The sequence below is a fragment of the Hippocampus bargibanti genome, linkage group LG12 (assembly GCF_051943395.1).
Source record: "Hippocampus bargibanti isolate YZ-2025 linkage group LG12, ASM5194339v1, whole genome shotgun sequence".
Taxonomy (NCBI): domain Eukaryota; kingdom Metazoa; phylum Chordata; class Actinopteri; order Syngnathiformes; family Syngnathidae; genus Hippocampus; species Hippocampus bargibanti.
The window spans coordinates 21,420,001-21,675,000 of NC_142745.1; the positions used below are offsets into that span (position 1 = coordinate 21,420,001).

The window sequence follows — 255,000 nt, forward strand, 5'->3', positions numbered from 1 at the left end:
TTTCTTGGTGGGTCAGTTTTAAACCATTTTCTTGTTATGGCTTTCTTGCTGGCTATCAGCAACACTTTTATCAAGTACTCATCTCTTGTTTGCACGTTTTCTTGATTTAGGTCAGCTAGATACATCACCAAGTCTGTCTTTGGTATTTCGTAGCCAATTACCTTTTTCAGTTCTCTCCAAACTTCTTCCCAATAACCTTTCAACTTTTGACATTTCCAAATATGTGTGTGTGATCTACATTTCTTTTTTGTCCACATAGCCGCCAGCACTTGTTCTGTCCTGGTTTATATTTCCTGGTCATCTCCAGGGTCGTAACAAATATTATGATATTCTTCCAACCAAATTCTCTCCAATGTCTCAAAGTGGTTGTTTATTGTTGTATTTTGCACATATTTGACCATTCTTCCTCTGTTATGTTGGTTGAAGTTCCTTTTCCCATTTCTCTTTTATGTATAGAGTTCCCTCTGTTCAACACGAGGGATGAGATTACTTTATTTTTCCCTCCTTTACACGCATCGATCATTATCTGTATTGTGTAATTTATTTTAGTTGATGTATCCATTTTTATTGCTTTTGTATAGTAGTCCCTTGTAGATATCGGAAGTGGTTCTAATCCTGAGTTTTCTTATGTGTTGTGGACTCCTCAGTCCTACGAGGACCTGGTGCAGCGGTTGGAGCCGGTCATCATGGAGCTGGAGAGGCAGGAGAACGTGCTGGTCATCTGTCACCAGGCTGTCATGCGCTGCCTGCTGGCCTACTTCCTGGACAAAACTGCGGGTGAGTCTGGGACACAAAAACCGCTTGCCGGGAAGAAGTGAGCCCCCTCTGTTTCACTTGCCCCACTAGAATTAATGGCTTGTTTTATTTATTTATGCCATGGGGGTGTTGTAGCTTTTTGTCTCTTTGGTGGATGCATCTGTGCAGGACATCAAAACAGGACCACCGTGAAAACTCAAAACAGTGTCTGAAACTCATGACAAAAAGTTAGAGGGCACCAGGGCAGACAACTCTGAAAAGTTGCCTGCCCGGCCATAAAGTTTCCTGCCTGATTTTTCACTACATGGAAAACACAATAAGACGACTAATCGCAAAAAAAAAAACATTGTTGCAAAGTATTAAGGATTGATAATCAGAATATATAACAGAACAACACTTGAAAATTAAGTAATTGATGTACCTACCACAAATGCTACCTTTAATTTGTCGTAAATATCCTTTGCTGCTGATTTTGCTACAGTTGTCGATTGTCCATACACTTCCCGGCAGGTTGCACAGTGCAATATTTGCTTTGCGTCGTCTGCTGAAAGCCACGTAAACTCCTCTTTCCACAATGCTTTGAATGTACGTTTACGTTTTGGAGCGTCATAAATTTTGTTAGCTTCTTTTGAGTCTCACTTTTGGGGCTGAGGTTTTGGCTTGATTCCTAACCACTTATCCATTTTTCTTGTGTTCTCTGTGCGTCTACTTTTGAAAATGATATGCAAATACACCCGGAAACACGAAGTTATTCGATGCAGGCTTCTTATTGGCTGCCGAGTATGTCAATTGCCAAACAAACCGATATTAAAAATTGCCAAACGAACCGAAATTCAAAAATTGCCAAACGAACCGAAATTCCAAAATTTCAAACCAAATGAATATTTCGAATTCAGAATAAAGCAAACGTTTGATTAAAAAAATAAATCGTTTTTTTGGGGCCGGGGGGGAAAGAGGTTCTGGAAGTTGTCCGCACGCCGTAAAAGTTACACGCCTCGGACATCCGGGTAGACGTTATTTCAAACACTGCTAAATATGTGTAAAATCTTTAGCATTACTCATATTTATGTAAAAGACAGTAAAGTTGCAAAGTAATGTTGCGTTTACGGCAGCGGCAATGTAGTTTGTTATTGATAATTAAGAAGATATAGCCTATTATGGAATATTTGCTAATATCCCCACCATAATAAAAATGTTCTGTCAAAATATATATATTTTTTAATGCTAGCCTTGGTCTATTTTAGCATTTTTCGCAGGACTACCAACTACGTACTATCAAGTTGCGAAACAGTAATTAATATACCTCAGGCGATCAGGCAGTCGATTTGCAAATAGCGACATCTATTCACTATGTAGCTGGCTGGCTATCTAGCTATCGATTGGCTAGCTAGCTAGCTAGCTTTCTATCTATTTGAGTTACTTCCGGATTGAGTGAACGCTGGCGCGTGTGGCTGCCGCTGCTCACCTGCAGAAAAACTTATTCTGTGACTGTAAAGTGACCTTGAGAGTTTTGAAAGGCGCTAATAAATGAAATTTATTATAATTATTATTGTTGTTGATATTATTGATTGATTGATTGAGCCGCACAGTCGTTTGGGATCATACTTGAACATGGCCAATAGACTTCCAAAAAATGAATTTTGGCGACTGAACTCGCTGGACAGTCAGTGTGAACAAAAAGAAAGTGGGCGCATGAGCACATGACAAAAAAGCTGTTCAGGACACAACTGCACCTGCCGCCATCTGATGGTCAAGTATTGAAGTTTATCGCAGTGCCCAAATTATTATTATTATTATTATTATTATTGGATTGGATTGGATTTGCCTTTATTAGTCTCGCAGTGACTTACACCAGGCAGTGAGTTATTATTATTATTATTATTAATAATAATATTAATAATAATAATAATACATTTGATTTATCAGCACCTTTCAAAACTCAAGGTCACTTTACAGTCACATGATCAGTTTTTCTGTGGGTGAGCAGTGGCAGCCACATGCGCCAGCGTTCACTCAACCCGGAATAACTCAAATATATTGAAAGTTAGCTAGCTAGCTAATAGATAACTAATAGATAGCAGGCTAGCTTATAGATAGCAAATATATAGCTAGCTAGATAGCCAGTTAGCTAATAGAAAGCTAGCTAGTTAGCCAGCTAGATCGCGAGCTAGATAGCCAGCTAGGATGATTCCTTGCTTCTTGAAATAAAGTGAAATACACTTTGGACACTGAGGTTGAAATCTTGGCCACAACTAAGAATGCCTCAAAGCTTAGCATTCGAGGCTAACAAACGTGATAGTTGACATTTCCCGTACATTCTCGTTCACGTGTACATTGAAATTAGTCACACACACACAAATGTAGCGAGCAAGTATGTCTAACTTCCAAAACGTTTGAGTCAAAGTTGTTCCCGCCTCATCCGTGATCATGTTTGTATGTGTCTGCACCCAGAGGAGCTGCCCTACCTGAAATGTCCGCTGCACGCCGTGCTGAAGCTCACGCCAGTGGCCTACGGTAAGACGCTCTGGCCGTGTGCGCTACCAGCAGCCCTCTTTTATCATAATAATAATAATAATACAGTAAAGTCTCGTTATATCGATATCGGTTATATCGATAGTACTGCTTATTACGATACTATTTCTATGAACGCAAGGAGAACATTTACATGCCGCAGGATCGGATATATTGATAGTCCGGTTATATCGATATTTTTTCCGACTCCCGAGAATATCGATATAACTAGACTTTACTGTAATAATAATACATTTCATTTATAAGCGCATTTCAAAAGACTCAAGGTCACTTTCCAGTCACATGATACATTTTTCTGTGGGTGAGCAGCAGCAGCCACTTGTGCCAGCATTCACTCAAATAGAATAGTAAGACAAATACATAGAAAGCTAGCTAGCAAGCCAATAGATAGCTAATAGTTAGCCAGCTAGATAGCTAGCCAGCCAGTTAGCGATTGTACGGTATTACAGTAAAGACCAAGAGAATAGATTTAGAACAATATTTCTTACTAATACAGTAAAGTCTCGTTATATCGATATTCAAGGGAGTCCGAAAAAATATCGATATAACCGGGACTATCGATATATCCGACCCTGTTTGCATGTAATTTTCTCCGTGCGTGCATAGAAATAGTATCGATATAACCGGGACTATCGATATATCCGATATCGATATAACGAGACTTTACTGTATCTACATAAACAAGTCAAAAGAACAAAATAAAACTAAATAAGAAATAATATGACAACACAAAGACACAGAATCATTCATTCTTCAGTTCTTGCTGTACCCTCTTTGTGACATGAAGCAGTTCTATCAGAATCAGAAAACCTTTATTCGTCCCACAATGGGGAAATTTGCAGTCCATAGCAGCAATTTGAAAGGGGATGGGGTGGGGGGGTGAAAGGATAGAAAACAAGATATTCTAAGCATAACAAATTAAAAATGTCCACTGTATACTGTGCAAATGTAAATGTGCAAAACTGTTTCATAAAAACACTGTACAAGTATCAAGAAAGGCATATTGATATATTGCATGAACCCATAGTTACAAGTGTCCAGTTTTTTTTTTTTCCCTCCCCACATGTGATCATTGAGAATTGCAAAGCCTGACAGCAGTCGGTCAGAACGAGCGGCGGTACCTCTCCTTCTTGCAGCGCGGGTGTAATAGTCTCTGGCTGAAGGAGCTACCCAGTGCTGTCAGGCGAGCAGCCCAGGACAGAACTGGCCCTCTTGACAAGGCGCTCCAGTTATTTCCTGTCCCGGGTGGTGATGCTGCCTGACCAGCAGACAATTCCATAGCGTCTTTAGTCATAGAAAGTCTTTAGGAGTGACCCCTGAACTTCAAAAGACCTCAGTTTCATGAGTAGGAAGAGACGACTCTGTCCCTTTTTGATTAGGGCATTCGTGTTTGTACTCCAGTCCAGTTTATTTTTGAGAGTAACACCCAGGTACTTGTAGGAGGTCATCCTCTCAATGTTCGAACCCTGGATTTTCAACGGTGCAGGTGAGGATTGTTTCCTGCAGAAATCCACTACCAGCTCCTTGGTTTTCCCGGTGTTGATCTGAAGGTGATTTTGCTGGCCCCAGTCCACAAAGTCCTTTGTCAGTCCCCTGTACTCCCGATCGTCTCCCTCTGTAATGAGGCCGAAAATAGCTGAGTCGTCAGAGAACTTCTGAAGGTGGCAGGTTGGGGCGTTGTAGTTGAAGACTGAGGTGTAGAGGGTGAACAGCAATGGAGCCAGGACTGTCCCCTGCGGCGCTCCGGTGCTGCAGAGAAGCCTGTCCGACTCAAATGAAAGAGGAGAGGATCAGTGTCCTTTTCAACAGTGGATCAGAGACGTCATGGTGGAATGTGCACGTCTACTACAAGCTAAATGTTGAAAGCAAACACGCAGCTGGAGCAAAATGTGTCTACTGCAGTGTCAGGGTTTTTTTGTCATTTTTACTCCAATTGCAGGACCAACAGAATATTGAGTTTTAGGACTACATAAACATTCAATGCAGCGTAAGAAACCTTAGACTCGTTAATTCCTAAATTGTATGGGTCTGGAGTTATCTGGGCTTGAAATGGGGGTGGCTGTCCAAAATACAATACATACTGTAACAAAGCGCTAACATGGACAAAAGACAAATGCTGCCCAGTCGTGGAAGGGAAATCCATTGCCAGAGGTCTGACCAGCGCTTTATCGGCAGTCCCAGAAAGAAAAAACAAAATCCGAACAAATTCGGGAATGGCACTCCACATCATGGTTTTAACTGGGCTTGCCTTTTTTCATCAGGGTGCAAGGTGGAGTCCATCGGCCTCAATGTCGACGCTGTCGACACGCACCGAGAGAAACCAGAGGTGTGCACAACTCCACGCCGATCAGTGCTCGCCGCGGCGAGACCGGACGCAAACGGATTGCTTCAGTGGCCGAACGTCAAGGCGCGAGGCGATTGATGACTTTGCATGGTCATTGTATGATTTGTCACTTCGCTCGAGCCCCTATGGTAGCCTTGGTGCATTTTTCACGACGCCAAGTGCAATAGTGATGTGTCGTTCACGAACGAGCCGGTTCTCCGGCCGGATCTCTGAAGTGAACGAAGAGAGCCGGTTCCGAACAAGGAGCCAGAAATTGGAGCCGACTTTTTATGTCTTCCATTCCCCGCCCTTAGTCTTCGGTTAAAGCCGCATGTTATTGGTGGATTGGTCGAGAATTACAGACACAAGCAGCAGTGAGGAGAAAAGGGCTGGGGGGACTTTAGGGTAGACAGGTGGACAAATGTTATGACATTATGCTATTATTATTATTCAATGATTATATTTTTTACTATTTGGTATGATAGCATTATTAATATGAAAAGCAAATTCGTGACAGCTGATCATCAGACCAGAGTAACCACAGGGAAAGTAAAAGTTAGCATCCACTAACTCTATGCACATATAAATTGAGCCATATAAATAAAAAATATGTGATATTGTGTATTTTTTACATGAGTAATTCATTTTTCACATAATTTTACATGATTTTTGGTGGTTAGTTAATTTAAGCAAAAAAAAACTGAGGAGCCATTTTGGAGCCATCTTTTAGTGAGCCGAGCCAAAAGAACCGGCTCTCTGAAAAGAGCCGGAATTCCCATCACTAAAGTGCAATGGTCCAAAATTGTCCGGGTCCCTGCCTTTCCAAATGACGCGACCTCTTTGTCTGTTGCCCTCTCGGGCAACCCAATCAAAATTGTTTTGTGTCTTGGAGCATAGTGCATGTCGTGTGACCAGATTTGGCGCGGGCCCGTTGGTGAGGCCGGCCGAGCGGGCGGCAAAGTCGCCGTAGCTCATGTCGTGCTCTTATGCGCCTTTGGTAGCCAAAGCACACAACCGCATTGGGCGTGTTGTATGGCATTGGGCCGAGATCTGCCGAATAGGCTTTGAGCCGCAATTTCTGGCAGCTCCAATTTGGTACTCTGCCAACAAAGCCAGAAACAACCAAGTTTGACTACCCGTCCCAAATTCAATTGCCGTCCGGCCGCAAGAAATGAGACGCACCCTTTCCGATTCCACATGAAAGCCAAATGCCGTATATTAGGTCGCAAATTTTGGTCGCTGAATAGTGTGCAGCGGAGACATCGCTGTGAACAAAGTGAGTTGCAACCCAACGGCCTGAATCTTGTTTGTCAAAGAGGTGGAGCCACACCATGCGGCTTGCTAACCTGATGCTCGTGACCATTCAAAAGCAAATAGCGCGCTGACGTTAGCCTACCTTGTTTTTGTGTTTGCTTCTCCCCGCTTTGAACAGAACGTGGAGGTGTCGCGGATGTCAGAGGAGGCTCTGCTCACTGTGCCAGCCCATCAATGAGGCGGACATCATCCATGCGGCGTTGTTGCTCTCCATCTCGCCACCCCACCCTTCATTCCCCAAACACCGTCTGCCCCCACACATGCACTGCCTGTTCTTTGTAGGTCCCTGACTGGAATCCAGTCCACTCTTGATAATTTCACACAGAGCTGGTGTCGTGTCGTCCCTTATGGAGAGAACAAAGTAGCAATACGGTCCCATGAAGTTGTTGTTCTTTCTTTTCCCCACACCACTTTGAACTCGTGCATCACTGTAACATGTTTTAACACTAAGGTCCTTCTACTCTTGCAACATTGCCCATTGTATGTTTGTGTAGAACATCTCAAGTAAAAATCATGGAAGTCTTGCTGCGCTATTTGACAATGTGTATGTGTTGCTTTTCCTCAAGTCACTGATCGGATGAAAAAGATGTCTTGTTTCTAAATAAACTCCCTCACTCAGCAATATGCCACAGCCACTGCCGTGTACATCCATTGTCGAATCAATCACGCGGTCCTAGATTTGAGCTCCATTCACTTTCTATATCTCACAAGAGTCTCTTGTTTGCCAGGTGAAGATCTTCACCCATTAACATTGCATAATCCAGGACAAAGAGGCGGAAACAGAGTCGGAGTCAGCTTTATTGTCAAATACAGTAAAGTCTCGTTATATCGATATTCTCTGGAGTCGGAAAAAATATCAATATAACCGGACTATCGATATATCCGATCCTGCGGCATGTAAATTTTCTCCTTGCGTTCATAGAAATAGTATCGTAATAAGCAGTACTATCGATATAACCGATATCGATATAACGAGACTTTACTGTATATGGATGCTCATATGCATGACATACAGCACAGATGAAATTGTCCTTTCGGACCCAGCGTGCAAGGCACTTATGATGTGGCTAAAAAAGACATACAATTGACAACACAATACATGTAATTTCTGAATGTAGTGAGGTAGTGTTATATGTAAAGTGAGGTAGTGACGTATGTAAAGTGAGGTAGTGTCGTATATAAAGTGACATAGTGAAGTAATGCAAAAACAAAAAAAAAAAGGTTGAAGTGAGGTCTTGCAGAAAAAATAGAGTTCAGGATGATAGTACAGGGTGTAGCGTGTAGAGTGTGGCAGTGGGAAGGGGCAGGGGGGCAGGGCTGGGAAGGAGTTGGGTCTCCTGACTGCCTGATGGCAGAAACATATTTTCCCATTCAATAATATACCGAGTATGATTCAAAGGACCCGACAGACAGTGTCAAGGCAGACTCGCGTCTCGGACGCACAAATAAAAACTGCACTCCCAACTTGTCCAACCTGAAATGCAGCAATCCGAGTTGTACGATTGCGTGAACGTAACTGGGGGCCACTGCGTTGTCAGCGGTGACGCAAGTGTCAATAAGGGACGTGTTCCCATGATGCACATCCTTGAAGTCTCACTTCCTCCATGATCCGATCACCTCCACCAGGATAGTTGATTTGTTGATAGTCATTTTCACTCAGTCGTTTGGACGCTTTCACGTATGCGCATTTCTGGACGTTGCCTTCATGCGCTCCCAACTGCGTGCGCCAAATCACAGGACGATTGAAAGAAAATTAACAATTGATTGAAATTAGATCATTGAATTTGTATTTATCTCAATGTCATGTTGGTCTGGAGAATTGAATTGAATATCACCTCGAATTCCCCCTTCACAAACTGTAATTATCTTGCCGATCGATGTAAATCCGCGTGTCGAGTCCAGTTCCTGATTCGGAAGGAAAAAAATTGAGCAACCAACGTTTAATTATTCTCACCATTAAGATTAACGCAAAACAGGAATGTGATTGGTAGAGAAGTTGCCACACAAACGGGTGACTTGTCGTGTAAGGCGAAATTCCGAGGCGCAACCGCCTTGATAAGTCTGTCCCACCGCCCATGAACGTAGCAAGGGCACAGCACCTTTGCCGCTTGTGACGAGTTAGTTCCGAGGTCTGACTCCAGAGTCCGGTTTGGTCCCAAGTAGGAGAACCGCGGACCGAGAGGTTGGCGATCGACGAATCGTACCTCTCCACCGAACCGAAGCCGATTCGCAGTGAGTTGAGGAGGTGTTCGCGTGGTACTCTCTGAGTCGGTGGTACATGCTACGTCGGTCGGACTCCGTTCCAGGGCGACTTCACCTCGAGTAAATATGTTGAAGAAAGATCGGAGGAGGCACCCCGCGGCGTGAAAAGTGACTTCCAGGTGAACGGAAATGGCCTGATTTCTCTGCGCCGCTATCATAGGCGCTCATGTTTCTTTCGGTGGGAGCGAGAGAAAGTTTGCTGCGCTTCACTCGGAAATAAAGGTTCCCTCTTGTTACCGTGTGCTGCGGCATCGTCAACCGGCTCTCCAGGATGTATGACCCCGAGTCGAGGAAGAACCACTGGACCTTGCGGCTCAACGAATGCGCCGTGGCCAAAGATGCCCGGGGTGCCTTGAACGTGCCCCTGTGCGGTGGTGCCGAGAACGGAGAGTTTGCGTTCGTTGGGCCACTCGAGCAGAACCAAGTGCTTTATGACCGCGGACAGTTGAATGGCGGAGAGCTTCTTCTGGAGGTGGAGAACAACCCCATCTCTGGACTACCCCTGTACGACGTGCAGGCCCTCATCAAGAGCTGCAAAGGTCCCGTCAGGCTCAAAGCCGTCAGGCCAGGTAAGTACTAAAGCGGCAGCGACAAAGGTGAAAGCACGACCATCGCAACTAATCGCCACCACATTTCACGCGCTCGCGCTCCCACCTTTGCCACAATCTGCCTCTGCGACGATCGATCAAAACCATAGTTGAGACTTCTTGGCCCTTTCAAATATCTCGTTCCCCTTAATTCACTGTGGTGCAATTTGAGAGCGCACTTATTAAGTCCAAAGTATGAATTTGAAAAATTGTCTGGGCGGCATCAGATCCAGAGAAAAGAAAATGATGGTTTCTTTTCATGGCAATCTGACCAGAGTTTCTGAAAATTACCATATATGAAAAAGGCGCATTTCAAGATGAGCACAACACACCAGAAAGTTTTGTAACAATACTACTACTAATAATAATACATTTAATTTCAAGCGCCATTCAAAGCTCTCAAGGACATTTTACAGTCACAGACAAGCATAGGTACTATTATAAATAAAATACAATCATAAATAAAATACAGTTATAAATAGAAACAAGAGAAAGAGCTACACAGAAAATGCGATTTTTAAATAGGTGGGTTTTGAGATGGGATTTGAAGGTGGGAAGAGAATCCATGTTACGAATGTTGGGAGGAAGTGAGTTCCAGAATTTGGGGCAGAGCAGCTGAAAGCCTTGTCCCCCATCGTGCTGAGACGGCATGGGGGGTTGCATACAGAGGTGGAGGGAGGAAGAGGACCTGAGGGAACAAGAGCGAATAGAAATTTGAAGAAGGTCAGATACAGTGCCTTGCGAAAGTATTCTGCCCTGTTGAATCTTGCAACCTTTCGCCACATTTCAGGCTTCAAACATAAATATATTCCATTCATTTTTCGTCAAGAATCAACAAGTGGGACACAATCATGAAGTGGAACATTTATTGGATAATGTAAACTTTTTTAACAAATAAAAAACTGAAATGTGGGACGTGCAATATTATTCGGCCCCCTTCCTTTAATACTTTGTAGCGGCACCTTTTTCTCCAATTACACCTGCAATTCACTTGGGGTATGTTTCTATCAGTTTTGCACATCGAGAGACTGACATTCTGGCCCATTCTTCCTTGCAAAACAGCTCGAGCTCCGTGAGGTTGGATGGAGAGTGTTTGTTTACAGCAGTCTTCAGATTCCCAATTGGATTCAGGTCTGGACTTTGACTTGGCCATTCTAACACCTTAATACGTTTATTTTTCAACCATTCCAGTGTAGATTTGGCTTTACTGTCCTGTTGGAAGAAAAATCTCCATCCCAGTCTCAGGTCTTGTGCAGATACCAACCGGTTTTCTTCCAGAATGTTCCTGTATACATCCATCCACCCATATTCCTGTCAATTTTAACCATCTTCCCTGTCCCTGCTGAAGAAAAGTAGGCCCAAACCATGATGCTGCCACCACCATGTTTGTGTCACGTTTTGCGAGGTGGTGATGGCGGGTGCGGATCCCAAAAAGCAGGCAGGAGGGAGCAGGAGGTTGTTTGACAAATTGTATTAAAATAAAGGTCAGCAGGAACAAAATGTAAAACATCAAAATCAACTGAACAGAAAAAATACAAAGTATCAAAAGAAGACCAAAAGTAAAAGTCTGCCAAGGTTAAACAAACACATGCACAGCATACACAATGCATGCAGCAAACAATGAACCAACACCGGATGGTCGTGCCGGGTGTCCTTTTAAGTGTCAGTGATTAAAATGACCAGCACCTGCAGGGCTGACGTCGCTACCCGTTGGCCGCCAAGCCGATCGGGACGACCAGCACCCGTGCAGGTGCAGGCGGGGCCGACAGCGCCCCCCGTTGGTCGCCAACCAGACCATGACAGTTTGACAGTGGGGATGGTGTGTTCAAGGTGATGAGCTGTGTTGCTTTTACGCCAAACATATCATTTTGCATTGTGGCCAAAAAGTTCAATTTTGGTTTCATTTGACCAGAGCCCCTTCTTCCACATGTTTGGTGTGTCTCACAGGTGGCTTGTGGCATACTTTAAATGACACTTTTGATGGATATCTTTGAGAAATGGCTTTCTTCTTGCCACTCTTCCATAGAGGCCAGATTTGTGCAGTGTACGACTGATTGTTGTCCTGGACAGACACTCCCACCTCAGCTGTAGATCTCTGCAGTCCATCCAGAGTGACCATGGGCCTCTTGGCTGCATCTGTGATCAGTTTTCTCCTTGTTTGAGAAGAAAGTAGGGATGGCTGGGTCTTGGTAGACTTGCTGTGGTCTGATGCTCCTTTCATTTCAATATGATGGCTTGCACAGTGCTCCTTGAGATGTTGAAAGGTTGGGAAATCTTTTTGTATCCAAATCTGGCTTTAAACTTCTCCACAACAGTATTTGGGACCTGTCTGGTGTGTTCCTTGGTTTTCATGATACTCTCTGCACCTCAAACAGAACCCTGAGACTATCAAAGAGCAGGTGCATTTATACGGAGACTTTGTTACACACAGGTGGATTGTATTTATCATCATCAGTGCCGAAAATGGAACTGTATAGTGCCACTTAGCAGTTTTTTTTTGACGACGATACTAGTGCAGCATGTTCTACCGGAAACAAATTCCTTGTGTGTTCTACATACTTGACAATAAAGATGATTCTGATTCTGATTCTGATTACCATTTTGTGTTTGGGAGCCTTTTACTGAGCGAGTTGCTTGTTCTGTAGCCACAAAGGGACATATGTCTTCTTGTGCCGGTCCCAAGCCCGGATAAATACAGAGGGTTGTGTCAGGAAGGGCATCTGACGTAAAAGCTTGGCCAAAACAAACATGCGGATCAAACCTCTAAAGATGGAGGACACTGATTTGCTGTGGCGACCCCTTGAAGGGAAAAGCCGAAAGGAAAAGAAGAAGAGTCAGTTAGGACAACATTGGATCATTCAGAGATCCTCACTGAACTTCTGGAGTGAGTTTGCTGCACTGAAAGCAAAGGGGCCGAATAATACTGCATGCCCCACTTTTCAGCTTTTTATTTGTTAAAATAGTTTAAATTATCCAAGAAATGTTGTCCCACCTCACGATTGTGTCCCACTTGTTGATTCTTGACAAAACAAAATAATTTCATATCTTTATGTTTGAAGCCTGAAATGTGGCGAAGGTTTGCAAGATTCAAGGGGGCCGAATACTTTTGCAAGGCACTGTAGGTATGGTGGGGCAAGGTTATGGATAGCTTTAAATGTATAAAGAAGAATTTTAAAGTTGATTATATATTTGACCAGGAGACAGTGGAGCTTTTGGAGGACGGGGGTGATGTGGTGAAAGGATGAGGTTCTGGTTATGATCCAGGCTGAAGAATTCTGGACGAGTTGAAGTTTGTGGAGAAGTTTCTGAGGGACACCAAGAAGTGAATTGCAATAGTCAATCCGAGAGGTGACAATACTACGAACATGGATAGCAGTGGTGTGAGGGGTGAGAGACGGGCGAAGACGACGGGCACCATTTGTAAACGGTGTCAAGGCTTTATGTGAAGTGGAATCACCGATTGACATCCTCTTTCACATTTCAATCAAACGTTTTCCAAGCTCTTGTACCCATTCGAGCCTTTGCTTTAGTCACTGGCCTTTTTGGCTTTTGTTGTGGTGTTGGCCCAAGCAATGCATAGTGACAGAGGAGCGTTACCCGAAAGCAGAACACGACGGAGAGATTGGGATAGAGAGGGAGAGCACAAGGCCAAACGTCATTGCTCTTTCAATGGCGTTCAGGTGCTCGCTCCCCCAAAAAGTATGGGGGGGGGGGGGTATATCTCATAAATTCTCTTAGTTGTGACGATATTTCAGATTTCTGATTTCTGAAAAGAGAGCAGCAGGCGGTTTGGTGGCCGTGTCTCATTCATGGTCATCTGGACCCGGCAGGGTCCACTGGCTTTGACAGCAAGCCACTGTGACAGCTTCCTCGCGAACGATAGCAAACTGCTTCGGGGAATGGCGAATCCCACTTGCAAACACATTCGCGTCGCGACGGCCAAAAGAGCCACTTTATTCAAATTGTGCGAAAAAGGCGCAATGTCCAAAATAGCCGCAAAAGGAATGATCAACGTTACTTGTCTGTTTGGCCGGTTTTACTTTTCGACACCACATAGAGACACAGCTCTCGATATCTTGATATCCACATTTGTATTTCCATGTCCATTTCTCTGCCCAAACCAAACGAAGCGATACTGACCACGTGGAGACTTGTATCGGATATTTGGGGACCCCCGACAATGGACTCAAACGCTTGGTGGAAGCAAAATTTTAATAATAATAATAATAATACATGTCATTTATAAGCGCCTTTCAAAACTCTCAAGGTCACTTTACAGTGACAGGATAAGTTTTTCTGTGGGTGAGCAGCGGCAGCCACAGGCGCCAGCGTTCACTCAACCCTCTCATAGAAAGATAATAGCTAGCTTCCTAGCCAGCCAGATATCTAATACCTGTATATAGCTCGGTAGATAGCGAGCGAGCCTGCTACACAGCAAATAGCTTGCAAATAAAGTGCTTTCAATCACACTTTACAGTCACAGACAAGCATAGATACAATAATAAATAAAATAAAATTATAAATAGAAACAAGAGATAAAGCTACACAGAAAATGCGATTTTAAATAGGTGGGTTTGAGATGGGATTTGAAGGTGGGAAAAGAATCAATGTTACGAATGTTGGGAGGAAGTGAGTTCCAGAGTTTGGGGGCAGAGCAGCTGAAAGCCCTGTCCCCCATCTTGCTGAGACGGGCAGGGGGCATACAGAGGTGGAGGGAGGAAGAGGATCTGAGGGAACGAGAGGGAATAGAAAATTTGAAGAAGGTCAGGTTGGTAAGGGGGGGGGGGCAAGGTTATGGATAGCTTTCAATGTATCATGAAGAATTTTAAAGTTGATTCTATATTTGACCGGGAGCCAGTGCAGCTCTTGGGGGTCGGGAGTGATGTGGTGAAAGGATGAGGTTCTTGTGAGGATCCAGGCTGAAGAATTCTGGATGAGTTGAAGTTTCTGAGGGACACCAAAGAGAAGTGAATTGCAATAGTCAATCCGGGAGGTGACAAGACTATGAACGAGGATAGCAGTGGTGTGAGGGGTGAGAGACGGGCGAAGATGAATTATATTGCGTAAGTGGAAGTACGTGGAAGTACGCAGATCTCGATATCTTGAGCTCCACAGTTGTGTTTCCATGTCCATTGCTCCGCCCAAACCAAACGAAGGGATACTGACCACGTGGAGACTTGTGTCGGATATTTAGGGACCCCCAACAATAGACGCAATCGCTGGGTGGAAGCAAAGTTTTGTGATGCCGAGGGGAGGGGGGCGCTCATCATCAGAAACTCGTGTCGGCGGCCGGCGTTCAAAAGTGTTATCCTGGCGCTGTCAAGGAATGCGCTGTTGACACAGCTGTCAGCCGTCTGACCTCGGCATATTCCCGCTGAAGGTGTCGCGGCCCCTCAATGATACAGTTGAGGAGCTCGAGCTCCGCTGTCATTTTGCCTGCCACTACATCTGTGCTTGAGACGGCAGATAATGTGGAAGGAAAGATGGCGCTCAAAGAAAAGTTTTCTGGTTTTATTGATTTTTTTTTTCAGTCTACTTAACAGACGGCCAATCCTCAGTTCCTTTTCCAAACTAAGCGAGGGTACACGGCTTCCACTTCCACTGGGCATAAAGGAGACAAGAAATCACGTGACTCTGTTGGGCTATCCGGCAGTTGCGTGACGTTACGTCCCCCTTTTGAAGAGTCCGTCAAGAACAGGATTGCTGTGCTGTGTGGTCTGCGTGCAGGGTCGTCATGTGGTAGCCGTACTCCCTGCCATCGCGGCTGTGGGGGCGTTCCCGCGGCGCACATGGCCGTCTCCTCAGATGAGGTCACAAGTACAGTGATACCTCGGTTTACGAAGCCCTTGGCTTACAAACTTTTCGGTTTACGAACGTTAAATTTAACTTTATAAAATTTTTACCTTGGCATACAAACTATTTTTCGGGATACACAGAGCTGCCACATGAGTGATGTGTTTGTCGCAAACAAGCCCTTTCTCATAACAACAAAATGGCAGCCAACTGTTTTTGTCCTCTATTCCCCACCCCCAGTCTTCTGTGAAAGCTACGCGATTGGTCAAGAACGCAGTAGTGAGGGTGTGGGGATGACAGAGAGAGTGAGGCCGTTTTCAAAAAAAGAATATGGGGCAGCCGACTTTTTTTGTCCACTATTCCCCGCCCCCAGTCTTCGGTTAAAGCCATGTGATTGGACAAGAATACAGCAGTGAGGGGGGGGGGGGATTAAACATTAGAGAGACATGCAGACAACAGAGAGAGGGTGACAAAATGGATAGAAAACAGTGAAATGTGGACTCGTTTCAACTTTGATATTTCAAAGGCAGAGTGTAGACTGCAAGGTTAAAATATCCCATCAATCAGGCTCCACAAATAACCTGCACAAGCTATCTGTACACTTGATGCAATAATATATCAACCCAGCTAAACAGAACACAATTGACGAGGAACTTGGTAAAATTATCGCAGAGAAAGCACCTACAAGGGATCATTCCTCAAGATGGTGAAAGAAGGCTACGTTCCTCATCAAGTGTTTAATGCTGATGAAACCGGCCACTCCAGTCCATCAAGCCATCAACGACCATCACAAAGGTAAATAAAATGACTTTATTATACTGTACAGTTTATTTCTTTAATTATAATACCATAGCACATTTATTATACATAAAATAAGGTATATTTTGTGTAGTTTTAAGGCTTAGAAAATTAGAAAGTAGAAATTATGTTTTAACAGGACTTGGGAACGGATTATTCTCATTTCCGATGGGAAATTAATTTTTGGGTTACACACTCCTTACTCCTTCCTTACACACTCTGCCTAGGAACCAATTAAGTTCGTAAGCCAAGGTATCACTGTACAATAAAAATGCCTTTGGTGGCTCCTTCAGTGCCCCCTTTACACCCTACACACACGTGAACTGTGTTATCAGACAAAGCAGCTGGAAACGCAAGTGTGGAGGCATTCAGCATAGTTGTTTTGGGGCCCCTTCCCCCCATCCCAAATTCCTGCCTCGCTTCCTCAAAGCATTTTGTTGCCAATGGACTGGTGGCCTTTCCTGTATGGTTGGGCGGAGGTTGGCACACAGTGGGGACCTTTTACCTTACCCGGCGACTCCGGCCAGTCAGATCGCGTGACGGCTGACAAAATGGTGACCCCCTTCCCACGTTTTGATGGCAGCATTTAGCAATTCCATCAACTTGCCGGCAAAGGCGATTTGTGGTTTTGGTTTAACGACTGCTGTTGCGTGTTTAACCCGAAAGTGTTTCCCGCCCATTAGCATTGTACAGTGATACCTCAGATTACGAACCCCTTGGCTGACGAACCTTTCGGTTTACGAACGTTAAATTTATGAAAATATTCCCTTGGCATACGAACTTTTTCGGGACACACAGCTGCCACAATGAGTGATGTGTCGTTCGCGAACAAGCCCGTTCTTCTAAAAGAAAATGTCAGCCAGCTTGTTTTGGTCCTCTATTCCACGCCCCCAGTCTTTGGTCAAGAACGCAGCAGTGAGGGGAGGTGGTTTAAACATTAAAGAGATAGGGAGTGACAAAATGGATAGAAAACAGTGAAATTTGGTCTTGTTTCAACTTTGATATTTCAAAGGCAGAGTGTAGATTGCAAGGTTAAAATTCCGATCAATCAGGCACCACAAATAACCCGCACAAGCCATCTGGACACTTGAAGATACCTATCAACCCAGCTAAACAGAACACAATTGATGAGGAACAAGGTAAAATTATTGCAGAGAACACACCTACAAGGGATCATTCCTCAAGATGGCGAAAGAAGAAGGCTACGTTCATCATCAAGTGTTTAATGTTGATGAAACTGGCCACTCCATTCCATCAAGCCATCAATGACCATCACAAAGGTAAATAAAACAACTTTATTATACTGTACAGTTTATTTCTTTAGTTATAATACCCTTGCACATTTATTATACATAAAATAAGGTATATTTTGTGTAGTTTTAAAGGACAACTGACGTCTCCGGACAAGTTGTCTCCCTAATTTGTAAAATGGCTTCAAATGACTTCTACTGAGTGCATTTTAATAAGATTCCACCGCAGATATCTATATTTTACGTTTTAGGAATCACGCTGAATATTCAGGAAGTCTTGTTTTTGAGTTGGTGACGAGTCCGTATGTGACGTCACGAAAGGAACGCCCCTGACCGAAAAAAGACACATTGTAGCAGTTCTTCCATCACGTCAATGTATTTTGCTGTGCTTGTTTGGTCGGACAACCTTGTGTTGCACCCAAAAGCCGCCAGAAGAGGGCGCCCAAGCTCCATAAAAGGAATTTATCAGCCTGTGGAAACGGAGGTGGCCACAGGATTTCGCCATTTTGTGCCTCTTTTCTGGGACGCTACATTGCAGTCCAGATGCCTTAAAATGACACGAAATAAATTCTTTAATCGATTGTAAACATGTATGCTTTCCTCTTGTAAAGCTTAGAAAATTAGAAAGTAGAAAATTATGTTTTATGGGGACCTGGGAATGGATTATTCTCATTTTAATGGTTTCTTATGGGAAATTATTTTTCTGGGATACACACTTTTCGCCTGACACACACTGTCTTAATCAAGGTATCACTGTATCCCGTTTGGGCCAACGGGGAGCAAAGGAGGATGACGTACCAGACCGATCGGCGGTCAGCTACAGCGCAGGGGGGCCCGCATTGAGACGGCACCCCCATTGCTCTCGTTGTTATTGAGAGAGAGCTCGATAATTGGGCTTGCTTATGGTCAACTGTCTTTGGAGGGAAATTCCACATATGCCTCTTGCTTCTCTTGGAACAAAATCAAGTAGGGGTGCTCCTTGTCGCCACATGATGACACTGCACACGTGTACACTGAAAGAATCCAAACAAGGGCACGGAAAATCCTACTGGACCCTCCACACCCTGCCCAATACCTTTTCCAGCTACTCCCCTCAGGGATGCGCTACTGATCCATGCGCATCAAATCCAGTAGACATTTAAACAGCTTCTTCCCCCAAGCCATTAACTTTTTAAACAGTAACCCAAATAGAACTGTGTAGTGCCTCTTTGCTATTTATTATAATGATACTAGTGCAGCGTGTTCTACCGGAAACAAATTCCTTGTGTGTTTTACATACTTGGCAATAAAGATGATTCTGATTCTGGAGGTCAGGCCCTTGTTGGACATTCCTTAATCCGTGTCTTTTGGGGGCCTTGCAGTGAGTGAGCCGCAATGCTGCCGCATGCATGTGAACCCGTCCGTTTGGTTCACGTGTTTTCTATCGGCTCATGTCGCATAGCTCGTCTGACAGGTTGGAGCGAAACTGACACATTCTTGCACTGCACCTGTCGGCGGCTGCATTGTTTGGGTAAAATGGCTTTTCGCCTTTTGCTCAAATTGGTGAGTGCCACCCTTTGACATTTTGCCCGCCGGCCGACCGGCCGAGGTAAAGCAACATTTTAAAGGACAACTGACACCATTTTTTTATGTTTCCTAACTGACATTGGAAAAACGTTTTACAACATCTAAAATACCCAAAATGATATTTTTAGTCAAATGCAAAACACCAAAAAAATGACTTAAAGGACAACCGACGTCTGCGGACAAGATGTGTCCATAATTTGTAAAATCGCTTCAAATGACCTCTACTGAGCGTATTTTACAAAGATTCCACCGCATATAGCTATATTTTACGATTTAAGATTCGCCCTGAATATTCCGGAAGTCTTGTTTTTGAGTTGGTGACGAGTCCTCACCCTACGTCACTGAAGGAACGCCCCTAACCGAGAAAGGACATACCTTGCATCACTTCAATGCATTTTGCGGTACTTTGTTTGGTCTGAAAACTTTGTGTTGATGGCGAAATTAGAAGGAAAACACATAAATAACACGATAGTGAATCATTGTGTGTTGCGCCAAGACTTCTACAGTGTTATTGATGTTCGCTCACAAAACGTCCCAGGAGACAATTTCCACGGAGCTTTGTCACCCTCTTCTGCCTTTTTTTGGGTACTGTGAGTACGAAAGAGTTTGTCACTACATTTCTCTCCAGATCCATCAAAATGACCAGACTAAATTCTTTAATCGATTGCAAACATATATGCTTTCCTCTTCAGACCTATTTGAATCATATTCATAACTGGATGAGTAACAAGAAAGCACTTTTCCGAATCTGAAACTATTGTTTTGATTCTCGAACAAGGCAAGACGTCTTGGCGTTACACCACGAACAAGGGGACGGCACCTTCTGACACTGGCCACTTCCGGGTTCAATTTGAAGTAGTTTTGGGACACTTTAAGTCATTTTTATTGGTGCTTTGCATTTGACTAAAAATATCATATCGCGTGTTTTGGGTATTTTAGATGCTTTCAAACGTTTTTCTGATGTCAGTTAGGAAACAAAAAAGTGATGTTGGTTGTCCTTTAAAGTGTCCCAAAACTGCCACAAAATGAGCTCGGAACTGGGCAGATTCAGAAAGTCCCGCCCCCTTGTTTGTGACATCACTATTGGTCACACACGGCCTTGCTCCAGAATCAAAACAATGGCTTCAGAGAGTTCAGATTCGGATGCTTTCTTGTTACTCATCCAGTTATAAATATGATTCAAATAGTTCTGAAGAGGAAAGCATCAATGTTTAAACGATTAAAGAAGTCCTTCCATATCAATTCGAGCCGTCTGGACTCCAATGTAGCGCCCAGAAAATGCACAAGATAGTGACAAGCTCCGTTGGAAATGGGTTGATTTGTCCGCTGGGAATTTGTGTAAACTTGCATCTTCTTTATTCATGTTATCGCAATTGGCTGCGACACACAACAATTCACCATCGCAATGTTTATATAGTTTTCCTTCTAATTTCCCGATCAACATGGTGTTTTCAGATGAAAAATAGTACCCAAAATGCATTGTGTGTCGCTTTCTCGGTCACGGACGTTCCCTCCTGGACGCCACTTAGGGGATCGTCATTAACTCGAAAACAAGACTTCCTGAATATTCAGTGTGAGTCTTTGTAAAATGCGCACAGTAGAAGTCATTTGAAGTGATTTTACAAATAATGGACACAACTTGTCCGGAGGTGTTGGTTCTCCTTCAAGTGGCCCCATGAGCACGAGGGGAAGGTCGCATCTATCACGGTCCGCCGTCCTCGCCTCAAACGACACCTTTCTGACCCCAAAGGGGAGAGCTCTCTGGTTCCTTTTGTTTTTGTCATGCTCTGTTTGACCAGTGAGTGGCAGCAGAGTGTAGCGGCCCGTGGGTGACCGCTGAAAATGCCCCCACACTGTTTTGACTCCTCTGACAGCTGTCCCGCAATCCCACAATGCACATTGGTGCGATGGAAATCGTTTTCTGTTGCGTGTTTGCGGAAGCGATTCAGCGGTTAGTTGTCACGTCGGCCCTTTGCAAGCGTGTTGAAAGGGCGCAGCAACCCCCCACCTCTCACTCTGTGGCCCATCTCCGGATTTCCCGACCGGCTGGGCCCTTGGTGTTCAAATTATTATTATTATTATTATTATTATTTATTATTATTATCAATATCATTGTTATCATCATCGTTGTCATTGTTATCATTGTTATCATTATTGTTGTCAATATTATTATCATTATTATTATTATTATTATTATCATCATCGTCTGTGCAAGCTCTCAGTCGTACAGGAGTCGTCCATCGATGAGAAGGTTTCTTGAGCCGACATCTGTACTTTTTTGAAGGTGTCTGACGTTTCGCCTCCCATCCAAGAGTCTTCGTCAGCGAACTAAAGTGTTACTGGTAGTATCGGTCCTATATATATATCCCTAATGTCCAGACATGGCGGCGCCGGACACAGCTATGATAGGTCCCTACTCTCAGGTTGGGGGGAGCAGAAGACCACTCCCTGTGGCCCCACCGATTGTTCCTACGTTCCTGACTAACGACTGGCCTGTTTGCCCCACTCCCTCCGGTATCACCTCATCAGCATTACTAATGTTGTCTAACCTGTGTTGCCTAAGCAGGCTATTGTATGAATGATCCAAATTGAACCTCACCCCACCAGACCGGTTAAATGAAGGATTTAGTTGTTTTATGAGAATCACTTCTTTTACTCCCCTTTCAAACCATCTGTTCTTTCGCTAAGATTTTAACCTCATTGTCGTCAAATGAGTGGTTGCCAGCTTTTAGGTGCACATTTCCTGCCGATTGAAGCCCAGTAGTATTATCCCCAATGAGTCTCCCCAATGTACTGCTCTTTACAATTTTCATTCTTACAATGTATTGAATAAACTACATTACTTTGTTTTTCATTTGGCAGCCTATCTTTTGGATGCACAAATTTTTGCCTTAACGTGTTTATCGGTTTGATATAAGTAGGAATTTTGTGTTGCCAAAGGACTCTTTGTAATTTTTCTGAAACTCCTGCAATGTACGGTACTGCTACTCCTCTCCTTTTCGTATCTTGAGAATGTTTGCTTTCATTCCCTATTCTTAATGACATTTGTTGAATGACCACTGAGGGTACCCACAGTTTGTGAGTGCTCTCCTGATATGTTTTGACTCCTTTTCTCTACCTTCAACGCTTGTTGGTATTAGTTTAGCCCTATGCTGGAGGGTTCTGATAACTCCTAGTTTGTGTTGTAAAGGGTGGTTAGAATCAAAAAGTAAGTATTGGTCAGTGTGCGTAGCCTTCCTAAACACTTCTGTTTTAGCGCTCTGTCCTCTGTCCCAAGAAGGCTAGTTGGTTCTCTTTAATGTCCTCACGAGTAAATATAATGTTGATGTCTACCGAGTTGAGGTGATCTGTGAAGGATTGAATTTCTTATTTTTTAATTATGACAAAAGTATCGTCCACATATCTAAACCAGTGACTAGGTTTTGTCCCTGGGAAAGATGTGAGGGCCTGTTTCTCCATCTCTTCCATGTACAGATTAGCCACTATGGGTGAAACTGGTGAGCCCATAGCACAACTATGAATTTGTTTGTAAAATTTCTCCCTAAATTGAAAATACGTAGTATTAAGGCAGATTTCCAATAATTGGCAGATGTGATCCAGTTTAAGTTTGGTTCTTTCATGCAGAGAAACGCCCGCCAGCAGTCTCGTCCTCACCACTGAGACTGCTGCTGGGGTTGGGACAGATGTAAAGGGAGAAGTCACATCGTAAGATGCCAAAGTTTCCTCAGGTTCCAACATGAGGTCTTTGATCCTCTCTACAAACCCTGTGGTGTTTTCTACGTGATATTCTGTGTTACCAACCAACAGAGCTAAGATAGTTTTTAAATATTTGGCTACATTGTATGTGGAGGAGTCAATGCTACCACCTATCATCGCTGTTTCCGGCGCCGCCATGTCTGGACATTAGGGATATATATATATATATATATATATATATAGGGCCGATACTACCAGTAACACTTTAGTTCGCTGACGAAGCCTCTTGGATGGGAGGCGAAACGTCCGACACCTTCAAAAGCGTACAGATGACTGCTGAAGAAACCTTCTCTTGTATTATTATCATTCTTATTATCATTATCATTATTATTATTAAATGTCGGCTGAAATCTGGTTGCCACAAAAAAATAACAAAACTAATAATAATAATAAAATAAAATCTACCATCCATATACAAATGATTGACTGTCTCCAAAAGCTAGAGAAAGGAAAACATATAGCTGAAGAAACCTTCTCATGTATTATTATCATTCTTATTATCATTATCATTATTATTATTAAATGTCGGCTGAAATCTGGTTGATCACATCTGCCAATTATTAGAAATCTGCCTTAATACTACGTATTTTCAATTTCGGGAAAAATTTTATAAACAAATCCATGGTTGTGCTATGGGCTCACCAGTTTCACCCATAGTGGCTAATCTTTACATGGAAGAGATGGAGAAACAGGCCCTCACATCCTTCCCAGGGACAAAACCTAGACACTGGTTTAGATATGTGGACGATACTTTTGTCATAATTAAGAAACAAGAAATTCAATCCTTCACGCACACTGACCAATACTTACTTTTTGACTCTAACCACCCTTTACAACATAAACTAGGAGTTATCAGAACCCTCCAGCATAGGGCTAAACTAATACCAACTAGCACTGAAGGTAGAGAAAAGGAGTCAAAACATATCAGGAGAGCACTCACTAACTGTGGGTACCCTCAGTGGTCATTCAACAAATGTCAGAAAGAAAGAATAGCGAACGAAACCAATAATTCTCAAGATTCTAAAAGGAGAGGAGTAGCAGTACCGTACATTACAGGAGTTTCTGAAAAATTACAAAGAGTCCTTTGGCAACATAAAATTCCTACTTATTTCAAACCGATAAACACGTTAAGGCAAAAATTAGTGCATCCAAAAGATAGGCTACCAAATGAAAAACAAAGTAATGTAGTTTATTCCATACATTGTAAGAATGAAAATTGTAAAGAGCAGTACATTGGGGAGACTCAACAAATTCTCAAAAAAAGACTTTATCAACATCGCAGGGATAATACTAGTGGGCCTCAATCGGCAGTACATTTGCACCTAAAAGCTAGCAACCACTCATTTGACGACAATGAGGTTAAAATCTTAGCGAAAGAACATAGATGGTTTGAAAGGGGGGTGAAAGAAGCGATTCTTATAAAACAACAAAATCCTTCTTTAAACCGGTCTGGTGGTGTGAGGTTCAATTTGGATCGTTCATACAATAGCCTGCTCAGGCAAAACAGGTTAGGCAACTTTCGCAATGCTGATGAGGGTCGTTATGCTGATGAGGTGATACCGGGGGGAGTGGGTGTAATAGGCCAATCGTTAGTCAGGAATGTAGGAACAATCAGTGGGGCCACAGGGGGGGGGTCCCGCGCCCCCCCCCAACCTGAGAGTAGGGACCTATCATAGCTGTGTCCGGCGCCACCAGGTCTGGACATTAGGGATATATAAATGGGGCCGATACGACCAGTCAGACTTTAGTTCGCTGACGAAGCCTCTTGGATAGGAGGCGAAACGTCCGAAACCTTCACTTTTGTACAGATGACGGCTGAAGAAACCTTCTCATCGATGGACCACTCCTGTACGACTGAGAGCTTACACAGACGCATATACATATAGTAATCCTCCATTTTGTTCAACTAAAGCTAGGACACAGTTAGCTAGCTAGCGTTTAGAAATGAAAGGATGCCCATTTCAAGGTAAGATCAAAACATTGTCATCAAATGGTGAGTAGCTTTCCTTTATTTGAATGTTATTGTGGCTATTTTATATTTGAGTTAATGGCGTACATTTCCCGGTTGAGTGAACGCTGGTGTCTGGCTGCCACTGCTCACCCGCAGGGAAAAAAAATGTTATCCTGTGACTGTAAAGTGCCCTTGAGAGTTTTGAAAGGCGCTTATAAATACAATGTACAATGAACCCTCGTTTATTACGTTCCAGAAATAGCCCGCGATAGGTGAAATCCGTGAAGTACAATGAAAAAAAAAAAAGTTATTTTTTTTAACAATGCAAAACTGTATATACTGCATAATGATACAAAAAACAAAACCTCTTTTTTAATAGTTTAAAGAACGGTGTTGTAAAACAATATTTTGCTGCTGCGCCTATTCGTCCTCACTCTGCTGCGCTGTAGCGTCTTTTTCTACTGAAGGAGTCTTTTCTCCGAGAGAACATTGTTATCTGTAGTTGTTGTAGCTGTCAAGGCCAATGTGTTTGATTTTATTCTGCTCTGTTTGCAGTGTTGTTTCTTTTACTTTGTTTGTTTGCACATTTGCATGCCATTAATAATTTATTTTTTATTTTTTTTTCTCCTGAACCAACAACCGCGATGCACTGAAGACGCGATAAGTGAACCGCGAAGTAGCGAGGGATCACTGTATTATTATTATTATTATTATTGAACTATTGCCAATATGTCAGACGTTAGTGTTTTTGTGCCTCGGGCCCAAGATCTCAGCCTGTTGAGGGACTGGAACATATGGCTAAGCCAGGATCACAAGAAGGCAGAATGTTAACTCTACACAGCCGCCACGGCCGAATCCATCGAGGGGCGATTAGCCCCTATGATCTGATTAACCGCAGCCCGGGACAAAGTCTTCACTTAGGAGATTGATTCATTTGTCTTGACGCAGCTCGACACAAGTCACGATGCTTCATTCACCGGTCGCCGATTAGGGACGGACGGATGAGTAGGAATTCGATTGTCGGAGAAGCGAACTCGCTTTTTAGAAATAATAATAATAATAATAATAATAATAATAATAATAATAATAATAATAATAATCCATTTCATTTCTAAGCGCCTGTCAAAACTCTCAAGGTCACTTTACAGTTACAGGATAAGTTTTTTGTGGGCAGCCACACGCGCCAGCTTTCACTCAACCCGGAAGTAACTCAAATAGATAGAAAGCTACCTCGCTAGCCAATAGATAGTTAATAGATAGCCATATAATGAATAATAATGAATAGATAGCCAGCTAGATAGCCTACAAGCTAGATAGCAAATAGCAAGCTAGCTAGCCAATAGTTAATAATAATGCATTTCATTCATAAGCATCTTTCAAAACTCTCAAGTATAACAACAATAATGAAAATAATCATTAATAATGAGATGAAAGATGACATCAAGATTCTCCAAGTCATTTTGGTGTGACCCTCGTCCCCACCAAGGTGGCAGAAGATGGCACTTGTTTTCGACTCATCTGGGATGCCCCTTGAAAACCACACCCTTGTCCTCGCAGATTCAATTTCCCCTGCTTGGTGTTGCCAATGGCGTGACAACAATACTTTTTCTTTTCCCAATGCAATGGTGGCTGATTTGCGTTGCGAAATTGTTCATCCAAGTCCCATATCTGTGAACCTTTGCCTGCTTTGTGTCCACAATGGCAGGGACCAAGCTGAACAAGGACCTCAAACATTATCTCAGCCAGCGCTTCCAGAAATCGTCGAGTGATCACCAACTGCAGCAAATCATCCGAGACAACCTCTACCATCACGCCGTGCCATGTGAGTACATCAGCACCTCGCGCACGCCCACACACACACAAATACTTGACACTGACCGCCCGTGCTTGAATTCAACTTGATGGTTGTGGACATTGGACAATCTAGCTCACTTCACTTGACTTGAAACGGCCGCTTCTAACAGACAGTCCAAAGCCAAAATGTTCACGCGCAATGGTACTCAAGTCAAAGAAAGATCAAAGTCGATTGCGATGTCTTCGACTTTGTCCCAAAGCTTTCTCCTCTGCTCGTGTGACTGAGTTTGATACGTCTGTGTAAGCTCTCAGTCGTACAGGAGTGGTCCGTCGATGAAAAGGTTTCTTCAGCCGTCATCTGTACTTCTTAAGTACAGATGACGGCTGAAGAAACCTTTTCATTAATGAGCTTGATGTTTCTCTTTAATCATAAGTAGGTTCGTTGTCAGATCTCCCAGGCAGGTGACACGTCGATGTATCCCAGAGCTTGATCGCGGCGTGGAGTCGAGCAAGTTGCGCTGTGAAACTCCATCCGACGCTGTGCGGGTCTCTGCCAGTTGCGTGTGTGTCTGAGTCTGAGTCCGAATGGTTCTGCCCTGTGATTCCCCCAAACTCTCTGTCCCACGCTGGCTACTTATATACCCTTGGCCTGCGTGGCAATGAGTCAGGCTCACTTGAAAGACATCAAACACATCAAAGGGTTGAAAGGCACACTTTCAGTGTGACGCCACATAACCGGCCTCAGGCCTAGGTGATAACTGGGTCGATCCAAATGAGTCACAGGCAGTGAGCACTGTGAGTCAATAAGGTGTTCTGAATGACGAGGAAGAGACGAGACAAAACTTATATTATTGCCTTACTCAGCGGCAGTGATTTATTACTAACTCCATATTTACTAATCAAAACATCAATTCAGTAATCTCAATATCCGAATACAATTCGGTTCAAACTTTCAATAATACCCGCTCCTGATATCAATATAAACATCAATGTGTAGGTCTATACATTCAACATATATTCATAGTAACATCCTCCACATTCGCACATGTGTATATACGTCTGCACGCTCGTGTGTGTTGTGCAGAGGACTACCAATCAACATCCAAATCCCAACTTCATCAAAGCCACAAAACTACTGTTTCAGATGTAGCATCACCCAACATGTCCCTGATTACTTTAACATCATGAGGATATCTAGAAATTATTTTAAATACCTGAACGACAAGGAAGAGACGAGACAACACGTGTATTCAGTATCTGAAAAGAAATGGCGGTGCCGGCAGTGCATACGATTGGGCGCCCTGTATACAGGTAACATCCGATTTACGACCGGCGCGAGTTACGACCACCCGTACTTGTGACCACGACTGCTAGCCTTTTTTTTTTCTACGGCTGCCACCGCTACAGCCCGGCAATGCTGTTGAACGCAGCGTGTTTGCCATGCGTTTGGTAGAATAAAGACTCGAGATGATCCTTCTTGTTTAGATCTGTCACGTTGTGAATGAGGCATAGAGCAGCCGACTCGTCGGAGCGAAATTGAATGTCTGGATCCCCAAGCAAGCGACAGAGACAGGTCCATGCAGGATGATTTATTAAGATACAACACAAAGTGCTGGTTACAAAAAGAGGACCAGGGGAATAATCAAAAATAAAGAATACCAAAAACGACAAGTCGGGGAGCAAAGAGAAACCCAACCTGCATACTACGCCAATGGCGAAAAGCAAATTGCACACAGTGGTGCAGAAAAGGAACAATCCCGAAAGATAATACTACTTACAGGATGTGGGTGGGGGCTCGGACCGGGTAAAGCACGAGCGCCGAAGATATAGAAAGTCTTTGGTAATACAAAGTACAAATACAAGTTGACAGCGACCCGTTTTCAGTGTCCTGATGAAGGAGGTGGTGGAAGTGGCGAGCTGTCTATCCGAATGTGACAATATCAAACAAGTACATGTTTATTTGCCGGAGCAACTGTTTCTTAACAAATGCATACGACAATCTTCTCCAGCCTGACAGCATCTCAGTCCCACAGCAATCGGGGGGGGGGGGTCCACCGACGCCGAGTTAGGTGGGTGTCGGCGCTCGAGCGAATGAGATCGTTGCGATGCAAACGCCGCATCGAGCTCACGTCAGCGCCGCCGCCTCTTTGAGAGACTTTGTTTTGCTTCGCGGCGAGGTGGCGGGTTGGGCGAGTCGGCGTTGCAGACGGCCCCTGGGTCAGGCCGCACGTCGGCGCTGGGTACGCGCCGAGAGGGCAACCTGTAGAACTTCTTTGCTTCGGTGTCCGCTTGAGTCCGTGCATGTGTGTTGGGTGACCACTTCTGGCTGCTCGCATGCATGGGAAGCCGTTCGTATTTTGGTCAGCAGAAAGTTATAACATTTATAAATGAACTGTTGACTTACGTCCATTTGACTTATAACCGTTTTGTCAGAACGGCACCCGGTCGTAAGTCGGATGTTACCTGTATTGGATGGAGGGGTTGGTGGGGCGCTGTGTGGGCTGAAGCCTTAAGGATGGAGAAAGAGAGGGTGGAGGTTTCAAGGTGGGCAAAGGGGGTGAGCCAGAAGCGCAGCGTTAGACAAATGGAATTCATTTGTCATATCTCTGTTGTCCTCTGATTGGTAGCCCTTAAGGAACCCCTGCCGCTTTTCACGTCTGTGCCATCTGACCACTTGGTCAGTAAGGCCCCTCGTGGGAGGCATTGAAAGAAAAGAGGGCTGAAGCGGTAAAAGCAAATGAGGGGGGGTGAAATCCAGGAAAGGGGGGACTGGGAGGGAAATGGGGGAGTGGGTGGGTGGGAGCAAGTGGGTGCCTGTGAGAAGGGAGACGGCCGAGCTCAGTCAGTCAGTCAGTCGGCAAGCTGAAGAGATCCACGGGCAGAAGCTCGCCGCTGGCATCTGCGCCTGCTTGCGGAGGAATCGGAGCCCGTTGGAAGCCAGCGCGCGGACTGCGCTGCTCACTTTAGCTTAGCATCACAAAACCGTGCAGAGGACGGACACTAGCCAGGGTGAAGAATCCAAGGAGGCAGTTGATCTCCCCCCCGCCTCCCACCAAAGGGATTTTCTCTCCTTCTGTCCCCCATCGACACTCTAAGGGAATAAGAAGCCGACTGGCGGAGGAGGTATGTTGCTTTGCGCTTCCTTCATTTGGAGAGATGCTACAAATTCATAATTGGGGGGGGGGGCGCTGGGAGTGAGTAGGGGGAGACGACGACGGTGGCGGCACATTGCTGACCATCATGGAGGCCCACGTTTTGTGGTCAAACTGAAGCCATCTGGCCTCCTTCAGCTGGCGTCTGCCTTAGCCTGTCATTTCCCGCACGGATCTTGCACATTACGTCGATTTCTTCTGAATGGAAACACTCCAGCTCTGTGTGTGCACACGAGCGTCAAGCGTGCCCTGGTGATACACTTTGTATTAATGCGAACGACATTCGTCTGTCTGTCATCTGTCTGTCTGGAGCTTTGGCACTCCTTTTTCTTCTTTCGAGCCCCCCAGACCCCCTTCCACCCGTTACATCCAATGGGCCATTTTGGGCTTTGTTTTCCTTTTCTGTGTTGCCATCGGGATTTGCTGGCTGGCCCCCACACTGCTTTTTGCTGCGTGCAATCGAAAGACAAAAGGACATGTGTGTGTGTGTGTTGATGACGAGGTGGGGGATGGCATGTGGGGGTGTAAAGCGTTTACAGCCTGCTTTCTAGCTGATTTAGCTTCACTCCCCACCAGTGGCCCTTCGGGATTTTCTTTCTCCAATCTCTCTCTTTTCTTTCTTAACCTTGCTGAGGATTCTTTTGGGGCTGAGGGAGAGAAACCAGGGTTGGAGGGGGGAGTCCGGCGTACAGACTGTTTTGATCGGTGGGCGTGCGGGTGAATACGGGTTTCATCATTACTCATCATTACATTATCATTACATACTTCTTGTTTGCTATGGTGATGGACAGGCTGACAGATGATGTTAGACAAGAATCTCCTTGCACCATGATGTTTGCAGATGACATTGTGATCTGTAGCGAGAACAGGGAACAGGTGGCGGAGAAACTAGAGATGTGGAGATATGCTCTGGAAAGGAGAGGAACGAAGATCAGTTGGAGCAAGACAGAATATATGTGTGTCAATGAGAGGGATCCAAGTGCAAGAGTGATGGTACAGGGGGAAGAGATAAAGAAGGTGGAGGATTTTACGTGCTTGGGGTCAACTGTCCAGAGCAATGGAGAGTGTGGAAAAGAGGTGAAGAAGCGTGTGAAGGCAGGCTGGAGCGGCTGGAGAAAAATGTCAGGTGTGATGTGTGATAGAAGGGTTTTAGCTCGGATGAAAGGAAAAGTGTATAAACCCGTGGTCAGACCAGCCATGATGTTTGGACTGGAGACAGTGCCACTGAAGAAAAGACAGGAAGCAGAGCTGGAGGTAGCAGAGCTGAAGATGTTGAGGTTTTCTTTGGGAGTGACCAGGTTGGATAGGATCAGGAATGAGTCCATTAGAGGGACAACTCATATTAGAGGCTTTGGAGAGTAAGTCAGAGAGGCCAGACTGAGATGGTTTGGACATGTCCAGAGGAGAGAGAGTGACTATATCGGGAGAAGGATGCTGAGTCTTGAACTGCCGGGCAGGAGACCGAGAGGAAGACCGAAGAGGTTTATGGATGTGGTCAAAGAGGACATGAAGTAAATATGGGTTGTTGCAATATATCAAAATGCATTTTTTTGATTCTGCACTATGTACAGTTTGTTTTCTCTTATGGAACGGTTTTGCACATTTACATTTGCACAGTATACAGTTGACATTTTTATTTTGTTATGCTTAGAATATCTTGTTTTCTATCTTTCACCCCACCCCAACTCCATCCCTTTTCAATTGCTGCTGTGGACTGCAAATTTCCCCATTGTGGGATGAATAAAGGTATTCTGATTCTTTAAATTTTTCCACTGTGAGACTAATAAAGGCATATCCAATCCAATCCAATTCTGAAGGTAGCTGGTGTGAGAGAAGAGGATGCAGAAAACCGGGATAGATGGAGGACATTGATTCGCTGTGGCGACCCCTGAGGGGAAAAGCCGAAAGGAAAAGAAGAAGATCATTATGCGCCCTTTTCAGTCAGCCGTCCTTTGCATTTGCCCAAACTGCGCTCGAGATTGAATTGTCCACAACCTCCATGGAGAGGGAGGGGTGTGGTTGAAAAAATCTGATTCAGATGTGACAGATGAACCAACTGTGACCAATGCCGCCCTCCCCACAGCCAGAAAAGCAAGGCCATGTGAAGCCTGCCAAGTGTTGCATTTTGCTTGGATGACACCCCCCCCCCCACACACACACACAAACCGTCAGCTCTTCCCCCTTAGTGCGTAACACACATGGAAAAGAAAACAAAAACCCCCACCAAAAGCACCAGTGGACTGGCTATTTGCCAAGATGGTGGAGGGGTCTGTTTTGGCTTTAGCAAATGACCACAATCAGCTTGCCTTTTCCTTTGGTGTTCACGAGCGTCCCGTACCTTCGTGAAGAAAATGTGTGGCAGTCTCTTGAGTCAAGCCGCTTGCCTCCGCACGACGGTCTGTGAGCTTTTTTGTATCTGGATGGCGGATTCCGTTACTTCAGTCTCTCAGAATTTCCTCTCGGTTCCAGTTGTGAGATGAACGAATACACTTGTACAAGTGATTAAGCAGGCAGGCAGTGATGGAGAATAAGAAGTTATCATATTTAAACGTTTCATACTGTTATATGACTAGTCAACATGTGTGACTCGAATACACAATTGAAGCACAGACAGCCTGGGGTCAATCTGAGGTCAACAGACACAGCTTGTTAAACTATCATCTTCATCTAGGAGATCTGGCCTTGTACAGAATTTAGGACTTGGAAAACTCCTTTATCACGGGAGCAATTTACGACTTGAAACTCCTTCACAGGAAGAGCTCATTAGCCAGGTTACAAATTTATCAGTTCATCGAAAATACAATGTTTTTTCTTGCTTACAGCTGTTCGTGCTTAAAACTCAAGGAGTTTGGTATTCTAATCAAGAAAACAATGTTTTACTAATGTATCATTTTAATATGCATACACTCTCAACAAATAGCTTGGCAGAGGGCTGCAGAATTCAGACGTCTGTCATGAATGGAGCGTCTCCTACTGGCAGTAAAAGACAATCTTTCTGGGTTCGAGTCTTTGTCCACAGTGGTCGATCGAACATCTCTGACAGGCAGACAGAAGTGCAGTTGTTAAGGTTTTTTTTAGGCGGTGTGGGTGCGACATTTCTTCTCCATTGCCAAGCAGTTCCATGGATTTGACTCCAACTACTTTTTTTTGTGTTTCTGCTGGTCAATGCCGCCACGTGGGGTTGCATCTCTCGCGGGTTCTCTCCGCCCTTTTTTGCGTTTTAAAAAGGGATTGGCGGCACTCCAGACAGGGATCAGGGGGTGAAGTTATTCTCAGTGCCGATGAGGAGCACTTTTACCACGGGTCCGTTGACGGAACCAACATGCATGACTTGCATACGACAGGTGGTGGGATGAGTTTGCCGGCTCGTTCCAGTCCTGTGTTTTTTTTCAGATGTCTTTGCGATGTCACCCTAAAATGCCTCTGTGCGCACGAATTAGAAGAAGGAAAAAATAACAACCTCCTTTGGGTGGAGACGGCAAAAGGCCTCAAATATCCAATAGCTTATGCAGCCTTCAGGTTAGCGTGCGGAGTTTGCTCAGTCAAATGATTCATGTGACAATTTTTAAGTTTCAGCAGCGGTCGGCGAGGGCTTTTTATTTCTTGACTTGACTTTTAAAAGTGACAACCAAGCCACTTTACACCAAGATGAGGCCTTGCGTTTCTGACCACCAAAAGGAATCCTCTTGAAGGATTCCTTACCAATTTCCAAAATGTTTGCATACACGGAGCTGGAGCTCTATTTTTGGTTGGACGAGCAACGGACGGACACCTTTGGTCTTTGTTCTCTGTCACCTTGCGGCTGTTTTGGGGTCAGCAAAAGGAGAAAGGCCTGGAACCAATTTCAACAAGTTGTACGAATCGGGTTCCCTGGCATGTTTTGAAATTGGGGAAGATGACCATCTGGGAAGAGAGACTGCTTTGCAATCTCAAACGCCACAGATGAAGCTTTGCCGGCCACCGGACATCCAAGGAGCCGACGATGCCCATTGTGGGATGAATAAAGGTATTCTGATTCTTTAAATTTTTCCACTGTGAGACTAATAAAGGCATATCCAATCCAATCCAATTCTGAAGGTAGCTGGTGTGAGAGAAGAGGATGCAGAAAACCGGGATAGATGGAGGACATTGATTCGCTGTGGCGACCCCTGAGGGGAAAAGCCGAAAGGAAAAGAAGAAGATCATTATGCGCCCTTTTCAGTCAGCCGTCCTTTGCATTTGCCCAAACTGCGCTCGAGATTGAATTGTCCACAACCTCCATGGAGAGGGAGGGGTGTGGTTGAAAAAATCTGATTCAGATGTGACAGATGAACCAACTGTGACCAATGCCGCCCTCCCCACAGCCAGAAAAGCAAGGCCATGTGAAGCCTGCCAAGTGTTGCATTTTGCTTGGATGACACCCCCCCCCCCACACACACACACAAACCGTCAGCTCTTCCCCCTTAGTGCGTAACACACATGGAAAAGAAAACAAAAACCCCCACCAAAAGCACCAGTGGACTGGCTATTTGCCAAGATGGTGGAGGGGTCTGTTTTGGCTTTAGCAAATGACCACAATCAGCTTGCCTTTTCCTTTGGTGTTCACGAGCGTCCCGTACCTTCGTGAAGAAAATGTGTGGCAGTCTCTTGAGTCAAGCCGCTTGCCTCCGCACGACGGTCTGTGAGCTTTTTTGTATCTGGATGGCGGATTCCGTTACTTCAGTCTCTCAGAATTTCCTCTCGGTTCCAGTTGTGAGATGAACGAATACACTTGTACAAGTGATTAAGCAGGCAGGCAGTGATGGAGAATAAGAAGTTATCATATTTAAACGTTTCATACTGTTATATGCCTAGTCAACATGTGTGACTCGAATACACAATTGAAGCACAGACAGCCTGGGGTCAATCTGAGGTCAACAGACACAGCTTGTTAAACTATCATCTTCATCTAGGAGATCTGGCCTTGTACAGAATTTAGGACTTGGAAAACTCCTTTTTCACGGGAGCAATTTACGACTTGAAACTCCTTCACAGGAAGAGCTCATTAGCCAGGTTACAAATTTATCAGTTCATCGAAAATACAATGTTTTTTCTTGCTTACAGCTGTTCGTGCTTACAACTCAAGGAGTTTGGTATTCTAATCAAGAAAACGATGTTTTACTAATGTATCATTTTAATATGCATACACTCTCAACAAATAGCTTGGCAGAGGGCTGCAGAATTCAGACGTCTGTCATGAATGGAGCGTCTCCTACTGGCAGTAAAAGACAATCTTTCTGGGTTCGAGTCTTTCCACAGTGGTCGATCGAACATCTCTGACAGGCAGACAGAAGTGCAGTTGTTAAGGTTTTTTTTAGGCGGTGTGGGTGCGACATTTCTTCTCCATTGCTAAGCAGTTCCATGGATTTGACTCCAACTACTTTTTTTTGTGTTTCTGCTGGTCAATGCCGCCACGTGGGGTTGCATCTCTCGCGGGTTCTCTCCGCCCTTTTTTGCGTTTTAAAAAGGGATTGGCGGCACTCCAGACAGGGATCAGGGGGTGAAGTTATTCTCAATGCCGATGAGGAGCACTTTTACCACGGGTCCGTTGACGGAACCAACATGCATGACTTGCATACGACAGGTGGTGGGATGAGTTTTCCGGCTCGTTCCAGTCCTGTGTTTTTTTTTCAGATGTCTTTGCGATGTCACCCTAAAATGCCTCTGTGCGCACGAATTAGAAGAAGGAAAAAATAACAACCTCCTTTGGGTGGAGACGGCAAAAGGCCTCAAATATCCAATAGCTTATGCAGCCTTCAGGTTAGCGTGCGGAGTTTGCTCAGTCAAATGATTCATGTGACAATTTTTAAGTTTCAGCAGCGGTCGGCGAGGGCTTTTTATTTCTTGACTTGACTTTTAAAAGTGACAACCAAGCCACTTTACACCAAGATGAGGCCTTGCGTTTCTGACCACCAAAAGGAATCCTCTTGAAGGATTCCTTACCAATTTCCAAAATGTTTGCATACACGGAGCTGGAGCTCTATTTTTGGTTGGACGAGCAACGGACGGACACCTTTGGTCTTTGTTCTCTGTCACCTTGCGGCTGTTTTGGGGTCAGCAAAAGGAGAAAGGCCTGGAACCAATTTCAACAAGTTGTACGAATCGGGTTCCCTGGCATGTTTTGAAATTGGGGAAGATGACCATCTGGGAAGAGAGACTGCTTTGCAATCTCAAACGCCACAGATGAAGCTTTGCCGGCCACCGGACATCCAAGGAGCCGACGATGGCCCTCGGGATCCCCTCCAAAGTACGTCAGGCAGAGCTCAACGGCAAAGCCGCGCCCGGCCGCCTGGCCATAGCTTCATTCGGGGCATCCTGCAGATGCATCCACTCCCCGAGCGCTTCACTGCATTTTGGAAGGCTTTCAAAGAGGGCTATGGCGTGTCTGGCTGGATCTGACACGGCTCCAGTTCAGTCATTGCCCTGGCTGACATGCAAGCGCGCGAAAGCGGTTGCCCATGCGCATGCATGTCTCAAAAGGACGCGGGAAAAGTGGTCTTTGAGGACGACCCATTCCAGACTGCGCGCCACCTTAACACCAGCCATATGCGTCCTTGGGTGTCTTCTTTTGGGCTATTACCCAAGGCTGGGAGTCCAAGTCTCCTTTGCACGCTGATACAACTATTTTATATGCACATTCTTAAACATCCAATGTTACTTATTTTGTACTCATTTGTATTTGTCTAAGTTTAGTCTAAGTTGTTACTCTATATATATATATATATATATATATATATATATATATATATATATATATATATATATATATATATATATATATATATATATCTGTGTTGTTTATCTTATAACCTTAAGTGTTTGTAGCATGTACCGTTGTCAGAGATGTTCGATCGGAGACTGTGGACAAAGGCTCGGACACAGAAAGATTGTCTTTTACTGCCGGCAGGGTACGCAGCCATTCAAGACAGACGCCCAAATTCTGCAGCCCTCTGCCAAGCTATTTATTGAGAGTATATGCAAATTAAAGTTACACATTAGTAAAACATAGTTTTCTTGATTAGAATACCACACCCCTGGATGTTCTGAGCACCCACAGCTGTAAGCAATAAAACATAGATACAGTGAGACCTCAACTTATGAACACCTTATTGTTGATGGGTCTGTGTAAGCTCTCAGTCGTACAGGAGTGGTCCATCGATGAGAATGTTTCTTCAGCCGTCATCTGTACAAATGTGAAGGTTTCGGACGTTTCGCCTCCTATCCAAGAGGCTTCGTCAGCGAACTAAAGTCTGACTGGTCGTATCGGCCCTATTTATATATCCCTAATGTCCAGACCTGGTGGCGCCGGACACAGCTATGATAGGTCCCTACTCTCAGGTTGGGGGGGCAGAGGACCCCTCCCTGTGGACCCACTGATTGTTCCTACATTCCTGACTAACGACTGGCCTATTACCCCCACTCCCACCGGTATCACCTCATCAGCATAATGACCCTCATCAGCATTACGAAAGTTGCCTAACCTGTTTTGCCTAAGCAGGCTATTGTATGAACGATCCAAATTGAACCTCACCCCACCAGACCGGTTTAATGAAGGATTTTGTTGTTTTATAAGAATCGCTTCTTTTACCCCCCTTTCAAACCATCTATGTTCTTTCGCTAAGATTTTAACCTCAAGTGACCTTGAGAGTTTTGAAAGGCGCTTAGAAATGAAATGTATTATTATTATTATTATTATTGTCGTCAAATGAATGGTTGCTAGCTTTTAGGTGCAAATGTACTGCCGATTGAGGTCCACTTATATTATCCCTGCGATGTTGATAAAGTCTTTTTTTGAGAATTTGTTGAGTCTCCCCAATGTACTGCTCTTTACAATTTTCATTCTTACAATGTATGGAATAAACTACATTACTTTGTTTTTCATTTGGTAGTCTATCTTTTGGATGCACTAATTTTTGCCTTAATGTGTTTATCGGTTTGAAATAAGTAGGAATTTTATGTTGCCAAAGGACTCTGTAATTTTTCTGAAACTCCTGCAATGTACGGTACTGCTACTCCTCTCCTTTTTGTATCTTGAGAATTATTGGTTTCATTCCCTATTCTTTCTTTCTGACATTTGTTGAATGACCACTGAGGGTACCCACAGTTAGTGAGTGCTCTCCTGATATGTTTTGACTCCTTTTCTCTACCTTAAGTGCTAGTTGGTATTAGTTTAGCCCTATGCTGGAGGGTTCTGATAACTCCTAGTTTGTGTTGTAAAGGGTGGTTAGAGTCAAAAAGTAAGTATTGGTCAGTGTGCGTAGCCTACCTAAAGACTTCTGTTTTTAGCGCTCTATCCTCTTTTATAATTACTTTACAATCCAAGAAGGCTAGTTGGTTCTCTTGAATGTCCTCACGAGTAAATTTAATGTTGAAGTCTACAGAGTTGAGGTGATCTGTGAAGGATTGAATTTCTTGTTTCTTAATTATGACAAAAGTATCGTCCACATATCTAAACCAGTGTCTAGGTTTTGTCCCTGGGAAGGATGTGAGGGCCTTTTTCTCCATCTCTTCCATGTAAAGATTAGCCACTATGGGTGAAACTGGTGAGCCCATAGCACAACCATGAATTTGTTTATAATTTTTTTCCAGAAATTGAAAATACGTAGTATTAAGGCAGATTTCACATCTGCCGATTATTAGAAATCTAATAATAATATTGCAGGAATTTCTGAAAAATTACAGAGTCCTTTGGCAACATAAAATTCCTACTTATTTCAAACCGATAAACACGTTAAGGCAAAAATTAGTGCATCCAAAAGATAGGCTACCAAATGAAAAACAAAGTAATGTAGTTTATTCCATACATTGTAAGAATGAAAATTGTAAAGAGCAGTACATTGGGGAGACTCAACAAATTCTCAAAAAAAGACTTTATCAACATCGCAGGGATAATATAAGTGGACCTCAATCGGCAGTACATTTGCACCTAACAATGACAATGAGGTTAAAATCTTAGCGAATGAACATAGATGGTTTGAAAGGGGGGTAAAAGAAGTGATTCTTATAAAACAACAAAATTCTTCATTAAACCGGTCTGGTGGGGTGAGCCTGCTTAAGCAAAACAGGTTAGGCAACTTTCGTAATGCTGATGAGGGTCGTTATGCTGATGAGGTGATACCGGTGGGAGTGGGGGTAATAGGCCAGTCGTTAGTCAGGAATGTAGGAACAATCAGTGAGGCCACAGGAAGGGGTCCTCTGCCCCCCCAACCTGAGAGTAGGGACCTATCATAGGTGTGTCCGGCGCCACCATGTCTGGACATTAGGGATATATAAATAGGGCCGATACGACCAGTCAGACTTTAGTTCGCTGACGAAGCCTCTTGGATAGGAGGCGAAACGTCCGAAACCTTCACATTTGTACAGATGACGGCTGAAGAAACCTTCTCATCTTATTGTTGATGATCAAAATAAACCCATTACTTATATTACAAACTTTTCATCTTACGAAAGTCAAATTTATGAAAATTAAACCTTATAATAAGCACTATTTTCATAATACACACCCACCACGACTGGTCCATCAAGCACACTACCTTCGGATGTGGCGGAGTGATCTTCGGCGGAAGCACACGACCGATCAGCGCTCCAGCCGGCGCTATTTTCCACACCCCCTCTCATTGAATGTACACGTCGATCGCCTACTTGGAGCTTTTTGCTGATAATTTTACGATGATGGGACAAAAAAAAAAACCACCACAGGCTCGTGTTCAGCCCAAGAAGACACTAAATATAATCACAGTCGCTGAGAAGGAGATAATAATAAACACGAACGAGGTGTGCGTTTGTGTGATTTAGTGACCGAGCACGGCTATGCTAAGTCAACCATTCAAAGTCAAAAGTCAAAGTCAGCTTTATTGTCAAATATGCTAATATGCATGACATACAGCACAGATGAAATTACTGTCCTCTCGGACCCAGCATGCAAGGCACTTATAATTACTTAACAAACATAAACATGCGACCATTCTCCGAACAGAAAAGCCATCAAAGGTGTGTCTGTTGCAAAAGGTGTTTCCGTGCTCTCAAAGCGACGGTCTCGGGCAATCGAAGAAGTTTAAAAACTTCCGTTAATTTGGATTAACGAAAAGCGGCTATCCGGCGACAGCGTGAGTAAAGCTATTTTATGCGAGAAAGCACGGCTAATTCACGTCGATATCGCCATGCGCCAACCTGGAAGTTCAGCGCTTATTGAGGTTTTTAAAGCCAGTAACAGATGGTTCGAGAACATCTGAGGAGGAGATGGGTGCAGCATCAAGTGAGCTCATAAAGGCAATGTTGGCAAAGTGGAATGATTCAGCGCTTATTGAGGCTATTTTATGAACACTAATGTGACTCTCCTTCCATAAGCCATCAACGACCATCAAAAAGGCAAATAAAACTTTATTTTACAGCACAGTTTATTTCTTTAATTACAGTCCTCATGTAATGTGCCTCTTTCCAAACAGCAATTCCCTTTGACCTTTGACCTCCAACACCATTCCATCAAGCCCTCAATGACCATCACAAATGTAAATAAAGTGACTTTATGATACAATGCAGTCTATTTCTTTCATTACAATACAATAGCACATTTATTATACATAGAATAAAGTATTTTGTGTGTAGTTTTAAGGCTTATTTAGTTGAAAAGTATATTTTATGGAAACCCGGGAACGGATGATTCCCATTTTAATGGTTTCCTATGGGAATTTTTTTTGGAGATACACAATTTTCGCCTTACACACTCTGTCTGGGAACCAATTAAGTTCGTAAGTTGAGGTCTCACTGTATTTTAATTGGTTGTCTTTTCCATGAACTGATAGATTTGTAACCTGAGCTCTTCCTGGGAGGGAGTTTAAGTCCTAAATTCTTTCGAAGGAAGGAGTTCACCAAGTACTAAATTATGTTCAAGGCTAGATCTCATAGATGAAGATGACAGTTTAATAGACCGTGTCTGTTCAATTCAAATTGACCCATGGTTTCTGTGCTTTCATTGTGTACTCGAGTCACACGTGTTCACTAAGCATATGACATCAAACTTTTAAATATGATAACTTCTATTCTGTCTAATCTCTTATCAACTGTATTCAACCATTCTTATTTCAGTCTAATATCATATTTCACCCTTCTATCTCATAGCTGATAGGCCCCTTTAAAAATGATGTCATTCACACCCTCTGTATAAATAACATCTATTGTGGGGGCAGAGCAGAAGCTTCTACCTCAGTGGCCTCCCTCTTTCTCCTCATGATGTCTCTCCTGTCCAAGATTAAAATAATCTTTCTGTTCATTGCCTTGGTTCCTGCTAATTTTACTACCATCTTCTAACACCGCGAAGAGCCATGAACCAGAGAAAACGACCCAACACGCGCATTGACTCCTCCAATTGAAAAGTGGAACGCGTGCACACCGTCATCTCGTACGTAGGGCGAGATGACGCCTCAATTGTTGTTTGCATCAATGGCAACGTCGATACAGACGCTCTCCAACTTACGAACATTTGAGTTACGAACAACGGTAAATACGAACGTTTTTGCGGGTATGTCAAGAAATGTTTGGACAGAGATGCTATAAGTAAGCTTTTGTATTGCTCGTTTTCTTCTGGCCGAGCTAGCTTGCGATTGGCTGCGTACTGTGCTTCACGCATGCACACAGTCACGTTGGAGGTTTCAAGGACCAATGTTTACGCGACAGAGACAAATGCTCACCAATGAGTGCTATGCTGAACTGTTGCCAACGAGTACAGGCCCCGATCCGCCAAGCTGCGTAGAGTATGTGGGTGGGGAGGAAATCCCTCTTCCCAGTTGACGCTCTGAGGAGGAGGCGCCAAGCTCGGTTACGATTGGCTGTGTAGTGTATGTGGGCGGGGAGGAAATCTCTCTTCTCAGTAGACGCTCCAAGAGGATGCGAAACATAACAAATACTAATGCCTGCTCAGCAGGCATTAATATTTGGCCCTGCTGGCACGTAATTCAGAAATTATGTGCCAGCAGCTTCAGTAATGGCTTACTGAAGACCCAAAGATATACTGTATGTCATCATACTGCAGTTGGTGTGAATTTATTTTATGTCTGTTGGAGCGTCTGTGTTTTCTACTTCCCCGTTCAGTGTTTGAATGAAAGGACAACCGACGTCTCCGGACAAGTTGCGTCCATAATTTGTAAAATCGATTCAAATGACTTCTGAGCGCATTTTACAAATATTCCATCGCATATAGCTACATTTTACGTTTTAAGACTCGCGCTGAATATTCATGAAAGTTTTGTTTTCGAGTTGATGACAATGCCCTAAGTGACGTCACGGAGGGAACGCCCCTGACCGAGAAAGCGACACACAATGCGTTTTGGGTACTTTTTTTTGTTTGAAAACACCGTGTTGATGGCAAAATTCGAAGAAAAACTACATAAATAACACGATGGTGAATCATTGTGTGTCGCAGCCAATTGCAGTAACACGCATAAAGAAGGTGTAAGTTTACACAAATTCCCAGCGGACAAATCAGACCATTTCCAACGGAGCTTGTGGGCCATCTTGTGCATTGTCTGCACAAGATGTGCAGAAATTCAACATCTTATGTTGAAAGAAACATCTTATGCACAATCACATTTGAGTGATTTCCTGGAGATAGCGTATGAAGCACGTAGTTGATCAGCCCGAAAGTATTTTAATGGTGATAGAAGTTCATCAATGCAACAGTCACGACTGTGTCAGATGCCAAAATGTCTACATTAACATGGTCATCTATTTCATTCTCATCAGGATCTGGTAAGATGTACAGTACATGGGTATTTTAGAAAAAAACACCTCCGTTTCAATAATCATATTGAGAATACAAAGCTATGAGGTACAGCTATTACTGGAAAACGCACCATTCACTTACAATTATTCGCATCAGGTACCAAGTCAGGATCAACAATATCATCATGAAAATAGCGTTAGCGTTAGAATGTTCCGAATTCGGGACACTCCTTATTTTTAATATTTCTCGGTAAATAAACAAGTTAGCGTTAGTTTATGCATTTCAGGATCAAGGTAAACCTCTTCTGAATAGCTCATAAAATAGTTACAACATATACTTACGTGGTATTTCATCCATGATGAAAAATAGAAGGCGCTTTGAAGATGGAGGAGAACAAGTTGTGTTGCGCATGAAGGAGATGATGTCACTGACGCTCTTAAAGGCAAAGCTGCATATAATCTGTTTTAAAGCACATGTAACTTGTGCCGCATCAGTTTCAATCGGCACTTGAACTGCTACCTTTCATTTTCTCAATCTAGAAGCACAATCGTCCGTAAAGGGTTAACATCTATTCACAGCCCGCCTGTAGTCGGCATCCGGCATTATTTGCTATCACTTCAGCCCGACTGGAGGCGTGACTCTCGATACACTGAAGTGAAAACACAACGACTGTAGTCGTTTGCCAGGAGGAATGAGTTAAAGGACAACCGACGCCTCCTGAGAAGTGGTGTCCATAATTTGTAAAATCGCTTCAAATGACTTTTACTGAGCGTATTTTACATTTACGTTAGATTTTACGTTTTAAGACTCTCGCTGAATATTCAGGAAGGCTTGTTTTTGAGTTGGTGACGATTCCTGACGTCACGTCACGGAAGGAACGCCCCTGACTGAGAAAGGACACACAATGCATTTTGCGTTGTTCGTTCGTTGTGTGTTGCACCGAGACAACTATTTGATATTCGCTGACAAAAATTCCCAGGAGATAAATCAGCCCTTTTCCACTGAGCTTTGTCGCCATCTTCAGCATTTTTTGGGTGCTACATTTCTGTCCAGATGCCTCAAAATTACACAGAATAACTTCTTTAATCGATTGCAAGCATTTATGCTTTCCTCTTCAGAACTATTGGAATCATATTCATAACTGGATGAGTAACAAGAAAGCATCTTCTCCGAATCTGAAGCCATTATTTTGATTGTAGAGCAAGGCAAGACGTCTTGGCGTGACACTACGAACAAGGGGGCGGGACCTTATGAAACTGGACACTTCCGGGTTCAATTTGAAGTAGTTTCTATACATTTTAAGTCATTTTTATTGGTGCTTTGCATTCGACTAAAAATATCATCCTACGTGTTTTGGGTATTTTTGATGCTATAAAACGTTTTCCTGATGTCAGTTAGGAAACAAAAAAGTGGTGTTGGTTGTCCTTTAAGACATGCTTACACTCGCTATATTTATGTAGTTTTCTTTAAACATCCCTTGAAACACTGTTTCCTATTCCTGTTTAGTTTTCTTTCTGTGTGTGTGCGTGTGTGTGTGGCAATGAATTCCAAATTTTATTTCCCAAGTTTTAATATTCATTTGGACCTGACCAATGTGTATAATTTATTTATCTATCTGTTTATTAATGGATTTTTTTTTTTCCAATTCCAATCTCGAGAGAAAAAAAATTGGAAAGCCATTAAATGGCCACTCAAAATCGATGTCCTAAAAAGTTTTTGCGGGTCCTTCAACGGTTACAACAACAAAGCTTAAAGGACAACCACCACCATTTTTTGTTTCCTAACTGACCTCAGAAAAACGTGTTAGCGCATCTAAAATACCCAAAAAACACGTAGGCTGATATTTTCAGTCAAATGCAAAACACCAATAAAAATGACTTAGTGTCTATCAAAAAATCTATCCATCTATCCAAAACTGCCACAAAATGAGCTCGGAACTGGGCAGATTCAGAAAGTCCCGCCCCTTGTTCGTGACGTCACTATTGGTGACACACTGCATTGCGTTCAGATTCGGAGAAGATGCTTTCTTGTTACTCATCCAGTTATGGATATGATTCAAATAGTTCTGAAGAGGAAAGCATAAATGTTTGCAATCGATGAAAGAAGTCTTTCCGTATAAATTCGAGCCGTTTTGACTCCAGTGTAGCTCCCAGAAAATGAAGATGGCTCACCAGCTCCGTTGGAAATGGGCTGATTTGTCCGCTGGGAATTTATGTATGTCTTTATGCATATTACTGCAATTGGCTGCGACACACCGATTCACCATCGCGTTATTTATTGGATTGGATTGGATTTGCCTTTATTAGTCATTATGACATGACAACACAAAGACACAGAGAGACATCCATTCTTAAGCACTTTCTGTACCATCTTTGTTACATAAAGCAGTTACAAATGAAAGAGGAGAGGATCCAAGTGTCTCTTCACCAGTGGATCAAGGACATCATGGTGGAATGTGCACGTCGACTACAAGCTAAATGTTGAAAGCAAACACGCAGCTGTAGCATCCATTGACGAAAAGAGATTGCCTCACATCTCCTGTCCCTCATAAATCCGCTTCAATTCCAAACCGCGACAGTTTCATATATGCATCGGCGCTCTGCGCTGTCTCTCCTTCCTTCTTCCTTCGCGGGCTCCTCAAGCCATGTATCCATCCAGCCGCAGACTGTCCAACAGCACCGACATTCCGCTGAACAAAGCGGGGCTGTGAAGATGCTGCCCATTACAGGCGCAAAAAAAGCACAATGGCCCCTGTGGTGTCCAGCGATGACAGTCGAATGGCACCGACATTCCTCTCATTCAAAAACAGTACTGGCATATTCATTCAGCCGAAAAGTTTTCCTTCTAATTTTGCAATCAACATGGTGTTTTCAGATGAAAAAAAGTACCCAAAATGCTTTGTAATAATAATAATAATAATAATAATAATAATAATACATTTCATTTATCAGCACCTTTCAAAACTCTCAAGGTCACTTTACAGTCACAGGATCAGTTTTCTGTGGGTGAGCAGCGGCAGCCATATGTGCCAGCGTTCACTCAACCGGGAATAACTCAAAAAGACCAAGTTATATAGCTAGCTAGCTAATAGATAATTAATAGATAATAATACTAAATCAATACCAAATAAAACTCAACTTTTAAGACACGTGAAAAGTTAAACACCCAAAACGAAGGAACGAACGGGTGGTCGGCTGCCGGTTCTAAATGTCAGAGAAGTCAATGTGATCTCCCGATTTGTATTTGTCGGACGATGTGTGTTGCTTTCTCGGTCAGGGACGTTCCCTCCGGGACGTCACTTAGGGCACAACTTCTCGGGAAGGACAACCGACAATGACTTCTACTGAGCGCATTTTACAAAGATTCTGCCGCATATAGCTATATTTTACGTTTTAAGACTCGCGCTGAATATTCAGGAAGTCTTGTTTTCGAGGTGATGACGAGTCCTCACCCTACGTCACTGAAGGAACGCCTCTGAGCGACAAAGGACATACCTTGCATCACCTCAATGCATTTTGTGCTACTTTGTTTGGTCTGAAAACTTCGTGTTGATCCGTGTCGATAGCAAAATTAGAAGGAAAACACATATGTAACGCGATGGTGAATCCTTGTGCGTTGCCCCGACCATCTATTTGATATTCGCTGACAAAAAATTGTCAAAAAGGAAAAAAGGAATTAATCAGCCCGTTTGCACGGACTTTGTCGCCATCTTCTGCCTCTCTTTGGTGCTACCCCCCCCCCCCCCCCCACAGATACCTCAAAATGACAGGGAATAAATTATCTAATCGATTCCACACATTTATGCTTTCCTCTTCGGAACTATTTGAATCACATTCATAACTCGATGAGTAACAAGAAAGCAAGAAAGCATCTGAAGCCACTGTTTTGATTCTCGAGCAAGGCAAAACATCTTGGCGTGACATCACAAACTGGGGGCGGGACTTTCTGAAAATGCCCAATTCGCAACTCAATTTTTTGCAGATTTTGGACACTAAGTAATTTTTATTTGTGTTTTGCATTTGACTAAAAATATCATACTGCGTGTTTGGGGTATTTTAGATGCTATAAAACATTTTTCTGTTAGTTAGGAAACAAAAAAAGTGATGTCGGTTGTCCTTTTAAAGCAATAATTCTAGATAGAAAATGTGTTTAGTCGACAATAATTCTCCCTTTTGTATTTGTTTAACTTAACGTCATCTTTGACGTGACTCATCTCAGCGTTTCATTGACCAAACATGAGGAGGAGGAGCAGAACTGAAAGGCCTTACCTTGGCCTGAAGAACGCAGAGCCTCAAGCAAGTGGAAACAATTAAAAGAAGAAAATAATCAGTGTCAGATGGGCTGAGGCACATGCGGCATGTGAAGGATTCAGAGATCCTTGGCATACACCAGTGTGGAACCCCCTCACATTTGTGATTCATTGCAGGTGTTGCTGAGCCTGGCTGCCGTGGGAGGCCATCCCCAAGTCCCCCGTGCGTCTATTTTTACCAACACTCAGTACTTGTGTGAGAGGGCGCCGCTTGGGGCAAGGTTGGCCTGTCTCATTTTCCATTTTGCTTGCCGTTTAAAGGACAACTGACTCCTCCGCCGGACAAGTTGCGTCCATAATTTGTAAAATCACTTCAAATGACTTCTACTGAGTGCATTTTACAAAGATTCCACCGCATATTGCGATATTTTACGTTTCAAGACTTGCGCTGAATATTCAGGAAGTCTTGTGTTTGAGTTGAGGATGATACCAGAAGTGATGTCACGGAGGGAACGCCACACAATGCATTTTGGATACTTTTTTTTCTGAAAACACAGTGTTGATCGCGAAATTAGAAGGAAAACTACATAAATAACGCGATGGTGAATCGTTGTGTGTCGCAGCCAATTGTGGTAACATGCATAAAAAAGGTGTACGTTTACACAAATTCCCAGCGGACAAATCAGCCCATTTCCAACGGAGCTTGTGCGCCATCTTGTGCATTTTCTGGGTGCTCCATTGGAGTCCAGACGGCTCGAATTGATACGGAAGGACTTCCTCTTCAGAACTATTTGAATCATATTCGTAACAGGCTGAGTAACAAGAAAGCATCTCCGAATCTGAACTCTGGATGAGTAACAAGAAAGCATCTCCGAATCTGAACGCAAGGCAGTGTTTGACCAATAGTGACATCACAAACAAGGGGGCGGGACTTTCTGAACCTGCCCAGTTTCAGGCTCATTTTGTGGCAGTTTTTGCATTTGACTAAAAATATCAGCCTGCGTGTTTTGAGTATTTTAGATGCTATAAAACGTTTTTCTGATGTCAGTTAGGAAACAAAAAAATGGTGTCGGTTTTCCTTTAAAGAGGTCCGTTGAAAGATTCGCACCGGCAAGAAAGATTGCAAAGATACAAGATGAAGAAACTGTGCGCCATACGTGCATTGTTTACTGAGTTGGTGGACATTATTGTCATGAAAAATTGCACGGTCCGACGACAACAGCATCAAATTTGTATTCCCTCTCGTTCCCTCAGATCCTCTTCCTCCCTCCACCTCTGTGTGCCCCGCCCTGCCTGTCTCAGCACGATGGGGGACAGAGCTTTCAGCTGCTCCGCCCCCAAACTCTGGAACTCACTTCCTCCCAACATTTGTAACATCGATTCTCTTCCCACCTTCAAGTCCCATCTCAAAACCCACCTATTTAGAATTACATTTTCTGTGTAGCTCTCTCTCTTGTTTCTATTTATAATTGTATTTTATTTATTGTATTCTATTTGTGATTGTATTTTATTTATTATCGTTCCTATGCTTGACTGTGAAGTGCCATTGAGAGCTTTGAAAGGCCCTTGTAAATGTAATGTATTATTATTATTATAAAGTTTGGTGGGGGTCTTTTAGGCGACAGCAAGAGTTGAGCTCCAATCCTCCAGATTGCTTTTTCTTTTCCATGTGTTTTTTTGTGCTGACACCTTCCTCTCTCCCTTGAATGCGAAGGTACGACCCGACCCCCCCGTGAAGGAGAAGTCCCCGGTGTGGACTATACTTTCCTTTCGGTTCAGGACTTTCTGGAGTTGGAGAAGAGTGGGAGCCTGTTGGAAATCGGAACCTATGAAGGTACGGCGAAAAACAATCTAATACCGCCAACATGTGTGCAAATTCAAAAGTGCACGACAGTCCAAGGAAGGAGGGGGCAGCCGCAACGCACCTGAACACGAGTGATCGCCAAAAATGGACTGCATCACACAAACCTGCAGCTCTCTCACATAAAGGACTAACGCGCATGCTCGGGCCAACAAAAGCGTTGACCCCTTCCGTGCCCTTGACTGAAATGACCGCCTTCCCCCTTTTCCCCGTTCCTCTCCTTTTCCCACTCTCCTGGGTTGCCTAGGAAACTATTATGGGACACCCAAGCCACCCGCCCAGCCCCCCAGTGGGAAATTGATCCCCAGACGCGGCGGCGGTGATGCCCCGCGGCCAGACGGGCTCAGCGCTCGCCGGCCGGGCTCGCCGGACTCCACGCCTCGACGCAGCAAGTCCTACGATGACATGCGTCATGATGGAATAGTGCCTGGAGAAGCGCCGCGGGAGGACCACCAGGACCTCCCTGACATGAGCAGCAGTACTTTTGCAGGTACGGAAAGTTGTCCTCACTCTTGTTCAACTCTGGATTTTAACCAAGAGGCAGGATCAACGTAAAAGCGGGTTGGGTGCTGGTTTTCACCATGCGTTTTTTGGAGGCACCACCCTAAAAGGGCCTCATTTGTCATCCACCATGCCGTCGGTCAAGTGCGGGAACGAAATCACGGACAAGCCGAGTGCGAGCCTTCCACACGTCTGCCGCCCGTTCGTCTGACTGGAGGTCAATGTCTTGTGTCGGTTGTCGACCCCAGCAGGTGAGCCAAGCGAATTTGACGAGACTCTTTCGGCGAGAGCCCACGGCCCTCGCCACAGTGACCCATTCTACCTCGGGAAAGCCTCCTCCCCACCGGCCACCACGGAGAGCACTCGGCAGACTCCGCCGAACCCCAGCCGTCCTCCCTCGGAGGATCCTCAGGGACCTCTGCCTGACAACTGGGAGATGGCCTACACCGAGAACGGAGAAGTCTATTTTATAGAGTAGGTGCACGTTTACACGCACAAAACTCTAAACTCAGTCGCTCTGAGAAAAAAAAAACTGCTGTCTTCCTGTGATTAATTTTCAGCCACAATACCAAGACCACGTCTTGGATAGACCCTCGGTGCTTGGACAAACCTCCAAAATCCCTGGAAGAATGTGACGATGATGGTAAGAATGCTTGCGTATTGGGTATCGGCATGGTCAATCGGCTGATATCTGCTTGGCCTTCAAATCAGTGTAAAACCCCCAAAAGGGGGAGGGGTGCTTGCCGGGGAGGGGGAGAGAGTCACAATCAGAAAGCCTTTAATCGTCCCACAATGGGGAGATTTGCACACAGCAGCAATTTGAGAGGGGGTGGGGTGAAAAGATAAAAACAAGATATTCTAAAGGGGGAGTAAAAGAAGCAATTTTCATAAAAAAGCTAAATCATTCATTAAACCGATATGGTGGGGTGAGGTTCAATTTGGATCGTTCGTACAATAGCCTGTTTAGGCAACATAGGTAAGGCAACATTAGTAATGCTGATGAGGTGATACCGGAGGGAGTGGGGCAATCAGGCCAGTCGTTAGCCAGGAATGTAGGAACAATCGGTGGGGCTGCAGGGAGTGGTCCTCTGCTCCCCCCAACCTGAGAGTAGGGACCTATCATAGCAGTGTCCGGCACGCCATGTCTAGACATTAGGGATATATATATATATATATATATATATATATATATATATATATATATATATATATATATCGGGCCGATACTACCAGTAAAACTTTAGTTCGCTGAAGAAGCATCTTGGATAAGAAGCGAAACGTCCGACACCTTCAAAAAGTACAGATGACGGCTGAAGAAACCTTTTCATCGATTGACCACTCCTGTACGACTGAGAGTGTACACAGACGAAGATATTCTAAGCATCATAAAAAATGACTGAGGTGTATAGTGTAACTGTGCAAGAATGTTTCATAAAAGACTGTAATAATAATAATAATAATACATTTTATTTTAAGCACTTTTCAAAGCTCTCAATGACACTCTACAGTCACAGACAAGCATAGGAACTATTATAAATAAAATACAATCACAAATAGAATCCAATAAATAAAATACAATTATAAACAAGAGAGAGCGACACAGAAAATGCAATTTTAAATAGTTGGGTTTTGAGATTGGATTTGAAGGTGGGAAGAGAATCGATGTTACGAATGTTGGGAGGAAGTGAGTTCCAGAGTTAGGGGGCAAAGCAGCTCAAAGCTCTGTCCCCCATTGTGCTGAGACGGGCAGGGGGGTCACACAGAGGTGGAGGGAGGAAGACGATCTGAGGGAACGAGAGGGAATAGAAATTTGACGGTCAGATGTTGTGGGGGGGCAAGGTTATGGATAGCTTTAAAGGACAACCGACATCTCCGGACAAGTTCAGAATCAGAATCAGAATCAGAATCATCTTTATTGCCAAGTATGTAGGACACACAAGGAATTTGTTTCCGGTAGAACACGCTGCACTAGTATCGTTGTCAAAAAAACTGCTAAGTGGCACTATACAGTTCCATTTTGGCTACTGTTGAAGTTGTGTCCATAATTTGTAAAATGGCTTCAAATGTCTTCTACTGGGCGTATTTTAATAAGATTCCACCGTATATAGCTATATTTTACGTTTTAAGACTCGCGCTGAACATTCAGGAAGTCTTGTTTTTAAGTTGGTGACGAGTCCTCACGTGACGTCAGAAGAGGACCGCCTCTTGACCGTAAAAAAGACGCATTGTAGCGTCTTTCCATCACGTCAATGTTTGTTTCACGTTTTTTTTGAAAACCGTGTGTTACATCCAAAAGCCGCCAACAAAGGGAGTCCAAGCTCCATGGAATTAATGTATCAGCCTGTGGAAACGGGCTGATTCATTCCTCACAGCTCGGTGGCCATTTTCTTGCCTCTTTTTGGGTGAGACATTCCCCCCGCCCGTTTGCCTCAAAATGACACGGAATAAATTCTTTAATCGATTGCAAACATGTATGTTTTCCTCTTCAGAACTATTTGAATCATATTCATAACTGGATGTGTAACAAAAAGCATATTATCCAAATCTGAAGCCATTGTTTTTATTCTCCAGCAATGCAAGACGTCTTGGCATGACGTCACGAACTGGGGGCGGGACTTTCTGAAAATGCCCAATTCGCAGCTCAATTTTTTTTGCAGATTTTGGACACTTTAAGTCATTTTTATTGGTGTTTTGCATTCAACTAAAAATATCATACTGCGTGTTTTGGGTATTTTAGATGCTATAAAACGTTTTTCTGATGTCAGTTAAAAAAACAAAAAAAGTGACGTAGGTTGCCCTTTAAATGAATAAAGATATAAAGAAGAATTTTTACGTTGATTCTATATTTGACCGGGAGCCAGTGGAGCTCTTGGAGGACGGGGGTGATGTGGTGAAAGGATTAGGTTCTGGTGATGATCCGGGCTGAAGAATTCTGGACGAGTTGAAGTTTGTGGAGAAGTATCTGAGGGACACCAAGGAGAAGTGAATTGCAATAGTCTAGCCTTCTTTCCTTTCACTCTGCCTCTCTGAAATTTAATCCTGGTTTACCCATAACTTCCTCAAACTTAATAGCAAAAAAAACTGAAATGCTCCTCGGTACCAAATCCACCTTGAGCAAAGCTAACAAGTTCTCTTTCACTATAGACAATTCGACCGTTTCTCCCTCCTATCAGGTCAAAAGCCTAGGTGCCATCCTTGACAGCACACTATCTATCTTGACTCCCATATAAGTAACTTAACCCGATCTGCGTACTTCCACCTATGCAATATCCAGTGACGTGCGGTGAGGTTCATGGCTGGTGAGGCACTGACGTCATCATAGTCAGATTTACAAACGTATGAAACTCTACAGAGTAGCTTATTCACCATTTGATTGGCAACAGTTAACGTGTTTTGTTTAAAATGTCATGTCAGCATTCTTTATATGTAAAAACTATGTAACTATACAAATATGTAGCATAGAAAAAAAATATTTAAAAAACCTTATTATCGTGTTACCTTTTCTTGTAAATGAAGTCCATGCGCTGCTCCTTCTGAAGAAAGGCATTGATAACTTCTTTGTAGAAGCCTTCCTTATCTTTCTTCAGTTTAGTAAAAGTCTCTCTCTCTCTCAATGGAGATCACTGCCAGTGAAGAAAGTCGTCCTTGATAAGTCCTGTTCCGATTGTATGTTTTCAGTCTTTTCAGTGCTGAGAATGACAATCTCATCTACTTCTACAGCAACAAATGGGGCTGCACCGATCTCCTTTTTCAGAATCAGAATCAGAATCAGAATCATCTTTATTGCCAAGTATGTAGGACACACAAGGAATTTGTTTCTGGTAGAACTGGCACTATACAGTTCCATTTTGGCTACTGTTGAAAGAGTTCAAAGAGTTAATGGCTTGGGGGAAGAAGCTGTTTAAATGTCTGCTGGATTTGGTGCGCATGGATCGGTAGCGCCTGCCTGAGGGGAGTAGCTGGAAAAGGTGGTGGGCAGGGTGCGGAGGGTCCAGTAGGATTTTCCGCGCCCTAGTTTGGATTCTTGCAGCGTGCAAGTCCTCGAGAGTGGGTAGGGCGGTGCCAATGATTTTTTCCGCCGTCCTAACTGTCCGTTGAAGTCGGATTTTGTCCATTTTTGTGGCGGCCCCGAACCAAACGGTGATGGAAGAACACAGGATGGATTCGATGACAGCCGTGTAGAAATGTTGCAGCATTTTAATTTCATTTCTAATGACATCACCAACTGCTTCAATTAAATCGTTCTGTATTCTGTTTGACAGGCCAGAAAATACAGTGGATGTCTCCAAATGTCTCGCTAGCCTGTCATCTTTCTCAGCGAAAGCATGTAATAGTTCAACATAGTTGCCACGATTAGCAGAGCCTTTACTTTCATCATTTCCACAAAATGCCAGCTGTTGTTTGGCAAGGAAGCAGGTGGCATTGATGAGATATTTTAAAATCTCCCGGTTCTTCTTTACCTTAGCATTGTGGATGCTGATGTTGAGTCTTCGCTGTTCATCCAAAGCCAAGTCGATGCTGGACATCCCGTATGTTTTTAGCGCGATTTGACTTTGGATGTGCGTGGTCGACCGCTCATGTTTGATGAGGCTCCGTTGTAAATTTTTTAGGTCGCAATATCCCATTTGAGTCCAGACATTGTCATAAGTTGAGAACAGAAGGCAGGAAAAGCAGAAAAGGCGGTTTCTTGCTGGACATCCACACAGCCAGCCTTTTTGTGTGTAGCAGTCCGTCTGAAAAGAGCGAGTATTCTGTCCCGTTGTCTGAAGCAAACCTTTTAGCTCCGGTGTTGGTCTTCCTTTAATTATTATCTCCTGCTTCGAATGAAAGTCCAGTTTAGAAAATTCTTTCAATGTATATATGTAATCCTCCATTCTGAAAATGCGGCCAAGCAACACGAAAAATATCTGGATGGTTGCACTTTACTTGCTAACTGTTTACTGTAGCTTGCTGTCCCTAATTCTATTATTCTGCAGCCGTGGAGTCGCAAGTATCTCTGGAATCACAAGCGCCCCCTGTCATGAGGCGGGAGAACTGTGTGCCTCACCTACGCAGAGTTTTGATAAAAATAAAACAAAATAAACACTGTAGTACAGCTGCAATATCAATAGACTTCGCCTGTCTCTCACCCCTCACACCACTGTTATCTTTGTAAGAAAATGCATATTTATATTGAGAGGGGGAGAGCGAGAGATAGAGAGAGAGAATACTATTTTTTTGATTTACTAGCGCCTTTCAAAGCTCTCAAGGACACTTTACAATCACAAAACAGGGACATAAATAAAAAAAAAACGGGGTGAGATTATGGAATGCTTTAAATGTTGAAAGAAGTATTTTGAAGTCTAAGTTTGACCTGGAGCCAGTGGAGATGTTGGAGGACGGGGTGATGTGGTGAAAGGATGGAGTTCTGCTGATGAGCTGTGCTGCAAAATTCTAGACTAGTTGTAGTTTGTGGAGACATTTGTGAGGGACACCAAGGTGAAGTGAATTACAATCATCAATGCGGGAGTTGACAAGACTGTGGAGGTGGAGTGACGATGAGGATGTGAGAGACCGAGAGGGAGGGAGGAAGGGAGGGAGGAAGGAAATTTGAAGAAGGTCAGACAGATAGGGGGGCAAGGTTGTGGATGACTTTCAATGCAAATAGATGTATTTTAAATATGGTTCTGAGTTTGACAGGGAGCCAGTGGCGCTGCTGTAGGATGGGGGTGATGTGGTGAAAGAGGGGGTTTTCTGTGATGATCCGGGCTGAGGAATTCTGGTTTAGTTGGAGTTGATGGAGACATTTTTGATAGACACCTGACAAGACTGTGGACAAGGATAGCAGTGGAGTGCGGGTTGACAGAGACGATTGATATCGCGTAGGTGAAAGTAAGTGGATTGGGTTATGTTATTTATATGGGAGTGGAACGATAATGAGCTATCGACGATGACCTGAAGGGAGGTGGACACGGTGATACTGTCAATAGTGAGGGAAACTGTTAGCTTTGTGTAAGGTGGATTTGGTACATACAAGAAGAAGTTCAGTTTTTTTCGCTGTTGAGTGTGAGGAAGTTGTGGGTAAACCATGATTTAATTTCTGAGAGGCAGAGTGAAAGGGATGAAGGTGGAAGAGAGGTGTCGGGTTTGCTGGAGAGGTAGAGCTGGGGGTCATCTGCAAAACAGAGCGAATGGAATGGAAGAATTGGAATTGGTGTGTGGACGGGGGCGGGGGGTGGATTGAATGATTTTATTGTAAATAGAAAAGAGAGCCCGATTATTACCATTATTAGAGTAGATGAGAGAAGAGAGACAGAAAGAAAGACAGAAAAAGAGTCAGAAAGAGAGAGAGAGAGACAGAGTCAACGCAACCAGCTTTTTCTCTGCCTCAATTGATCTTTGGTGAGCTGGGTGTCCTGGGGCACTTTAGGTTCTATGGCTGTCCATTAGGCGGCAGCGTTGGTCCAAGAATACCGTTGAGATGAAATAAATAAATAAATAATACATGTAATTTATAAGCGCCTTTCAAAACTCTCAAGGTCACTTTACAGTCATAGGATAAGTTTTTCTGTAGGTGAGCAGCGGCAGCCACACGCACCAGCGTTCACTCAACCCAAATAGAATAGTGAGACAATAGATAGAAAGCTAGCTAGCTAGCAAGCTAATAATAATAATAATACATTTCATTTATAAGCGCCTTTCAAAACTCTCAAGGTCATTTTACAGTCACAGGATAAGTTTTTCTGTGGGTGAGTAGCGGCAGCCACACGAGCCAGCATTCACTAGCTAGGGGATAGATAGCGAATAGATAGCTAGCAAATGGTTGCGCTGTTCAAAAAATAGTGGTTGACTACATTCTGGCTATATCATCCCCCACCCTTTGATGCCAGGAACGATTACTAGGGACATACAAAAACGCAGTCTGATCCCTGCTTTAAAAAAAAAAAAACTTGTCTTCTGTGAAGCCCACTTTTTCTTTCTGTGATACTGTATGTCAGCTGGAATTTTCATTTCCTCCCCTCACACTTGATATGATCACGCCCATTCTCTTTACTGCGATTGATAATTGCACAACTCCAAGCAAGTGTGCTTCGTGTGACAAATTGACTCTCATTTTTGCACCCTCGCCATCGTGTGGCCAAATGTTGCTATTGCCGTTTGACTCATCCACTTGTACGTTCCTCTGCCCTATTGCACCTGCCATGCTGCTGAGTAGAAGGAGTTCATACGGAGGAGCTGGACAACGATCACGGTGGGTCGTCGTCATCCCTCACCGACCGGCACATGAGCCCATCACAGATTTACGTATGTGTTCTCTTTTAGAACTTCCTCCTGGATGGGAGAAAATAGATGATCCAGTATACGGAGTCTACTACGTCGAGTAAGGAGGGAGATTCTTTATTCTGGATTTGGGCATGGGTTGGAGTTACGACATTCAATGTCAAACACAGCAGCAGCTATTTTGATCTTTTTCCGAAAAGGAGGCATTTGTGTGTGTGTGTGTGGGACCGACCGTTGAGAACGAATACAAATTGAAAGATGTTTCATTGTTCATTCGTCATGTTGCTCAAATAGTTCTTGGGGCATCAAAAGTGCATTTTGCAGTCCCCGCATGTCTTTTCATTTGTTTTATTTTATTATTGCATTGTGGGATGGATTTATTTTGTTCCATTTGTTTTCCCAGTCCTGTCACGTGTTTTGTCCATCAGACTGCAGCTTCCAATCTGAAGCCTCTCTGGACTTTTTAGTCTGGTACAAATATCATGTCACCCATCGCTCTAAAGCAAAGATGACAAAGAAGATCATAAATTCCCAGCGGACAAATCAGCCTTTTCCAACAGAACTTGTGTGCCATCCTGTGTATTTTCTGGGCGCTACATTGGAGTTCAGACGGCTCGAATTGATACAGGACTTCTTTAATCGATTGCAAACATTTATGCTTTCCTCTTCAGAACTATTTGAATCATATTCATAACTGGATGAGTAACAAGAAAGCATCTTCTCCGAATCTGAACTCTATTAAGCCATTGTTTTGATTCTGGACCAAGGCAGTTTTTGAAGGAGTATCCTGGCGTCACGTCACGAACACGGGGGCGGGACTTTCTGAATCTCCCCAGTTTCGAGCTCATTTGTGACAGTTTGAGGACACTTTTAGTCATTTTTATTGATGTTTTGCATTTGACTAAAAATATCAGCCTGCGTGTTTTGGGTATTTTGAATGCGAGAAAACGTTTTTTTCTGTTGTCAGTTGGGAAACAAAAAAATGGTGTCGTTGTCCTTTAAAAAAAATACAATTGAAATCAATTGACGCACGTCCATGTTGTTGTTCTTTGGCTCTGAAGTCATATCAACAGGAAGACCCAGTACGAGAATCCTGTATTGGAGGTGAAGCGGCGCAGGCAAGTGGAGCAGCAACATCCTCCGCTGCCAAGCCAGCAGCCAGTGGAAGGTGAGCGGCCCTATCGATTTGTGGCAGCGGTCAACTGTGCCTGCCCTCACGCTCACAACTTGAGCTTGCGAGCTTCCCTTTGTCACCACCAAAATCCTTCCTCGTCTATCTCTTTTATCAATTGATGCTACAACTGCATGTTTTCTTTCAACATTTAGCTTGTAACAGTCGTGCACATTTCACCATGATGTCCCTGATCCACTGCTGAAAAGGACGCTTTGATCCTCTCCTCTTTCATCTAGAACTGCTTCATGTCACAAAGAGGGTACAGCAAGTGCTGAAGAAGGAATGACTATTTGTGTTGTCATAGTATTTGTATTATTTGTATTTTGTTTTTCTACGTCTTTCTTTCCTTTCCTCCCTTTCATAACTTTTTAATTCAAGATGACGCCCCGAGTGTGGCTGCCTTTCCAGCAGCTCCTGTATTTTGTTTTTCTATTTCTTTCTTTCCTTTCCTCTCCCTTTTATAACTTTGCTGCTGTGAAATGTAAATTTCTCCACTGCGCAACGAATAAAGGTACATCCAATCCAATCCAAAATAGACAGACTGGGCCGCCTGATCACGCCGGTCGCCTTGTGTATGCACCGCCTTCCGAATTCTGAAAACTGTTGCGTGACTTTGATTGTCGGCGTGCTTGATGGACCAATTCTCAGAAATCCGAATACTTGAATCTGCTGCCGCGCCGGCCTCACTTGGCTTCCATGACTGGCTGTTTTCTGGGCAAATCCCCGCCTGGCAACCTCGCCGTTTGGGCTACGCCAGGGGAGCGGGACAAGCAGACTTTGCATTTCGAAATAGAGTCGGTGTCTGAAACCCATGACAAAAAGTTAGCGGACACCAGGGCAGACAACTCTGAAAAGTGCCATGCCGAGTATGCACATTGACAAACGAACCGGTTTGTATATGTTTCATTTTCGGTTTTGATGAATGAAAGTATTCCCGTTTTAGTACGATGGTGATATTGTGTGTGGTTGTTGGCTGTACGAACCGTTTTGTGAAAGGATCCGGGTTAAAATTTTACCGAATACTGATCGCTGAAGGAAAACCGGTTCGTTTGGCAATATGTATATTCGGCACAGTAGCCAATCAGAAGCCTGATTGGTGCTTCAGACTTTCCCGAGCGTTTTAACGTCGTGCATTTGCGTATCATTTTCGTTAGTAGATGCATGGAACCTCAGCCCCAGAAGAAAGATTCAAAAGAAGCTGACAAAATTCATGACGCTACAAAACGTACATTATCCTGTGACTCTGAAATGTACTTGAGAGTTTTGAAAGGCACTTAAAAAGAGGAGTTCACGTGGCTTGTGGCAGTTTGCTTGTAGCGTTTGCTTTATTGAATAAAGTTTTATTTGAAATTTTTATTTAGTTTTACTTGAAGTTGTCGGCCACCCGGGCGGAGACATTTTGTAAGTTGTACGCCCGACGTAAAAGTTACACGCCCCGGGCGTCTGGGCAGACATTTTTTCAGACACTTATAGAGTACAACAAAAATATTGCAGACAAATGCGCCAACCATGTCAACGACTTGGGACATCGCGGTGCATCTTCGCAGAAGCGCTTCATTGTGGGGAGCTTGAAATCCACATGCGCTGATCTCCCTCTTTATCGTTTTCCGTTTTGGGCCTCTTGGTTCCCGTTGGATCGTTCACCTTTGGCTCTTTGTCTTTCAGAATGGATGGATGACTCAACGTTTGCTGGAGCCCCTCTCGCAAGTTATACCGCCAACCACCAAGAGACCTACAGGGACCCTACCACTGGGCCCACCGTGCCAATGGGACAGAAACGTAAGTGGGGGGCGGTGTTAGGGGGGGACTTTGTAGGGGAACGACCCGCTCATTACACCTCCCTCCATATGTGGCTACTTGCTTTTCGCAATCGACGGACGGAAGATTTCCCAAGATGGCGGCGCGTGAACACGCAGCGGCTCCCCTCTCCCGGCAAATTGTCGTTTTCATGTTTATTATGTTTGTTAAAGTCATTATAAGTGACTTGTATGCTGGGTCCGAGAGGACAGTAATTTCATCTGTGCTATATGTCATGCATATTAGCATATTTGACAATAAAGCTGACTTTGACGGAGGGAGGGACGGCGCACAATCTGCTCGGAATCTCGAAACGAAGACAGCGAAATGTTGACCGCTTCCATGTTTTTTGCCCCTAGATTGGAGTTCAGTGATACCTCGGTTTACGAACCCCTTGTCTTACGAACCTTTCGGTTTACGAACGTTAAATTTATGAACATTTTACCTTGACATACAAACTATTTTTCGGGATACACACGGAGCGCCACAATGAGTGATGTGTTGTTCGCGAACGAGCTGGTTCTAACAACAAAAGGGCAGCCGACTGTTTTTGTCCTCTGTTCCCCACCCCCAGTGGTCGGTTAATGCCATGTGATTGGTCAATAACGCAGCAGTGGGGGGAGGTGGTTGAAACATTAAAGAGACAAGCAAATGACAGAGAGAGTGACAAAATGGATAGAAAACAGTGAAATTTGGACTCGTTTCAACTTTGATAGTGTAGACTGCAAGGTTAAAATTCCCATCAATCAGGCTCCTCAAATAACCTGCACAACCCATCTGTACACTTTATGCAAAAAGCTATCAACCCAGCTAAACAGAACACAATTGATGAGGAACTAGGTAAAATTATCGCAGAGAAAACACCTCCAAGGGATCATTCCTCAAGATGGTATTTAAAACAACTTTATTATATAGTACTTTTTTATTATAATACAATAGCACATTTATTATACATAAAATAAGGTATATTTTGTGTAGTTTTAAGGCTTATAAAAGTAACAAATTATGTTTTATGGGGACCTGGGAACGGATTATTCTCATTTTAATGGTTTCCTATGGGAAATTATTTTTTGTAATACACACTTTTCGCCTTAGTCTGTCTGGGAACCAATTAAGTTCGTAAGCCAAGCTATCACTGTATGCCATTTTTTTGTCTTGCTTTTCAAATCTCTAGAGCAGCCATCCCGCATGCTCGCCCCACGTAGAAAAAAGCATGTTGTCTGGCTCGGGTGATGCAAATGGAATGGCAAGCCGAGGAAATGGGCTTTAAGAAGGTTCCGTCTGTTGAGCGCTCATTGGCTGCCGCTCCTCTTTTCAGGCGGTAAGCCCTTCTTCACCCGCAACCGAGCCGAACTCAAAGGGACTTTTGTCAATACCAAGCTGAAGAAGAGTCGCAGGGGTTTCGGCTTCACCGTGGTGGGAGGCGACGAGCCGGATGAATTCCTGCAAATCAAGAGCCTGGTGCTAGACGGGCCGGCTGCCCTGGACGGCAAGATGGAGACAGGTGGGGCCGGGGCGCTCTCTCCCCATCCAAAGGCGGCTCCAGTGTCCCTGGCCCATCGATGAGATTTCTTCAGCCGTCATCTGTACTTTTTTGGAAGGTGTCTGACGTATCGCCTCCAATCCAAGAGGAGTCAAAACATATCAGGAGAGCACTCACTAACTGTGGGTACCCTTAGTGGTCATTCAACAAATGTCAGAAAGAAAGAATAGGGAATGAAACCAAAAATTCTCAAGATACAAAAAGAGAGAGAGTCCTTTGGCAACACAAAATTCCTACTTATTTTAAACCGATAAACATGTTAAGGCAAAAATTAGTGCATCCAAAAGATAGGCTACCAAATGAAAAACAAAGTAATGTAGTTTATTCAATACATTGTAAGAATGAAAATTGTAAAGAGCAGTACATTGGGGAGACTCAACAAATTCTCAAAAAAGACTTTATCAACATCGCAGGGATAATACTAGTGGGCCTCAATCGGCAGTACATTTGCACCTAAAAGCTAGCAACCACTCATTTGACGACAATGAGGTTAAAATCTTAGCGAAAGAACATAGATGGTTTGAAAGGGGGGTAAAAGAAGCGATTCTCATAAAACAACTGAATCCTTCATTAAACCGGTCTGGTGGGGTGAGGTTCAATTTGGATCGTTCATACATTAGCCTGCTTAAGCAACACAGGTTAGGCAACATTCGTAATGCTGATGAGGTGACACCGGTGGGAGTGGGGCAAATAGGCCAGTCGTTAGTCAGGAATGTAGGAACAATCAGTGGGGCCACAGGGAGTGGTCCTCTGCTCCCCCCAACCTGAGAGTAGGGACTGTATCCGGCACCGCCATGTCTGGACATTAGGGATATATAAATAGGGCCGATACGACCAGTCAGACTTTAGTTCGCTGACGAAGCCTCTTGGATTGGAGGCGAAACGTCCGACACCTTCAAAAAAATACAGATGACAGCTGAAGAAACCCTCTCATCGATGGACCACTCCTGTACGACTGAGAGCTGACACAGACGTAATGTCCCTGGCCCTATTTTCTGCCTTACCCAGGTGACGTGATCGTGAGCGTCAATGACACTTGCGTGCTGGGCCACACCCACGCCCAAGTGGTCAAGATCTTCCAGTCCATCCCGATCGGCTCCACGGTCAACTTGGAGCTCTGCCGGGGCTACCCCTTGCCTTTTGACCCTGATGACCCCAACACCAGCCTGGTGACCTCGGTGGCCATTCTCGACAACAAGGAGCCCATCATCGTTAACGGTCAGGCGGCCTCCGACGGGACCTACGAGTCGCCGCCGGCCAGTGACTGGGACGGGCCGGCGCTCAACGGCCTCCCACCGCCCCGCAGTCCGCCGGCAGAGGCGGCAACCTCCCGCGACGTGGCCACTCTGGTTTCGTCCATCGCCACACAGCCGGAGCTCATCACAGTGCACATGGAGAAGGGGGACAAGGGCTTCGGCTTCACCATTGCAGACAGCCTCGGTGGGGGCGGGCAGAGGGTCAAACAGATCGTGGACTATCCACGCTGCCGCGGCCTCAGGGAGGCCGACATCATTGTGGAAGTCAACAAGAGGAACGTACAGAGCCTGTCGCACAACCAGGTGGTGGACTTGCTCAGCAAGTGTCCCAAAGGCACAGAGGTCACCATGTTGGTGCAGAGAGGTGAGCACGGGCCGAGTCGCTGAACTCGAATGGCGCAAGGGGGAGGTTAATGTGGCCTGGAGGGTCGCTTGCGTTCATCTAGCACCCTTTGTAAGATGAAAAATAATTTTCTTCTCCTGGTTCTGTTCTTGGCTTGTTCTGGTAGAAATATTCAATCAGCAGGAAGCAAGGTGATATACAAAAAAGATTATTTCTTTCTCAGCCAGCTAGAGAATGCTCTTCATGGCAGGAGGAAGGAAGCCAAGAGAGAGAGAGAGAGTTGTCTCCAGCAGATATAGACCACAGGAGTGACGTCATAAGAACCTATCATCTACGATATACACTCATGAATATGATATTAGACTGAAACAAGACAGCTTAAAGGACAACCAACACCATTTTTTTGTTTCCTAACTGATATCAGAAAAACGTTTTATAGCATCTAAAATACCCAAAACTGATATTTTAGTCAAATGCAAAATACCAATAAAAATGACTTAGTGTCCCATAAATACAGTAAAGTCTCGTTATATCGATATTCTCGGCAGTCCGAAAAATATCGATATAACCGGGACTATCGATATATCCGACCCTGCGCGCATGTAATTTCCTCCTTGCGTTCATAGAAATAGTATCGTAATAAGCGGTACTATCGATATAACCGATATCGATATAACGAGACTTTACTGTACTTCAAAATGACCTCGGAAGTGGCGAGTTTCAGTAGGCCCCGCCCCCTTGTTCGTGACATCACGCCAGGTCGTCTTGCCTTGCTCTAGAATCAAAACAATGGCTTCAGATTTGGTGAATATGCTTTCTTGTTACTCATCCAGTTAGGAATATGATTCAAATAGTGCTGAAAAGGAAAGCATAAATGTTTGCAATCGATTAAAGAAGTCCTTCCGTATCATTTTGAGGCGTCTGAACTCCAAGGTAGCGTCCCAGAAAATGCACAAGATGGCAGACAAGCTCTGTTAGAAATGGGCTGATTTGTCTGCTGGAAATTTGTGTCAACTAGTATCAAATAGTAGTCTTGGTGCACAATTCACCATTGCGTGATTTATGTGTTTTCCTTCTAATTTTGCCATCAATACGGATTAACACGATTTTTTCAGACCAAACAAAGTACTCAAAATTCATTGTGTGTCGCTTTCTCGGTCAGGGGCGTCCCTGACGTGACAAAGTCATTTTTATTGGTGTTTTGCATTTGACTAAAAATATCAGCCTGCGCGTTTTGGGTATTTTAGATACTATAAAACATTTTTCTGATGTCAGTTAAATAAAAAAAAATGGTGACGGTTGTCCTTTAACTCTCGCCCTATGTCTCACGCATGCACCCATGTATTGATCATGGACCCATGCTGATTGGGTTGAACGAAGTGCCCCCCCCCCCCCCCCCCCCCCCCCCCACACACACACACCCCACCCTGAGTACTTTAAAGGACAACCGACGTCTTCTACTTCTACTGAGCGTATTTTACAAAGATTCCACCGCATATATCTATATTTTACGTTTTAAGACTTGCGCTGAATATTCAGGAATTCTTGTTTTTGAGTTGGTGACGAGTCCGTACGTGACGTCACTAAAGGACCCCCCTTGACCGTAAAAAAGACGCTTTGTAGCGGTCCTTCCATCACGTCAATGTATTTTGCTGTACGTGTGTTGTCTGGGGACCTCGTGTTGCACCCAAAAGCCGCCAGAAGAGGGCGGCCTAGCACCATATAAGGAATTTATCAGCCTGTGGAAACGGAGGTGGCCACAGGAGGTCGCCATTTTGTGCCTCTTTTTTTTGGGTGAGAGATTTTCCCCCAATGTTGCCTCAAAATGGCACAAATAAATTCTTTAATCGATTGCAAACATGTATGCTTTCCTCTTCAGAACTATTTGAATCATATTCATAACTGGATGTGTAACAAGAAAGCATTTTCTCCGAATCTGAAGCCATTGTTTTGATTCGCAAACGTCACGAACTGGGGGCAGGGCTTTCCAATTCGCAGCTCAATTTTTTGCAGATTTTAGACACTTTAAGTAATTTTTATTGGTGTTTTGCATTTGACTAAAATATCATACTGCATGTTTTGGGTATTTTAGATGCTATAAAACGTTTTTCTGGTGTCAGTTAATAAACCAAAAAGTGATGTTGGTTGTCCTTTAAGGCAAGCACTGGCTATGGCAGCGATGCGGCTTGATTGTGCCGCTTGCCCTCCCAGGACCCAGCGGCTCATTTAATGAGGGGGAGAGATTTGCACGCGCCATTATGGCACGGTTGTCACTGCCGTCATCTGGCCATTTCTCGAGTGAATTTCTTTCACTCTGGATTACAACAAACTCCTTTGGTTATTATCTCTCTCTTTCTGCTCCTCACAGGTGTGACACCTGCAAAGAAGAGTCCAAAACTGGTAGGTTTTGCTTTTGTTTTTATTTCCCTTCACCCCAATGCTCTCTATCCTATTTTTGTCCGGTGTTCTTTCTCCATCATAATAATAATAATAATAATAATACATTTAATTCCGAAGCACCCTTCAAAACTCTTAAGGTCACTTTACAGTCACAGGATAAGTTTTTCTGTGGGTGAACAGCGGCAGCCACACGCGCCACCGTTCACTCAAGCCGGAAGTAACTCAAATCGATAGAAAGCTAGCAAGCTAATAGATAGCTAGCCAGGCCTTCACTCAACCCAGAAGTAACTCAAATAGATAGAAAGCTAGCTAGCTAAAAGATAGCTAACAGATAGCTGACCAGGCCTTCACTCAACCCGGAAGTAACTAAGATAGAAACCTAGCTAGCTAATAGATAGCTAACAGATAGCTAGCTCGGCCTTCACTCTTTTGAAACGCAATCACTCACATTCAGACGGGTTTGTTTGGTATCATATGCTCAGGAGTTCCATTTTTTTGGGGAGGGGGAATCAGGGGTCAAACTCACTTGTGTGGACGTGTCCGGCAGAGGGACATTTTTCTGACTTTCATCACTCTTCTTTCAACTTCTCGCACGTCGTCTGTAAGTTGCAACTTGTGTCTGTCAGGTTTTTTTTTTTTTTTTTTTTTGGGGGGGGGGCGGGGGGCGGTGGAGGGCTTTGCAGCCTTCGCCCCTCTTCCTTCGTTCCGTTTTTGGGTGAGGGCCCTCGGTTGACAACGTAGTGCCGCCTCCCGGTTTGGAATATGCCGTTCTGGACCCCGCCAAATCAACACGGGAGCCCGCCGACTCGCTCTGACGGGCCCCGTTTGTGCTTTTTGTTTTGCAGGATGATTTTGAGCTGGCTCCGCCATATCGAGATTACACTCGCAGGGTACGTCATGTCGTTGGGATGCAGTGAATACTTTGGGGGTGGTGTCAGTCGTGGTTGCTGTCGTTGGCTTTTGATTCTGCTCCTCCATGTTTCTAATTCTTCTGCCAATGATGTTTTTCTCCCAAATTGTCTGCAAATGACGCTTGGCTTCATTTCCAAGCCACCCACTGTTCAAGTGGGACATTTTGGGGCAAAACACATAGTGAATATCTCATCTCATTTTCCGTACCGCTTATTCCTCATTAGGGTTGCGGGGGTTGCTGGAGCCTATCTCAGCTGTCTTCGGGCACGAGGCAGGGGACACCCTGAATTGGTTGCCAGCCAATTTCAGGGCACACAAAGACATACAACAGTCACTCTCACACTCACACCTAGGGACAATTTGGAGTGGTCAATCTGCCTGCCCTGCATGTTTTTGGAGTGTGGGAGGAAACCGGAGGACCCGGAGAAAACCCACGCGGGTCCGGGGAGAACACGCAAACTCCACACAGGGAGGCCGGACCGGGACGCGACCGGCGACCTCTGCACTGTGAAGCCAGTGTGCTAACCACTCGACTACCGGGCCGCCCTATATATATATATATATATATATATATATATATATATATATATATATATATATATATATATATATATATATATATATATATATGCGGAAACAACGAGCGTACCGGACAAAAGATGAATTTCAGTACTGTATTTTCTGCACTATAAGACGCACCTCATTATAAGGCGCACCTTCATTGAATGACATATTTTACAACTTTTTCCACATATACGCCGCACAGGATTATAAGGCGCTACAGTAGAGGCTGGGGTTACGTTATGCATCCGGTGCTACACGCTGCTTAGACGGTGCAGCGCTAAAGGGAATGTCAACAAAAGAGTCAGAGACCTCTCTGACTGTTTTGTTGACATTCAAACTTTTGTTGACAGTCAAACTTTATTCATAGATTACAAATTAGATTTCTGACAACTCCATTCACTTCCAAATTGAATAAACAACTGTTTTGTTATTTACTCCGAGGTAAAGTATTCGTATTTTCGTGACACATGTTATCTTTTAACAACAGCAAGCTAGTGCTAGTAGTGGAGTGGAACTCTTCTTACATTCAGTAAACACGTAAAAAAAAAACATTCTGATGCCGTTACGGTAAACTAAATGCGTGTGTGCAATCATAATATACTAACAGTCTTAATAGTGCAAAGCAATAACAATATCAATAATAACTCGAAAGCAATAGCATAATAACTGTTGTTCACGCGCGAATCTCCATATTCACAATATGACCAACCTTGTTGAACTGTAAACACACAAAGGAAAAACGTAAAGCTCACTTTATCAGTTCATTCCTCATCTACAAATCCCTGGAATTCTTCTTCCGTGTCCGAATTGAACAGCTGGACGAATGTGGCATCCGTCTAATCCAAGTCATCATTCATGGAGTCAGTGTCACTGTTTTTGTCTGGCAGTTCAGTGACAAGTCCTGCCTTCCTATCAGCCCGGGCATTTACGATCCACTGGCAGATCGTAGTGTATGTCTTGGTGAAGGTGTGCTCGCCTTCTGCATCCACCGCTCCCACTCAGTTCGCAGTCGAGCTTTGAACGCTCTGTTGACGCTGTTTTATAAATCCCAGCATGCACCGCGCACTACTTCTTAGACTGGGGAAAATGGAATCTCGGCTGCTTGCCGTAGTTGCGAGACCTGTGCGGCTCACTATTGAGCCATATATACGCCGCACTGGATTATAAGGCGCATTGGTCAGCTTTTGAAAATAATTGAAGGATTTTAGGTGTGCCTTATAGTGCGGAAAATACGGTAATCCATGGTGGAAGTGTTCTTTATGTGAATGGGAATTTTCTCAAGCGGAAACAATGAGTTTACTGGACAAAAGGGAAACTTTAGGCAAACTTTGGTTTGTGTGCGTGTGGTGGAAGTGAGCTCTTGTCATTTGCTGATTGTTTGCGCAGTTGTCATCACATCTGACATGACTTTGGCCAAGACGACAGCATTTTTCGCTTCGGAAACATTTGGTTCCAGAAAAGATTCCACCGTTGTTTTAGGGTCTAAAATATCGAGAATGGAAAGGCGAAGATCGAACAGATCTTTTTTCCCCAACAAAGGCTCGAACACAGAAAGATTGTATTTTACTGCCGGCAGGAGACCCTCTGCCAAGCTATTTATTGAGAGTATATGCAAATTTAAAGGACAACCGACATCACTTTTTTGTTTCCTAACTGACATCAGAAAAACGTTTTATAGCATCTAAAATACCCAAAATACGCAGTATGATATTTTTAGTCAAATGCAAAACACCAATAAAAATGACTTAGCGTCTACAAACTATTTCAAATTGAACCCGGAAGTGGCCAGTTTCAGAAGGTCCCGCCCCCTTGTTCGTGGTGTCACGCCAAGACATCTTGCCTTGCTGGAGAATCAACACAATGATTCGGAAAAGATGCTTTCTTGTTACTCATCCAATTATGAATATGATTCAAATAGTTCTGAAGAGGAAAGCACACATGTTTGCAATCGATTAAATAATTTATTCCGGTCATTTTGATGCATCTGGAGAGAAATGTAGTGACAAACTCTTTAGCACTCACAGTACGCAAAAAAGGCAGAAGATGGCGACAAAGCGCCGTGGAAGTTGTCTCCTGGGAAGTTCAGCGAATGTCAGCTAATATCAAATAGAAGTCTTGGTGCAACACACAAGTATTCACCATCGCGTTATTTATGTGTTTTCCTTCTAATTTCGCCATCAACACGGATCAACACGAAGTTTTCAGAGCAAACAAAGTACCGCAAAATGCATTGAGGTGAGGAAAGGACTGCGACAGTATGTCCTTTCTCGGTCAGGGGTGTTCCTTCAGTGACGTGACGTGACGACTCATCACCAACTCAAAAACAAGACTTCCGGAATATTCAGCGCGGGTCTTAAAACGTAAAATATAGCTATATGCGATGGAATCTTTGTAAAATACGCTCAGTAGAGGTCATTTGAAGTGATTTTACAAATTTTGGACACAACTTGTCCAGAGCCGTCGGTTGTCCTTTAAGTGATACATTAGTAAAACATAGTTTTCTTGATTAGAATACCTCTTGAGTTCTAAGCACTAACAGCTGTAAGCAATAAAACATTGTCTTTTCCATGAACTGATACATTTGTAACATGTCTAATTAGCTCTTCCTGTGAAGGAGTTTCAAGTCGTACATTACTCCTGTGATAAAGGAGTTTCTAAAGTCCTAAATTCTGTCCAAGGCCTGATCTCCTATATGAAGATGACAGTGTGACAAGCTGTGTCTGTTGACCTCAGATTGACCCCAGGTTTCTCTGTGCTTTAATTGTGTGTTTGAGTCCCACGTGTTCACTAAGCACATAACAGCATGAAACTTTTAAATATGATAACTTCTTATTCTCCATCAACGGTTAAAGAAGTGGGATGTCGTTCTGCGTATGATGCAATTGCTGTCACCTGCTACTGCCGCTGTCTGCTGCTCTGACTGTCACGGTTTTGGAGTCGAGTGGTTTAGTTCTGGTAAGGAAAAAAAAACAGGCAGGCCCACAATGTTGGATGAAAGGGAAGGTGAATCAACAAATCGGATTTCTTCTTGAGTAGGCAGTTGGCGGCCGGATGTCACTGCGAGTTTTCCCATGTTTTATGGGGACCTGAGAACGGATTATTCTCATTGTAACGGTTTCCTATGGGAAATTTTTTGGGATACACACTTTTCGCCTGACACACTCTGTCTGGGAACCAATTAAGTTCGGAAGCCAAGGTGTCACTGTATTTTCTCTGCCATTTTTGCATTGCGGTTGACCGTCGCAAGATGCCAATCCGCTGGTGAGCTGCAGGTTTCTGCCCATTGTTTAAAATCACGACAACACGTCATATTTGACAAGAACAGACCTTTGAATTTTATATTTGCTCTTACCCGCCAAGAATTTGGGATCTTGACCATCAAAAGCAGGCATCTTTGTTTTCTTTTTTTTTAACCACCATAATAAATCACCGGATGTTTTGTCTGTGTGAATTGCTCTGGTCCTCCTCTTTGCAGCCATCGCCCGGCTGTCGTTTGTGTTGTTCAGCCTCTTTCATTTTTTTTCTCGGCCATCCACTTACACGCTTCTTTGTGGTTGATCGGCTGCGTCGTGCCCGCTTTTCTTCCAGTCGCCCAATTACCTTTTCTTACATGTGTTCGCCCAACAGCAACTGTCACGGAAGGAGAGTCAGACCAGCTCCCAGCTCAGCGTTTATAGCCAGCGAAGCGCCCACACCGACTCGCCCTTGCACCTGTTGTCCTCGGCAGCCGGGCTCAGCAATAACGCCGCTCCCCCGGCGCCGTCACAGCCCCTAGATGCGACGCTCGACGGGACCGCACAGAGAAAACCGGATCCCTTTAAGATTTGGGCCCAGTCCAGGAGCATGTACGAAAGTAGGCGTAAGTATACATTTTTTTGGTGGCGGGCGGTTGGGTTAGTGCTGTCATGCTTTTTTTTTGGGTGGTGGTGGTGGTGGGGGCGGGGCGGGGGGGGGGGGGGGGTTGAGAAAGACTGGTAGACGCCAGCAAGTAGTGATGGGTAGATGAGGCATCCTGTATCATTTCAACACAGTGACACACTGTATTGACACTGTGTTGCTGACTACTGTTGCTGAATACTGACACCTGGTGGACTTGCAGGAAACATTTGCCAGGGTCATCTGACACTGATCTGTCAACACACATTTTAATCTTTGCAAGGTACATCGTCCTGAAAATAAATAGATAGATAAATAGATAAACACATAAATAAACAAATAGATAAATAGTTAAATAAAGAAATAAATGAATGAATATATTGGTGAATAGGTAAATAAATAAATACATGGATAAATAAAAAAAACGAAACATTTCGTAGTACTTTTTTTAACCATTTAAGGCCATCAACCAATAATGACGAGGAACCCTGTACGGGTTTGCATTCAAACATTTAACCTGGGCCGATTTACTCTTTTTTTCGTTATATTGAGCGACCAGTTCATTCCGAATATATTTGCGCGTGTACTTAAGTATTAAATACGACCCAAACTTGATTTCCGTGCTGAAAAAGCAACACTCCCCGTCAACAAGTCCCTGTCCGACTGGTAACTAAGGATATCACTTTGTTTACATTACGAGAAAGCCTAATTATGTCCTGCAACGTCTTTATTCGGCGACGGAGAACAGAATCCAAAAAGGCGGGAAAAACCGTTGCTATTTTTTTACCGAACATTTAATACAATATGAACCTCCCGAAGTTGTGGTTTATAACACCACCACCACCTTTGGTACGTGACCCCACATGCCACTCCACATGACATTTGAAAGGGCTCTTTCTTGATCGCTGGTGTCTTTTATCTTTGTACAGTGAGACCTCAACTTACGAACTTAATTGGTTCCCAGACAGAGTGTGTAAGGCGAAAAGTGTGTATCTCAAAAATAAATTTCCCATAGGAAACCATTAAAATGGGAATAATCCGTTCCCGGGTTTCCATAAAATATACTTTTCACCTAAATAAGCCTTAAAACTACACACAACATACCTTATTTTATGTATAATAAATGTGCAATTGTATTGTAATGAAAGAAATACACTGCATTGTATCATAAAGTCACTTTATTTACATTTGTGATGGTCATTTATGGCTTGATGGAATGGCGTTGGAGGTCAAAGGTCAAAGGGAATTGCTGTTTGGAAAGAGAGGCGCATTACATGACGACTGTAATTAAAGAAATAAACTGTGCTGTAAAATAAAGTTTTATTTACCTTTTTGATGGTTGTTGATGGCTTATGGAAGGAGAGTCACCTTCCATAAGGACTGTTGGTAACTTAACCTTTGATGCTGTTCGGTCGTGTGCTTCCGCCGAAGATCACTCCGCCAGCCGTGGTGGGTGTGTATTATGAAAATAGTGCTTATTACAAGGTTTAGTTTTCATAAATTTGACGTTTGTAAGACAAAAAGTTTGCAAGTTGAGGTGTTTGTAAGGTGAGGTCTCACTGTATTTCTTTCAATGCACGACGTAATCCCCAAAAGGTTAACAACGATGTCATAAAGAACGCACCGGTTCCCATAGCAACAGTGGTTCCGGTAGTGATCACTTAACTTTCTTAAAGCGGTACGCGCACCGACACGGGGTTTGCCCAGGGATTCGGCGCACACATCGACGCCTCAGTGTCGCTGGACCCATCACGAGTGGCAGGCGGTTGGGTTAGTGCTGTCATGCTTTTTGGTTTTTTTTTTGGGAGGGGGGTGTTCATGTGGCATGATGCACGAATCAGAGGAAAGCCATTCCTTGGTCTCTGATGAAAAACAAAACAACAACAAAAAAGCACGAAACACTTTCCCGCACTTTCCAACTCGGGTGTGTCACTCCCATAGCAAAGTTGACCCAAAGCCCAAAATCCGCAGCTTTATGCAGACGCAAATGCTAATATTCTACTCGTGCCTCATTCATGTCTACCTTTCGACTTTGGGATGGCAGGACAAATGTGCGCCCGTGATGTCAGATTCAAAACACCCGAGCGGGACAAAGTCTCCCTTCTGCGCCAGTGTCACGATTTGCCAAGTGTATGTATAATAAATGTGCAAACCAAAACACCAAAACACCAAAAAATACAGCCAGGAGGGAAGAGCAGGGTGCATTTGACGAATCGTATTAAATAGTCAGCAGGGACAAAATCTCAAACAAGAGTAATCAGATAGATGAGAAGGTTTCTTCAGCCGTCATCTGTACTTCTTTGAAGGTGTCGGACGTTTCGCTTCTTATCCAAGAGGCTTCGTCAGCGAGCTATTTTTTTGCTGGTAGTTTTGGCCCTACATATATCCCCACTGTCCAGATGTGGCGGTGCCAGGCCATAGGCTTAGTTATGCTGATGAGGTGATACCAGAGCAAATGGCGCAATCAGGCCAATCGTAGAACCCATACTCATGCAGGACAATAGGAGGAATCAGTCAGGACAATAGAAGCAATTAGTATAGCCGCAGGAAGTAGTCCTCTGCCCCCCCCCCCCCCCCCCGCCCCCCAACCTGAGAGCAGGGACCAATCATAGCAGAGTTGGCAACACCATGTCTGGACAATAGGGATAGGGTCAAAACTACCAGCAAAAAAAATGTTGGCTGACGAAGCCTCTTGGATGAGAAGCAAAACGTCCGACACCTTCAAAGAAGTACAGATGACGGCTGAAGAAACCTTTTCATCGATGGGCCACTCCTGTACGACTGAGAGTTTACACAGACAAGAGTAATCAGAATAAAAACAGTTCCAAAGTAGCAAACAAAACCATGAGTAAAACATGACAAGATGAAACAAACCTGAAAGGGTGAAACAAACAAAGAGAATTACTAAATCCATAACTCAGACATGGCAAAAGCAAAAAAATCTAAAGTAACAAACAATAACCGTGCCTGGCACTAAAAACTAGCAGTGACAGTAAAATGAGCAATAACATGACCGAGTGAAATATGAACGAGATGACCTACAGTGGAGACAAATAGGAGCAAAACGTCATAGGAGCAAACAACCAAACATTGACGGAACCCTGAGTGGTCGTGCCAGGAGACCTTTTAACTGATACTGATTAATTTGACCAACAGCTGTGCAGCTGCAGGCTGGGCCCTACAATGCCGCCTTATGGTCGCAAACCCAAACGTGACAGCCGCGACTGCAAACGCTAAACGTTTAAAGGGCAACCGACGTCTCCGGACAAGTTGTGTCCATAATTTGTAAAATGGCTTTAAATGACTTCTACTGAGCTTATTTCACAAAGATTCCACTGCATATAGCTATATTTTACATTTTAAGACTCACGCTGAATACTCCGGAAGTCTTGTTTTTGAGTTGGTGACGAGTCCGTACGTGACGTCACTAAAGGACCTTAAAAAAGACGCATTCTAGCGGTCCTTCCATCATGTCAATGTAGTGACGTCGGTTGTCCTTTAAAGGATAACTGACATTAGAAAAACGTTTTATCGCATCGAAAATACACAAAACACGCAGGATGATATTTTTAGTCACATGCAAAACACCAATAAAAATGACAAAAACTGTCCCAAAACTGCCACAAAATGCGCATGGAACTGGGGAGATTCAGAAAGTCCCGCCCCCTTGTTCGTGACGTCACTATTAGTCACACATTGCCTTGCCGCAATGACTGATTTGTCCACTGGGTTTTTGTGTAAACTTACACCTTCTTTATCCGCGTTCCTGCAATTGTCTATGATACAAAACGATTCACCATCGCGTAATTTATGTAGTTTTCCTTCTCATTTCACCATCAACACAGTGTTTTCAGATGAAAAAAAGTACCCAAAATGCATTGTGTGTCGCTTTCTCGGACAGAGTTGTTCCCTCCGTGAGGTCACTTAGGGCATCGTCATCAACTCGAAAACAAGACTTCATGAATATTCAGCGCGAGTCTTAAAATGTAAAATATAGCTATATGCGGTGGAATCTTTGTAAAATGCGCTCAGTAGAAGTCATTTGAAGGGATTTTACAAATTATGGACGCAACTTGGTCGGAGGTGTCGGTTGTCCTTTAAATCAGCGAGCCAAGCTCCACGTTTACCGGGCCTCCGGGCCCAAAAGAACGCTGATGGAGACGTGTCTGCTCTTGCAGTTCCCGACTTCCAGGAGCAGGACATTTTCCTCTGGAGGAAAGACACCGGCTTTGGCTTCCGAATCCTTGGAGGGAACGAGGAAGGAGAGCCGGTAACTTTTCAGTCGAATTTTGTCGCCGCCTTTTCTCTGTTATGGAATCAGGCCAAAGCGTCGTTGTGGCGCATCCTCCTTTGTCTCCCAGATCTACATCGGCCACATCGTCAAGTATGGGGCCGCAGACGAGGACGGTCGCCTGAGGTCCGGCGACGAGCTGGTCTGTGTGGACGGCACGGCGGTGGTGGGAAAATCGCACCAACTGGTGGTGCAGCTGATGCAGCAGGCGGCCAAGCAGGGCCACGTCAACCTCACCGTGCGGCGCAAAGCTGCCTACGCCGGTACGCTGCCTTTGCTTCGCGGCTGCCCTTCAACTCGGGGCTTCGCCGACATCTTCTACATCTCCTGCCGTCCGCAGTTAAAGCCGAAAGAGATGTGCCGCCGTCGCCTGCTTCGTCGCATCACAGCGGCGCGCAGGCGTCCAAGGTGGTGGCGGAGGAGATGGGAAAGCTGACTCTGCGGGGAAGTCAGAATTCCCTCAACACCGTCAGCTCCGGTGGCAGCGGCGGGGGCGACGCGTCTGTCGCCACCGCTACCTCGTCGCAGCTTCCTCACGTAAACTCCGGCTTGCAGCCTTACGACGTGGAGATCCGTCGGGGAGAGAACGAGGGTTTCGGATTCGTCATTGTGTCATCTGTGTCGCGGCCTGAGGCTGGCACCACCTTTGGTACGTGACCCCACATGCCACCCCACATGACATTTGAAAGGGCTCTTTCTTGATCGCTGGTGTCTTTTATCTTTGTACAGTGATACCTTGGCTTACGAACTTAATTGGTTCCCAGACAGTGTGTAAGGCGAATAGTGTGTATCCCAAAAAATTATTTCCCATAACAAACCATTAAAATGAGAATAACCCGTTCCCAGGTCCCCATAAAACATAATTTTCTACTTTCTTATTTTCTAAGCCTTAAAAGACAACTGTGTCACTTTTTTGTTTTTTAACTGACATCAGAAAAACGTTTTATAGCATCTAAAATACCCAAAACACGCAGTATGATATTTTTAGTCAAATGCAAAACACCAACAAAAATGACTTAGTGTCCAAAATCTGCAAAAAATTGAGCTGCGAATTGGGCATTTTCAGAAAGTCCCGCCCCCAGTTCGTGACATCACGCCAAGACGTCTTGCATTGCTTGTGAATCAAAACAATGGCTTCAGATTCGGAGAATATGCTTTCTTGTTACACATCCAGTTATGAATATGATTCAAATAGTTCTGAAGAGGAAAGCATACATGTTTGCAATCAATTAAAGAATTATATGTGCCATTTTGAGGCAACATTGGGGGAAAATCTCTCACCCAAGAAAAAGAGGCACAAAATGGCGACCTCCAGTGGCCACCTCCGCTTCCACAGGCTGATAAATTCCTTATATGAAGCTTGGATTCCCTCTTCTGGCGGCTTTTGGGTGCAACACGGTTCTCAGACCAAACATGTACAGCAAAATACATTGACGTGATGGAAGGACCACTACAATGTGTCTTTTTTCGGTCAGGGTGCGGTCCTTTCGTGACGTCACGTACGGACTCGTCACCAACTCAAAAACAAGACTTCCTGAATATTCAGAGCGAGTCTTAAAACGTAAAATATAGCTATACACGGTGGAATCTTATTAAAATACGCTCAGTAGAAGTCATTTGAAGCCATTTTACAAATTATGGACACAACTTGTCCAGAGACGTCGGTTGTCCTTTAAAACTACACAAAATATACCTTATTTTATGTATGATAATTGTACTACGGTATTATAGAAATAAACTACTGTATAATAAAGTCGTTTTATTTACCTTTGTGATGGTCATTGATGGCTTGATGGAATGGAGTGGCCGGTTTCATTAGCATTAAACACTTGATGAGGAACGTAACCTTCTGTCACCATCTTGAGGGATGATCACTTGTAGGTGCTTTCTCTGTGATAATTGTATCGAGTTCCTCATCAATTGTGTTCTGTTTAGCTGGGTTGATAGTTTTTTGCATCAAGTGTACAGGTGGCTTGTGCGGGTTGTTTGAGGAGCCTGATTGATGGAATATTTTAACCTTGCAGGCTACACTCTGCCTTTAAACTATCAAAATTGAAACTCTCTCACTGTCGTCTGCCTGTTTCTTTAATGTCTAAACCACCTCCTCTCACTGCTGCGTTCTTGACCAATCAGGTGGCTTTAACCAAAGACTGGGGGCGGGAAATAGTGGACCAAAACAAGCCGGCTGCCATTTTGTTGTTAGACCAACGAGCTCGTTCGCGAACGACACATCACTCATTGAGGCAGCTCCGTGTGTATCCCGAAAAAAGTTCGTATGCCAAGGTAAAATTTTCATAAATTTAATGTTCGTAAGCCAAGGGGTTCGTAAACTGAGGTATCACTGTACGCTTATCTTTCTAGCACGCCCGGTGTCATCTTGATAGCAGTGTCGGGCGGGTTGGAAGGAGCAAAGGAAATGCAAACGGGGGCCTCTCGTCCGACTCTTCCTTCTTTGCAGCTGCAGCTCTTTTCTCACACGAGCTTCAAAATTTATAGCGATTACATAAGATTCAGCCTGACTTAAATGCAGGGATGAGAATTTTCCGCCGATCGGCGGATTTCCGACTTTTTCAGACTAAATGGCCTTATAAAACTAAATATGTATTCTTGCTTTTTCGCTGTTCATTTCCTGTTTCGGCTTGTGTTAGCGGAAAGCGCAATTTTGATTGGATGATACTGACGGCGGTTGGCAGAAAGCGTCATTATGATTGGATGATCTTGATTTAGGTGCCGTTTATGTCGAAACACCCCCTTTTGAAGAAGTGTACGAGTAAAAAACCTTTGTGGGGTTTGCTGGAGAGGTAGAGCTTGGGGTCATCTGCAAAACAGAGGGAATGGAAGAAGACTTGAACCATTTAGGTGTAAGGGGGGCCTACATGTTAGTGGATATTCTTAACCTTTTCACTAAAGAATAAAAGCAGGGCGTTGCAGGTGTCCGAGGAATAGAAGTGGGGTAGAGGTGTGTGGACGAGGAGTTGAATGATTTTATTGTAAACAGAAAAGAGAGTTCGATTATTTCCTTTATTAGAGTAGATGAGATTGGAGAGGCAGAAAAAGAGAGAAAGAAAGACAGAAAGAGAGACAGAGTGAACGCAGCCAGCTTTTTCTGAACAGGCTGCCTCAACTCATCTTTGGTGAGCTGGGTGTCCTGGGGCACTTTATGTTCTCTGGCTGTCCATTAGGCGACAGCATTGGTACCATTGAGATGAAAATAATAATACATTTCATTTACATGGGCCTTTCAAAATTCTCAAGGACACCTTACAGTCACAGGATATTTTTTCTGCGGGTGAGCAGCGGCAGCCACATGCGCCAGCGTTCACTCAACCCGGAAGTAACAAAAACACAACAATCATATATATTCATTCAGCATCCCAGGCCCGTCGTTAAGAAAGTCTGGGTCGGAATTATCTGGATTTAGAAACACAGTACGTTGTTTTTGCTCTTCAGTTTCATTATGTTTTACTTTCATGCCGGTTCTTCAAAGCAATGTTGGATTGGATCAACTTTATACACAGTTTTCATGATTACCAAACCTAACCAGGACAATATAACAATATATCACAATATGAGCTACAAGAAATGTAATGAACAACAGGTGTACTTTAACGATGAGAAGGTTTCTTCAGCCGTCATCTGTACTTCTTTGAAGGTGTCGGACATTTCGCTCCTTATCCAAGGGGCTTCGTCAGCGAACTAAAATCTTTTGCTGGTAGTTTTGGCCCTATATATATATATATATATATATATATATATATATATATATATATAGTAAAGTCTCGTTATATCGATATTCAAGGGAGTCCGAAAAAATATCGATATAACCGGGACTATCGATATATCCGACCCTGTTTGCATGTAATTTTCTCCGTGCGTGCATAGAAATAGTATCGATATAACCGGGACTATCGATATATCCGATATCGATATAACGAGACTTTACTGTATATACATACAGGGCCCCTGTTTGCATGTAATTTTCTCCGTGCGTGCATAGAAATAGTATCGATATAACCGGGACTATCGATATATCCGATATCGATATAACGAGACTTTACTGTGTATATATATATATATATATATATATATATATATATATATATATATATATATATATATATATACACAGTAAAGTCTCGTATATATATATATATATATATATATATATATATATATATATATATATATATACAGTGAGACCTTAGTTTACGAACTTAATTGGTTCCCAGAGAGTGTAAGCCAAAAAGTGTGTATCACCCAAAACATTTTCCCACAGGAAACCATTAAAATGGGAATAATCCGTTCCCGGGTTTCCGTAAAATGTACTTTTCAAATAAAAAAGCTTTAAAACTATACACAACATACCTTATTCTATGTATAATAAATGTGCTATTGTATTGTAATGAAAGAAATACACTGCACTGTATAATAAAGTCACTTTATTTACATTTGTGATGGTCATCGATGGCTTGATGGAATGGCGTTGGAGGTCCGAGGTCAGAGGGAATTGCTGTTTGGCAAGAGAGGCACATTACTTGAGGACTGTAATTAAAGAAATAAACTCCTCGAGATATTTCCTCACTGAAGGAGCGAAAACATCATGCCTCCAGTCCATAAACAGGAGACGAGTAACCCAAGCTTTGGTGTTGGACTTCCACATGACAGGAAGCTTGGATTTAACAACCTGATTTCTTTTGAAGGCCATTGGGGTTTCTGAATGATAGACCAACATAGGTTTTATCTTACAGTCACCACTGGCATTAGCACAAAACAGGAGGGTTAGCCTATCTTTCATTGGTTTATGCCCAGGGATAGACGTCCCTTCCTGAGTAATGAAAGTCCGGTTAGGCATTTTTTTTTTTTCTTCAGGAAAGTCAGGTCTCATCTGCAAAATGTAGCCACAAGGGGGCACAAGCCAGTGTCTTATTGTGCCGGTCCCAACCCCGGATAAATACAGAGTGTTGTGTCAGGAAGGGCATCCGACGTAAAAAAATTGCCAAAACAAATAGGTGAATCAAACCTATGACTCCCATACCGGATCGGTCGAGGCCCGGGTTAACAACGGCCGCCATTGGTACTGTTGACCTTCAGGGTGCCAGTGGAAAATGGACTACTGTTGGTCGAAGAAGGAGAGGAGGGAGGTGTGCCCGGACGAAAAGAGAGAAATGGAACGCCAAGAGTATAGAACTAAGAGTAGGAACTTTGAATGTAGGAACAATGACAGGTAAAGGTAGAGAGCTGGTTGACATGATGCAGAGAAGGAAGGTAGACATACTGTGTGTCCAGGAGACCAGGTGGAAAGGGAGCAAGGCTAGAAGCTTAGGGTCAGGGTTTAAGTTGTTCTATCATGGTGAAGAAAGAAAGAGAAATGGAGTTGGGGTTATCTTAAAAGAGGAGTTTGTTAGGAATGTCTTAGAAGTAAAAAGAGTATCAGATAGAATGATGAGTCTGAAGCTAGAAATTGAAGGCGTGATGTTCAATGTTGTTTGTGGGTATGCCCCACTAGTAGGATGTGAGCTGGCGGAGAAGGAGAAATTTTGGTTGGACTTTAATTAAGTCATACAGAACATCCCGAGAAGTGAGAGGGATGTAATTGGTGGAGACTTCAATGGACATGTTGGCGCAGGAAACAAAGATTATGAGGAGGTGATGGGTAGGTTTGGACTCCAAATGAGGAACGCTGAAGGACAGAAAGTGGTTGACTTTGCTAAGAGAATGCAAATGGCTATTGTGAATACTTTCTTTCAGAAGAGACAGGAACATAGGGTGACCTATAAGAGTGGAGGCAGAAGTACACAGGTAGACTACATTTTGTGTCAACGGCGCCATCTAAAGGAAATCAGTGACTGCAAAGTATTGGTTGGTGAGAGTGTAGCCAGACAGCATAGGTTGGTGGTGTGTAGGATGACGCTGGCAGTGAGGAAGATGAAGAAACCAAAGGCTGAAGTGAGGACAAAATGGTGGAAGTTGAAAAAGGAAGAGTGTTGCATGTCATTTAGGAAGGAGGTAAGACAAGCACTGGGTGGGCAAGAGATCCTTCCAGATGACTGGCAAACTACAGCGAACATAATCAGAGACACGGGTCGGAAAGTACTTGGTGTATCGAGTGGAAGAAAGGTGACTTGGTGGTGGAATGGGGAGGTGCAGGAGTGTATACAGAGAAAGAGGTTAGCAAAGAAGAAGGAGATGCAGCGCACGGTTAAAGTAAAGGTGGCAAAGGCCAAACAAGAGGCCTATGATGACTTGTATGCTTGGCTGGACAGCAAGGAAGGTGAGACTGATCTTTACAGGCTGGCAAGACAGAGAGACAAAGATGGTAAGGACCTGCAGCAGGTTCGGGTAATTAAGGATAGATATGGCAATGTATTAACAGGTGCCAGTAGTGTGATGGCAAGATGGAAAGAGTACTTTGAAGAATTGATGAATGAGGAAAATGAGAAGGAAGAAAGAGTAGAAGACGTGAGTGTTGTGGACCAAGACGTAGCAAGCATTAGCAAGGATGAAGTGAGGAGGGCGCTGAAAGGGATGGGAAAGGCACTTGGGCCTGATGATTTACCAATCGGGGTATGGAAATGTCTTGGAGAGGTGGCGGTGGTGTTCCTGACTGGGTTATTCAACAAGATCTTAGATGGTGAACAGATGCCTGAAGAATGGAGACGAAATGTACTCGTGCCCATTTTTAAGAACAAAGGAGATGTGCAGAATTGTACTAATTACAGAGGAATAAAGTTGATGAGCCATACAATTAAACTCTGGGAAAGAGTAGTTGAAGCTAGACTAAGTGCAGAAGTGAACATTTGTGAGCAGCAGTATGGCTTCATGCCAAAAAAGAGTACGACAGATGCAGTGTTTGCTTTAAGAATGCTGATAGAGAAGTACAGAGAAGATCAGAAGGAATTGCATTGTGTCTTTGTAGATCTGGAGAAAGCGTATGACAGGGTGCCCAGAGAAGAGCTGTGGCATTGCATGAGGAAGTCTGGAGTGACGGAAAAGTATGTCAGAGCAGTGCAAGACATGTATCATGACTGTAAGACAGTTGTGAAGTGTGCTGTCGGTATGACTGAGGAATTCAAGGTGGAGGTGGGACTCCACCAGGGGTCAGCTCTGAGCCCCTTCTTGTTTGCTATGGTGATGGACAGGCTGACAGATGATGTTAGGCAAGAATCTCCTTGGACCATGATGTTTGCAGATGACATTGTGATCTGGAGCGAGAACTGGGAACAGGTGGCGGAGAAACTAGAGATGTGGAGATATGCCCTGGAAAGGAGAGGAATGAAGATCAGTCGCAGCAAAGCGCAATATATGTGTGTGAATATGAGGGATCCAAGTGCAAGAGTGATGCTACAGGGAGAAGGGATAAAGAAGGTGGAGGATTTTAAGTACTTGGGGTCAACTGTCCAGAGCAATGGAGAGTGTGGAAAAGAGGTGAAGAAGCATGTCCAGGCAGGCTGGAGCGGCTGGAGAAAAATGTCAGGTGTGATGTGTGATAGAAGGGTTTCAGCTAGGATGAAAGGAAAAGTGTATAAAACCGTGGTCAGACCAGCCATGATGTTTGGACTGGAGACAGTGCCACTGAAGAAAAGACAGGAAGCAGAGCTGGAGGTAGCAGAGCTGAAGATGTTGAGGTTTTTTTTGGGAGTGACCAGGTTGGATAGGATCAGGAATGAGTACATTAGAGGGACAACTCATATTAGAGGCTTTGGAGAGAAAGTCAGAGAGGCCAGACTGAGATGGTTTGGACATGTCCAGAGGAGAGAGAGTGACTATATCGGGAGAAGGATGCTGAGCCTTGAACTGCCAGGCAGGAGACCGAGAGGAAGACCAAAGAGGAGGTTTATGGATGTGGTCAAAGAGGTCTACTGTACTTACGGTTTTCTCTCAACTGCCGTTATGAATTTGAGGAAGCCATTAGAATATGTAATCCCCTCCACATATTACATATAAAGCACACAACCAATTAATAACTAGTTTTCAAATTTTAAGTAAAGAAATAAGGACTGTTATTGTGGTTTACATGGGACAATTAGAAATTTTGATTCAGACTTTGGCAAGCATTGTGGAATTTTACATGTTTGATTTGCTTTCGCGGGTAGAATAAAATTATGTGGCAGGCCAGATTTGGCCCCTCGGCCTTCACTTTGACACCGGTGGTCACAGTATTTACAGTAAACGACACAAGTGAAACGACACAAAATATACATTGTTTCATGTATAATACATTATGATTAAAGAAATAAACTGTACTGTACAATAGTCATTTTATTTACCTTTGTGATGGTCGTTAATGGCTTGATGGAATGGAGTGTCCCGTTTCCTCAGCATTAATCACTTGATGAGGAACATAGGCTTCTTTCACCATCTTGAGGAATGATCCTTTGTAGGTGCTTTCGCTGTGATAATTGTATCTAGTTATTCATCAATTGTGATCTTTTTAGCGGGGTTGATAGCTTTTTGCATCAAGTGTACAGATGACTTGTGCGGGTTATTTGTGGAGCCTGAACAAAAGTGTGAGAATAGTGAGAAAATGGAAAGAAAACATTTAAAATATCCCATATATTTTAACTAGAAAATGGATAGAAAACAGTTAAAATATCCCATATATTTTAACTGTTTTCTATCCCCACATTCCTATTCTCACACTCTCACACTTTTGTTTTTTTTTTTTATTTCAAGCTCTGTCATCTCCCTTTCGTGTGTGTGTTTTCTCACTCTCTCTGTCTGCCTGTCTCTTTAATGTTAACCCCCCCCCCTCACTGCTGGGTTCTTGACCAATCACGTGGCTTTAACCGAAGACGCCATTTTCTTTTTTGGAGAACGGCCTCACTCTCTCTCTCTCTCTCTGTCTGTAACCCGATCCCCCACTGCTACGTTGTTGACCAATCACGTGGCTTTAACCGAAGACTGGGGACGGGGAATAGAGGACAAACACGGTGGCCACCAATTTGTTGTTAGTAGAACGGGCTCGTTCGTGGCAGCTCCGTGTGTATCCCAAAAAATAGTTCATCTGCCAAGGTAAAATTTTCATAAGTGTAATGTTCGTAATTCGAAAAGTTCGTAAGCCAAGGGGTTTGCAAACCGAGGTCTCACTGCATATATATATATATATATATATATACAGTAAAGTCTCGTTATATCGATATCGGATATATCAATAGTCCCGGTTATATCGATACTATTTCTATGCACGCACGGAGAAAATTACATGCAAACAGGGTCGGATATATCGATAGTCCCGGTTATATCGATATTTTTTCGGACTCCCTTGAATATCGATATAACGAGACTTTACTGTATATTGTGATGTCACGAGAGGCTGTGTCCTGGAGGGCAAATACATCCCCCTAAGATGGCTCCACCCAGAGAGAGTCTTGGCCCCACCTGGTGGAAGGCAGCAATTAAACCCACACACCTGCAGCTGATCAGGGCTTGATTGGAAAGCAGGGCTCTTAAGGCAGAGAGCCTCTGAGTGTGGAGCTTGGGGAAAGACAAGCTCGATTGCTGTGCTCTGTGGAGAAGTTGATTGCTGCGTGGAACTCATTACCAGTTGGGACCACACGACTGGACACTGGATTTGAACCTAGCTAAGGTGGCTGCTACATGACGAGGACGTCAAGAAGGGTGAGGCCTAGAGACTCTTGTAAAGAACTCCGTCTTCAGTTTTACCTCAGAAGAGACTTTATTTGGATTTAAGCATCAGAAGATACTTTATTTTGATAAGTATTGGAAGAGACACTATTCAAATCTTTGTTGCTTGTGAATTCCCCCTGGAACCGTTGATTAAAACCTTTTGTTTGTATCCAAACCTGTCGTCCATTGCACTTCTTGTCACATCCCGCTGAGAGCTAGCCTCTCATGATATCACAATATATATCCAAAACTACCAGCAACAATTTTTAGTTCGCTGATGAAGCTTCGTAGATAAGAAGTGAAACGTCAGACACCTTCAAAGAAGTACAGATGACGGCTGAAGAAACCTTCTCATCGATGGACCACGCCTGTATGACTGGGAGCTTACAGAGGTGGACCTTGAAATATAATTTAAGTGCAGTAAAAATGATGTTTAACAGGCAGTGATAAATAGGCTGAATGACACAAACAGATATATGAGTATTCCATTTGAACTGACTGAAAAAAAAGTTCAGTGATGACACTCGCTTTGCAGCGCACAAACGTCTTGCCGTCTTTGTTTTCTGCTTTACTCCTCTCTCTGTGTCTTTGGCTGCCGGCGAATGAACTAATGCTGAACCCATGCCGTTTTCTTTCTCCGCTCCCTCCCCCCCGTCTCTCACCCATCTTGTTTGTCCGCCACCACAACCCACACGTGCGCTCTCGATATTTGCGTCCCATCGTGTCCTTGCTGACCTTAGCCGCCAATGCCTGTGCGGCCATGCCTCACAAAATAGGGAGGATCATTGAGGGGAGCCCCGCCGACCGCTGCGGAAAGCTGAAGGTGGGCGATCGCATCCTGGCAGTCAACTCTTGCTCCATCACAAACAAGTCCCACTCGGATATCGTCAACCTCATCAAGGAGGCCGGGAATACTGTCACACTACGCATCATTCCTGGAGACGGTGAGGACAACATACTCTTCAGAGAGAAAGAGAGTATGTAAGAAAAAGCTATTGCGGCCACCTCCTCCAATTTCTCTTTTCCTGTCAACTTCAGAGTCATCGAATGCGTCTTTATTGACCAACGCGGAGAAGATTGCCACCATAACCACCACCCACACAGCTCAGCAACAGGCAGCCCCAGAGGCCCGGTAAACGTGGAGCTTGGCTCTCTTACTTAAAGGACAACCGACACCTTTGGACAAGTTGCGTCCATAATTTGTAAAATCACTTCAAATGACTTCTACAGACCGCATTTTACAAAGATTCCACTGCATATAGCTATATTTTACGTTTTAAGACTCGCGCTTGTTTTCGAGTTAATGACGATCCCCTAAGTGACGTCACGGAGGGAACGCCCGTGACCGAGAAAGCGACGCACAATGCATTTTGTGCACTTTTTTCATCTGAAAACACTGTGTTGATCGCGAAATGAGAAGGAAAACTACATAAATATGTAGTTTATATATATATTATATATATATATAATATATTGCAATAACACGCATCGAGAAGGTGGAAGTTTACACAAATTCCCAGCGGACAAATCAGCCCATTTCAAATACTGGACGAAATGCAGCTTGTGCGCCATCTTTTGCATTTTCTGGGCGCTACATCGGAGTCCAGATCTTCACCAAGTTTCGGCGCTTGCAGACGGCTCGAATTGATTCCCGAAGGCCTTCTTTAATCGATTGCAAACATTTATGCTTTCCTCTTCAGAATTTGAATCATTTTCATAACTGGATGAGTAACAAGAAAGTATCTTCTGCGAATCTGTTGTTTGATTTTTTTTTGTTTGATTATGGAGCATGGCAGTGTGTGACCAATAGTGACTTCACGAACAAGGGGGTGGGACTTTCTGAATCTCCACAGTTTTGAGCTCATTTGTGGCAGTTTTGGGACACTTTAAGTCATTTTTACCGGTGTTTTGCATTTGACTAAAAATATCAGCCTGCATGTTTTGAGTATTTTAGATGCTATAAAACGTTTTTCTGATGTCAGTTAGGAAACAAAAAAAAAAATGTGTCGGTTGTCCTTTAAGCATTTTCGCACTAAAACAAACCCCTACCGCCAAGTTTATGAGCATGCTTGTGTCCCCGATGACGTACGTGGCCGCTTAGCGTATGGTATCAAAACAAAACGAATGGATGAGTTCAATCATTTTTCTGTTATAGAAGTAACACCAAACCAAAACAGGAGTCATTTGACTTTCAAGCACCCAAAGCACCTACCCCGCAGCTGCCGGCGCAGGTCTCCGCTCAGGTAAAAGCGTCCGACTGCCCATCCGTCCTTGCTTCTGCAAAGTAGCCCTTCAACATGGGGTCCGCCCATCGCTGTGCCGCTGCCTCGTTTGTACCGCGCGCATCCATTCATTTCCTTTCTTGTCGAGGCATCTGCCTCTGAAACCTGAGCCCGCCATGACAAAAAGTTAGCGGACACCAGGGCAGACAACTCTGAAAAGTTGCCTGCCCCATTTTTCACAACTTGAAACACAATAAGACGACTAATCGCAAAAAAAAAAAAACCCTTTCTGCAAAGTATAAAGGATTTTTTTATTTATTAAGGATGTACCTACCACAAATGCTCCGTTGCTTAATTTATCGTAAATATCCCTTGCTAATGATTTTGCTCCAGTTGTTGTTTGTCCATACACTGTTCGGCATATTGCACAATGCAATGTTTGTGTTGCGTCGTCTGCTACAAGCCACGTGAACTCCTCCTTCCACAATGCTTTTAATAATATTACATTTAGTTTCTAAGCGCCTTTCAAAACTCTCAAGGACACTTTACAGTAACAGGATAATGTACGTTTATGTTTTGTAGTGTCATAAATTTTGTTAGCTTCTTTTGAATGTTCTGGGGCTGAGGTTCTGTGCATCTACTTTGGAAAATGATATGCAAAATCACAACCTTATAACGCTCGGGCTTCTGATTGGCTGCCGTGCCGAGTATGCAAATTACCAAACCAACCGAAATTCCGAAATTTCCAAATCAAACATTCAAACATTTGCTTTATTGAAAAATGTTTGCTTTATTGAAAAAGGCAAACGTTTGATTTGAAAAAAAATCTTTGTTTTTTTTTTTTCCAATATACTTGTCGGCCACCCGGGCGGAGACGTTTTGTAAGTTGTACGCCAGACGTAAAAGTTGCACACCCCGGGCATCCGGGCAGATGTTATTTCAGACACTGCGTTCTCCATGTCTGAAGCACCGAACGAGACCTTGATGCAACTTTTCTCTTTGTCCCCTTCCTCACCCCCCACCACCCCTTTTTGTATATGTGTGTGTGCGCGTGCGCCTCCATTAGGATTCCGAGTGTTACTCGGCAGACCTGGAGAGAGATAGCAAAGGCTTTGGCTTCAGTCTGAGGGGCGGCAGGGAGTACAACATGGACCTTTATGTACTGAGGCTGGCGGAGGATGGCGCAGCCGTCCGCAACGGCGAAATGAGGGTATGGATGCAAATCATCCCGACACTGTTGATCCGCCACAAAGTCTTGCTGATGAGCACGACACAGGGAGAATCCTTTGACAGCTTGAACAGAAAATCGAACGTACGGCTGCCTTCAAGGAAAGGGGAAGGGCCCAAAGCCAAGCTATTTATTGAAACTATATGCAAATTTAAGTGATACATTAGTAAAAGTTTTCCTGATTAGAATACCACACCTCTTGTGTTCTAAGCACGAACAGCTGTAAACAATAAAACATTGTCTTTTCCATGAACTGATAAATTTGTAACCTGGCTAATGAGCTCTTCCTGTGAAGGAGTTTCAAGTCGTAAATTACTCATGTGATAAAGGAGTTTCCCAAGTCCTAAATTATTTCCAAGGCCAGATCAGATCTCCTAGATGAAGATGACAGTTTAACAAGCTGTGTCTGTTGACCTCAGATTGACCCCAGGTTTCTCTGTGCTTCAATTGTGTATTCGAGTCACACATGTTCACTAAGCATATTACAGCATGAAACTTTTAAATATGATAACTTCTTATTCTCCATCACTAGCCTAACTTGGCCTTGGCCCGCCTGTGGCTGGCTTGTATTCTGATCCTCTTTGGGCTTTCATAGGTTGGGGACGAAATCCTGGAAATCAACGGCGAGAGTACCGAGGGCATGAAGCACTCCAGAGCCATCGAGCTCATCAAGAACGGAGGCCGACACGTCCGTCTGCTGCTCAAGAGGGGAGATGGCTCGGTGCCCGAATATGGTGGGTCAATCTATGAAAACGTTCCATTTTCACCCATCTTCACACCTTGAGCCGGGGCACGGACGGCCGCCGGGCGGCAGCTTAAAAGGAACTGCACCTCCTTGCCAACGTTCAAGGACCCCGTGGGACGCCTCTGGGCCGCCGACACTACCACCGACACTACCACCGACCCCCACCTGTCATTCTGGTTGTTGTCTGGTATCTTTCTGGTGGAGGTTGTGCTTACGCTTTGGGATTTTTGTTACCCGCTTTCCATGTCATCCTCCTGCCATGTTTCACCTTGGAGCACAATCTCTCGGCCAGGATTCTTGGGAACAACTGACAAACTGACTCAGTTTAGAGTGAAAAAGACTTTGAATTTTTGGGATTGTTTTTTTCAGCCAAACCACAAGTGAGCTCATAAAGGAAGAAAAGGAACCCCCCCACCTAAAAAAAGAAAACTTCATGGGGGGGGGTTCTGAAAAAACTGGGAGTTGTACTGGAACGTAGCTTTTGTCACATAATATTTATGATATTTATGGAAGGTGAATGTAAGCTACTGAACAAAGCAAGTGCAAGGCCAGGGAGGAACGCGCTTGATCTTCCGTCTTTTCGCACCCACTTTAAAGGACAACCGACACCATTTTTTTGTTTGCTAACTGACATCAGAAAAATATTTTATAGCATCTAAAATACCCAAAACACGCAGGCTGATATTTTAGTCAAACACAAAACAGCAATAAAAATGACTTAAAGTGTCCCAAAACTGCCACAAAACGAACTCGAAACTGGAGAAATTCAGAAAGTCCCGCGCCCTTATTCATGATGTCACGCTAGGATACTCCTTCACAAACTGCCTTGCTCCAGAATCAAAGCAATGGCTTCAAGAGTTCAGATTCGGAGAAGATGCTTTCTTGTTACTCATCCACTTATGAATGTGATTCAAATACTTTTGAAGAGGAATACATAAATGTTTGCAATCGATTAAAGAATTCCTTCTGTATCAATTCGTTGGACTATCTGGACTCCAATGTAGCGCCCAGAAAATGCATAAGATGGCGCACAAGCTCCGATGGAAATGGGCTCATTTGTCCGCTGGGAATTTGTGTAAACTTACACCGTCTTTATGCGTGTTACCGCAATTAGCTGCGACACACAACGATTCGCCAATGCATTATTTGTGTAGATTTCCTTCTAATTTCGCAATCAACACTGTGTTTTCAGACGAAAAAAGTACCCAAAATGCATTGTGTGTCGCTTTCTCGGTCAGGGGCCTTCCCTCAGCGATGTCACTCCGGCATTGTCATCAACTCAAAAACAAGACTTAATGAATATTCAACGCGAGTCTTAAAAACGTAAAATATAGCTATATGTGGTGTAATCAGTGACATGCAGTCAGGGGAGGCAGGTGAGGCCATGCCTCACCTGTCATCATGGAAATATCAAATTGAAAAATTAAAAATTTAAACAGTTATATTTATTTAGTGATTTAATTTCACCATTTTTGGATTTTTTTCTCAAAATCGCTGAATTTTCACATTTACCGTTCAAATACTAAGTAGAGACGAGCAGTGAGGCAGCAGCCGGCTGAGCCTCACCATGGATTGCGCAATGACTATGCGAACTGTGCTGGCTCTGCAGAGACCATATTGCTGTCCTTCTGCATATCGCTATTAAAGTGTGTAAACATTTTTAGTATATGAACTAAATTTCTACAGTTTAGCTGGTGTATATGATGTACAGTCACTTTACATTATAAACACTGTACTACAGTGTTTTATTTATTTATTTATCAAAACTGTGTGCCTAGGTGAGGCACACAGTTCTCCTGCCTCATGACAGGGTTACAGATTCTTCTTGCGCTCGGCTGCAGAATAATAGAATTAGAGACAACAAGCTCCAGTAAAGTAAAGTTAGCAAATTAAGTGCAACCATCCAGTCATTTTTTCCTGTTGCTTGGCCTTATTTTCGGAATGGAGGATTACATATCAAAATTGAAAGAAATAGAGAGACTTTTAAAACTGAAGAAAGATAAGGAAGGCTTCTACAAAGGAGGCATTGATGCTTTTCTTCAGAAGGAGCGGCGCATGGACTTCATTTAAAACTAAAGGTAACACGATAAGGTTTTTTTTGTATTCTTTTTTTCTATGCTACAGTTTATATGAAGAATGCTGACATTTTAAACAAAACACGTTAACTGTTGCCAATCAAATGGTGAATAAGCTACTTTGTAGAGTTCATATGTTTGTAAATCTGACTGTGATGGCATCAGTGCCTCACCAGCCATGAACCTCACCACACGTCACGTAAAATGCGGGCAGTAGAAGTCATTTGAAATGATTTTACAAATTATGGACGCAACTTGTCCGCAGGTGTCGGTTGTCCTTTAAATATTGTTGAAAGCTCTGCCCAGTCAGATGACAAAAGCGAGTTGCTGCCGCTGGATCTTCTTCCTTTTGTCTATTTACTGTAATACAGTGATACCTCGGTTTACGAACCGGTTTAGGAGCGTTAAATTTATGAGAATTTTACCTTGGCATACGAACTATTTTTCGGGATACACACGGAGCTGCCACAATGAGTTCACGAACGAACCCGTTCTCCTAACAAGAAAATGGCAGTCGGCTTGTTTTGGTCCGCTATTCCCCGCCCCCAGTTTTCGGTTAAAGCCACGTGATTGGTCAAGAACGCAGCAGTTAGGGGAGGTGGTTTAAACATTAAAGAGACAGGCAGATGACAGAGAGAGAGTGACAAAATGGATATAAAGCAGTGAAATTTGGACTCATTTCAACTTTGAGCAGTGTGTAGACTGCAAGGTTAAAATTCTCATCAATCAGGCTCCACAAATAACCCGCACAAGTCATCTGTATACTTGATGCAAAAAACCAACAAACCAGCTAAACAGAACCCATTTGATGAGGAACTAGGTAAAATTATCGCAGAGAAAGCACCTACAAGGAATCATTCCTCAAAATTCTGAAAGAAGAAGAATGCTGATGAAACGGGCCACTCAATTTCATCAAGCCATCAACAACCATCACAAAGGTAAATAAAACTAGAAAGTAGAAAATTATGTTTTATGGGGACCTGGGAACGGATTATTCTCATTTTAATGGTTTCCTATGGGAAATTATTTTTGGGGTTACACACTTTTCGCCCTACTCACTGTCTGGGAACCAATTAAGTTCGTAAGCCAAGGTATCACTGTTGTATTTCTATTTTTTTCCCATTGATCATCACAATTATATGAGCGTCCTCGATTGAGCATCCCGTTTGATGTAAACATTTTCATTTTGGATGGCTTATGCGGCCTTTGTCTTGACAGGTGATTGATCTGCGCCAGTCTTGATGATTTTGAGTTTTGATGGAGTCATTTCTTATTGCCGCCATCTTTGACCTCACTGACGTTTGTTTATTCCTGTCGCTTGTGTCAAAGTGTTGCACATGCTGTTGTCGTGGCTGCGTGCGATTGCCACCCACCTTTTTATTGTTGTAAAGGAATGGCATCTTCGCTGCTTACCTGTCCACATCCTGGTGTGTGCGTGCACATATGTTGGGAATGGGGTTCTGTGCCAACTTGATTGTGGGTCTCTTCTCTGTAAATGCTGGTTTCCCCTGAATGGCAACATCCTGCACTGTCTCTCTCTCACTGTGATGACTGGGCTGTCAAATAAACCTTTTGTTTCCATGGAGAATCAAGCCAGACGCAAGTCATCCTCCCTCCAAGTTTCCTCCGATTGATCTAAAAGCGCTTCTCTATATCTTTTATCTCTTTCTATTTGCCCCCTTGCCCCCTCGATGTGGCATTGCACCGGGCCACTGTCTTCCTTCAGGGTCGGTGGGCTCCCATCTCACTGCATGTTTGAGAAATGACAAGATGGGTGAGGCCTCGGTTTTCCAAAGTGAAACCACGGTTTGTAACTGTCCTCGGCACCACTAATGCACGTCCCCGCCCACCTGTGTTTGTGCCGCTTCCGCCGGCAAGGTCTCGCTGCGTTCCGCACTTGCGCTATGACGCCAAATCCAAACAAACGCGTTTCTCCCGAACCATCAATCATTGGTTTTGGAATTGCAGAACTGTTCTCACAAGAATTGAGGTGAATGATTTTGTCTAATAATAATAATAATAATAATAATAATAATAATAATAATAATAATAATACTTTTCATTTTAAGCTCCTTTCAAAGCTCTCAAGGACACTTTACAGTCACAGCCAATCATAAGTACTATAATAAATAATACTATATAATAAATAATACTATATAATACAATCACAAATAGAATACAATAAATAAAATACAGTTATAAATAGAAACAAGTGAAAGAGCTACACAGAAAATTAAATAGGTGGGTTTTGAGATGGAATTTGAAGGTGGGAAGAGAATCAATGTTACAAATGTTTGGAGGAAGTGAGTTTCAGAGTTTGGCGGCAGAGCAGCTGAAAGCCCTGTCCCGCATCGTGCTGAGACGGACGGGCAGGGGAGCATACAGAGGTGGAGGGATTGGATTTGCCTTTATTAGTCTTGCAGGGGTAAGGAGGGGGGGCAAGGTTATGGATAGATTTATATCTATAAAGAAGAATTTTAAAGTTGATTCTATATTTGACCGGGAGCCAGTGGAGCTCTTGGAGGAAAGGATGACGTTCTGGTGATCCGGGCTGAAGAATTCTGGACAAGTTGAAGTTTGTGGAGCGGTTTCTGAGGGACACCAAGAAGTGAATTGCAATAGTCAATCCAGGGAGACGACAAGACTATGAACGAGGATAGCAGTGAGGTGAGGGGTGAGAGACGGGCGAAGACGATTGATATTGTGTAGGTGGAAGTACGCAGATCGGGTTAAGGTTTTTATGTGGGGGTGAAAATAGATAGTGGAAAGTCAGGCAACGTCAGTGACGATACGTCTCGGTCTCGGGGTATCGGAACAAAAACGCTCATCCTAAATTTTGCATTTGGTCAATGCGGTGTATTATTTGGCTTCCGTCATTGTTACTAAAGTAGTTCTTCGGCTTGTCATGACATTTTTGTCCAAATCGTACAGCACAAAAAAAAAGGCTGTGGCCCACTTCAATTCGACTGCTGTCACTCGGTTAACCCCTCATGAGGAATCATCTGTAATTGTTGGAAAAGATGGCAGACACAGAAACAGGGACCCCCCCCCCCCCCCCCCCCCCCCCCCTCTGCGGTCCCTGCAGGCTTTCAATTGGGTTGAGCTCCGGAGATTGAGGTGGATTCCACTGTGTCTTTTTGATGAGAAGGTTTCTTCAGCCGTCATCTGTCCTTCTTTGAAGGTGTCGGACGTTTCGTTTCTTATCCAAGAGGCTTTGTCTGCAAACTGAAATCTTTTGCTGGTAGTTTTGACCCTATATATATCCCTACTGTCCAGACGTGGAGGTGCCAGACTCTGCTATGATTGGTCCCTGCTCTCACGTTGGGGGGGAGCAGAGAACTACTCCCTGCGGCTACACTGATTACTTCTATTGTCCTGACTGATTACTTCTATTGTCCTGCTATGTGGTCTACGACTGGTCTGATTGCCCCATTTGATCTGGTACCACCTCATCAGCATAACTAAGCCTATGTTGCCTAAGAAGTCGGTTGTAGAAACGATCAAAATTGAACCTCACCCCACATAGCGATTTAGTGAAGGGTTTTGCTGTTTTGTCTGAACAGTGGGATATATAAAGGGCCACAACTACCAGCAAAATATTTTACTTCGCTGACGAAGCCTCTTGGATATGAAGCGAAACGTCCGACACCTTCAATGAAGTACAGGTGACGGCTGAATAAACCTTCTCATCGATGGACCACTCCTGTACAACTGAGAGCTTACACAGACTGTCTTTTTGGGAGAGTTTTCCCTCATCATGTTGTTAAGTGTCAGATCTCTGAGAAGCCAAGGATGCCAAGATTTACAGTAGTGATGTGTCGTTCGCTAAGGAGCCGGTTCTTAGAGCCGGATCTCTGAAGTGAACGAAGAGATCCGGCTCCTTCCTAACAATCAGCCGGAAATGGGAGCCGACTTTTCCCCTCTATTACACACCCCCAGTCTTCTGTTAAAGCCGCACGTGATTGGTCAATATCCGTGGTAGAGGAGGGAGGGGAGAATTACAAACACATGCAGCAGTGAGGAGAAGGGGGCGGTTAAGGTAGACAGGTGGACAAATGTTATCGCATTATGCTGTTATTATTCAATTATTGTATTTTTTACTAGTTGGTATGAATTATTAATATGAAAAGCAAATTAGTGACAGCTGATCATCAGACCAAAGTAACCACAGGGAAAGAGAAAGTTAGTGGATGCTGTCTGTGCACATATAAATCAAGCCATAAAAAAATATTTGATATAATAATAATAATAATAATAATAATAATAATATTTTGCATTTATAAGCACCTTTCAAAACTCTCAAGGGCATTTTACACTCACAGGATATGTTAGATAGCTAGCTAAATAGCCAAATAACAAGCTATCTAGATCGCTAATATATAGCTATCTAGCTAGCTAGCTAATAGATAGCTAATAATAATAAAAACAATAATACATTTCATTTATTATTATTTATATTTACTATTTATTATTGATTTCTTCAGCCACCATCTGTACTTCTTGAAGGGGTCGAACGTTTCGCTTCTAATCGAAGAGGCTTCGTCAGGGAACTAATATTTGCTGGTAGGTCTGGCCCTGTAATAATAATAATATTAATAATAATAATAATAAACTCAACTCTTTCAAAACTCTCAAGGTCACTTTACAGTCACATGATAAGTTTTCCAGTGTTCACTCAACCTGGAAGTAACTCAAATAGGTAGAAAGCTAGCTAGCCCGCTAATATATAGCTAATAATAATAATATATAATATAATTATTATTAATATATAATTAATTATTAATTATAATAACAATAATACATTTCATTTATATGATCTCATAGTGTATTTTTTACATGAGTAATTCATACTTCACATAGGTTTTCATGATTTTTGGTAGTTAATTAATTTAAGCAACAAAAAAAGACAAACAAACTGAGGAGCCATTTGGGAGCCAGCTAAATAACCGGCTCTCTTAAAAGAGCCGGAATTCCCGTCACTAATTTACAGGTGGGCTGCTTGTATGGCACCCGTCACATTTCTATCGTCTTGCGATGCTACCTTCACTCCACTTGTCCTGGAATTCTTTGACCAAGTGTCAAGCGTTTTTTGTTCTTGGCTGTCGAGTCAAAGTCTTCTGCTCTGAAGCCTCGACGGGAAGAAGCGGCGTCTGAAAAAAGCGTCACTGATTGGCAGCCGCGCTGGAGGGAGCAATAATGTCATATGTCATGATTGCATCTTGACGGACACCCTACTTATTCTCGTGAGAACATGTTATTAGAGGCTCGGCCAAGGTAACAGCCAACAGCCGAGCCGCCCACCTCAAACGTGGCGTCCATAGCCTCTGTGCAGAATCCGAGCTTTGAGTGGCGTCTTCGCCACCCTCAGAGTGCATGACGGAGCATGACGGCTCGACAACGAGCAACAAACCGCCTCCAGGGGTGAACCCCAGAGGGTTCCAGGTTTGTTCCTGTTCACATAGACTTTTTGATTCGCGCTGCCTTTTTCTTTCGTTCCGTCTGCCACCGCCTCAGTCTTTCAGCATGATTGGTTGTTGAACAAGCCCTTTGAAAGCATGTCTGGTCCTAATGCGGCATTGTGTTGCAGACGGCCCTCCTCGCGACAGCAACGCAGCCTCGGGTCTACCAAACGCTGCAGAAGTGAGCTCCGTGCCCTTCCTTGAGCCATCTGAGCAAAGCTACAAGCCAGAAGCCCAAATCTCATCCCGAGCCAGGAAAGAGACCACCCACAAGCCTCATTCACGTCATCGCCATCACTCCCCTCACAAGAAAAGCGGCACAGGAAAACACAAAAGGACAAAGTCTCCTGGAAATATCAACCTACTCAAGAAGAAGAAGGACAAAAAGGCAAAATACGGTCAGCGTCACCATTCCAGCGGCCGCCACCATGGTCGCCGCCGCTCCCCCGACAAATATAAGCGGTCGCGCAGCGCCGAGAACGCCATGGATGGCCGTCGGGAGGCACGTGGCACCAGTCATTCTCCCGAAAGGCAGCGTGCTCAACGCTCTCGCCGTTCTCGCCAGCGCTCGCCGCGCCGTTCGCCGCACCACTCGCCGCGCCGCTACAGGTCGCCACCCCCCCGCCAGCGTTCCCCGGACAAAGCCCGCGGCCGTTCCCCCGATCGCAGATATGGCCCATGGCTGGGCAACGAGAAGCCCGCCACCGCCGAAGCGGAACCATGGAGAAGGTCCCCTGAACCGAGCCTGGCCTTCGAGGACAGCGTCTTGCGTGAGCCCCCTGCCCTGGTCCGTCTCAACAGAGAGGCCGGCGAAGAGCGCGCCATCGTGAGCGACAGCCTCCTGACAAGGGCCTCGGCCATGGAGCGAGCCTTTGGCGGTGAGGACAGTCTTCTGAGGGAAATTTCCCGTAACCCACCCAAAGACGCCTACGGGAATGCCTCCCTACCTCGTGTGCGGACGCCTGACTCGGACTCGGCTTACCGCAGGTACACCTCGCTCCTGAGGGGGCGATCGCCTCAGAGGGCAGATGGGAACGACCCCAGCTCGGCGTACAGGACGCGCAGCCTCGGGCGAGGCATCTCCCCAATTGGAGGTCCCCCCAGAAGGCAGGACTCGGAGGACGAGGAGGACGAGGACAACTTTGTGGCGGCCAAGGTGAGGGAGTACTACAGCACGCTCCAGAGTGACAGGAGTCGCTCGGGCAGGGCGCTGCTTCCGGAGCCAAGGAAGACCTACAAAGACAACCCCAGGGACCTGAGCATCTGATTGGACAGCGGCCTTCGGAGCACGGCCACACCTTTCATCTGAAGCAGTTGGAACCCGCGGCAGAGCGCTGCCGCATGTCCACGCACATTGAAACCATTAACCGTGTTGGGTGACCACTCAGACTTTGCTTTGTTTTCTCTTGAGGGTGAATTATGTCCCCCTCTATTCAAGTTGTGATTCCACCTTTACAATAACCTGGACTTTTCCATTGAATTCAAAAAACCATCCAAGCAACAATGGGCCTAAAAGTTCAGTGACCAACTATTTTTTTATTTGATACTCAGTCGGCATTTTGTGCTGTGCCAAAAGAAATGTTCCACAAGGATACACATGGTGTGCATGTCTTTCCTACCCCCCCACCCCGACCCCGACTCAGTCTTTCTTCAAACCTCCCAGTGCCACTGTTTTATAAAAGTTTCACTATAGCACAGGCTTGCATTTGTTTGTACATTTTTGACAGTTTGCAATGTGTACACTAATTATTTGAAAATGAATGAAGGGGAAATTCAAAAGTTCAACTACGGTGATGGATGTTCAAATAAAATAATATATTCATTGAATGGTGTTTTGAATTTGTTTCCTTTCCTTCCTTCTTTTACGGTTCACAATGTCACAGATTTAGTCCACAACCTCGATGAAGATGCTGTTGTTAGTTCACTTCTCTACGCACGCATGCACACACAACCTTGAGGAACAAACGACTGAGTGATCGATATCTGAATAATATTTCACAATGCCCACCCCTGGCTTAGGGGCTCTGTAGTATCGTCATCAACTCGAAAACAAGACTTCCTGAATATTCAGCGCGAGTCTTAAAACGTAAAATATAGCTATATCCGGTGGAATCTTGGTAAAATACGCTCAGTAGAAGTCATCAAGTGATTTTACAAATTATGGACAACACTTGTCCGGTTGTGCTTTAAGTATTCTAAAGCAGACACAGGTTCTGGCTATTATTTCCACCATTTGTTCACCATGAATGCTCTCTGGCTTCACATTTGTCCTGTTACATCAAACACTAATCTTCTGAGCGTGTTGCAAAACAGCAATCATTCTGGCGTCTGTCATGACTAGAGGTGGGGTGTCCAGTCTAGCTGACTTGGAAAAAACGGCAAAATGGGTTGTGAGTCACCTTGACAAGGATCTCTCCAAGCCACAAGGTTTGCAGTGGTTTTGAAACAACCTGTCGTGATGCTCCATTTCTCCAGCCAAACACCACGGCTGACATCTGCACGGGAAGAAGTGCTTGTTGTGCGAATGGGCTGGGATATAATGGCACAGAGCGGAGGGATTAGCGGTAAATTGTGAGTGAGCTGACACCCTTGGGAAAATTGGAAATGACGTGTACCCCAACAGGAAAAACAACAAGTAGCACTTCCTGCCTTACTTTGTGCCAAAACGGCTGATTGGTACACTTACTTGAGCAATACTGCCAAGTGAGTGCTGACGTCCACCTGTAATGAGTAGCGGAAGACGTGTGTGTGTGTGTGTAGGTGTGTGTGTGTGTGTGTGTGCGTGTGTGTGTGTGTGTGTGTGTGTGTGTGTGTGTGTGTGTGTGTGTGTGTGTGTGTGTGTGTGTGCGCGTATGTGTGTGTGGGTGCATGTGTGTGTGCGCGCGTTTTCCTTCCACAAATTCTTCACCGCATCCTCCGAGTGGCACAGTGAGTCAGCACGAGTGTGAGAGATTGAGCAAACTTTAGAGAAGGGCGTAGGCACGCGAGGGTGTGTGGAAGTGGAGGACAATGCAGCGCTCGTCTGCAAGTGCAGCCGCTGGCCCGCACAGGCTTGCTGCTCACCTGCATGGGTGGAGGAAAAAGTTGCCTTGGCACTTCCCCCTGAGTGTTTACGATCACAACCCCTGAATGAGGACTTTCTCAGCGGTGCTTTACACGGACTTGATACAGTTGCCGACGAAAGTCGTGTTGTCGACCATCGGCAATCCCCCTTGAGGCGGATTATAATGACTTTAACAAACATAATAAACACGAAAATGCCAATTTGCCGGGAGAGAGAGGAGCCGCTGCGTGTTCACGCGCCGCCATCTTGGGGGAAAAAAATAAAACAGTCAATTTTGATTGGATGATACTGACCGATGGCCTTTGATGATGAAATAGGTAAACGCCCCCTTTTAAATAAGCCTGGCGAGTAATAAAAAAAAGCATTGTACACTTCAGGTTGAATGGACAGAAGGATTTGTCTTTGTGGAGAGAAAAAGTTCTGCCGTGATTCTAATTTGCAATAAAAGAAGCTATTTTCATAAAACAGCAAAACCTTTCACAAAATCGCCATGGTGGGGTGAGGTTCAATTTGGATCGTTCCTACAACCGACCTAGGCAACGTAGGCTTAGTTAAGTGATACCAGATCAAATGGGGCAATCAGGCCAGTCATAGACCCATACTCAGGCAGGACAATAGAAGTAATCAGTCAGGACAATAGAAGTAATCAATGTAGCCGCAGGGAGTAGTCCTCTGCTCCCCCCAACTTGAGAGCAGGGACCAATCATAGCAGAGTCTGGCACTGCCACGTCTGGGCAGTAGGGCTATATATATATATAAGGCCAAAACTACCACCAGAAGATTTTAGTTCGCTGACTAAGCCTCTTGGATAAGAAGTGAAACGTCCGACACCTCCAAAGACGTACAGATGACGGCTGAAGAAACCTTCTTATCTTATTTGCCATGAAACAATACCATGAATGACACAGTTGAATATCAGTGGCACTTTGACAAGCCCCATTCTAATGTTAGCATCAATATACTTCTGCGAGAGACAGCAGAAAGCTAGCGTGCAAGCTAATGAGCAGTGTGTAGGCTAGCTAGCAGTATCTTCACCGATGGACCCGGCAAGCTGACTTTCATTCCGATCGTTTGGCTGGATTTTTTTTTAGGAACATGAATGGAAAACTATTCATATTCATGGTGAGTATTCTCACAAAGTTACATTTTAAATAATATATTCTGACATTTTGTTGAAATCACATGCGTGCGTGTTTGTGTGCGTGCGTGCATGTGGGTCCGTGTGTATGTGTGTGTGTGTGTGGCTCTCACTGAAAAACATTTCTCAATAGTGTATTTGACTTTATGGCTCTCTTAGTCAAAAAGGTTCCCGACCCCTGCTTTAAACTCTGGGGAGCGACAGTCTGTTTTTCTGACAAAACTATTTTTGCTTGATCGTTTGTTCATGTGTGATCATAAATGACAATGTAGGAAATAGAGTTGGCACTTGTTCTCTGCGATTGTCACAGGGAAGTAGCGGTTATTGGAGAAAATAATGGCATTTGGTAGTGTATATCTCGGGAGAGCACATCTGGTTCCCCAATGGCCCCCTCATCCAGTTTCAACATCCTGTACATGACCTGAGCTGGAAGTGATTTGTTCACCGGCAGCGCTGTCGCTGCTGCCAAAAGGAACGGGGGTGGGACCCAGGCGAGGGAGCTGACGTTTCTTGTGGAAAGGTAAGCTGAGTGCACAGAGTTCATCTGGCTCTCAAAATGGCTTGGGATAGCTTGGTCACGAGTGGGACGGTTTTTACCTTCTCTCGCTGGAATCTGTAATGATATGAGCAAATGTTTCAAAAGTGATCATGAAAAGATGATGTGAATGTTTCATTTATTCGTCTGTGTCAGCTCTCAGTCGTACAGGAGTGGTCCATCGATGAAAAGGTTTCTTCAGCTGTCATCTGTACTTCTTTGTAGGTGTCGAACGTCTTTTGCTGGTAGTTTTGGCCCTATGTATATCCCTACTGTCCAGACGTGGCGGTACCAGACTCTGCTGTGATTGGTCCCCACTCTCAGGGTGGGGGGAGCAGAGTCTCCCTGCGGCTACACTGATTACTTCTATTGTCCTGACTGATTACTTCTCTTGTCCTGCCTGGGTATGAGGTCAACGACTGGCCTGATTGCCCCATTTGCTCTTGTATCACCTCATCAGCACAAATAAGCCTATGTTTCCTAAGAAGTCTTTTGTATGAATGAGCCAAATTGAACCTCACACCACCATGGCGATTTAGTGAAAGATTTTGCGCTTTTATGAAAATAGCTTATTTTACTACCATTTCAAACCATCTATTTTCTTTCGCTAAGATTTTAACCTCATTGTCGTTAAATGAGTGGTTGCTAGCTTTTAGGTGCATGTGTACTGCCGATTGAGCCCCACTAGTATTATCCCTGCGATGTTGATAGTCTTTTTTTTTGAGAATTTGTTTAATCTCCTCAATGTATTGGGGAGTTTAAACAAACAATGTGTTTTACAATGTATTGAATAAACTACATTACTTTTGTGCAGCGAGACAGCAAGCAGGTGGAAAGATGATAAAAGTTCACTCAGCCAGATGCAGGAAGGGTATTGTGAGTTTTCTTTATTTGATGTCGCGGTGGATATCAGTTTTTGGCTGACCACAGGTAACACTGCTCTCCAGGCTGTCCTTTCTCCCTCTTCGAAGTGACTGGCTCAGTCTGGTTTTAAAGGTGCTTCACCTGAGCTTCTGGTCAATCAGGTCCCAGCAGCAATTGGCCATTCCCAGGTGGTTGAAATCACCTTCTCAGAGTCAATTAGTGGTCGCCCAACTCTACTGGTTTGGATGGGGAGAAATGCGCACCTTTCTCCCATCCAAAATCCAGAAAACACAAAATTATTTAACATTTCTTTTGGCATCATGACAATTACTTTGGTTTTCATTTGGCAGCGTATCTTTTGGATGCCCTCATTTTTGCCTTAAAGTGTTTATTGGTTTGAAATAAGTAGGAACTTTGTGTTGCCAAAGGACTCTGTAGTTTTTCAGAAACTCCTGCAATGTAAGGTACTACTGTAAGCAGTACCTTACATTGTGGGAGTTTCTGAAAAATGTAAGGTACTACTGTCAGCAGTCCCTTGCTGTGGGTCATGTTGTGCCTGTACGTGCTAAGTTGGATTTGAGGAAAGTCGCTGCTGAGACAAGAGAAACGATGCAGCTTGGCCAGAGTTACGGTCAATTTCTTACCGGCCAAGAACGATTTGCATATGTACATGTGGTGCAAACTAAGCTCTTTGATAAGTCTCATGCATGAGATGCGTGGTTCCATCTCGCAGCTTTGGTCATTTCCTGTTCATGGACGTCATACAAGAAATACTTATATATTTTTTTGTCTCCAAGATGGCGCCCGAGTAGGCAGCTGTCAACAAGTGCTTTCATGAGCCTTCCTTTTTTTGTTGTTTTTGTCTGCAAAAACGTGCACGTCGACTACAAGCTAAATGTTGAAAGCAAACACGCAGCTGTAGCATCCATTGATGAAAAGAGATTTTCTCACATCTCCTGTCCCACATAAATCTGCTTTAATTCCAAGCCGCAACAGCTCCACGTACGCATCGGCGCTATGCGCTGACGCTCCTTTCTTCTTATGGATGGATGCCTGGCTCCTCGAGCCAGGCATCCATTTAGCCGCAGACTGTCCAACAGCACCGACCTTTCCGTTGAACAAAGCGGGGCTGTGAAGATGCTGCCCATTACAGGTGCAAAAAAAGCACAATGGCCCCAGAGCTGTCCAGCAATGATGGTCGAATGGCACCGACATTCCTCCCATTCAAAAACAGCACTGGCATATTCATGCTGCCGAAAAGACATAACCGCTGAGCACGGTCTCCTCCTTTCAAAAATCTCAAGGACACTTTACAGTCACAGGATATTTTTTCTGCGAGTGAGCAGCGGCAGCCACACACGCCAGCATTCACTCAACCCGGAAGTAACCATAAAGTAAAAAAAAAAAAACATAAATAACATATAATATGACAACACAAACAACAAGAAAGCATCTTCTCCGAATCTGAACACTCTGAAGCCATTGTTTTGATTCTGGAGCAAGGCAGGTTGTGAAGGAGGACCCTGGCGGGATGTCACAAACAAGGGGGCGGGACTTTCTGAATCTGCCCAGTTCCGAGCTCATTTTGTGGGAGTTTTGGGACACTTTAAGTCATTTTTATTGGTGTTTTGCGTTTGACTAAAAATATCAGCCTTTATGTTTTGGGCATTTTATATGCTATAAAACGTTTTTCTGATGTCAGTTAGGAAACAAAAAATGGTGTCGGTTGTCCTTTAAATCTCCTCTAGCAGGCTCCAACTGGTTTATTGGCTCACTGGCGGTGTCACGTCCGCTCGAGGAGTGGTGACAAAACTCGAGGGATGACGGGAAGTATAAGGGTTGGATCCGAAATACACGGTGGAGACAGTGATTCAATAAGAGTATTTACTGAGACACATAAGGCAAAACAGGAAATCAGGCAATTGAGGAGAACAGCGAAACAGACCTGCGTGCGGCTGGGTGACGGGGAACTTCGGAGAATACACCGGCACTGACCGAACGGTATGGGTGGCTTTTATAGCCAGAAGGCACAATTAACGGAATGAGGAACAGGTGAGTGAGTCCGGCGAGTAGGGGGGGAGGGGAGGGGCACGCTCCTGGAGCAGAGGAGGATGTGACAGGCGGGGAAAGATGGCGCTCCGATCCGGCCCACCCAGTTATATTGGGAGGCTTTTCTGGGAATGTTTGGCAGAATCCTCAGAATGTCTCAGAAGAAGTTGCACCTCTCACCTGCCCAACTTTAGTGGAAGGCAGGGAGGGGGGCATTGGCATCGTTGCTGCAATGGAGCTATATGGTGTGTTATTCGTGCCCTCGATTTTGCCACATATGTGGAACGTGGATATTTGTGGGCACTGGAAAACTGTCGCTCCATTGCAACACTGACCTGGCAAAAAAAGAATAATCAAAATTCACATGGAAACAGTCTCTGTCTCACAGTGTTGTTTTTGGGCATTTTCTGAAGATGACGGAGGTCAGTGTTGGCTTTATGGTAATGTCAGAGATGTTCGATCGGACACTGTGGACAAAGGCACGAACCCAGAAACATTTTCTGCCGGCAGGAGACGCAGCCATTCATGACAGATGCCTGAATTCTGCAGCCCTCTGCCAAGCTATTTATTGAGAGTATGTGCAAATTAAAGTGATACATTAGTAAAACAGTTGCCTTGATTAGAATACCACACCTAATGCATTAGTAAAACATAGTTTTCTTGATTAGAATACCACACCTATCCAAGTGCAAGAGTGATGCTACAGGGAGAAGAGATAAAGAAGGTGGAGGATTTTAAGTACTTGGAGTCAACTGTCCAGAGCAATGGAGAGTGTGAAAAAGGGGTGAAGAAGCGTGTCCAGGCAGGCTGGAGTGGCTGGAGAAAAATGTCAAGTGTGATGTGTGATGAAAGGGTTTCAGCTAGGATGAAAGGAAAAGTGTATAACACAGTGGTGTGACCAGCCATGAAGTTTGGACTGGAGACAGTGCCACTGAAGAAAAGACAGGAAGCAGAGCTGGAGGTAGCAGAGCTGAAGATGTTGAGTTTTTCTTTGAGAGTGACCAGGTTGGATAAGATCAGTAATGAGTACATCAGAGGGACAACTCATATTAGAGGCTTTGGAGAGAAAGTCAGAGAGGCCTGACTGAGATGGTTTGGACATGTCCAGAGGAGAGAGACCGACTATATCGGGAGAAGGATGCTGAGCCTTGAACTGCAGGAGACCGAGAGGAAGACCAAAGAGGAGGTTTATGGATGTGGTCAAAGAGGACATGAAGGTAGCTGGTGTGACAGAAGAGGATGCACAAAACCGGATGGTTAGATGGAGGACATTGATTCGCTGCGGTGACCCCTGAAGGGAAAAGCCGAAAGGAAAAGAAAAAGAAGAAGAAGAAGAATACCACACCTCTTGAGTTCTAAGCACAAACAGCTGTAAGCAATAAAACATTTTCTTTTCCATGAACTGATAAATTTGTAACCTGGCTAATGAGCTCTTCCTGTGACAGAGTTTCAAATCGTAAATTACTCCTTTGATAAATGAGTTTCCCAAGTCCTAAATTCTGGTCAAGGCCACATCTCCGAAGATGACTGTTGAACAAGCTGTGTCTGTTGACCTCAGATTGACGCCAGGTGGTCTGTGCTTCAATTGTGTATTCGAGTCACACATGTTCACTAAGCATATAAAAGCACAAAACTTTTAAATATGATGACTTCTTATTCTCCATCAGGAATGCTCTTTGATTTTGGCTTGGTGGAGGCGGGTGACGTCTCTCCGCGGACCCACATTTGCACACTCAAGCAGCGACTATGCTCACCAATCTTGTTCATACAGTCGGTCTGATGTTTGCAGCATGTTCAGATTTGCTTTTCCAGGCCTTTCTTCCTCCCCACAAAGCCAAACTCATGCCGTTCTACAGAGAAAGCTGATGAGGTCTAAAGTGGGTCTGTTTTTCCTCCTTCAAATGAGCCTGTCTGCTTTGTATTATTCGAGCGTGCAGTGATACCTCAGTTTACGAAACCCTTGGCTTATGTACTTTTCGGTTCCCGAACGTTAAATGTATTAACTATTTTTCGGGATACACACGCAGTGCCACAATGAGTGATGTGTCGTTCGCGTAGGTAACACCGGAGATAAATAAAAAATAGGTAAATAAAATGACTTTATTATATAGTACAGTTTATTTCTTTAATTATAATACCATAGCACATTTATTATACATCAAATAAGGTCTAATTTGTGTAGTTTTAAGGCTTATTTAGTAGAAAATTATGTTTTATGGGGACCTGGGAACGTATTATTCTCATTTTAATGGTTTCCTATGGGAAATTCATTTTTGGGATACACACTTTTTCGCCATACACACTCTGTCTGGGAACCAATTAAGTTTGTAAGCCAAGTTATCACTGTATTTGTGAGATCTTCAATTTGCTGTCAGTGAGCTGCCAATAGCTCAATCCAGTTGTTAGAGAGGAGCGCTGCGCGTCCATGTCGACTTTGACCCAAGCGTTGTTCCTATCCGGTCTAATGCGGCTGCAGTGTTGTTCGACGTGCCAGAGCGAGACACTTGATGGAAGTGTTTGCTTTTTGACCGACTCATGTCAAAAACAGAACCTCCTCCCAAACACCCAAAATGTGGCTTTGAGCCGCTTCCCACTCGCCAAAACACACATGCTGTTTCTCACGTTTTAGCGCTGTGTTTTGTATCAAAGTTTGCATTCCAGTCATCTGAAAACCTTGTTGTCCACATGTTTTTCCTAAGACGGTGCTGAAAATGAGTGATTAACAATTATGGTACCGCACATGTTTGATGAATTTCCATTAGCTGAAGTTGACTGCATGCCCGCTGTGTCTCCACAAGAAAAAAAAAAACAACTTACCAAACAAGGCTCGATACTTCTACCACTTGAGCAGCTTCCAGGCCCCCTGTTTGTGGTGTACGAGCTATTTAAATGCACCCATTCGTGCTGTTCGCTGTTGAAGGGCAATTCGCAAGCGAGATCGGACCAGCGGCGTTCTCGATCATTCTCGCTCATTTATGCGTCGAGGACGTCTGTTATAGCCCGATTGTGAAACGCGACACGCGTTTCACAATCGGGCTATAACAGACGTCCTCGTCGCCATACGTTTGATGCCTCTGAGACTTTGGCGAAGCCGCGTGTGGCTGTCTGTATCATTGGGATCCGAGCTACACCTTTATGCAAATTAATTGCACCACCCTGTTATTTTGGCATAAAATTGATTATTTGCATTTTTAGTCAACTCAAATGATTAAAATGTACACTTTACTAAGAAGTGTGTCCTCCCTTGTTCTTTATCACCTCAGCGATGCGTTTTGGCTTGGAATCGATCAGATTTTGACAATTGATGATGGAAGGGTCCCTGTACCAGGTCTCAATTATAGCACAAATTAGGGCTTTTTTGTTGTGCAATCTTTCTCACGCATACACATCTTGATTTATTGACCATAAATTCTCAATCGGGTTCAAGTCTGGTGAATTGCCAGGCCAATCCATCATAGTAATGTCCTTCTGTGTAAAGAAATCCTTCATTTTCTTAGACGTGTGACACGGTGCCATGGTTCTTTTGCATGGGTTCGGAAGGAGCTGTTCCTTCACAGGACGACGTGCCGGACGGCCGGTTTCTAAGAGACGTCTTCGTAGTGTACTGTCGGAAAAAGATACTCTATCCTTCTCCCGGACATTTAGGGCAGGACTGGCCAATTTGGGTTCTTTTTGCTGTCACGTACCAGCATTTTGTCGTCTCGTGGGGTCATCTTCCGTTTCCTGTCCATGAGTTCGTGGGATGGATGATCCCATCTCCTCTTTCCTTTTGAGTATCCGGCTGACTGTGGTATGGCTGAGACCGAGGATTTTGGAGATTTCTCGATTTGATTCGTTGGTGTGTTCCTTTAGCGTTATAAGCGGTAAGTATGTGCAAAGACGCTTGCTTGTGGCAAAGAAGAGAAATACAGTGAAATACCTCAGTTTACGAGACCCTTGGCTTACGAACTTTTCGGTTTACAAACGTTAAATTGACGAAAATTTTACCTTGGCAATACGAACTTTTTTCGGGATACACACGGAGCTGCCTCAATGCGTAATGTGTCGTTAGCGAACAAGCCCGTTCTTCTAACAACAAAATGGCAGCGGACTGTTTTGGTCCTCTATTCCCCGCCCCCATTCTTCGGTTAAAGCCGCATGATTGATCAAGAACGCAGCAGTGAGGAGGGGGGGCGTTACAGATAGAGAGTGAGTGAAGCCGTTCTCCAAAAATAAAATGGCTGCCGACTTTTTTTCCCTGTATTCCCCACCCCCAGTCTTCGGTTAAAGCCACGTGATTGGTCAAGAACGCAGCAGTGAGGGGAGGTGGTTCAAACATTAAAGAGACAGGCAGACGGCAGTGAGAGAGTTTCAACTTTGATAGTTCAAAGGCAGAGTGTAGACCGCCAGGTTAAAATATCCCATCAATCAGGCTCCACAAAAAACCCGCACAAGCCATCTGTACACTTGATGTAAAAAGCTATCAGCCCAGATAAACAACACGAGTGATGAGGAACTAGATAAAATTATCACAGCGAAAGCACCTACAAGGGATCATACCTCAAGATGGCGGAAGAAGAAGGCTATGTTCCTCATCAAGTGTTTAATGCTGATGAAACCGGCCACTCCATTCCATCAAGCCATCAACGACCATCACAAAGGTAAATAAAACGACTTTATTATATAGTACAGTTTATTTCTTTAATTATAATACCATAGCATATTTATTATACATAAAATAAGGTATATTTTGTGTAGTTTTAAGGCTTAGAAAATTACAAAGTGTCACGTCCGCATGAGGTGTGGCAACTGATCTCATGGGACAAAAAGGAGAGCTGGATCCAAAATACTCGATGGAGACAGGAATAGGTTCAAAAGAGGCTTTACTGAGACACGCAGGGAACAAACATCAACTGACGAAACGGAATAGCGAGGCAACGACTGCCGAGTGGGACCAACCTGCGTACTGTGAGGCGACAAGGGCGTGGAATGAGGAAATACACAGGCGAAAACCGAGCGAAACCGGGTAGCTTTTATAGCCAGAAGACACAATCAGAGGGATTGGAATCAGGTGAGCGAGCCCAGAGAGCAGGGAGGGGAGGGGCGCGCAATCAGTGTGACACAAAGTAGAAAAATATGTTTTATGGGGACCTGGGAACGGATTATTCTCATTTTAATGGTTTCCTATGGGAAATTAATATTTGGGATGCACACTTTTCGCCTTACACACTCTGTCTGGGAACCAATTAAGTTCATAAGCCAAGGTATCACTGTATCCTCCTTTGGGATAAAATGCATTTTTATTTCATTTTGGTCTTAAATGCTCTTCTATTATTCGGTTTACAACTGTGGTTTGCGACCCAATAAAAAAATATTATGAATATGAGAGGGTGATAAACTCCCTCTTCCGGAAGGGACTGAGTCCAATCCCTAATCATCTACGTTGAGAAGGCCAGATGAGGAGGCTTGAGCGCCAGGTCATGTTAGACCAGGGGTCGGCAACCTCTATGACTCAAAGAGCCATTTGGACCCATTTCCCACTGAAAAGAAAACACTGCGAGCCACAAAATTCTTTTAACATTTAAAATGAAGACAACACTGCATCTTTTTATCATCGTTTTTTACCTTTATATATGCATAAACAAACTATAGTGCAGGGGTCGGGAACCCTTTTGACTAAGAGAGCCATAAAAGTAAAATACAGTAAAGTCTCGTTATATCGATATTCAAGGGAGTCCGAAAAATATCGATATAACCGGGACTATCGATATATCCGACCCTGTTTGCATGTAATTTTCTTTGTGCGTGCATAGAAATAGTATCGATATATCCGGGACTATCGATATATCCGATATCGATATAACGAGACTTTACTGTAGTTAGAAATGTTTTTCAGTGAGAGCCACACGCACGCGCGCGCGCGCACATACAAACGCTCGCGTGCGCGCACACACACACGCGCGCACGCGCGGACACTTTTCAACAAAATATCAGAATGTATTATTTAAAATAACTGTGATAGTACTCACCGTTAACATGAATGGTTTTCCGTTCTTCGTGATTGGTAAAAATCCAGGCAAACGATCAGAATGAAATTCAATTTGCCCGTCCAGAGGCGAAGTTACTGCTAGCTAGCCTGCACACGGATCATAAGCTTCCACACTTGCTATCTGCAATCTACTTCTCGCAGAAGTATGTTGATGCTAACGTTAACATCGGGCTTGTTAAAATGTCACTGACATTCGACTGTTTCATCGATGCTATTGTTTCATTGCAAATCAGAATCAGAACATTTTCTCTCCTCTAATGCTCCGGTGCATTCTCGCTGAAGTGCACGAGTTGGGCTCATTTAAAGGGGCGTTTACCGGTTTCAACATGGCGGCCACTATCATCCAATCAAAATGGCGCTTTCGGCCATTCTAGCTCAGTGTCATCCAATCAAAATTGAGCTTTCCACCAACTGCAGCCCCAATGGGAAATGAACGGCGAAAAAAACGACAATATGTATTTAGTTTTATCGGCGAGCCATATGCAATCATCAAAAGAGCCATATATGGCTCGCGAGCCATAGGTTCCCGACCCCTGCTATAGTGTGTTGCATTTATGAATCAATGAACTGTTACAGAGAAGTGAAATTACATTTCTGCATCGGTCTTCATCTCCACGATGCTGCCGTCTTAATAAGACCAGACGCGTGGATGTCTTTTTATTTCTTTTATTTCTGCAACACAGTATGGCAGAAGGGATGAGTGAAGTCGCATGGGTTTCGTCTTGTGATTAACATTAATCTCCTTCAGATTGTTCTCAATATGCAAAACATTGTAGATAACAAAACAGAATGAACAACGTGTGATCGCATAGTGGTTATTTACAGAAAAAGAGAATACAACACAAGTTCATTGTTATTTACATTATGGCCCTGAACGCATCATATGCGGAGACTCGGCAGAACACGCGGTGCGCTTGCAAGGGCGCACAGTTTAACCCGCCGCGAACATTCACGGGCAAATGAAACACGACACAAGAAACTAAATATTGTACAATAAAAACGAAATGAAGCAATTATTACCTGCGACACAGTATGACAGAAGGGATGGGTGAAGTCGCATGGGTTTCGTCTTGCACTTGCAACAAGTTGAAAGTACTCAAAATTTTTATGGCAACTGATTACGTCAAAATTTTTGAGTACAGTTTACTCTAAATTTTTCAGTCGTGGAAATACATTTTATGAGTTTGACTGAACTTAAATGTTATGAGTTTGTTTGGACATAAATGTTATGAGTTTGAATGAACTTAAAAGATGTACTTTCAGTTTACTCTAATGTTTTCTTGTTATCTTAATTTTTAAGTTAAAATTAGGTTTCATATTTTAGCGTAACCGACTCAAATTTATCTCATCTCATTTTCCGTACCGCTTACTCCTCATTCGGGTCGCGGGGGTTGCTGGAGCCTATCTCAGCTGTCTTCGGGCACGAGGCGGGGGACACCCCGAACTGGTTGCCAGCCAATCGCAGGGCACACAAAGACATACAACAGTCACTCTCACACTCACACCTAGGGACAATTTGGAGTGGTCAATCTGCCTGCCATGCATGTTTTTGGAGTGTGGGAGGAAACCGGAGGACCCGGAGAAAACCCACGCGGGTCCGGGGAGAACATGCAAACTCCACACAGGGAGGCCGGACCGGGACGCGACCGGCGACCTCTGCACTGTGAAGCGGTGTGCTAACCACTCAACCACTCAAATTTATGTTACATGAAAAAATATATTCATGTATACTGTACTTACATTTGCCTTCTATGTCTAAAAACAAAAACCCACCTCACATGTCTGTTTTAGTGCACATTTTTTTATTAAGGTTTAAAACAACCTTTGATAAAACATTCATGATAACAGTATCAAATGCACAGCATGTCCACGTACCAAAACAACAAATAAACCCCTGAGCAGTTCTTTTTTAGTAATTAACACATCGTGATAAAGATGTGAAATAAACACAACAAAACAAAACAGAAAAAACAACAAATTATACTCTGCTGTTCTGTTAAAAAAATACATTCTCTGACAAGCATATACTTGAATAATTACAAGAGAATACATTTCAATGTACTCGTTATAAGGTGCAAATCAAAGTAAAAATTACTAAAAACAAACAGTATTCATGAAGACATTTTGGTGAAATCCAGGTTTACACATCAAATTATGAATCAGTCACAAACAGTACATCAATGTTTAGGTATACAGAGCAGAGTAAAACTATGAAATTACTTATCCAGTGTTGCTTTGTTCCGTAATATTGGAGGCCTTCAATATTGCGGAACAAAGCATTTTTCAAACTTAGCAGGCGTGGTTTGAGTGGTCTGTTATCATCAAGACACAGCAGTATTTTCTGAATGAAGGTGAATGTGTGGATTAATTTTTTGGGAGAATCTAAATGCAGTGCATACATTAAACCAAACAAGAGGAGGTGTGTATCAGCCAACCTGGAGAGACATCTCACAATAATGCCATCTTCTATCACAACAGAAATGCTGTTGGGGTTAAACAAGATGGCTCTAGTCGTCAGTTGTCACGGAGGGAAGTGCGACAGGAATGTTTTCAATGTCTGGATCCTCTTCCCACTGCAAAATACATCAATAGACATTTGTGTTAAGTCAGGCAATACATACATTGCATGTTTTGAAGAACTGTGAGTCATCTTCTCGTAGGTATGCATGGAGAGCACGAAGGGCCAGACTGCGTCTCGTGTATATCATGCTGTTCTTTATCAAAAGCAAGAGGAGATAATAGCCAAGTTTTAATTTGGGGTAAGCGACAGGAGCTTAAAATTGCAGTACTTGTCTTCGGCATCTCAAACCCAAGACAGTGGCCTATGGAGACCTATGGAGAATTAAGTTTAGGTAAAATTCTGTTCAATATAAAAAAATACATACATGTATTATTTTTAATATGATTCGGGTAATTAATCATGTAGCAGTAATAAAAATGTAAACATACCTTAGATAATGGCGGTGTTACTCAATTTCCACACTGGGGCTAAAAGGTTGAATAGAAAAAACAACAAATGTAATCATTTAATTTAATAAAACACCCTGATCCATGTTTATAAATTGTAAATTGGATAAATAATTTAATTTACCAGATTAAATGATGCCATCAAGCCAGTCAGGTGTTTGCAGTTTGAAAATGGTGTTTGCAGTTTCAAAAATACATTTAAAAAGTTGTATGTTTACACATGAATGACCATTTAAAACTACACCAATTGTACAGAGTGATATTTCATTTGGCTAGCATTATATTTACTTGGTGCCTTCTTAAAACGGCAGCACAACTGTTGCACGTTGAATCAGCATGATTTATTGTGCTGCCGTTTAAAACAAAGTTAACTCAAAGCGCCAACCTGCTGGCGTTGCAGGCGTTCGGGTGACCCTTATAACTTTTGAAGTTCATATAAAACTTAATTTAACACCCATTTGACGATTATTCTCAGACCTTCGCCGACACAAACATAACTTTTTATCACCTTGTGATAGTTGTTACTCCACCACCGCCCAAACAAACCTGCGCGGTACAATTCTCTTAATAACATTGCTGTGTCTTTCTACAAACAAGAGACATTTAAGAAAAATTCCTACTTACCACAGAAGAGCTCGTAACATTAGGAGAATCCTTGGCTCGAGCGGTGGATGACATTGATATTAAATACGATTGTTTGTCTTTCCACCCTAATTTAAAATAAATAATCCGTCGGTCTCTGCCAGATTCAGCCGTTGAGAATTCAAATGGCGTCCAATGAGAGCACGCAGTGACGTCATCATGCAGCTTCCTGCCGTGAACTCAAAATGTTTGAGTAAACGATTGCCATGAACTCAAAAGTATTGATCTACTGCTAATTAAAAACGCAGGACTCATTCAAAAACTCAAAACGTTTGAGTTTTTGAAACAAAAAATCGGCTTTTGAGTTGACTGACGTCAATGACTTTAAGTCAGTAGTACTGTTCGGGTTTACAGTGTGTGATTAACTGCGCAATAGAAAAGCACTATGAATCACATGTGCTTCAAAGTTCCACTCGACAAAACGTGAAGTAAATAATGACACAAAAAGTAATCTGGACTCGAAATGAATAAGGGAACTAATTAGATAACACTAGACAGTATAAAAGGGGAAACAAGATAAGATATTGTCATGAAAATGTGCGTTAATCAAGACCAACAGAAAATTGCGACTCATCATTAATCTCCTTCAGATTGTTCTGGAACTATGGGCGGGACATGGTGCCACACTGTGCGCCGTTGCGTCACTTCCTTCATCAGAATCAGAATCAGAATCAGAATCATCTTTATTGCCAAGTATGTAGAACACACAAGGAATTTGTTTCCGGTAGAACACGCTGCACTAGTATCGTTGTCAAAAAAACTGCTAAGTGGCACTATACAGTTCCATTTTGGCTACTGTTGAAAGAGTTCAAAGAGTTAATGGCTTGGGGGAAGAAGCTGTTTAAATGTCTGCTGGATTTGGTGCGCATGGATCGGTAGCGCCTGCCTGATAATTTAATAATCTAAGTGCACAACACCGTTACACATGCAACAAAAACATTTTAAACTCCGAAAAAAAGATGTTGGGTTGAAGATTATTTTCAAATATAATACTCAATGTCTATTTGAAAAAAAAATATATTTGCAAAATGGCAAATACAATATTTATCGCCTGGTTAATGTGATTTCTGCTCCTGCACCTCAGCGCACAGCCTCTGCACATCAGGGCTGTATGACGTTACCTTCATCTTCACACAGGACTGTAAGCTGTCGTCTGTCAGGCATGAGCGATGTCTGTTTTTAAGGCGAACGAATCTGCCCACGTATCATTAAACGTTCTGTTTTCTTCAGACACTTTTCTTTTCTTAGATTTATCCATAGTTGGCCGACCTGGGGGTTGAAAAATTCAAGAAATTGTGCGCAAATTGTTGTGACCGGATATACGTCCACTGTCGATGGTTGTGACGTATATTATGAGCAACAAAAAAAATTTAATACATTTTATTGTGTATTATTTATAATCACCATAATCTTCAAAATTAGAATTACATTTTAAAAACGAACGAACTAAAATAATATACATTGAATTAAATACTCATTATTTATTTTCTAAAGCCGCAGGGAGCCGCCGCAGGGGCGTGAAAGTGCCACATGCGGCTCCGGAGCCGCGGTTTGCCGACGGCTGTGTTAGACGATACACATGCCGCGAGAGTGGCTGCCTTTCCAGCAGCTCATGTATTTTGTTTTTCTACTTTCATTCCTTTCATCGCTTTGCTGCTGTGAAATGTAAATTTATCCACTGTGAGACTAATAAAGGCAAATCCAATCCAATCCAATTTTTTTCTATGACCTCTTTAAATTCTCGCCTTGGCAGTTTTTACACTTCAGCATCAATGTGGCAGAAAATTTCAACTACTTTTTTGGGCTCCTGCTTGGTTCAGACTGATAGTGACTTGACTCCTATTTCAATGGACTGGGCCAAGAGTGTCAGCTTGGGTTGAGCAACAGAGAGGGAGTGAAAAGAGATTTTTAAAGCTCCACAATTAAAGTGGATCTGTTTGAAATCCCGGGCCGGCCTTGGCCACTTCATTCAAGCTTTCCGCTCCCCGTGGACCGATGATCTGATCAGGACGGGAAGTCAAGTTTACACTGGTAAGAATTGTCTTGATTTCTGTTGCTGACACGCAAGGGAGGGGGGTTACCAATGACAAGTCACACTGACTTCCCTTTTGAGAAACAAGGAGACATTTCCAGTCTTGGTCATTCTCCTTCCCACATTGCTTTGGAACAAATGGCAATCCAATAGTAAATGTGAAATATTTACTCTTGGAAACAGTGTCTGAATCTCATGACAAAAAGTTACCGGACACCAGGGCAGACAACTCCGAAAAGTGGCTTGCCCGACCATAAAGTTACCTGCCCCATTTTTCACAACTTGAAACACAATAAGACATCTAATTGCAAAAAAACAATTGTAGCAAACTATTAAGGATTGTTTTTATTAAGAATGTACCTACCACAATGCTCCCTTGCTTTATTTATGTTAAATATCCCTTGCTGATGATTTTGCTCCAGTTGGTCGTTTGTCCATACACTCTTCGTCATTTTCCACAATGCAATGTTTGTGTTGCATCGTCTGCTACAAGCCACCTGAATCCTTCTTACCACGATGCTTTTAATGTGTGTTCAATTCCTCAGCGCCTTTCAAAAGAACACTTTAAAGTCACGGGATAATGTACGTTTACGTTTTGTAGCGTCATAAATTGTGTTAGCTTCGTTTGAATCTTTCTTCTGGGGCTGAGGTTATCTGTGCGTCTACTTTGGAAAATGATATGCAAATGCAAGACCTTATAACGCTCGGGAAAGTCCGGAAGCACGAAGCAGGCTTCTGATTGGCTGCCGTGTCGAGTATGCAAATTGGCAAACAAACCGAAATTCAGACATTTCAAAACTCAATGAAGATTTCAAAATCGGAATAATTTATTCTGATTTCGAAATCCTTCTTTGAATGTTCTCTTTAATAAATAAAGCAAACATTTGAAAAATATTTTGTTTTGTTTTGTTTTCTTTTTCTTGTAGAAGTTGTCAGCCACCCGGGCAGAGACGTTTTGTAAGTAAGTAGCCCGCCCCGGAGACGCTGTTAGAACTAGTTATATACACACCCAAAAAACATCCCTTGTTATTTCATTTGTACTTATTCTTATCAGTTAGTAAGTCCATATGTAACGGAGTTGTACACTTAGGTTATTAAATTATGAAGGAAGTGACGCAACGGCGCACAGTGTGGCACTATGTCCCGCCCATAGTTTCCAGAACAATCTCGAGGAGATTCAGGGTGAGTCGCAATTTTCTGTTGGTCTTGATTAACGCGCATTTTCATGACAATATCTTATTTTGTTTCCCCTTTTGTACTGTCTAGTGTTATCTAATTAGTTCCCTTATTCATTTCGAGTCCAGATTACTTTTTGTGTCATTATTTACTTCACGTTTTGTCGAGTGGAACTTAGGAGCATATGCGCTTTTCTATCGCAGTTAATCACAAGACGAAACCCATGCGACTTCACCCATCCCTTCTGCCATACTGTGTTGCAGGTAATAATTGTTTCATTTCGTTTTTATTGAACAATATTTAGTTTCTTGTGTCGTGTTTCATTTGCCAGTGAGTGTCCGTGGCTGGTTGAACTGTGCGCCAGCCATTACAAGCGCACCGCGTGTTCTGCCGAGTCTCCGCCCATGATGCGTTCAGGGACATCTTGTAAATAACAGTGAACTTGTGTTGTATTCTCTTTTTCTGTAAATAACCACTATACGATCACACGTTGTTAATTCTGTTTTGTTATCTACAATGTTTTGCATTTGAGAACAATCTCGAGGAGATTCAGGTTAATCACAAGACGAAACCCATGCGACTTCACCCATCCCTTCTGCCATACTGTGTTGCAGAAATAAAAGAAATAAAAAGACACATCCACGCGTCTCGTCTTCATTAATACGGCAGCATCGTGGAGATGAAGACAGTCACTGTTGTGACGCCCGTCACACATATACGTATTTATGTAGTTTAGTTATTTGTATATGTTAGTTAGTATACATGTACTGAGCTCAGTTAAACCTTAAGCTATCATGTTTCAGTCTAATAATAAATATTCATGATTGTATCTAGCAGATGATAGGTCCTTTCCAAAGTGACATCACTCATGTTGTCTATATCTGCTTGGGACGCGCTCTGCCAACCGCTCTTGTCTCTCTCTCTCTCTCTTTTGGCTTTGCTCTCCCCTCTCCCATCAAGAACATTCTCTAGCTGCCTGATAAATAAATATTTTTTATATCACCTTGCTTCCTGCTGATTGAATATTTAGACTATACAAATGAAGAACTGAACCAAAACAAAAGAACAAGATTTAACAAAGCTATTTCAGACCCTGTGAGAAATCAAGCATGCAGTTGAAACTGTGCACACGGACAAACCACTTGACATGACTCAGATGAGCAATCACCCACCTTTTTATTCAGAATTTTTAAACAAACCTATGAGCATTTAATTGTAAAGATAATTTATGGTGACTTTGAGGGAAAATGTATCCATTGAGCTAAAAACAAACAAGACAAGCTACATTTTGCTCGCAGGTGATTACATGTTTTGTATGTCTTGCTGGCATGTTGAGAATATCCCTGGCACCATCCACCTATGACGATCGAGGAGTGACATTTGACATTGGGGTCAGCAATGGGGTCTGTGGCGTCACCGCAGCAGTGACGCCACAGACTCCTCTATATGGCTGCTTGACATTTGGCATTTTCCATCAAGTCACCAGTCGCCCCAGGGCAGCTTTTTTCTCCTTTGGCCCCCTACTTGCCGGTCATGGGTATCAGGTGACTCAGAATGGTCAAAATCATAGTATAATAATAATAATAATAATAATAATAATAATAATAATAATAATAATAATAATAATAATAGTAATAATAATAATAATATCGATGAGAAGGTTTCTTCAGCCGTCATCTGTACAAAAGTGAAGGTTTCGGACGTTTCGCCTCCTATCCAAGAGGCTTCGTCAGCGACGCTGACGAAGTACAGATGACGGCTGAAGAAACCTTCTCATCGATGGACCACTCCTGTACGACTGAGAGCTTACACAGAAATAATAATAATAATAATAATAATAATAATAATAATAATAATAATAATAATACCTTTCATTTATAAGCACCTTTCAAAACTCTTAAGGACACTTTACAGTCACAGACTCACAGGATATTTTTTCTGCAGGTGAATAGTGGCAGCCACACGGGCCAGCGTTCACTCAACCCGGGGGTAACATAAAGTAAAAAAAAACTAAATAACAAACAATACATATTGATTTATATCGGGCTGTAACAACAACTGAAGCTGTAACAACGCGTTATACATGGACATCTACCATATACAGTGATACCTTGGCTTACCAACTTTTCGGTTTACGATCATTAAAATTATGAAATTTTTGAAGAAGTCAGCTTTATTGTCCAATATGCTAATATGCATGACATACAGCACAGATGCAATTACTGTCCTCTCGGATCCAGCGTGCAAGGCTAATAATGACTTGAGAAACATAACAGACACAAAAACGCCAATTTGCCGGGAGAGGAGCCACTAGGTCAGGGGTCGGGAACCTATGGCTCGCGAGCCATATATGGCTCTTTTGATGATTGCATATGGCTCGCCGATAAAACTAAATACATATTGTCGTTTTTTTCGCCGTTCATTTCCCGTTGGGGCTGCAGTTGGCGGAAAGCTCAATTTTGATTGGATGACAATGACCTAGAATGGCCGAAAGCGCCATTTTGATTGGATGATAGTGGCCGTCATGTTGAAACAGGTAAACGCCCCTTTAAATGAGCCCAACTCGTGCACTTCAGCGTGAATGCACCGGAGCATTAGAGGAGAGAAAATGTTCTGATTCTGATTTGCAATGAAACAATAGCATCGATAAAACAGTCGAATGTCAGTGACATTTTAACAAGCCCGATGTTAACGTTAGCATCAACATAATTCTGCGAAAAGTAGATTGCAGATAGCAAGTGTGGAAGCTTATGAGCCGTGTGCAGGCTAGCTAGCAGTAACTTCGCCTCTGGACCGGCAAATTGAATTTCATTCCGATCGTTTGCCTGGATTTTTACCAATCACGAGGAACGGAAAACCATTCCTGTTAACGGTGAGTACTATCACAAAGTTATTTTAAATAATACATTCTGATATTTTGTTGAAAAGTGGCCGCGCGTGCGCGTGTGTGTGTGCGCGCGCACGCGAGCGTTTGGATGTGGGCGCGCGTGCGTGTGGCTCTCACTGAAAAACATTTCTAAATATTTTACTTTTATGGCTCTCTTAGTCAAAAAGGTTCCCGACCCCTGCACTATAGTTTGTTTATGCATATATAAAGGTAAAAAAACGATGATAAAAAGATGCAGTGTTGTCTTCATTTTAAATGTCAAAAGGATTTTGTGGCTCGCAGTGTTTTCTTTTCAGTGGGAAATGGGTCCAAATGGCTCTTTGAGTCATAAAGGTTGCCGACCCCTGCGCTAGGTGTTTACGCGCCGCCATCCTCTTCTGAAAAGAAACTTGTGAAAGTGTGCTTTTCTCTACGGAAGAGCATTAGGGCCAGGTTGAAATATATATTTTTTTAGAGATGGGGTATTATTCTGAGAAAAAAGGTGCAAATTTGCTAGATTTAAAGTCACAAATTTGCTATATTTAAACTCGCAAATTTGCTAGATTTAAAGTCGCAAATTTGCTAAATTTAAAGTCACGAATTTGCCAGATTCAAATTCGCAAATTTGCTAGATTTAAAGTCACAAACTTGCTAATTTTAACGTTTAAAAAAAAAAACACTTTTGGACTTTGAGATACATCATTTGGTCCTGTGGTGGGTTAGTGTTAGCAGCCTTGTGAGACGAGATAATTTGCAGAACAGAAGTGGGGACCTGTGGAGTTGCAGTTATGGTGTAATTCATTTATTTTACAAGGTTTTCATGGCCTAACTACGTACAAAATATCAATACTTCTGGCCGCGACCAAGTTCACGACACCGCCTCTTCAAAGTCCGGATAGTGTGTAAGTGTGTGTAAGCCAAAAAGTGTGTATCACAAAAAAAATCCCATAGGAAACCATTAAAATTGCAATAATCATTTCCCGGGTTTCCATAAAATATACTTTTCAACTAAATAAGCCTTAAAATTACACACAACATACCTTATTCTATGTATAATAAATGTGCTATTGTATTGTAATGACATAAATACACTGCACTGTATAATAAAGTCACTTTATTTACATTTGTGATGGTCATTGATGGCTTGATGGAATGGCGTTGGAGGTCCGGGGTCAAAGGGAATTGCTGTTTGGAAAGAGACTCACATTCCATAAGGACTGTAACTAAAGAAATAAACTGTGCTATAAAATAAAGTTGTTTTATTTACCTTTATGATGGTCATTGATGGCTTGATGGAATGGTGTTGGAGGTCGAAGGTCAGAGGGAATTTCTGGTTGGAAAGAGAGGCAGAGTACATGAGGACTGTAATTAAAGAAATAAACTGTGCTGTAAAATAAAGTTTTATTTACCTTTTTGATGGTCGTTGATGGCTTATGGTAGGAGAGTCACCTTCCATAAGGACTGTTGGTAACTTAACCTCTGTTGTGGCTTCTCTTCTTTGCTTCTTTGGAGACTCATCATTTTAGCTGATTAAAAACCTCTTAATTGACACCTGTTGCTTTCTGACTTGTAAGGTCTTACAATGCTGAGGCATCACATTATCGCTCATCATGTTCATGATTTTCATAGCCACAGTTTTTTTCTGGATGGAACTGTTCGGTAAAAGCCTGCACATCATTCCATTTTGCCAACATTGCCTTTAAACTCACTTGATGCTGCAGCCATCTCCTCCTCCTCAGATGTTCTCGAACTATCCGTTGCTGTCTTTAAAATCTTCAATAAGCGCCGAACTTCCAGGTTGGCGCATGGCGATATCGGCGTGAATTAGGCGTGCTTTCTCGCATGAAATAGGTTTATTCACGCTGTCGCCGGATAGCTGCTTTTCGTTAATCCAAATTGACCGTCGCTTTGAGAGCACGGAAACAACTTTTGCAACAGACGCACCTTTGATGGCTTCTCTGTTCCGGAGAATGGTAGCAATGGTTGACTTAGCATAGCCGTGCTTGGCCACTAAATCACACAAGCGCACACCTCGTTCGTGTTTTTCAATTATCTCCTTCTCAGCGACGGTGATTTTATTTTGTGTCTTCTTGGGCTGAAGACGAGCCTGTGGTGTTTTTTTTGGTCCTGTAGCCGTTGAGGAATGAGCACGCACGATGAATATGTGGAGACGTGTTTATTCCAACGGCTAACAAGTGGATCTGAACTGAACAGCAAAAGCAGTGCAATACATGCAACATGAACTGCCCCCTCCCCTGCACCTGCTGGGTGAGATGCCTGGTCCTAGTGCCCGCCACAGTCCCATAATAGTAAAATTATCAGCAAAAAGCTCCAAGGAGGCGATCGACGTGTGCATTCAATGAGAGGGGGTGTGGAAAGTAGCGCCGGCTGGAGCGCTGTTCGGTCATGTGCTTCCGTCAAAGATCAATCCGCCAGATCCGAAGGTCGTGTGCTTTGGTGTTCTTCCGCCGAAGATTACTCCACCAGCCGTGGTGGGTGTGTATCATGAAAATAGGCCGTGTTTCAAGGTTTAATTTTCATAAATTTGACGTTCGTAAAATGAAAAGTTCGTAAGATAAGGTGTTTGTAAGGTGAGGTCTCACTGTATTGTGATTCTGTGCCAAGCTTGAAGGATCTCTGTTACTAAACCCGATCTCAATTTAACAACTGATTAACTCGTCCATTTCAGCAAGACCGTATCCGTCAGCGAAGCAAGAGCATTAGGCTGCGAACCCACCGCACGACCGAATGATGTATCTAAACCTCAGAAGTTTTTTTTAATGTTTTAATCTAGCAAATTTGTGACTTTAAATGTCGCAAATTTGCAGGTTTTAAATTCGCAAAATTTCGAGTTTTTTTTCTCAGATAATACCCCATCACTAAAAAAAAATATTTCAACCTGGCCCTAATGCTCTTCCATACTTCTCCCTAGATTTGCATTTCTGATGACGAATTCCTTGAAAGCAGTGTGACATCGCGGGGAAATTCAAACACACGCACACGCGTGCACACGCACACACGCACACACACACGCACACGCGCACACACACACACACGCACACACACACACACACACACACACACACACACACACGCGCGCGCGCACACACGCACACAAACAAACACGCACGCACACACACAGGCACACGCACGCACACGCACGACACGTACACGCACACGCACGCACGCACGCACACACGCACACATTCACACGCGCGCGCGCGCACCCACACGCACAAGCGCGCACGCACACACGAGCAGGCGCGCGCGGGCTTGTGCATAAGTGTAACTCGGCAGCGTGAGCCCGCCCCTCGACGGGGCAGACTTGCGGCGGGCTCAAACACTCGCTGTTAGCAGAGCAGACCTTTCGGGAGCACCCCTCCCAGTATGCGTGTTGGCCTGGGAACTTACGGACCGCTCACGTCCCGGGGGCGGCGGCAGCGGCGGCATACATCAGGGGCCGGCAAATTTCGCTGCGAGAGTCGAGGATAAGATACTGCGCCGAATGCGGCGGGGGTGTGGGGGGAGCGCCGACGGAAATGCAGGAGTGACCGGGGGACATCGATGATTACGAGGAGCGAACTTCTTTTGGGTGTCATCGTTTACTGGCCTTAAGGTTTAAGAGGACTCGCAGAGCAGGAGGAGCCCCCATCAACTGCCCTCCTCTGAACGCGGACAATCATGCTTGTGCTCTTTGGGGGCTTGGCCTGGCTGCTTTTCCCCCATTTCGTCGCCGCAGTCGCAGCCGCGGATGCGCCGCTGTTGAATCCAAGAACAGGCAAGTGTTTCTGTCCACTCGGCTTTCTTCGTGACACCGTAATGTCAATGAATGAATGAACGAACGAACGAACGAATGAATGAATGAATGAATGAATGAATGAACGAATGAATGAATGAATGAATGAATTAATGAATGAATGAATGAATGAATGAATGAATGAATGAATGAATGAATGAATGAAGGCGTCGCTGTGACGCTTTGCACATGGCACTTTCCACCGTGATTAATTTGTTGTCCTTTTTTGGGGGGGTGCGGGGCGGGGGGGGCGTTCCACAACCTTGGCGTCCATGTACAGTGCAAGAGCAGATCGGCGCCTACGAGATTGTCACGCCGGTGCGAGTGGACGGCGCCGGCGACAAATTCCCAAGCAGCAGCGCGCACTTCAAGAGGAAACGGCGAAGTTTGGAGGAGAAGAACGAAAACACTACGCAGCACTGGGCCTCCTCACACATCCACTACAGAATTTCTGCTTTCGGACAGAATTTTCACCTAAATCTCACAATGGACTCTGAATTTATCGCCCCGCGATACACCATGGCGATCCTTGGAGGGCCACGAGGAGATGACGCGGCGGGCCGAGACGACGGACCGGAGGAGGAGGAGGACACCGACTTGAGGCACTGCTTCTACAAAGGACAAGTCAATGCCAAAACCGAGCACGCCGCAGTCATCAGTTTGTGCTCCGGATTGGTGAGGGTTATTTTTGTTTTCGCACTTGACATACTTTGAACCATCGGTCGGGTTTCAAAAGTCTGATGGCAAGTGGCCCGGTCTGCTGCGCGTTTCCCTTCACGGGTGTCAATTGACGAGTATCCGCGGCTCAGACGTCACCGTCGACCCCCCTACCCCACTGACGTCGAGACAAGCACGGTTGAATTCGTGCACGGTGAACGAGACGAGGTCACCGATCGGCCAATTCTGTCCCATATGCCTTCAATAGAATTGCAAGCATTTGATGGCATTGATCGGCACATTCCCTTCCTGTGCAGTTATAATTCAGTGCCAAAAGTTCCCGTGGTAAATTATTTTTTGAATGTGAAACAGCCGTAAGCGGCCAAAACATTTGTCACAAAAACGAGATGTTTAGGCCGATTGTTTGCCATCTCATTGAAGATAATTTCCTTGTTATAGCTGACACTACTCTCCACTGGAACGGAGAGATTGACCAATAATCACATTTCAACAAACTAAGTTTTATTTTCAAAAACATTCAACAGTTAATTTCAACAGATTTTGTAAATGTCTCCACTGCGAGACTTCTTCTTTTCAAAATCATTGTTCTCCAGAGTAAAAAAACATTTACGTTTTAATTCAACACAAAGTTGACCAGTCAACTTTTCTGGAGGTGGACAGAAATCTCTTTTTTCCTCGTGACAGTCGAGCTAGCTATCATGCTATCTACCGAGCTGTCTATTTCCTATCTGTTAGTTATCTATTAGCTAGCTATTAGCAGGGTAGTTGGCTGGCTATCTATCTTATGAGTCAGTGGGCTAGCTCGCTGGCGAGCTCTCGATTAACTAGCTAGCTATCTTTCTGTCTTTTTGAGTTACTTACGGGTTGAGGATATTATTATTATTATTATTATTATTATTATTATTATTATTATTATTTATTATTATTATTATTATTATTTATTTATTTATTTATTTATTTATTTATTGTTGAGAAGCCAAAACTCCAAAGACTTGGGTCTGTTTTGCCTTTGGACGCAATCTTGCTATTCAAGGAAATACCACATGTGGAGCGATGACGATGTGGGAGTTTCCACATTTGCATTCCGCTCACTATTTCATGTCTGTGGACAGTGGCAATCAACCGCCTTGTTTTCTTTTTCCTCAGTTTGGTACCTTCGGATCTCCAGAAGGCGAGTATTTTGTTGAGCCCCTTCACAGCTATCAAGGAGAACATTATGAAGAGGAACACACAAAGCCTCACATCGTGTACAGGAAGAGCGTGTCCCACATTGAGAAATTTGCCTCGAGCTCACCTTGTGACACTTCAGGTAAAGCAAACGTATGTGATGAGTTTGTTTGCATGCCACCCACTTTGACACATGGACACAATATCACAATGTACACTGTGTACTTGGCTCACACAGGAAACCTCATTTGGAAGTTCTCACTCATATCTTGACATCTCAGTTTACTTTGTGCATTTCCTGTTGTCTCTCCAGCTTCCTCTCACTTGATAAAAAGGAAGGCAGGTCAACCCTCGACTGTGAACACATAGTGTCCGTTTCGTGAAGACAAAACCCGTGCCAACTTGATCGCGCCAAGTAATCAAAACCGAGAAATGAGAGCAACAACCCTGACTCCTTTTACCTACGTGTTGTCCTCATTTACTGTACACACACCGTGTCTTCAGTAAACCTCCCAAATAAGCAGCTTAATTGAATTTTTAAACAGAACTTTTAATTTTGCTTGAAAAAATGACGTGTCCTTCACCACAATACAGTGATACCTCTGTGATTGAGTGGTTAGCACACCGCTTCACAGTGCAGAGGTCGCCGGTCGCGTCCCGGTCCGGCCTCCCTGTGTGGAGTTTGCATGTTCTCCCCGGACCCGCGTGGGCTTTCTCCGGGTCCTCCGGTTTCCTCCCACACTCCAAAAACATGCATGGCAGGCAGATTGACCACTCCAAATTGTCCCTAGGTGTGAGTGTGAGAGTGACTGTTGTACGTCTTTGTGTGCCCTGCGATTGGCTGGCAACCAATTCAGGGTGTCCCCCGCCTCGTGCCCGAAGACAGCTGAGATAGGCTCCAGCAACCCCCGCGACCCTAATGAGGAATAAGCGGTACGGAAAATGAGATGAGAGATGAGATGAGATGGTGGAGACGGTAAATTCAAGAAAGGTTTTTACTGAGACCCATAAAGTAAACAGGAAATACCCACCCCAACCCCATCCCTCTTCAATTGCTGCTGTGGACTGCAAATTTCCCCATTGCGGGACGAATAAAGGTATTCTGATTCTGATTCTGATTCTGAAATAAGGCAATCGAGTAGAACAGCGTAACAGACCTGCGTGCTGCGGGGTGACAGGGAACTACGGAGAATAGACCGGCGCGGACCGGGCGGGAATAGGTGGCTTTTATAGCCAGAAGGCACAATTAAGGGAATAAGAAACAGGTGAGTGAGTGAGTGAGAAGAGGAGGATGTGACAGGAGGGGAGGGGCACGCTCCTGGAGCTGAGGAGTATGTGACAGTGCCCCCCCCCCCTCAATGGACGCCTCCTGGCAGCCCACCCGGTTTGGAGAGGTGAGCCAAATGGAATGCCCGGGTGAGAGATGGGTCGAGGATCCAGGAACGGGGAACCCACTGTCGTTCTTCGGGCCCGTAGCCCTCCCAATCGACCAGGTACTGCAATCCCATGCCCATGCGCCTACAGTCCACTATCTCCCGCACGTTGTAGACCGGGTCGCCGTCCACCATCCGGGGGGCGGGTGCTGGAGCCAGGGGGCTGGTCTCCATAGGCTTGACGAAGGAGACATGGAAGACCGGGTGGATCCTCATCGTGGGTGGCAGCTGGAGCCTCACCGAGACCGGGCTGAGGATGGCCTCGATAGGACAGGGACCAGAGAACCGTGGACCTAGTTTGGCCGATGTCCCGGCCAACCGGAGGTCCCTCGTGGACAGTCATACCTCCTGCCCAACCTGGTAAGTTGGTGCCTGACGGCGACGACGATCCGCAATATGTTGGTTCCGGGATGCCGTGCGCGACAGGGCGGCTCTGGTCTCCTTCCACACTCGATGGGCCCGTCTCAGGTGGTGTTCGATGAACGGGACCTCCACCTGGCCCTCCTGGGTGGGGAACAGCGGCGGCTGATAACCGCAGGCGGACATGAAAGGAGACCGACCTGTGGCTGTGGAGGCCAGGGTGTTGTGTGCGTAGTCCACCCACGGCAAGTGGAGAGCCCACGACGCAGGACGGTGGAGGCACACACACCGGAGAGCCGCTTCAAGGTCCTGGTTCTTGCGCTTGGTAGCGGCTGAACAGGTCCCTCCGGGGGTTGGTGGGAGACCTTCCCACGAGCACAGGCGGGGCATGCTTTCACGAATTCCGTGACGTCCTTCCTGTACTCCGGCCACCAGAACCGCTGGACGATGAGATGGATCGTCCTGTTGACCCCCGGGTGACAGGCGACCCTGGAGGTGTGTCCCTAGAGCAGCACTTCGGTGCGTAGAGCGGGGGGCATGACCAGACAATCCACCGGGCAACCCTTGGGGATAGGGTTACCCCCGTGGGCCTCCTGAACCTTCCTCTCAACCTCCCACCGCAGGGCGCCCAGGATGTGTTGCGCCGGCAGGATGTTGGCGACCTCCTCCTTCTCTGCCGGCTCGTGAATGCGAGATAGGGCGTCAGGCTTGGTGTTGTGCGACGCTGGGCAGTAGGTGAGAGTAAAGTTAAATCGCGTGAGGAAACGTGCCCATCGGGGCCCTGCCGCGAGTTGAGTCTCTTGGCGGACCGAATGACGGCCAGGTTCTTCTTGTGATCGGTGTATACTGTGAAGGGGTGTTTGGCCCCTTCAAGCCAGTGTCTCCATTCCTGCAGCGCCAGAATGACCGCAAGCAGCTCCCGGTTCCCCACGTCGTAGTTGGCTTCTGCGGGGCTGAGCCAGCGGGAGAAGAAGGCGCATGGGTGGAGCTTCTGGTCAACCGGGGAGCGCTGGGATAGGACCACCCCCACCCCAGACTCCGATGCGTCGACCTCAACCGCGAACGTGAGGTCCGGGTCGGGTGACGTAAGACCGGAGGGTTGGAGAAGGCGTGACGGAGGCAGTTAAACGCCCCCTCTGCGTCGGGTGTCCACCTGAAGGGACCTTGGTGGATGTGAGATTAGTAAGGGGGAGTGCCTTCTGACTTTAACCGCGGAGAAAGCGGCGGTAGAAGTTGGCAAACCCCAAAAATCGCTGGAGTTGTTTGTGCGTCTTCGGGGTTAGCCACTATACCACCGCTTTGGTCTTGGCGGGATCGGCCCGGAGTTGCCCCTGCTCCACGACGGTTGCCCCTGCTCCACGACGAAACCCAGAAAAGACAGAGAGCAGATGTGAAACTTGCACTTCTCTGCCTTCAAGTAGAGCTGGTTTTGCAGGAGCCGCGCCAGGACCCTTTGGACATGCTGCCGGTGTTCTTCTGTGGATTTAGAGATAATGAGGATGTCGTCTAAATACACAAACACAAAAACATTGAGAAAGTCCCTGAGCACATTGTTGATGAGATTTTGGAATACGGCGGGAGCGTTGGTGAGTCCGAACGGCATCAACAGGTATTCAAAATGACCCAAGGGCGTTTTGAATGATGTCTTCCACTCGTCCCCCTCTCTGATGAGAACCAGGTGGTATGCGCTACGCAAATGCAATTTTGTGAAGATGGTAGCCGTTTGGAGGGGCGCGAAGGCTGAATCTATGAGGGGGAGAGGGTATTTGTTGCGAATGGTGATGTCGTTCAGACCCCGATAGTCGACACACGGACGCAGGGATCTATCTTTCTTTTCGATAAAAAAGAACCCTGCGCAAGTCAATGTATGTGCTCAGGGCTTCTTGTTCCGGGTGTGAAATATGGTAGAGTCTGGAGTCCGGCTGCAGTTCGATGGCGCAGTCATACGGTCGGTGGGGTGGCAGGGATTGCGCGCTGTCCTTACTGAACGCCTCCCGCAGATCATGATAACAACGCGGCACGCAGTCGAGACAGTTCTCTTTGGGCGCGCCGCCGCGGGAGGCGTCTCACCCTGCCGTAGCCGATCCTAGACAATTGGCGTAGCAGTAGGGGCTCCAACCCTGTATGTTGGGGCCCTCCCACGAGATGGACGGAGCATGAGTGCTGAGCCAAGGGAGGCCCAGCACGAGTGGCACGTTGCGGGAGGGCATGAGCAGGAATTGGCGGTGTTCGACATGGTTACCTGATAACCGGCGTTTAAGGGTTAAGGGCTACCCGGGCTAACAGTCGGCAGTCAAGGTCCAGGTTCTCCTTGGGGATCTTAAGGTCCTCGATGCCGCAACCCAATGTTTCTGCCAGTTGGGGGTCGATAAAGCACCCGTCCGCCCCCAAATCCACTAGCGTAGGGTAGCGAGGCGTGTCTCGACCTTCTGTAGGCGTTGAGCCAGCGAGGACGCGATGAGGCGGTTCTCCTTGATAGCTTGCGCCAGCTGGCTCGAACGCTCCGCCTGATGGGCGAGATCCATAGTTGGCCAGTGTATTAAGTCACGTCCGCTCGAGGAGTGGTGACAGGACTCGAGGGACGAAGAAAGGTAGCAAGGGGTGGATCCGAAATACACGGAGGAGACAGTAAATTCAAGAAAGGTTTTTACTGAGACACATAAAGTAAACAGGAAATAAGGCAATCGAGTAGAACAGCGTAACAGACCTGCATGCTGCGGGGTGACAGGGAACTACGGAGAATACACTGGCGCGGACGAGCGGGAATGGGTGGCTTTTATAGCCAGAAGGCACAATTAAGGGAATGAGAAACAGGTGAGTGAGTCCGGAGAGCAGGGAAGGGAGGGGGCCGCTCCTGGCGCAGAGGAGCATGTGACAGAAGGGGAGGGGCACGCTCCTGGAGCTCAGGAGGATGTGACAGCAACAATGAGTGATGTGTCGTTGGCGAGCCCGTTTTCCTCACAAGAAAATGGCAGCCGACTGTTTTTGTCCTCTATTCCCCGCCCCCAGTTTTCGGTTAAAGACACGTGATTGGTCAAGAACGCAGCAGTAAGGGGCGGGGGGTTAGAGACGGAGAGAGAGAGTGAGGCCGTTCTCCAAAAAAGAAAATGGCACTGACTTCTTTTTTGTCCTCAATTCCCCGCCCCCAGTCTTTAGTAAAGCCACATAATAGGTCAGGAACGCAGCAGTGAGGGGGTGGAGAGGGGGTTTAACATTAAAGAGACAGGCAGACGACAGAGAGACAGTGATAAAATGGATAGAAAACTGAAATTTGGATTAGTTTCAACTTTGATAGTTCAAAGGCAGAGTGTAGACTGCAAGGATAGAATACCCCATCAATCAGGCTCCACAAATAACCCGCACAAGTCATCTGTCCACTTGATGCAAAAAGCTATCAACCCAGCTAAACAGAACACATTTGATGAGGAAGAAGGTAAAATTAGCACAGAGAAAGCCCCTACAAGGGATAATTCCTCAAGATGGTGAAAGAAGAAGGCTACGTTCCTCATCAAGTATTTAATGATGGTGAAACCGGTTACTCCATTCCATCAAGCCATCAATGACCATCACAAAGGTAAATAAAACGACTTTTATACTGTACAATTTATTTCTTTAATTATAATACCATATCACATTTATTAAACATAAAATAAGCTATATTTTGTGTAGTTTCAAGACTTAGAAAATTAGAAAGTAGAAAATTATGTTTTATGGGGACCTGGGAATGGATATTCTCATTTTAATGGTTTCCTATGGGAAATTAATTTTTGAGACACTTTTCGCCTTACACACTCTGTCTGGGAACCAATTAAGTTCGTAAGCCAAGGTGTCACTGTATGTGATATTGTTCTCCCTCCTCACTTGTATTTGTATAGCTTCAGAAAAGGAAAAAATGTCCGAAAAGGATTTTTGGATTTTTCTTTTCCATTTCAATGACCATTTCAATTTCTTTTTTCCCCTCCAATGAACGATTTAGAACAATACAGAACAATACATTACAAAATATAAATCTGAAAATAACTTAACCCATTCAAATAATTGCAGATGTAGCAGAAAGTGTACAGCCTTTTGTCTGTATATTTCTTACACCTGCAGCACACAGTCTGTATTTTTACAGTCCTTTTTTTGATGGTGTCTCTTCTCTTACTTGGCCAAGCTGAGGAACTGGCTGAGGGAGCTGCATCCTCAATTTTCTCACGAGCTCCTACGTTCTGAATAGCTTTCACCACTGCTGCTCAGGTTTCTGTGCGGGGGACATGCTTCCTTCTTTCAATGAATGGAGTTACAAATGTCTTTCCACACCGCTGCTATCCTTATCCACAGTCTCGTATTATCCCGTATCGATTATTGTAACTCACTTCTTTTCGGTGTCAATTAAATTTCTAGCTAGCTATCTGGCTGGCTATGTATTAGCTATGTATTAGCTAGCTTTCTATCTATTTGAGTTATTCTGTGTTGAGTGAACGCTGGCGCGTGTGGCTGCCGCTGCTCACCCACAGAAAAACTTATCCTGTAAAGCAGGGGTCGGGAACCTATGGCTCGCGAGCCATATATGGTTCTTTTGATGATTGCATATGGCTCGCCGATAAAACTAAACACATATTGTCGTTTTTTTTCGCCGTTCATTTCCCATTGGGGCTGCAGTTGGCGGAAAGCGCAATTTTGATTGGATGACACTGACCTAGAATGGCCGAAAGCGCCATTTTGATTGGATGATAGTGGCCGTCATGTTGAAACAGGTAAACGCCCCTTTAAATGAGCCCAACTAGTGCACTTCAGCATGAATGCACCAGAGCATTAGAGGAGAGAAAATGTCTGATTCTAATTTGCAATGAAACAATAGCATCGATGAAACAGTCGAATGTCAGTGACATTTTAACAAGCCCCATGTTAACGTTAGCATCAACATACTTCTGCGAGAAGTAGATTGCAGATAAAGAAAAGAGCAGTACATTGGGGAGACTCAACAAATTCTCAAAAAAATACTTTATCAACATCGCAGGGATAATACTAGTGGGCCTCAATCGGCAGTACATTTGCACCTAAATGCTAGCAACCACTCATTTGACGACAATGAGGTTACAATCTTAGCGAAAGAACATAGATGGTTTGAAAGGAGGGTAAAAGAAGTGATTCTTATAAAACAACAAAATCCTTCATTAAACCGGTCTGGTGGGGTGAGGTTCAATTTGGATCGTTCAGGCAAAACAGGTTAGGCAACTTTCGCAATGCTGATGAGGGTCGTTATGCTGATGAGGTGATACCGGGGGGAGTGGGGGTAATAGGCCAGTCGCTAGTCAGGAATGTAGGAACAATCAGTGGGGCCACAGGGAGGGGTCCCCTGCCCCCCCAACCTGAGAGTAGGGACCTATCATAGCTGTGTCCGGCGCCACCATGTCTGGACATTAGGGATATATAAATGGGGCCGATACGACCAGTCAGACTTTAGTTCGCTGACGAAGCCTCTTGGATAGGAGGCGAAACGTCCGAAACCTTCACTTTTGTACAGATGACGGCTGAAGAAACCTTCTCATTGATGGACCACTCCTGTACTACTGAGAGCCTACACAGACATAGATTGCAGATAGCAAGTGTGGAAGCTTATGAGCCGTGTGCAGACTAGCTAGCAGTACTTCGCCTCTGGACCGGCAAATTGAATTTCATTCCGATCGTTTGCCTGGATTTTTACCAATCACGAGGAACGGAAAACCATTCATGTTAACGGTGAGTACTATCACAAAGTTATTTTAAATCATACATTCTGATATTTTGTTGAAAAGTGGCGCGCGCGCGTCCGTGTGTGCGCGCGAATGCGAGCGCTTGTATGTGTGCGCGCGCGTGCGTGTGGCTCTCACTGAAAAACATTTCTAAATATTTTTGTTTTATGGCTCTCTTAGTCAAAAAGGTTCCCGACCCCTGCTGTAAAGTGACCTTGAAAGTTTTGAAAGGCGCTTATAAATGAAATGTATTATTATTATTATTATTATTATTATTATTATTATTATTATTATTATTATTATTATTATTATTATTATTATTATTAAAAATACGAAATTTCAACGATTCTATCGTTGGGGACAATCTAGGAAAATTCATAAGTTAAAAAAATATAATTTAGGATGTTTTTTGGGGGCATTTTTTAACACCGTCTCAGGTCATTTTGACCCGAGGACCACAGGAGGTTTCAGACGATCACGTCAAAGCCCTTAGGCTGGCGAATTTGATGGTGATGCGCATGGCATGTGAACTTGACTTCCATCCTTGAGAGGCCTTTTTGAGTGCTCCCGATGATCAAGAGACCAGCCTGGACACCGCTGGTGCTGCTTCAGGAAGCTTGCTCCTCAACACCTAAACACACAGACATATTTGAAGACCTGATGTGATCATGTGAGCGATTGCCATTTGTGTTGAGCATTTCGTAGCATCGAACATCCTGGTTCACTTTCCATCAAAGCGAACAAATAAAATAGAGTTATAAATAGCAGCAAGAGAAAGAGCTACACAGAAAATGCGATTTTAAATAGTTGGGTTTTGAGATGGGATTTGAAGGTGGGAAGAGAAATGAATGTTGGGAGGAAGTGAGTTCCAGAGTTTGTGGGCAGAGCAGCTGAAAGTCCTGTCCCCCATGCTAAGACGGGCAGGGGGGGGGGCATACAGAGGTGGGGGAAGAAGAGGATCTGAGGGAACGAGCGGGAACAGAAATTTGAAGAAGGTCAGATATGTAAGGGTGGGAGGGCAAGGTTATGGATAGCTTTAAATGTATAAAGAAGAATTTTAAATTTGAGTCGATATTTGACCGGGAGCCAGTGGAGCTTTTGGAGGACGTCGGTGATGAGGTGAAAGGATGACGTTCTGGTGATGATCCGGGCTGAAGAATTCTGGACAAGTTGAAGTTTTTGGAGAGGTTTCTGAGGGATACCAAGGAGAAGTGAATTGCAATAGTCAATCTGGGAGGTGACAAGACTTCGAACGAGGATAGCAGTGGTGTGAGGGGTGAGAGATGGGCGAAGACGATTGATATTGCGTAGGTGGAAGTACGCAGCCCGGGTTATGTTATTTATATGGGAGTGGAAAGATAGTGTGCTGTCAAGGATGACACCGAAGCTTTTGACCTGATGGGAGGAAGAAACGGTCAATTTGTCAATAGTGAGAGAGAAACTGTTAGCTTTGCTCCAGGTGGATTTGGTACCAATGAGGAGAGTTTCAGTTTGTTCACTGTTAAATTTGAGGAAGTAATGGGTAAACCAGGATTTAATTTCAGAGAGGCAGAGTGAAAGGGAAGGGTGGAAGAGAGGCGTCATGTTTGCTGGAAAGGTAGAGCTGGGTGTCATCCGCAAAGCAATGAAATTGTTGAACTGGTCTTCCGCTTCAGTTTGTGCTACTTTCTCCGTGGGCTTCCGCCAGGTTTACCCAACCTGAACTCTTTGCTCTCTTCCGAAAGGAAAATAACCAAAAGTAGGCCAGATGCAAAAAAGCGATGAGACACCGGCACATGCAGATCGATCATCTTTATTATTATGTATGCAGCTTTGTCTGAAAGTGCTCTATAAATACAGTTGAAAATTCCTGAAGGCCTCCTGGGTGTTCCTGCCCCGAAGTCATCGTGGCATCTCCCTAATACACCCACACACATTTTGCTCCCTTCTGGCTGTTCTTTGTAGGACAGAAAAAGTGGCGCAAACTGAAGAAAAAGCCACCCGCCGGGATGGCCTTGGTCGACGCGTTTGCCCCCGCTGTCACCACCAGTGATGCCCTGCGCAGATTAAGAGGGCGCTACCCGGGCACGAGACCGGCAAACGAAAGCGACGGAGTTGACGCCGAAGCTCACAAGCGTTCCAAGCGCTTCCTCTCCTTCCCGCGCTTTGTCGAAGTCATGTTGGTGGCCGACAGCAAAATGGTGGAACATCACGGCGGCAACCTGCAGCATTACCTACTCACCCTCATGGCCATTGTAAGTCTGTTTTTTTTTCAATACACTGTGTTTGTAACTAAGTAATGTCGTTTATTCAATACATTGTCAAAATGAAAATTGTAAAGAGCAATACATTGGGGAGACTAAACAAATTCTCAAAATTACTTTATCAACATCGCAGGGATAATACTAGTGGGCCTCAATCTGCAGCACATATCCACCTAAAAGCTAGCAAGTACTCATTTGACGACAATGAGGTTAAAATGTAAGCGAAAGAAAATAGATGGTTTGAAAGAAGCTATTTTCACAAAACAGAAAAAAATCCTTCACTACATCGCCATGGTGGAGTGAGGGTCAATTTGGATCGTTCGTACAAAAGAATTTTTAGGCAACATAGGCTTAGTTATGCTAATGACGTGACACCAGAGCAAATGGGGCAATCAGGCCAGTCCTTGACCTCATACTCAGGCTGGACAATAGAAGTAATCAGTGTAGCTGCAGGGAGTAGTCCTCTGCTCCCCCCAACCTGGGAGCAGGGACCAATCATAGCAGCGTCTGGCACCGCCACGTCTGGACAATAGAGATATATAATTTAAAACAGATTCTTATCTTAAAGACAGTGTATTGTCTGTGTTGAAATACCTGACATGTTTCGGCGTCTACTTCCGCCTTCGTCAGAGTGTCACGGGTGTGGTTGTGACGCGTCTCAAATCAAAACAGGACATACACAACAGCTTACGGATCACCTCAACTCCATAGACACCACAGGCAGCATCAAGTTCACCCATGAAGAGGAAACAAACCAATCCATCACCTTCTTGGACTTGAACATACACCACACGGACAGCGGAGACATCAAAATAAAAGTACACAGGAAACCCACACATACCGACCAATACCTCCTTTGGACATCTGAACACCCCACTATTCATAAGTTGTCAGTTGTCAGAACATTACATGAACGCACCACAATAATCACGGACCCGGAGGAAGGAACACAGGAGGAAAAAATATACAACACGCACTAAAAAAATGCCAATATCCTCAGTGGGCAATAAATAAAGGGGCAGAGCAGATCAAAAACAAGACAGGGGAGAAACAAAAAGCAAACAAACAAACAAGAGCACAGAGCAATGTAACATTGCCATACATGAGGGATCACAGAACGCATACAAAGAGCACTGAGGAAACACAACATAAACACACCGGTCAAACCACACACACAACTCTCCGACAGGTCTTGGTACACCCAAAGGACAAAATACACCCGGAAAATAAATGCAACTGAATATATGAAATCCCATGCAAGTCATGCAATAAATCATACATCGGGGAGACAGGAAGGAGTTTCAATACAAGAAAAAAAGAGCACAAGAACGAGTGTGAGAAGACAGCAACAATACAAACAAGAGCAATAAAAGAACAAGCACAACAGGAACACCACAAATCAGACATCACAGACCACTGCAAAAGAGAAAATCATATCATGGACTGGGAGAAGGCCAGAGTCATCCGCACCGAAGAAAACAAACATCAGTGCTGGATCAGGGAGGCCATTGAAATCCGGAAGCGAGGACCAAGGACCATCAACAGGGATGAGGGAGCCTACATGCTCTTTACTACCTGGAGCAGTATCCTGGAGGGACGAACGGACAGCGGGGGGCGTGACTTGCTTGTCAGATCTGACAGGTAGGTCACACCCCCATAGCAACACCAGCTGAAAATGGCGCGTCACAACAACACCCGTGACACTCTGACGAAGTCGGAAGTAGACGCCGAAACATGTCAGGTATTTGAACACCGACAATACACTGTCTTTAAGATAAGAATCTGTTTTAAATTAGATATCAAGTAGACAGGATGAACTTAATACAACTAATAGGGATATATATATAGGGCCGAAACTACCAGCAAAATACTTTAGTGCACTTTAATGCACTTTATGTTTCAGAGTCAGCCAATATCCCACGTCACGCAAATGTCATCGCTCGGTCCAAAATGCTGTTACAGTAATTAATACCTTGGCTTACGAACTTAATTGGTTCCCAGAGTGTGTAAGGTGAAAAGTGTGTATGCCCAAAATTAATTTCCCATAGGAAACCATTAAAATGAGAATAATCCGTTCCCAGGTCCCCAGCAGCTCATGTATTTCGTTTTTCTACTTTTCATTCCTTTCATCACTTTGCTGCTGTGAAATGTAAATTTCTCCACTGTGAGACTAATAAAGGCATATCCAATCCAATCCAAAAAACAATTTTCTACTTTCTAATTTTCTAAGCCTTAAAACTACATACAATATACCCTATTTTATGTATAATAAATGTGCTGTGGTATTATAATTAAAGAAATAAACTGTACTGTATAATAAATAAATCGTTTTATTTACCTTTGTGATGGTCGGTGATGGCTTGATGGAATGGAGTGGCCGGTTTCATCAGCATTAAACATTTGATGAGGAACGTCGCCTTCTTTTTTCACCATCTTGAGGAATGATCCCTTGTAGGTTCTTTCTCTGCGATAATTTTATCTTGTTCCTCATCAATTGTGTTCTGTTTATCTAGGGTGATAGCTTTTTTCATTTGATTGATGGGATATTTTAACCTTGCAGTCTACAGTCTGCTTTTGGATTGGATTTTGGATTGGATTTGCCTTTATTAGTCTCGCAGTGGAGCAATTTAGATTTCACATCAGCAAAGTTAGGAAAGGAAGTTTGAACTATCAAAGTTGAAATGAGTCCAAATTTAACTGTTTTCTATCCATTTTATCATACTCTCTCTGTCGTCTGCCTGTCTCTTTAATGTTTAAACCCTCACTGCTACGTTCTTGACCAATCACGTGGCTTTAACCGAAGACTGGGGGCGGGTAATAGAGGACAAAAAAAAGTCGGCTGCCATTTTCTTTTTTGGAGAACGGCCTCACTCTCTGTCTGTAACCCCCACCCCCTCACTTCTGCATTCTTGACCAATCTTGTGGCTTTAACCGAAGACTGGTGGCGGGGGATAGAGGGCAAAAACAGTCGGCTGCCATTTTCTTGTTAGGAGAATTGGCTCGTTCACGAACGATACACACTCATTGTGGTGCTCCGTGTGTATCCCGAAACATAGTTCGTATGCCAAGGTAAAATATTCATGAATTTAATATTCGTAAAACGAAAAGTTCATAAACCAAGGGGTTCGTAAACCGAGGTATCACTGTACTTGCCTCCTAACCTGGAGTTTGTGAGAGGGAGCACATAACCCTAATTCTGGCCCCCCTTTACTGGCGCCCAGAACATTTTGGATTCCATTTGAAGACCCTAAACTTCATTTTCATATCTCCAAAAGGGCTCTCCGTAGCTTTGCTCTCTCTTTTTTTGCAGGTGTCTTCGATCTACAAGGACCCCAGCATTGGCAATCTCATTAACATTGTGATCGTGAAGTTAGTCATCATAAACAACGAGCCGGTAAATAACATCCCTCTAGTCCTCGAACGGACGGACAGAGCATGTTCCGCATGTAACTTGCCTCTATGGTTTGCGTTAGGATGGTCCCCTTGTTTCATTTAACGCACAGAGCACTTTGAAGAATTTTTGCATTTGGCAGCATAGTCAAAATGTTCTGGATGACAACCATCCCTCGCACCACGACACTGCCATCCTTATCACAAGGTGCGCAGCAAAATAGCGAATTTGTTTTGATCGCTGTCACCTCCATAAAGATATGCCCTCATTTCTGTTTTCCTTGTCTCTACTTGTACCATAGAGAAGACATCTGTAGAGCAAGGGACAAGTGTGACACCTTAGGTAAGTTGGTATGGTATTTAAAAACGAACTATCATATCAACTACATAATCACTCAGAGATCAACACGGACAAAACTTAATCTGGGGACTATTCCCTAATTGTGTCGGTTTGTTGCCTGCATGCAACAAAACCTTACAATTGACCAAGGGGTGGGATGGAGTGGGGGCCATCAGTCTTGGACCGGAAATATATTGGCTGAAAATCCTGTACCAGAAAAAAACAACTTTCTTAACACGTCTGTGTAAGCTCTCAGTCATACAGGAGTGGTCCATCGATGAAAATGTTTCTTCAGCCGTCATCTGTACTTATTTGAAGGTGTCGGACATTTTGCTTCTTATCCAAGAGGCTTTGTCAGCAAACTAAAATCTTTTGCTGGTAGTTTCGGCCCCATATATATATATCCCTACTGTCCAGACTCTGCTATGATTGGTCCCTGCTCTCAGGTTGCTCAAATCTTAGCGAAAGAAAATAGATGATTTGAAAGGGGGGTAAAAGAAGCTATTTTCATAAAACAGCAAAATCTTTCACTAAATCGCCATGGTAGGGTGAGGTTCAATTTGGATTGTTCGTACAAGACTTCTTAGGCAACATAGGCTTAGTTATGCCGATGAGGTGATACCAGAGCAAATGGGGCAATCAGGCCAGTTGTAGACCGCATACTCAGGCAGGACAATAGGACCTCAGTGTATAATCAGTGTAGCCGCAGGGAGTAGTCCTCTGCTTCCCCCAACCTGAGAGCAGGGACCAATCATAACAGAGTCTGGCACCGATACGTCTGGACAGTAGGGATATATATAGGGCCGAAACTACCAGCAAAAGATTTTAGTTCGCTGATCAAGCCTCCTGGATAAGAAGCGAAACGTCCGACACCTTCACAGAAGTACAGATGACGGCTGAAGAAACCTTTTCATTGAACTTTCTTAACATCAATTGAATTCAAGCGGTCCACTCCACTCCATTCCTGTAAGCGCACACAGCAAATGTGACCTTTTGCATTTTGGAACTTTCTAAGGGTGAACAGGCGGACAGACAAGAGGGCAGGCAGGTGTGCAGGCGTACCCTGTGAGGGATGGAGTGTGTGGGTGTCCCTTCTGAAATGACTGCTGTGCCATAATCCTGCAACTTTGACCCTATCACTTTCCCTTTCAGGACTGGCAGAGTTGGGCACCGTGTGTGATCCATACCGGAGCTGCAGCATCAGCGAGGACAACGGCTTGAGCACAGCGTTCACCATTGCCCACGAGCTCGGCCACGTGTAAGTACCGCACGCCATTGGCAACGGTCACCTTTTAAACACTTTCAAACCGAGAAGTCTGGTGTCAACGAGGGGTGCAGCGCCACAACGGCGGGACACCCTTTCGGTGTACAGTGATACCTCGGTTTACGAACCGCTTGGCTTACAAACTTTTCGGTTTACGCACGTTAAATTTATCAAAATTCTACCTTGGCATACAAACTATTTTTCGGGATACCACAATGAGTGCTGTGTCGTTCGCGAACAAGCCCGTTCTCCTAACAAGAAAATGGCAGCCGGCTTGTTTTGGTCCTCAATTCCCTGCCCCCAGTCGTCGGTTAAAGCCACATGATTGGTCAAAAACACAGCAGTGAGGGGTTGGGGGTTACAGACAGAGAGAGAGTGAAGACATTCTCCAAAAAAGAAAATGGCAGCCGAAATTTTCTTTGTCCTCTGTTTCCCACCCTCAGTCTTCGGATAAAGCCACGTGATTGGTCAAGAATGCAGCAGTGAGGGTAGCTGGTTTAAACATTAAAGAGACAGGCAGACAACAGAGAGAGAGTGACAAAATGGATAGAAAACAGTGACATTTGGACTCATTTCAACTTTGATAGTTCAAAGGCAGAGTGTAGACTGCAAGGTTAAAATTCCCATCAGTCCGGCTCCGCAAATAACCCGTACAAGCCATCTGTACACTCCATACCAAAAGCTATCAACCCCGCTAAACAGAACACAATTGATGAGGAACGAGGTAAAATGATCGCAGAGAAAGCATCTACAAGGAATTATTCCTCAAGATGGTGAAAGAAGAATGCTACGTTCCTCATCAAATGTTTAATGCTGATGAAACCGGCCACTCCATTCCATCAAGCCATCAATGACCATCACAAATGTAAATAAAACAACTTTATTATATAGTACAGTTTATTTCTTTAATTATAATACCATAGCACAATTATTATACATAAAATAAGGTATATTTTGTGTCGTTTTAAGGCTTAGAAAATTAGAAAGTAGAAAATTGTTTTATGGGAACCTGGGAACGGATTATTCTCATTTTAATGGTTTCCTATGGGAAATTAATTTCTGGGATCCACACTTCCACACTCTGTCTGGGAACCAATTAAGTTCGTAAGCCAAGGTATCACTGTACTTTGCGTTTGTGTGGCCATTTTTAACCTTTCACCTTTGGCCTCCCCACATACTTCCTTCCAAGTCTCACAGTCAGATGGAGCGCAGGCAATTAGCCTACTACACTGGAGACTGTTACAAGCCTCATCATCATGAAGAAATGCTCTTTCCGACCGGCATTGTCGAATTCCATTTTGATCCGCATCAAGCTGTGACAATGTGCCCGGCGACAGCTTAGCAGTGTGACGTGGTACATGTCAGCTGGGGCATTGAGTAGCTCAAAGGGAGGGCACCAAAGGGCGCGGGAGCAACACAGATTTTCAGTGTTGATATGCTCCCAGGACAAGCGTCGGGATATATGATTGTTCCGGACCGGCAGCTCTGCGACAGTACCGGATTTGCGTCGAGTGCGCAGTCGACGTCGATCAGCCGCTCACTGGATTGAGATGCTATGGTGTTTTTCAACTCTTTCTTGGTGAAAACACGGTGCAATTCCAGACCGCAAAAAAACGGCGAGAAGATGAACGAGTGACTGTGAAGTTCACAGTCCGATGTGCTTTGCGTCAGCAAGCGATCTATTGTCTGCGTTCCCTCTTCCAGGTTCAACATGCCTCATGACGACAGCAATAAATGTATGGAGGAAGATGTCAAGATCCAGCAACACGTGATGGCTCCCACACTGAACTACAACACAAATCCTTGGATGTGGTCCAAGTGTAGCAGGAAATACATCACAGAGTTCCTCGAGTATGTCACACTATTTCCAAATAGATTCAGACGTTTTCCCTCACATTTGGAGGAACCGCTGAACCAAGCGAGAGAGGGCGATGCCACGTTTGGTGTTTGGCGGCAAAGCGAACTATGAGTTGACCAGAGGCTAACCAGTCACTTAGGGGCTCCAAACCACACAGTGATACCTTGGCTTACGAACTTAATTGGTTACCGGACAGAGTGTGTAAGGTAAAAAGTGTGTATCCCAAAAATTAATTTCCCATAGAAAACCATTAAAATGAGAATACTCCGTTCCCAGGTCCCCATAAAACATAATTTTCTACATAATTTTCTTAAACATAAATTTCCAAGGGGTTCATAAACCGAGGTATCACTGTAGGTGAAAGGTGGCATTGAACCCAAACATGTGGATCAAGTGATCGCGGGGGGATTGGGTATGTTACTTTGTACCTTTTGTCCTCAGCATCGGCTCCCGTTGCGATCCAATATCTTTCTTCACACGTGCGTGAACAAGCATGCGTGGTCTATACATTTCTGACTTTGATTCATGTTCCCACGAATGGGTAAAATGCTTTGCAGAAAACTCTTTTGGCAAGCGGTCGGGCTAACTCAAACTGTAGCTGAATCCCGATGCTTTGATATTGAGCAACCACCCGACGACATCAAATGGAGACTTAAACCAACATTTTTCTCAATGCTTTTTGCATTTTTCTCAGTGCTTTTTTGGGGGGGTTCTGTTTTACCTTCACCTTGGAGTCATTTAATTTTTGTTCGTGTTCACAGCACCGGCTATGGCGAGTGCCTGCTGGACGAGCCCGTTTCGAGGCCATACAGTCTCCCGCAGCAGCTGCCCGGAAGGATTTATAATGTCAATAAACAGTGCGAATTGATATTTGGAGCGGGAACACAGGTGTGTCCTTATATGGTAAGTGGAGGCCAAACCATGAGGTTGTCAATATGATTCGCGTGGCTGGCTCTGCGACAATTGAAGCCTGCCTCGTCATTTTTTGGAGAGCATCCGAGCACTGGAAGAGCGCACGTGACTTATCTTCATCAGACATCAAACTTCTGTTTAATTATTTAATTCATGAAAAAAAAGACAGTGGGTAAGCCAAAAAGTGTGTATCACAAAAAAAATCCCATAGGAAACCATTAAAATGGGAATAATCCGTTCCCAGGTTTCCATAAAATATACTTTTCAACTAAATAAGCCTTAAAACTACACACAACATACCTTATGTATAATAAATGTGCTATTGTATTGTAATGAAAGAAATACACTGCACTGTATAGTAAAGTCACTTTATTTACATTTGTGATGGTCATTGATGGCTTGATGGCTTGATGGAATGACGTTGGAAGTCCGAGGTCAAAGGGAATTGCTGTTTGGTAAGCGACTCACATTCCATTAGGACTGTAATTAAAGAAATAAACTGTGCTATAAAATAAAGTCGTTATATTTACCTTTATGATTGTAATTGATGGCTTCATGGAATGGTGTTGGAGGTCGAAGGTCAGAGGGAATTGCTGTTTGGAAAGAGAGGCACATTACATGAGGACTGTAATTAAAGAAATAAACTGTGCTGTAAAATAAAGTTTTATTTTGATGGTCGTTGATAGATTATGGAAGGAGAGTCACCTTCCATAAGGACTGTTGGTAACTTAACCTTTGGTTCTGGCTTGTCTTTGCTTTTTTTGGAGACTCCTCATCATTTTTGCTGATTAAAAACCTCTTAATTGACACCTGTTGCTTTCTGACTTGTAAGTACTTATGAAACTGAGGCATCACAGTATCGTTCATCATGTTGATGATTGTCATAGCCACAGTCTTTTCTGGATGGAACTGTTCGATAATCATTCCACTTTGCCAACATTGCTTTGATGACCTCACTTGATGCTGCAGCCACCTCCTCACCCTCCGATGTTCTCGAACGATCCGTTGCTGGCTTTAAAATCCTCAATAAGCGCCGAACTTCCAGGTTGCTGCGTGGCGATATCGGCGTGAATTAGCTGTGCTTTCTCGCATGAAATAGCTTTACTCGCGCCCTCGCCAGATAGCTGCCTTTCGTTAATCCAAATTAACAGAAGTTTTTCAACTTCTCCGATTGCCCGAGACCGTTTCGTTGGCTTCTCTCTTCCGGAGAATGGTAGCAATGGTTGACTTAGCATAGCCGTGCTTGGCCACTAAATCACACAAACGCACACCTCGGTCTTGTTTTTCAATTATCTCCTTCTTCTCAGCGATGGTGATTTTATTTTGTGTCTTCTTTGGCTGAACACGAGCCTGTGGTGGTTTTTTTCGGTCCCATAATAGTAAAATTATCAGCAAAAAGCTCCAAGGAGGCGATCAACGTGTGCATTCAATGAGAGGGGTTGTGGAAAGGTGGCCCGTCTGGAGCGCTGTTCGGTCGTGTGCTTCCGCCGAAGATCACTCTGCCAGATCCGAAGGTCGTGTGCTTTGGTGTTCTTCCGCCGAAGATTACTACGCCAGCCGTGGTGGGTGTGTATCGCGAAAAGTAGTGCGTATTTCGAGGTTTAATTTTCATAAATTTGATGTTCGTAAGACGGAAAGTTCGTAAGATAAGGTGTTCGTAAGCTGAGGTCTCACTGTATATACAGTAAAGTCTCGTTATATAGATATTCTCGGGAGTTAAAAAAAATGTCGATATAACCGTACTGTCGATACATCCGTCCTGCGCCGAACTGCATTAACAAAAGCCGCCAAAAGAGGGCATCCAAGCGGCATATAAAAAACGGAGCTGGCCATGAGCTCGCCATTTTGTGCCTTTTTTTTGGGTGAGCGATGTTCCCCCAATGTTGCCTCAAAATGGCACATATAATTTTTTAATCGATTGCAAACATGTATGCTTTCCTCTTCACAACTACAGTGTATTTGAATCATATTCATAACTGGATGTGTAACAAGAAAGCATATTATCCGTATCTGAAGCCATTGTTTGGATTCACAAGCAATGCAAGATGTCTTGGCGTGAAGTCATTTTTATTGGTGTTTGCATTTGCATAAAAAGTGACATCGGTTGTCCTTTAATACACAGTATGGAATGTACAGTAATTTTCAAAATCATCACACTTCAGCAGACAAAACAAGAAACATTGTTGCACAAAACGATTGCAATCGTACTAAACGGAACTAATCATACATAAAAAGACTAGTCAGACTTGTCAGATGTTCGATTGGACACTGTGGACAAAGGCTCGAACACAGGAAGATTGTCTTTTGCTGCCGGCAGGGGACGCATCTATTCAAGACAGACGCAGAATTCTGCAGCCCTCTGCCAAGCTATTTATTGAGAGTACTGTATATGCAAATTAAAGCGATACATTAGTAAAACATAGTTTTCTTGATTAGACTACCACACCCATGGACGTTCTAAGCACAAACAGCTGTAAGCAATAAAACATTTTTTAATTGGTTGTCTTTTCCATGAACTGATGAATTTGTAACCTGGCTAATGAGCTCTTCCTGTGAGGGAGTTTTAAAGTCCTAAATTACTTCTGTGACGAAGGAGTTTCCCAAGTCCTAAATTCTGTCCAAGGCCCGATCTCCTAGATGAAGATGACGGGTTAACAGGCGTCTGTTTAATTCATATTGACCCTAGGCCATCTGCGCCTTTACTGTGGGTCTATTGTTCGGTTGGCCAGCTAAGCATATGACTTTTAATTATGATATCTTATTCTGTCTAATCTCCATCATTCCCATCTCTTCATCATTTTTAAAAGTGATCGAAAACATTATTTTGAAAGTGATCGCAGAGTAGTAAAAAATGTGGAAAAACCCAAAGTAGTAAATATAATGGCATATATTTGTGACCAACTCACCGAACCCCTGGGGTTCGATCGAACCCAGATTAAGCACTTATGCATCCGCCCTGGAAAACGACAAACTGGCCATGACAGTATTTGCAACTGTGACGAGTGTGACATAATACGGTTCTCGGTGAAACGGCCAATGTGTCTTTGTGCTCAGACGCAATGTCGAAGGCTGTGGTGCACCAGCCCAGAGGGCGCCCAGAGGGGTTGCAGGACGCAGCACATGCCGTGGGCTGACGGCACCGATTGCTCCCCGGGAAAGGTAAATGGAATCCCGCAAGCCCTCACTCGGTTGCAGCGGGAGAAAGCGACATTGGTGTATCCGCGAGCCAAACCACTTCTCCTCGGGTCGCGACCGAGCCCATCTTTGGGCAGTTGGCGGGCCGCACCGTTTGTCCACATTGATGGACAAGCAGGGACGCTCACTAAGAAATCCGTTGACTTGTTGGGCGGTTATTGTCTTCTTGGCAGATGGACACCGACATGAACGATTTCATGCTCTCAATCCTCCCGACGTCACGCCAAAGAGGAGCTAAGCCTCCTCTTTAAGCCAAAGAGGAGCTGAGCCTCCTCTTTACGCCAAAGAGGAGCTGAGCCTCCTCTTTGGTCTCCGGTTCCGCGGAAGCGATTCGCGTTTCCTTGTTTCTTTTGCTCTCACTGATGATCCTTCTGTCCTGCCTGTTTGTTGTACTTTTCGTGATTTGGGCCATCTCCTCATCACGCAGCACTGCAAGCACGGGCTGTGTATTGCCAAAGAGCACGATGCCACACCCGTGGAGGGTGCCTGGGGAGTCTGGAGTCCTTTTGCGACCTGTTCTCGAACGTGCGGCGGCGGCATCAAGATTGCACAGCGCGATTGCAACCGACCCGTGTGAGTGTCTCTCTTCGTAATCACGCATGCCCGCCAGATCTGGTTTCCGTCTTTGAGGAGATGCCAAATGTCAATGATGGAGCCACACGCTGAATTCTCACCGCAGCCAATTCTCGGCGGCCACACTTTCGCTTATTGTCAATTTTAAAGGTGGTCTCCTGGGAAACCGGCCATGACTTAGGACTACTGCTTTTGTTGAGGTGTTCATGATTGGGAGGCAATAATTACAAATTGACATTTGGTGTTGATTGTCATCGTCTGTTGGCACTATTTTCAGTACCTATTTTGATACTTGTGAGTTAGTCTGCATGTGATCTGACTTGTAAGCAACTACGAATGTGGCTATCAAAGGCTCGTCAGCAATTGGAGTCGTCGGGGACTTTTCATCCGAACCCCACGGGAAATGTTAACACCACCAGGACCGCAGTTGAGCCTCAATGTTTGGATAGATGTGATTGGGTTTGTCCTTGATGTTTCCCCAAGCAGGCCAAGGAACGGAGGCACGTACTGCATTGGTCGGCGGATGAAGTTCCGTTCCTGTAACTCTGAGCCGTGCTCCAAGCAGAAGAAAGACTTCAGGGAGGAGCAGTGTACTGTTTTCGACGGCAGGCACTTCAACATCAATGGTCTACCTCCGAATGTTCGCTGGGTGCCCAAATACAGCGGGAGTGAGTCGAGCGCAAACGTCTGGGGAATCCCATCTTCATTTTGTACAATGTCCTAAGACTGATTTGTCTCGCCTTTTGTTCCTGTGCACAGTTCTGATGAAGGACAGATGTAAGCTGTTCTGCAGGGTTGCGGGCAGCACGGCCTACTATCAGCTCAGGGACCGGGTCACTGACGGCACGCCGTGCGGACCCGACACCCACGACATCTGCGTCCAAGGCTTGTGCAGGGTATGCCGCTCGCTTGCCGCTTGTGCTTCACCACCTTGTGCCGCGAGCTGAGAAACCAAAGCCGCATGCATTCTCAGGGTTAGGTGGCCCTTGTCCATGGGTTTACGCTGCTCTTGGCAAGTCTTGGTGCGTGGATCCCCTTTTCTTGTCAACATGAAAAGAGCCACTTGCACACAGTTTAGCTGAGCACTTTCATTGGGCTGCTCAATAGTAAAGGTAGTCTAGACCAAGTGACACGTGTCAAGGGCCACAAGCTACATGCACGGTTGATGACATTGTCTGAGCCCTAACTTGCTCAGCTCAAATCACAGAGATGGGACACTCATGGGCCAATAAGTCAAACCTCTTTCACCCTTGGGATTGACTGGCGAGCCACCCATGGAGTAGCCTGACTTTCACCCGGAGTCTTCGCAGGTGCCCGTCTTATCCCACACAGGAGAAGGCACGTCGGGGGAAAAAATGGATGCCAATTTTCTAACGCGACATTTGTCATTGTCTCTTAATTTGATCACATTGCTGAACAGCAAGCTGGCTGCGACCGTGTCTTAAACTCCAAAGCCAGGAGAGACAAGTGCGGCGTGTGCGGTGGTGACAACTCTTCTTGTAAAACCGTGGCAAACACTTTCAATGTTGTACGTTACGGTAAGTAAGCTGTGGCGCAACCGTGGGCCCCCATTTGCACATGTGTTTGCCATAGCGCTAGCACTTGGCGCCAAATTGACTCTTTTACATTCATACGCAGGATACAATGAAGTCGTGCGGATACCCAGCGGTGCGACAAACGTCGATGTTCGTCAACACAGCTACTCAGGGAAACCAGAAGACGACAACTACCTCGGTAAGCAACGCTCGTCTTTGCTCACAAGGTAAATGGAATTGTATCGTGTGCGAAACAATTGGGAAATTAAAGGCGCACAATTACGCTAGGCTGAGTAAGCGCAGCGACCAGAGTCTTCAGAACAACAGGTCCTGACACACATGCGTGATTGCGGTACTTCTCAGAATCAGAATCATCTTTATTGCCAAGTATGTAGAACACACAAGGAATTTGTTTCCGGTAGAACACGCTGCACTAGTATCGTTGTCAAAAAAACTGCTAAGTGGCACTATACAGTTCCATTTTGGCTACTGTTGAAAGAGTTCAAAGAGTTAATGGCTTGGGGGAAGAAGCTGTTTAAATGTCTGCTGGATTTGGTGCGCATGGATCGGTAGCGCCTGCCTGAGGGGATAGTTTTCTCATGCACCTTATTGGCAAATGCAGGACTTAGCTGTTTGTCACGTAAGCTCCAGCTTGCTTCTAACTGTGATAGGGCAAGATTCCTACTGCGGTTGTATACTTGCAAAGCTCGTTCGGTCTCGTTCAAGGAAGTGGGATGAAGCGGAGTGTGTGACCACTTCTTTCCGTGTCCCTGCAGCCATATCAAATAGCCACGGAGAGTTCCTGTTAAATGGAGAGTTTGTAGTCAGCATGTTCAAAAGGGAAATTAAAATCGGAAATGCTGTCATCGAGTACAGTGGCTCGGATCACGTTATTGAGAGGATTAACTGCACCAAGCGCCTCGAAAAGGACATTATCGTCCAGGTAAAATCCACTCTTTTGTCTTGGTATCCGCACTGCTCCCTATTTTCAACTGGAAAATGGTTAACCAAAATATTTGTTGTTTTTCGACTTGGCCGATTGAGACCCACTGCAAGGGTTGAGCACTGAACGCGGCATTCGGTTTGTTTTGTCTTGACGCTAGGTACTGTCCGTAGGTAACCTTTACAACCCAGATGTCAGGTATTCCTTCAACATCCCTATCGAGGACCAACCCCAGCAGTTTTTCTGGGATGCTTACGGTCCGTGGCAGGACTGCAGCCGCCTGTGCCAAGGTGAGCGCTGTGGCCTGAGGGGTCCTTGAATGTGAGAGCAGTAAAAAATGTTTCAACTCTCATCGCTGTGAATTACAAAACCAATGAGCCCGCCGGACATTTTTTTCTTCCTAGGAGTGAGGAAGAGAAAGCTTCTCTGTACCAGAGACTCTGACCGGGTGGTGGTGTCGGACCAGAGGTGTCACGGTATACCAAGACCTGTGCTGATCCCTGAGGCCTGCAATACAGACTGTGAACTTACGTCAGTGGTGATCAGTGTCCCCCGTTTTCAGTCATGCGTGTCACGATTCACCCGTTGACTATGTTGCAACTCTTGTCATCCGTGCAAATGAAGGTGGCATGTGGCTCACAAAAGTGAATGCACAGCTCAGTGCGGTGTTGGATTTCGCACCCTGGACATATTTTGTTCCAAAATGAGCCACGCAGATGGAAAGACCCAAAAGGTCGATGACCGCTATTGCAGTGGGCAGCGCAAACCTGAGGACGAGGAGGTTTGTCACGGAGATTGTAATCCTGGAGGCTGGGAGTACTCATCCTGGTCAGAGGTAAAATGGAGAAGGTGGTTGGAAATCTAACCAAAGCTAAAAATTTGATTCCACACGACGTGTTTCATTTTGTTGATCTGTCTGTCATGCAGTGCTCAAAGAGTTGCGGCGGGGGCATCCGCCGAAGAGGATCTGTGTGTCAAAAGGCAATTGAGGCCGAGGGGGATGACAGAAAGTGCAGTCACCGGGACAAAGTGGCGGTGCAACCTTGTAATGAATTTGTCTGTCCTCAATGGAAGACTGGAGAATGGTCGGAGGTTCGTTCCAAAGTTAGCGACACAGTGACACTTTTTTGAGGCTTTTGGAGTCCTGGGGCGACAATCGCTATTTGGGCAAGAAAATGACTGAATCACTTTCAGCCTCATCACTTCAATGTAGGAAAACATTTTCGTAGAACCCCGCTCAGTCATGGGCACTAAATATCACCGTCATCATTTTTGTTCCTTACCCAATTCGAAACTTGGCTATTTGGAGTTGAGACTTCATGTCGTGGTAAACAAGTCAAACAATGGCCAATCATGTTCAGATTCTTCTTCTTCTTTTCCTTTCGGCTTTTCCCATCAGGGGTCGCCATAGCGAATCAATGTCCTCCATCTAACCCGGTTTTGTGCATCCTCTTCTCTCACACCAGCTTTCTTCATGTCCTCGTTGACAACATCCATAAACCTCCTCTTGGGTCTTCCTCTCGGTCACGTGTCAGGCAGTTCAAGGCTCAGCATCCTTCTCCCGATATAGTCGCTCTCTCTCCGCTGGACATGGCCAAGCCATCTCAGTCTGGCCTCTCTGACTTTCTCTCCAAAGCCTCTAATATGAGTTGTCCCTCTAATGTACTCATTCCTGATCCTATCCAACCTGGTCACTCCCAAAGAAAACCTCAACATCTTCAACTCTGCTACCTTCAGCTCTGGTTCCTATCTTTTTTTCAGTGGCACTGTCCCCAGTCCAATCATGTTCAGATTACAGTCTCCAATAAAATGATAACATGGTCAGGCTTTCCAGAAGAGTGACCTTATATGTATTTCAAAGACCGAGTTTTAATCAAGTAGGCTGATCTGAGAGATTTGCCATGGCAGGATGCATGGATCCCATACTACACTTCGAGTGGCTAACAGGTGCGGTGGGCGGTTATATTATTATCTCAATGTACAAAACAGCAACAGGTAGGAGCTGATGTGCCTTCTTCATGTTCACATTATTTCTTGGCAAAGACTTTCTCTCCAAGCCACAAGCCTCCATGAGCACAAATCATGGTCACCTCATCTTCACCTGCCCATTGTTCACTTCTGTTGTCATGCTGTGGGTGTCATTGTGAAGGTGCATAGCAGGAGAGGAGAGTCAGTTCAATCTTTGGGTACAACAGAGCGAGACCCTGTTTGGGAGGTTTTTGGTGAGGAGAGGGGGTCAAATTTGAAAAGCGGCACATAGGTTTGCGCATTTGAACACTGCGAACCTTCACATGGCGGTCCCAATAAAAGCACAGGGGCGCCGTTGCTGGAAAAATCCACAGTCTTCCTTCGCGGTTTGTTTGTTTCTTCTTTCTGTCTTGATGCCGGGCGTGCTGACTGAAACTTTAACGATTGACCCTCACTGTCCGCTGCACACATTCCACATTTTATACCAAGACGCTTGAAAAGCTGTGGTGGATGTTACAAAAATATTTGTCAAGTCCCATGAAGGTGCCCTCCAGATCCAATCAACTACAGGATAATATGCATCTGCCTCTCCCCGCACAGTATTTGTACATGCTGTGTGTGTATTATCTCTTGATGGGTTAAAAATGATGATTCTCTCTTGTTCATGGCTCTTCACAGTGTTAGAAGTGTAGTGTGCAGTAACCAAAAAAAAACAATTATTTTAATCTTGTAGACAGCAGCGACATTGTGAGGTCGGTTGAGGCGGCCAGATAGAGAGAGAGAGAGAGAGAGAGAGAGAGAGAGAGAGAGAGAGAGAGAGAGAGAGAGAGAGAGAGAGAAGCCCTCCCCACCCAGCTTATATATGGCGGGAGTATGACATCACCTCAAACAGGCCTGTTAGCTACGAGGTGGTGAAAGTTGATATCAGACTGAAATAAAAATGTTTAAGTAACAGTTCACACTACAAATACGTATATATATATATATATATATATATATATATATATATATATATATATATATATATATATATATATATATATATATATATATATATATATATATATATGTGTATGTGTGTGTGTGTGTGTGTGTGTGTGTGTGTGTGTGTGTGTGTGCGTGTGCGTGTGTGTGTGTGTGTGTGTGCGTGCGTGTGCGTGTGTGTGTGTGTGCGTGTGCGTGTGTGTGTGTGTGTGTGTAAAGAGTAACAATTTAGAACAAACTAGACAAATACAAATGAGTAGAAAATAAGTGACATTTGATGTTTAAGGATGTGCATCTAAAATCGTTCTAACATCTCTCCAGAGGAAAAACCCCACTTTCAATGCCAACGCTGTCAACGGGGTGTGCTTATGATCTGAGTGACTGAGATCATCTTGCATGTATTCAGCATGTGGAGCCTCTAATCATAAATAGATCTTGCTTGCAGTGCCTGGTGACGTGTGGCAAAGGTTACAAGCACCGGCCCAGTTGGTGTCAGTTTGGTGAGGACCGTCTTGATGACCGCTTCTGTGGGTCATTGAAGCCAGAGTCAGTGCAGACGTGTCAGCAGCAGGAGTGTGCCTCTTGGCAGGTCGGACCGTGGGGAAAGGTAAGATTCTTTTCCAAAACGCGCACACTAATGCAGCTCAGCTTTCAGTGCACAATGCGATTGATTTTTTTTAAACATCAAAAGGTGTTTGGCAGGGTGGCTTGCAGGTCCAAAATGCTTGGGGTTTATTATTTTCATTTTGTACTCTTTTGCATTTGATGCAGCGTGACTCAGACTTGGTCTTGGTTTTACTCCCTGCTGCTTTCTACTTTCATTGTGACCGATTTGGATTGGATTGGATTTGCCTTTACTAGTCTCACAGTGGAGAAATTTACATTCAGCAAAGTGATTTGTTGCTTTATTGTTGTGTGTATGATAGTTGCTCAGTGTACAGATCTTTGTGTGCAGCATTGGCTGTTTGAAAGGGCTCTACAAATACACTTGAGTTGAGCTGAGTTGAGATCGATGAAAAGGTTTCTTCAGCCGTCATCTGTACTTCTTTGAAGGTGTCGGACGTTTTGCTTCTTATCCAAGATGCTTCTTCAGCGAACTAAAGTCTAGCTGGTAGTTTCGGCCCAATATATATCCCTACTGTCCAGACGTGGCGGTGCCAGACTCTGCTATGATTGGTCCCTGCTCTCAGGTTGGAGGGAGCAGAGGACTACTCGCAGTGGCTCCACTGATTACAATGAAACCTCAGTTTACGAACTTAATTGGTTCCCAGACAGTGTGTAAGCCAAAACGTGTGTATCACAAAAATGTTTTCCCACAGGAAACTATTAAAATGGGAATAATCCGTTGCCGGGTTTCCATAAAATATACTTTTCAACTAAATAAGCCTTAAAACTACATCCAACATACCTTATTCTATGTATAATAAATGTGCTACTGTATTGTAATGAAAGAAATACACTGCACTGTATAATAAAGTCACTTTATTTACATTTGTGATGGTCATTGATGGCTTGATGGAATGGCGTTGGAGGTGCGAGGTCAAAAGGAATTGCTGTTTGGAAAGAGAGGCACATTCCATAAGGACTGTAATTAAAGAAATAAACCATGCTATAAAATAAAGTCGCTTTTACCTTTATGATGGTCATTGATGGCTTGATGGAATGGTGTTGCAGGTCGAAGGTCAGAGGGAATTGCTGTTTGGAAAGAGAGGCACATTACTTGAGGACTGTAATTAAAGAAATAAACTGCTGTAAAATGAAGGTTTATTTACCTTTTTGATGGTCGTTGATGGCTTATGGAGAGTCACCTTCCATAAGGACTGTTGGTAACTTAACCTCTGGTGTGTCTTCTCTTCTTTGCTTCTTTGGAGACTCCTCCTCATTTTTGCTGATTACAAACCTCTTAATTGACACCTGTTGCTCTGTGACTTGTAAGGTCTTACAAAGCTGAGGCATCACATTATCGTTCATCATGTTGATGATTGTCATAGCCACAGTCTTTTCTGGATGGAACTGTTCGGTAAAAGCCTGCACATCATTCCACTTTGCCAACATTGCCTTTATGAGCTCACTTGATGCTGCAGCCATCTCCTCCTCCTCGCCAGATGTTCTCGATGTTCTCGAACCATCCGTTGCTGGCTTTAAAATCCTCAATAAGCGCTGAACTTCCAGGTTGGCGCATGGCGATATCGGCGTGAATTAGCCGTGCTTTCTCGCATAAAATAGCTTTACTCACGCTGTCGCTGGGTAGCTGCTTTTCGTTAATCCAAATTAACAGAAGTTTTTCAACTTCTTCGATTGCCCGAGACCGTCGCTTTGAGAGCACATAAACACCTTTTGCAACAGATGTACCTTTGATGGCTTCTCTGTTCCGGAGAATGGTAGCAATGGTTGACTTAGCATAGCCGTGCTCGGCCACTAAATCACACAAACGCACATCGCGTTCGTGTTTTTCAAAAATGTCCTCCTTCTCAGCGGCGGTGATTTTATTTTGTGTCTTCTTGGGCTGAACACGAGACTGTGATGGTTTTTTTTTCGGGCCCATAATAGTAAAATTATCAGCAAAAAGCTCCAAGGAGGCGACCAACGTGTGCATTCAATGAGAGGGGGTGTGGAAAGTAGCGCCGGCTGGAACGCTGTTCGGTCGTGTGCTTCCGTCGAAGATCACTCTGCCAGATCCGAAGGTCGTGTGCTTTAGTGTTCTTCCGCCGAAGGTTACTCCACCAGCCGTGGTGGGTGTGTATCATGAAAATAATGCGTATTCCAAGGTTCAATTTTCATAAATTTGATGTTCGTAAGATGAAACGTTCGTAAGATAAGTTGTAAGCTGAGGTCTCACTGTACTTCTATTTTCCGGACTGACGACTGGCCTGACTGCCCTATTTGCTCTGGTATTACCTCATCAGCATAACTAAGCCTATGTTGCCTAAGCAGTCTGTTGTATGAACGATCCAAATTGAACCTCACACCACCATGTCGGTGGAGTGAAGGATTCCGCTGTTTTATGAAAATAGCTTCTTTTACTCCCCTTTCAAACCATCCATTTTATTTCGCTAAGATTTTAATTTCATTGTCGTCAAATGACTGGTTGCTAGCTTTCAGGTGCATATGTACTGCTGATTGAGGCCCACTAGCCAGTTGTCTTCAAGTGTTTATCGGTTTGAAATAAGTAGGAACGTTTTTCAGAAACTCCTGCAATGTAAGGTACTGCTACTCCTCTCCTTTTTGTGTCTTCAGAATTTTTGGTTTCATTCCTTATTCTTTCCTGTTGACATTTGTTAAAAGACCACTGAGGGTACCCACAGTTTGTGAGTGCTCTCCTGATATGTTTTGACTCATTTTCTATCCCTTCGACGCTTGTTGGTATTAGTCTAGCCCTATGCTGGAGGGTTCTGATAACTCCTAGTTTGTGTTGTAGAAGGTGGTTAGAATTTAAAAGTATCGGTCAGTGTGCGTGGCCTTCCTAAAGACTTCTGTTTTTAGCGCTCTGTCCTCTTTTATAATTACTTTACAATCCAAAAAGGCAAGTTGGTTCTCTTTAATGTCCTCGCGAGTAAATTTAATGTTGATGTCCACCGAGTTGAAGTGATCTGTGAAGGATTGAATTTCTTGTTTTTTTAATTATGACGTATCGTCCACATATCTGAACCAGTGCCGAGGTTTTGTCCCCGGGAAGGATGTGAGGGCCTGTTTCTCCATCCATGCACAGATTAGCCACTATGGGTGAAACTGGTGAGCCCATAGCACAACCATGAATTTGTTTGTAAATGTTTTCCCTAAATTGAAAATACGTAGTATTAAGGCAAATTTCCAATAATTGCCAGATGTGGTCCGGTTTAAGTTTTGTTCTTTCATGCAGAAAAGCGTCCGCCAGCAGTCTCGTCCTTACCACTGAGACTGCTGCTGGGGTTAGGACAGATGTAAAGAGATTAGTCACATCGTAAAATACCAATGTTTCCTCAGGCTCCAATATGAGGTATTTGATACTCTCTACAAACCTTGTGGTGTTCACTATGTGATAATCTGTGTTACCAACCAACGGAGCTAAGATAGTTTTTAAATATTTGGCTACATTGTGTATAGAGGAGTCAATGCTACAAACAATGGGTCTGAGGGGGAACCCTTCTTTATGTATTTTAGGCAGGCCATAGATACATGGCGCGGCCTCTTCCGGGTATAATCTAAAATAAATCTGTTTGTCTCTACGTTTTCCTTTCTCTAATTTTTGGAGACAGTCTATCATTTATTTCTTGTATCTTTTGGAAAGGTCCCTTTTTAGTTGATCATAAGTGTTATAATCACTAATTAACCTATTTATTTTGTCTTCAAAAAGGAGAGGAGTAGCAGTCAGTACCTTACATTGCAGGAGTTTCTGAAAAACTACAGAGTCCTTTTGCAAGACAAAATTCCTACTTATTTCAAACCGATAAACACTTTAAGGCAAAAATTAGTGTATCCAAAAGATAGGCTGCCAAATGAAAAGCAAAGTAATGTCGTTTATTCAATACATTGTAAGAATGAAAATTGTAAAGAGCAATACATTGGGGAGACTAAACAAATTCTCAAAAAAAGACTTATCAGCATCGCAGGGATAATACTAGTGGGCCTCATTCGGCAGTACATATGCACCTAAAAGCTAGCAACCACTCATTTGACGACAATGAGGTTAAAATCTTAGCGAAAGAAAATAGATGGTTTGAAAGGGGAGTACAATAAGCTATTTTCATAAAACAGCAGAATCCTTCACTAAACCGACATGGTGGTGTGAGGTTCGATTTGGATCGTTCGTACAACAGACATCTTGGGCAACATAGGCTTAGTTATGCTGATGAGGTGATACCAGAGCAAATATTGCAGTCAGGCCAGTCGTCAGTCAGGACAATAGAAGTAATCAGTGGAGCCGCAGGGAGTAGTCCTCTGCTCCCCCCAACATGAGAGCAGGGACCAATCATAGCAGAGTCCGGCACCACCACGTCTGTACAGTAGGGATATATATAGAGCCGAAACTACCAGCTAGACTTTAGTTCGCTGAAGAAGCATCTTGGATAAGAAGCGAAACGTCTGACACCTTCAAAGAAGTATAAATGACGGCTGAAGAAACCTTTTCATCGATGGACCACTCCTGTACGACTGAGTGCCTACACTGATGGTCTGTTTGTCAATCAACCACAGTTCAAATAACATACTGGGGGAAAAAAGATGGATGGCAGAAATTCTATTTGTTGCCTGCGCTTGGCTACTCTGTTGGGCAGTTGCACCTTATGTTCATTATTAGAAATGTGATCTGCATAAAATAATTCCTAATTATGAGATTTGTGACTCCCCAAAGCATCTGTGGATTTGATCAAGTTGAAGAGTAAATCAACTCAAGATTTGCAAACTTTACTCTGGTATGTACGCGACAATAATGTGACAGCGCTTCCTGCCAGTCTTATTTTCCAACAAAACCGGGCCAATTTGTGAATTACAGTAAAGTCTCGTTATATCGATATCGGATATATCGATAGTCCCTGTTATATCGATACTATTTCTAAGCACGCACGGAGAAAATTACATGCAAACAGGGTCGGATATATCGATAGTCCCGGTTATATCGATATTTTTTCGGACTCCCTTGAATATCGATATAACGAGACTTTACTGTATTTGGAAATAACAATGTACACAATGCAAGAAAGCAAATGTTTGACCTGATTTCCCCCTCAAGGTACAGTGATACCTCGGTTTACGAACCCCTTGACATACGAACTTTTCGGTTTACGAACGTGATATTCATGAACATTTTATCTTGGCATACGAACTATTTTTTGGGACACACACGGAGCGCCACAATGAGTGATGTGTCATTGGTGAACGAGCCCGTTCTCCTAACAAGAAAATGGCAGCCGACTGTTTTTGTCCTCTATTCCCCGCCCCCAGTCTTCGGTTAAAGCCACATGATTGATCAAGAACGCAGCAGTAAGGGGCGGGAGATTACAGACCGAGAGAGAGTGAGGCCGTTCTCCAAAAAAAGAAAATGGCACCCAACTTTTTTTTTGTTCTCTATTCCCCGCCCCCAGTCTTCGGTTAAAGCCACGTGATTGGTCAAGAACGCAGCAGTGTGGGGTAGGGGTTGGCGAGTTAAACATTGAAGAGACAGGCAGACGACAGAGAGTGATAAAATGGATGGAAAACAGTGAAAGTTGGACTCGTTTCATTCAACTTTGATAGTTAAAAAGCAGAGTGTAGACTGCAAGGTTAAAATATTAAGTAAAAAATAATAATAATAATAATAATAATAATAATAATAATAATAATAATAGAGTGCCGCCGCGTCACTTACAGTCGCCGGCTCAATGTTTATGAAGCCGTTTTTCGGCCAGTGTTCCAGGTGTGGTTTTCCTTCAATTTGTGTCTTTCTGCCTTGCATTTCTGATTGCCTTTCATGGACGTCGTCAGGTTGAATGTTGTGGTTGGCTCCAATGTCTTCAGATTGGCCTTCTTTTACATTACTCCACTGTCGTTCTTTTGTCATATGTCTTTTGAACCCAGTGCACGACCTCGTGTGGGCTTGGATACCAGTTACGAGCTGTCAAGTGTGTTTTTGGATCTTATGCTGCCATCATGGAAGACACTAAATGTAATGCTGCCACCCGGCCCACAGACACCCAGGTAAGGGCAGGGGAGTCTTTTTACCTCTTTTTCGTCATTCTTCTCAACTGATTAAAAGCCATGCGTAGATCATACATGCAATTTCCCCACATATTTAAAATGTCTACACCTGTCCCTGTTTTCCTGCACAAACTGACCGATTCGGGCTAAGGAGACATCCTCCATATTTGTCTGCATATGCCTGTCAGCCCAAACAGAAGCATGCTGTGCCTTCGCCACCTGCACTCAATAAAACTGTCTGGTCTAGTGCAGTCTACAGGGAAAGGCAGGAAAATAATTGACGTCACTGTCCCACGCAGCCAAACAGCTCTCAGACAGAATTCTTCTGGATGAATATGATTAAAAACTATGCTTGACGTTATGTAAGAAGCAATATGAGTTGTGGGGGTCGGTGGCCATGGTTTACACTCAAGATGACAATTATTTAATTATGTTCTGTATGTGTTCATCAGTTGTTTTATTTTTTTAACACATTCCAGCATAGGAAATGCACATTAGTCAACATAAGAATAAACCGTGGCACTGCGGCGGCCCGGTAGTCGAGTGGTTAGCACACCGGCTTCACAGTGCAGAGGTCGCCGGTTCGCGTCCCGGTCCGGCCTCCTTGTGTGGAGTTTGCATGTTCTCCCCGGACCCGCGTGGGTTTCTCCGGGTCCTCCGGTTTCCTCCCACACTCCAAAAACATGCATGGCAGGCAGATTGACCACTCCTTAGGTGTGAGTGTGAGAGTGACTGTTGTATGTCTTCGTGTGCCCTGCGATTGGCTGGCAACCAATTCAGGGTGTCCCCCGCCTCGTGCCCGAAGACAGCTGAGATAGGCTCCAGCAACCCCTGCGACCCTAATGAGCAATAAGCGGTACGGAAGATGAGATGAGATGAGATGAGACTGCGGCGGACTTGGCAGAAAACTGTGACGTGCTTCTGTCACGATACACGAGGCAATCATGAGTTGCAGCAGTACGCTTGCTAACTCAACTTGTGACAAACCCAATTTGGGCTCGTCTGTTTCTTGGATGTTCCAAATGTGTCTTTTGTTTAAAGGACAACCGACACCATTTTTTTGTTTCTTAACTGACATCAGAAAAACGTTTTATAGCATCTCAAATACCCAAAACATGCAGGCTGATATTTTTAGTCAAATGAAAAACACCAATAAAAATGACGTAAAGTCTCCCAAAACGACTTCAAAATGATCTGAGATAGTTTTATTTTCATAAGGTGCCACCCCCTTGTTCGTGACGTCACGCCAAGACGTCTTGCTGGCTCGAGAATCAAAACAATGGCTTCAGATTCGGAGAAGATGCTTTCTTGTTACTCATCAAGTTATGAATATGATTCAAATAGTTTTGAAGAGGAAATCATAAATGTTTGCAATCGATTAAAGAAGTCCTAGTGTGTAGCGTCCCAGAGAATGCACAAGATGGCGCCCAAGCTCCGTTGGAAATGGGCTGATTTGTCTATTGGGAATTTGTGTCAACTAGAATCAAATCATCGTCTTAGTGCAACACACAACAATTCACCATCACATTATTTATTTATTATTCACGTTTTCCTTCTAATTTCGCCATCAACACAGATCAACACGAAGTTTTCAGACCAAACAAAGTATCCATTGTGTGTTGCTTTCTCGGTCAGGGGCGTTCCTGTCGTGACGGGACGTCAGGAATCGTCACCAACTCAAAAACAAGACTTCCTGAATATTCATCGCGAGTCTTAAAAAGTAAAATATAGCTGTATGCGTTGGAATCTTTGTAAAATACGCTCAGTAGAAGTCATTTGAAGTGATTTTACAAATTATGGACACAACTTGTCCGAAAGCGTCGGTTGTCCTTTAAATGGCAAAACAAGCGTGATTCTTTATTATTGGACACAAATGCTGTGTTCAAACAGAAGGGTGTTCAACTCAGTGCCATGACATCGTGGGCTGCAGTTCAACGATGGATATTATGGTTGTGTCATTGGACATGCGGTAGAAGGACATAAGACACTCACAGGAAGAGGGTTTGATCTTTCAAATCAACACCAACTGCTGGTGTGCTGGCTTCAATGGTGGAGGTAGATGCCCATGCGATCTGGCATCCCCAAAAATTTGGTAGGCGAGATTCTGCTTACAACATCTGGCAAAATACCCTATCTGAGGGAATTTGGATTGCCACACTCGCCAGACGTAGGACCATGTTATAGGAGATGTCAGGAGCCATGCTTGCATTGTCAACGTGGGTCACTGAGGCTCTGACCATAATATGGTCGGTGCCGGTCGGATTGCAAGCACTCAACCTGGTGGTACCCAGCGAGGTATTCCAATTGGGCCTTTTTTGACCATGGCTGGGCCTCTTGGTACTGGCGCAGCAAGGAGAATTGTGCTTTGGTTTTTCTCAGTCAAAAACTGGACAGTAAGGAACACATGGCGACCAAGTTTGAGGGCTTTGACGAAATACGCTCCTAGCCCCCTCCATCTCACAAGGGAGAATGACACAATCACCATATTAGGAGGGAGCAGCAGGTTGTATTTGACACATTGTATTAAAATCAAGTCAGCAGGAACAAAATCTAAAACATCAAAGTCATCCAAACAGAAAAGTACAAAGTATCAAAGAAAACCATGGAATGGGTTTATTTTGATCGTTCGTCCCTGATTCATTGCTTCTACTGGCGTTGATGGCAGAGGATGGTTAAATCATCAAGAAGCTAGGTGTTGAACAGAAAGTTGGTTTAATCTTGAAGAGAGCGGAGACATCGCGGTGTCGGCCAAGGAGGAGGCATGGAGAGGAGAGAGAGTTGAATGCAATGGGAGAGCATGTATACGGCGCACAGTGTGTAACGCGATAGGATGTGACGTAATGTAGATGCGACATCATGTAAAGGAAGGCAGGATATGACGTATCAGGAAGTCCAAAACATAAACAAAGATTAGAAAGCGATTTTTAAAGATGTTTGTATAGCGAATTACCCCAACATCTCCCCCCTGACACACATATCTAACATCGGTGGAGGTGAACAGAAAGAAGAAAGAAAAAAGAAAAGAAAATCACAAAATAGAACAATCACAATGGAAACAATCTCAAATTAAAGTCATGTCATTCGCTACAACAGTCAAATCTTCATGGCATCCTGGATGGTGATCACCAGGACGACGAGGAGGAACGGAATTGTTTGTAGCATTTGTCGCAAGCAGGCCCCAGGGTGTAATACAGATGAGCTGGTGACTGGGAAAAGGTGTGTGATCTGTCGACGCGGCTCCAGTGACGTGCATCGGAAATCTTCTTGACGAACGATGTCCTCGCGATTCCAGATGAAGCTTGTGGCTGCTAAGACGGCTAGCAGCTCTGCAACCAGTCCATCCCACGTTGCCGTGGTCCACGTCATTCCCTTCAGACCGCACCTCTGTCCTGTCGAGAACAAAAGAAGACTTGTGCCAGGTCACATGTCGAAAGGATGGTTTCATTCGACACATCACACTTTCTTGGTGTTTCTTTCCCTATCAAAGTCGTTTAGGCTCTGCAATGAATTCTCTCACAGAAATAGCAGTAAGTCATTGTTAGATGTTAGTTGGTTAGTATATGTTAGTGGTTAGTGAGTGCATTTCTGGAGGGCACCACTTTCTTGGGGAATTGGATTGGATTGGATTGGATTGGATTGGATTTGCCTTTATTAGTCTCGCAGTGGAGAAATTTACATTTCACAGCAGCAAAGTTATGAAAGAAATGAAAGTAGAAAAGCAAAACATAGCAAAACATTTGACGTTGCAGCCAACATCACTCATTACCAAAAGTGAACATTTTAGCAATGATGATCTGAGCTATCGTCACTCCCCCCTGTTGAGACTTCAAAAGTCTCAATTTGACAATAGGGAATGTGTTTGCGTGGAACACGATACATCATTGACATTGCACAGATTATCAATTTGTATAAAACCATTTGTTAATCATTGTTCCAAAATTTTGGAGGCCAAATTTTGGCATGTCGCCACATTGCTTGGGTGGAGGACAGCCTTCCGCAATTTTTTAGCACAAGTTGACATGGTCAGCAACATTATGGCAATCTGCGTAAATGGTCATCATACTCGCCTTTTGTCATTCAGTTGGAGGGCACCAGTTGACAGTCAGGTTCGCTTCTTCATAGGACATGCATTTGAATAAATGCCAAACACTATACTTTTGGAAATTAAAACCATTATCAATAGGGGCTGTGTCATCCATCCCAAATCATCAGTTGGGTGTGCCAAACTCTAGACGTGCAAGTGAATTACACCAGCCGTTGCGGCTTCTCTTGATGTATCTCCTATGACAATTGAAATGGGGATTAAATTTTGTTTCCAAAAATCAAATGCAAAATCAAAATGCTACAACTGTGATTCAGCAGCGTCTGCCCCTAGAAAATCACAGGATGGGTGGATGCAAATGGCTTGTGCATCTCAGAGTTCATCAATTCGTCTTGCAAAGTGAACACTTTCTCAACCACCGTCCCAGCTCTGTCTGCGAATTGTTGCTGTTCACATCATCTGCATGAAAGCATAATGAAAAAAAAAATCTTAGTCATCAAATTTTGCAATTCAATCTTGTCCTCTTCAAATTAATTGACCTGACAATTGTCAGGTCAAAATAAGTGTAATGATCATGTCACAATCATTATCTTAATAAATCTATAAACTTTTATTTTATGAAAAGTCCAGCGATATCAACTGGTGAATCTCTTTTAAGTAATTAATCACCAGCGAATCAAGCAACATTTACCTTGCCAATTTCCATCAAATTCGAGATAAACGTTCCTGTCATTTAGCCTAATTTACTGACTATTTTATTAATTTTTTTTCCAATTGAACTGTCATTTTATACAATTTCCATATCATTTTGCATTCGCCCAATCAGGATTTCAAAATTATTCGTCCCGATCGCCGACAAAAGCAATGGAATCCTGACTTCAAGGTGTTCAATTCTCTTAGTGAAAACACTTTATCCAATCTAAAAAAATACTTTACTTTTGCCTTCAAATTCACTGAAGTTCGGCTTCTGTTTATTCATGTGTTTGATGGCTTATTTATTTGTTCACTCAGTCTAATTTGCCTGCCTATTTAATTTAGTTTTTTGTTTTAAGTGGTGATGAGACAGGATAGTCGTCTGCATAATACCCCCATCTAGTCCTCCTGTAATGACAAGGCTCTATCCCCAGGGCACATTCTCTCGTCCTGTAGAGAAAAGAACTGCGCGGCAGATTTTATGCAGGCTGGAACAATGTTTTTGCACAATACGTTTGTGAATGTTAACGCAACCGCTTTATTCATTTTCTTTCCGTTTATTTACCTATTCGCGAACAAATTAATTTTCCGATCCTAGAATGCGGCTGTGAATTTACCCCCACCACTTTAGGGCAGAGAAGAAGGGAGGGAGGACTGGGCTTCCCGCTCCCTCTGCTGGCAGCCCACCCCCTCCCTTTGTTTTAGCGAAGCTGACACAACGCGCGTACATATACAAATACAATGCGCCCACATAAACGAAAGCACACAATGAAATGCACAAAAAGGAAGACAAAAGACACAAGATAAAAGACAAAGGACAAAAGACACAAGTCACGGACAGACGGCTACTTTTATACGCCCACATAAACGAAAGCACACAATGAAATGCACAAAAAGGAAGACAAAAGACACAAGATAAAAGACAAAGGACAAAAGACACAAGTCACGGACAGACGGCTACTCCAAATGCCCCCCGCCCTCAGCCGACCCCTCTCTGTCCCCACGGACTGTCCTGGGACAATGAAACCCCCTGGGAAACCCCGTAGCAACGGCTAGCAGTGCTGATAACGCGCTGGCTGGTGTTGATGAATGCATTAATGTTACGGTAATCCACGATCTATTGCAGCTGCAATTAAACAAAAAAAGAACATAATCGTCTGGCTCCAAATTAATAAACCAATAATTAATAAATCAATTTTTCGCCAGCCCTCGCACCCGAAATTCCAGGACTTCATCCCTTCTGAAGAATCTGGAACTTCCCCGGTCTTACAATTAGTCCGCCAGCGGCGCGGCAGCAGACTGTCTCGACCCAAAATGGCGTCAATCAGTCACGTGCGAAAACTCCACACATCGGCTCGAATTAGGATGGCCTTGACTCGATCGAAATTCGTATTACCAGCCGAAGATATGCAGATTAACCATAAATAGAATTAGTTTTGGCCGAAAGAAGTCCACAATACATTCACTCAACATAGCTGCATGCTAGCAGTGAAAGTCACCTGTGAATCAATCCAGAGAGACGGACACCAGAAGGGAGGGGCAGCCCACTCGAACACTCTCGAAGGAAAAAGAGACACAGACCCACTCCTTCCCCCGTTCCGAAGCCATCAGCTAGGAACCGGAGTCTTTCACGGCACCAATAATAATGGGTTTATTTTGATCGTTCGTCCCTGGTTCATTGCTTCTACGGGCGTTGATGGCAGAGTGTGGTTAAATCATCAGGAAGCTAGGTGTTGAACAGAAAGTTGGTTTAATCTTGAAGAGAGCGGAGACATCGCGGTGTTGGCCAAGGAGGAGGCATGGAGAGGAGAGAGTGTCGAACGCAATGGGAGAGCATTTATACGGCGCACAGTGTGTGACGCGATAGGACGTGACGTAATCTAGATGCAACATCATGTAAAGGAAGGCAGGATATGACGTATCAGGAAGTCCAAAACGTAAACAAAGATGAAAAAGCGATGTTTAAAGATGTTTGTATAGGGAATTACCCCAACACCATGAGTAAAAATCTGCCAAGAAGAAACAAACCTGACAGGGTGCAGTAAACACGGAATTGTTTCGCCGGGAGTCCTTTTAACTGCCACTGATTGGAACGACCAACACCTGTGCAGTTGCAGGCGGGGCCGACAGCGCTATCCGTTGGTCACCAACCAGAATATGAGAGTCTGCCACTGATCGGAACGATCAACACCTGTGCAGGTGCAGGCGGGGCCAACAGCGCCACCCGTTGGTCGCCAACCAAATCGTGACAAATACGCGTCATGTGGCTAAGAATTGCTGACCCTGGATTGGTGAGTTGGTGGGGAGAAGACCTCCCTAAATCCACGGAAAGGCCTTCTTCTGAGGGAAGCAGTGTCTGGAAATCTTCATAATTTTGGAGTTGAAGTTGTTGAAGTGGGAGTCGCGGTATAGGGCGCAGTTAGCGCGTCAACCTCACAGTGTAGAGGTACCGGTTTGATTCCAGCTCTGGCCTTCTTGTGTGTGGTTTCCATGTTGTCCCCGTGCCCGCATGGGTTTCATACCTTCCTACAGTCTAAGTTATTCCACAGTGTGAGTATGAACTCGGATAGGTGTTGTGTGGCCAGCAATAGGCCAACTTCCCAAAGACAGCTGGGATAGGATCCTGCGTGCCTTGCTACCCACCTTGAGATAAAGTGGTTCAGAAAAATGGATGGGTAGATGGATGGATGGTTGGAAGTTGCAGAAGTGATTGAAAAGCTGGATGGCAGTCTCCTGGAGTTTCCTAAAGGCTCCTTGTGATTTGGGACACATCTCGATTTGTCTACAGTGGAGATAGCCTTGTTGTTGAACTGCCATGACTATGACACTATGACACTTTCATGTCATACTGGTCAAGACTTTCACAAATTGATTTGTATGTTTAAAACTCATTTTGCCTATTGTCACCAATACAGTCTGGGAAGAGATTTGGCCTTCACTGTGTGCTCCAAGTTAAAAGTGGGCAGTGTCATGCATGTGAAGATCCTTTCGAAAGGACAAAGAAAGATTCAACCCACCATGTTTCATGGAATTTTGTCCACTCAACAATGACTTTGAAGTGGTTTTGGTCGACATTTCAAGTTGAGCGAAAATGTGTTTTGATCATGAGCCTGCAGCCTCGGAATGAGAGACCCTCCTCCATTGTGGTGCCTGGGTTAGCAGATTCAGTGACCCTGAAACAATCGGCCCACCTTGTTGTGATTCTCACCAGCCAGCTGTAAAGTTGGCCGTGGCGCCAGCCGTCTCAGTGGCATCATCCAACCATAGCACAGGAAGCAAGATTCGAGATGTTTGTATTTTTGCCACTTCGTTGGGATGGCGTGAGGGAAGGTTGACCGTTTCCTTGTGGCCGCTCTCTCAGACCCTCAGCCGTGATGAATGTGGCGATGAGAGTGGAATGCAAAGCCTGTACAATTTGACTAAAGCTCTCAATCGGAAAAGGTCTATTTGTAGGTCAGAGGGCACCGCAGGCATGGAAAGGAAAAAGGGAATAGAGCGGAAGGTTCGAGGGACGATGCGGTGGACAAAGGGTAGAGCTTTGAAGCATGCCGGTGTGGGCATTGGCCCCCGGAATACCACTCCACTATGACCTGTTGTGACAGGGATCAGGGATTTCTGCTGAGTGGCTTACTGCCACAATCCATAGTTTGAACTGATCGGGAGATGCAGCTCATGTTGTTTTGCTAAGTGAGAGCGGGCTGATGGGAAAACATTGCCAATCTCAAACAGGAGCATACTGACCGGCATGAGAAGTTGAGTGTTTCATCTCTGAGGATTGATCCGTTTCACAACGATGTATACATGTTGTTCCGCAGGACTGCGAACTGGCCCAGTGTCCAGTCAGCCAAATTGTCTCCCGGGGGACGAAAGTCCCGTCCCATCATGGCCACAAAACCCAGTGGCGCTTTGGTTCATGGACGCAGGTTGGTGATCATGAGCATTCCACTGCTCCTTGTATTTTTCCTCCACCCTTTTTCCTCTTTCCTATAGTGTAGTGCGAGCTGTGGCGAAGGGACCCGCATGCGTTATGTCAGTTGTCGTGACAATCACGGAGGTGTGGCAGACGAGTCGGCATGCGCTGTCCTCCCCAAACCTCCTGACAGAGAAGCCTGCTCCGTTGTTGCGTGTGGACAGTGGAAAGTGTTGGAGTGGACAGTGGTAAGAAAATAACCCGACCTTCTACCTCCAACGCAGGTTTGTCGAGGGTCAGAACAATGAACGGCAGAACATTTTAATAATAATAATAATAATAATAATACAGTAAAGTCTCGTTATATCGATATTCTCGGGACTTAGAAAAAAATGTCGATATAACCGTACTGTCGATATATCCGTCCTGCGCTGAACTGCATTAAAGGGGGAGGGGGGGTAAACGGGGGAGCTTTGATATAGCATGTCATTTTATCATTGGGTTCATGGATTGCGTATCTAACATGCTTTTTGTACAGTAGTGAAGTGAAAAATAAATTTGTGCATAAAATAAAAATGTCTTTACACTTTTTTAATGACTATTTCCTTTCAAAAATGCCACCAATGCAAAATCCTCACGCTCTATTCACACGAAACCACGAAAAAAAACAGTGATTGTTGCAAGCGATAAAGATATCTGAATGCTACACAATTAAATACAGTACATGCATGAAAAACCAAAACTGCAACGTTCACATTATTTACGTTGATGAAGTATGTTTGGTCTGAGAACCGTGTTGGGCCCAAAAGCCGCCATTAGAGGGCATCCAAGCGCCATATAAGAAACGGAGGTGGCCTTTGTGCCTCTTTTTTTTGGGGTGAGAGATGTTCCCCCAATGTTGCCTCAAAATGGCACATATAATTCTTTAATCGATTGCCAACATGTATGCCATTGTTCAAGACGGTAGAAAATGTCGTCTGCTACACACGAGCTGGCGTCTGAAAATGAATATGGCATCTGCTACACGGCAACTGGTCACGTAACAAACTCACGTGACCAAGTCGACCAATGGCGCGACCGATACAGCGACCCATACAGCGACCGATACAGATTTCGTTAATGGTGGTTCTGTATAGAAACCCCTAAGCAAATATCGATTCACCTTAAATATCTTTTGTATCGATATAAACATAGCAAAATGGCCGGCGGGAGATGAAAAAGAGCACCGTCGTAACCGGATTATCGTAAAAACCACGAATCGTACTAAACGGAACAAATTATACATAAAAAGACTAGAAATGTGCACGGGAAATGAAAATAGTGTCCTAATAAGCAGTATTATCAATATAAACGATATCGATATAACGAGACTTTACTGTACATTACATTTTAAGCGCCTTTCAAAGCTCAAGGACACTTTACAGTCACAGACAAGCATAGGTACTATAATAAATAAAATACAATCACAAATAGAATGCAATAAATAAAATACAATTAGAAATAGAAACAAGAGAGAGGGCTACCCACAGAAAAGGCCATTTTAAATAGCTGGGTTTTGAGATGGGATTTGAAGGTGGGAAGAGAATCGATGTTACGAATCTTGGGAGGAAGTGAGTTCCAGAGTTTGGGGGCAGAGCAGCTGAAAGCTCTGTCCCCCATCGTGCTGAGATGGGCAGGGTGCACACAGAGGTGGAGGCAGGAAGAGGATCTGAGGGAACGAGACGGAATAGAAATTTGAAGAAGTTCACGTAAGTATTTTGGGACGTTGAACGGGATTACTTTCGGAACCATTTTACTTGTGAAATCCGAAAAGGGTGCAGAAGAAGAGGATTTGAGGGCTTGAGGGGATACCAGGGTGGTCTCAGCCTCGGCCCTAGGGCAAGTCGGCGTCGCTAAGGAATGCTTCTGGACATAAAAATCTCGACGAGGTCAAATAGAGAACAACGTTGTCTCCTTGCTCTGTTCTAGTACCTGTGCGTAGCGCAGTCTTCAGAGACTAAAGCCAAGTGGGCCGATGAATTAATTCATAGTTACGGTCATCTAATTTTCCGTTTGACTTTTGTTTTGTAAATTTGCTTCGTTTTGATTGAGCAATTTCATTTCAATTTTAGCTTTTTACTGAACTGTTCATTTGACTTCAATTAGTTTTATTATAACTAGTCTTAGATTTAGTTTTTCAAAATGCAAATTATGTGTTCAGCATTAGAAAAAAACGGTCGCAAAGGAAAGTAAAATAGATTTTTGACCTTCTTCTGCATGTACGCACAGCAATAACAAAATAAAAAAAGACCTTCTCCTGCATGTACGCACAGCAATAACAAAATACATAAATTACCACTGAATGTTGTTAATAATAAGAATAATAATAAGAATAATTATTATTATTATTGGATTGGATTTGCCTTTATTCGTCGCACAGTGGAGAAATTTACATTTCACAGCAGCAAAGTTATGAAAGGAATGAAAGTAGAAAAACAAAATGCAGGGGCTGCTGGAAAGGTAGCCACTCTCGCGGCGCCGTCTTGAAGTGAAAAGAACAAAATAACAAATAACATGACGACACAAAGACACAGAGAGTCATTCATTTTGAAGCACTTTCTGTACCATCTTTGTTACACAAAGCAGTTCCAGATGAAAGAGGAGAGGATTAAAGCGTCTCTTCACCAGTGGATCAAGGATATCATGGTGAATGTGCACGTCGACTACAAGCTAAATGTTGAAAGCAAACACACAGCTGTAGCATCCATTGACGAAAAGATCTCACATCTCCTGTCCCACGTGAATCTGCTTCAATTCCAATCCCCGATAGTTCCACATACGCATCGGCGCTCTGCACTGACGCTCCTTCTTATCGCGGGCTCCTCAAGCCATGCATCCATCCAGCCTCAGACTGTCCAACAACACCGACCTTTCCGCTGAACAAAGCGGGGCTGTGAAGATGCTGCCCATTACAGGCGCAAAAGAGCACAATGGCCCCAGAGCTGTCCAGCAATGATAGTCAAATGGCACCGACATTCCTCCCATTCAAAAACAGTACTGGCATATTCATGCTGCCGAAAAGGCGCAATCGCTAAGCACAGTCTCCTGTGTCCATGATGAATGTTGTGGCCAAAAATGCTGAAAAACAATACGCATCCGTTCCACACGACGCACAACAACACAAAGTGACAAAAGAAAACACGAAAACAAGACAAAAACAACAAAAAAAAGCAAGTCTCATGAGAGCACTTGCTGACGGCTGCCTACTCGGGCGCCATCTTGGACTCCTATTATTATTATTATTATTATTATTATTATTATTATTATTATTATATTATTATTATTATTATTATTATTATTATTATTATACATTACATTTTAAGCGCCTTTCAAAGCTCTCAAAGACACTTGACAGCAGAGGTCCCCAAACCTTTTCCTGTGAGGGCCACATAACTTTTCCCTTCTGTGATGGGGGGCCGATTATCAGTTTGTAACAGAAAAAGTGTGACGTTCGTAGGGGAGCTTAAAAAAATTGTTTTCCACAAAGCCACACATTACCAAATAACCCTTTCCATATAATAAGAATCAGAATCATCTTTATTGCCAAGTATGTAGAACACACAAGGAATTTGTTTCCGGTAGAACACGCTGCACTAGTATCGTCGTCAAAAGTGGCACTATACAGTTCCATTTTGGCTACTGTTGAAAGAGTTCAAAGTGTTCAAAGATTTAATGGCTTGGGGGGAGAAGCTGTTGCTGGATTTGGTGCGCATGGATCGGTAGCGCCTGCCTGAGGGGAGTAGCTGGAAAAGGTGGTGGGCAGGGTGCGGAGGTTGTTGTAGGATTTTCCGCGCCCTAGTTTGGATTCTTGCAGTGTGCAAGTCTTCGAGAGTGGGTAGGGCGGTGCCAATGATTCCTAACTGTCCGTTGAAGTCGGATTTTGTCCATTTTTGTGGCGTCCCCGAACCAAACGGTGATGGAAGAACATAGGATGGATTCGATGACAGCCGTGTAGAAATGTTGCAGCACCTCCTGTGGCAGGCCATGCTTCTTTAGCAGCCTCAGGAAATACATCTCTGTTGGGCCTTTCTCAAGACAGAGTTGGTGTTGACCTCCCACTTCTTGTCCTGGGAGACTGATTTCCAGGAACTTGAAGGTCTCAACAGTTGACACGAGGCAGTTGGATAGTGTGAGGGGTAGCTGTGGTGATGGATGTTTCCTGAAGTCCACGATCATCTCTACTGTCTTGAGCGTGTTCAGGTCCAGGTTGTGACGGCTGCACCAGAGCTCCAGCTGCTCCACTTGTTGTCGGTACGCAGACTTGTCGCCGTCTTTGATGAGACGTGGTGTCGTCTGCGAACTTTATGAATTTGACAGCTGGGTGCGTTGAGGTGCAGTCGTTCGTGTAGAGCACAGGTGTCAACGTCAAGGCCCGCGGGCCAAATCCGGCCTGCCACATCATTTTTTTCGGCCCGCGAAAGCAAATCAAACTTGTTAAATTCCATGATGATTGCTAAAATCTGAGCCAAAATTGAATATTTTTGGATGTCAACCACAATAAAAGTCATTATTCTTGACTTCAGATTTGAAAACGAGTTATTCATTAATTTGCTGTGTGCTCTATATGTAATATTTGAAGGGATTTAAACATTCTAATGGGTTCCCCAAATTCATAACGGCCCTCGAGAGGAAACCATAACCACAATGTGGCCCGCGGCAAAAAATGACTGACACCACTGGTGTAGAGAGAGAAGAGCAATGGAGAGAGGACACATCCTTGCGGGGCTCCAGTGCTCGTGGTTCGTGTTGAGGATGATATTTTTCCCAGTCTGACCTGTTGTGTCCATCCTGTCAGAAAGCTGAGGGTCCACTGGCAGACCGTAGGGGACAGACCAAGCTGGAGAAGTTTGGGGATGAGGAGTTCTGGGATGATGGTATTGAACGCAGAGCTGTAGTCCACAAACAGGATCCTTGCGTAGGTTCCTGTGTTGTCAAGGTGGTCGAGGATGTGGTGCAGTCCGATGTTGACTGCATCCTCCACAGACCTGTTTGCCCGGTAGGCAAACTGAAGAGGATCTAGCAGAGGTCCGGTGATGTTCTTTAGGTGGTTCAGCACGAGGCGTTCAAAGGACTTCATGACCACAGACGTCAGAGCAACAGGTCTATAGTCGTTTAATCCAGAGTGTGCTGAAATAAAACACAATAATAAAATACAATCACAAATAGAATGCAATAAATAAAATACAATTATAAATAGAAACAAGATAGAGAGCTCCACAGAAAATGCAATTTTAAATAGGTGGGTTTTTAGTTGGGACTTGAAGGTGGGAAGAGAATCGATGCTACGAATGTTGGGAAGAAGTGAGTTCCAAAGTTTGGGGGCAGAGCAGTTGAAGGCTCTGTCACCCATCATGTTGAGACGGGCAGGGCGAGGGGAGGGGGGAGCACACAGAGGCGGAGTGAGGAAGAGGATCTGAGGGAACGAGAGGGAATAGACATTTGAAGAAGGTCAGGTAGGTATGGGGGGTCAAGGTTTTGGATAGCTTTAAATGTATAAAGAATAATTTTAAAGTTGATTCTATATTTGACACGGAGCTAGTGGAGCTCTTGGAGGACGATGTGAAAGGATGATGTTCTGGTAATGATAATGGCTGAAAAATTCAAGAAGTTTGTGGAGAGGTTTCTGAGGGACACCAAAGAGAAGTGAATTGCAATAGTCAATCCGGGAGGTGACAAGACTATGAACGATGATAACAGTCGTGCGAGGAGTGAGAGACGGGTGAAGACGATTGATGTTGCGTAGGTGGAAGTACGCAGACCGGGTTCAGTTATTTATACGGGAGTTATGTTAATTATATTCACGAACGGAGAGGAAAATGAAGCAGCTAGATAGAGTCGCTAACGTTAACTTTCTACCTCTGCACTGTGATTGAGCGGCGACCCTTTCCGGGTGTAACCGGCAACTTGACTTGGCGCAAACAGGATGAGTGTGATAGAAAAAGGATGAATGGATTGAACAGCGTATCATTGCATTGCCTTATTTGTGCCAACGTTCATCGTCTCAAACTGAGGTGAACGGGTCGACCCAGATGTCTAAAAAGACACACTTTGTCCACCAGACATATAAATAAAACTCATAAAAATAAATAATCTGAATAATAATAATAATATCGCTTCTTTTTCATTCTTACAATGTATTGAATAAAGTGAGGAAGAGGATCTGAGGGAACGAGAGGGAATAGACATTTGAAGAAGGTCAGGTAGGTATGGGGGGTCAAGGTTTTGGATAGCTTTAAATGTATAAAGAATAATTTTAAAGTTGATTCTATATTTGACACGGAGCTAGTGGAGCTCTTGGAGGACGATGTGAAAGGATGATGTTCTGGTAATGATAATGGCTGAAAAATTCAAGAAGTTTGTGGAGAGGTTTCTGAGGGACACCAAAGAGAAGTGAATTGCAATAGTCAATCCGGGAGGTGACAAGACTATGAACGATGATAACAGTCGTGCGAGGAGTGAGAGACGGGTGAAGACGATTGATGTTGCGTAGGTGGAAGTACGCAGACCGGGTTAAGTTATTTATACGGGAGTTATGTTAATTATATTCACGAACGGAGAGGAAAATGAAGCAGCTAGATAGAGTCGCTAACGTTAACTTTCTACCTCTGCACTGTGATTGAGCGGCGACCCTTTCCGGGTGTAACCGGCAGCTTGACTTGGCGCAAACAGGATGAGTGTGATAGAAAAAGGATGAATGGATTGAACAGCGTATCATTGCATTGCCTTATTTGTGCCAACGTTCATCGTCTCAAACTGAGGTGAACGGGTCGACCCAGATGTCTAAAAAGACACACTTTGTCCACCAGACATATAAATAAAACTCATAAAAAAAAAAATCTGAATAATAATAATAATATCGCTTCTTTTTCATTCTTACAATGTATTGAATAAATTAGTATAAATAAGTATTATTAAATACATTGCAAGAATGAAAATTGTAAGGAGCAGTACATTGGGGAGATTCAACAAATTCTCTAAAAAAGACTTTATCAACAACGCAGGGATAATACAAGTGGGCCTCAATCGGCAGTACATTTGCACCTCAAAGCTAGCAACCACTCATTTGACGACAATGAGGTTAGGTTCTTAGCGAAAGAACATAGATGGTTTGAAAGGGGAGTAAAAGAAGCGATTCTCATAAAACAACAAAATCCTTCATTAAACCGGTCTGGTGGGGTGAGGTTCAATTTGGATCGTTCATACAATAGCCTGCTTAGGCAAAACAGGTTAGACAACATTCGTAATGGTGATGAGGTGATACCGGAGGGCGGGGGGCAAACCGGCCAGTCGTTAGTCAGGAATGTAGGAACAATCAGTGGGGCCACAGGGACTGGTCCTCTGCTCCCCCCAACCTGAGAGTAGGGACCTATCATAGCTGTGTCCGGCGCCGCCATGTCTGGACATTAGGGATATATAAATAGGGCCGATACGACCAGTAAGACTTTAGTTCGCTGACGAAGCCTCTTGGATAGGAGGCGAAACGTCCGACACCTTCAAAAAAGTACAGATGACGGCTGAAGAAACCTTCTCATCGATGGACCACTCCTGTACGACTGAGAGTTTACACAGACGAATAATAATACTTTTCATTTTAAGCACCATTCAAAGCTCTCAAGAACACTTTACAGTCACAGTCAAGCATGGGTACTATAATAAATAAAATACAATCACAAATAGATTACAATAAATAAAATACAGTTATAAATAGAAACAAGAAAAAGAGCTACACAGAAAATGCGATTCTAAACAGGTGGGTTTTGAGATGGGGTTTGAAGGTGGCAAGAGAAAGCCTTGTCCCCCATCGTACTGAGACGGGCAGCGAGGTCATACAGAGGTGGAGGGAATAATAATAATAATAATAATACGCAACTGTTGTTGTGAATGTGCTGTGTGTCTGTTTGCATAGAGGTTGTTGATTGCAATTCCTAATGCCGTACGCCATGTTGCCATGCCTGTCGCACTACTTTGTTAGTGTTCAGTAAGCTGTGGTCAGGGGAAGACGGCACGTCAAGTGCTCTGCGTCAATTTGGGTGACCAAGAAGTGAACGCCAGCGAGTGTGACCTGGACGACCGACCGAGTGCAGAGCAGGACTGTGCCATGTCGCCATGCCTGTCCCAGTCCGGTGATTCTAGACCACTTCCATCCTCAGCCAACGGCGGCCTCCGCAACGTCATTCCTCAAAGGCGATCACATCAATGGCGGACGGGGCCCTGGGGCGCGGTGAGCTAAATGTGAACAAGAATGCCAAGCCAGTCAAGGGAAGGGTTACCGAGCGCACGGTTAGCCCACAAGGTTCCGCACAGGGGGGAGGATGCCGGCCAGGTTTACAAAAGGGTTTGAGTGCAAGCGCGACGCTTAGTGACCGCACTGACTGTTTTTCCACCACGTTTTTGGCCGTTGATCCAGGATTGAAAAATGCGTTGTCATTGTGAATTTGCGCATGGGTCATAAGCGTATGTTCTAGAACTCTAACAAATTGCCCCCCCTACACCCCAGACGAACCTCATGAATGCTAAGAGTCTAGTCGCTTTGAATCGCATGCTGGAATTTCTTTGAGAAGAGCTTCCAGATGCGACTGTCTTTGCTCTCCCCATTCCTGTAACGTGCCCTTTCTTGGACTGGTTTCTTTTTATTTGTTTTTTTTTTTCATCTGCACCCAAACTTGTGAGCAATAAGAGCGTGCATCATGTGCTTCATTTTTGACTCTCCTGTTGATCTATAAACGACAACCGACACCATTTTTCTGTTTCCTAACTGACATCGTCATCATGCTATAAAACTTTGTTTTATAGCATGATGACGATAAAATACCCAAACACGCAGGCTGATATTTTTAGTCAAATGCAAAACATCAATAACAATGACTTAAAGTCTCCCTAAACTGCCACAACAGGAGCTCGGAACTAGGCAGATTCAGAAAGTCCCGCCCCCTTGTTCATCACATCACTATAAGTAACACACTGCTTGCTCCAGAATCAAAACAGTGGCTTCAGAGAGTTCAGATTCTGAGAAGATGCTTTTTCGTTACTCATCCAGTTATGAATATGATTAAAATAGTTCTGAAGAGGAAAGCATACATGTTTGCAATCGATTAAAGAAGTCCTTCTATATCAATTCGAGGCATCTGGACTCGAATGTAGCGGCCAGAAAATGCACAAGATGGCGCACAAGCTCCGTTGGAAATGGGCTTATTTGTACCCGGGGAATTTGTGTAAACTTACACCTTCTTTATGCGTGTTACCGCAATTGGCTACGACACACACCGATTGACCATCGCGTTATTCATGTAGTTTTACTTCTAATTTCGCAATCAACACTGTTTTCAGATGAAAAAAAGTACCCAACATGCATTGTGTGTCATTTTCTCGGTCAGGGGCGTTCCCTCTGTGACGTCACTTAGAGGATCATCATCACCTCGAAAACAAGACTTCCTGAATATTCAGCGCGAGTAACGTAAAACATCGCTATATGTTGTGGAATCTAAAATGCGCTTAGCAGAAGTCATTTGAAGTGATTTTACAAATTATGGTTGTCCTTTAAATCGAAGACACGATTGGTGTCCAATTGCGACTCGTATCACTGGAGAGATTTGGACTTCCAAAGGGAAATATTCTGCGCCTATTCCAGCATGGTTATGTCTCTGCCTGGATGCGGCACAAATGTGCTCGCTGTCTTTCTCTCTCTGTGTGTGTCATTGACATCACAGTGCTCCAGTACGTGTGCAGGAGGTTTTCAGCGGCGAGTGGTAGTGTGCCAGGATGAAAACGGCTACCCTGCCAACAGCTGCGAGCATCGCAGCCGGCCCAGTGAGCAGCGATCCTGCGAGTCGGGCCCATGCCCGCAGTGGATCCACGGCAGCTGGGGAGAGGTAAGGCCGACAGACACGGCTTGACTGGTGTTAAAGAGGCCGGTGAGAAAACCAAACTTTGGCATGCTTATGCTTGGATAATTACTTTGACTGCTTGTGAAGGTTGCATGAGAAATAGACATTTGAAAATACCTGACACCCAATGTCGCATTCCTTGTCATTCCCACGGATGACGTGCCGCTTTGGCTTTGGCTTTGTTTTTTTGAAACTGCTTTTTGACGCGCCATCTCCCGGCTCTGCCCTCAGTGCACCAAACCGTGCGGAGGCGGAATCAAGACCAGACTGGTGGTATGTCAACGCCAGAACGGCGAGCCTTTCAATGATCTGAGCTGTGAGATTCACGACAAGCCGCCGGACCGGGAGCGCTGCAATACTCAGCCGTGCTAATCTAGCACCCGCTGGTTTGCCGACCCGTGGCACTCACTACGCTCGAAAAAGGAAACAATACCCCCCTAAAAACAACATGACTCACGAGATTAATTATACAATGTTACCCCACATTTTTTGTTGTTGTTATTTTTGTTTAGTTTTTTTGGTTTTCAAACTGTCAGTCATGCTTGAGGGGCTTTTGCAGTGGGGAAAAGAAACAGTATGCACCTCTGACGTGAAGGGCCCTCCACTGTTTCCTTGAGACACTCGAAAAATTCATTTCCGTTTGCCGCTAAGGTGGACTATAGTGCAGTTTGGCGGAGACTGTGGATTACAACAAAACACTTATATGACAGTTGTGGCCAGAAGAACCTTTTATTTTCCCTCGTGACGCAACCAGGAGTCAGGATCCCATTATTGTTTTCCATACATAATTTATTGAGATGTTTTTTTTCCAGCGTTTATCTATTGTACATCAAATAAAGTTGAAAACAATTTCGCTTGTCTTTGCTTTTTTGTATCGGAACATTGGCAATTCTTGTTGACGTGCAAATACAGTGCGAGATTGTTGTGTATCCCGACGGCCTGGCGCGATGCGAGCAACGTTCACGCAGTTCCCACGCATGAAAATGGGTATAAAACTCGCTGTTGCGGGACACAGGGAATCAGAATCATCTCGGACTCACAGACTCATCCAGACTCAAAGAGACTTGCAAAGACCCGCACAGGCACGCCCGGCTCACACCACAGCACGACGAAACGCCTTGCTCGACTCCACGCCACGATCAATCTCTGGGACACATGATATCTACGTGTCACTTCTCTGGGAGATCTGACAACGAACCACTTTCGATTGAAGAGAAATGTCATGATGCGAAAAGAAATGTTAAATAACTTTGTGTTTTCTGGATTTTGGATGGGAGAAAGGTGCGTATTTCTCCCCATCCAAAACAGTATAGTCGGGCGACCACTAATTGTCTCTGAGAAGGTGATTGCAACCACCTGGGAATGGCCAATTGCCGCCGGGACCTGATTGGCCAGAAGCTAAGGTGAACCACCTTTAAAACCAGACTGAGGAAGTCACTTCGAGGAGGAAGAAGGGGGAGAAAGGCCAGCCTGGAGAGCAGTGTTTCTTGTGGTCTGCTGAAAACTGACCACCACGACATCAGATAAAGAAAACTCAAAATATCCTTCCTGGATCTGGCTTTTATCGTCTTTCCACCTGCTTGCTGTCTCGCCGCAGAACAAGAAACATCAAACTCTTTAAGCCTGTGATAAGAAGAAAGTCAGCGCAGAGCGCCGATGCACATATGGAATTGTTGCGCCTTGGAATTGAAGTGGATTTATGTGGGACAGTAGATGTGAGACAATATCTTTTCGTCATTGGATGCTAGAGCTGCGTGTTTGCTTTCAACATTTAGCTTGTAGTCTACGTGCACATTCCATCATGATTTCCCTGATCTACTTGTGGAAAGACACTTTGATCCTCTCCTCTATCATCTAGAACTTCTTCATGTAGCAAAGATGGTACAGAAAGTGCTTAAGGATCAGTGTCTTGGTTTGTCATAATGTCTGGATCTGTGCGGCCTCTTTTGATATTCTGAGGCTCCGATGCACGCCTCAGACACTCATTTTTTGTCACATAGGCGTGATGAATCCAATGTCAAAGGGGTGAAAAGTTTGTCACTCATCACATTGACATGTCTTTAAATGTCACTCAAACAAGGTCCTATTGGAAGGCACCCTTCTCTTGTGCTCACAGCTCGCAACTCTTGAGTCAACCGAGTGTGCCTACCTCAGTCTCCTCGCCGCCGCACCTTTGTCTGCTCTGCCCGGTAGGGAGTTTTGTTTGGCAGCCTGGGCCAGGCAGCTGATGGCCCCCAACGCAAATATGCATGTGAGTCATTTCCCAACTCCCCCTTTTTGGCCCGTGGCGCCCGGTGACGGCCGATCCCCTCAGCGCTTTTTCTTGCGGCCCACCCAGTTGCCTGCTCTCACTCACAAACATCTCAATACTTTCTTTGAGGGCCTCTTATGGCAGTGACGGCTCCTTATTCGCCTGAGCATCATCGCTTTCGATGATGCACGTACACTTAGCTGGAGGTCCAACATAATTTAAAGGACAACCGACACCATTTTTTTGTTTCCTAACTGACATCAGAAAAACGTTTTATAGCATCTAAAATACTCAACCGCCCCTTTTTTTGTGACGTCACGCCAGGATACTCCTTCACAAACTGCCTTGCTCCAGAATCAAAACAATGGCTTCAGAGAGTTACTCGTCCAGTTATGAATATGATTCAAATAGTTTTGAAGAGGAAAGCATAAATGTTTGAAATCGATTAAAGAAGTCTTTGCGTATCAATTCGAGCCGTCTGGACTCCAATGTAGCGCCCAGAAAATGCACAAGATGGCGCACAAGCGCTGTTGGAAATGGGCTGATTTGTCCGCTGGTAATTTGTGTAAACACACAACGATTCACCATCGCGTTATATATGTAGTTTTCCTTCTAATTTCGCGATCAACACAGTGTTTTCAGATGAAAAAAGTACCCAAAATGCATTGTGTGTCGCTTTCTCGGTCAGGGGTGTTCCCTCTGTGACGTCACTTTGGGCATCGTCATCAACTCAAAAACTAGACTTCATGAATATTCAGCGTATGTCTTAAAACGTAAAATATAGCTATATGCGGCGGAATCTTTGTAAAGTGCGCTCAGTAGAAGTCATTTGAAGTCTTCTTCTTTTCCTTTCGGCTTTTCCCCTCAGGGGTCGCCACAGCGAATAAATGTCCTCCATCTATCCCGGTTTTGTGCATCCTCTTCCCTCACACCAGCTACCTTCATGTCCTCTTTGACCACATCCATAAACCTACTCTTCGGTCTTCCTCTCGGTCTCCAGCCTGGCAGTTGAAGTCTCAGCATCCTTTTCCCGATATAGTCGCTCTCTCTCCTCAGGACATGTCCAAACCATCTCAGTCTGGCCTCTCTGACTTTCTCTCCAACGCCTCTAATATGAGTTGTCCCTCTAATGTATTCATTCCTGATCCTATCGAACTCAGTCACTCCCAAAGAAAACCTCAACATCTTCAGCTCTGCTACCTCCAGCTCTGCTTCCTGTCTTTTCTTCAGTGGCACCTTCTCCAGTCCAAACATCATGGCTGGTCTGACCACTGTTTTATACACTTTTCCTTTCATCCTAGCTGAAACCCTTCTATCGCACATCACACCTGACATTTTTCTCCAGCCGCTCCAGCCTGCCTGGACACGCTTCTTCACCTCTTTTCCACACTCTCCATTGCTCTGGACAGTTGACCCCAAGTACTTAAAATCCTCCACCTTCTTTTTCTCTTCCCCCTGTAGCATCGCTCTTGCACTTGGATCCCTCTCATTCACACACATATATTGCGCCTTGCTGCGACTGATCTTCATTCCTCTCCTTTCCAGGGCATATCTCCACATCTCTAGTTTCTCCGCCACCTGTTCCCTGTTCTCGCTACAGATCACAATGTCATCTGCAAACATCATGGTCAAAGGAGATTCTTGTCTAACATCGTCTGTCAGCCTGTCCATCACCATAGCAAACAAGAAGGGGCTCAGAGCTGACCCCTGGTGGAGTCCCACCTCCACCTTGAATTCCTCAGTCATACCGACAGCGCACCTCACAACTGTCTACAGTCATGATACATGTCTTGCACCGCTCTGACATACTTTTCCATCACTCCAGACTTCCTCATGCAATGCCACAGTTCTTCTCTGGGCACCCTGTCATACGCTTTCTCCAGATCTACAAAGACACAATGCAATTCCTTCTGACCTTCTCTGTACTTCTCTATCAGCATTCTGAAAACAAACATTGCATCTGTCGTACTCTTTTTTGACATGAAGCCATACTGCTGCTCACAAATGTTCACTTCTTCTCTTAGTCTAGCTTCAACTACTCTTTCCCAGAGTTTCATTGTATGGCTCATCAACTTTATTCCTCTGTAGTTAGTACAACTCTGCACATCTCCTTTGTTCTTAAAAATGGGCACGAGTACACTTTGTCTCCATTCTTCAGGCATCTGTTCACCATCTAAGATCTTGTTGAATAACCCAGTCATGAACACCACCGCCACCTCTCCAAGACACTTCCATACCTCTATTGGTAAATCATCAGGCCCGAGTGCCTTTCCCCCCTTCATCCTCCTCAGCGCCCTCCTCACTTCATCCTTGCTAATGCTTGCTACGTCTTGGTCACAACAGTCACGTCTTCTACTCTTTGTTCCTTCTCATTTTCCTCATTCATCAATGCAAATCAAAGTACTCTTTCCATCTTGCCATCACACTACTGGCACCTGTTAATACATTGCCATCTCTATCCTTAATCACCTGAACCTGCTGCAGGTCCTTACCGTCTTTGTCTCTCTGTCTCGCCAGCCTGTAAAGATCAGTCTCACCTTCCTTGCTGTCTAGCCGAGCATACAAGTCATCATAGGCCTCTTGTTTGGCCTTTGCCACCTTTACTTTAACCGTGCGCTGCATCTCCTTGTACTGCTGTCTACTCTCGTCCGTCCTCTCAGTGTCCCACGTCTTCTTTGCTAACCTCTTTTCTGTATACACTCCTGCACCTCCCCATTCCACCACCAATTCTCATTATCTACCTTTCTTCCACTCGATACACCAAGTACTTTCAGACCTGTGTCTCTGATTATGTTTGCTGTAGTTTGCCAGTCATCTGGAAGGACCTCTTGCCCACCCAGGGCTTGTCTTACCTCCATCCTAAATGTCATGCAACACTCTTCCTTTTTCAACTTCCACCATTTTGTCCTCACTTCAGCCTTTGGTTTCTTCATCTTCCTCACTGCCAGCGTCATCCTACACACCACCAACCTATGCTGTATGGCTACACTCTCACCAACCACTACTTTGTCACTGATTTCCTTTAGATGGCGCCGTTGACACAAAATGTAGTATACCGTGTACTTCTGCCTCCACTCTTATAGGTCACCCTATGTTCCTGTCTCTTCTGAAAGAAAGTATTCACAATAGCCATTTGCATTCTCTTAGCAAAGTCAACCACCATCTGTCCTTCAACGTTCCTCATCTGGAGTCCAAACCTGCCCATCACCTGCTCATCATCATTGTTTCCTGCGCCAACATGTCCATTGAAGTCTCCACCAATTACAACCCTCTCACTTCTCGGGATGTGCTGTATGATTTCATCAAAGTCCAACCAAAATGTCTCCTTCTCTGCCAGCTCGCATCCTACTTGTGGGGCATACCCACAAACAACATTGAACATCACACCTTCAATTTCTAGCTTCAGACTCATCATTCTATCTGATACTCTTTTTACTTCTAAGACATTCCTAACAAACTCCTCTTTTAAGATAACCCCAACTCCATTTCTCTTTCTGTCTTCACCATGATAGAACAACTTAAACCCTGACCCTAAGCTTCTAGCCTTGCTCCCTTTCCACCTGGTCTCCTGGACACACAGTATGTCTACCTTCCTTCTCTGCATCATGTCAACCAGCTCTCAACCGTTACCTGTCATTGTTCCTACATTCAAAGTTCCTACTCTTAGTTCTATACTCTTGGCGTTCCATTTCTCTCTTTTCCTCCGGGCACACCTCCCTCCTCTCCTTCTTCGACCAACAGTAGTCCATTATCCACTGGCACCTTGAAGGTCAACAGTACCAATGGCCACCGTTGTTAACCCGGGCCTCGACCGATCCGGTATGGGATTCATAGGTTTGATTCGCATATTTGTTTTGGCAAAAATGTTTACGTCGGATGCCCTTCCTGACACAACCCTCTGTATTTATCCGGGCTTGGGACCGGCACAATAAGACACTGGCTTGTGCCCCCTTGTGGCTACATTAGAAGTCATTTGAAGTAATTTTCCAAATTATGAACGCAACTTGTCCGGAGGTCTCCGTTGTCCGTTAAGCATGTGACGCTGAAATGTGTCTGCCAGATGCAATTGACTTTTGACTCTTGGGCAGCAGATACAATCCGCTTTGTCTCTGTGCCACAAACAGAAGGATTAGTTCTTTGTAGATTTATGTATTTATTTTCACTTCATGAAAATATGTACTTTTTTGGAATGGATTTCTTCGATTTTTCTTCACTTCCCAAATTTGACAATTAAAGCAAAGGTGAGGTCACGTTTGAGGTTTCTTGTTTTGCCGTGTGTTCTTTTCCATTCACATGGATGCAGTGGGAAGCCATAAGTCATATGGCATGTGAGCCAAGGTGTGCTTCATTTCACGTCTGGCTTTGGACAGAAGCCTTGTTGGTCAAAATAGCCTCTTCCCTTGCCATCGACTGAATGATGTGAATGTTTTTCATGAATGACGATGCACAAACCATGTTGTTTTAGGCGCCCGGTCTGGGCCTCTGCTGACCCCTCCGTGCGACCCCGTATTTGGCCGTCTGCTGCTGCAGCAGCGATTAAAATTCTTCCCGTCATGGTAGAAATTTACCATCCTGAGAATACCCTTTTTCTGGATGCCTGGCAATGTGCTCCCTCTACTTTAATGCGGCTTGATGACAATGTTCAAATGCGTGGGGCCTGGCGAGTACAACTCCGATGGGGCGGCCCGTCAGCGAGACAATGCTGTGCTGTATTGGCGCAGTCGGGGATCAAGTTTCATCTCCAATGGGGGCCCCGCTTCCTTGCCCCCCCCCCACCCCTGATCAGCATAGTTTTGGAGGGGGGCATGAAGCGACGGGAGGTGGCCGCATGCACCCCCTGCCCTTCAATAGGCTAGCTTCAAACTAGGCAGAGGCTTTCAAGGAGGAACTGCGTGCTTTTCAAAATGAAACTGCTGTGATCCAGTTTGCCCGTCATATGTCCGGGTCGCCGCAGAGAAGCTCGTAAAGCCCGCACAAGGCTGTTATTTACTGTTTTTTTCATGGAGTGTTTTAATTTGGCTCAGTGTTTGTGAGGCACAGGCATCTCAGTCCAGCAAATGTGCATTTACAAGTCTTCCTCAATGAATACATTATCCTTTTCTGACTTGACGTGCTCTACGCGAGACCAAAATGTTTAAAGAAATATCTAACTGACTGGCCTTAGCCTCTTACCATTTTCGTACTTTTACCGCCACAAAATAATTCATTCCAAGGAGCAAAAGTGAACAACCTTACCGCTCAACGCATGTGTGTTCCTTCCCTATTTTATGAGCCCATCACTTGCCGAATGTCTGGGTTGATAGGTCACATGCCAGCTTCCTGTCGAGTGCACGACGTTGCCGCGTGAGACGGCAGAGGTTCATGCTGAGCCACGTACCCGTTCAACTCTGAGCCTGTCACTTCCCATCCATCTGCCGATCCTCTCCTCCGGCCCCTTTCCACACTAACCTTCTCAGCCCTCCCTCTGTATGACGCACGCCACGCATGAGTGTTTGCAATGTTACAACAAATTAGACTTTGGATGACTCTGTCGACCCAGAAGTGACAAAACGTTCAACCGGGGTGATCCGTCCTAAAACAAGCACGAACCCCTGACGCTGAATCTCGACGTTGATTCCAAACGTTACACCACCGTCCCCGTCCAACTCTCTCTTCTCTATTTCTCTTGCCATGCTCAGCCTGTCGCGTAAATGGTGCACCTCTATGAGCAGCTCAGGCCTCCCTCTTCCTTGAGGATGGTAACTGGCAGCCAATGTGCCCAAAGACCCGGCGAACAGGGACGCTGCCGATTGTGGTCCCAAGTGGAAGACTCAGGTCAGCTTCTTTCACAAGCTGCGTAAAACAGTACTTCCACCGACGCAATATCAATTGTCTTCGCTCGTCTCTCACCCCTCACACCACTGCTATCCTCGTCCTCCAAGAGCTCCACTGGCTCCCGGTCAAATATAGAATCAACTTTAAAATTCTTATTTATATATTTAAAGCTATCCATAACCTTGCCCCCCCTTACCTATCTGACCTTCTTCAAATTTCTATTCCCACTCGTTCCCTCAGATCTTCTTCCTCACTCCACCTCTGTATGCCCCGCGCCCCACGATGGAGGACAGGGCTTTCAGTTGCTCTGCCCCCAAACTCTAGAACTCACTTCCTCCCAACATTCGTAACATTGATTCTCTTTCCACCTTCAAATCCCATCTCAAAACCCACCTATTTCAAATTGCATTTTCTGTGTAGCTTTTTCTCATTTCTATTTATAACTGTATTTTATTTATTGTATTCTATTTGTGATTGTATTTTATTTATTATTGTACATATGCTTTCTGTGACTGTAGTGTCCTTGAGAGCTTTGAAAGGTGCGTAAAATGAAATGTATTATTATTATTATTATTATTATTATTATTATTATTATTAGGCGGCCCGGTAGTCGAGTGGTTAGCACACCGGCTTCACAGTGCAGAGGTCGCCGGTTCGTGTCCCGGTCCGGCCTTCCTGTGTGGAGTTTGCATGTTCTCCCCGGACCCGCGTGGGTTTTCTCCGGGTCCTCCGGTTTCCTCCCACACTCCAAAAACATGCATGGCAGGCAGATTGACCACTCCAAATTGTCCCTAGGTGTGAGTGTGAGAGTGACTGTTGTATGTCTTTGTGTGCCCTGCGATTGGCTGGCAACCAATTCGGGGTGTCCCCCGCCTCGTGCCCGAAGACAGCTGAGATAGGCTCCAGCAACCCCCGCGACGCTAATGAGGAATAAGCGGTACAGAAGATGAGAGATGAGATGAGATTATTATTATTATAAAACATTCCCAAGTTTAAATCACATCCGTTACCATAAAGGTTGCCCGCCGGTGTCCAGCGAATGGGCCGATGAGCAGTCTGAGACAACGTGAGCCGGGATAGGCTTGGGCTCCGCTGTTCTGCCACTGATGGGAGCAAAGTGATTAGTACACATGTCAGCCTCGTCGGGAAGCTTTGAAACGGCTCTCGCTCTGATATGACACTGTTTTGTACCAATGCAGAGCACATGCATATTTAGCCAAAAAAGCCAAAAAAGTATTGATCAGGAAGACTCTGGTTACACTTTCATCTTCCCTGGAACACCTCCACAAAGGACCTCACACGACGATACTTTGGACTGTTTCTTTTCTCTCCTTTGAAGGGTAAAGTGGAGGTTTTCATTGCCACCTCCTTGTCTCTCTTTTTCAACCGTTTGCATGTGGGTGTGACATCTTTTGGCCAATTTCCCCCACTGGTCAAGAGTCTTTTCAGCACAGGAACACATCTGTACCTCAGACATTGGAAAGGTGCATCTTTGCACTGCAGCTTCAGGGCAGGAATGAAGCCAGGAGGAAATGATATTCACCTCCCCTGTGAACCCCCCATCCCCTCTTCCTCCCTCTGCTTGATAAGACATGCAGGTTGCACTTGCTTAAATTCTCTGGCTAACATACAATTGAAACATATGACTGGAACTGCTCGTCTCCAAATTTGTTTGTTTGTTATTCAGAGTTCTGTACAGCATTTGTTCGGGGGAAAAAATCAAATGAAAAGAGGCAAAACAAATCCTTGTGTCCATCGAATGCCTGCGCTTACGACTGAAAATAAATTCAATGAGTACGACAGAGTTGTGGACGTTGTGGAGCTGATGAGTGGCTGACATTTGCCAGACTATCAGTTGCCGTTGGTTCTTCATTCGGCAGCTACCCCAGCCACTACTTCAATTTGTCAGTAGACTTTTCTTTCAAAAACGACCCTCCTTCAGGGCTCCGCTTTAACCACGTTGAGAGCCAAGTAGCCCCCCCCAGAAACCCGACAGTATCTTCTACAAGCCCGCCACCCTCAAACCCCACTGGAGCACTCTCTGCCTGCGCCAGCAGCGGAGGACGGAGACCGTCAGATCGGCAGACTTTTCTGGGCGCAAAGTCTGCTTTGTTGGCTCGTGACAAGGAGATGTGGAGTCAATGCCACCAGCTTGTCTGCCAGGGAAAAGGAGCTTGCTCGCCCATGCGTCCTTGGCCGAGGACAATTGTGATGGGGGATTTTTCTTCCACCCAAATATTTTTGTACGCGTTTGGTAACATCATTGGCAAAGTTGACCGAAGGCTCTGCTGATTGCTCTTCCTCTTGTTGTTTTTTTGTTGTTTGTTTCCCTTATTTTCCTGACTGAATCAAGGGGCCGCCGTCTCTCTTTAGGTCCATTTTTTTTTGCCTGATACCATTTCTCTGCTTCTGAGCAGTCACTTTTTATACATACAAGCCATGGGCTGTGGGTTTTGGCAAAAGTTTTGGGCAAGAGGCACCAGAGAGGCCAATACATATACAAGTTGGATCGCCACCACCAGTCGCGCCGATCCTGCCACGACAGGCACTTGAAAAAACAAATGAACGTTTTAGGAGGATCCTAACACTGTCTGCATTTCATTGTTTATGTGCATGCTGATGCAGCCACCGCTGAGCCTGTGATTTTTTTTCTTTTGGGGGCAGGGAACATATTGGTCCTCAAACAAATAAAATGTTTTGTTGCACTTGTCTGCGGTGTAATCGTTGACAACAAGATCAGTGTCGCTGGGTGATTACATCAGCAGGGAGCGTCAAGGAGCAGACGAGAGAGTGATTGGGCGAAACGGATTGCATTGGAAGTCAAATAAAAGTTATCCACATTAACGTAACAGCTGGACTCACATGTGCCTTATTTGACAAAAAGACATTACAGACCGGGAAAAGGCATCTCCTGAGAAGGAGAAGGACAGACAGACTGGGAAGAGATGACACAGTTTGTATCAACGAATTAAAGACTCCAGTTTAGGGGGCATAGGTTTATCATCTAAAAATCAAGGTAAGATCGAAATACAATACATAGACTAAAATCTAAAAATTAGATGGTGGTGACGTCGAAAGATAATTTAATTGGGATGAGGCTGCGCCAATTGCGCTGCTCAGCCCCGAGATTCACCGTAAATACAGCCACCGGTTTTGCACCATTTAAGGTGGAACGTTGCCGAGAGCTCCCTACTCCATGTAAATCCATGGTCCCAGGCGCTACCCAACGAATGATTCCTCATTAATAATAATATGTAATAAATAATAATAATAATAATAATAATACATTTAATTTCAAGCGCCTTTCAGAACACCCAAGGACACTTTACAATAAAAACAAAGCACAGAACAATAAAACCATAAGTTAAGTAAAATGATAACTAATAAAATACCTGATTGAACTAGAGCATTAATGCAATTTTAAACAGATGGGTTTTGAGGTGGGATTTGAAAGTAGGGAGGGGGTCAATATTGCGGATGTTGGGTAGAAGTGAATTCCAGAGTTTGGGGGCAGAGCAACCGAAAGCTCTGAATCCCATCATGGTGAGACGGACAGAGGGCACAGAGGGGTGAAGGGAGGATGAGGATCTGAGAGACAGAGAGGGAACAGAGATTTGAAGCAGGTCAGACAGATGGGGGGCAAGGTTATGAATGGCTTTGAATGTAAACAGATGTATTTTGAATTTGATCCGATGTTTAACAGGGAGCCAGTGGAGCTGCTGGAGGACAGGGGTGATGGGAGGGGGTTTTAGTGATGATCCGGGTTGAAAAAATTTTGACTAGTTGGAATTTATGGAGAAATTTCTGATTGACACCGAAGAGAAGAGAGTTACAATAATTGATGCGGGAGGTGACGAGACTGTGGATAAGGATAGCAACGGACTGAGGGGTGAAAGAGGGACGGAGACGATTGATATTACGAAGGTGGAAATATGAAGACCTAGTTATGTTATTTATATAGGAGTGAAAAGATAGTCAGCTATCGAGACACCCAGGCTCTTGACCTGAAGGGATGGGGACACGGTTGAACTGTCAATGGTGAGAGAGAAACGGTTTGCTTTGTGTAGGGTGGATTTGGTACCGACAAGGACAAGTTCCGTTTTTTCGCAGTTAAGCTTGAAAAAGTTAAGGGAAAGCCAGGATTAAATTTCTGAGAGTGACATGGATGAAGGTGGAAGAGAGGCGTCGGGTTTGCTGGAGAGGTAGAGTTGGTTGTCATCCGCGAAGCGGTGAAAGTGAATGCCAAAATTGCGGAAAATATTGCCAAGAGGAAGAAGGTAGGTAATACAGAGAAGGGACCCAAGGACAGACCCTTGGGGCATTCCAGACGACACAGGTGAGGACCGTGAGGTGAAGGATTTAATTTGGATAAACTGTGAGCGATCAGAGAGATAGCAGTGAAACCAGTGAAGTGAGGTGTGCGTGATGCCTAGGGTGGAAAGTCTGTCGAGCATAATGGGGTGGCAAATGGTGTCAAAAGCCACGGTCAGGTCAAGAAGCATGAGGATGGAGAGTGAACCGGCATCGGCTGCCATGAAAAGATCATTCGTGATTTTTATGAGAGCAGATTCAGTTCTGTGGCGGGGGCGGAAACCAGACTGGAATTGTTCGTAAAGGTTATTGTGAGTGAGGTAAGAGTGAAGCAACAGTTTTTTCAAGGATTTTGGCCATAAAAGGAAGATGGGAAATTGAACGTAAATTATTGAGAACGTTGGGATCTAAACCAGGTTTTTTTCAGGATTTGAGTAACAGCTGTGGGTTTGGATTGGATTGGATTGGATTTGCCTTTATTAGTCTCACAGTGGAGAAATTTACATTTCACAGCATTTGAGTGGGATAGGAACAATTCCAGTTGATAATGGATAGGGAGGGGGTCGAACTGACAGGAGGAATTCTTGGATTTGGTGATTATGTCTGAAATTATAGAGGGACGGGGGAGTTCAAAAGAGGATAGCAGTTGGTAAGGAGTAGAAGGTTGGGGGAGGGGTGGCAGAGGAGTCGAGGTGCTGATGGATGTTGTTGACCGTTTCATTAAAAAACAAGCAGAGCGTTGCAGGTATCAGAGGAATAAAAGTGTGTGGGGAGAGAGATAGGAGGTTGAATGATTTTGTTATAGAGGGAAAAGAAGAGCCGTGTGTTTCCAGAATTCGAGTCAACGAGTCCACAGTAGTATTGTGATATTGCGTGTGAGACAGAGTCCTTGTAATGGGTGAGGTGAGCTGTGTACATGTCCTTGTGATTAGTGAGACCGATCTTCCTGTAAAGTCTTTCCAGTTGCCGAGTTTTAGTTTTGATGGAGCGCAGATGGGCGGTGAACCAGAGGGCGTACCGGGTGAATTGGACAGACCGCGACTTTACAGGCACAAGGGCATTGAGGGTGTTCGTGAGGTCTGCGTTGTATCAGGAAACAAGTTCATCAGGGGAGGAGTTGTAGTCTGGAATCAGGGTGGCAATCATTTCGGCGAGGGTGGCAGTGTTGATGTCCTTGATGTTGCGATAAGTGATGATGCGGGGTGGTTTAGGGAGAACGAGGGTGGGGAAAACGTTAAATGAAACGAGGAAAAGGTCCGTTATAGGAAGTTCATTTCCTGTGCAATTTGTTGGGGTAAGACCAGAAATGTGAATAAGGTCCAGGGTGTGGCCTTATATGTGGGTGGGGGAGTCCGATAATTGATGCAGACCAAAGCTGTCAAGTGAGGAAGTGAAATCTTTGGTGAGGGGAAGAGAAAAATTGTCCATGTGGATGTTGAAGTCCCCGAGAATAATTACGTTTGGTGACAGAGCGGAGAGGTGTGTGAGGACATCAGAGAATTATTTTAGAAAGTTACAATGTGGTTTCGGTGCACGGTATACAGGTATACAGATTGTGGGAGAGGGTCTGGAAATTTTACAATCACGGCATTCAAATGATAGGGTATCTGGGAGTGAAACTTGGAGGACTTTCCAGTTCTCTAAGTAAAATATTGCGAGACCACCTCCGTGGCCTGAGAGGCCGGGCTTAGAAATTAAAACAAACCCTGGGGGAGTCGAGTCGTTGAGCTGGGAGAAGTCTCCCGTCGTTTGCCCGGTCTCATTAATACAGAAAAAGTCAAGCTTATGATCACTGAAGATTTCCGGGATAGGACACCCCTTTCCCGTAAGCGAGCGGACGTTGAGGAGGCTGAAGTTGACACTGGTGGCGTCCCCACTTCGAGGTGCGTTAGCCGACCTAGCCAGGCTGGCTAACATACGGTGATCCACGGAGTGGCTGTTCCTTCTGTCCAGCTGGCGGGAGGATGACCACAGGTCCTCGTGATGTCCTTGGAGCCATCGAGGTAAAAGACTCGACATGATCCGCGGTGGATATACCTCTGGGAATGGAGACGAGCAATTTCCGGCAAGTGGAGAATCGCCGACGGCAAACTCGTCCATTGGGAGTGGAACTTGAGAGCTCTGCCGCCAAATACTGCAGTTGTCCAACGGGTCGATGGAGGAGCGACATGATATCAACCAGCAACGTCCAGTGAGAGGCAGCGGCCTGGTTAACCCTCAACAGTGGGAACAGGTGGGTGGAGATGAAAACGTTGCCTCGTCTGTGATCTGGATAAGCAACCGGAATGAAGAGATGAATCGATAGCCAAAACGGACTGGAAATGGATCATGAGTTCGTCTGGTGACTGGTCGGGTATTTCCAGTGGTTCGGGAACCGTAAAAAGATAAAAAGAGGCTAAACACATTCCCGGGCAGAGGTAACCAAAGCGTGCCAGCGTACACGCGACCCGGAGCAGACATATGCTCATTTCGTGTTCTCGTCCATTATTTTCAGAAGGACACTGGACCCAGGTGTGAACATACAATAGCCTGCTCAGGCAAAACAGGTTAGGCAACATTCGTAATGCTGATGAGGTGATACCGGTAGGAGTGGGGGGAAATGGGCCAGTCGTTAGTCAGGAATGTAGGAATAATCAGTGGGGCCACGGGGAGTGGTCCTCTGCTCCCCCCAACCTGAGAGTAGGGACCTATCATAGCTGTGTCCGGCACCGCCATGGCTGGACATTAGGGATATATAAATAGGGCCGATATGACCAGTCATACTTTAGTTCGCTGACGAAGCCTCTTGGATAGGAGGCGAAACGTCCAAAACCTTCAAATTTGTACAGATGACGGCTGAAGAAACCTTCTCATCGATTTACGTCAAGAGGTCAGGGCTAGGCTATAAATCTATCAGTACAATTAAAATGTCTACCTTCTGTTGTTTTATAGTTGTTGGTGCTTGGGACGTCCAGGGGTGTGCTATTCAAATCAAGAAGACAATGTTTCACTAATGCATCACTTAAATTTGCATATACTCTCAATAAATACCTTGGCAGAGGTCTGTGTTAGAGCCTTTTTTCACAGTGTCCGGCCGAATATCGGAACCATTTAACAATCACATTTCAGACATCATTTGTTACCAGGGTCAGAAATCTACCTGTGCACCTTTACAATCAATTCTGCAGGTCCTGGAGTTTAACAATAAATGTCGATGAAGCTGTTGGTATAACCAATTCGAATTTGCGTTGGCAACACAAGGCCTAATGGATGGCCCTGGGAACTTTTCGCAAACGATGATTTACTGGTCAGATGATAAGCAAGTCGATAGCCAATCAAAGTATCACACACGGCAAGGTGGACTGAGCGCCGCTCTCAAGGACGAGTTGACCACCCGCGACACTGGCACCACTCTCAGCGAGATGATCAATGTAGTCATCTGCTTGGACCATCGTCTCGGGGAGAGGCAGCGTGAGCAAGGCGCAAAGCGAACCCGGAAGCAAGCAGCGGACGACCACACCCGGCGGAAACGAGCAGGCTCGACGACAGGCGGGGCCCCCCGAGCCGATGCAAATAGGGAACGGGAGCAATGGCGCCAACCCCGGGGGACGTCGCACTCGAGGCCCTCCGCCAAAGGCCTCCGGCACATGTAAGTCCCCATCTAATCGGCGACCGCGGCACTCGTTGGAAGCGTCAAGGGTAGCACCCGTCAAGCAGTTGGAGTTGGACGGCGAATGAATTGGCCCGTCCAATTTCCAGGCATCGTCAGTGGGGTGCGACATCGAGGAACTTAAAATCCCCAAGGAGATTCTCCACTTGGACAGCCGACTTTTAGCCAGGGTTACCCGAGTCACCGCACCACTCAAACTCTGACTGTCGGGCAACCACGTCGAACATCGCCGTTTGTTGCTCATGCCCTCCCGCAATGAACCACTCATGCTGGGCCTCCCCTGGCTCAGCACTCATGACCCTTCCATCTCGTGGGAGGGCCCCACCATACAGGGTTGGAGCTCCTACTGTTACGCGAATTGTCTGCGAACGGGTACGGCAGGGCATAACCCCTCCCATGGCGGCTCGCCCAAAGAGATCTGCCTCGAGGGCGTGCCGCGTTGTTACCACGATCTGCGGGAGGCATTCAGCAAGGATAGCGCGCAATCCCTTCCACCCCACCGACCATATGACTGTACCATAGAACTGCAGCCAGAGGCTCCACTACCGGACTCCCGACAATGCCACATTTCACACCCGGAACACGAAGCCCTGCGCACATACATACGCGGCAGGACTCATCCGACCCTCGCATTCTCCACTCGGCACGGGGTTCTTCCGTATTGAAAAGAAAGACAAGTCCTTGTCCATGTGTTGATTACCGGGATCTGAACGACATCACCATCCGCAATAAATACCCGCTCCCCCTCATGGATTTGGCCTTCGCGCCCCTCAATCGGCCACCATATTCACTAAGCTGGATTTGCGTAGCACATACCATCTGGTTCGCATCAGAGAGAGGGACGAGTGGAAGACTGCATTCAAAACGCCCTTGGGGCATTTCGAATACATGGTGATGCCGTTCGGACTGAACAACGCTCCCGCCGTATTTCAAAGCCTGATCAATGATGTGCTCAGGGATTTCCTCAACATATTTGTCTTTGTCTATCTGGACGACATCCTTATCTTCTCTAAATCCGCAGAAGAACACTGGCACTGTTGCGGCTTGGAATTGAAGCAGATTTATGTGGAAGAGGAGATGTGAGTCAATCTCTTTTTGTCAATGGATGCTACAGCTGCGTGTTTGCTTTCAACATTTAGCTTGTAGTCGACATGCACATTCCACCATGATGTCCCTGATCCACTGGTGGAAAGACGCTTTGATCCTCTCCTCTTTCATCTAGAACTGCTTCATGTCATCACAAAGAGGGTACAGCAAGTCCTGAAGAATGAATGTCTCTTTGTGTCTTTGTTTTGTCATATTGTCTCTATGCTGTCATATTATTTGTTATTTAGTTGTGTTTTTTTTTTTTGTTATTTTGACTTCAAGACGGCGCCGCGAGAGTGGCTGCCTTTCCAGCAGCTCATGTATTTTGTTTTTCTACTTTCATTCCTTTCATCACTTTGCTGCTGTGAAATGTAAATTTCTCCACTGTGAGACTAATAAAGGCATATCCAATCCAATCCAGCATGCCCGACTGGTCCTGGCGCGGCTCCTGCAAAACCGGCTCGACGTGAAGGCAGAGAGGTTCGAGTTCCACGTCTGGTCTCTGTCTTTCCTAGGGTTCATCGTGTGCTAGGTGCAACTTCGGGCCGATCCCGCCAAGACCAAAGCGGTGGTAGAATGGCCAACCTCCAAGACGCGCAAACAACTCCAGAGATTTTTGGGGTTTGCCAACTTCCACCGCCGCTTCATCCCCGGTTATAGTCAGAAGGCACTTTCCCTAACCAGTCTCACTTCCACCAAGGTTCCCTTTAGGTGGACACCCGACGCGGAGGGGGTATTTTACCGCCTCCGACGTGCCTTCACTAACCCCCCTGTATTAAACCACGCTGACCCGGACCACGCGTTCGTGCTAGAGGTCGATGCATCTGAGTCTGACCCCGTCTGACCGGAAGCTCCACCCATGCACCTTCTTCTCCCGCAGTCTCAGCCCTACGGAAGCCAACTACGATGGGGAACCGGGAACTGCTGGCGGTCATCCTGGCGCAGCAGGAGTGGAGACACTGGCTCCAAGGGGCCAAACACCCCTTCACCGTCTTCACCGATCGCAAGAACCTGGGAGCCATTCGGTCCGCCAAGAGACTTAATTCGCGCCAGGCCCGGGGGGCACTGTTCCTGACCCGCTTCAACTTCACCCTCACCTACTGCCCCAGTTCGCAAAACACCAAACCGGATGCCCTATCTCGCATTCACAAGCCGGAAGAGAAGGAGGAGGTCATCGCCAACATCCTGCCAGCGCAACACATCCTGGGCGCCCTTAGGTAGATGGTGGAGAAGAAGGTTCAGGAGGCCCAAGGTGGTAACCCGGTTCCCAAGGGTTGCCTGGTGGATCGCCTATTCGTCCCACCCAGCACTACGCGCAGAGGTGCTGCACTGGATACACGCCTCCAGGGTTGCTTGTCACCCTGGGGTCAACAGGACGATTCACCTCATCGCCCAGCGGTTCTGGTGGCTGGACTACAGGAGGGACGTAGCGGACCACGTGAAGGCATGACCCGCCTGCGCCTGTGGGATGGTCATCTTTATTGCCAAGTATGTAGAACACACAAGGAATTTGTTTCCGGTCGAACACACTGCACTAGTATTATCATCAAAAAATTGCAAAGAGGCACTATACAGTTCCATTTGGGCTACTGTTCAAAGAGTTAATGGCGTGGGGGAAGAAGTTGTTTAAATGACTGCTGGATTTGGTGCGCATGGATCGGTAGCGCCTGCCTGAGGGGAGTAGCTGGAAAATGTGGTGGGCAGGGTGCGGAGGGTCCAGTATGATTTTCCGCACCATAGTTTGGATTCTTGCAGTGTGCAACTCCTCGAGAGTGGGTAGGGCGGTGCCAATGATTTTTTCCGCCGTCCTAACTGTCCGTTGAAGTCGGACTTTGTCCGTTTTTGTGGTGGCCCCGAACCAAACTGTGATGGGAGAACACAGGATGGATTGGATGACAGCTGTGTAGAAATGTTGCAGCACCTCCTGCATGCAGCATGCTTCTTTAGCAGCCTCAGGACGTACATTCTCTGTTGGGCCTTTTTCAAGATAGAGTTGGTGTTGACCTCCCACTTCATGTCCTGGGAGACTGGGATTTCCAGGAACTTGAAGGTCTCAATGGTTGACACGAGGCAGCTGGATAGAGTGAGGGGCGGCTGTGGTGATGGATGTTTCCTGAAGTCCACGATCATCTCTACTGTCTTGAGCGTGTTCAGCTCCAGGTTGTGACGGCTGCGCCAGAGCTCCAGCTGCTCCACTTGTTGTCGTGCAGACTCGTCGGCGTCTTTGATGAGACCGATGACCATGGTGTTGTCTGCGAACTTTATGAATTTGACAGCTGAGTTCGTTGAAGTGCAGTCGTTCGTGTTGAGAGAGAAGAGCAATGGAGAGAAGACGCATCCCTGCGGGCTCCAGTGCTCTTGGTTCGTGTTGAGGTTGATATTTTTCCCAGTCTGACCTGTTGTGTCCGTCCTATCAGGAAGCTGAGGGTCCACTGGCAGATAGTAGGGGACACTCCAAGCTGGAGAAGTTTGGGTATGAGGAGTCCTGGGATGATGGTATTGAACGCAGAGCTGTAGTCCACAAACAGGATCCTGCGTAGGTTCCTATGTTGTTGAGGTGGTCGAGGATGTGGTGAAGTCTGATGTTGACTGCATCCTTCACAGACCTGTTTGCCCGGTAGGCAAACTGAAGAGGATCTAGCAGTGGTCCGGTGATGTTCTTTAGGTGGTTCAGCACAAGGCGTTCAAAGGACTTCGATGACCACAGACGTCAGAGCAACAGGCCTGTAGTCGTTCAATCCCGATGGTGCTGGTTTCTTAGGGACTGGGACGATAGTAGACTGTTTGAAGCAGGATGGGACTTCACACTGCTCCAGGGATCTGTGAAGACAGGAGCCAGCTGGTCAGCACAGACTTTCAGGCAGGAGGGGGACACTGTCAGGTCCTGCAGCTTTGTTGATCTTCTGCTGCTTGGAGAGCCGTCTCACGTCCAGTTCGTGGATCTGTACAGCAGAGGGTGGAGATATGGTAGTTTCTGGTAATGGTGGGCATAGGAGGGAAATGGGGGTGTCCTTTTCAAATCGGCAAAAGAATGTATTAAGCTCATCAGCCAGACCATTGTTGTGCACTGCTTGGGGTGATGGTGAGGAGCGGAAGGACTTTGTTGGTACACACATGTCACAGAAACTAATGTATGATGTTACAGTGTCTGTGTATTCATCCAATGTGCCCGTTAAGACGCTACAATCAATGCAGTCTAAGCATTCTTGTAGCGGTAACTTTGCTTCATCTGTCCATTTTTTAACTGTCTTGACTACCGGTTTTACATATTTTAGTTTCTGTCTGTATGTGGGAATTAAGTGGATTAAATATTGGTCAGAAAGACCCAATACTGCATGCGCAACAGATCGTGTCCTTTGAGTGCTGTGTAACAGTGATCTAGAATGTTTCCTTCTCTGGTGAAACAGTCAATATACTGCTTGTATTTGGGAAGTTCACGGTTTAGACGCGTTTGATTAAAATAGCCCAAAATGATCAGGATGACTCTGGATATTTTAGTTCGAGTTTGTTTACATAGTCCGCTAGCGTTTGTATACATGCGTTAGCATTAGCTTGTGGCGCGATGTACACGGCGAGGAGAATAAAAGGAAGCGAACTCACGTGGCGAGTAGAATGGCTTGCAGTTGAGAGACAGCGATTCCAAGCCAGGGCTGCAGTGTGCGTCGGGCATCGTGACATCGGGGCACCATTCTTCGTTGATGTAGAAGCATATTCCACCATCTTTGGATTTCCCCGATTTCTCTGTGTCACGGTCGGCTCTGAGGAGACGGAATCCGGGTAGGTGTAGCGTAGAATGGCTTGCAGTTGAGAGACAGCGATTCCAAGCCAGGGCTGCAGTGTGCGTCGGGCATCGTGACATCGGGGCACCATTCTTCGTTGATGTAGAAGCATATTCCACCATCTTTGGATTTCCCCGATTTCTCTGTGTCACGGTCGGCTCTGAGGAGACGGAATCCGGGTAGGTGTAGCGCAGAATCCGGGTGGCAGTCACTGAGCCAGGTCTCAGCGAAGCACAGCGCAGCAGAGCGTGCAAATGTTTTATTGGTTTTTGTGAGAGGTTCGTCCATCTTGTTTGGTAGTGAGCGTAGATTAGCAAGACGGATCGATGGGAGCGGCGTCCGAAATCCACGCTGCCGTAGTTTGACGAGCATGCCGGCTCGCTTCCCCCTCCTACGCCGGCGTCTCAAAGCGCCGTACAGAGCTGCTACGTCGCTTGCGAGCACCCCGAAAAACCTTGTAGATTTTGGTGTGTCAGTGAAAATACTCCAAGAGTGGATTCCCCAATGCTCAGTAATTCTTCCCTCGTGTAACTGAGTCGCGTAGGGTCGCAAAAAAACAAATTAAAATGACAAAACCAGAAACAATACTAGGGAGCGTGTGACCGGGGCTGCCATTCGCGACGCCATCTTGAATATATGCTTATATTCTGCTTATATTTTATTTAGTAAGGCCTCTGCCACAGTATTTTGCTTTTCTCCATAATATGTCATAAAAATAATAAAAATGATATAATAATAATAATCACATGTGAATGAATACAAACTGGAATCTTGTTCTGTAAATAGCATAGCCACCTTATGTTGATGCAATACAGCGACATATATCAATATGCTTTTCTTATACTTGCACTATGTATAGTTTTTTTTATCTTTTCATCCCCCCATCCCCTTGCACCATGTACAGTTTGTGTTTTTCCCCTCTTAAATTGCTGCTGTGGACTGCAAATTTCCCCATCGTGTGACTATTTAAGGCTTTCTGAATCTGATACTGATGTGTGTCTTCTGCCATATTTAGTCTAGCCTGTATAACATTCTTATATGAAGAGTGAACCTGTCATGTCCGAACGAGGTGTGGCAACAGATCTCGTCGGACAAAAGGGAGAGCTGAATCCAAAATACTCGATGGAGACCGGAATGGGTTCAAAAGAGGCCTTACTGAGACACGCAGGGAACAAACATAAAGCGACGAAACGAAAAAGCAAGGGAACGACTGCCGAGTGTGACCAACCTGCGTAATGTGAGGCGACAAGGGCATGGAATGAAGAAATACATCGGCGAATACCGAGCCTAACCGGGTGACTTTTATAGCCAGAAGGCACAATCAGTGGATTGGGATTTGGTACGTGAGCTCGGAGGAGCAGGGAGGGGCGGGGCGCGCACCTGACGGCAATCAGGATGTGACAGAACCAAGTGGAATCTTGCAGCCCCCTGTTAATCTTGATACACTGCTAGGAAGCAGTGTATCAAGATTAACAGGGGACTGACTTTGTGGAACAGACTGATAAAAGCTAAGATTTGTTTTGGGAGAGCTATGGTGGGCCTTGATGTCGCACAAAAGTCTTGATACCGCCCTTCTGATGAAATAAATATGCGATGTGTCCATGGTGTGCATACAGTCGTGGTCAACCAGGCATTGTGTGTCAATCGGGTATGTCCGGAATATTCTAAAAAAAAAACCCTTCAAGGGTATGACTCATCGACTCCAGGCTGTATTTGGATAACCAAAATCCTCATCATCCGACAAGAACGAACTATATACCATACTACTCTGAGAATGTCTGATCTTGGAAGCTAAGCGGGTCGGGCCTGGTTAGTACTTTGATGGGAGACCGCCTGTGAATACCAGGTGCTGTAAGTTTTTTTTTTTAGCAGCCACCCCAAAATCTCTGGCCCGAGAAATGCTCTCTCCCGTTAGCGATCCGATTTCACTTTTCATTTAACGAGCACCCCCGCCGCGATTTTAAACGGCTTCCCACGCATTGATTTGACTCTTGAGTCGCTGCCTGTAACGCTATCGCTTTCCGGTGGAGGGAGCTGTCCGCATGGGGGAATCCGTCATGACAGTACTCGTGCGCGAAGCAAAACTGGGCTTCTGCCTGCTGGGCAGCTTCTTTTACTCCCCTTTCAAACCATCTGTTTTTATTTCGCTACGATTTTAACCTCATTGTCGTCAAATCAGTGGTAGATAGCTTTTAGGTGCATATGTCCTGCAGATTGAGGCCCACTAGTATTATCCCTGCAGTGTTGATTGTTGGGTTATTTTTTATCGTTCGCCCTTGGTTCATTGCTTCGACGGGTGTTGATGGAGATCGATGGTTAAATCATCAGGGAGCCAGGACTTGAACAGAAAGTTGATTTAATTTGGGAGAGCTGGAGACATTGCAGTGTCGCGGAGGAGGGAGCGCATGGAGAGAGAGAGAAGAACGGCCTGTAGGAGTATTTATGCGGCGCATAGTAATGACGCGACAGGATGTGACGTAATAAAAATGCGACATCGTGTAAAGAAAGGCAGGCTATGACATACGAGGAAGTTCAAAATGTAAACAAAGATTAATTACAGAGCGATGTTTAGAGATGTTTGTATGGCGAATTACCCTAACATTGATAAAGTCTTTTTTTTTAGAATTTGTTAGTCTCCCCAATTTTTAGCTCTTTATAATTTTCATTTTTACAATGTATTGAATAAACTACACTGTTTTTCATTTGGCAGCCTATCTTTTGGATGCACTCATTTTGCCTTCAAGTGTTTAGCGCAGGGGTGGGCAAACTTTTTGACTCACGGGCCGCATTGGGTTCGAAAATTTGACAGAGGGGCCGGGCCCGGAGCATTTGGAGGGAGTGTTTGGGCCAGAAATACTAAACCTAAAGCATTAAAGGATAACTGACGCCTCAGCACAAGTTATGTCCATAATTTGTAAAACTTCAAATGACTTCGACTGAGCGTATTTTACAAAGATTCCATAGCATATAGCTATAGTTTACGTTTAAAGACTTGCACTGAATATTCATGAAGTCTTGTTTTCGAGTTGATGACGATCCCCCTGTGACGTCACGTTAGGACCGCCGCTGACCAAGAAAGCGAGACACAATGCATTTTGCGGTACTTTGTTTAGTCTGAAAACTTCGTGTTGATCCGTGTTGATGGCGAAATTAGAAGGAAAACACATAAATAACGCGATGGTGAATCGTTGTGTGACACCAAGACAACTATTTGATATTCGCTGACACAAATTCCCAGTTGAAAAATCAGCCCATTTCCAATGGAGCTTGGGCGCCATCTTGTGCATTTTCTGGGCGCTAAATTGGAGTCCAGACACCTCAAAATGAGACGGAAGGACTTCTGTAATTGATGGCAAACATTTATGCTTTCCTCTTCAGAACTATTTGAATCATATTCATAACTGGATGAGTAACAAGAAAGCATCTTCTCCGAATCTGAAGCCATTGTTTTGATTCTCGAGCAAGGCAAGACGTCTTGGCGTGACGTCTGGAACAAGGGGGTGGGATCTTCTGAAACTGGCCATTTCCGGATTCATTTTGAAGTCATTTTAATTGGTGTTTTTAATTTGACTAAAAATATCAGCCTGCCTGTTTTGGGTATTTTAGATGTCAGTGGGAAACAAAAAAAAATGTCGGTTGTCCTTTAAATGTAGTGTGTACAAACCTCATAGCACAGTAAGTACACTACAACCCAATTTATTAACTCTCTTTCTCTTTCAAATGTGAAAAATATCCCTGATCAGTTAATAAATTTGTCTCAAGGAATATGCAAGATATGGCATTTACATACTATTTCGCAGATACTTGGAGGAGGAAATGGAAATAGATTAAAATAACATATGCACTGTGATTTATCAAGATTGCGTCTGTTTTTAATAAGTTTCCATCGAAGGCGCAAAGTTAAAGAAATCAACATTTATTGAAAAATTAAATCACGTTCAACATTCAAAACTTATTACACAACGAAATATTCAAGCTCAATAATACCTACTTGTGTTAAATTCCGCAAAATCATGGATGGTTTGTCCTGACCGCGCGCTCTACAAACTCTCCACGGACGCCCTCGCCTTCACGACAAACAATACACGTGTACCGTCACCGAGCAGACATACATAGGCTACCTGCAGTTGAAATTTGCATACTCGGCACGGCAGCCAAACAGAAGCCTGCTTCTTTCTTCCGGACATTCGCAAGCGTTCGAAGGTCATTCATTTGCATATCATTTTCCAAAATAGATGCACAGAACCTCGGCCCAGAAGAAAGATTCAAAAGAAGCTAACAACATATGTGACGCTACAAAACGTAAATTTACATTAAACCGTGACTGTCAACTGTACGTGAGACTTATGAAAGGGGCTAGTGGCTTGTAGCAAGCAATGCAAATGTTACATTGGGCACCATGGTGACAAATGACTACTGCAGCAAAATCTACGCTGTAGATTTGTCGTATAGGTTCTGCCCTGTTGAGTAACCGGTGAATTTCTTCTGGGATTGGCCTTTTTGGTGGAGCAACTGCCTTGATCAACAGTAGCTCTCCCTGGTGTTAAAACTTAAAAGTGCGGGCAAAATTTGAAGTGCAGGCCATATTCCATTCTGTTTATAAATTTTTTTGTAGGCTAATTAAAAATGGACTGCGCACCGCAGATGGCCCGCAGAGTCGGGCCTGGTTAGTACTTGAATGGGTGACTAATGGGTTTATTTTGATCGTCCGTACGTGATTCATTGCTTCTACGTGTCACGTCCGCTCGAGGAGTGGTGACAGAACTCGAGGGACGCCGGAAGGTAGCTGGGATCGGATCCGAAATACACGGTGGAGACAGTGATTCAAATAAAGAGTCTTTACTGGGCAACATCAAACAACAGAACGTCGTGAAGAAATCTGCGTGCGGGGGGCTTCCAGAAATACTCCGCCAATGACCGAACGTTAGATGTGGCTCTTATAGCCAGAAGGCACAATTAAGGGAATGGGGAACAGGTGCGTGAGCCGGATGAGCCAGGAAGGGAGGGGCCGTCTCCCAGGAGCAGCGGAGGAGGAGACAGGAGGGGCGCGATCCTGACAGCGACGACGATGTGACAGTTCCCCCCCCTCAACGGACGCCTCTGGTTTGGTGGGGTGAGCCGCATGGAATGCCCGGGTGATCGATGGGTCGAGGATCCAGGAACGGGGGACCCACTGACGTTCCTCTGGCCCATAGCCCTCCCGTCGACCAGGTACTGCACACCCCTGCCCATGCATCTGGAGTCCAGTATCTCCCGCACGGTGTAGACCGGGCCATCGTCCAACATCAGGGGGGAAGGTGGGGGGGGCGGGCGTGGGGGCTAGGGTGCTGGTCTCCACTGGCTTGAGGAGGGAAACATGGAAGACCGGATGGATCCGCATCGTGGGTGGCAGCCGGAGCCTCACCGAGTCCGGGCTGAGGATGGCCTCGATGGGGAAGGGACCTGTGAAGCGTGGGCCCAGTTTCGCCGACGTCCCGGCCAGCCGGAGGTGCCTCGTGGACAGCCATACCTCCTGCCCGACCTGGTAGTTGGGTGCCTGTTGGCGACGACGGTCCACGACTAGTTGGTACCGGGATGCTGTGCGCGACAGGGCGGCCCTGGTCTCCTTCCATACTCGATGGGCCCGTCTCAGGTGGTGTTCGATGGACGGGACCTCCACCTGGCCCTATGGGTGGGGAACAGAGGTGGCTGATAACCCCAGGCGGACATGAACGGGGACCGACCTGTGGCTGTGGAGACCAGGGTGTTGTGGGCATACTCCACCCAAGGTAAGTGGAGGGCCCACAACACAGGACTTTGAAGGCATACACACCGGAGGGCCGCATCCAGGTCCTGGTTCTTCCTCTCCGTCTGGTCTGGGGATAGTAGCCAGACGACAGGCTCGCCGACGCCGCTAGGGACCGACAGAAACTTTTCCATACCTTGGACACGAACTGCGGTCCCCGGTCCGACACGATGCCCGTCGGAATCTCGTGGAGACGGACGACGTGGTTAACCAGGAGTTGAGCCGTCTCGACAGCCGACGGCAACCTGGTTATCGGAACGAAGTGGGCCGACTTGGAGAATCGGTCTACAACGGTGAGAACGACCGTCTTGCCACGGGACGGGGGGAGACCTGTAACAAAGTCGACGGAGATACGTAATCACCCAGCGACAGGATCTCGTTATCAACCATTTCACAACATAATAATCATAATAATACATGACATTTTAAGCGCCTTTCAAAGCTCTCAAGGACACTACAGTCACAGACAAGCATAGGTACTATAATAAATCAAATACAATCACAAATAGATTGCAATAAATAAAATACAATTATAAATAGAAACATGACAGAGCTACACACATAAAATGCAATTTTAAATAGCTGGGTTTTGAGATGGGATGCTTGTACGTCTGTGTCAGCTCTCAGTCGTACAGGAGTGGTACATAGATGAAAATGTTTCAGCGACACTGATCTCGTTATCAAACATTTCACAACATAATCATAATAATACATGACATTTTAAGCGCCTTTCAAAGCTCTCAAGGACACTTTACAGTCACAGACAACCATAGGTACTATAATAAATAAAATAAAATCACGAATAGATTGCAATAAATAAAATACAATTATAAATAGAAACAGGAGAGAGCTACACACAGGAAATGCAATTTTAAATAGCTGGGTTTTGAGATGGGATGCTTTTACGTCTGTGTCAGCTCTCAGTCGTACAGGAGTGGTTCATCGATGAAAATGTTTCTTCCGCCGTCACCTGTACTTCTTTGAAGGTGTCGGACGTTTCGTTTCTCATCGAAGAGGCTTTGTCAGCGAACTAACATTTTCGAGTAGTTTCGGACCCATATATATATCCCTAACGTCCAGAGGTGGCGGTGCCAGACCTCTTCTCTGATAGGTCACTGCTGTCAGGTTGGGGAGAACAGAGGACTATACCCAAGGTCCCAAGCCCGGATAAATACAGAGGGTTGTGTCAGGAAGGGCATCCGACGTAAAAAACTTTGCCAAAACAAATATGTGAATCAAACCAATGAATCCCATACCGGATCGGTCGAGGCCCGGGTTAACAACGGCCGCCATTTGTACTGTTGACCTTCAGGGTGTCAGTGAAAATGGACTACTGTTGGTCGAAGAAGGAGAGGAGGGAGGTGTGCCCGGAGGAAAAGAGAGAAATGGAACGCCAAGAGTATAGAACTAAGAGTAGGAACTTTGAATGTAGGAACAATAACAGGTAAAGGTAGAGAGCTGGTTGATATAATGCAGAGAAGGAAGGTAGACATACTGTGTATCTAGGAGACCAGGTGGAAAGGGAGTGAGGCTAGAAACTTAAAGTCAGGGTTTATGTTGTTCTATCATGGTGAAGACAGAAAGAGAAATGGAGTTGGGGTTATCTTAAAAGAGGAGTATGTTAGGAATGTCTTAGAAGTAAAAAGAGTATCAGATAGAATGATGAGTCTGAAGCTAGAAATTGAAGGTGTGATGTTCAATGTTGTTTGTGGGTATGCCCCACCAGTAGGATGCGAGCTGGCAGAGAAGGAGACATTTTGGTTGGACTTTGATGAAATCATATAGAACATCCCAAGAAGTGAGAGGGTTGTAATTGGTGGAGACTTCAATGGACATGTTGGCGGAGGAAACAAAGATGATGAGGAGTTGATGGGCAGGTTTGGACTCCAGATGAGGAACGCTGAAGGACAGATGGTGGTTGACTTTGCTAAGAGAATGCAAATGACTATTGTGAAAACTTTCTTTCAGAAGAGACAGGAACATCGGGTGACCTATAAGAGTGGAGGCAGAAGTACACAGGTAGACTACATTTTGTGTCAACGGCGCCATCTAAAGGAAATCAGTGACAGCAAAGTAGTGGTTGGTGAGAGTGTAGCCAGACAGCATAGGTTGGTGGTGTGTAGGATGACGCAATCAGTGAGGAAGAAGAAGAAACAAAAGGCTGAAGTGAGGACAAAATGGTGGAAGTTGAAATAGGAAGAGTGTTGCATGACATTTAGGAAGGAGGCAAGACAAGCACTGGGTGGGCAATAGGTCCTTCCAGATGACTGGCAAACTACAGCGAACATAATCAGAGACACAGGTCGGAAAGTACTTGGTGTATCGAGTGGAAGAAAGGTAGATAAGGAGACTTGGTGGTGGAATGGGGAGGTGCAGGAGTGTATACAGAGAAAGAGGTTAGCAAAGAAGAAGTGGGACACTGAGAGGACGGACGAGAGTAGACAGCAGTTCAAGGAGATGCAGCGCACGGTTAAAGTAAAGGTGGCAAAGGCCAAAATATAGGCCTGTGATGACTTGTATGCTCGGCTGGACAGCAAGGAAGGTGAGACTGATCTTTACAGGCTGGCGAGACAGAAAGACAAAGATGGTAAGGACCTGCAGCAGGTTCGGGTGATTAAGGATAGAGATGACAATGTATTAACAGGTGCCAGTAGTGTGATGGCAAAATGGAAAGAGTACTTTGAAGAATTGATGAATGAGGAAAATGAGAAGGAGCAAAGTGTAGAAGACGTGACTGTTGTGGACCAAGACGTAGCAAGCATTAGCAAGGATAAAGTAAAGAGGGCGCTGAAGAGGATGAAGGGGGGAAAGGCACTCGGACCTGATGATTTACCAATCGAGGTATGGAAGTGTCTTGGAGAGGTGGCGGTGGTGTTCCTGACTGGGTTATTCAACAAGATCTTAGATGGTGAACAGATGCCTGAAGAATGGAGACAAAGTGTACTCGTGCCCATTTTTAAGAACAAAGGAGATGTGCAGAGTTGTACTAACTACAGAGGAATAAAGCTGATGAGCCATACAATGAAACTCTGGGAAAGAGTAGTTGAAGCTAGACTAAGAGCAGAAGTGAACATTTGTGAGCAGCAGTATGGCTTCATGCCAAAAAGGAATACGACAGATGCAATGTTTGCTTTAAGAATGCTGATAGAGAAGTACAGAGAAGGTCAGAAGGAATTGCATTGTGTCTTTCTAGATCTGGAGAAAGCGTATGACAGGGTGCCCAGAGAAGAGCTGTGGCATTGCATGAGGAAGTCTGGAGTGACGGAAAAGTATGTTAGAGTGGTACAAGACATGTATCATGACTGTAAGCCAGTTGTGAGGTGTGCTGTCGGTATGACTGAGGAATTCAAGGTGGAGGTGGGACTCCACCAGTGGTCAGCTCTGATCCCCTTCTTGTTTGCTATGGTGATGGACAGGCTGACAGACGATATTAGACAAGAATCTCCTTGGACCATGATGTTTGCAGATGACATTGTGATCTGTAGCGAGAACAGGGAACAGGTGGCGGAGAAACTAGAGCGGTGGAGATATGCCCTGGAAAGGAGAGGAATGAAGATCAGTGGAAGCAAGACAGAATATATGTGTGTGAATGAGATGGATCCAAGTGCAAGAGTGATGCTACAGGGAGAAGAGATAAAGAAGGTGGAGGATTTTAAATACTTGGGGTCAACTGTCCATAGCAATGGAGAGTGTGGAAAAGAGGTGAAGAAGCGTGTCCAGGCAGGTTGGAGCGGCTGGAGAAAAATGTCAGGTGTGATGCGTGATGGAAGGGTTTCAGCTAGGATGAAAGGAAAAGTGTATAAAACCGTAGTGAGACCACCCATGATGTTTGGACTGGAGACAGTGCCACTGAAGAAAAGACAGGAAGCAGAGCTGGAGGTAGCAGAGCTGAAGATGTTGAGGTTTTCTTTGGGAGTGACCAGATTGGATAGGATCAGGAATTAGTACATTAGAGGGACAACTAATATTAGAGGCTTTGGAGAGAAAGTCAGAGAGGCCAGACTGAGATGGTTTGGACATGTCCAGAGGACAGTGAGCGACTATATCGGGAGAGGGATGCTGAGCCTTGAACTATCAGGCAGGAGACCGAGAGGAAGACCGAAGAGGAGGTTTATGGATGTGGTCAAAGAGGACATGAAGGTAGCTGGTGTGAGAGAAGAGGATGCACAAAACCGGGATACATGGAGGACATTGATTCGCTGTGGTGACCTCTGAGCGGAAAAGCCAAAAGGAAAAGAAGAAGACAAATAGATTGCAATAAATAAAATACAATTATAAATAGAAACAGCAGAGAGAGCTACACACAGAAAATGCAATTTTAAATAAAATCTGGGTTTTGAGATGTGATGCTTTTACGTCTGTGTCAGCACTCACTCGTCAGGAGTGGTCCATCGATGAAAATGTTTCTTCCGCCGTCACCTGTACTTCTTTGAAGGTGTCGGACGTTTCGTTTCTCATCGAAGAGGCTCACCAGTTTAACCCATAGTGAAATGGAGAAACAGGCTCTCACATCCTTCCCGGGTACAAAACCGAAGCACTGGTTTACATATGTGGAGGACACTTTCGTCATAATTAAAAAAAGAAGAAATTCTTCCTTCACAAATCACCTGCACTCGGTAGACATCAATATCAAATTTACTCGTGAGGACATTAAAAAGACCCAACTAGCCTTTTTGTAGTGTGAAGCAATTATAAAAGAGGACAGAGCGCTAAAAACAGAAATCTTTAGGAAGGCCACACACACTGACTAATACTTTCTTTTTGAATGTAACCACCCTCGACAACACAAACTATAAGTTATCAGAACCCTCCAGCATAGGGCTAATAGCAACCAGCGTCGATGGTACTGAAAAGTAGTCAAAACATGTCAGGAGAGCACTCACAAACTGTGGTTGCCCTCAGTGGTCATTTAACAAATGTCAAAAGAAAAGAATAGGGAATGAACCCGAAAATTCCGAAGATACTAAAAGGAGACTAGTAGCATTACCTTCCATTGCAGGGCTTTCTGAAAAACTACAAAGAGTCCTTTGGCAACACAAAATTCCTTCTTATTTCAAACCGATAATCACTTGAAGACAAAAATAAGTGCATCCAAAAGATAGGCTGCCAAATGAAAAACAAAGTAATGTAGTTTATTCAATACATTGGAAAAATGAAAATTATAAAGAGCAAAACATTGGGGAGACTAAAAAAATTCTCCAAAAAAAGACTATCAACGCCGCAGGGATAATACTACTGGGCCTCAATCTCACCTAAAATCTAGCTACCGCTCATTTGACGAAAATGAGGTTAAAATTGTCGCAAAAGGAAAGTAGATGGTTTGAAAGGGCAGTAAAAGAAGCTGTCCAGCAGGCAGAAGCCCAGTTCTTCTTGGCGCACGATTAATGTCATGATGGTACCCCCTGCGGAGAGCTCCCTCTGCCGGAAAGCGATAGCGTTACAGGCAGCGACTCAAGAGTCAAATCAACGCGTGGGAAGCTGTTTAAAATCGCATCTGGGGTGCTCGTAAAATGACAAGTGAAATCGGATCGCTAAGGGGAGAGAGCATTTCTCGGCCCACAGAGTTTGGGGTGGCTGCAAAAAAAAAAAAAAAGCTTACAGCACCTGGCATTCCGAGGCTGTCTCCCATCCAACTCCTAGCCAGGCCTGACCCTGCTTAGCTTCCGAGATCAGACGAGATTGGGCGTTCTCAGGGTACTATGGCCATAAGTGCGGCGCTCTCCACTATGGTAAGGGAGATACGGTGTTGTGGGATCCAGAAAAAAAACACAAGACAAGCATTACGATACGTCTTGACTCAACAGTGGTTTACTTCGAAAAGCCCAGATGTAATGCAAACGTATGCGCACAACAATTTCCTGTCCAACGATCTAAATCGGTCCGACACGAAACACTAACCGAAGCAGGCTTTCCTTGTTTTAAATAAACATTTTCGACATACATCATTTGTAAACCAATATAACTACGCGAATGTAACCAAAATACGAAATAAGATACTTTACAACCTGTCACATGCTCCCCCTCAAAATAGATGTTGTCCCCAACATATGTACTAGTAAATACATAAATGCGCTGGACGACATGCCCAAAACAATTACGCCCGGTATTATGAACTACATCCACAGAGAGACAAAGTGTCACGGTTTGCAAGGTGGTGATGCATGGCGGGTGTGGATCCCAAAAAGCAGTCAGGAGTGAGTAGGAGGTTGTTTGACAAATTGTATTAAAATAAAGTCAGCAGGAACAAAATGTAAAACATCAAAATGATCTGAATGGAAAAAATACAAAGTAGCAAATGAAGACCAAAAGTAAAAGCCCGCCAAGGTTAAACAAACACGTACACAATGCATGCTGCAACCAAGCAGCAAACAAACAAACAATGAATCGGCACCGGATGGTCGTGCCGGGTGTTCTTTTAAATGTCAATGATTAAACGACCAACACCTGCGAGGCTGCAGGCAGGGCTGACGTCGCTACCCGCTGGTCGCCAATCTGATCGGGACGACAGGCACCTGTGAGGTGTAGGCGGGGGCGACAACGCCCCCCGTTGGTCGTCAACCAGATCATGACAGTACCCCCCCTTCAAGGGGCTGCTTCCAGAAGTCCCAACAGTCTCCCAAAAAGGTCCACTCGCCAGGGAACGGTCGGTGGAGAGGGCAACCGCTGCCTCTCCAGCACACGACGGGCGGCGGCCTGATGGGAACGGGACTCGGCCTGGGGTGGACGAAGACGCGGCACGGGTCGTCGTGGGCGTGAGTGCGATCCCTCTCGCACGTTCACGCGACGGCGCATGGCTCCGCGCGGACGTCGAACCGCCAGGCGCAGAACGGCACCCCGTACAGCCGTATGGGACAAGGTCTCGGCCGGACGCCGACGTGGGCGTGAACTGCCCGGCTCCGGGGGAACGAGACCAGTCCAGAACCGCTCCGGGATCCAGCGGTGAGTGGAGTCTCGGACTGACATTGACGCGGACGTTGCACGGCTCGTCGTGGATGAGACTCAATTCGTCATGCACGACGACAGCGTGGCTGGACGTGGGCATGCAATGCCAGTCACTCAGTGTCACCCTTGACGGCCACCTGGAAGGAGGTCTCGGCCGGACGTTTACGTGGACGTTGCGGCTCGTCGAGTGACGCGATTCAAACGCGACGAGGCTTGCGCTTACGTGGACGTAGCATTGCCAGGCACAGGGTGGAAATGAGACGGGTCCGATGTACTTGCGGGATCCGATAGTTGGCCGGTCCATTCTGTCAAGGTTTGCGAGGTGGTGATGGCGGGTTCGGATCCCAAAAAGCAGGCAGGAGGGAGCAGGAGGTTGTTTGACAAATTGTATTAAAATAAAAGTCAGCAGGAACAAAATGTAAAACATCAAAATGATCTGAATGGAAAAAATACAAAGTAGCAAAAGAAGACCAAAAGTAAAAGCCCGCCAAGGTGAAACAAACACATGCACAGCATGCAACAAACAAGCAGCAAACAGTGAACAGACAACGGATGGTCGTGCCGGGTGTCCTTTTAAGTGACAGTGATTATAACGACCAGCACCTGCGAGGCTGCCGGCAGGGTTGGCGTCGCTACCCGTTGGTCGCCAATCTGATCGGGACGACCAGCACCTGTGCAGGTGCAGGCGGGGCCGACAGCGCCCCCCGTTGGTCGCCAACCAGATCATGACAGTACCCCCCCCCCTTCAAGGGGCTGCTTCCAGAAGTCCCAACAGTCTCCCAAAAGGTCCACTCGCCAGGGAACGGTCAGTGGAGAGGGCAACCGCTGCCTCTCCAGCATACGACGGGCGGCGGCCTGATGGGAACGGGACTCGGCCTGGGGTGGATGAAGACGTGGCACGGATCGTCGTGGGCGTGAGTGCGATCCCTCTCGCACGTTCACGCGATGGCGCATGGCTCAACGTGGACGTCGAACTGCCAGGCGCAGAATGGCACCCCGTACGGCCATATGGGACCAGGTCTCGGCCGGACGCCGACGTGGGCGTGAACTGCCCGGCACCGGGGGAACGAGACCAGTCCAGAGCCGCTCCGGGATCCAGCGGTGAGTGGGGTCTCGGACTGACGTTGACGCGGACGTTGCACGGCTCGTCGTGGATGAGACTCAATTCGTCATGCACGACGACAGCGTGGCTGGACGTGGGCGTGCACTGCCAGTCACCCAGTGTCACCCTGGACGGCCACCTGGAAGGAGGTCTCGGCCGGACGTTTACGTGGACGTTACGGCTCGTCGAGTGACGCAATTCAAACTCGACGAGGCTCAGGCTAACGTGGACGTAGCATTGCCAGGCACAGGATGGAAATGAGATGGGTCCAATGTACCTGTGGGATCCGATGGTCGGTCGGTTCATTCTGTCACGATTTGCAAGGTGGTGATGCATGGCGGGTGCGGATCCCAAAAAGCAGTCAGGAGTGAGTAGGAGGTTGTTTGACAAATTGTATTAAAATAAAGTCAGCAGGAACAAAATGTAAAACATCAAAATGATCTGAATGGAAAAAATACAAAGTAGCAAATGAAGACCAAAAGTAAAAGCCCGCCAAGGTTAAACAAACACGTACACAATGCATGCTGCAACCAAGCAGCAAACAAACAAACAATGAATCGGCACCGGATGGTCGTGCCGGGTGTTCTTTTAAATGTCAATGATTAAACGACCAACACCTGCGAGGCTGCAGGCAGGGCTGACGTCGCTACCCGCTGGTCGCCAATCTGATCGGGACGACCAGCACCTGTGAGGTGTAGGCGGGGGCGACAACGCCCCCCGTTGGTCGTCAACCAGATCATGACACAAAGATGGTAAGGACCTGCAGCAGGTTCGGGTAATTAAGTATAGAGAGGGCAATGTATTAACAGGTGCCAATAGTGTGATGGCAAGATGGAAAGAGTACGTTGAAGAATTGATGAATTAGGAGAATGAGAAGGAACAAAGAGTAGAAGACGTGACTGTTGTGGACCAAGACGAAACAAGCATTAGCAAGGATGAAGTGAGGAGGGCGCTGAAGAGGATGAAGGCGGGAAAGGCACTCGGGCCTGATGATTTACCAATCGAGGTATGGAAGTGTGTGGGAGAGGTGGCGTTGGTGTTCTTGACTGGGTTATTCAACAAGATCTTAGATGGTGAACAGATGCCTGAAGAATGGAGACGAAGTGTGCCCATTTTTAATAACAAAGGAGTTGAGTTGTACTAATTACAGAGGAATAAAGTTGATGAGCCATACGATGAAACTCTGGTAAAGAGTAGTTGAAGCTAGACTAAGAGCAAAAGTGAACATTTGTGAGCAGCAGTATGGCTTCATGCCAAAAAAAGAGTAAGACAGATGCAGTGTTTGCTTTAAGAATGCTGATAGAGAAGTACAGAGAAGGTCAGAAGGAATTGCATTGTGTCTTTGTAGATCTGGAGAAAGCGTATCACAGGGTGCCCAGAGAAGAGCTGTGGCATTGCATGAGGAAGTCTGGAGTGACGGAAATGTATGTCAGAGCGGTGCAAGACATGTATCATGACTGTAAGACAGTTGTGAGGTGTGCTGTCGGTGTGACTGAGGAATTCAAGGTGGAGGTGGGAATCCACCAGGGGTCAGCTCTGAGCCCCTTCTTGTTTGCTATGGTGATGGACAGGCTGACAGACGATGTTAGACAAGAAGCTCTTTGGACCATGACGTTTGCAGATGACATTGTGATCTGTAGCGAGATCAAGGAACAGGTGGCGGAGAAACTAGAGCTGTGGAGATATGCCCTGGAAAGGAGAGGAAAGAAGATCAGTCGCAGCAAGACTGAATATATGTGTGTGAATGAGAGGGATCCAAGTGCAAGAGTGATGCTACAGGGAGAAGAAATAAAGAAGGTGGAGGATTTTAAGTACTTGGGGTCAACTGTCCAGAGCAATGGAAAGTGTGGAAAAGAGGTGAAGAAGCGTGTCCAGGCAGGCTGAAGCGGCTGGAGAAAAAATGTCAGGTGTGATCTGTGATAGAAGGGTTTCAGCTAGGATGAAAGGAAAATTGTATAAAACCGTGGTGAGACCAGCCATGATATTTGGATTGGAGACAGTGCCACTGAAGAAAAGACAGGAAGCAAAGCTGGAGGTAGCAGAGCTGAAGATGTTGAGGTGTTCTTTGGGAGTGATCAGGTTGGATAGGATCAGGAATGAGTACATTAGAGGGACAACTCATGTTAGAGGCTTTGCAGAGAAAGTCAGAGAGGCCAGACTGAGATGGCTTGGACATGTCCAGAGGAGAGAGAGTGACTATATAGGGAGAAGGTTGCTGAGCCTTGAACTGCCAGGCAGGAGACCGAGAGGAAGACCGAAGAGGAGGTTTATGGATGTGGTCAAAGAGGACATGAAGGTAGCTGGTGTGAGAGAAGAGGATGCACAAAACCGGGATAGATAGAGGACACTGATTCGCTGTGGCGACCCCTGAGGGTAAAAGCCGAAAGGAAAAGAAGTTATGAACTACATCCAAATATGAACTATAATAATGAACAGTTTACAGACTGGAACTCTTTTCATACATTCCGTTTACATTATAACGATCAACATGAATGTGAGATCGCTCCCGAATAAAATGGACGAGCTGGCGGCGCTAACGCGGCACCAGAGGGAGTACCGGGAAGCCAGCTTGCTACTCGTCACGGAGACATGGCTATCGGCAATCACTCCGGACGCCCACGCAGAGTTGGAGGGCTTCCAACTCGTACGAGCGGACAGAAATGAAGGCAGCGGTAAGCAGAAAGGAGGAGGGATTGCTGTATTTGTGAATGACAAATGGTGCAACCCTGGGCACATCACGGTGAAGGAAAAACTCTGCACTCGCGACATCGAGCTGCTAGCCGTTAGCCTCCGGCCGCATTACCTGCCACGAGAATTCTCACACGTCATAGCCGTGACGACGTACATTCCCCCTACGGCGAATGGCGGCACTGCCTCCGATGCCCTCATGACTGTTGTAAACAAGCTGCAAACCCAGTCCCCCAATGCCTTGTTCATCATCTCAGGGGACTTCAATCACGTTTCCCTGAAATCCTCCCTCCCAACATTCACACAGTATGTAACTTGTGCCACCAGAGACAACAACATATTGGACCTATTTTATTCAAATGCCAAGAACGCATACAAACCCCCCCCCCCTCCCCCCTCTCGGAAGAGCAGACCACAATATGGTTCATCTCCAGCCTGTGTACAAACCCCTTGTCCAGAGGCAACCAGCTGTGACCCGCACGACCAGAAGATGGTCCACAGAAGCTGAAGAAGCTCTGCGGGACTGTTTTGATTCAACCAGATGGGAGCTCTTGACTGAGATTCATGGGGAGGACATTGACTCACTCACCAACACAGACTACATAAACTTTCGTGAACAAAACACCGTACCCACCAGGATTGTGCGGTGTTTTGCCAACAACAAACCATGGATTAATCCCGACATAAAAGTCCTCCTGAAGGAAAAGAAAAGGGCTTTTGTTTCGGGCAACAGAGAGGAACTGAAGGCCGTGCAGATCCGACTGAGGAGGAAGATCAGAGAGGGGAAGAAGGTCTACATGATGAAAATGGAGGAGCAGCTGCAAGCCAGCAATGTCGCTGGTGTCTGGAAGGGCCTGAAAAACATCTCTGGCCACAAAAGCCCAGTGACATTGAACGAAAAAGACAAGGACTGGGCAGATGAACTCAACCGCTTTTTTTATCGGTTTGACAAGACGCCAGCTGCCCCCGGCCCACCGTCAACTTCACCTGTAGCTGCACCTGCACCAACTCTCACTGTGGCCTTACCCTCCCTGCCCCCTCTCACGACCAGCTTTCCGCAACCAACAACTGCCCTCCCAACCGTTGCCACACCCTCAGCCGCCACTCTGCCTCCTGGTTCCTGCCTGTCTGTCACAACTGCGCAGGTGAGGAACCAACTGAGGAGGATGCAGGTGAGGAAGGCAGCAGGTCCGGATAACATCAGTTCCCGACTCCTCAAGACCTGCTCCGACCAGCTGTGTGACATTGTCCAGCACTTGTTCAACCTGAGCCTGAAGCTGGGCAGAGTTCCACAGCTGTGGAAAACGTCATGGCTGGTCCCAGTGCCCAAGATCGCCAACCCAAAGGAGTTCAACAGCTACAGACCGGTGGCGCTGACGTCTCACCTGATGAAGACGCTGGAGAGACTCGTCCTCGCCCACCTGCGACCGCTGGCAAGCTCATCACTGGACCCGCTACAGTTTGTCTACCAGCCCAGCATCGGTGTGGAGTATGCCATCATCAACCTCCTCCATACGGCGTTGCTGCACCTGGAGAATGCTGGGAGCACGGTGAGGATCACGTTCTTCGATTTCTCCAGTGCCTTCAACACCATCCAGCCAAATCTACTGGGGGACAAGCTGCGGCATGCCGGAGTCGACCATCACCTCACATCCTGGATTACAGATTACCTCACAAACAGGCCACAGTACGTGAGGGGAAAGAACTGTGAGTCGGACAGGCTTCTCTGCAGCACCGGAGCGCCGCTGGGAACAGTCCTGGCTCCATTCCTTTTCACCCTCTACACCTCGGACTTCAACCACAACACCCCAACCTGCCACCTTCAGAAGTTCTCTGACGACTCAGCTATTGTCTGCCTCATTACAGCGGGAGACGATAGGGAGTACAGGGGACTAACAAAGGACTTTGTGGACTGGTGCCAGCAGAATCACCTCCAGATCAACACCGGGAAAACCAAGGAGCTGGTGGTGGACTTCTGCAGGAAACAACCTGCACCATTGAACATCCAGGGTTCGGACATTGAGAGGGTGACCTCCTACAAATACCTGGGTGTCACTCTCAACAATAAACTGGACTGGACAACAAACACGGATGCCCTAATCAAAAAGGGACAAAGTCGCCTCTTCCTACTCAGGAAACTGAGGTCTTTTGGAGTTCAGGGGTCACTGCTAAAGACTTTCTATGACTCTGTGGTGGCATCAGCCATCCACTATGGCATTGTCTGCTGGTCAGGCAGCATCACCACCCGGGACAGAAAAAGACTGGAGCGCCTTGTCAAGCGGGCCAGTTCTGTCGTGGGCTGCTCGCTGGACTCTCTGGAGGAGGTGGGCAACAGACGGACGCTAGCTAAACTAAAAGCTATGATGGACAGCCCCTCCCACCCCCTCCTGCCCACCCTGACAGCACTGGGTAGCTCCTTTAGCCAGAGACTATTACACCTGCGCTGCCAGAAGGAGAGGTACCGCCGCTCGTTTCTACCGACTGCTGTCAGGCTTCACAATTCTCAATGATCACATGTAAAAAAAAGAAAAAAAAATACTGGACACTTGTAAATATGGGTTGTTGCAATATATCAAAATGCATTTCTTGATTCTTCACTATGTACAGTTTTTTTTTCTTATGGAACAGTTTTGCACATTTACATTTGCACAGTATACAGTTGACATTTTTATTTTGTTACGCTTAGAATATCTTGTTTTCTATCCTTTCACCCCCACCCCAACCCCATCCCTTTTCAATTGCTGCTGTGGACTGCAAATTTCCCCATTGTGGGACGAATAAAGGTATTCTGATTCTGATTCTGATACATTGGTCCAGAGTTTATTCCTGCAGACAGTTTTGACAGGGTTACAGAGTGACAATGTAAAGAGTGACATGCAACCTTTCCTCCTGCTAACCACCACATCACAATTCACAGGGTGGTGAATTTGAAAGTCAACGTTTTGCTCAACTGAAGGAATATTGTGGGGTTGGGGGTTCAAGGACAACCCCCTACGACCCACAGGGAAATGGACAGGTTGAACGATTTAATCGAACACTGATCCCGATGTTAAAGACACTGACAGAGAAACAAAAGAGTAACTGGAAAGACTCACTAAACAAACTAGTTTATGCTTACAACTTTACCAAAATTGAGGTGACAGGGTTTTCACCTTTTTACTTACTTTATGGACGTTCACCACGTTTACCAGTTAAAATGTTGGTTAGTTTGACTCCAGACTTTAACCAGGGTGACACCAACCAGAAGGACTATGTGAAGAAGTGGAAACAGGGTATAGAGGAAGCGTATGTGATCACGCAAGAAAACAACAAAACTGCTGCCAGGTTGCCCGGTGATAGTGTTCTAGTTCGAAACTTAACCCCACGCGGAGGTTCAGGCAAACTGAGAAACCACTGGGAGGATGCTGTTCAGACAGTGGTTCGTCAAGTCAGCAAAGACATTCCAGTTTATGAGCTGAAACCTGAGAGGGGGGAGGGAAGATCTCGGATACTCCACCGCAATCTCTTGCTGCCATGTGATCATTTGCCATTAGAGACTTCACTACAGCCCCAGTCCAAGATGAAGTCCACTCGGCAATGACCAAACGAGATGCCAGAGATGGATCCAGAAGAGGATGATGAGGAGGATGAGTATTATCCAGTGTTGCATCGGCAGAGCACCCGACCAGACTCACCAGAACTGCGGTACGTGAGCTTCGTGGAGACAACCCACCATGATGACAAGCAACTGGGGAATGAACTGCCGGGGACAGAACCGGGAGCTGCGGAAGTTGACCAAGCTCAGGAGGGCAACATTGGTCCGGAAAATGATCCACCTGTGACGGTGTGTGCCCCTTTTCCCCAGCCACACCCCAGTAATTCTGATATTGGGGGAAATCAACGGCCACGACGAGAACACAGGAGACCCAAGGTATTCACGTATGATAGCCTTGGTTCGCCATCTTGTTACAATGTAGGGACAGTACCATGTTATGGTGAACAGACAATGCCTTGGATGTATGGCGCACACCCCTATTATGCCACGGAGTACTACAGAAATGGTTAATCAACACTTCTGTTTGATAGCACAGTGAGATAGAAACAAGAAGACCCCAACGAGCCCTGATGTGTATAATTAAAACGGAATGTATGAAAAGAGTTTCAGTCTTTGAACTGTTGATCGTTATAATGTAAACAGAATGTATGAAAAGAGTTCCAGTCTGTAAACTGTTCATTATTATTGTTCATATTTGGATGTAGTTCATAATCTTCTTCTTTTCCTTTCGTCTTTTCCCCTCAGGGGTCGCCACAGCGAATCAGTGTCCTCCATCTATCCCGGTTTTGTGCATCCTCTTCTCTCACACCAGCTACCTTCATGTCCTCTTTGACCACATCCATAAGCCTCCTCTTCGGTCTTCCTCTCGGTCTCCTGCCTGGCAGTTCAAGGCACAGCACTCTTCTCCCTATATAGTCACTCTCTCTCCTCTGGACATGTCCAAACCATCTCAGTGTGGCCTCTCTGACTTTCTCTGCAAAGCCTCTAACACGAGTTGTCCCTCTAATGTACTCATTCCTGATCCTATCCAACCTGGTCACTCCCAAAGAAAACCTCAACATCTTCAGCTCTGCTACCCTCCACCTCTGCTTCCTGTCTTTTCTTCAGTGGCACTGTCTCCAATCCAAACATCATGGCTTGTCTGACCACGGTTTTATACAATTTTCCTTTCATCCTAGCTGAAACCCTTCTATCCCACATCACACCTGACATTTTTCTCCAGCCGCTCCAGCCTGCCCTGACACGCTTCTTCACCTCTTTTCCACACTCTCCATTACTCTGGACAGTTGACCCCAAGTACTTGAAATCCTCCACCTTCTTTATCTCTTCTCCCTGTAGCATCACTCTTGCACTTGGATCCCTCTCATTCACACATATATATTCCGTCTTGCTGCGACTGATCTTCATTCCTCTCTTTTCCAGGGCATATCTCCACATCTCTAGTTTCTCCACCACCTGTTCCCTGTTCTCGCTACAGATCACAATGTCATCTGCAAACATCATGGTCCAGGGAGATTCTTGTCTAACATCATCTGTCAGCGTGTCCATCACCATAGCAAACAAGAAGGGGCTCAGAGCTGACCCCTGGTGCAGTCCCACTTCCACCTTGAATTCCTCAGTCACACCGACAGCACACCTCACAACTGTCTTATTGTCATGATACATGTCTTGCACCGCTCTGACATACTTTTCCATCACTCCAGACTTCCTCATGCAATGCCACAGCTCTTCTCTGGGCACCCTGTCATACGCTTTCTTCAGATCTACAAAGACACAATGCAATTCCTTCTGACCTTCTCTGTACTTCTCTATCAGCATTCTTAAAGCAAACACTGCATCTGTCATGCTCTTTTTTGTCATGAAGCCATACTGCTGCTCACAAATGTTCACTTTTGCTCTTAGTCTAGCTTCAACTACTCTTTCCCAGAGTTTCATTGTATGGCTCATCAACTTTATTCCTCTGTAATTAGTACAACTCTGCACATCTCCTTTGTTCTTAAAAATGGGCACGAGTACACTTTGTCTCCATTCTTCAGGCATCTGTTCACCATCTAAGATCTTGTTGAATAACCCAGTCAGGAACACCACCGCCGCCTCTTCAAGACACTTCCATACCCCGATTGGTAAATCATCAGGCCCGAGTGCCTTTCCCGCCTTCATCCTCTTCAGCGTCCTCCTTACGGCAGAGGGAGCTCTCCGCAGGGGGTACCATCATGACATTAATCGTGCGCCAAGAAGAACTGGGCTTCTGCCTGCTGGACAGCTTCTTTTACTGCCCTTTCAAACCATCTACTTTCCTTTTGCGACAATTTTAACCTCATTTTCGTCAAATGAGCGGTAGCTAGATTTTAGGTGAGATTGAGACCCAGTAGTATTATCCCTGCGGCGTTGATAAAGTCTTTTTTTGGAGAATTTTTTTAGTCTCCCCAATGTTTTGCTCTTTATAATTTTCATTTTTCCAATGTATTGAATAAACTACATTACTTTCTTTTTCATTTGGCAGCCTATCTTTTGGATGCACTTATTTTTGTCTTCAAGTGATTATCGGTTTGAAATAAGAAGGAATTTTGTGTTGCCAAAGGACTCTTTGTAGTTTTTCAGAAAGCCCTGCAATGGAAGGTAATGCTACTAGTCTCCTTTTAGTATCTTCGGAATTTTCGGGTTCATTCCCTATTCTTTTCCTTTGACATTTGTTAAATGACCACTGAGGGCAACCACAGTTTGTGAGTGCTCTCCTGACATGTTTTGACTACTTTTCAGTACCATCGACGCTGGTTGGTATTAGCCCTATGCTGGAGGGTTCTGATAACTTATAGTTTGTGTTGTCGAGGGTTGTTAGATTCAAAAAGTAAGTATTGGTCAGTGTGTGTGGCCTTCCTAAAGATTTCTGTTTTTAGCGCTGTGTCCTCTTTTATAATTGCTTCAAACTCCAAAAAGGCTAGTTGGGTCTCTTTAATGTCCTCGCGAGTAAATTTGGTATTGATGTCTACCGAGTGCAGGTAATTTGTGAAGGAAGAATTTTTTCCTTTTTTTAATTATGACGAAAGTGTCCTCCACATATCTAAACCAGTGCCTCGGTTTTGTACCCGGGAAGGATGTGAGAGCCTGTTTCTCCATTTCTTCCATGGCCAGACTAGCCACTATGGGTTAAACTGGTGAGTCCATGCCACAACCATGAATTTGTTTGTATTTTTTTTCCTGAAATTGAAAATACATAATATTCAGGCAAGTAATCAAGTAATAAAGGATTCGGTGTAGCCACAGGGTATATTCCCCTGTTCTCCCCAACCTGAGAGCAGTGACCTATCATAGCAGAGGTCTGGCACCGCCACCTCTGGACATTAGGGATATATATATATGGGGCTGAAACCACTAGAATGTTTTAGTTCACTGACAAAGCCTCTTCAATGAGAAACGAAACGTCCGACACCTTCAAAGAAGTACAGGTAACGGCAGAAGAAACATTTTCATCAATGGACCACTCCTGTACGACTGAGAGGTGACACAGACGTACAAGCATCCCATCTCAAAACCCAGCTATTTAAAATTGCATTTTCTGTGTGTAGCTCTCTTTCCTGTTTCTATTTATAATTGTATTTTATTTATTGCAATCAATTTGTGATTTTATTTTATTTATTATATTACCTATGCTTGTCTGTGACTGTGAAGTATCCTTGAGAGCTTTGAAAGGCACTTAAAATGTCATGTATTATTATGATTATGTTGTGAAATGGTTGATACCGAGATCAGTGTTGCTGAAACATTTTCATCGATGGACCACTCCTGTACGACTGAGAGCTGACACAGACGTAAAAGCATCCCATCTCAAAACCCAGCTATTTAAAATTGCATTTTCTGTGTGTCGCTCTCGCTCCTGTTTCTATTTATAACTGTATTTTATTTATTGCAATCTATTTGTGATTGTATTTTATTTATTATAGTACCTATGCTTGTCTGTGACTGTAAAGTGTCCTTGAGAGCTTTGAAAGGCGCTTAAAATGTCATGTATTATTATGATTATTATGTTGTGAAATGGTTGATAACGAGATCCTGTCGCTGGGTGAATACGTCAGCAGAGGGTGTCAAGGACCAGACAGAGAGTAATAATAATAATAATACATTTAATTTCTAAGCACCTTTCAAAACTCTCAAGGACACTTTACAGTCCCGGGATAAGAACGTTTTCTTTTTTTTGTGCGAGTGAACAGCGGCAACCATTTACGCCAGCGTTCAATCTACGTGGAATGAATGGACGAAACGGATTGCATTGGAAGTCAAATAAAAGTTACCCACGTTAACGCATCAGCTAGACTCACATATGCCTTATTTGACAACACGACACAAATAACCTGTATTTGGAAAACATCATGCGACAAGAACAAATACCACAGCAAAGAAAGACGCTCTCCCTGCAACACTATAAAGCGGGATTTTCTGGCGTATTTCCTCGCTTATGTGACAGGTTGTAAAGTATCTTATTTCGTATTTTGGTTACATTTGCGTAATTATATTGGTTTACAAATTATATATATCGAAGTTTTTTATTTAAACAAGGAACGGCTGCCTCGGTTAGTGTTTCGTGTCGGACCGATTGAGATCGTTGGACAGGAAATTGTTGTGCGCATACGTTTGCATTACATCTGGGCTTTTCGATGTAAACCACTTTTGAGTCAAGACGTATCTCACTGCTTGTCTTGTGGTTTTTTTTCTGGATCCCACAACACCGTATCTCCCTTACCATAGTGGAGAGCGCAACATTTTGGAGGCACCGCTGGGATATTTGTATTCGAGTGTTGTCTACTCGCCGTGGGTAGAAGCTCGCGCCGAAAATCCCCAATCAACCCAGTCGGAGTCGCATCGCCGTTTACTGTTTTTTTCTACATGTGCTCTGGTTGCATCTCTGTGCGTACATCCACCACTAGAGGGCACTGGAAGACTATGAAGTGAATCCGGCCAGTTGAACTGCATGTACCCTCTCGAAAATGGAGTTAGAGGAATTACAGTTGGACATCAAAGACAAGTTATTTGGACTGAATTTTCAGCAGTTGTCAGAGTTATGTGCTGAAATCCAAATATCTGGACTGAAAAGAGAGCAACTTACAGGAAAGACTCGAGGCCATCTAATAAATATTGTGTCAAACTACATTGAAAGAGCTGAATTAGAGCTAGAAGATGGAGGTATGTCAGATTTGCTACGTGTAAAGGACTTGATTGAAAGTATAAAAGATTTTGAACTAGGAATAGCCAAACCAAGTGAAAAAGGTGAAGATGCAGTGCGAAAGAGAAGCATAGTGCCCCTAGATCAGGTATGGGCAAACTACGGCCCGCGGGCCACATACGGCCCGTTAGGCTTTTTAATCCGGCCCGCCGAATTTGTCCAAATTATAGTCAAAACAGTGTCTGAAACTCATGACAAAAAGTTAGTGGACAACAGGGCAGTTAACTGAAAAGTTGCCTGCCCCATTTTTCACAACTTGAAGCAGGATGAGCAAACTAATCACATTAAAAAACATTGTCACAAAGTGTGAAGTTTTTTTTTAAATCAAGAATGACCTTCGACAAATGCTACCTTGCTTAATTTACGGTAAACGTGCATGGCTGTAGATTTTGCTGCAGTAGTCGATTGTCATTGTGGTGCACAATGCAACGTCTGCATTGCTTCCTACGAGCCTCTAAGCCCCTTTCATAAGTCTCACGTACACTTTACAGTCACGGTTTAATGTAAATTTACGTTTTGTAGCGTCACATATGTTGTTAGCTTCTTTTGAATCTTTCTTCTGGGCTGAGGTTCTGTGCATTTATTTTGGAAAATGACATGCAATCGCACGACTTTATAACGCTTGCGAAAGTCCGGAAGACAGAAGCAGGCTTCTGATTGGCCGCCGTGTCGTGTATGCAAATTTCAACTGTAGGTAGCCTATGTCTGTGTGCTCGGCGACGGTACACGTGTATTGTTTGCGCGTGAAGGCAAGGGCGTCAGTGGAGAGTTTGTTGAGCGCGCGGTCAGGACAAACCATCTATGATTTGGCGGAATTTAGCACAAGTAGGTATTATTGAGCTTGAATATTTCGTTGTGTAATATGTTTTGAATGTTGAAAGTGATTCCATTTTTCAATAAATGTTGATTTCTTTAACTTTGCCCCTTCAATGAAAACTTATTAAAAACAGACGCAATCTTGATAAATCACAGTGCATATGTTATTTTAATCTATTTCCCTTTCCTCCTCCAAGTATCTGAGAAATAGTATGTAAACGGCATATTCCTTGAGACAAATTGATTAACTGATCAGGGATATTTTTCACATTTGAAAGGCAGTTAATAAATTGAGGTGTAGTGTTCATACTGTGCTATGAGGTTTGAACACACTACATTTAAAGGACAACCGGCACCATTTTTTTTTTTTGGTTTCCCACTGACATCAGAAAAACGTTTTATAGCATCTAAAATACCCAAATCAGGCAGGCTGATATTTTTAGTTAAATGAAAAACACCAATAAAAATGACTTGAAAAAATTAATCCGGAAATGGCCAGTTTCAGAAGGTCTCACCCCCTTGTTCGTGACGTCACGCCAGGACGTCTTGCCTTGCTTGAGAATCAAAACAATGGCTTCAGATTCGGAGAAGATGTGAAGTTATGAATATGATTCAAATAGTTCTGAAGAGGAAAGCATAAATGTTTGCAATTGATTCAAGGAGTCCTCCCATATCAATTCGAGCCGTCAATGACAGCAATGTAGCACCCAGAAAATGCAGAAGATTGCGCCCAAGCTCCGTTGGAAATGGGCTGATTTGTCAGCTGGGAATTTGTGTCAGCGAATATCAAATAGTTGTCTTGGTGCAACACACAACGATTCACCATGGCGTTATTTGTGTGTTTTCCTTCTAATTTCGCCATCAATACGGATCAACACGAAGTTTTCAGACCAAATATAGTACCCAAAATGCATTGTGTGTCGCTTTCTCGGTCAGGGGCGGTCCAAACGTGACGTCACATGGGGATCGTCATCAACTCGAAAACAAGACGTCATGAATATTCAGCGCAAGTCTTAAAACGTAAACTATAGCTATATGATGTGGAATCTTTGTAAAATACCCTCAGTCGAAGTCATTTGAAGTGATTTTATAAATTATGGACATAACTTGTCCGGAGGCGTCGGTTGTCCTTTAATGCTTTAGGTTTAGTATTTCCGGCCCAAACAATCCTTCCAAATGCTCCTGGCCCGGCCCCTCTGTCAAATTTTAGAACCCAATGCGGCCCGCGAGTCAAAAAGTTTGCCCACCCCTGCCCTAGATACTGCCCCCTGGCGCAAAGATTTCAAGATATCTGGACAAATAGGTGAGCTCGGACAAAAAGATAAACTCACATTCCTAATTTGGTCAGACAGATAGAAAGTGGGCTCAGTAAAGGCTACCAGGGGGGTGAGATCATCGATGCAGTGGTTCGTGCCATAACACCAGGTCTGCAGTTGAGAAGCTACCTCGAAGTGAAAGAAAACCTCACTCTACCTTCTTTACGAAGGTTTCTCTGATCTCACTATCAGGAGAGAAGAGCCACTGAATTGTACAAGCAGCTCTCATCGGAAGTGCAGACATTTCTACATAACTTTCTACTCTGTGCAATGGATCTTCGTCAAAGGATTCTTTTTGCATCTCAAGAGGCTGAATTAGGGGTGAAGTATGATACTACATTGGTCCAGAGTTTATTCTTGCACACAGTTCTGACAGGGTTACAGAGTGACAATGTAAAGAGTGACATGCAACATTTCTTCCTGCTAACCACCACATCAGATGAAGTACTGTTAGAAAAATTAAACATGGCATGTGCAAATGAAAAGGAGCGACAGGAAAAAAAAGAAAAATTCTGCTGCACGGGTGACAACGGTGAACACTGTCCAGTTAGATGACACGCCAGCCCCGATTGGGAAGAAGACAGTCTTAAAACAGAATACTGTGCCGAAAGAACTCCTTTCAGAGATCAAATAGATGAAACCAACAGCCACTTCTCAGCCCACCAGCGGAGGACCTGAACGCCTGCCTGACCACTACCCTGAACAGGTTGCCTTCACTCCACCTTCACCATATCAGGTAGATCCACCAGCCAGGCACTACTACACCCAGCACTCACCATCAGCTCTTCAGCAGTACCACCCAGCACCAGGTCCCAGGCCAATGAGGGGGGCAGCACAGTTCCAGCATCGGTTCGCCCCTCAGCAGTACTACATGCCCTGTCGCCCTCAGCCCAGGTGTTATTCTTGTATTCAGACAGGTGAAGAATATTGTCAGCACTGTTTTAAATGTGGAAGTAGTGAACATTTCAGAGCAGGCTGCAAAGCACAGAACTCAGCCAGGAACCATGCTTTAAACTAGAAAGGGTTACCCCAGTGGGACATGGTGTGACCACAGAGACAGATAGGTCACAGTGTTACAGTGGTGCTATGAAAATGGAATGTAAGCCCCACACATGTGGCCCCGTTCAGAAGAGACATAAGCAGTCATTTGTCCAGCGTACAGATAAGAAACAGTGTGGCAAATTACCTTCGGTCAGGGAGTTACTGGGAAACAAATGTCTTATTCAGTGCTTTTTGGGTAACAAAAGGGTTGAAGCACTCTGGGACTCAGGGTCCCAGGTGTGTGCTGTAGATGAGTTATGGAAACAAACGAACTTTCCTGACGTGTCATTGAAAAATGTGAATGAGCTTATTGACCCTGATAATATTCTCAATATTGTGGCAGCTAATGGAACGGATATGCCTTATGTAGGATGGCTTGGGATACCATTTAAACTTGGCGCTAATGATCCAGGGCTACTTGTACCAGTTTTAGTACTAAAAGGTGACCAGCAACAGAGTTCTATCATAGGGTTTAATGTCATTGAGCGTCTTGTGTTAGATAGCCTCTCTAATGAGACACAAACAGGGGATACAGAAAAGCTCTTGAAATCGGTTAGACTAGCTTTTCCCCACCTTAAGCGCAATAAAGCTGCCACTTTCATAAAAGCAGTTAGTGTGGGACAAGCGCATAAGTACCACGTAAAAACAACAAATGAGAGATTCACTATAGCTAGGCATAGCTCACTTCTTATTCCATGCAAAGTACAGGCTAAGCCCTTTAAGGAAGATGTTACATTGGTTTTTGAGCCAAGTAAAAACCCACAGTGGCCAGATGGCCTCGAGTTTTGTGACTCGTTGGTCTCAGTAAAGGCAGGTTCTATCCCTAGGATATTTGTTAGTGTCCAGAACCCTACTAACCACGACATTAGGTCTCCAGGAAAGACTATTATTGGTAGAGTGCCGTCAGTAGGGTATGTCTACCCAGCTAACATATTTAAAAGAGACCGTCCTTCAGCGGTTGTCAATGAGGTCCATGTCCAGGATACCACTATCCCTCTCAGTGAGCAGTGGGACCCCCCAATTGACCTTTCTCATCTGGACGAAGATAAAAGAAAGACCGTTCAGCAGATGTTGAGAGAAGAATCGGCATCATTTTCAAAATCGGACGACGACATAGGGTGTGTGGAAAACTTACAAATGGACATTTTGTTAAAAGACACTGAGCCCGTTTCAAAGACATATATGTCTGTCCCAAAGCCACTGTACAGAGAGGTGAAAGGACTTGATAGCGCAGGGGAGGTGGAAAAGTCCACTTCCTCCTACTCATCCCCTGTCGTCTGTGTCAGGAAAAAAGATGGTACACTGCGCTTATGTATTGACTACAGGGAGCTAAATCAGAAAAACACACCCTGACCGGCACGCCATCCCACGGGTACAGGACGTGGTGGACAGCCTTGGGGGTAACACCATCTTCTCGCTGCTGGACCAAGGCAAAGCATGCCACCAGAGGTTAATGTCCAAAGGGAGCCGACACCTGACCGCCTTCGTGACCCCTTGGGGCCTTTATGAATGGATTCGAATCCCTTTTGGACTCATGAATGCACAGGCAGCGTTCCAGCGGTGTATGGAACAATGTCTGGAGGGGTTACGGGACGAAATATGTGTCCCCTATCTTGATGACATTCTTGTTTTCAGCGGGACATTTGACAACCACGTTGAGGACGTCAGGTGAGTGTTGCGACGTCTCAGAGAAAATGGAATAAAACTGAAATCCCGAAAGTGTGACCTCTTCAAGCCGGAAGTGAGGTACCTCGGCAGGATTGTCTCTGCTGAGGGAAGCAGAATGGACCCGGCAAATACAGCAGCAGTGCGTGCCCTGAAAAACAAGCAGCCAGGCACTATCGGTGAGCTTCGAGCCATTTTGGGACTATTAAGCTATTATAGGCAATACATCAACGATTTCTCTTGTATTGCTAGTCCCTTGTATGATTTGCTTAAAGCCCCTCTGAATGTTGAGACTCATTAGCACCAAAGAAAAAAATGGAAAGTGAGACAACAGTGTGTCTTCCAACACACGTATTGAGTGGAGTGATGAGCATCAGTCAGTGTTAGAGCAGCTAATAGACTGTTTAGTTCAACCACCAGTTTTAGGTTTTCCTGACTTCGCGCATCCTTTCATTTTGCATACAGATGCCTCCAACCGGGGTTTAGGTGCTGTGTTGTACCAAAGACAAAATGGCTCTCGGACTTTAACTGCTGCTGAGAAGAATTATAACTTACACTCGGGCAAGTTGGAATTTTTGGCGCTTAAGTGGGCGATCACAGACAAGTTTTGTGATTATTTGTACTATGCACCATTCTTCACAGTGTTTAGTGACAATAATCCACTCACTTATGTACTGTCGACTGCTAAGTTAAATGCTACTGGGTGCAGGTGGGTCGCAGAACTTTCTGATTTTAATTTTACTGTTAAATATCGTCCTGTAAGGAAAATGTTGATGCAGACAGTTTATCTAGGCTGCCCCTTGATATGGGAACATATATGGAGTGATGTGCAAAAGAAATGTCATATGATGCTGTGAGTGCTGCCGTACAAGCAGTTTGACCAACAGAACGAGTCTAGTGCAGCTTGGTCTATGGGAATCTCAGCTACGTGTGCAGAGGTGTCACTAAACACACCGATAGCCCCATTGACTGTTGGACAGGTCAAGCTAGATCAAGAGACTGACCCCATTATAGGACATATTATTAGATACAAACTGGCAGAGACGAAACCGCTAGGTACTGAACTAAGAAAGCATTGTCCTCAAGTTTTTTGTCTTGTGAGGGAATGGGACAAGCTACACTTCAATGACATATCTGTTTTGTACAGAAAAACGGCAAACAGAACTACTGCTTCCTGAAAAACATAAGGTGACAGTGTTAAAAGAGCTGTATGATGAAATGGGCCACCATGGTGTAGAAGGGACTCTTTCCCTTATAAGGGATCGTTTTTACTGGCCCTTTATGCTAAAAGAAATAGAGGACTACGTACTGAGTGTGTGTGTGCCTAAAACACAAAAAGCCCAACCGTGAGACCAGAGACCCTCTCACTAATATTGTGACTACTCAGCCTTTTGAACTTGTCTCTGTTGACTTTTTGCATCTTGACAAATGTAAGGTTGTTATGAATACGTACTTGTGCTAGTAGACCATTTTACACGTTTTGCTCAAGTTTATGCTACAACGTCCAAATCTGGCAAAACAGCGGCAAACAAAATATTTAATGACTATGCTATAAAGTTTGGGTTCCCCCTTCGGATTCACCATGATCAGGGTGGTGATTTTGAAAATCAACGTTTTGCTCAACTGAAGGAATATTGTGGGGTTGCGGCTTCAAGGATAACCCCCTACCACCCACAGCGAAATGGACAGGTTGAACGATTTAATCGAACACTGATCCAGATGTTAAAGACACTGACAGAGAAACAAAAGAGTAACTGGAAAGACTCACTAAACAAACTAGTTTATGCTTATGTAACCGGCCTCAGGCCTAGGGGATACCTGGGTCGGTCCAAAGGGGTCACAGGCAGGTAGCACTGTGAATGACGAGGAAAAGACGACACGAGACAACCGTGTTAATCAGCTTCACACAACGGCATTTATGACAACTGCGCATGCGTGAGCTGTGCCTACATCGCCTTCCTCTGTTCCATTCACAGGCGCGTAGCGCCCTCTCCTAACTTGGTAGTCTAATCAACTAACATACAGTAACGTAGGTCGTTTCTAACCCCCTACACTCTCCCCTGTTTTAAAAGATGTCCCCCGACATCTTGACTATACCAACAAGTAGTCAAGTACCAGTAGAAGCACAGTCATCTGTCTGGTCTCCGTAGGGTGGTGTCAATCACATTCAAATGCAACTAAATTCAAGTCCATACCGTCGGGGTAGGGTAGCAATAGGGTTCAGGTCGCACTAGATAATGAGTCGTGGGGTAAGGCATGCAAGTTTACAACACATTTGCCCCAGGTCTCCAGGCCTGGTATGATGGATGACCCAAGTGTTCATATGTGAATATCTATCTGGGTCTTAGAGTACGAGTAGACCTTCGTGGCAACGATTCCATTCCACTTTGTGATGCGGTGTCCGATTCCACCAACTCCGCCGGCGCTCCTGCATCACCCTCATTATCATCCATTACAAGTTGTTCCGGGCTTCCCTCAACAGGCAGACTGTCAGCTGGTGTTGGTTTTGGTAATGATGCTGGTACGACCAATGGAAACGCTTCCTCTAGCTGCTGCCCATCCTCTGGTTCCGTAGTTTGTGCCTGGGGGTGGAATTGTGATGCCACAGCTCTGAATTTGTGCGGTTCAGGTTGAGACACCTGATGACTGCCTGTCTTCCTTGTATACACAGGTAACCGTCGGAGATTGTATGAACATCCCTCCTCTTCATCTGAATATCCAGACTCCTGCCCAACTGCTTCCCTGCTATAAGGCTGTCTGTCTAGTTGTTTTTTTCTTTTTATTTGCCTGTCTGTCTAGCTGTTTTTTTCTGTTTATTTGGCTGTTCAACTGTCAAATCATTGACAGACATTAGGAGATTACGGTGCAACACACGGATACTTTTGTCTCCGTTTTCTGCCCGAACCTTGTACACTGGTCCATCTCCCACTCTTTCAGTGACCCCGTGGACTTTTTCCTCCCAGTAAGCCCGGAGCTTGCCAGGTCCACCCCTCTCAGATAGGTTCCTGCCAAGTACACAATCCCCTGGCTGGAGTACAATGCCTTTAACACCACGGTCAGAGTATTTCTTCCCTTTTTCAGAGCTCTTTTGACTGTTCTCATAGGCAATTCTGTAAGCATCTTGCATTCGACAGTCCCACCTAGGTGCGTATTCCTGTCAGCTTTTTACTTCTTTGTCAGCTGTCAGACCAACAACTAAGTCGATTGGCAACCGGGGAGACCTTCCATAGAGGAGGAAGAACGGTGAATAGTCAGTGGACACATGTCTTGTACAGTTGTACGCATGAACTACATGAGGCAAATAGTCTTTCCACTCAGCTTTCCTTACTTCTTGGTGAGTGCGTAGCATCTGTAACAGTGTTCTATTCAGATGTTCTACAGGGTTGCTCGGCGGGTGGTATGGGGTGGTTCGGGAATGCGCAATGCCAGACAACTGTTGAAGCCGCTGGAATAGACTGTTTTCAAACTCCCGACCTTGATCATGATGTAGTCTCTCTGGATAAGAGAACCGTGGAATAAAATCACCAAAGATTTTCTCAGGAGCAACCTTGCCTGACTTATTCTTAGTTGGGTAGGCTTGTGCGAAACGAGTAAAGTGGTCTACCAGGACTAGAATATACTCATAGCCTCCTTTACTTGGCTCCAGATGGAGATAATCAATAGAAATGAGCTCAAATGGGGCACTAGTAGTGATGTTGCCCATGGGTGCTTTTTGCGGAATGGTGGGTCGTGTCTGTTTAATGCAGGAACACTGGCGAATTACGTAGTTTTCTATTTCGTGCTGCATGAATGGCCAATAGAACCTCTGCCTTGCAAGGTTGATTACCTTGTCAGCTCCAACATGACCCATGTCATCATGCAGGTGTTTAAGCACCGTCGACTTCAGCTTACTAGGGAGAACGAGCTGTTTCCATTTCCCCGCCTGTCTGTATAAAATTCCCTTGTCCAGTTTCAGTCTATTCCATTCGTGTACTAGTCTCCTTGCCTCTGGTCCCATTTGTCTTTTATCTTTGTCATTGGGGTTCCATCCCTTCCTTTTCAGTGTCATTACCTCAGAGATTGACGCATCCTCTTCCTGAGCAGCTCTGATATCATCTGGAGTGATAACGGGGACTGTCACCGGAAGAAAATCCTCACCATCAGAGGTGAGTTGCAACACAGCCATCCATGGCACATCCTCCTCAGTCACAGCCTTGTCCCCCTGCCATATGGTGGAAACCACGTCTGGGGGCAAAGTTTCAGTGTACTCCTCTGTGTGTCCCTCCATCTTAACTGGATAACGCGACAGTGTGTCGGTATCAGCATTCGCCTTGCCTGGCCTGTACTTTATTGTGAAGTGAAAATCCGCCAACTCACCCACCCAGCGATGTCCGGCAGCATTGAGTTTGGCCGTGCTTAGGACGTACGCGAGGGGGTTATTGTCGGTGTACACAGTGAATGTGGATGCATAGTAGAGATAATCTCGAAATGTGTCACAGATTGCCCACTTCAACGCCAGAAACTCAAGCTTTCCAGAATGGAGATGATAATTTTTCTCTGAAGGTGAGAGTGTTCTGGATCCATAAGCAACAACGCAAAATTTATCTCCCTGCTGCTCATAAAGCACAGCCCCCAGACCTTCATTGGATGCGTCCGTATTTAACACAAAGGGCCGATTAAAGTCTGGGTAGGCTAAAATAGGTGGACCGGTCAATACATCTACCAGGCGGGAGACCACAGCACTGTGTTCGGGGCCCCACTGGACAGGGTTACCAGAGGGAAGCTGGCCTAACTTGGTGACTTTCATTTGGCGTGCAGCGGTGTTGTGAACTGGCCTCTGGTCAGGCTGAGTGGCCACCTATACCAGTTTAAACAGCGGCCGTGCAATCCTGTCAAAGTCCTGTACGAAGGATCTATAGTAGCCCAAGAACCCCAATAGAGCTCTGACTTCCCCCACATTGCGTGGTGTCTCTCTTTTAACTGCAAAACGGCTTCCAGGTCTTTAGGGTCTATGCGGACACCATCACTTGACACGAGACGACGCAAGTACCTCATTTGTCGTTTGAACAGTTCACATTTATTCAGACGTAGCTTTATGCCATGCTCCTGCAGGCGGTGAAGAACTTTCCTCAGGTCCTCTACGTGTTCATGAAATGATTTTGAAAAGCAGAGCACGTCATCCAGATAAGGAGAGCAGCATTCGTCCCTCAGGCCATCAAGAACGTCCTCCATACATCTTTGAAAGGCTGCTGGCACATTAGTTATGCCAAATGGGAGGCTGAGCCACTCGTACAGCCCCCAAGGGGTGCTGAAAGCCGCTAGATGCCTGGAACTGTCATCAACAAAGCCCTGGTGGTAAGCGCTGCCTTGTTCGAGTATTGAGAACCAAGAGTAGCCCCCCAGGTTATCTAGCAGATATTGAATGAGTGGGTGACGATCGGGGACAGTTTTGCGATTTAGCTCCCTAACTTTTTTATCTTTTTTTTCTAACACGGACGACAAGAGATGAGTATGCTGAAGTGGATTTTCTTATCCAACCAAGGTGAAGTAGGTTTTGCACATAGTCTTTGACCTCTTGGTAAAGGGGTTTTGGAATGGCATTGTCACGCTTTTGCACCGGCGTGTTGTCAGTGAGTTGGATCTTGAGTTGCAGGTTTGGAATGCAACCTATATCAGCATCACCTCTTGCAAAGACATCTGACTCTTCATGAAACATGTCTCTGGCAATCCCCTGTTCTTCCTCTTTGAGATGTGACAAGTCAACCGGAGGATGCCACTTGTCTGTGGTCAGAGCCGAGCAGATTATAACGGTGAGACTGTTTAGCGGCTTTGGAATGTCGGAGCACTCCTTAAAGGGCATGACCCCAGTAACTTCCTCAATTGAGCCCAGAATAGTTCTCTGTGAAAGATGAATGTCATGTTTACTAACATTCTGAATGGGAATTTTTACAATTTTTGTCGGCCCACTGGGTACATGTACTAACGAAGAGAACGGCTCTAGCCCCTCAGGGCAGTTCTTCCCTATACTGGGCTCAAATAGCATTGTTCCCCCCTTGGGCCATGCTCTGACTCTGCACTTCACCTCCCATATCTTGCCCGCAGGAATAATGAGTCCCTTCTTCCCAACACACACATGGTACCGGAGGAATGTCTCATTAGGGCCCAATTTCTGAAGAACAGAAATCAAGGTCTCTACAGTGCGTTCGCTGACACTCATGGCTTCTTACAGTATGGCTGCAAGGTCCACCTGTTCATTGTTCTCTTTGATCATTTCTGCAATCACATAGCTTCCTACGAGAGGACAGTTAACACAACTCGTACTGATTAGTATGGGAACTTGTATGTCAGCATGTCCATGGTTTCCACTCCGTATCTGCAACCCAACATTAGCCCATCCATCAAAGGGAACCACTGTGCCATTCGCTGCAGATACCTCAAACGGTTGTTCCGGGAAAAGGGATGAAAGTGGCTGAATGGTTACGTTGGAAGTGCTTCCTCTACCCACGCCCTACTCACCACGGTCACTTGAGACCCTGAGTCAAGCAGCATTTGGAGTGGGACCCCATTGAGTGCACAGGAGACAATACATCGCTTGCCAATTACTTGTGCTACATGTTTTTTTTTTTTATGTTGACTGACACTGCGTCGTCAGACTTATGGATGTTACTGGTTCAACCGAGTTGATTTGTACTGGAGGCTTGTCATTGGCATTGATCACTGGAAGCCTCACTCCAGTGACCTTACCCTGTTTCCCGGTGCCTTTCTTCGCAGACAGCCCACAGCTCTATGTCCTTCCTGACCACAAATGAAACAGTGAGGGCAGCTCTTAATGTTCTTTCGCACACAGACCTGACACCTGCCTGTCTCATTCGTTGGTGTCTGAGGTCGCGTTGAGGATCGAGTCAGGGACGGACATGGATCTACCTGAGGCGCCGATTCTGTAGGTTTAACAACTTGGACAAAGTGTTTGGTGAGTGCGGTCACTTGTGCAGTCAGCTCGAGAATGGCAGCACAGTTAGCCTATAATTCAGAGTCAACTTTGGTCTGGTTAATCTGGTCAGTTTGATTAGTTTGAGCAGCATGGACATTCACATATCGATTTATGGTCACAGTACCGAGGCGTTTCACCCTCTCAGCCTCTTCACTTGTGGATCCCCAGGTATCCCCTCGGCCTCAGGCCTAGGGGATATCTGGGTCGGTCCAAAGGCGTCACAGGCAGGTAGCACTGTGAACGACGAGGAAAAGACGACAAGAGACAACCGTGTTAATCAGCTTCACACAGCGGCATTTATGACTAACTCATTTACTCATCAAAACATCAATTCAGCAATTTCAATATCCGAATACGTTCATGTGTAGATCTATACATTCAACATCTATACATTGTATATATATCCTCCACATTCGCACATGATTATGCATGTCTGCACGCTCGTGTGTGTTGTACTGGGAACTACAATTGACATCCAAAAATCCAAATTCATCAAAGCCACAAAACATTCATCAAAGCCACAAAACAAGGTTTCATATATAGCATCGCCCAACAAGTCCCCAATTACTTTGATATCTTGAGGATGTCTAACACTTATTATTTTGAATACCTGTGAACGACGAGGACAAGACGACACGAGACAACCGTGTTAATCAGTTTCACACAGCGGCATTTATGACTAACGGCGCATGCGTGAGCTGAGCCTACATCGTCTTCCTCTGTTCCATTCACAGGCGCGTAGCGCCCTCTCCTGACTTGGTAGTCTAATTGAATAACATACAGTAACGGAGGTCGATGAGAAGGTTTCTTCAGCCGTCATCTGTACAAAAGTGAAGGTTTCGGACGTTTCGCCTCCTATCCAAGAGGCTTCGTCAGCGAACTAAAGTCTGACTGGTCGTATCGGCCCCATTTATATATCCCTAATGTCCAGACCTGGTGGCGCCGGACACAGCTATGATAGGTCCCTACTCTCAGGTTGGGGGGGGGCGTGGGGGGGGGGGGGGGGGGTAGGGACCTATCATAGCTGTGTCCGGCGCCACCAGGTCTGGACATTAGGGATATATAAATGGGGCCGATACGACCAGTCAGACTTTAGTTCGCTGACGAAGCCTCTTGGATAGGAGGCGAAACGTCCGAAACCTTCACTTTTGTACAGATGACGGCTGAAGAAACCTTCTCATCGATGGACCACTCCTGTACGACTGAGAGCTTACACAGAAGTAACGGAGGTCGTTTCTAACCCCCTACACTCTCCCCTGCTTTAAAAGATGTCCCCCGACATCTTGACTATACCAACAAGTACCAGTAGAAGCACAGTCATCTGTCGGGTCTCAGTAGGGTGGTGTCAGTCACATTCAAATGCAAGTCTGCTGTCTAATAAGTCTATACTGTCTGGGTAGGGTATTAATAGGGTTCAGGTCGCACTAGATAATGAGTCGTGGGGTAAGGCATGCAAGTATACAAGACATTTGCCCCAGGTCTTCAGGGCTGGTATGATGGATGACCCAAGTGTTCATATGTGAATATCTGCTACAACGTCCAAATCTGACAAAACAGCGGTAAACAAAATTTTTAATGACTATGCTTTAAAGTTTGGGTTCTTTCTTCGGATTCACCATGCTGGTAAATTTGAAAATCAACTTTTTGCTCAACTGAAGGAATATTGTGGGGTAGCGGGTTCAAGGACAACCCCCTACCACCCACAGGGAAATGGACAGGTTGAACAATTTAATCGAACACTGATCCAGATGTTAAAGACACTGACAGAGAAACAAAAGAGTAACTGGAAAGACTCACTAAACAAACTAGTTCGGGCTTACAACTGTACCAAAAGTGAGGTGACAGGATTTTCACCTTTTTACTTACTTTATGGACGTTCACCACGTTTACCAGTTGATATGTTGTTTAGTTTGAATCCAGACTCTAACCAGGGTGACACAAACCAGAGGGACTATGTGAGGAAGTTGAAAAAGGGTATGGAGGAAGCGTATGTGATCACGCAAGAAGATAACAACAAAGCTGCTGCCAGGAATAAGAGACTATATGACAGTAAACTAAAGTATTCTACTCTGTTGCCCGGTGATCGTGTTCTAGTTCGAAACTTAACCCCACGCGGAGGTTCAGGCAAACTGAGAAACCACTGGGAGGATATTGTTCAGACAGTGGTTCGTAAAGTCAGCAAAGACATTCCAGTTTATGAGCTGAAACCTGAGAGGGGTAAGGGCAGATCTAGGATACTCCCCCGCAATCTCTTGCTGCAATGTGATCATTTGCCATTAGAGACTTCACTACAGCCACAGTCCAAGAAAAAATCCACTTGGCAACGACCAAACAAGATGCCAGAGATAAATCCAGATGAGAATGAGGAGGAGGATGAGTATTATCCAGTGTTGCATCGCCAGAGCACCCGACCAGACTCACCAGAACTGCGGGACTTGAGCTTCGTGGAGACAACACCATGATGACAATCAACTGGGGAATGAACTGCCGGGGACAGAGCCGGGAGCTGCGGAAGTTGACCTACCTCAGGAGGGCAACATTGGTCCGGAAAATGATCCACCTGTGACGGTGTGTCCCCCTTTTCCCCAGCCACTCCCCAGTAATTCTGATATTGGGGGAAATCAACGGCCACGACGAGAACACAGGAAACCCAATTTATTCACGTATGGTTCGCCATCTTGTTACAATGTAGGGACAGTACCATGTTATGGTGAACAGACAATGCCTTGGATGTATGGTGCACACCCCTATTATGCCACGGAGTACTACAGAGATGGTTAATCGACACTTCTGTTTGATAGCACAGTGAGATGGAAACAAGAAGAGCCCGATGAGCCCTGATGTGTATAATTAAAACGGAATGTATGAAAAGAGTTCCAATCTGTGAACTGTTGATTGTTATAATGTAAACAGAATGTATGAAAAGAGTTCCAGTCTGTAAACTGTTCATTATTATAGTTCATATTTGGATGCAGTTCATAATACCATGCGTAATTGTTTTGGGCATGTCGTCCAGCGCATTTATTTATTTACTAGTACATATGTTGGGGACAACATCTATTTTGAGGGGGAGTATGTGACAGGTTGTAAAGTATCTCATTTCGTATTTTGGTTACATTTGCATAGTTATATTGGTTTACAAATGATATATATCGAAAATGTTTATTTAAACAAGGAAAGCCTCCTTCGGTTAGTGTTTCATGTCGGACCGATTTAGATCGTTGGACAGGGAATTGTTGTGCGCATACGTTTGCATTACATTTGGGCATTCGAAGTAAACCACTTTGAGTCAAGACATATCGCACTGCTTGTCTTGTGGTTTTTTTTTCTGGATCCCACAACACCGTATCTCCCTTATCATGTGGAGAGCGCAACATTAGCACTCTGCAACCTAAATAGACACTAATTTCGTCATAAAATTTACCATGAAGAAACATTTTGTTCAGAAAACGTGTTTCTCATGCTCTGAAAATGCGTTTAAGGCAATAAAAAGTTCATATGATGCTCATAGCTACACAAACGAATTATTTTTCATCTTTTCACTTGTATAAGTGTCAGATTAGCATCCTGCAGCCTAAATAGACACTGATTTCATCATAAAAGTTAAAACAATGCAGAAAACATTTTGTTCAGAAAACGTGTTTCTCTTGCTCTGAAAATGCGTTTAAGGCAATAAAAAGTTCACATGATCATTACAGCTAAACAAACGGCTGAATCTTCATGTTTTCACTTGTATAAATGTCAGATTAGCACTCTGCAGCCTATAAAACACTAATTCCACCATAAAACGTCAAATAATGAAGAAAACATTTACTTCAGAAAACGTGTTTCTCTTGCTCTGAAAATGCGTTTAAGCCAATATAAAGTTCATATGATCCCCAGAGCTAAACAAAAGGCTTAATCTTCATGTTTTCACTTGTACAAGTGTCAAATTAGCCCTCTGCAGCCTAAATAGGTACATCATTAATATTAAAACAATGCCGAAAATATTTTGTTCAGAAAACGTGTTTCTCTTGCTCTGAAAATGCGTTTAAGGCAATAAAAAGTTCACATGATCATCACAGCTAAACAGAAGGCTATATATTCATGTTTTCACTTGAATAAGTGACATATTAGCACTATGCAGCCTAAATACACACACATTTCATTATAAAACATAAAACCATGAAGAAAACATTTGCTTCAGAAAACGTGTTTCTCTTGCTCTGAAAATGCGTTTAAGGCAATAAAAAGTTCATATGATCCCCAGAGCTAAACAAAAGGCTTAGTCTTCATGTTTTCACTTGTATAAGTGTCAGATTAGCAGTGTGCAGCCTATTCAGACACTAATTTCATCAAAAAACTTCAAACCATGAAGAAAACATTAAATTCAGAAAACGTGTTTCTCTTGCTCTGAAAATGCGTTTAAGGCAATAAAAAGCGCAATATGATCCTCACAGCTAAACAAAAGGCTGAATCTTAATGTTTTGTCTTATATAACTGTCATATTAGCACTCTGCAGCCTAAATACACACAAATTTCATTATAAAACATAAAACCATGAGGAAAACATTTACTTCGGAAAACGTGTTTCGCTTGCTCAGAAAATGCGTTTAAGGCAATAAAAAGTTCATATGATCCCCAGAGCTAAACAAAAGCCTTAATCTTCATGTTTTCACTTGTACAAGTGTCAAATTAGCCCTCTGCAGCCTAAATGATACATCATTAATATTAAAACAATGCAGAAAATATTTTGTTCAGAAAACGTTTTTCTCTTGCCTGAAAATGCTTTTAAGGCAATCAAAAGTTCACATGATCATCACAACTAAAAAGAAGGCTATATATTCATGTTTTCACTTGTATAAGTGTCATATTAGCATTATGCAGCCTAAATACACACACATTTCATTATAAAACATAAAACCATAAAGAAAACATTTACTTCAGAAAACGTGTTTCTCTTGCTCTGAAAATGCGTTTAAGGCAATAAAAAGTTCATATGATCCCCAGAGCTAAACAAAAGGCTTAGTCTTCATGTCTTCACTTGTATAAGTGTCAGATTAGCACAGTGCAGCCTATTCAGACACTAATTTCATCAAAAAACTTCAAACTATGAAGAAAACATTAAATTCAGAAAACGTGATTCTCTTGCTCTGAAAATGCGTTTAAGGCAATAAAAAGCGCAATATGATCCTCACAGCTAAACAAAAGGCTGAATCTTCATGTTTTGGCTTGTATAAGTGTCAAATTAGCCTTCTGCAGCCTAAATAGATACATCATAAAAATTAATGTAATGCAGACAATATATTGTTCAGAAAACGTGTTTCTCTTGGTCTGAAAATGCGTTTAAGGCAATAAAAAGTTCACATGATCATCACAGCTAAACAGAAGGCTATATATTCATGTTTTCACTTGAATAAGTGTCATATTAGCACTCTGCAGCCTAAATACACACACATTTCATTATAAAACATAAAACCATGAAGAAAACATTTACTTCAGAAAAAGTGTTTCTCTTGCTCTGAAAATGCGTTTAAGGCAATAAAAAGTTCATATGATCCCCAGAGCTAAACAAAAGGCTTAGTCTTTATGTTTTCACTTGTATAAGTGTCAGATTAGCACTGTGCAGCCTATTCAGACACTAATTTCATAAAAAAAACTTCAAACCATGAAGAAAACATTAAATTCAGAAAACGTGTTTCTCTTGCTCTGAAAATGCGTTTAAGGCAATAAAAAAGCGCAATATGATCCTCACAAACAAAAGGCTGAATCTTCATGTTTTGCCTTATATAACTGTCATATTAGCACTCTGCAGCCTAAATACACACAAATTTCATTATAAAACAAAACCATGAGCAAAACATTTACTTCAGAAAACGTGTTTCTCTTGCTCTGAAAATGCGTTTAAGGCAATAAAAAGTTCATATGATCCCCAGAGCTAAACAAAAGCCTTAATCTTCATGTTTTACTTGTACAAGTGTCAAAGCCCTCTGCAGCCTAAATATACATCATTAATATTAAAACAATGCAGAAAATATTTTGTTCAGAAAACGTTTTTCTCTTGCTCTGAAAATGTGTTTAAGGCAATAAAAAGTTCACATGATCATCACAACTAAACAGAAGGCTATATATTCATGTTTTCACTTGTATAAGTGTCATATTAGCATTCTGCAGCCTAAATACACACACATTTCATTATAAAACATAAAACCATCAAAGAAAACATTTGCTTCAGAAAACGTGTTTCTCTTGCTCTGAAAATGCGTTTAAGGCAATAAAAACTTCATATGATCCCCAGAGCTAAACAAAAGGCTTAGTCTTCATGTTTTCACTTGTATAATTGTCAGATTAGCACTGTGCAGCCTATTCAGACACTAATTTCATCAAAAAACTTCAAACCATGAAGAAAACATTAAATTCAGAAAACGTGTTTCTCTTGCTCTGAAAATGCGTTTAAGGCAATAAAAAGCGCAATATGATCCTCACAGCTAAACAAAAGGCTGAATCTTCATGTTTTGGCTTGTTTAATCAGTTTAGCACTCTGCAGCCTAAATACACACAAATTTAATTATAAAACATAAAACCATGAGGAAAATATTTACTTCAGAAAACGTGTTTCTCTTGCTCTGAAAATGCGTTTAAGGCAATAAAAAGCGCAATATGATCCTCACAGCTAAACAAAAGGCTGAATCTTCATGTTTTGGCTTGTATAAGTGTCGAATTAGCATTAGCACTCTGCAGCCTAAATAGACACTAATTTCGTCATAAAATTTACCATGAAGAAACATTTTGTTCAGAAAACGTGTTTCTCATGCTCTGAAAATGCGTTTAAGGCAATAAAAAGTTCATATGATCCTCATAGCTACACAAACGAATGATTTTTCATCTTTTCACTTGTATAAGTGCCAGATTAGCATCCTGCAGCCTAAATAGACACTGATTTCATCATAAAAGTTAAAACAATGCAGAAAACATTTTGTTCAGAAAACGTGTTTCTCTTGCTCTGAAAATGCGTTTAAGGCAATAAAAAGTTCACATGATCATTACAGCTAAACAAAAGGCTGAATCTTCATGTTTTCACTTGTATAAATGTCTGATTAGCACTCTGCAGCCTAATAAGACACTAATTCCACCATAAAACGTCAAATAATGAAGAAAACATTTACTTCAGAAAACGTGTTTCTCTTGCTCTGAAAATGCGTTTAAGGCAATAAAAAGTTCATATGATCCCCAGAGCTAAACAAAAGGCTTAATCATCATGTTTTCACTTGTACAAGTGTCAAATTAGCCCTCTGCAGCCTAAATAGATACATCATTAATATTAAAACAATGCCGAAAATATTTTGTTCAGAAAACGTGTTTCTCTTGCTCTGAAAATGCGTTTAAGGCAATAAAAAGTTCACATGATCATCACAGCTAAACAGAAGGCTATATATTCATGTTTTCACTTGAATAAGTGTCATATTAGCACTATGCAGCCTAAATACACACACATTTCATTATAAAACATAAAACCATGAGGAAAACATTTACTTCAGAAAACGTGTTTCTCTTGCTCTGAAAATGCGTTTAAGGCAATAAAAAGTTCATATGATCCCCAGAGCTAAACAAAAGGCGTAGTCTTCATGTTTTCACTTGTATAAGTATCAGATTAGCACTGTGCAGCCTATTCAGACACTAATTTCATCAAAAAACTTCAAACCATGAAGAAAACATTAAATTCAGAAAACGTGTTTCTCTTGCTCTGAAAATGCGTTTAAGGCAATAAAAAGCGCAATATCATCCTCACAGCTAAACAAAAGGCTGAATCTTCATGTTTTGGCTTGTATAACTGTCATATTAGCACTCTGCAGCCTAAATACACACAATTTCATTATAAAACATAAAACCATGAGGAAAACATTTACTTCGGAAAACGTGTTTCGCTTGCTCAGAAAATGCGTTTAAGGCAATAAAAAGTTCATATGATCCCCAGAGCTAAACAAAAGCCTTAATCTTCATGTTTTCACTTGTACAAGTGTCAAATTAGCCCTCTGCAGCCTAAATGATACATCATTAATATTAAAACAATGCAGAAAATATTTTGTTCAGAAAACGTTTTTCTCTTGCTCTGAAAATGCTTTTAAGGCAATCAAAAGTTCACATGATCATCACAACTAAACAGAAGGCTATATATTCATGTTTTCACTTGTATAAGTGTCATATTAGCATTATGCAGCCTAAATACACACACATTTCATTATAAAACATAAAACCATAAAGAAAACATTTACTTCAGAAAACGTGTTTCTCTTGCTCTGAAAATGCGTTTAAGGCAATAAAAAGTTACGGAGCCCCTAAGGGGACATCGAAGAAAAAAAAAAAAACTTTGCGAGATCTCGCAAAACTTTGCGTTCCCTCGCAAAACTTTGCGTTCCCTCGCAAAACTTTGCGTTCCCTCGCAATACTTTTGCAAGATCTCGCATTCTTTGCGAGATCTTGCAAAGAATGCGAGATCTCGCAATCTTTTTTTTAAAAAATACGCATACATGTACTTCCGGTTCATCGTCAGTGTAACCGAAAACAACAAACATGGAGCCTTTTCACCCTTTCGTTCCTTTAATCCAGTTTTACTTTAAAATTGGCTTGAAATACAAAGATATAAAATCCATTCTTGAGATTAAACACGGCTTACTAATAAGTGAAAGACATTTGAAGCGAGTGGTGAACAAAAGTGGACTATTTCGCCGAAAAACGTTCGATGACTTGGGCGTCTTGGTTGACTTTATTCACAATCAGTTGCAGAATTCCGGACAACTACACGGTTACAGGTGGATGTACAGTAAGTGCAGAGAACATGGGCTTCTTGTCAGGAAAGAGGATGTTCGTCTGGTCCTGAAAGAGTTGGATCCGAGAGGAGTGTCTTTAAGGCAAGCAAGACGTCTGAGACGACGAAACTACTTCTCGAAAGGGCCGAATTTTATTTGGCATATGGATTCATATGACAAACTGAAACCGTTTGGAATTTGCATCAATGGGGCTATTGATGGCTTTTCAAGGAAAATAATGTGGCTCAATGCCTACACAACAAGTAGTGACCCGAAGTTAATTGGAGGTTACTACATTGAAGTTGTGCACCGTTTGGGAGGTTGTCCTCGAATCGTTCGAGCTGATTTGGGGACTGAAAATGGTCATGTTAAAGGCTTCCAGCGTTTCCTGGTGCCCATACCGCCAGGCAGCACCCTTGACAGTTACTTGGATGGAGCCAGCACCGCCAATCAAAGAATTGAATATTGGTGGGGGTTTCTTCGCAGCCAATGCATGGAATTCTGGTTATCACTCTTCAAAGACCTCAGAGACAATGGCTTCTTTGATGGTGGATTTCTGGACAAAAGCATCCTGCAATTTTGTTGCATGGGACTTATTCAGGTGAGTTCATATATTCTGTAGCTCCATTTATGAAATATGTATTTTTGTATTTGAGAGGGTGTTGATGGGACACAAAAGAAGGTAAATAATCGGATAGTGGAAAGAAGATAGTGGTCTGTGTGTGTGGGGACATAGGGTGAAGGTGAAATGATCAAGGAAAAGATGAAGGAAAAGTGGGGATGGGCAGAGTAGTAAACATGAGTGACGAGTTTAAGGTAGAAAGGAGGGAGCAGGGAGAGAAAAGCAGTCTAATTCTATAATTTCTTGCTCATAAGAGCTGCTATGACTGTGCAACTCTTCCTAAATCTGTCTGTATATCACACCAAATCCAGCAGGCATTTAAACAACTTCTTCCCTCAAGCAATTAACTCTCTAAAAAGTAACCCCAATAGAACTGTATAGTGCCTCCATTTTTTGATGAGACTAGTGCAGCTACAGGAGACAATTTCCTTGTGTGTACTACATACTTGGCAAAAAAAGATGATTCTGATTCTGATATTATTCTCAACAGGATGAGTTGGATGATACTGCCCGTGTTTGGAACAGCCATCTCATCAGGCCCTCAAAGAACATAAATGTCCCCAGTGGTCGGCCCAACGTGATGTATTCTTTACCTGAACTTTATGGCACAAGGGACTTCCTCTCCACAGTTGACAATGAACAAGTTCAACTATGCAAAAGCCAGTGTGTCTTCCGTTTAACTATGCCTTGTGATCCGGATGTATTTGTATTGTGTGCTTCCTTAATGGCCCAGTCTGGTCTGATGCCACCAAAAGAGCCGTATCAGGCTGTGAACTTGTACTTGCACCTCAGAGAGGCCCTTACTGCAATTCTAAATTAGAAGCATGATGTTTTCAGGGGTCAGAGACATTAACCTTTGGTGAAAGCATTTTTGTTTCCGTATACCAGTCATACTGGAATTATATTACATTAAAATTTAAACATGAATTACTCAAAGCAATAACCATATATTTTTTGGTGTGTGTTTGGGTGAAACCATTTTATGGCTCCTCAACTGGTTCGAAGTAACATTTAATGAAGGCTGAATCCGACGACCATTGCCATTTCTTCAACCCTTTGTTCATCATTTCTTTTATCACTTCACTTTAAATGGATTATTGGGATACATTTGAGGACGAATAATATATAGCAATCACAATTTAAATCATTTTTTGTCTGCTGTTTTTGTTACTGTATAAGGAAAGCATATTTGATCAATATGAAATGTTCATTTGTCAAATCATTCTGGGTGTCAATAAATATACTGTCTTGGTTGCTGATTTTAACCACAAATACTTAACCAATGTGGATCTGAATAGTATTCCTGCACCCCAGTACACAATCACTTGCCTGTAAATGATAACATAATTGTCACTCTTCAATTTCGTCAGCAGGTGGTGTCTTGTGTTTAAAAAAAACATGAATTATTTGGAACAAATTTTATTAACATTGACAAATTGGTATGAACAGCAATCACAAACATATAAATGGAATACAATATCAAGTACAAAAAGAATTGCTTTTGTTTGAACAGTGCAAATATTTGCAACATTACATGACATATCAACTTCAAACCTTTAGGTCAAACTGAAAGTGGCACCATATCCGAAACCATTAGGAGAATAAGTGATATGGAAAATTGAATGAATGAATAATAACCATGAAATCAATTGTAGACACAAAAGGAAAATACAACTGTAGACTGCCCTACGCAAGGTTGACCATGACAGATGTTTTACATCTCAAAGTACAAATAATGAAATGCTCCTAAACTGATGTGTGTGCATGTGTGTGTAGACATAAGAGAGTCAATCAATCAATTGCGCACTTTCTCCCACCATGTTGGTGACAGATGAATGAGCTTCACTGCATTCATCCAAATGAGATGTTGGAGTATTTTCTTTTGTGCCAATGTAAAATCTTAACAGTTTCAGTTTTTTTCATAGAGTCTGCCAATTGTTTCATCTAAAGCAATGTGGTTTCTTTTGAAATCACAGACCTCAAAAGTAAAGTCTTCAACAGGTCCTTTGGTTTAGCTTCCATCTGGGAAAAATAGCCCTTTTCCCAGCTCCAAAATTTGAGCGACAGTTGCTGTTTTTTTCCAGGATGGCATACCTTGTTCCTCCACCTTTGCTTGTCCTCACTTGATGGTAATCGTTGCCATAAATCTTCCTTTGAGTCTTTTCTGCAGAAACATTGTTATGTCTTGCCATCCCATCAACATGGTTTTGGAGTACTCCCGAAGTCTCAGCCAGTACACCTTTTTTCCTTGATCTTATTTTGCCTCTTAATTTTTGGAGGAGCAGTTCATTATCACCACTGGACATTTTCTGATGACAAAAGCAAAGGACAGCTATTCGATCACCATAAGAAGTGATATATTTGCCCATTTGCTCTTCGGTCATCATAGCAATTACTGCCATGTCAACCTGCAAAGATAAATTGTGAGAATAAATACTTGACATGTTTATTTAATTATCAATAACTTTTAATACATTTAACATATTCACATGAGTGATGGGACACTACAGTCATCATTATTTGTATTCAGTATTACACGAGAATAGTATATTAGGTAGCGGCAGCCCAATTACTAACTGTAATATCGATTTTAAATTGTGTTAATAACCTCATTATTAAAATAGAATTAACAGTACAGGTAGAGTAGATAGAAATGTTAGCTTCACTTTCACTTTATTGACCTACTACCAATACTACTTCGAAAAAAAAATTCCATGTTTCTCTTGTTTTGCTTATTACATCAGACTTTGTAGCTGTATGCCCACCTTGTCGCTTTTCATACGTGCAATGTCCACGTGAGGGACGTTTCTTGACTGCAAGAAGTGTTCCAAGTCTTCCTCCATGATGCGCCGAGTTGTTACCTTCTCTCAATAAGCAGCGCGCGCGACCGTCTACCTGAGCCAAGCTGACCCGGAAGTACAGGAACGCACATTTTTTTTTAAAAAGATTGCGAGATCTCGCAATCTTTGCGAGAGAATGCAAAGTATTGCGAGGGAACGCAAAGTATTGCGAGGGAACGCAAAGTATTGCGAGGGAACGCAAACTTTTGCGAGGGAACGCAAAGTTTTGCGAGATCTCGCAAAGTTTTTTTTTTTTTTCTTCGATGTCCCCTTAGGGGCTCCGTAAAAAGTTCATATGATCCCCAGAGCTAAACAAAAGGCTTAGTCTTCATGTCTTCACTTGTATAAGTGTCAGATTAGCACTGTGCAGCCTATTCAGACACTAATTTCATCAAAAAACTTCAAACCATTAAGAAAACATTAAGTTCAGAAAATGTGTTTCTCATGCCCTGAAAATGCGTTTAAGGCAATAAAAAGTTCATATGATCCTCACAGCTAACCAAAAGGCTGAATCTTCATCTTTTCACTTTTATAAGTATCAGATGAGCCCTCTGCAGCCTATATAGACACTAATTTCATCATAAAACTTGAAACCATTAAGAAAACATTAAGTTCAGAAAATGTGTTTCTCTTGCTCTGAAAATGCGTTTAAGGCAATAAAAAGTTCATATCATCCTCACAGCTAAACAAAAGGCTGAATCTTCATGTTTTCACTTGTATAAGTTTCAGATGAGCACTCTGCAGCCTATATGGACACTAATTTCATCATAATACTTGAAACCATTAAGAAAACATTAAGTTCAGAAAATGTGTTTCTCATGCCCTGAAAATGCGTTTAAGGCAATAAAAAGTTCATATGATCCTCACAGCTAACCAAAAGGCTGAATCTTCATCTTTTCACTTGTATAAGTATCAGATGAGCCCTCTGCAGCCTATATAGACACTAATTTCATTTAAAAAAAAGTGAAAACAATGAATAAAACATTAAGTCCAGAAAACGTGTTTCTCTTGCTCTGAAAATGCGTTTAAGGCAATAAAAAGTTCATATGATCCTCACAGCTAAACAAAAGGCTGAATCTTCATGTTTTCACTTGTATAAGTGTCAGATCAGCACACTGCAGCCTATATACACACTAATTTCATTTAAAAAAAGTGAAAACAATGAATAAAACATTAAGTTCAGAAAACGTGTTTCTCTTCCTCTGAAAATGCGTTTAAGGCAATAAAACGTTCTTATGATCCTCACTGCTAAACAAAAGGCTGAATCTTCATGTTTTCACTTGTATAAGTGTCATATGAGCACTCTGCAGCCTATATGGACACTAATTTTCATCATAAAACTTGAAACCATTAAGAAAACAATAAGTTCAGAAAATGTGTTTCTCTTGCTCTAAAAATGCGTTTAAGGCAATAAAAAGTTCTAATGATCATCACAGCTAAACAAAAGGCTGAATCTTCATGTTTTCACTTGTATACGTGTCAGATTAGCACTCTCCAGCCTATATAGACACTAATTTCATCATAAAACTTGAAACCATTAAGAAAACATTAAGTTCAGAAAATGTGTTTCTCTTGCTCTGAAAATGCATTTAAGGCAATAAAAAGTTCTAATGATAATCACAGCTAACCAAAAGGCTGAATCTTCATCTTTTCACTTGTATAAGTATCAGATGAGCCCTCTGCAGCCTATATATAGACACTAATTTCATCATAAAACCAGGCTATTTTACGACGTTTCACCTTTGAGAGTACAGGCTCTTGTTCTCCAGAAAGGGTGGTGACTAGCTGTCTGACGTAATCATTTGTCCGGTGTTCCCTGTAGGATATATTGGCATCCTTCTGTAGCTCTTATGCTCAAAGGCCTTGATCCTGCGCTCCGTGTCTGCTGTAAGTGTCCAGCTCTCACAGCCGTATAACAAGCTGGAGAGTACTAAAGACTTGTACAGCCTGACCTTCACTGCAAAGCCGATGGTAATGCTCCTCCAAATTCGGGCCAGTCTTGTCATGGCTGATGTTGCTATTGCAATTCGTGATTTAATCTCCTTTGTGGTAGTGCCATCCTCACTCGCAAAGGACCCAAGGTATTTGAAATCCTTCACCACTTCTAGGGTTTGCCAGTTCATTGTGATTTTTGATGGTGTTGTTTTATTGTAGCTATTGATCAGTATCTTGCTTTTCTCTGCGCTTATTTGCATACCGTAACCCCTCGCTACCTTTTCCAGTCAGGTGGTAAGCTCCTGGAGTTCGGCTTCGCTTTTTCCCATCAGATCTATGTGATCAGCGAACCGGAGGTTACAGATGGGTCTTCCTCCGATGAATATGGAGGTGTGAAACTCTTCCAGGGCCTGATCCATGATGTTTTCCAGAAAGATGTTGAATAGGACGGGGGACAGAAGACTGCCTTGTCGGACACCGATATATGTTTTGTTTTGAAAAGTTCCCCCATGGTGTTGTTCGTGAGAACTGCACTGCTTGAGTTGATGTAGAGTGACTGAATGACCTGGATGAGATTCTTGTTGAAGTTGTAGTTTCGGAGCACCTGCCACATCCCCTCATGGCACACCCTGTCAAAGGCTTTTTTAACGTCGTTGAAGTTGTGGAACAGGTCATGTTGATGCTGGAGGTTTTTCTCGATAAGTAATCTGATGTTAAAAATCTGCTCTGTGGTTCTCCTTTTTGGTCGGAATCCTGCTTGCTCATCTTCAATAATTTCCTCTGCCCTACTCTTTAGTCTGTTCAGGATGATCCTTAGCAGCACTTTGCTTGTGTGGCAGATCAGGCTGATGGTCCTGTAGTTCTGACACTGCCTTGAGTTCCCCTTCTTAGGGATAGGGATAACCAGAGATTGTGTCCATTTTTGGGGCCATTGCTTGGTTCTTCAAATATTTTGACAAATGTGTGTGAGTGCTTTAATTGTCTCGTGTCCTCCGTGTTTCCAAATTTCAGCCAGGAAAGTTGTCAATGCCAGGTGACTTGCCGATCTTCAGGTTCCTTACTGCCTCCTCCACTTCTGCCTGGAGTATCGGCACGTCATCATCTTCGCTGGAGACCTTTGCGGCGTCAGGGATTACGTTCCGGTTGGCTTTTATTTTGAGGTTGTAGAGTTCCTGGCAGTACTCTGTCCATCTTCTGATTACTGCTGTCTTTTCGGTTAGCAGAGCACCATCCCCATCTTCTATTATTGTTGCAGTGTGTTGCTGCGTCTTTGTCAAAGCCTTCAATGTGGCGTATGCTGCTTTACTGTTGCCCTGTCGTATACTTGTCTATTTTTTCACACTGCTCTGTGATCCACTTCTCCTTTGTTTCGCTCATCCTCTTCCTAATATATTTGTTCACCATAGTGAATGGAACAGAGGAAGACGATGTAGGCTAATCTCACGCATGTACGAATGTGGAGGATATATACAATGTATAGATGTTGAATGTATAGATCTACACATGAATGTATTCTGATATTGAAATTGCTGAATTGATGTTTTGATGAGTCATAAATGCCGCTGTGTCAAGCTGATTAACACGGTTGTCTCGTGTCGTCTTTTCCTCGTCGTTCACAGGTATTCAAAATAATAAGTGTTAGACATCCTCAAGATGTTAAAGTACTTGGGGACTTGTTAGGCGATGCTATATATGAAACCTTGTGTTGTGGCTTTGAATTTGGATTTTTGGATGTCAATTGTAGTTCCCAGTACAACACACATGACCGTGCAGACGTGCATAAGCATGTACGAATGTGGAGGATATATACAATGTATAGATGTTGAATGTATAGATCTACACATGAATGTACTCTGATATTGAAATTGCTGAATCGATGTTTTGATGAGTAAATGAGTTAGTCATAAATGCCGCTGTGTGAAGCTGATTAACACGGTTGTCTCGTGTCGTCTTTTCCTCGTCGTTCACAGTGGTACCTGCCTGTGACGCCCAATTGTAACCGGCCTCAGGCCTAGGGGATACCTGGGTCGGACCGACCCAGGTATCCCCTAGGCCTGAGGCCGGTTACAATTGGGCGTCGCAGGCAGGTAGCACTGTGAACGACGAGGAAAAGACGACACGAGACAACCGTGTTATAGGTATCTGCAGCGAATGGCACAGCGGTTCCCTTTGATGGATGGGCTAATGTTGGGTTGCAGATACGGAGTGGAAACCATCGACATGCTGACATACAAGTTCCCATACTAATCAGTACGAGTTGTGTTAACTGTCCTCTCGTAGGAAGCAATGTGATTGCAGAAATGATCAAAGAGAACAATGAACAGGTGGACATTGTAGCCATACTGAAAGAAGCATGAGTGTCAGCGAACGCACAGTAGAGACCTTGATTTCTGTTCTTCAGAAATTGGGCCCTGATGAGACATTCCTCCAGTACCCTGTGTGTGTTGGGAAGAAGGGACTCATTCCTGCGGGCAAGATATGGGAGGTGAAGTGCAGAGTCAGAGCATGGCCCAAGGGGTGGAACAATGCTATTTGAGCCCAGTATAGGGAACAACTGCCCTGAGGGGCTAGAGCCGTTCTCTTCGTTAGTACATGTACCCAGTGGGCCGACATTTTTTTTTTTTTAATTCCCATTCAGAATGTTAGTAAACATGACATTCATCTTTCACAGAGAACTATTCTGGGCTCAATTGAGGAAGTTATTGGGGTCATGCCCAATGTATGTGAATGTAGCCACAAGGGGGCACAAGCCAGTGTCTTATTGTGCCGGTCCCAAGCCCGGATAAATACAGAGGGTTGTGTCAGGAAGGGCATACGACGTAATTTTTTTTGCCAAAACAAATATGTGAATCAAACCTATAAATCCCATACTCGGTCGAGGCCCGGGTTAACAACGGCCACCATTGGTACTGTTGACCTTCAGGGTGCCAGTGGAAAATGGACTACTGTTGGTCGAAGAAGGAGAGGAGGGAGGTGTGCCCGGAGAAAAAGAGAGAGATGGAACGCCAAGAGTATAGAACTAAGAGTAGGAACTTCGAAAGTAGGAACAATGACAGGTAAAGGTAGAGAGCTGGTTTACATGATGCAGAGAAGGAAGGTAGACATACTGTGTGTCCAGGAGACCAAGTGGAAAGGGAGCAAGGCTAGAGGTTTAGGGTCAGGGTTTAAGTTGTTCTATCATGGTGAAGACAGAAAGAGAAATGGAGTTGGGGTTATCTTAAAAGAGGAGTTTGTTAGGAATGTCTTAGAAGTAAAAAGAGTATCAGATAGAATGATGAGTCTGAAGCTAGAAATTGAAGGTGTGACGTTCTATGTTGTTTGTGGGTATGCCCCACAAGTCGGATGTGAGCTGGCGGAGAAGGAGGAATTTTGGTTGGACTTTGATGAAGTCATACAGAACATCCCGAGAAGTGAGAGGGTTGTAATTGGTGGAGACTTCAATGGACATGTTGGCGCAGGAAACAAAGATGATGAGGAGGTGATGGGTAGGTTTGGACTCCAGATGAGGAACGCTGAAGGACAGATGGTGGTTGACTTTGCTAAGAGAATGCAAATGGCTACTGTGAATACTTTCTTTCAGAAGAGACAGGAACATAGGGTGACCTATAAGAGTGGAGGCAGAAGTACACGGTATACTACATTTTGTGTCAACGGCGCCATCTAAAGGAAATCAGTGACAAAGTAGTGGTTGGTGAGAGTGTAGCCATACAGCATAGGTTGGTGGTGTGTCGGATGACGCTGGCAGTGAGGAAGATGAAGAAACAAAAGGCTGAAGAAGTGAGGACAAAATGGTGGAAGTTGAAAAAGGAAGAGTGTTGAATGACAATTAGGACAAGCACTGGGTGGGAAAGAGGTCCTTCCATATGAGTGGCAAACTACAGCGAACATAATCAGAGACACAGGTCGGAAAGTACTTGGTGTATCGAGTGGAAGAAAGGTAGATAAGGAGACTTGGTGGTGGAATGGGGAGTTGCGAGTGTATACAGTAAAAGAGGTTAGCAAAGAAGAAGTGGGACACTGAGAGGACAGACGAGAGGAGACAGCAGTACAAGGAGATGCAGCGCACGGTTATAGTAAAGGTGGCAAAGGCCAAAGAAGAGGCCTATGATGACTTATATGCTCGGCTGGACAGCAAGGAAGGTGAGACTGATCTTTACAGGCTGGCGAGAGAGAGAGAGACAAAGACGGTAAGGACCTGCAACAGGTTCGGGTGATTAAGGATAGAGATGGCAATGTATTAACAGGTGCCGTAGTGTGATGGCAAGATGGAAAGAGTACTTTGAAGAATTGATGAATGAGGAAAATGAGAAGGAACAAAGAGTGGAAGACGTGAATGTTGTGGACCAAGACGTAGCAAGCATTAGCAAGGATGAAGTGAGGAGGGCTATGAAGAGGATGAAGGGGGGAAAGGCACTCGGTCCTGATGATTTACCAATCGAGGTATAGAAGTGTCTTGGAGAGGTGGCGGTGGTGTTCCTGACCGGGTTATTCAACAAGATCTTAGATGGTGAACAGATGCCTGAAGAATGGAGACGAAGTGTACTCGTGCCCATTTTTAAGAACAAAGGAGATGTGCAGAGTTGTACTAAATACAGAGGAATACAGTTGATGAGCCATACAATGAAACTTTGGGAAAGAGTAGTTGAAGCTAGACTAAGAGCAGAAGGGAACATTTGTGAGCAGCAGTATGGCTTCATGCCAAAAAAGAGTACGACAGATGCAATGTTTGCTTTAAGAATGCTGATAGAGAACTAAAGAGAAGGTCAGAAGGAATTGCATTGTGTCTTTGTAGATCTGGAGAAAGCGTACGACAGGGTGCCCAGAGAAGAGCTGTGGCATGCATGAGGAAGTCTGGAGTGACGGAAAAGTATGTGAGACCGGTACAAGACATGTATCATCACTGTAAGACAGTTGTGAGGTGTGCTGTCGGTATGACTGAGGAATTCAAGGTGGAGGTGGGACTCCACCAGGGGTCAGCTCTGAGCCCCTTCTTGTTTGCTATGGTGATGGACAGGCTGACAGACGATATTAGACAAGAATCTCCTTGGACCATGATGTTTGCAGATGACATTGTGATCTGTAGCGAGAACAGGGAACAGGTGGCGGTGAAACTAGAGCTGTGGAGATATGCCCTGGAAAGGAGAGGAATGAAGATCAGTCGCAGCAAGACGGAATATATGTGTGTGAATGAGAGGGATCCAAGTGCAAGAGTGATGCTACAGGGAGGAGAGATAAAGAAGGTGGAGGATGTTAAGTACTTGGGGTCAACTGTCCAGAGCAATGGAGAGTGTGGAAAAGAGGTGAAGAAGCGTGTCCAGGCAGGCTGGAGCGGCTGGAGAAAAATGTCAGGTGTGATGTGTGATACAAGGGTTTCAGCTAGGATTAAAGGAAAAGTGTATAAAACCGTGGTGAGACCAGCCATGATGTTTGGACTGGAGACAGTGCCACTGAAGAAAAGACAGGAAGCAGAGCTGGAGGTAGCAGAGCTGAAGATGTTGAGGTTTTCTTTGGGAGTGACCAGGTTGGATAGGATCAGGAATGAGTACTTTAGAGGGACAACTCATATTAGAGGCGTGGGAGAGAAAGTCAGAGAGGCCAGACTGAGACGGTTTGGACATGTTCAGAGGAGAGAGACTGACTATATCGAGAGAAGGATGCTGAGTCTTGAACTGCCAGGCAGGAGACCGAGAGGAAGACCGAAGAGGAGGTTTATGGATGTGGTCAAAGAGGACATGAAGGTAGCTGGTGTGAGAGAAGAGGATGCACAGAACCGGGATGGATGGAGGACATTGATTCGCTGTGGCGACCCCTGAGGGGAAAAGCCGAAAGGAAAAGAAGACTGGGGTCATGCCCTTTAAAGAGTGCTCCGACAGTCCAAAGCCGCTAAACAGTCCCACCGTTAAAATCTGCTCGGCTCTGAGCACAGACAAGTGGCATCCTCCGGTTGGCTTGTCACATCT

The 255,000-nt window shown here is 44.5% G+C and overlaps 4 protein-coding genes, 2 long non-coding RNA genes and 1 pseudogene across 19 annotated transcripts in view; 5 read left to right on the forward strand and 2 right to left on the reverse strand.

Annotated features, from left to right (window-relative positions):
• LOC148890871 (6-phosphofructo-2-kinase/fructose-2,6-bisphosphatase 4-like) overlaps positions 1 to 7,449 on the forward strand; it is a 20,471-nt gene extending 13,022 nt beyond the window's left edge. For 3 of the 5 annotated variants that reach the window (XM_089010018.1, XM_089010019.1, XM_089010017.1), the window contains exons 11-14: positions 648 to 777; positions 3,208 to 3,270; positions 5,550 to 5,695; positions 7,044 to 7,449. In XM_089010018.1, the coding sequence (XP_088866144.1) occupies positions 648 to 777; positions 3,208 to 3,270; positions 5,550 to 5,695; positions 7,044 to 7,103 (399 nt within the window). In that variant the 3' untranslated portion in view covers positions 7,104 to 7,449. Of the gene's footprint in view, positions 1 to 647; positions 778 to 3,207; positions 3,271 to 5,549; positions 5,723 to 7,043 lie in introns of all 5 variants that reach the window. The other 2 variants (XM_089010020.1, XM_089010016.1) reach the window with 2 other exon arrangements.
• Positions 7,450 to 9,025: 1,576 nt separating this feature from the next.
• On the forward strand, positions 9,026 to 97,780 carry LOC148890872 (membrane-associated guanylate kinase, WW and PDZ domain-containing protein 1-like). Of its 7 annotated transcripts, none has more exons than XM_089010107.1 (24): positions 9,036 to 9,756; positions 26,594 to 26,710; positions 48,534 to 48,653; positions 48,928 to 49,170; positions 49,430 to 49,655; positions 49,742 to 49,824; positions 56,377 to 56,412; positions 56,484 to 56,541; positions 57,503 to 57,609; positions 59,281 to 59,394; positions 60,731 to 60,916; positions 61,964 to 62,575; positions 64,923 to 64,954; positions 65,800 to 65,844; positions 70,058 to 70,289; positions 74,485 to 74,576; positions 74,668 to 74,860; positions 74,938 to 75,246; positions 84,965 to 85,168; positions 85,263 to 85,356; positions 86,383 to 86,467; positions 87,513 to 87,656; positions 88,270 to 88,408; positions 96,082 to 97,780. In XM_089010107.1, exons 1-24 carry the CDS (start codon positions 9,459 to 9,461, stop codon positions 97,218 to 97,220), a joined length of 4,908 nt encoding a protein of 1,635 aa, XP_088866233.1. In that variant the 5' UTR covers positions 9,036 to 9,458; the 3' UTR covers positions 97,221 to 97,780. The 7 variants fall into 7 exon arrangements, with proteins under 7 accessions (XP_088866237.1, XP_088866233.1, XP_088866232.1 ...); XM_089010106.1 differs by having other exon boundaries at positions 9,037 to 9,756; positions 49,433 to 49,655; positions 86,380 to 86,467; XM_089010105.1 differs by having other exon boundaries at positions 9,038 to 9,756; positions 86,380 to 86,467.
• Positions 29,527 to 48,505, forward strand: LOC148890873 (uncharacterized). The gene is made up of 3 exons (XR_016116612.1): positions 29,527 to 29,805; positions 46,997 to 47,100; positions 48,074 to 48,505. It is a non-coding gene; the product is annotated as an uncharacterized LOC148890873 (long non-coding RNA).
• Positions 97,781 to 122,602: 24,822 nt separating the features above from the next.
• Positions 122,603 to 177,739, forward strand: adamts9 (ADAM metallopeptidase with thrombospondin type 1 motif, 9). 4 transcript variants are annotated; one of them, XM_089009779.1, is made up of 28 exons: positions 122,607 to 123,092; positions 123,391 to 123,785; positions 124,935 to 125,097; positions 134,410 to 134,699; positions 138,019 to 138,102; positions 138,182 to 138,306; positions 138,401 to 138,441; positions 139,591 to 139,696; positions 141,407 to 141,553; positions 142,322 to 142,463; positions 145,527 to 145,631; positions 146,095 to 146,240; positions 146,727 to 146,908; positions 147,000 to 147,136; positions 147,661 to 147,778; positions 147,879 to 147,974; positions 148,552 to 148,718; positions 148,879 to 149,008; positions 149,123 to 149,249; positions 149,343 to 149,553; positions 149,646 to 149,810; positions 152,116 to 152,277; positions 158,202 to 158,321; positions 166,872 to 166,979; positions 167,047 to 167,214; positions 174,978 to 175,226; positions 176,713 to 176,874; positions 177,121 to 177,739. In XM_089009779.1, the coding sequence occupies exons 1-28, from the start codon at positions 122,996 to 122,998 to the stop codon at positions 177,259 to 177,261; spliced, it is 4,284 nt and encodes a 1,427-aa protein (XP_088865905.1). In that variant the 5' UTR covers positions 122,607 to 122,995; the 3' UTR covers positions 177,262 to 177,739. The 4 variants fall into 4 exon arrangements, with proteins under 4 accessions (XP_088865907.1, XP_088865908.1, XP_088865905.1 ...); XM_089009781.1 differs by lacking the exon at positions 174,978 to 175,226 and having other exon boundaries at positions 122,603 to 123,092; XM_089009780.1 differs by lacking the exon at positions 141,407 to 141,553.
• Positions 177,740 to 201,679: 23,940 nt separating this feature from the next.
• On the reverse strand, positions 201,680 to 206,067 carry LOC148890875 (uncharacterized). Its single transcript, XM_089010836.1, has 4 exons — positions 204,821 to 206,067; positions 203,701 to 203,894; positions 203,592 to 203,634; positions 201,680 to 203,444 (listed from the first exon to the last, which is right to left on the reverse strand). Exons 1-4 carry the CDS (start codon positions 204,855 to 204,857, stop codon positions 203,065 to 203,067), a joined length of 654 nt encoding a protein of 217 aa, XP_088866962.1. The 5' UTR covers positions 204,858 to 206,067; the 3' UTR covers positions 201,680 to 203,064.
• A 3,089-nt stretch (positions 206,068 to 209,156) lies between these two features.
• On the reverse strand, positions 209,157 to 209,275 carry LOC148890876 (5S ribosomal RNA; annotated as a pseudogene).
• A 34,344-nt stretch (positions 209,276 to 243,619) lies between these two features.
• Positions 243,620 to 245,544, forward strand: LOC148890877 (uncharacterized). Its single transcript, XR_016116734.1, has 2 exons — positions 243,620 to 244,244; positions 244,756 to 245,544. It is a non-coding gene; the product is annotated as an uncharacterized LOC148890877 (long non-coding RNA).
• Positions 245,545 to 255,000: the final 9,456 nt, after the last annotated feature.

Excerpts from the sequence above, each read along its gene's own strand:
- LOC148890872 (XM_089010105.1), top strand. The coding sequence starts at position 9,459 with ATGTATGACCCCGAGTCGAGGAAGAACCACTGGACCTTGCGGCTCAAC. Across the intron at positions 65,845-70,057 it reads ATCGAGATTACACTCGCAGG|CAACTGTCACGGAAGGAGAG; the intron begins GTACGTCATGTC and ends TTCGCCCAACAG. Across the intron at positions 74,577-74,667 it reads GGAACGAGGAAGGAGAGCCG|ATCTACATCGGCCACATCGT; the intron begins GTAACTTTTCAG and ends TTTGTCTCCCAG.
- adamts9 (XM_089009779.1), top strand. The coding sequence starts at position 122,996 with ATGCTTGTGCTCTTTGGGGGCTTGGCCTGGCTGCTTTTCCCCCATTTC. Across the intron at positions 149,009-149,122 it reads CTGCAGCCGCCTGTGCCAAG|GAGTGAGGAAGAGAAAGCTT; the intron begins GTGAGCGCTGTG and ends TTTTCTTCCTAG. Across the intron at positions 175,227-176,712 it reads GGACGGGGCCCTGGGGCGCG|TGCTCCAGTACGTGTGCAGG; the intron begins GTGAGCTAAATG and ends TTGACATCACAG.
- LOC148890875 (XM_089010836.1), bottom strand. The coding sequence starts at position 204,857 with ATGGCGGCCGTTGTTAACCCGGGCCTCGACCGATCCG. Across the intron at positions 203,895-204,820 it reads CCCGGGCCTCGACCGATCCG|GTCTCCCCCCGTCCCGTGGC; the intron begins GTATGGGATTCA and ends ACTTTGTTACAG. Across the intron at positions 203,635-203,700 it reads GACCGCAGTTCGTGTCCAAG|ACCAGACGGAGAGGAAGAAC; the intron begins GTATGGAAAAGT and ends TACTATCCCCAG.